The sequence below is a fragment of the Sinohyriopsis cumingii genome, chromosome 1 (assembly GCF_028554795.1).
Source record: "Sinohyriopsis cumingii isolate HCF-2022 chromosome 1, ASM2855479v2, whole genome shotgun sequence".
Classification (NCBI taxonomy): domain Eukaryota; kingdom Metazoa; phylum Mollusca; class Bivalvia; order Unionida; family Unionidae; genus Sinohyriopsis; species Sinohyriopsis cumingii.
In genome coordinates this window covers 169,988,838-170,277,195 of record NC_142961.1, presented here as the reverse complement: position 1 = coordinate 170,277,195, position 288,358 = coordinate 169,988,838, and the positions used below count along the sequence as shown (strand labels likewise).

Sequence of the window (288,358 nt, the reverse complement as noted above, 5' to 3'; positions counted from 1 at the left end):
TCTGGATACTTTATACATCGATTTTGCCTTTCGAAGAAATATTCTTTCCTGTATTGTTAAAACCTTTATATTATTCATTGCATCCTGAAAATTATATATACTTTGATCTAGAATTAAATGGCAAGCACTCTTTTGGAGTCTTAAAAGTGTTGTTATGTTTGAATTAGAGGTATTACCCCAAATGTCATTACAGTAGTCCAGATATGGCTGAATATAACTTTTATAAAAGATGACCCTATACTGAAGAGGAATGTATGTTTTGATTTTCCTCAGTAGCTACTGTAATCAGATTGACACATGTACATAACGCGCTACCCAATTAGCATCGCAGCACTATAAACACAATTCAAAATGGTTTTCAACAACAAATATGCAAAATTTAAGCTGTCCCATGCTGTTGGTTTGGCAAACTCGTCTTGCGAGAAACCTAACCGATATATTCGTTGAAAAGCCACGATGTTGACTCTTGGGATGAAACGCGTACATTTGTGGACTGATATGTATATAAACTGTGTATGTATCATATTTAGATGCAAAGAAAAGAATATTAAACTAAATCTGTTATTATCTTTTTTATCTCTTTATCTTTTCTCATGTTAGTTCTATGTGTACATGTTAAAAGAAAAGAATTAAAGAGATTTTAATCTCTTTTTCACTTTGTTTACGTGTAAACAGTAAAGAGTTTTGATATTCTGTATCAATTTATTCATTTGTCATCTATTTATACTTACACATCTTAAATTATGGACTCATGCATTAATAGTTAAATAATATGCACTGGAAAATCAAAAGTACTTTCATGCATGTAAAACCAATAGGTATTAAATTAAAAAATTGTGGGACTTTAAAAGAAGGGTCCATGTACCTAGTCCCGGGTAGACATATTTGTAGCAAATTCTTAACAAGCTATACTAAAGCAATTACTATCCAATAATCTTTTTGAATTTTATTTGTGTGTTTTTGTATGTGTTGACTTTTATGACCGATATTGCTCTAATTGATCACATCTTTCTTTCAGATTTAGAATCAGTTTTCTGCATTATATATATAGTCTGCTGAAGCAATAAAGCGAAACTGGTTACACATTCTATGTGTTGGTGTTTTTTTATCTTATCATATAACTATGTGTGTGTGTGGATCGTCAAAGTCCATATCTTTTCTAGGAGAAATAAACATCAGATAACGAAAAGAAAAATTTTTACCCCACAAATGCCAGTTAAGACATTATAGCATATACATAACAAACATGGAAGATCGTTGGCCACGATCATTGGAAATAGGGATTATCTTATGTAATTATCCACAAACATATATGTCAATGGGTGATAGTATAAAACATATAACATTAATTTTACAGAATAAAACCATCAAGTATTGGCAGAGGAGGAAATAAGGGGAACCTCAGAACGACTCATCCAAGAGTGTAGCAAATTAAAAGAAACCATCGCAAATAAAAATGATCATGTAAATACATTTTCTTTTCAAACTTCCTTTTGATTATTTACGGGGGAAAACCCCCACATAAATATCAGAGGGTGGGAACATGAACACTTAAAAGCCTTTGAATGTTTTGAACAAAGAACCATTGGCCTCTAAGCCAATAGTTAATTATATCTAAAGGTCGATGGTGTGCCCACAAATAAAAATTAACATCATTTCTAGATATCTGTAATTAAGTATGCAATTTAGGGACATATATATGTCGTCCCAGACTCTGTCGATAATTTCCAAGCAAATGGTAATTGGAGATGTTCGTCACGCTTCATACAAAGAATTTCTAATTGCTTCAGTAACTTAATATATTTCATTTTAACCCAGAATTTAACTTTACAATGAATTTAAAAATATCTTTAGCTGTAAATGTATCACATGCTTGTTTCTGGATATTATTTGAGAGTATTTGGGTATATTTGGACAGTATTTGGGTAAATCGTGCCCCTGGGCCAACCAGTCCTAACACTAACCTCTTAATACTGAGCGCAAAGTGAGGCAGCTGCTAGTAACATATTTAATAAGTATTTGATATGGCTTGTCGGGGTTCTAACAGAGGCAAATACTTTAACCACTTTTAATCTGCACTGACTTAAATGACATTTACAAGATCAAACAACTTTGAAAACCATGAAAATGAAGAGCAGAAAGTATGAACATTTCAAATGCAAGGATGATGAGTTGTTTAATGCTGAAAGCTGGTAGAAATATTATTCTGTTACAATAAATGATGGAATCACAATACTGTATATGGATAGCACAATATAAAAGCAAGAAAACTTTAGTTTTTATTATATTGCCAATTTCTGGAATATGACATATAGGGTGGAAACAGTCTGTTTGAAATGGGAGATGAAACATGTATGCCAAGCAAATTTGCGTTGATCATGAGACCAGAGGGAAATATGTCCAAAATCAGGGATGCAAGGCAGACAAATTCAGATTCACAAACTAAAATAAAATAAAAAACAGCACAGCAGCATTTACCACAGGTGGCAAACAAAATCACACTATAAAATAGGTAACAGCCATTTATTTTCATACTGAAAGTTTTTTTGGCCTATTGTTTTTAAATAGTTTTCATTCTTTCTAGATTGCTCCGGTGGCCTAGTGGTTAGAGCATACCAAAGACTTACAAAAATGGTACTAACAGCTGCCTCGCTAGACGCTCAGCATTAAGAGGTTAGTGTTAGGACTGGTCGGCCTGGTGTCAGGACATGCAGCATGATGCCACAGTGCTAGACATCGCTATAAACTGCCACACTGCAGACATTCTAGCAATATGACTGAAAAATTGGTAAAGCTATTTTAAAAATTCTAATCACACACACATTCTTTCAAAGAGAGATATTGAGTTTGTTCTTTTCCCTTTGGTGGACCTCACTATTTGTTATAACTCTCACTCTGCTTTTGATTTTTTAGTTGAGTCAAACAAACATTTAGGCTTTTCAAACCTTTCCTTTTTCATCAAAAGCTTCTAAATTATCTTTCATCTTAAGTTGTGAATGATACTTTTACTGCAGGTGGAAGTTCTCCACTTTGAATCTTCACATAATAGAATGCTTTCTGCAGCTGATACTTGGTTTTCATGTGTCTCACTGTTGGAATCTCAATATTCTCTTTATTATAATATTTTTGGTTGTCTCATAGTAGCTTATAGTTCAGGCAGATATTTTGGTTGTGTCTCCATCAATTGCTGAAATATGGGAAATATATCTTCGTTTTTGAATTAATAATTTGGTACAATGAAACAAAAACATTTTCAACTCTATTAACCATGCACCATATAATTTCTGCTCTCACTATTTGCATACAACATGCTTCTGGAAAAGCATGAGTTGAATGAAAATGCAACACTTTGATATGTTAGAGATAAAAAAAATTATTTGATCAAGGAGATATAACACAACAAATGCATGGGAAAAATACAAATGGTATATAAATTTCTAAAATGGTGTGAGACAGGTGTTTAAACAGTTTTAATGTATGTATTTCAATATATTGATTGTGTGTATCAGGAATAGCTACTGGTTTAATGTTTCAATTAAAAAGAAAAGGATTTTGAACAGTAGTTTAAGGAATTTCAAAACTTCTAAATGAAATGATAATTAATCATGAAGTTTTAGAGCATAATGACACATCAGTCATCTCCAAGTTGAATGAATTAATGACATGATTAGCAATGCACTCGCTGCAAATGATGTGCCTTTGGTAAAGTGAACAATGAGATCAATGATGAGTTAATTTCCATCATCCATGACTATAAAGAGTACAGAGAAATAAAATAAAAATCAGGGGAAAAAATGAAGGATAAAACTGAAATAAAACACTTTTAGGAAAGCAAGTGAAAAAGAAAGACTCCTATGCAAATTAACTATGAAAATCAAAAGAGCTGTAATAAAACAGATCAACTAAATATAATTATCCAATCTACTTGATAGCAGAAGTGGCAGAATATCCATTTTATTTCAGAGAATAAATTGTGTAGTTGAGTATTACAAGAGTTCATATGATCTAAAAAAACAATCTAGTTTACTACATAAATAGCAGAAACAAAGCAAGTGCAGTTTTAATTCTAGTAATATCAATATGTACATTAATACCATTTGTTACAACTCTAGGTCTTAAAATATGTAACAGAAAGAAGTGAAGAATTTAAGTAAAATATACAAGCAATTTATTTCTCTACAATACATTATGAAAATCCAAGAGACACAGTTTTTGTGAATTATATATTCCAGTAGTCTTGAATGTCCTCATATAACAATGATGCAATCCAGAATATCTCTGAATGAATTCATTATAATCAAAAGTAGTGTGCAAAAATCCAAAAGGGAATGAACACTTTAGTAATTCCAATAAATATTTTAAATAATCCCTCTTGAATTCTATCTGAACACAACTGTAAACAGACAAAAGTTAGGCACGTAATATAGATATACATAACAAGTCAAAGAGGGAATTACAGCAATTGTTCACAATGATGGTCTTTACCACCATTTTTCAGCATATGATAGGTTATGCATGCATGTCCCCATTACTTACACAGAATACTGTCGAACCTTCAGATTACATAGACAATAGTGTCAGAATCATTCAGTTTCACGTTCACCTCCTTAGTACTTCAACCAGTTTCTTTAAGTAATATCAACAAGCAATTTATTGCACTAAAATGCAAAATATGCAAAATGAAAATTAGAGAGACAAAGCTTTTTTAATTAAATATTAATATATAATTATGATTAGATTACTATCTATGAAGTTGTTTATACTGGTTCTATGTCATGTGTGTGCTCCAAAAAATAAAGGGTCAACAGATACATGGTGGCCAGTATCTTTGGTGGAGGAAGAACCTGGGCTAAACCACTGACCAACAGGAAGCTAATGGCAAGTTAACTTAACAATTTACATTGATTTTATTTTCAGTATTACAATTATTTACTATTTAATAAAGACTGCGCCCTTATGACAAAAAGACAAAACTCTTGCACTATACATTTCCCTTGTATCATAAGTGAGCAAAAACTACACTTGGTATGTTGTATAAGTTGCTGCATTAGCGGATGCCTAAAATTCCTGATTAAGCTATAAGCTCCACGCGACAATGTTGCAAAATTATCTGTATAATGACGAACATAGACCCAGATGATAGTCTGTAAGAAATTATGAAGCCTTACTTTGAGATTCTGATGAAACTCAAGAACCATACATATGACCATATTTGGCTGCATCCTAAGAAACTGTATAGAAGCAAATCTGTTTGAAACTCAGTCCTTTCGTCGGAATCTCAAAGAGGATTGTATCGTTACAGTGATTCCCATACCTCCCGCAACGCCATTTTCCCAAGATGTAGCCATATCTGCACCGTTATAAGTGACACCTTTCAAGAGAGCCCGGAACTCTTTCTTCTCTCTCTCTCTCTCTATCACCATGGGCAAATACAATTCTTAACTGATGATTAATTCCTTCTCATAGCAATAAATGATAAGTTTATGAGAATAATAATAATAATAATAACAATGACAGTCATACATGGATGTGCGAAATACATTCGCGTAGTTAATATGAGAAAACCTGTGTACATGACATATCGAATTATTTGTGAGTGCAACAAATGCACTTACAGCCTCGTCATCACGTGCTGTGTTCATTGCTAAACAAGTCGAAATGCGAGTTGTAGATAGCATTGAAAATGAGACGGTGGATCGATTAAAACAACTGGGCTCACGGAGAGCTCACACGCTTCGAGATCAAATACGACAATTAGTAAAAGCATCGAAGGTGGTTCCAGTTACATTACCATTAAATGAATCAATGCCGCCTGCAGTTAGTAAAATTATTAAAGAGATCGCTCAGCTGAGATTGCAAATATAGCAATCGGGAGTGGGTTGGACGGTAAGCAGTATTAAAGCAAATCAATAATGCATAAGCGGAAGCTAGAAGTTTTGGCAATGGTTGTGTTCAAAGAGGTATTTGACCCAGCATTTGACATGTGTCACTGGATAAAAACAAGAGCGATTTCCAGTATTACTAATATCCTGCTAGAGACCCCAATACATTAACAATAGAATCGCAAGTACAGGACAAATGAAAGTTTCTCCTTCCATGTGAGGCATTCTTGGAAGTTAAGGGAAAACTGGTACAGGCTGATAAAAATTACACCGCCAATGCCCAAGTGGGACTTGTCAACAACGGTATCAAAGCATTGTTTAACAGTGCATATTACTCTATTGATGGAAAGGAAATTGAATCCATTCAGGACAATATTGACGTGGCCACATCCTCAGACTCGCCAGATATAGCAATGATTACATGAGAAAAGCTGCCCCAACTATGATGTTTGCAAAATATGTAACTAATAATGCAAATCATAGACTCTACATAACCCTTGTTGTTCAATATGATTCTTTGAGCCGCAAGCTGCTGATTACATCACCGTGTTGACAAGCCCCGACCCGATGTTGAACATTGGATTTGCTCAGCATCGATCACAACGCGTTGGTGACGCACTGAGATTTTCTTGCGGAATTCCCCATAGCCACATTTTTGGATTTTGTAGAAATGTTCGCAAGGTTATATTTGAAGCCAAATATAAAGTAACTTTGTTTGTGAAAACAACTCCAACGATGCAATTTGGAGTATATGAGGTGCTGCTGGTAAAATTATATCAGATACACTAACATTGTGGATGCCTGAGTTAACCCCTTCACTAAATATAGAATCATGTTTGCTATTGTTTATGCAGTTGGGAACCACCTAAATGCAATCATTTCTCACACATATCACAGGCGCACACCCAGCAACTAGTGATTTATGAAGATCAAACTGGCAAACTGAAAAGGTCAAACGTGGGCGTTCAATATTTTATTGTCAAGTTAAAAGGCCACTTTGTACTAAAGAACCTGGTTGAGCTCACTTACAATGGTGCAATCAGAGACAACGGTGTGTCGATTGCATTTATAAAAAACTATGTTGATAGAGCCAATATTGCAACAAGACAATACGTGCAAGAAGTTATGACTCAAATGTCCACACCACAATGCATAGTAACTTTTTGGAGTGGAAATATAGGAATATTAATCAAAGGAGATGAAAACTCCACCTTCTCTTAGTAAAGTGGGGCACCTAGGGACAATGGGACTTACCATTAAAAACAGGGACCTGGCACTCTGTGGACAAAGGGAAATTTGTCATTGCGGGCCCGTCTAGGGACAATGGGAATTTAACAGAGGGAATGTATAGCATCAATGTATGGGGCCTGTCTAGGGCAAATGGAATTAAATAGGGGTACTGGACACTGAGTAAACAATGGTAACACTGTTGCAAGTGGCTGACCTCAATCGGGGGGATCAGTGAGGAACAGTGTTGCAAGTGGCTGACCTGAATACGTGCTACTCTAGATAGGGACAAATACAATAGAGACATATACATATCGACATGTATAGAGACATAGACATGCATTAGACATAAAAAAAGATTTATCTACATAAATATATCAAACAAACAACTATATAATCAACTTAAACCAAATTTAGGCATCAATTTTTCATTATATCTTCTCATCTGTTCATTTTTCCTTTTTTTCCTCTTGATCCTCATTTTCCTCTTTGATGATTTCTCTTAATCTTTTCTTGGCCTTCCTCAAATTATTAATATATATCTTCACTCTGTGTGGGCTATTTCACCCATACTCCAACTGACTAAATGTCTTCCACCATCCCTAAATTGTCCACTACTTCTTGTAAATTCTGCATCTTCTCTAGGATATTAGCTACCATCTTCGTTTATTCAATGTTGAATGGCGCGAATGACGAAAGCTACACTTTATATACTTCAAACACGGACGTGAAAGAAAACATTCCCTCTCACCAACTACACATATTTCATGCCAAACAACCCAAAGAGATAATAATGATGATCTAAAATAAGCTGTTTTACATATTTTGCACATTAATACCAACAAAACCCACTATGCTGTCTACCATCACATAGTAGAGAAGGATAGTTTTTATTTACAAAAAACACCATAACCTAAAATAACACCAGCAAAGGTGTCAGTGTTCATGGTTACACTACTCCACTTTCACAGAAAACAAACACTCATTGAGTAGGGGCATGGATTTTGTTATGGGAAAAAGAAACACACACACACACACACACACACACACACACACACACACACACACACGCACAAACATAATATTGGCAAATTGATGTCTTTCTTTTCTAGAGAGAAGTTTTTTAAAACTCCAAATGTAGCTGGTTAATGCCTACATCTCCCAGGTCCATCCCCTCACACACAATGCCTACTCCAATCTTGCTCTCAGTTTATGCGTGTGGTTGGGAGTGCGGAGACAGCTTGATTGGTTTCACTATTCCATTCCTCAGTTTGTAGAATAGTGAAGACTTCTCTCCTTCGTCTGTTCCAGACCCATGGATGTTGAGGTTTCTGTGGTCCGCACTCTTGCCGCTACCTCTCCAATTCCTCATCCCAGTTTTCAATCTGGGGGACAGTGGCTCTCGGTCCTGGTTGCATCTGTGGCTGAGGCTGTGGTGGTGATGGCGTCCTCACTTCAGGTTTCACCTCCCATGTTTGCCTTAGAATGAGCAGCAGAGGGGGCGAACAGACCACTGTCGGGAATGGTCACCCTTTTGTTTACAAAAAAAATGATTAATATATATTGACCAAAAAATGAGGTCCCCGCCCCCTCTGCTGCTGTAGTTTAATCATTCCGAATCTTCCTGAAGTTTATCTTCATCTGTTTCATCTTCAGCTGTCTCATCTTCATCTTTATTCGTTTTATGATTCAAGTAATACTCCATTTCTGATGGTGGTTTTTCTATTTTTGGATTTATGTTCTTTCTGTGTTTATAATATATCATTAAACTTCGATATCGACCTCCACCGCAATTTGAACAAATCTGATATAATCCTCTAACGCCGTTGTTACAACCAACACAACTTCGTGGACCAGCATGAGGGTTTTTCTTTAAAATATAATTATGTTTTTTGCAATATTCTCCACGGCATCTTTTATCACATTTGTTAGTGGTTCTTTGACGCAGCCACGCACAGTTATTCATTATATTAATGATATCTTTTTAATTAAATTTAATTTTATCATCACCCCCATCCAAAAATTTTATCAAGTCCAATACGATATCTTGTTCTAGGATCATGTACATTTATTGTTATAAACCCGTGCAGGGTTGATTGTGCATGTGAAAAGAAATTTCTGAATTTAATTATATCCATGTCACCGCTACACCAAGTTTGATGAATATTTCGCAACGTGTGCGTATCAACTCCATTAACTATAACTAAAATATTACAGTTATCTCTGATCACTTTTGGTATTTGTGTATATCGCTGAGTAACATAAATCACATCAGTGTTTTTATGTCTGTCAAGTGAAAAAATTCTGGCAGGGTTTGATTGTTTGTCCAGCATCACATCATCATATACAACTAAATTATTAATAAATCCGTCTAAAACATCAACGCTCGGCGCTTCATCAATATCGGTTATAAACTCTATAACATCCTTATCTTCGTCCAGTAATCTTGCGTTTTCATTGAAATCTTTAAGTACATCGTAACATCGTTGATCATCAACTGATGGTGCTACCAAATACAATTTATCCCACTTTAACCATCTCATTATCAAATTAAGTAATAATTGCGTCTTACCCGATCCAGATAGACCGATTATTGTCATTCTGATCGAATTTGGCAACGCAGGATGGTGTTTAACTGGCTCTTGTTTTCGTGTCGCTGAGAAATCAATTATATCCATATATAAATAATATGAATCTATATTGTTTACGTTGTAAAGTTAAGACTCCAACTAATGATCTATCTACGGTTACAACAAAAAATGCGAGAATAGCATACGGTGGAAGATGTGCAGTATATAACAGAAAAAAGTTTTCGTTTTTACCCATGAAAGATGGTGGTGATATTGCTAAATTAATTGCAAAGTTCCCAGGCACTCCATGGGCTAAATATCCTGGAGAAAAACATCTACCAGGATATAATTATTGTGGTCCTGGTACTCGACTTGATATCAGGCTTGATAATCAGGATCAACCAAAACCAGATGAGCATCCTGTAAACGCTATTGATCGAGCTTGTCACGCTCATGATGTAGCTTATAAAAGTGAAAATCTACAAGACAGGCATATTGCAGATGTGAAATTGATTCATTCGCTAGATTCTGTAAAAAATAAAAATATCAGAGAATCATTAGCTGATTGGTTAGTAAAATCTGCGATGAAAGGTAAACTCGTATTAAGGGCTGGTAATTAATTATAAATGGAATCAATTTATTATAGTCCAGGGGGATATTGGAGGGGTAAAGCAGCAATTAGTAAACTCGCTGATGCAACAAAAGTCAAGCAATCTACTGCTAAAGCGTGGTTATCCAAACAAGCAATATGGCAAATTTACCTACCATCACCGAAACGAATTCAGTACGCGTATTTCGATGTTAGTGTTCCTAATGAAGTTCATCAAGCAGATATTCTGTTTTTACCGCATGATACTGTACGTAGAAAAACAGACAAATACGCATTAACTGTAGTTGACGTTGCAAGTAGATACAAAGATGCGGAACCATTATCAACGAAAACATCATCTGAAGTAGCCGATGCGTTTGAACGAATTTATCAACGAGGACCATTACAATGGCCAAATCTATTACAAGTTGATCCTGGCAAAGATTTTCTTGGTCCAGTATCATCGCTGATGAAACAACATAATGTCAAAATCAGACGAGGACACACTGCAGTTCATCGTGATCAGGCAGTTGTTGAACGATTTAATCGAACACTTGCTGAGCGGTTATTTGGATATCAATACGCGAAGGAATTCATTCAAGATAAAAGATCTCGCGAATGGGTTGCAAGATTACCAAGTGTGATAGCTGCATTAAATAATGAGATTACTCGAACGACCAATATGAAACCTATTAATGCAATTACCAAAAAAAATATACCCGTACAACGACGTGATTTTTCAACACAGCCAGTATTAGATAATGTGACCGTAAGATATTTATATGAACGAGGTGAACTTGAAGGTGGTAAAAAAGGAGTGACTGATCCTATTTGGTGTATTACGACACACAAGATATCCACCGTGACAAGATCCACTGGCAGACCAGCAATCTATAGACTAGATTCAACTGCTCCTCAACGTGGATTTGTGCGTGAACAACTACAAATAATTCCAGAGGACACTCAATTACCACCTAAATCACTTAACTAGCACCCCTGCGTCGATTACACTCAAGACAGGTCAACATCGTGTTTTCTCGTGTATGGCCAAGATGGTTATCTTTCCTATCTACGGTAAATTGTCTTGGATCATTTTTCAGATACCGCCATAACATTACACAATTACAACTTGCACAGTGATCATTCTGCTGCTGTTTCAGCGTATTAATAAATTCAACGTCAAGATCAAAGTCGCGTTTATTTTTTTTATCACACTGTTTATAACCAGCTAATTTTTTTCTTATTATATAACCGTCAGCATCATCATCATTGATCACTGACTCGTTAATGATAATCCTTCGTAGTTGAGATATTCTTCTGACCCTAGATACAGCGAGATAAACTAAGTTTGACCACTCGATACGATCATCGACGATCCAAACAACTGTATCAGTAATAGTTATTCCCTGAGATGAATGAATCGTCATCGCGTATCCTAGCGTCCACGGGGATTTATTTGTTTTTAGCGCATCTTCAACAACATTGATATCAACTGCAACAATATAATTCAACACTAAATTCTGTCTCTCGGTCTGTCCTGGTATATCAACGTCAATATTCTGCCGCCGTGTATCAGCTGGTCGATAACATAACGGAACTGAAAAGGTTGAAAACTTTTCTTTATGTAACTGAAACAATTCCCGTTGAAGTTTATCACGAACTATCTTTCTACTTGCAACTATCAAATCGTTTGGTGGCCATGTTTGTAGAAAGTCGTTCATTGGTGTTTTCCGTAAATCAACTCACGCATTACTTCACATTGAATTTTATTCGACTGTAGTCTGATTAATTTTTTAAACTCCCTTAATTCTGGATCAAGTGCTCTATGATCATCAGTTACTTCTTCAGCGTGGTCAACAAAATTTTTCAGCCAATCATGTGGAGATGGTCCAACAAAAGGTGGTGGTTGACCGTGATCGCCACACATTATCACAGCAGTATTTCTTGTTAATAACCAATCAAGAAACGTTTTTAATGTTTCTAACGGCACCGTGCATATTTCATCCCAAATGATGATCCTTGGAATGTATTTCTCACCCATCCTCGAAGAAGTCCATGCGTCACCCTTCCATCGAAAGAAGCTGTGATAAGTACACGATTGTACCCCTCGTTGTTTCATCTCTCGCGCGAATCTATGTGTAGGAGTTTAAAAAATCATATCTGAATTCTGAAATAATTCGATTGCTCGGGTCGTCTTACCAGACCCTCCCGGTCCGTTCAGATAAACCGTTTTATTTCTGGTTATTGGATCGTACACCGATGGTGCAGAAGAATTTTTCAGTGTTTGATATTTTTTACAATAAATATCTTTGATCGTAACATCAGCGGATTCGGAATAATCGATTATGTTTTCTTTCTTTATTCTCCACGAACCCCACTGTGCATAAGTATCGATATGTAGTTGTTCTAACAGTCCTGAGTGTTTTTTATTGATATAAAACGAGTCCGTGGCAGCTCTGACAGCAAACTTAGAAACCTTATTCATCATCGATAATAGATTTATCGAAACATATGCGAGCATCGATGATCTTAAATGAGTATACTGAGGTGACTCACCGTCCATGTAGCTCACGATTGTGCCTAGTTTAGTTCCATTTGACAAGAAAGCTATTTCTCGACTTATGAACGTGTTTTTCTTCGTTGTATCAGCGATTATAAAATCTAACTCGGCATCGTCCATAATCAATCTTGCACAATGTCGTTTATGATCGTATGACCCTCCTTGAGTGAACTAGCCAATTATTTTTCTGCCAAGATCTTTCGTAATTTTATTCTCGTAATCTGTTTTATCCGGATTTTCATCATCAGAATACTGTTTTTGCTGTGGTAACCAAACTTCAGTTTGTTTCCGATATGATATAATTGCTTCACTTACAATCAACCGTGTTAACATCGCACAATCAAGCATGTACCGTAACAGTACTATTGGTGCCCACATTTTTTCTGAAAAGTGTTTTCCAAACCAAACATAACAAATTGGATGAAGTCCCATAGCAAATTCGAATGACTCAATACGAGCGAATCCAGTCAGGTCAAAATCCGGTAATGGTCCATTTATTGATACTCGTGTCATCTCGTGCGTCGGATGACCGAATCGCTCAAAATACACAGAACAATCTCCGTATCCAAGAAAACGTCCGGGATAACACGCGACCATATCAACAGAAATAACATCTTTATAATTATATTTAGTATTCCATAATCCACCGTGTCCGTATTCGACACAACTGGATATTATATCATCGAGAAAATCAAATCTAGTTGGCTTCCACGAATTTTTCCTTCTAGCAAAATGAGCCGCAACTGACGCAACAGTAAAACAGTTACTCAATAGTTCGTCAATATCATCAGTATATTGTAGTGCAAGATTTTTCATTTTCTCGTGAAGAAGATCTTCTCGATAAATAACGCCATTAGGTCGTACAAACTGATCAAATTTTCCTTCCTCGTATGAACTCTGAAATAACCAAACTGACACACGATCGTCTTTACTTATTTTGTTAATAAAATCAAACATGCCTCCATCAGAATTATCTATGTGGTAAATTTTAACAGTTCGATTTCGTGGAAACACTGTTACTGCGCTAGTCCATGCGTGTGCGTTATGATCAATAATTTCGATCGATGCACCTTTTGATTTATATTTTGATTCAAACAATATTTCTCCCGTTATAGTTGATACTTTTATTGGAAATTTTAACATTTTTCATAATTCAGCAACATTTTTATTGTAGCACCGGTATCTTTAACCATTTCTCCCCACTCGTTTATTATTTTACGTCTTTTATCTGTTAAACCGTTTCCACGAGTCGAAACGGCAAAATGTTCTATTACTCGTTCAGCTACACAATTTAACTTTGAAAATTTCATGGGTGTCAGTTTATGAACGCTGGGTTTTTCATTTATCACATAGATTCCATAAATAACTGCTGTTACATAATATGGTTTGTCAATGCCAGTCAGTAGACCTGGTTTAGAATCTTTACTTAGTACGACAGTTTTTTCACCCTTGTGCACAGGATCATATTTGTCACGGATAATCCAATCATCTGTCCCTGTTAACACGACAAATTTTATTCTGAAGAAATATTTGCGATTATCAATATAGTTAATGATAGTTGCTGCTCGTTCGTCATTCATCGTAGCGTCGATGACATCGTCGCGTATAATCTTGAACGTTGACCATACATGAGATGCACCATCTGTGTGAAATTCTTTCTTGGTGCCGTGAATTTTATTAATCAAACTTTTATTTTTCAGATCAACCAGATCTCGCATCAGTAGGTCGGGAGATATTCTGTCGAGATTAAATTTATCCACGCTCCAGGGCTTGATTCGGGACAATCTATCGAACTCGCTCATATTATATTTCAAACAAGTATTTAAATGAAAAATATTATATATAATGTCCCAGTGCAAATGGTTGATGATTGGTTCATTGACTCGCTGTAATAAATCCTGCAAAAACGAATTTTGCGGACAGCATTCACAATCTGTTCGTAATGGTAGTTTAGGACCAATACCGTGCCTGCGATGTGGTATTGGAGTGCGAGGAAAAACACAATTATGTGCTCGCTGTGGTGGTAAGCGATACAGAGAACTTAAAAGATATTATGATAAAAAAATAAAGACAGTGATACATCTATAAAATCCGTAGAGGACTATCTAACTAAGTTTTCAGACAAATTATGATTTAAACAAATACATTTATATATAAATGGAGCAAAATATGAACGTGTTTATGAAGCATCCTATCATCAAGAATTACGAATCAAATCGTAATGGTATTATCAGACACTGTCGGTTGAAAAAACCAGTTGGTTATATTACTAACGCTGGTTATTTAATGTTTACTGTGGAGAAACCTTATCTCTGTCATCGATTTATATACGAGTGTCATCATGGATTGATCAAAGACGGTCTTGTAATCGATCATATTGACGGGGATCCTCAGAATAATTATTTATCCAATCTGAGGGTTGTCACGCAAAGTCAGAATTGCAGACTTGGAAACACCAGTTATAATAATAAAACTGCCAAAGCAGTTTTATCTATAAATTTAGAGACGGGTGATGAGAGAATATTTCAATCGATGCGTGCTGCTGCGAAATATTTTGATATTAATCCATCCTCAGTACAAAAAGTTGCGGAAAATATAACCAGATCCGCTTTTTTCTAAAAAAAAGTGATCAAAGAATCATCTTCCGATATCAATGATGGAGATAAATCGTGAACTTCGCCGTGATAGGCGGGAAGAAGTTGGAAGCGCAGTTGAAATTATTGCAACTAATTTATGTGTTGTAATGACCGGGTTCTGGCATGAATGTTGAATGAGTAGCCTACGAATCCCAACCTTCCCTAGATGGTATAACCGTCCCTGTTAAATCTTCTGCCGGTACAACCTTATTTCCTGTCACTGTTAGTTTATTCAGTATTAATTTCGCGTATTCCAGGTGAAGTGAGGATCTGTTAATTTCGCCAGTAATACAATCAACGATAAATACTTTTTCTTTTTGTGTTATTGCGGCGCAGTCAGCATAGATTATTTCTTCATTCATATATAAGTAATTATTTTATATTTAAATCGTAAAATTATACCATCTCGAATTATACTACTTACCTGAAGAAGGGGGATAACTCCGTTGAGCAGCTTCATGTAATTGAGTTACTTCCCTTTGACCGTTGTTTACGATTGTAAGCGGAAGTTTACTGTAATGCATCTATTTCAAATTCGCGATTTATTTTAACTATCTACGTCGTAATTATTACTTGCACAAGGATATTAACTTACAAACAGAAAAAATAACTGAGTTATGCATACGTTGCAGAAAGATATATACATATCATTTTGATGATGCGGAAAAAAATCCCAGAAAAATTCCCCAGCTATGGGTTTTTCCAGGTTCCTCCACTATATATACTAACCTCTGCGGTGGCAAATTGAACTTTCCTGACCAACTACCCACATATAGTTTTTGGCACTATATATAGGGGGAAGTGATTTTGGGGTCCTAATCGCCTCTAAACGTGCTAGAATGCGGTGGCAATCTAGCAAGTTATGGGGTTGTACTGTCTTTATATGTTCTGTGTATCCTCTAAACTTAGTAGATTGCGGTGGCAAGCTACGAGTTTATATGAGGATTGGTCTGTCCTTAATTAAGATTATCCTCTAAACTTAAGCTACGAGTTTATATGAGGATTGTGCTGTCCTTAATTAAGATTTTATCCTCTAAACTTAGTAGATTGCGGTGGCAAGCTACGAGTTTATATGAGGATTGTGCTGTCCTTGTATGTATCCTCTTGAGCCTCTAGGCCGTTGGGGCTCCCATAGCGGGTTGTTGTTTCGTGTGCCCATTGTGCTGTCTTTATATGTATATCCTCTAAACATGCTGACTAGGAGTTTATTACCCTTGAACTCGTAGAATGCGGTATCAAGCTACGATTTCTGGGCTTGATCATATCATCATACACATGTTTTTATTGATGGGTGAAAACTCCCATACTATATAATATAATATTTATGTGAGTTCACCCACCATCATGAAACATCAGATTGACAAAATAAATGTTATTCAATGACATTGACAAAATAACTGCTCTATCATTGATAAAGGAACGATCATATTTCTATTTATGATAGTTCCTTCATGATGGGGAAAGTGGCATAAGGACCGTGCTGCGGGGTGTCTGGCTCTCGACTGCTTGAACTAAATGATAAATCATATATTATAAAGGAAAAAAGCCACTTTCCTCAACGTCAGATTAATTTAAAGTGTCATAAATCAATATTATTTAGGAAAATGACACCAAACCATCCAGGTGTGAAATTTTAATAATTTTATGTGCTCAAGGTCAAAGGTCATCAAGGATTTTAAATCTAACATATGTGATAATGGGTGATGAGGGAAGTGTCATTTTCCTATATAATATAATATTTATAATGACACTTCCCTCTTGCAACATCATCTGTCATAAAGTCTGATTCGGGCCTAAGATTTCACATACAGATTCACTATCAATTCCTCTCCCCGTAGGTCAATTAAGTGTCCAAGGTGGTCAGTTAGTTTAAAATTTATTCGTGTTAGTGTATCGTTATGACACCGTAGATAAACAGGATTGGTTGGTACTTGCACAATCAAATTCCCAGGGGGTACTTGTGGTGTGAACGTGTATAAAATGTATCCTTGTTGAGCCTGATTTGATTTTCCAAGATCTATACTATAGCTACCATCGATCACATCACAAACGAGATTAACTGCGATTGTCGATGTTATATTAACTACTCCCGGTGATACAAGTCTGCCGCCGCCGTATGGATCATTGTCATGTTGAAGTATGGCTGGGGGTGGTGCTATTTTTTCCACGATTCGATGATCTTTGGAAAGTTCTCTGTAATAATATCGTTCAGTGATTTTACTAGTTTGTCAGCATTAATCCCTGGTATTACAAACGTTGGTAATTGTTGTTCAGTTATTTTGTAATGATTGAGAAACCATTGTTTAGCGTTATAATTATCAATAATTTTATCACCGTAGTAAATCATATTCCAAATGATAGTTTTATTAACGTGTCTAAGATCTGATATAAACTGATTTAGATGCTTTATCGTCTCAATGATTTGTTGTTTCACATCATCGCTGTAGCTGTCAGAAAAGAAATTTCGTAGTTTGTTGATTGATTGTTTAAACTCAAAATTAACAGGATCGAGATATGACCGAATAAATTCTTCATTGACGAGTGGATTTACTCTATCACCTTCAATAGTATGCAAATCGTTTATTATTTGAGGAAGAGATTCACCATCAGGAGCAGAAAAATGAATGGTAAATCCAGTCCATCTCCATGGGTATTTGCCTCGATATCCTGGAGTTGTTATAAATTTCTTTTCATCTGTAATAAAATCACCCCGACGTAGTTCTGGTGGTCCATGATATTCTGGCGGGATTTCAGGCCAACCTAGTATTGATCTTATCGATGATTGATAAATATCAACGGCGTAATCAGGAGAATGTATCTCAATCGTAGAAGATAGCGTCGGTTCATGAACTTTAATTGATATTTTTGCTTCTTTTCCCGTTATTGATTTCATTCTGCGTTGAAATTCTTCATTGATCTCTTCAATCTCATAACTGCCAGTTGGTATCCCAACAACGTTCCAGTCAGGTGTTCCATCGGGTTTATTTTTATTAGCAAATACAAGTGAATTATTTGCTGGTGTACCATTAAATGATTTCGATCTGATATTTGGCCAACTATGGTATACTCGTAATTGCGATAGTGCAATTTCTTTTACTGGAATCGCAGTTGGAAAACTGACGTTAAATTCAGAATTAATTGAACTTACTGAGATCATCGCTGTTTTCATCGGAGTTGTGTTGTCACGATCTGCTGAAGTACTCTAATGATGTCATTATTAATATTTATGCCTTTAATACCAGCACAGTTGTATACGCTAGTCATCGTTGCGAACTCGCCATCAGATATAATTCCATCATTAAGACCCGTCGATAACAACGAAGATACCTTTGAGTATGCTACCGTCACCGTGTGTAACTTTATTTTGTAATCGGATAATTTTTTATTCGTGCAGGTATTTATCTTTTTTGTAATGATATTTAACACACCTGCAATTGATGTTGTAGTTGAAATACAGATTGTTACGGCTACTGGCGCCATCATTGTTATCGTTGATAATAATACGCCTGTGGACACAACATCAGCGGATACTGAATAAACGATTACGTCAACGATAACTAGTCTTCGTCGATATTTCTTTATTTTTACCGTATATTGTTCGACTCGATTTTTTAAGTTCGTTTGCCATTCGCGTGCTTGATTATACCTGTACACGCCTGAGGTATTCATTATATTTTATGCAGTAAACAATTGAGGTGTTTCAGCTACAAATTCTAGACACCACCAGAAAGATGTTGCGGTTAATTTCTTATCGGCTGCTTCCAGAATAAATACTTCTTCGCTTCCGCTATTTAATACAACAGATACAACTCCAGAAAACCTGTCGGTGGAATGACGCCATGGGTACGTTGTAAAAATCTCGAATTTGGAGCACTAAACACAGACAACCTGTACACGCCAGTGACTGTTGCGGTATATCTGATAGTTTTATTTTGATGCGACCATGTTGCGAATCCAGATGACACCGTGCATGCGATATTTGTAATGTGCCCGGGAGTTATTCCGGCTGATATTTTAATCAGACTGGTTTTATTAACGAACTCAGGAATCCCCGCTACGATATCCTGCTGTGTTTGTTTGATCGTGTCAATGTTGGTCTTAATATCAACGAGTTTTATGTCAACGGCGTGCGGAGTGCCGAAGAATTTATCTATAGATTCATCGGTTTTTTGAAAATTTCTTCGAAATCTTCCAAAAGCGCCCACGTGCACATCATATTCTGCCCGCAACGTGGATAATTTAACGTCAACGGTATTGTAGTTGACGTCGACGTATTTTTTTGTCGCGGCATCTTCGTCGGATGTTGGATCTCTTAACACTACTATCTTATTTCCGTTCATGCTGACTTCACCTGTCATTGTGTCGCCGGTGCTTCTTACACGATTAGCAATGCTTTTTGTAATTTCATCTCTGATGGTTTTAAACGATATACTTGAATCCCTGATTCTGCCACCATCAGTAAACACGGGAATGTTATCTGTGACCGCACCGAGTACTCGTCGAATTATATCATTCCATTTGATATTGCTACTTTTTAGTTTTCCGTGTCGGTCCTGAAAAAGAACAACCTCATCTGGGTCAACTCCAGCCAGGTTCATAATATCGGCAAGTTCATCTTTAGTCGCGAACTTCGACAGATCAATGTCGGATTTTTTTTCTTACTGGTAGAAGAAGATCTTCCGTAAATATCAACCATTATAATAAGACCTGTTGTTTAAAACGAAGCGGTTACTTGTATAATCATGCACGACTTTATGTGGCGGTTTGGATGACTTTGATACAGCGTCGAGTACATTAATTACTTCACTACCGCATATTGGCGGATCTGTCATTGTTTGTGTGGTAGCGTTGAATACCAAACCGCTGCGTGAAGTGGTGCGACATACTTGATAAACTCACGAGGTGGAGCTAACCCGTACGAATCAAAATAAATGATTCCACGTGGATCAATTGCGTATGCGGTCCAGTGAGTACCAGGTCCAGAACGTTCATCGAGATTAATAATACCTGTTTCAGCGCTGTTTGGTCGGTCTGGTAATTGATCTCGCATAAAAACACCTCTGAAATTTTTTATTTTTAGTTGTTTGGCGGAATCAGGTATATCAAAATTTGATGCTGGAATTAACAAAGAGATCCTGGAAGCCTCAGACCTTTTCCCCAACGAGATCCCGGTAATCTTAATCCGGACCCTCTTTTTTTGAATCCTTGTCCTGTTGCTTTCTTTAGAGCCATTTCAGCGGCGGTTCCAACAGCACCTAGCGCCGCTGCCTTTGCTACGGCAGGTGCCGCTGCGGAAATTAATGGTGGAATAGCCGCGAGAAGTGGGAAAATACCGCCTGTTTTAATCGAGTCTTTAACCGCACCCGCAGAGAGATTAAGTTTGATGCCTGTCTTTGATTGTTTAGCGTCATTGAAATTTTTAAGTTGACGTTCTGATAATGATAATTTATTTTGTCCACCCGTGATCTGATCTCGTTTTAGTGATAATTTCATTCCGCAGTTTTTTGCTGAATTTGATTGAAGGTTTTTAATCTGACCAGGAGTCAGACTGACACTAACGTGATGATATGGCATTTTATGATAATACTTGTGTTTAATAACGTGATTAAAGATTTTCCACTGGTGCATCAACGACTCTCATTCGACCACTACCACCTTCAAGTAACATCGCTTTGTCACTGAGTATAACAGCGATTGCTCTGTAGAAGGCACCACCAGCTGGCGGGTCATTAACACGAGCTCGAAAGTGTATATCAACGACAGATTGCTTGCATAAATCAAGATGCTCCAGCGAAAAATAATAAATCGGATATAGTTTTGTAAAATCTAACTGATATTTGCAGACCAGTGTCAGTATTTTGATCACGTCCCATAAATGACAACAAACGATGATATGCACGCGCTACGTGATTTTGACCAAAATTTAACAATATATCTTCAGCTGGTTCTTGATGTCCATTTATCCGCAAGGAAACTTCATCAACTCCAAGTTTGGCAAATATCATATGCGAACGTTCTTGACTACCTATCCGATTACTATGTTGCAGCGCAATAAAAATATGTCGTTGCGCAGACACACCCTGTTGTGATGCTATATTCCATGTGAATAAACCATTAATATTACTTTGAGCAGTATCTGTGGTTACTGTTAACCATGATAGCAATGATTTACCGCCTTGATCCGTAAAAGAGAGTAATTTTTGTTCTTCATTAATAGATGGAATCATTACTGGCATCTACAACGAAAGCTTCGTTATATTTACTTTACCAGCATCAGCAACACCAACACCTCGCCAGATTGCATCATTATCATCAGTTTTTCTTACGAGCACAACTGTGTGTTTAGCTCCAAAGATGACCTTTCTCACATTTCTGCAAAATCCAAAGATATGGGATAATGGAATCGCACATGAAAAATTTCTATTATTTCCTGACAACATTGTTCGGCGTGTTGCAAATCCTAAGTTGAAAGTCTTGGTAATATCTTTTATGATTTCAAAAGGATCAGCTGGTCTAGCTTCACGGTCGGGGTTGTCAGCTTGTATATTGATCAGCAACTCCAGTAGCTACTGGCGTAAGTAACTTGGTATATTGATTATGGTTGGCGTGATCGGCAATATCTTTAGCAAACATCATTGTTGGACCAGCTGATCTTGTGTAATCATCAGAATATCTCGCTAGACCAATTATTGTTGTAGCAACATCAACATCATTCTGAATTGATTCAATATTTCTTCTATCAATCATGTATGTGGCACTACTAAACAATGCCATAATCCCATTATTAACAAAACCAACTCGCAAATTGGCACCATATGGCGTATTAGCCGCAACATTCGTTACAAGTTCACCTTCTACTTCAATAAACGCCTCAGCGGGCAAGAAATATCTACTTGTATCCTGAACCTGTAATTCGATTCTCCCACGCTGATTTGGTTGTCTTGCGTCATAGGAATAAAATTGATAATCACGTACTGATTCATCTTTGAGGACCGGTGCATCAATGTCAAATGCTGGGTCAGATATTCGCTTGAACATTTTATTATAATGACCATTTTTCCAAAAGGTGATCTAAATTATCGCCGAAGACCATTTCCCGCTATTAAGTTTGCTGTTATATTTCTTTCCGCTTCTTCAGATAATTCCGCTAGTTTTTGATTTGCGGCTTGATTTATTATTTTACTGACATTTGCTGGCATAACTTCAGTGCTGGCCAGTTTTATTGGTTGCTACTGTTTTCTTCGTACTAATCGAGCAAGTCTGTCCTTGACAGTCGAGAACGCTTTACTGGCAAGATTACCAATAGCGCCAGGAATTTTATCACGAACAGCCTCAATAGCCTTCATCCCTAATTGTTTTGCAATCGGTATTGCTTTTGGAGCCATCCTTCTAAATAGACCCTGAACAACATCACCAAGTCCATCTCCGTAAATTGTTTTGTAATTTGGCAGTCGTGAGTTTACTACCCTGACCATGATCGGTCTACGTTGAGCAGTGTGTATAATCATTTTTATATACTGATTAATTAATTGTTTAGTCGCTGTAATAATCATCGGCAATTTCATCAATAAGAGAATGATAAATAATGCGATCCATAATACCGCCTTGAAATAATCTTCGACAAATATCAGATATTTCATTATTTCTGAAGAATTGTTTCCTGCACGTTTTCCTCCAATCAGTATTTCTAGTCGTTCTACATCAGAAAGAACACTGTTCGGATAGGCAAGAAGACCACTCCCCAAACCGCTTCCAGTAGCACCTGATTCTTCTGGAGGTTTTGATTGTCTCATTATATGTACATCCTGTTTAAATTTTATATACCCTGGATCATTAATATCAGCATCTGATTTCGTAGACGCAAAATATAATGTAGGAAACCAACTTTTCTCAGACACTGATTCAACATATTCAGGTTTCACATATTTTTCTCTGCTTTTATATTGAAACGCAGCAATATTAACTAATTTATCTCGGTTAGTAAAAGTTTTAAGAGCTTCACCGGTAAACATACCTACAGGTTGAATAACTTTTTTTAGTTTTTCTGTCCGTTGCAGAGGTGGAGAAGATTGCGCTTGTGGTTGCTGTATTTTTTCAAAATGATTATCTATTGCGTTAATAAATTTAATATATCTAGAATCACTGTTTCTAGCTTGATCAACTCCATGGTGTATACGAAAAATCCATTTGTACCAATTTTCTCGACTTATGGAATCATCGGCATACTCGGATTTTAAAACTTTGTCTCGTTGGTCATAACTTTGCACGGCAAACTTAGCTAATTCATCTGTTTTTTTTTAAGTTGCTTTATATAATTAACACTTCTGTCTGCAAATTTATTGTTTATATCAACTTTAGCCCTTACTTGCTGCGTTTCTGGTGTGCGATCTTCCTCATCACCTATTTCAGTACTATCCTCAGAAATTTCTTCGCCGACGGGTTGAAGTTGAGTGCAGCTATTTCAGTTGGAAGATCTTGTAAAATCTTTTTTGTTTTCTTGGTTCTTTCTGCTATTTTTTTAGTCTGCGAAGCGGTTTGTTTTAATACTTGAAGAATACCCTTCTTCTTTTTCTTCTCCTCGTCATCGTCATCCTCATCATCTTCATCATCCTTAAAATCTCCCCATACAGCTTTTTTAGTAATTGTTGTAATGGGTTTAAATAACTCTTCTGTGCCTTCTGTAAACTCAACTTGGGCTTTTTGACGTTCTTGCAATTTTTGTCTAACAGAATCACGAACAGGAAGAAATTTCTTTATTGCTTCTAATCTTTCTCGAGCTAATCTAGCAGTAGGTGATTCCTTGGCTGGTGGCATTTATTAATATAATAATTTTTAATTGATAGCAGCAGAGGCGGCGGGGACCTAATTTTTTGGTCAATATATATTAATCATTTTTTTTTGCAAGAAAAGGGTGACCATTCCCCACAGTGGTCTGTTCGCCCCCTCTGCTGCTGAATGAGGTGAGGCAAAATTATTCTTTCCTTTTCTTTCAGCTCCTCTTTCTTTTTCTTCTCCTTTTCTATTCTTTCTTGTTCTGCAATGGCCTCCATAGCCAACTCATCCAGGAGGCATCCAGGAGGCACCGGGCATGCTGAATGTGAATTTGGAATTCAAGTAGTTTTTGTAGTCTGCTTGACAATGGGTAGCCAGACCGACAAATGCTTCGCTTGATATTTACAAAGCACGGACGTGAAGGAATACACCCGCACACAAGAACTAACAATATTAACACCACAACCTAAACATGGATCGCGCAGACCTCATAGAAACAATCACTTTCACGTTTTACCTACAAATACACTCATACATACAACACTAAAAAACAAACACACATAAACACACACTATCTTACAAGCCAGGGAAACGAAGTGTTTATAAGCACACTTCTATCTCTTGATTTACATATCAACACACAAAAAACATTAATATTTACATACCAACACACAAAAACATTAATATGGAAATATAGTAGTATGTATTTTCTATATTTCTGGGGTAGCCCTGAAAAGGGTTGTTTTGTTTGTTTGAGGTTTTGACAATCCCTTATCGCCTAAGATTGCGTTCCCATCTCGCTGCAGGCTTTCCGACAAGATATGGCTTCCGTCTGCGGAAGGAGAAGGAGAACTCCTTGGTATCCACACTGCAGTCGACTTAACCTCTTTCTGGCTCCTGCTGCTGTTGTTGTTGATACTTCTGATGTTGTTGCTGCTTTTAAGTCTGTACTTCTCTTTCCACTCTTCTTGTTCCTTTTTGATTTCTTCTCTACAGACTTCTTCTATCAGGTCTTGTGCCACTTGAAACATCCTTACATTCTCTATTTCTTCTGGCTTTCGCATCAGGTTTTGCCTGACACGATGTAAATGTACGTGGGTTTCATTCAGCTTAGCTAATTTTGAAGATATGTTTATCGGTTGACGAGTCAACAATGGATAGGTAGACTGACTGGCTAACTGACTGAATGTTGGATTTGAGTCGCTATCGCCCATTCAGCATATGCGATTATTTAATACCCTAATACGAGGGTTAATTAATTATTTGTGGGAAGCGGTATGGCGCCTCACACCCTCAATGCTTTATAGTGTGCATGGCACACTGATTAATTCCAACGTCCGGACGACGAAATACAGAAGGGATGGTGACGACAAGGGAACCGCTTGTTAACATCCTGGTTCGTTTTTGGATCCCATGATTCCGAAATTTAAAGATGTCATCTTGTCGCAATTTGGAATAATGATACTCTGTGCTGTTAAATTTTTAAATAAGAGATTAGATGAAGTGGGGCGTCGCTTATATAATTTGGGGTCATTTATTTAAAACGTTAATATTTGGATTCCAACTATATTAGGAATATCGTGGTTCAGCCTTATTTGGTGGTCCTGCTGACTGCGGTTTTAGTCATCATATATATCTTTTTGAGGCCTTAAACACCTATATTTAGTTAGTGTGCCGCATTGTACAGCGGGGCCTGATGGTCTTGGGTTATTGACCCCTTTTATAGTTCTAATTTGCGGTTCTCAGTAGCTACTTTGATATTTGTGCCAATCGTTAACATTATGTATGGCTGGGCCTGATGTCTGGGTTTAAGCCACCTTATATATGATACGTTTTGATGGACAGTCTGAGTGTTATAATAAATATATTTATAGTTATTTCCCCACCTCATCCAAGTGGTAGAATAGTGGATAGTAGAAGTATTGTAGAGGTTGTTAGTACTCCAAGATAGGTATTACTTTATATTTGGGGTGACCCGTTTTCATTGTCATTGCCATTTTCCTAGAATAGTGGCTCTGGAATTGTTGCATACGATTAGGGCGGATTTGATTGCATTGCCTTATATGTTCATTGGGTACCTGTATGGTTCAGGATTCAAATGGGTTCATGTGTCAGACATATAAAGACAGGAGGAACCACTCAAGCCACTGTTGGGTCTGAGTACGCGCACCGGCGTCACCAAACCCTATGCGACCTGAATTCTCGCTCCTTTAACAAGTATGAGTGTTTTCGCAAGGCCTGATCATCATGATGTTTGGTTCCTGACATTTATTTGCAATGCATAGAATTTGTTACTAGATGCATTGCTTATGAAAACCTGTCAAGGGCATTATGGGATTGTAATGAATTGATAGAGTTAGGAGGGGTCTTCTAATAAACAAGGAAGGCTATTATAACTGGAGGGCGAAAAAATGGTAACAGCTAAATTTGTCCTTGTTGACCTATGGCCTTGAGGAAATACAATATGTTACTGTATGTCAGGTTGAGGTTGAGATTGGTGTATTCCAAAAATCCGGGTATATCGATGGAGAGCCTATTGATTTCTGTAGGGTAAGAAATGTTTCTCGGTGTGTCTGGTATTTATGGCACACAATAAAGACGTGCTCTAAATTCTCAGGAGTTAGGCAATGAGGGCAGTTGGGGCCCCAATCCCTATTGGTCGGTAGGTATTTTCCGAAACTGCTGATTAATAGGGTTCTTCCAGTTTTAATTCTATTAATGATTTTCTTGATAGTGTTTATTATCCAGCTTGGGTGTTTTAGCGTTCTTGCACACTGTTTTTTTAAATAGAGTACAGTGTACGTCATTTTGGGCTGTTGTCCCATGCGTGTTCTATATTTCTTCTGCCAATGATGCTATATATTTCCTTGGTGTTGTAGTTCAGTTCGTCATGTTCAATTTTTTTGATTTTGAGCTTTGCTGCTAGATCTGCTTTTTCATTTATAGGGATATCAATGTAAGAAGGTACTCACATAAATTCTATAATTTGGGCGTTACATTCCATGTTCTTTAAGACGATCCGAGTGGTCTAAAGCGCTCTCCGTTACGGATCACTGCCATCTCACCTCTGTCTGCGTGGGTTCGAGTCTCGGGTTTGGCCAATGTGTGTATGTTAGAAAGCTTGCCGGTAGCTTCTCGTGGGTCGGTGGTTCTTTCCGGGGTTTTCCCCGGTTCTTCCTCCACCATTTATACTGGCCGCCATGTATAGCCTATCTTATGCGGCAATATGGCGTTAAACCCAACAACAACAACAACTTTAAGATGAGATTGGTCTCTTTCATGTAATTGTCTCGGCTGTCAGAGTGTCCTGTTTCTAGTGACTTTAGGACGCTTTGTGAATCACTAATAATAATAGATTCACGGATATTGTTTGATTGAACCCATTTTTGTAGTTCCATTATAGCCCATAATTCTGCTGTAGATATGGAGCAGTTGTCTGGGAGTCTGTCTCCCAGTTCTGCATTCTTTTCTGGTATAACTACAGTGGCTGCTGTTCTGTCGGAATTATTGGTTTTAGACTCGTCAGTGTAGATTTTGTTGTAGTCCTTTTAGGACATGTCATTATCTGTTAATATTCTTATTTCTAACGGATGGTCATGTTTTGATCCAAATCTTATCGCATGTAAGTTGATTTTGGGTGTTTTACATGTCCATGATGTTGGATGAAGGAATTTAATTTGATCCATTTGTAGGCTTTGTAAGCCTAGAGCCTTATTTCATTTGTGGATCTTCTTATCTCATGATGGATTAGGTGCTAATCTGCAGCTGAATGCAATGCAATGCGGTGTTGCATCTTATGATAATTGATTTGGTGGGGTGTCAATCTTCATGTATGGAGTTTCTTTCCTCGTATCTAAGTATTAGCTCTTCTCGTCTTAGTGTGAGCGGTGGTTCTCCTGTAAGTATCTGGAGTACTACTTTAGGGGTATTTTTGTGTGTTCCTGTACATACATGAAGTGCCTTGGATTAGATAATCCAATTTTGTTAGTAGATTAGGCTTGGCTGACGCATAGACCTGACACCTATAATCCAGTTTAGACCCAATTAGTGATCTGTATAGTGTCAAAAGCGTATCTTGGCCGGCTCTCCAGTTAAATCCTTTTAATATTTTGGAGAAGGTCCAAATCTTGATTGCATGCTCGAACAAGTTCCGTGATGTGATAATTCAAAGCAAGATGTTCATCAACATACATGCCTAAGAATTTCGCCATCTTTTCGAATTTTATTTGTTCGCCTTGGATATAAAGGGTCGATTAATCTCTAGTAGTATTTGATTTGGGGGATAACATTACTCTTACAGTAGCGATTTTGAATCCCCATTTGTCGGACCAGTGGCTGATTTGGTTTAGGCTCTTTTGAATTTCAGTAATAATTTGATTACTGATTGGGTTTCCAGCCTTCCAGATGCCGCTGTCGTCTGCAAACTGGGATAGATCTAGTTTGGTTAGGTCAACAGAGCGCTCTAGGTCATTGACCATTATATTGGATAGAGTGGGACTTAAAACACTTCCATACGGGGTGTTATATTTAGTACATGGGTCTCTGACTATTGGTCCCCTATTCTTGCTCTGATTTGGCATCAATTTAGGAAACTGGATATCCATCGATGCATGCGGCCATTGATACCATAATGGTTCAATTTCTCAATTAGGTCATTGGTCCACACTAGATCAAAGCCTTTTTCAAGGTCAAGAAAAATCGCTGAGTTTATGATCGTGTTTTCTCTTAGTGTTAGATGCTAATTTGATGCTTGATTCTAGCCTAAAAAATTGATCTAGGGTGGGTCTTTTATTTCAAAAGCCGCTTGCATTTTTGCAAATCAGGTTATTGCTTTCTTGATGATAATTGAACCCTTTATTTATCATCATTTCCATCACTTTGCATATGTTGTCTGTGAAGGATATTGGCCTGTAAGATGTCATTTTAGTCCTTTTAGGAATTGTTTGACGATAGCTTGTTTCCATTTCAGGGGGGTTGTTCCGGTTCTCCATGATATATTGATATGGTCGACCATAGCGATTTCCATATTTTTCGGTGTATTCTGGTAAATTTCATATCCCAAATTGTCTTTTGTCCTTTATTGCAGTTTTCCATTTTTGAATGCTAAAGTCTGTGTTTAGCGGGCTATTTTTCGTTTCCGAATCACGAAAAGGTGAGGATATTTGTTTTCCACTATGTTTCGGTGCTTTTGGAATGGGGTTGTGTGGTTACTATTACTGCTCATTCCCACAAAATGCTTGGCAAGTAGGTCGCCATTTTCTTTGTTTGTGCTCCTGCTATTTTTGATATTGTTTTGTTGTCTTTCCTTTCATTGCCATAATTTTGTTCTATACCTGTTTAGCATTGCATTTGAAGTCTAGGTTTGAGAAGTTCGCCATGAATTTTCCTTTGCAGTGCGAATAACGAGCTTGGCTGTTTTTTCCTTGGATTTGTAAATAAGAAAATCCAAGGATCGCCCTGAATGTTTTAATCTGTTCAGGGCTTTTTTCATTGCTCAGTCCACCAAGGGACTGACGGTTTTGCATTTGTGACGTTTCCTTTTCCTGTCATAGGTATACTCATGGTTGCGGCCGTTGTTTGTCTTTCTAGTATGTATTGTTTAAAAATGTATGTGTTGCCATCTCTGAGATTTTCTATGTTTGTACTATCTAGTATCGATCTAAATGTATTCCGATCGACTTTATCAAGCCTCCATCTTGGAAGTTTGGTGAAGCCGGAGATTTGGGTTGTTAGATTGATAGTGATGATTATATGGAAGTGTTCACTTCCCAGAGTACTATTCTGATCTGCCTCCCAATTTGTTATTGTCGCTAGACTGGGGGTACAAATGGCTAGATCTATGGCTGACAGTGAGCTAGTTTCTGTGTCTATTCTGGAACGTGATCCGTTATTAAGTATCACTAGGTTAGAGGTAGCTGTATACCTATTCCGCAATTAATTTTCCTCTTTTGTTTTAGCGAATTCCTCTTCATCTTTTGTTGTGGGTGTTAAAATCTCCACATATGTACTCATTGCCACTACTACTGGAGAGTTGGGCGTATGTTTGTGGAGTGATTGGGTGATTCCCTCCCCGGTCATAAAAATGGGAAACCCCGAGCACCGAATGTCCTGTGTGGATAATTACAGAATGGTACTCCAGTGCTTCCTAGCTGTTATTGCTAATTTGTCCTTTGTGGCAATAAATCACTAACGTAAATGGCTAGTCCACATCCTTTTATACCATAATCTCTATTGTGAAAATACCCTTTAGAAAATCCTGGAATTTTGGGGATATTTCTGGTAGCACTCGTTATATGTGATTCCTGCAAGCAGATAATGTCTGGCTTGATAGTTTTTTAAAATTTAGTTTGACTATTAATTCAGGGCTAAGGTATTTCTTTGGTCAGAGTTAGGTATTTTTTTCCAGGAGATCACTAAGTAATTTAAAAAACGACATACAAGGTGTTTGATCATTTTCGGTGAGGACAAGAATACCGGCAGTTAGTTCCTTTAAGTATTGGAGAATAACACTTAGTGATAAATATTCAAATTTATTGGTTTTAATATCAGTCATAACCAAGTTACTATGGTCATTGCTTGTAGTGCTACCAGATGGTATAGTTGGGGTTTGGGATATGGTACTGGTGCCAGTTGTCTATTGACATTGCTGTTTTTGTTTTTTTCCTTGTGATTTAGATGAAGAGGCCTGATATTTATTGGCATTGCATTCGTTATTTGTTTGGATGACCTGTTTTCCAGTTGCATTGCCATTTTTGTTAATGGATCTCAGTGGTTCATATACTGAGGGCGTATTTGGTGGGGATTATTATTTGATTTCGAGTGGAGTGGGAGGGGAGGGGTAGAAGAGGAGGAGGATGCTGAGGATGCTACTTCAGTTTGATTGTTAACCTGCAGTGAGTCGTTTGGTTTTTCGGTAATTAGGGTGTTTCTTCTTATTTCTTGATTGATATGATTGGCGACTGCTTTTGCCCTATGGTATGATAGATGATCCTTCTCCATCAGGTTGATTATTTCTTCTTCTCTCTAAGCATAGATGCAACTGATTGATTTGGGATGGGGTGATTTCCGACAGTTGGCACACCTCTGTCCTTGGAACATGTATCTATGGGTATGTTTACCATCACAGTTGTCACCTCTTGGTTTGTATGTGCATTTCTTGGTGTAATGCCCCCAAGATTTTCAGCTGCTGCATAATCTGTGCTTGTCAATGTAATCTTCTAGTTGATAGAAATGGTCTTTGTCACCAAATCTGATTAGATGGGGTGGTGTTGACAAAACTTCCTTCTTCACAACTGCTGTTTTATAGCCGTATCTATTATTTAGTCTATAGGCTCAGCTTATATCGATTCCCTTTTTCAGCAACTCTTCCGTTATTTCGGTGTTTTGTTTTTGGTTGTGTCTTCTATGTAGTTTAAAGACCTTTTTGTAGGTGGAATATTTTGAGGGAATATTATGGTCTTTAATCTGCTTATTTTCTTCATTGAAGCCCTTTTGTTTCTGTCGAGATTCCTGCTTGAGTTGCATGAGGTGGTGTTGAGAGATTTGTGTCTTGACACAGCTACAATAATGGGGCCAATACGATCAAGTTCCATGTACTTATCAACTTGTTGGAGTGTGCTCCATCTTACTATTATATAATGACTTTTCGGTCTAATTATTTTAAATTCGCCTCCATGTGCTTTGGAGTTTTTGTTGCAATACTCTTGGTGCTTAGGTTGAATACCTGAATGTTGTAACTGCTAATGTATATGGTATGTTCTTTGATATTGTATTTGGTTTTGTAAGATTTTGGTTTGCTTGGTTCCTCTGTGTTTTCTTTTTAGGATGGGTTATTTCTATTAGAGCTATCACTAGCTTTCCTTTCATTGGTTTGCTGGTACTATATTTTCATACCTGCTTCCTTGTTCAGTTTTGTTGCCTTGGACTGTTCCCCATGGTTGGAAATGGTATTTTTTTGGGTCGATTTGGCTTTGGAATGACCATTTATTGGAGTTTTTCCTTTCCCTTGGTACACAGTTGGTTCATTAGTAATTAGCAATCTAAGGCAATTTCTCTAAGGAAGGGTAGAGTTTTTCTATTTCATCTATATCCATGATGTCTGTGAACCGCTGCTCTTTGGAAGATCCAGGTGTTTGACTGTTGTGGACCCTTTCTTGATTTTATATCTTTTCTTGGGGTTTCGGTGGATTGTTCTTCTCTGGGGATTCTGAAGATGCTGCTATTGAAGGGACTTTAGGTGGAGTGGTGATCTGGGCAGCTTCTGTTTGGGGTTCTGTCAAGGGGGAGAGTACACAGTTCGGTGTGATTATTTCGTTTTCCCTGGGTGTTTTGATGACTGTGCATCATTAATTTTTCGGCATAAGTTTGGACAGCTAAGATTGGAGTCTGGATCTCCGTGGGTGTGGTTACATACCTTAGGAACTGTCTCATGTTAGTTGAGACTTTTGGTTCTTCAACGTCAGTGTTTTGGCCCTCGTTGAGTTGAATAATCTTAATTGGATGTTGTTTATCAGGCTAGGTCCATAGAGTTGAAAGACTATCCACTTCTAAACCTTTATGTTCTAACTGATTTTTGTCAGTAAGCAATGTTAGAGTAGTCTGATCCTTGTGGTTGTAAAACTTTGCAACAACGAGGGGGACATTGGGATAGTATCATTGAGGTCCTGTGGTTCGTGAGATTTGTTAAGTCCTGTAAAGGTTAACTGAGGTGTCGTCCGATGGTGAGGGCACAATAGAGACCAGTTCCATCGGCCGGTGTACAATCACGCGGGCAGTGAGGCTTGATTCAAACTTTTCATAATAAGTACGGAACATTGGGTGAGGAGGTGGAGGGGCTATTGTTTGAGCTGATACTATTGCTATTGCTGCTAGCAATAGGGGAATGTTTTGGGAAGTTCTTGGGGAATTATTGCACTTACCTGCCATATTCAGTATTGTGTTTGCTTTTCTAACAGAATGCCTAATAGATTTCATTGGGACCTTGTTTCTGGTTTGTTGTGACATTTTTGAATAAGTGCCAAAATTGATTTGAATTTCAGATAAGGTCAGTCAGAATTTCTAATTAAGATACTACTTCAGATAAAACAGCAATTAAATGTTCAGTTTTTGTCTAATAATATTGTAACCTAATGTTTAGTGATAATAATATAATAATAGGCTGGGTAGTGAAATAATGATTACTAATTTAATATAGTGAGCTACAATCACTGGCGGAAAATCTCGCAGTGGTTTGCATGGTCTTGCTAACTTGCAAGGATTCCACCCAGGTATGGGTCAGTATGATTCCTGACACCTGCTGTGAGTTTAAGTTCATTATGTACACTCTATACCTTACTTACTGATTGCTTGTGGTCATCTGATATCAAAAATTTACTAATTGATTTTCTTAGCACCTTGCTTTTGAAACAAACCACAGACACCCTTTTTTCCATTATACAACATTTTTATTCAACAAACAAACAATCAACAAATAAATAACAATTCTTACAATATCAACAATTTTTTTAAACATCAACTTGTTGACAGGGTTGACTATGTTCTGAAGTCAAGTTGGACATCCACTGATGGAGGTCATGAGGCCATTGATATACACTACGTTTCCTAGCTAAAGACAAGAGAGACCCATAATGGTCACAAAACCATCCATCTACTTTATGATCGTTGCTAAAAGAGCTACAATCAAAATAAGTCCCTAAATGTTCTAAGGGATATCCAAGACTACGTTGATGAAGAACATACACACAATATTCTCTACACACCATGGATAATGTGCCTTGTAATTTCACATTATTGAAGCGTTTCATCTTGGAATTTCTTCTCATAAAGTCGATGATGTCGTCTTCCAAAGGTGGTACCCCATACGAATCGAAATACTCCATGCGATCATTGTGGGGAAAGTAGACGGCCACCCAGCGGGTTCCAAGGAGATGGCTGTCATCCGTGTTGATGACACAAGCTTGATGGTCTTTAGGTTTGCGATGAGGAAGTTTATCTTTAGCGCACACGACAGGATTCCAAGAAATGGTCTACGAACTGTTTTTCTAAAGGTAATAAAGTTCCCAGGCATCCATTTTCTATATTTTTTTTCACAGGTAATGATAAGTCGTCAATTCAATCCTGACATTTTCCTTGAAAATCTTGTTCAAGTAAACAGTTTTTGGTTTCGTATCCGTACTCTCTGCAGAGAGAGCTTCGATGCGACGGATCTCTAGAGAAGTAAATGGAGGAAAAGAATGGTCACTCACGTATTTATATCACTAATGCAACACTGATTCTTCTGAGATGAGACCCCAATCATCATCCAGATACTCGTCCAATTTTTCTTCTTGACTCATCATCATGCATTGATCATGTTGAATTTGACTGGGATGATCGTTTCGACATCCATGGCAATGTTTCTTGGTCAACGCTGTAATTGTTTCTGCCAGGTGATTGGCAAAGCAGGAGACTAAATGTTATTCTTGTTCTGGCCATCTGGACATCATCACCATGTCCTCTTCGTCTTTATCTTTTGGTCCTGTCCTGCTTCGAAGATATCCTCTTATTCCATTTCCAAAGAGGTTCCACCATTTAAAAAGGGATAAGTGTCTTCCATAGCTTCTAATAGTCTACAATTATTTCTCTCAAACTATTGATTTCTATCGTATTGTCGAATTCGGCATACAAGATGACGTTCACCATGTTGGGTAGAGATTTTGCAAACTGAAGTTCCACACTCAGTTGACCGGATTTTATAGAGCAGAAATGTCCCTCGTCGCTGCCTTTGTCTGGAGTGAAATCAAAGGCCCACAAAGCGTAATCTCCTACATAATCTTCGCACGTTATGCCACGACCGGTGTTGGTCCCTAACTGTCCTGTGGCTTTGTATAAGGACAAGTACGATCTCAAGTAATCCTTCTTATCAGGAGAAAAGTCATGTTAGAAGGGTCTGGTACAGAAGGTCTTACCATCTCAACTGACTTCGATCTTGGACATTCTGTAGTGCTTAAACTCGAAAGGATTGACAGTGACGGCTCTGTTGAGGGCTTCGTTGTTGACGGTACAAACGATTAAACATTTGGGTAACTGTCCTTGGAACATATGATATTCGATCTTGGATCGGAGTCCAGCGACAATGGTGAAGGTTTTTACTTTTACGCGTCGTATCAGATACTTGGCGGTCATTCTGCTCAAAGTTTGGCTGATGTCTTTTGCCACTTTAGGAAACACTTCCACTCGTCGCACGTAGAGTCTGAATTTTTGGATGATGGTTTTGTACTCGTTGGCATGGGCCATAAAGTGGCAAGCGGCACTGCTTCTATTCAGTCTGAGTCGGATGATTAATTCGTGCAGAAAATACTTATCTTGCAATCACATGTTAAAATGCAAACGATCCATCATCTCTAAACTATGTCCTTGCAGGATTTTCTTTCGACGATGGATAAATCCCACATTTTAGTTGTCCTCAGCAATTGTAGTGCTGTTGAACTTGGAGGCGATCGCTGTGTCAGGTTTCCATACCACGCAAGCATCCAGATGGTGTTCTTGGCTTCTTTGTCTGTACGACAATAGATTTTCTAGGTAAGCTCGATAAAGGTAAGTATCCATGCTCCTGATGACCAGTTTGTTATTCAAATACACATCCACTTCACTGAACAATTAATGCATGACATTTTTGACGGGAGCTACTCTGGCATTATCAGGTAGAGCAGGATCGTGGCCAGCTTTTTGAACTTTGACTTTCAAGTACTTAACAAGTAACTGCTATTCAGATCAATTTTATCTTGGGGCTATCCTTTGATTTAATTTCGATGGGGGATGAGTCCATCAAAGAAGAGACACAATGGATTGCTACCCAATGTGATTATTGCATTGTCATTATGGTGGGTGGCATGAAAAACAGATCCAGTTCAGACTTGGAACATTCACAAGACTCTCGGTGCATCATTTTTTTTCTCTCTCTCTCTGTTGTTTAATAATCATAAACTTCTAATACTCTGACAGTTCTTTTTTTTTTTTTTGTCTTTCTGGCTACGTGTGTGTGAAGTCCTCTGGAGAGGTGTCTTCGTCGTCTCTTTCTACCTGGTCCTTGTTGAAGCGTCAGGGAAGAAGGAATGCCTGGCTCGGTAGCGTTCAGCGCATTTATAGGAGTTTCTTGTCGGCCCAAAATGTCTTTCCCAGTTTGAAGCAAGACATATCTGCCTGCTCTCAACAAGGCTTTTTTGGGATTGTTTGTCGACGATGATATTTTGTGAAATTCTTTTCACCGCGTCAAAGCGGCATCTTTCAAGGTGTGCATTCATTGCGTCACCATTGGTTTCAAATCTGGGTCCACTGAATAGAAAGGCAGATTTCAGAATTTCTCCTAAACCATGTCCTCATTGTCGAGCGACTCCTCGATACACAGGATACATGACTTACAAGTCGTTAGAGACTCGTTTTCGAAAATGGAGTTTCACCGTAACTTTCCCTTTGGAGAATGGAACATTGTGTCCCAGATCTCCTGTTATACCAATGGTGACACTGTCGAAATACGACTTGCTGGCGTGCAAATAATGAGGATGTAAAAATTTGAGGTGAACGTGATAGGTGTTTCCACCTACCTCGTCAACAGTCACAGCGAAATCCACTTTGAAATAAATGACTCAGTAACGGTTCAGCTGTGTGTCCTACCACGTTGTGCTCCACTACATCGGAATACACACAGATCAAATTCAATCCTTCGTTCTTTTCTACCGGGTGACGAAATAACTTTAAAAATCGACCGTTGCTGAAGATGCTGATCTCAGAGGAAACTTGACCATCCAACATGCTAGAAAACTGGGATTAAAAGTGATGGACAACGTTAGGGGATCCGTAAATTTCATCAGTAAGCGATGAGCCACTTTACGGTACTCGATCGTGACACATATGTTCTATTTTTTCAGAGCTTCGCCAAACTGATTGTCGAAAATACTGACAATCGTTTGCACCAAATGTCGACCGTTGAAATAATAGCCTGCAGGAATTATCATCTCATAGATGCTCAGCGGAGAATTGGTTAGTGATGTTTTTTTGGAATGGTAAAAACCAGTATCGTTGGTATCCAAGTTCACTTGTACATGTATATTCCGGATTTAGACCCAAAACTTTTTTGTGAGGTTTAGGTTTTGTGTGGGATGAATCATTTCGACCAAAGCCACATCCCAACGGGCTTCGTGATCCAGTTGAGTGGCCTGAGGTAATTTGGCCGTGAAAAAACACAAAGTATTGTTGGGAAACACATCCATGGAACTGTCACTGGGTTAAGTTAAGTAAAATTGGTGATTCATAATTCCAGAGTTCTGCTTTCAGAGGGGTCACTCGAAGTCAAACGAAAGGAGGGGTGTTGCTGTTGTGGTGACTGTTGCAAGGGTGACTGGTGTTGGCCGCAAGTCTCCTGTTGTTATCGTTAGAGTATTTCAGGGAAGGTTTGGTAGAATGTAACCGATGCAACTGCTCAGTAAAATGGTCCACAATTGTTTGTCTCCTTGTTGCAAACTCAAATTGGCAATGGCAACACCGATGACACAATACGCAACAAAATATGTCAGATAAAGATGATTTGCGTTTCAGGCACACGTTCTCCACACCAGACCCACAGAGGATGCTTTTGTAGATCTTGCAGAGAAGAACTCGGTGAAGGAGTGGTCACTGTTGCTGTTGAGGCTGTGTTGAACGGCATGATGGTCATTTTCTTTTATAGTCGATGATTTGCGAAGCGTCGATCCAAGAATCAACACTGGGAGAATATCCTTTCCAACATATTTTGACTTCTTTGACACGACGTTTTCCCACTTTACTGCTTCTTTGATCGATAATGATTTCGATGTCGTACACTTCGTCTTCGTTTTGGGCCATTCGTTGTAACTCGGGCAAGTAAAAAGTACCTTTTAACACTTCCCCGCTCATGTCTTCCAATTTATAGACGAAAGAATGACGGCAACGCATTCGTCCACTAACACGAAACAATTCGGTGGTTCAGTTGGGTAAGTAACCTTTGCCAAAAGTGCGTTTGGTTTTGCCAATGCGTACCCGATCTCCCGTCGTCCACTCTCCACCTTTCTTGGGAATATCCCAGTCGTGGATGTACCAAACAGACGTTCAGAGATGATTACTTCGTTGTCGGGAGTCATTTCTTCCGATGTTTAGATGGTAAGATTAAATGTCCGCTTGGACCAGGAGCGATAAGAGATCGATGTACTTTAGAGTGTGTTGATGAGTAAAATATTTCCACATGCGTTTTATCAAGGTGCGTTGAAAATGTTCCACGTTGATAATTATGGTTTCCGGATTCTCGTTGGTAAAAAAAATAAATGTCTCCTTTCTTTAATTCTTTCTGGAAAGCTTGGTTCAGAATCTCAGTTACTTTGTCGGTTTGCCATCGAGGAGGGTGACGATCAATTTGTTTCAACGCCATTGTTAAGGCTCGCACTAACTCAGTACTCGATTTGGAAGTCAATGGTACGATCCAGGCAAATTTGGAAAAGACATCGATTACACAAAATAAATATTTGTAGCCACGATTGTAGGTGGCCAACTGAGAGACATCGGCTAAATCGGCTTACCATTGATGATCGATACTCTCACTCGAGTGCGACGTCTGGAAAATTTACGTCGAATAGGTTTGTGTAACGTGTACGTGTCTTGTTCTTGTAACCATCGTTGCAACTGAGGTAAACGGACACTTTTCAGTCTTGTTTTGGCAGCACGATAATAAAAATTGAACTCCTCCGTAACCCGCAGGATGGGCTGGATCTGGATGCTGGTGGATCGGAAATGGCTTTACGTGTCCGACGTGATACGGGAGTAGAAGTCGATAGTAGTGGTGGTGGTGGTAATTTAATAAGATGGATTTTGTCTTCCTTTCTTTGTGCACCTCTGCTTTCCCCTTTCTCTTTTTCACTTCTGTCGAAGGAGGAGTGAACATCATCTTTTTAACCCAAGATTTGAGTTCTTCTCTTTGGGGAGTGGGGGAAGGGGTCAACAAGGAAGCTGAATTTTACTAGGGATGGGAGCCTCAGACAACGTTTGAAAGACTCCTCGTGCCTCTTTTTCCTCTGGTCTTCGTGGGACTGCGTCTGTCTTGGTTACTGTTTGTAGCGGTAGCGATGGACTTTTTATCAGGGCCTTAAACATTTTCAGAGTCGGTTGAACTGTTTCGTCTAAAGCTTTCTGGTGAAAGAGTTGAAGTGATTGCAACACTTGGCCATACCGGTGCGATTTTTCCATTTCTGACAAATCGCTGCGATCCATCGACGATTGCAATTCGTGTTGTAAATGGGACATCTCGGTCAAATGAGGATTGGGAGGTAAATGCGGGGTATGTTGTTCTTGCCAACGATGTAATTCCGTCCATCATTTATACGGGACTAAAAGCAGTTTTCGTCCTTCCATCAGATTCCAAAGTACATGTCTGAGATCATTTCACCCAAGAGGTATCTTTTATCTTCTTTGTCCTTTGTTATCTTGGACCAATGGATGAAATACCCCCCATGAGTCCTCCCAGAATTGTTTCCAGTATTCCTTTCAGCAAGGGTCTTAACAACATGTGCAACATTCCTCCACTTTTCATCAACATCTTTCTCTTTTGTGTAATGGTAATCATTTTTGATCATTGGGCGAAGATAGTGTCGATGCTTGGCTAAGTGTTCTTTCTGATGCTTGGACAAAGGTATCGTTCCTTTCCAGACATTCAGGCAACATTCTCATACGGTATCGAAGACCTCTTTCGAGGCTGTTTGAATTAGTTGTTTTCACATGGGTGGATGGTCTTTAGACAGGACAGACAATACGTCCCAATGTTTGGCTAAACGAGGAGGAAGTCCTTTTCTTTTCTTTTCATTTTGAGGTGAAGAATTATGGCTTCTGAGGGGTGACATCTTTGTTCGTTCCTGAGCACACACAAAATACACTGACGTCGAAGACTTGGCACACGTCCTTTTATCTTACTTTTGGAGGGGTGTATTTTTGTAGTGGGTCGAAGGGTTTGTGACCAGTCTGTTTGACGAACTGATTAACTATTGCAACGGAATAAATCGGGACAGTCTTTCTTGGATAAATCCAGTAGACTCTGTAACAAGCCCGATCTCTTTTGGACTTTGATTTTAGGGCCAGTTACTTTGTTAGCATTTGCCATTGCCACTAAATAGGAGGAGGGTGTCGCCTCTGGAGGAGAAGTTCCTGGAGACACGGGTTTCCATTTTTTCATCAAATGGGGAAAGATGGATGACAAATTGGGTTTGGCTGGCATCGTTAGCATCGGTGAAGTGGAAGAACCTGAGGCTACTGGAAACGCGGTCACCGTCGCTGCAGGTCGTGGCTTGGGAATGTAAGGTTGCGTCCGGATAGTAGTGCCTCACTTGTGGAAAGAAGTTGTTTTCTGAGGTCTTTTCTTGGGACTTTTCTTTTCTAGGGTTGTAATCTGGTCCTCGACTCCATATGCAAACCACGAATGTTCTCTTGTAAAGTATCCATAACCATGTAACTCAGTGTGTATACCCATGTTGGGGGTCACTTCTAAATGTAGTTACTTTTATTCAAGTTTCGTTTTCTTTACCGGATGAATTTTTAGAAACAAAAGGGTATAGTTTCGTCTGAGGCACTTTTACCCTATAGTGTATCCTTACACAAACAGTATGGTACTAACAGCTTCCTCGCTTGGCGCTCAGCATTAAGACGTTAGTGTTAGGACTGGTCAGACTGGTGTCAGGTAATGTGACTGGGTGGGACATCAATGCTACATGTCTGCGAGATGATGCCCCAGTACTAGACATCGTTATAAACTGTCACACTGCAGACATCGTAGCAATATGACTGAGAAATTGTTAAAGCCACGTTAAAAATCCAAATCACACACACACAAACACACACACACATACACAAACAGTATTTGTTGATACATCTAACATACAATCACAAATGGCTTCTTGTAAAGGTGTGATGTCCACTAGTTGATCCCACACCCACCATGGTAATTTTAAACAGTCTTTGTAATTCTGGTCCAGCTCTTTGCTGTCTGGAATTTCTCAATTTATTTGAATATTGAAATAAATAATTGATATCCATTAGGGAGTCTGATATTCAGATACCATGGGTAACTTAAAAGTTTATGATTGTTAGGATGCAATTGTTTCTTGCGTTTCTTTTGTATCTTGACAAACTCTTGGTAAATGCGTTCTCTCAACTCCACAGGCAAACCACGAATGTTCTCTTGTAAAGTATTCATGAAGAGGTTACTGTGGTCCCACTAATGGTAGGTAGCGACAGTGCGGAGACCATCGAGCATATTCCAGGTAAGCGGAATATTTCTGCTCCCACTCGTAAAGTGACAAACCGTAACTGACGAACTGCACTTTATTATCTTCGCCCAAATAGACAACTCCGGCTCTAGCTAGTTCTACGGGGATAGGCCCTCCCAGATATTTAGGCCACTTTCCTTGAAAAGTTTGGAATCGACTTTCAAAGTCGCAGTATTCAGACAAGCGCACATGCAACGAATATTCTTATTTCAAGGGCTCATTTCGATGACACGGTGGTAATACCCGAAATAGTTTCCACAAGCATGGATGACATCCGTAGGGTGGTAGCTTCACGGTATTATGACGTTGAAGATAAAAACCATTAAAGTGATAAGGTGTAGCGTAATTTGAATTGTGTCTGCCTGAAAGGATTCGTCTTTCTCGCTTAGCGTTTGTAGTCACAATCAACTATTAGGCTTGAAGGTTTTCCCTTTTTATATGCTGGCCAATATCAGCGTGTCCGTACGGTAAAGTGAAGTGGTTGAAAAGTCGCACTCGCTTCTGGTACACGATTTGATATACTTTTTCTAAGGGCCGTCTGACGATTAGGTGTGTGGCTAAACGTGCAATCTTGTGAGGTTCGTAGGTTGTCTCTTTAAAGTCTTGATCCTCTCTCGATTGCAAGGCTTCTTTCAACATGTCAAAGTTCACCACAATCTACCATCCACACACGGAGAAGCAGAAATATAACCATACTATACTATCCACACACGCTGAGAAGCAAAAACATAACCACAATATACTATCCACACACGAGAAGAAGCCATATCAAATCCGAAATTTACCATTCACACACGTCAAGAAGCATAAACAAGCCCACCATTTACTACCCACACACGCAGAGATGCCAAATCAAACCCCAAATTCTACCATCCACACACGGGAGAAGCTAAAACCATAACCACAATCTACTATCCACACACGGAAAAGCAGAAACATAACCATAATATACTATCCATACACGTGAAGGTTTAAAAAAAACATACTCTCTACTATCTACACAAACGTACTTCAACGCTTACAAAACCCAATAATCTATCATCCACACAAACGTACGTGAGCGCTTACACACACACACACACACACACACTTACACCAGGAAAGGAGGGAGTGTTTATGATTAGCCTCAGCACCCTAATCTTCTGTCTTTGGGATAATATAAACTTCTCTCTCTCTTCTTCTATGTCGCAATCTAGGATGGTGTGGCCTCCTTATTTCTTCTTCCCAGCTTTCAGGTGGGCGAACCACAGGTAATTGTACTACTGATGGAAGAGTCCGTGGCTGTGATTGACGTTGTGGTACTGTTACTGTTGTTTGTGGAGTCGTCCTCGCCTCAGGTTTCACCTCACACTTAGGTCTCATCATAGGATGAGACCTGATCCCTCTCTTCTTTTCCTCCTCTTCTTTCTTTCTTCTCTGCTACTCCTCGTCGACAGTGGGTAGCCAGACTGTTAGTTAGTTAGCTGGATTATAGTGGTTTAGTTATTCAACATTCCAAGAGGAAATCAGACAGGAACCTCATAGCGGTATTCATAGACTTTGAAAAGGCATTCGACCTAGTGTGGAGTAAATGCTTAGTAGCCAAATTAAATCACTACGCAATAACAGGCCGAATGTACAACTTCATCGAATACTTCCTAACGAAAAGCAAGATAATAACCAGAGTCGGTGACACTCACTCTGATTTACAACCCTTAGAAAACGGAACTCCACAAGTGAGTGTACTCAGTCCCACTCTGTTCAACCTCATGATCAATGACCTAGATAAGAACTTGGCATCTAACCTAACTGCAATATCGCAAATAGCGGAATATGGAGAGCAGGAAACCCCTCCAACCACAAAATAATTAAAGACTTACAAGATAGCTTAAACAACATAGGAAAGTGGGCTGAAAAACGGGGTTTCAAACTAGCTCACGAAAAAACTATAGCCGTAATATTTATCCCAAAACGTAAAATAAACAAGCATCTCCCTACTCTGACAATACAAAATCATGAAATTAAGTACGAAAAATTTGCACGATTCCTGGGAATGTATTACGATGAGCACTTAAGCTGGGGACACAACATCAAATAATTAATTAAAAGATGTAATAGGGACCTCAACCTCCTCAAAAACCTTAAAGGGACCGACTGGGGATCCAAACAAGAAACACTGCTAACCCTATACAGGGCACTGATTAGATCCAAGCCAGACTACGGATGCCAAATATACAACTCAGCATCTAAACAGCATCTAAAAAAAAAACTAGACAATATACAAAGAAAAACCCTCATTACAATCACTGGCGCGCTACCATCAACATCTCTAGCAGAACTCCTAGTACTAACAGGAGAACTCCCGCTCTGTCTCCGACGACAAGAACTGATTCTAAGATTCGCAGCCAGATTAATATCCCACTCAAATTCCCACCCCACTAGAATAGCGATAGAAAAATGTGACAAACCATTTAGCAATAAACTGCAACACCTAACCCCTACAGGGAAATTAGTGAACGAACTTATTGAACAACTCTACATTGGAAACCTCAAACATAAAACAAACAAGCACTTCGGAACCGAACCTTGGACCAACGAAGAGCCAAAATTCAATATCTCCCTCACCAAATATGGCAATAAAAAAAGGATTAAGAACATCAATTACACACCATCGCAACAGAAGAAATTAACACCAACTACTCAAATTTTCTTAAGATATACGCTGATGGATCAAAAACTAAAGGACCAGACAAAATGGCAGCCGCATTTGTCATTCCTGAATTAAACATCAAAGTAGGACATAGACTACCCGACCACTGCTCAATATATACGGCAGAATTCTGGGCCATAAAAGCACTTAAATGGGTCGAGTCTAACAACACTCCGATGACAGTAATTATAAGCGACTCACTTAGCGTCATCTCCTCAATACTTAAGAACAATACCAAATACGGAGAAAATTTTCTGAAACCAACCAACTTAACGCTAAAAAGCTTAAACAACAATAAACAGCACATAGAATTCCTATGGATTCCATTCCATATAAATATACCAGGCAATGACCAAGCAGATTCAATAGCTAAACAAAAACTTAACGAACCTAGCCACGTCCAATTAGACCACAGTGTTAGCGAAATATACAGCCTAACAACATCATTATTGACAAAAAATGGCAGCAAAAAAATGAAATGACAGTACCCAAGGTAGGAAACTTTACAACATCATTAATGAAGTCAAAAGAAACAGGAAACCACTTGTACTCCAAAGTAAAGATCAAAAGATAATTAATAGAATATATACAGGTAAAACCAAACTGGCTACTAGTTATGACAAGCACATAGGACCATTCCCACACAATCCTAATTGCTATTATTGTCGGGTGCCTGAGGACCTACCGCACATATTCAATGCATGCCTTAAATTTTAAAAAGAAAAGAGATATTCAAAACAGATCAAAATAAAATAGGATCCCCAGTTACCTTCCCAGAAATCCTAAACAAATCCAACCCTAACCTGATACCTATAAAAATATAATAACCTACTTACGTAAAAAAGGTTTAGATATTTAAAAAAAAACATAAAAGCCAATCATCGATATATCAATAAATAGTAAAATGAGGAAAACTCAATAGGGACCAACCAGATTAGACATCCTTGAACCCTCTTAGAAGGTTCGAGTAATCGACAAGGATATCTATCTGGAACTAAAATAATTCTGATAAATTAACTCCCCATAGGGCACAATTAAACTATATATATCAAAACCTATTTATTTTTTTAAAATTAAAAAAAAAAACAATTTCATTATACAAAAATACTATATTTTTTTTAAATAACTATTCATATCCATTCACATAACAATACAAAATAAAATAAGGAAAACGCAGTAGGGACCAACCAGATCAGATGTCCTTGATCCCTCTTAGAAAGGTTCGAGTAATCGACAAGGATAACTATCTGGGACTAAAAGTAATCTGACCAATTAACCACAGATAGGGAAAACACATATTAATACCTAAAAATAAAAACATCATAATAATAAACAACATAAATAGGAATCAGGATAAATAGACAGAGGCTACCCAGATTTAAAGATAGGGAACCAACAGATATATATATATATATATATATATATATATATATATATATATATATATATATATATATATATATATATATATATATATATATATATATATATATATATATATATATATATATATATATATATATATATATAACGTTGAAAAATTACCGACCGGGTCAGAATTCAACGAGGGTCAAAATGTGATACTACATCTGGGTCGTTATTTAACAGGACATTTAAAAAAGGGTCAGATTTTAACTTGAAATTTTGATCACGGTCGTTGAAAAATGACCCGACGGGTCAGAATTCAGCGAGCAGCAGAGGGGGAGAACAGACCAAAACAGTTTTACAAGTAACCCCTTCCAGGAAACTATTCCTCGATAGAGGGCTTATTTCGACGAAATAAACCCTTCTATTCAGATCATAGAATAAAAAAAAATGTCCCCAAAAATTCGGAGAGTCTCTCCTCGAGAAATTTTTCGAATTTCCAGGGGAAAATGCAATACATTTCCGCTGGCAACTTGGTTTACTTCAATAAATCTGAAACAGTTTCCGTGGCGGGGTCGTCATTGAAAAATCCATGGTCGGTCCAACCCCCCCCCCCCTCTGCTGCTGTGAGAAAACATTTTTATGTTAACGGAATTAAATCATTGATAAATAAATAATGGCAAATATCGGAGAAGCACTTACTACTAGATTAGCTCGAGAACGTCTCGAAGCAATTCAGAAATTTCTTCCTGTCCGTGATAGTGTCAGACAAAAATTACAACTAAGACAGCAAGCACGGGAAGGCTTTGCAGAGACTACGGAGGAATTATTTAAACCCGTGACCAAAGCTACTGAAAAATCCGCAGCTGTTACCAAAGAGGCTTTAATAGAGCAAAGGAAAATTTTACAGGATATTTCAGCTGGACTTAAACCCCCGCCTCCACCTGATGAGGAAGTTGTTGTGTCAGTACCTGTTGGTAAGCGAGTAACAGGGAGAATTACTGACCCCGCCAAAAGATTTACGCCGGATTATATTGAACTTCTTAAAAATGTACCAGAAGAGAAATTACCTGAGACAATACTGTTAGGATTGATTAGAAGAGATGTGTCTTTAAACCCAGAACACGGTTCTATGACAGATGATAATTTTATCAAATATTCGTATCGTATACGTGAAAATAAAAAACAAATCAGCAGGGACGATACAAAATACGATAGACTTGTAGATGCTATACGTAAACTTGAAATTCCACCATCGCAACCTCAAGAAGAAAAATCACCGTTGCAACACACAGAACGACAACAATATCCTTCACGGCGAAGAGCAATAGATCCTGACCTAACTCCGTTAAGTGAATACGAGGCTGCATCTGAAGGAAGTCCGCGGGGCCAAAAATTCAAACAAACTAGGTCGCCGATAATTAGATTAACAACATCTTCTGAAAGTTTGCCTCAAGACATTTTATCCCCAAGAATTGTACCATCAACAGGGGAGGGTTTAGGATCCGGTTTTATTGCCTGCCCTAATAATATCATCGATGATGTATCACGGTTGGAAGTTCTCATCGGAGGAAGACGTGCCGGAAACAATTCTCCGGAAATTATAAATGAAGCCGCAGATATCTGTCAGAGACTATTTCAGCGTGGCATCATGGATATCAGCATCTACCGGGGGCTCATTGATGAACTCGCAGACGGTTACCACAGCGACTAATAATTAAATTTGCTAGCAAATTCAGTTAGATAAACAATAATTAAATAAAATGATACTACACGATTCTTTTCGCAGACCAAGAAGTGTCAGAGTAGTAAACTCACGATTACCAGTATACGAGGTTGTTTACGGAGATGGAGTCGGTGATGTTGTTAGGGATTTAGTCACAAGAATCGCTCCGAAAGCTGGACCGTTAGCAAAACAATTCGCGATGAAAGCCGCTGATGTTGTCAAGGATAAAGCCATTGGCACTGTTGGTAGTCTTGCCGGGAAAGCATTTCAATCAATCAAGGATCGACTAGCACAGCTGATACGAAAAAAAAACCCAGTCGAGAGGTTGGTGCCAGTAAAACTACCATCCACTGAAGCTATGCCGGCAAATGTTAGTAGCGTAGTAAATAAGGCCGTAAATCAGAAATTAGCTGAGATCGCAACAGCAGGAATTACCTCCAAAGCGTTGCAAGATAGTGTAACTGCTAATTTGATAGCTGGTAGTGGTTTCCGGTGACGATAACATTTTAATTAGATCATCACAAATAATAATAATGTTTGCACGAAAATCCAATGACGCGTTTGATATGTCCAAACCAGTACTTAAAGATGATTCTGTACGTGATTTTCAATATTATTCTTATGAAGCACGTGATCCTAACCAACGCGGAAGAATTGAACTACAGGTCCAGGATACAAGTAGATACTTCTTGCCCGCTGAGGCCTTCATCGAAGTTGAAGGTAGGCTTTTAAAGAATGATAACACTAACTACGGAATCGGCGACCGAGTTGGATTTGTTAACAACGGCATCATGGCGTTATTTAAATCCGCTATTTACATGATAGATGGAAAAGAAATTGAAACAATTCATGATAACGTCGACGTTGCCACAACAATTCTCGGGTTGGCGAGATACTCGGATGATTACACCAGATCAGCCGGACCATCAATGATGTTTGCAAAGGATATAACCGACAGCCCCGAGAACAGGAATGTAACAATGAATAATGCCGGTGACGCAGTTGCATCGATGAACGAAAATTTTAATTTGGGTTTTGCAACACGTAGATCGATGTTAAGTGGAGATGAAGAGTTCTCAGGTGTGATTCCATTGTCTCACATCTTTGGATTCTGCAGAGATGTCCACAAGGTCATATTCGGTGCCAAACACACAGTTGTACTTGTGCGAAAACCTGATGATAATGACGCTATCTGGCGAGATGCTGCTGTTGCCCCTGGTCAGGTAATACTAACTAAACTGTGGTTGTGGATGCCAGTGTTGTCTCCGTCAATCACCGAAGAACAACGACTGTTGTCTTTCATGGACACGGGCGGTAAATCACTGCTATCCTGGAAAACAACAACCACAGACGTTATTCAGGGTGATAATGGTGGGTTGTTTACATGGCATATATCATCGCAACAAGGAGTATCAGCACCACGACATATTTTCATTGCATTTCAATACCGTGCTAGAACAGATAGCCAGGAAAGAAATCCAATGGTATTTGATACACTTGGAGTTTCTGAAGTTTCGTTGAGAATAAATGGGCATCAGGAGCCATCTGAGGATATATTAATAGATTTCGAACATCATCGTGTCGCACGCGCGTATCATCGTCTGATGTCATTTATGGGGCGCGACCTTAATGTAGACACTGGCCTGCAAATATCACAGCGAGACTTTATGAGTTTATATCCGATTTATTACTTTTCGCTGGAACATCTTGATCTGGTTAAACAATCTGTTGTCGACCTACATTTCCGAGCTCGTGTAGGTGTTCCTGCTGGTGGTTACAGAGCGATTGCTGTCATACTCTCCGATAAAGCAATGCTGCTTGAAGGTGTTGGCGGACGAATGAGGGTCATCGACGCTCCAATCGAGAATATGTAACGCAATTAAAATCAAACTTAGGATATAATGTCATACAGTCATGTTAATGTCACCTTGACTTCCGGTCAAACGAAGAAATTGCAATCAAAGAACGCAAGCACGTGCGGGACATCAATAACACTAAAACGAGATCAGATTACTGGTGGTCCAAACAAATTGTCGTTGACTAATACTCAGCTTAAACATTTTAATAAGGCACTAACAGCAAAAACCGGCGTCCGACTTGATTTCTCTGCTGCAGCTATCAAGGACATGACTAAAACCGGTGGAATATTTCCTCTTCTCGCAGCAATACCGGCGTTGATTGCCGCGGCAGCACCAGCCGTAGCAAAAGCCGCAGCACTCGGTGCAGTTGGAACTGCAGCTGGAATGGCACTAAAAAAGGCAACGGGAAAAGGATACAAGAAAAAAAAGGGACGCGGTCTAAGACTACCAGGAACTCCACCATCATGGTATCCAAAAAAATTCTAACGCCGTTGAGCAATTTTGATTTACTCGATGCTGTTAAAAAATTGCGTGTAAAACATTTCAGAGGCGTATTTATGCGAGATCAATTACCGCAACGACCGAATAATCCAGAAACTGGCATTATCAATCTCGACAACAAAGATGGTCCGGGAACTCACTGGGTTGCTTACGCGATCGATCCACGTGGAATTATCTATTTTGATTCGTACGGTTTAGCACCGCCAGTTGAGTTTCTCAGGTATGTCAGCAGATTTTTTAATGTTCCAGTGTGGCAGTCGACGTTACCAACACAAACATTAGTTGATCCGCCCATTTGTGGGAGGGAGGTTTTAAATGTTCTTGATGCAATCTCAAGAAATCCAGCAACTCCTCCTCATAAAGTAATGTATGAATATACCGCATCGAGAAATGCTAGCATTTGAAAAACAGCAATAAGAATAATGGTGGATATTTACGGAAGACCTTTCACACGAGGAGGTAAACCAAGCACAGATGCTGATCTCTCAAAATATGCGACCCGAGATGAAGTCGATAATCTTTTGAATCTAGCCGGAGTTGACCCAGATGAAGTTGCTGTTTTTCAGGACAAGCAAGGAAAACTAAAAACTAGCAACATCAAGTGGAATGATTTAATCCGTAATGTTCGTACAGCTGTCCCTGGTAACTTTCCCGTTTTTACTGACCGTGGTAGCATCAGGGATTCAAGTATATCGAACAAAATCATCAAAGACATCAACGATGAAATTAAAAATTGTGTGAAAAAAACCGGTGACACAATGACCGGAGAACTCAGCATGAGCGGCAACAAAATAACCGTTCTAAAAAATCCGGAAGGTCTCGAAGATGCCGCAAATAAACAATACGTCGACACGCAGTACCAACTCGTTGCTGGCCTAATCATTGACAGAGTAATAAAATCCGGCGACGTAATGACCGGCGAACTCAGCATGAGCGGCAACAAAATAACCGCGTTAGCGAATCCCGAATCCGACCAAGATGCGTCAAACAAACAATATGTGGACATCATCAACGGTAAACTAAATACGCTGCGGTCAGAGTATGATGTTCACGTGAACGGGTTTAAAAGACTCCAAAAAAACTTTCAAAAAACTAGTGAAACCGTGGATAAGTTCTTTGGGCCTCCTCCAGTCGTCGATGTAAAACTCGCTGATGTAAAGACGGACATTAACACGATCAAACAAACACAGCAGGATATCGTATCGGGTATTCCTGATATCGTTAACAAAACCAGTTTGATTAAAGTTCCCACTGGAGTTACTCCCGGGCATATCACCAACATCGTATTCACGGTATCATCGGGATTCGCAACATGGTCACGACAAAATAACACTATCAAATATACAGCAACAGCCACCGGTGTTTACAGGTTGTCTGTGTTTTCAGCCGCTAAATTTGAAATCTTCACAACATATCCTTGGAGACATTCCACCGATAAGTATTCGGGGGTTTGCACTGTAATACTAAACAGCGGAACCGAGGAAACATTTATGCTTGAAGCCGACGACGATAGTTTAACAGCAACATCTTACTGGTTTTGTTTGGAATTCGTCGCTGCAACGCCTCAATTGGTTACCGCGTAATTGAATAATGTCAACGACGCCAGATGCTCAACAATATCGATATAATCAAGTCCGTGAGTGGCAATCTGAGTTAAAAACTGTCATCGAAGTAACCAGTCAAAAAGTAAAAAAATACCGCAGACGCATAACAGTGTTAGACATTATGGTTTATTCAGTATCTGCCGTTGTTGCATCCGCGGGAGTAATACTATCAGCGGTCACTCCGGTAATTGCAGTCGCGGCCACGATCTCTGTTTGTACGACCACTACCGCGGCAGGAGTTTTCGGCATCATAGCAAAAAAAATATCCTCGTGTGCTAACACAAAATTACACGATTACACGACAAAATTAAATACAGCCACGACCGCATATCAGAAATTATCATCGCTGATATCATCATCGTTAGACGTGCAAGGTAGCGACGCCGCGTCGATATCAGATTCTGAATTCAAACTAATGTCAGATGCGTACAATGACTATTTGAAAACTAAACAAATAAATAATGTCAATAGAACTGCTTCAACAAATAGTCACAAACACAACACCGGTAAGGACCACAATGATCTCAGTGTCCTCGACTAAACCAGAATTTGGTATTAATTTTCGAACTCCAATTCCAGTGAGTGAAATCGCGTTAGCAAAGCTCAGCGTGTATCACAGCTGGCCCAATATCAGGTCGGCATCATTTGGCGGTCAGCAGCCGAATAATTCGTTTGTGTTCTCGTACAAAAACAAATCCAATGACACTCCAGAATGGGATACAATTATACTTCCCACTGGGAGTTATCAGATCGAAGAAATCAATAATGAGATACAACGCCAAATAAAACGAATCACCGGCAAGGAAGCCAAAATATCTATAACAGCTCATGAACCAACGCTGTCTGCGGTCATTGAAATCTCAACGCCAGGATACGCCGTGGATATTTATAACAGCTCAATCCGAACATTATTAGGATGGCCAAAGGCCCCCGAGGTTAAACCTCGTCCACCAAAACCTGAAAAATCGGATTTTATGACCTATAAAGAAGCACTACACGACCTCGAGTACAATTATTATTTACTCCTTGCAGATCAATTACTAGCAAGAAAAAGTACTTTAATGCCCGATACTTGGAGTATAGAAGCTCCACGTGTTAAGGGGGGGGGAGCTCCGTGTTTACCGTCTAGATGATATAGAATCTGAATTATTTATTCCGATCAATCTAGTACATAAACAACAGCTACAACTCCTGCGAGTATATTTCCAAGATTATATTTCTGATTTAACAAGTCCGCGTGATAATATTATCACAACCATAGAAAAACTAAACAAACTCGCATCGGCCATGGAAACTATAAATCTAAGAATAATTCAGGCTTTACTGGATCTTAAAGACTATATCGATGATAATCATAGACAGATAGTCAGAGCAGATTTTGCAATTAAATATGGTATTCAAGTGAATGATATTTCAGATTTTAAATTTCCTGGATATAACGCGCACACGCTGAGAAAATCAGTCTCTGATCTCATCGATCAATCTTTCGAAGATATTCTTGCCGCGTACGAACGAATAAAACCACAACCTGTTATTCTCAAGCACGACAACAGTACAGCATCCGATGGCAGACACATCTCACCCGGGATCGTAAATATCACAGATGTTATTGCGGTCAATCTTGTATGTGACGTCATCGATGGCAGTTACAGCGCATCAGATAATACTACGGCCCAACAGGGGTTTATCCTGCATACGTTCACACCAAAAGACCCCCCTGGTTTTCTGATTGTGCAAGAACCAATCAATCCGGTCTATCTGCGGTGTCATACCGTGTGGTTGTCAACGATAAATTTCAAACTCACCGACCAGAGGGGAAATTTGTTGGACCTGCGTGACGAGACTGTTAGTATAAACTTACTGGTGAAGTCCTAAGTCAAGGGATCCATAATATTTATAATAGTTTTTTTTTCTGCATTGATCCATTTTCGTCATTTTATCGTGCAAATACCCTATCAAAACCGGCATAAGTTATCGTTGGAAACTCGAAGAGTTTCTCGTGCTAGCACGCATTTAAAAAAAAACGGTTGTATATAATGTATCAATGTGAATACATTCACGCACGAGTTCATATTCATGATAAGCAAATTCTTCACGAGGCAATAAAAACCGCATTCGGACAGACATTCCCAGAACAGTATTTTCCCGTTAAAATAATCGTTGACGTGTATGGTGACGAAGACTTCTTGTTAACTCCGTCACAATTGACGCAGTTACAGCAAAATCATATGATCATAGTTTGGTGTCAACGAGAACAGATTATGAACTATTCTCATTGTTGTATTGATGCTGAAGCGCTTAAGCAAATCCTGAAAATCTGAAAACGCCCCCGAGGCAAACGCCCCCGAGGCAAAAAAAAATAATACACTTTTTTTTTACCCCTAGAAATGTGCTTTACATTTCCACGCTGGTGTGGTTCAGGTTCTACTTTCACCTGGTGTGAGTCACACGCGGTGGTATTTATACTTCTTCGGCGTCACAAATACTAGTATTTTCAGGCATTTCCGCGTCTAGATTCTTTATATAACCTTTTAACAGTCTCACCCTGGTGTTAATTAATTTTCGAGTCTCATACTCTTGTGACAATCCAAGACGAATCTTCTCAACTGCACGGCACAGTGGAATAAATTCAGATACCTGATTTTCAGTTATCCCAGCAAGTGATCTGTAAACCGATCCTGTACATTTTTAATGAACCTATATCTGGCAGGGAGATTGTTCTTCCCCAACCGTGATAGCTCATTCAGGGATTCAAAATCTGACATAATTGTTTCAGTGTCTAGTAAAATATTAAAACCTCGCTGTTGTAATTCTTTAATTTCAACAAGTATGGTATTTATGTTTTCGTGATTCATATTATTATATATTTTCATATTTTTAAATGCTTTACTGAGCGATGCTAGCATCGCCAAAACAAAAACACAGATAGATGATGAGCGGTTATCACTTACCGGGTACTCTTCACCGGGTTACGGTTCTTTTATGAGTCCTTTGTTAGGATTTTTTTTTTCTTGGTCTTATATTAGACCTTCGTGTTGTGATTTTTCCCTTAGGGACCTCATGTTACCGTTTATTTTTGGCCTGCGGGCGTTACAACATCCTCGGAGGAGTTATCGTTGTTTGTGTCAATGATAGGAGTTATATAACAGAATGAAATCTTCTGTTTGAGCTTCTTGGAAAATGCTGTTTTGTAGATCCCATCTGCGACATGCTGTACAGCAGGTGGACAAATACCGAAATACCTACCGGCGGCGTTTATTGACTGGAATACAATTTCTTCACCTGTAATTGCGTTTATAGATTTAATAGCTCTTCTTGCAACTGTTTTACAACACCCTGTGTTACCCAGTAGGCAGTTCTTGCTCTGAGTGACCACGCGAAGATTGTTTATAGAGTTATCAAGTATGTTACCGTTAATGTGATCAATGACAAAACCCTTAGGGATCACTCCAAAGAAACATTCGTAAATAAAACGATGACATAAATACCTCTTTCTGCACGTGGCAGTAAATCTTGAATAACCACCATTATCAACTCCACCAACTGGTCGTCTTCGCGTGCAGTGTCTCACTATGCCATCTCGGTTTGCCTCATAATTTGGAATAGTTGGATGTCGGACGAATTCTTGATTCATTATACTATAAGCAAATCATTTGTCTAATTCATAATTTGTCTGAAAACTTATTTATGTAATCACGCTCCGAGAGAGCGTTATCACAGTCTGGATTTTTTTTATCATAATACCGTTTTAGTTCTCGATAGCGTTTTCCACCACACGCTGAACATAATTGCGTTTTTCCTCGTACTCCAATGCCGCATCTGATACACGGTATCGGTCCTAGACTCCCACCGCGGACCTGTTGAGCATGTTGTCCACAGTATTCGCCTCTGCAGGGTTTGCTACACGGCGCTGATGAATTTAGTTTGATCCACTTGCATCGGTTCATTATATATAATATTTTTGTCTATTTAAATACTTGTCTTAATTATAATATGGAGGAATTTGAAAGACTATCCAGAATAAAACCCGTATCAGGTTCTCGATTCGATCTTGACCGGTTAACCGCTGATCCACGACGAAGAGAGTTAGCAACGGTAATTGGTGTTATCAAGAACGCCAAAGAAGAGTTTCGTCGTGATGGTGCCGCACACACGTGGTCTTCGTATAAAATTATCCCCGACGCGAGCGTTTCTCGTGGCCGTATCATTGATGCTACCATGAACGATACAATCGCGCGTAACATAATTGGGTATCTCGACGATAGAAGATATTTCATACAGATAAAATTTATTGTTGGAGTCGGCGACGAAACGTGGATTATCAGAGACAAACTAGACCCTGTTCTTGATGCCAGAGGCGTTCGTGGAAAAACCGTTCTGTTAAGTAAAGACTCAAAACCGGGAGTACTTGTTGGGATTGATATACCATATTATGCCAGAGCGTATCCTGTGACCGCAGTCATTTATGGAATTTATCCGATGAAGAAACCACGCGTTGATAAACTCAAACCGATGAAGGTGTCGCCGTTGACAGAGTCAAAGATGAATTGTGTAGCTGAGCGAGTAATGGAACATTTTAAAAATGCAATGCGAGGAAACGGCCTAACACGGCTAAGACAAACTAAAATAACAGCGTGGGCGACACGAGTAGCGGATAAAGGAGCGTCAATAAATGATGTTGCTGAGCTAGAGCGATTACTAAAATTTCCTATAACGGTTTCATCGTTAACCGGTGAGGTATTGTATAAGTCAAAATACAATTCCCGTGGAACATCAATAACTATTATCGATCATAACAGTCACGCCTGGACTGACTCGGTTAGGATATTCCCGCGAGACCGTGTTGTGAAGTATTATCCGGAATTGCCGAGCAAGGGAAATGCAAGCATGGGAACCGCTAACGGTTCCACGGGTATGTTTGATTTTATTTATCAGATAAGTAAAACCGATCCAGTGTCTGTGTGGTTATTCAGAAGTAGTGAAGATGGAGAATATGATCAGTTTGTGAGACCCGACGGGGAAATATACAGAACAACGGCGTTACAGCAGGAAATGAAAAAACTCGCAGAAAAATATCATGCGGGCAACACTGATACGTTACTGACACACTGTTTTACTGTCCCCGGTGTTGCCGCACATGTAGCCCGGGAACGAAATTCATGGAGACCAACTCCGAAAAGTTTTCTTGCGGATATCCAACAGAGCTGTGTTGAATACGGACACGGCGGTTTGTGGAATACTCGATATGATCACCGCGGTATGATATCCGTCGACATGACGGCGTGTTATCCAGGAAGTTTCCTTGGGCGTGGAGAATGCAGCGAATATTTTAAACGGTTTGGCCACGTTACAAACTCGATGACAAGAGTTGCTGTAAACGGACCATTGCCTGATTTTGACTTGACCGGATTTGCTTGTGTGTCGTCGTTTAAATTCGCTAAGGATTTACATCCTGTGTGTTATGTTTGGTTTGGCAGACATTTCGTTGAGAAGCGATGGGCACCGATAGTGTTATTGCGATACATGCTTGACAGTCGAATACTGTTGTCGCTGACGGTCAGCGAAGCGATTATATGTTATTGTCGTCAAACCGAAGTTTGGTTGCCAACTCCAACGCCGGTTACGTTAGAAGAAGTCATCGAAGATTGGTCACGAGAACATCCAGAAACTTCTATCGACGCTATCATCAAGAAAGCTCCTGAAGTACTTAAAAACAAACTCAGAAATGACGAAAGTACAGCAAAAGATCTAGGACGAAGAATAATAGGGAAATTCACTCAAGGTGGAGCGTATGATCATAAACAACATCACAGTCGATTAATCATGGACAAGACTGAATTGGATCTTGTTGTCGCTGATGCAGCCACGAACAACATGTTCTGTAACCGCGAAGATGTGTTTCTGTCAAACGGGGAAAAACTAGGGACTGTTTTTAGTTATATCGACGGAGAATCATCTCAGTACACACATTTGAGATCTTCGATGCTAGCTTATGTATCCATAAATTTGTTGTCGATGATTAATAGATTCCCTGTTGTCGCAGTGAGAGTTGCAACGGATTCATTTTATATTGATAAAAAACACTCAGCGCTGTTGGATAATGTTATATCGGATGATCCATCGTGGGGCTCGTGGAGAATAAAGAATGAAATGTTACAAGGATATTGTGAATCAGCTGACGTTGAAATTAAGGATGAGTATCGCAGCGCAGAAATGTCTTCGACGGTTTCGTTGTCTCCGCCGGTGCACGATCCTGTTACAAGACACAAAACAGTTTATCTGAACGGCCCTGGTGGTTCTGGTAAGACAACTCGGGCGATTGAATTATTTCGCGGTTCTGACTTGGTCGTGCTGACTCCCACACACAGACTTGCCAGGGAGATGAGACAACGGGATGTTAACGCGTGCACGTATCACAGTTTTTTCAAATACAGCGGCGGCACGTGGACACCTGAACGAATGGGAACGAAATATATTCCCGAGAAAATCATCTGGGATGAGATAGACACTGTGCCGTTGGATACATTAAAACAGTTTCTGGATTGGCTGCTAAAGAAAAATACCGCAGTGGTGATGTGTGGCGATCATGGTCAACCACCGCCATTTACAGGTGAATCTCCACACGAGTGGCTGAAAACTTTTGTAGATTATTATGAGGAAATAACTAACGATGTTAGAGCACTCGATGAAACGCTGAAAGAGTTTAAGGCACTGATCAGGCTACAAACCAATAAAGTCCAGTGTGAGATAATGCGTGAAATAATTCCAGAGACTTCGCTGAGCGACTTTTGGGAAACGTGGAAACCAGGTGATTTAATTGTGGCAAGTAGAAAGATAGTCAGGGACACACTTCAGCAGCGGTTATTTCAGTTACATCAGAAGAAATTTCCCATGTTGCCAGTGCCGTTGTGTTATAGACCAGCTGATACGCGATTGCAGAATATTGATGTTGATATTCCAGGGCGCCTGACTGCGTCGGGTCCGGAGAAACAGAATTTAGTATTAAATGATATTGTCACAGTTGATGTTGATGCTGTTGAACAGGCACTGAAAATGAGCAAATCCCCGTGGACGCTAGGATACGCTATGACCATCCACAGTTCGCAGGGACTAACTATTTCAGATACAACAGTTTGGATTGTTGATGATCGCATCGAGTGGTCAAATTTAGTTTATTTAGCCGTGTCAAGAGTAAGAAGGATAGGTCAGTTACAAAGAATTGTATTAGATGATGTTATCAACGACAGCATCAACAGATCAATCGCTGATGATACAATAAGAAAGAAATTAGCCGGTTACAAACAGAGCGACAAAAAAAATGGTAGAGAGTTTGATCCCAAACAAAGTTTGGATGCTGAATTTGTAATACAATTACAACAACAGCAGAATAATCACTGTGCGAGTTGTAATTGTTTATTGCTGTGGCAGTATTCGAAAAACGACCCAAGACAATTTACCGTAGATAGAATAGATAGTAGCCTTGGTCATACACGTGAAAATGTGATGTTGACCTGTCTTGAGTGTAACCGACGCAGGGGGGTTGCTGCAGTTATTTAAATGATTGAATCACTTCAGTGCGGATCACTTTAGTGCGAATCACTTTAGTGCGAATCACTTTAGTGCGAATCACTTTAGTGATCGGGGTGGTAATTGTGTATCCGTGGGAATCACCTGAAGTTGCTCGCGTTTAAATCCGCGTTGAGGAGCAGTCGAATCTAATCTGTAGATTGCGTTTCTCCCAGTTGATCTGGTTATGCTGGATATCTTATGTGTAGTAACACTCCATGTGGGATCGGTTGCTCTTTTTTTTCCTCCTTCTAGTTCGCCTGGTTCGTATAAATACCTAACGGTGACATTACCCAGCAGTGGGGACGCTAGCGTCCCTGGCTGCGTTGAAACATGTCCGCGTTCACTGACGCGGGGTATATATTTTTTTGTGATTGCATTTACAGGTCTCATGTTTGTTGTTCTGGTAATTTCATTATTCAGCGCGGCTATCACGTTTGGCAGTCTTGCAACCCATTCACGAGATCTCGTATCGTAAATGAATTCCCTCGCGTACTGGTATCCGAATAATCTCTCAGCGAGTGTTCTATTAAATCGCTCAACAATTGCCTGATCCCGATGAATTTCAGTATGCCCTCGTCGTATAACAACGTTATGCTGCTTTGTCAGTGATGATACCGCGCCCTGAAATTCTTTACCAGGATCAACTTGTAATAATCGGGGCCAGCTTAGAGGTCCTCGCTGATAAATTCGTTTAAACGCAGAGGCAACTGCAGCGGCTGTTTTAGTCGCTAACGGTTCTGCTTCTTTGTATCTACTAGCAACATCAACTACTGTTAGCGCGTATTTGTATGTTTTTCTACGGACAGTATCATGAGGCAGGAATAGTATGTCAGCCTGATGAACTTCATTGGGCACACTAACATCAAAATGTGCAAAGTTGATTTGTCGAGGTGGTGGTAAGTAGATTTGCCATATTGCTTGTTTTGACAGCCATTTTTTGGCAACCTCGCGTGTTACTGATGCCGCGTTGGCGAGTTTATTAATTGCTGAGTTACCTCTCCAGTATCCGATTGGGGAATAATAAATCGCTTGCATTGGAAATGCTTCCATTGTTATTAATTATCCAGCGCCTAATGCTAATTTAGATTTCATCGCTGATCTTACTAACCAATTAGCGAGTGACTCCTTAAATGATTTATTTTTTATGGCGCTTAGTGCATGAATTAATTTCACATCCGCGATATGCCTGTCTTGTAGATCTTTACTTCGATAAGCAACATCATGTATGTGACACGCTGCGTCGATAGCGTTTATCGGATACTCTCCCGGTTTTGGTTTAGATTGTTCATCAAGTCTGATATCTAGTCGGGTCCCTGGACCGCAATAATTGTATCCTGGGAGATGTTTTTCTCCGGGATACTTTGCCCAGGGAGTTCCGGGGAGCTTTCCAAGTTTGGCTGCAATGTCACCTCCGCTAAATTCTCGCTTTTTTTTTGAAATCTAAATTTTTTTGTGCCACATCGCGTACACTTACCAGAAAGTGCTTGTCTGTTATTTTTTGTTGTAATGGTTGTTAGATCATTCGTAGGGGTTCGTGCCCGGCACCTCACACAATATAAATCCATAATTATTATTCTTTATATACAAATGGAAATTACAGACTTTTCTGCGACGCGAAGAAAGGAGCCAGTTAAGCATAATTCAGTGCTACCAAACTCTATCAGAATGATCATCATAGGACCGTCAGGATCGGGTAAAACGCAACTGCTGTTGAACATGATAATGAAGTGGATGAAGTGGGATAAGCTGTATTTGGTAGCACCATCTGTAGATGATCAGCGATGCTATAATGTTATAAAAGATTTTAATGAGAGTGCAAAAGCGCTGAGTGAAGACGGCGAGGAAGTAGTTGAATTTATCACTGATATCGAAGAAGCTCCCAGCGTTGAAGACCTTAACGGAGAAATAAATAACCTAGTAGTGTATGATGATGTGATGCTGGACAAGCAAAAAAATCCTGCAAGAATATTTTCCCGGGGTCGTCATAAAAACACCGATGTCATTTATGTTACTCAACGTTACACACAAATACCAAAAGTAATCAGGGATAACTGTAATCTTCTTGCTGTGTTTAATGGAGTTGATGTTCATACGCTGAGAAATATTCATCAAACCTGGTGTAGCGGCGATATGGATATTAATAAGTTTAAGAATTTCTTTAGTCACGCTCAAAGAAACCAGCACGGATTTGTGACAATAAATTTACACGACCCGCGGACACGATACCGTATCGGACTTGATACATTGTATGGTTAACATAAAAATGTTTTCTCACAGCAGCAGAGGGGGGGGGGCTGGACCGACCATGGATTTTTCAATGACGACCCCGCCACGGAAACTGTTTCAGATTTATTGAAGTAAACCAAGTTGCCAGCGGAAATGTATTGCATTTTCCCCTGGAAATTCGAAAAATTTCTCGAGGAGAGACTCTCCGAATTTTTGGGGACATTTTTTTTAATTCTATGATCTGAATAGAAGGGTTTATTTCGTCGAAATAAGCCCTCTATCGAGGAATAGTTTCCTGGAAGGGGTTACTTGTAAAACTGTTTTGGTCTGTTCTCCCCCTCTGCTGCTCAGCGAGGGTCAAAATTTAACACTACACCGGTTCCCCCCCCCCCACCTCCAATCAGCTGCTAATAACGTCAACAACAATAAAAATACCACAGTAATAACGACCAAGTGTAGACTTACACACTTAGATGTGATAAAACTAAGCATTTACTTTTTTTTAAATATGAGAAGAGAAAAAAAATAATGCTACAGTATATAACATTTCTTCACTAGCTTCATAGCAAAGGCAACTTAATATTAGACCCCACCTTTTTTTCTGTGCTACCTGTGAACAGACGGGTTTGTTGATGTTCGACCTACTGCTGAAAGTAAACTGATATGTTTGTAGTTAACGGCGTTGTGTTTTAGTTGTGCTTTGTACACGTTAAAAGGGACATTACTCGAAACGATACAGAAATCGAAACCTGATGTTGAAATTTTGCACTCTGACACGTTTGATATTCCTGTAAACATTGTATCATTTCGCGTGGGATTTTGTAGAATGAAGTATCTTTATAATTCATGTTTCGGAGATCTATCAGTCTGAAAAGCTCAGGAGGACTTGTAGTAAGAATAATAATGGCGTACCATAATCAAGGTGAAGCTTTTATATTACTTTTAACAGGAACTTGTCCACAGTCTAAAAATTAGCTGCTCAGTTGGACGTAGTACACAATTAATTTTACTATATGTTCTCTACATTTATTTCTCAGTACTGACCTTTCCACTGTGTGACAATCAATCTAAATCATATGTTAATCTAAAATACCTTCAAAGATGACTTCACGGTGAAGTTCTTGTCAAAGGTTGACCTGCTCTTTTTTTAGATGATTGACTGTCAACATAACAGCATGTAAACAGAACACATATTTCACTTCCGGATCATCACCAAGGCCTTATTACTCACTGTGCACTGTCGCCAAAATACATACAGACAACAACACCCTCAGCTCATATTATCAAGAATAAACAGTTACCTTTAAATCCCTACCAAAAATGCATAAATAAAACTCTTCTATCACCACCAAAATGAGAGAGGAAAAAATGTTCTAAAAATAGACTAGAACTACATTCGTTGGGTACTGAACTGGAAGTATTAATTGTGATGTAATTCCAGTTGTAGGATGGAGCCGGTCCTACTAAACACCGCAAAGTCAGACAAAGTCGGACAAAGGCAGACAAATTTTTGTTTTATTTCTACATATTTGTATACATTATACTATATTAACTTTGCTTTGATATTTAAATTTTCAAAAAGCGTGATTTAATGTTGTTTGAAAGTAAAATTGGCACATACGTATATTTAGTAGAACAAAGGCAGAGAGAGTATGACGAAGGCAATCTAACTATGACAAAACCAGATTAAAAAATTATATATACTAATTATCATATTGAGAGACACGTAATAATATTATGAAAGTGATATTAAATATTCTATTAACATTCATAATCATAAATTCATGCTGTACTTTCATCGAAAAAGATCGATCATGACAAGATTGATAGTACAAATACAATACATCATTTAACATGTTAATATCATAATTTGTTTCAGCATAAACATTACAGTGTCTTAAGTGGTAATACAGATCTTTTCTGTTGTTATTAATGTTGGCGGTATACGATGAGAAGAAGCGATTATACTACAAACAGTAACAAATTACTCTGCCGCTGTCGGCAAAATCAAACGCGGTTCCTGTCTATTTTACTATACAAATCTGTTCGTGCAGTATTGTTCAAACAGTAATTATTTCATCAACCTTCAATTATATACCGGCGTCGGCAATCTCAAACGTAGGTACTGTTACTGAAATGTCGCGCCTTCCATGGTTTCGGGCAATATTAAAGGTATGTATTGTTTGCATCAATTAGCAGACTGATTAAACATCTGACATTTTACATGTCACAGAGAGAGAGAGAGAGAGAGAGAGAGAGAGAGAGAGAGAGAGAGAAGGGGTGGGAGGAAGGGAGAGAGACGTCATTTTTACCCTAAGGCTAAATGGTATCACTTACCAATCGTTGATGCTATTTTTATTTTAAATTCTGATATAATCCATCACCAGTAGTGAATAGGGGCGCTTTACGGACAATGGGAATTAGCATTAAAAACACCCTTGGGTCACTTTACGGACAATGGAAATTTAACATGGAGAAAAGTCGTGGGTCACTTTACGGACAAGGGGAATTTAACATGGCAATAAATCGTGGGTCACTTTACGGACAAGGGGAATTTAACATGGGAATAAATCGTGGGTCACTCTACGGACAAGGGGAATTTAACATGGGAATAAATCGTGGGTCACTCTACGGACAAGGGGAATTTAACATGGCAATAAATCGTGGGTCACTTTACGGACAAGGGGAATTTAACATGGGATTTTTTTTTTAAAAAATTTAAAAAAATTTTTTTTTAAAAAAGGGGTAGGCAATGGAAAGGCTATCTCTTTTCGAGAAATATGGCTGGCCCTGAAAAGGGCCTTTGGGTTTTCTTCTGCTTCTAATTTCTTCTTTTCCTCCACCAACTTCTTATTTTATCTCCAACACTCTTTCTCTTCTTTTTTTTCTCCTTCTCTTCTTTTTTCTCTTCCTCCTCTTCTTCTTTCTTCCTCTTCTCATTTTCCTCTTCTTTTTCAATTTTTTCGTTCCATGTTCTTATTCTTATCTTTTTCTCTTCATCCTCCTTCTCCTCCTTGATCTCTTTCATGACACCACTAATCTTGTCCTTTGCTTTTCTTAAATTGTTAATTTCCATCTTTACACGATGGGGACTATAGGAATAATGGTCTTCAACGAGTCTTATTAGCATCTGTTCCATTATTCCTAAGTTGTCTAAAACGTCTTGCAGGGTTTGTAATTTGTCCATTTGGTTTGACGCCATCTTCTTTTTATTCTTTGCAGAATGGTTTGAACGACGAATACTGTGGGTTCTTATACGAAAAGCGCGTACGTGAAGGAAAACATCCCCCTAAAACATAAAATGGATCTTACCTAGATCATGACCAAACATCGCGCGTACGTGAAGGAAAACATCCCCCTACTTTCTCATTTCATATAATATAACCCTAACTATACTCTCCACATTTGCTAAGAAACCCATAATCTACTATTCACACAAACATACCTTAGCTCTTACAAACACACTAACACACAAACACATACACTTCCACTATTAATAAAGAGTTAGTGTTTATTTTCACACTACTCTACCTACACACATTGGCAAATTAATAGTTATTTCTTTTCTAGAGTATTGGGTAGCCCTGAAAAGGGCTGTTTTTTGAACTCCTGATGCACCTATCTAATGGTTACACCTTCCTGGCCTGGCGCCGCACACGCATCTTCTTCCCCAGTCTTCTTTCACCTTTCTTTTGGGGAGCGCAGAGGGAGGATGATTCGCTTCAACACCCCAATTCTCTGTCTCGGGAATATTGAACGACATCCTCTCTTTTCTTTTCTTTTCCTCTTCTTCCCTCTCTCTTCTCTCCTTCTCTTCCTTCTTTACTCTTGCTTCTTCTACTATAGCCTCTGCTGATAGTTCGTTTACTATCCGCCTGGCATATTCCAGGTGCATCTGGAGTTCTAACAGTTTCACTATTCTGCTAGTCATTCTTCTGGCTGTGTTGATCAATCAACAAGGGTAGCTGGACTGCCGAACGAGTTTCAATTTATACTGAAAGCGCGGACGTGAAGGAAAACATCCCCCTAAAAACATAAAATTCATCTTACCTAGATCATGACCCAAAAAACAACAACAACGCGCGGACCTAAAAGAAACACTCACTCACTTTTTATGCTACCCATCACTATTGTAAAATTTTTATAAATCACTTCAATAGACTATCCACATACACAAAGCAATCCAATCTAACCCCAAATATATACCTCTAACAGCCCAAAAAAAACAAACATCATTTTAATCTACTATCCACACCAACCTACTTTATCACTTACAAACACAATCACACAAACACATACCCTCACATTTTTTAAGAAAGAGTTAGTGTTTATTTTCACACTACTCTACCTACACACACTGGCAAATCGATCGTTATTTCTTTTCTAGAGTATTGGGTAGCCCTGAAAAGGGCTGGTTTTTTTGTTTTGCTATGGCATTCTTTTTTAGTTTCTAAGAATGCGATGTCCTCTGAGGATAGACTTTCTGGCGATAGGTCTGCTTCTTCGGAAAGAGAAGAAGAATTCTTTGGTGTCGATACGACAATCGACAAAGCCTCTGTCAGCTTCAGGTTGCTGCTGCTGTTGTTGCTGCTGTTGCTGCTGTCTCTGAAGTCTGTACTTCTCTGTCCATTCTTCTTTCTCCCTGTTCATTTCTTCTCTGAAGAGCTCTTCTATCAGGTCTTCAGTGATTTTTAACATTCTCACATTCTCTATTTCTTCTGGTTTCGGTATCAGACTGTGTCTGACCCTATGCAGATTCACGTAGGCTTCGTTGAGCTTAGCTAGTTTGGAGCACATCTTCTTAGGAGGATGAGTCGACAATGGATGGCTAGACTGGGAACAACCCGGTTCTTAAAGTTAAAGCGCGGACGTGAAGGAAAACATCCCACACACGGTTTTCGAGCCGCAACGTTCATGAGAGGGATAGTAAGAAATGAAAGAGCATCAATCCAACATTCTTATAGCTAAACAAACCACAAAGGCATTTTTTTCAAAACACAACATTTTTTATTCAAAAATCACTTAACACTAACTAACAACAACTCTAACAATAATCCAACATGATAACATCAAACAATTTTTTTTCAAATGACAAACATTTTTTTCTTCAAATACAGTCTACTTTAAACAGGGCTGACAACGTTGTGAATGAAATTGTGATTTCCACTGTTGGAAATCATTAGGCCATTGATGGACACTACGTTTCCTAGCTTGAGACAAAAGATAAGCATAATGGTCACAAAACCATCGATCTACTTTCACATCGTTTCTAGCAGAAGAACGAGGATCGAAATGAGTCACTAAATGTTCTAAGGAATAGCCCAGGCTGCGATGATGCAGAAAATACACACAGTACTGTCCACACACCAAGGAATCTGTGCCTTGTAATTTCACATTATTGAATCGGGTGGTTTGAGCATTTCTTCTCATAAAGTCGATGATATCGTTTTCCAAAGGGGGCAATCCGTACGAATCGAAATATTCCACACATCCTTCTTGAGGAAAGTAGACGGCTACCCAGTGGGTTCCTGGGAGATGACTTTCGTCCGTGTTGATCACGTAAGCTTGATGGTCTTTAGGTTTGCGATGAGGGAGTTCATCTTTAGCACAGACGACAGGATTCCAAGAAGACGTATACGAACTGTGGTTCAAAAGGTAATAAAGTTCCCAGGTATCCATTGATTTGTGTGTTTTTTTCTTCTTCACAGGTAATAATAAGTCGTCAATTCGATCCTGACTTTTTGCTTGAAAATGTCTGACGAATAAACGGTTATTCGTTCTGTTTCCTCACTCTGATTCAGGAGAGCTTCGATACGATGGATCTCTTGAGTGGTTAATGGTGGACAAGAATGTTCACGCAAGTCTTTATACCACTGGTGCAACACGTCTTTGTTCGAGATGAGACTCCAAGCTTCGTCCAGATACTCGTCCAATTTTTCTTCTTGACTCAACATCAGGCATTTATCGTGTTGAATTTGACTGGGATGATCGTTTTGACATCCATAGCAATTTTTCTTGATCAATTCCGTTATTTTGTCGACCAAGTGTTTGGCAAAACAGGAGACTAAATGGGCTTCTTGTTCTGGCCATCTCGACTTCATCATGATCATTTCTTCGTCTTTGTCTTGAGATTCTTCTCCTTCCACGGTCTCCTTACATTCCATCTCCAAAGTTTCTCCACTAGGTAAAGAGGGATAACAGTCTTCCATGGCTTTCTAATAATCTAGAATGACTTCTCTCAAACTGTTGATTTCTATGGTATTATCGAATTCGGCATACAGGATGACGTTCACTGTCTGTTTCAGTGCTTCTCTAAACTGAAGTTCCACACGAATCTGGCCAGATTTTATAGGGTGGAAATGTCCCTCGTCGCTGCCTTGGTCTGGAGTGAAATCAAACGCCCACAAAGTATAGCCTTCTGCATATTCTTTGTAATCAATGCCGTGACTGGTGTTGGTTCCTAACTGGCCGGTGGCTTCGTACAGGGACAAGTACGATCTCAAGTAATTCATCTTTGTGGGCTCAAAGTTAGGTTCGAAAGGTCGGGTACACAAGGTCTTGCCATCGCGACTGACTTCGATCTTGGACACGTTGAAGTGTTGAAAGTTGAAAGGATTTTCAGTGAAGGCTCCGTTGAAGGCTGCATTCGAGACCATACCAAGGATCAAACGTTTGGGTAACTGTCCTTGGAACAGATGATCTTCGATTATGGATTGCAGTCCAGCAGAAATGGTGAACGTTTTCACTTCCACACGTCGTATGGGATACCTGGCGGTCGTTCTGCTCAACGTCTGACTGATGTCGTTTCCCACTTTAGGTAACACTTCCACGCGTCGTACGTAGAGTTTGGCCTCCTCGATTTGGCTTTTGGGATTGCCAGCAGCAGTATTAGCCAACAAATGGAAAGCGGCACTGCTACGATTCAGTCTCAGGCGAACATTGACACCGTTCAGCAAATATTTCTCTTGCAACCACATGTCCAAATGCAAACGATCCATCAGTTCTAAACTGTTCTTATTTAAGATTCTGTCTCGTCTTGCCACAAAGCCGTCATTGTCACCTGCGTCAGCTATCTTAAACTTGCCCGCTTCGTCATCTACCCACAGCACACAGGCATTGAGATGACTTGTCTTGGCATCTGGTCCGTACGTCAAGAGATTTTCCAGGTAGGCACGGTAAGGGTAAGTATCCATGCTGCTGCTGACTAGTTTGTTATTCAAGTACAAGTCCACTGAGCTGAACAAGGAATGCATGAAATTGTTGACGGGAGTTATAATCTCAGTGTCTTCTACTGCACCATCATCCTTATCTAGAACTTTGACTTTCAAGTACAAGTAACTGCTATTCAGATCGATGTAATCTTCGGGCTGTCCTTTGATTTCAAACTCGATGGGAGCTGAGGCTGTCAATGAGGAGACGGGATGAAATTCCACCCATTGGGATTCTTGCATCGTCATCATGGTGGGGGGCATGGCAAACAGATCCAGTTCCGTCTTGGAACAGGCGCAAGACTCTCGGTGCATCATTTTTTGTTGTTGCTGTGTCTCAATAATCGAAAACGTCTAAGTCTCGGACGGTTCTTCTTTTTTTGGCCTTTCTCGCTTGAAGTCTGGTGAAAGGGTGTTTTCTTCTTCTTCGTCGTCTCTTTCTGCCTTGTCCTTGCTGAATGCTTGACTCGGTAGCGTGCAGGGCATTTATAGGTGTTTCTCGTCGGCCTAAAATGTCTTTGCCCGTTTGCAGCAAGACATTTTTGCCTGCCCTCATGAAGGCTTCTTTAGGGTTTTGTTTGTCGATGATGACATTTTGGAGAAATTCTTTGCCTTGTGTCAGTGCCGCATCTTTCAAGGCGTGCAATCCTCGTGTCACCATCGGTTTCAAGACTGGAGCCACCGAACGAAAGGCCGATTTTAACATGTCTCCTAAACCGTGTCCTCGCTGTCGAGCCACCCCTTGGTACACTGGATACATGACTTACTTACTTACGAGTCGTGAGAGAACCGTTTTCGAAAATGGAGTTTCACCGTGACTTTTCCTTTGGTGAATGGAATATTTTGTCCCAAATCTCCTTTTATAGTAATGTTGACCGTGTCCAAATACGACTTGCTGACCGGCAAATAGTGAGGATGGACAAATTCGCGGTGGACGTGGTAAGTGTTTCCACCTTCCTCGTCAGCGATTGTGGCAGAGTCCACTTTGAAAGGAATGACACGCAGTAACGGCACGGAGGTGTGTCCCACCACGTTGTATTCCACCACATCGGAATACACAAAGATCAAATTCAGTCCTTGGTTCAGTTCTACCGGGGCATGAAAATACTGGCCAAAAGACTCGTTGCTGTAAATGACGGTTTTTTGTTTTAGTGTTTGTTCTACTTTCTTCCTCATCTTTACGTTACCACCCAACATGTCAAACAATTCATCACAGAAATAGAAACCCAAGATTTTTTCATCAGGAAATTTCATTAGGAAGCGACGAGCTGTTTTGTGGTATTCCAGGGTGACAGTTTTGGACTTGAAAGTCTTAAAAGCTTCCCCAAACACACCATTAAACTTGGAGGCTATGGCGCTGACCAAATGTTGACCACTAAAATAATAGCCTGAGGGAATGAACAACTCATAGTCGGTCCAATTTGGATTGACTTTGTTTTTTGTTTTATGGGGATATTTGTTATTGTCATTCATCCACTTTTGCAATGGTTCGTCATAAACTTCCACCGTAAATTTACTTTGATCGTCAATGACATTGAGGACTTGGGTCGGGTGAATCATTTCTACCAAAGCCACTTCCCAATGGGCTTCGTGATCTAAGGGGATGGCCTGAGGTAATTTGGCCGTGTAACAGCACAACGTGTTGTTGGGAAACACCTCCATGGAACTGTCACTGGGTAAGGTTAAGTAAAATTGGTTTTGGTGACTCATAATTCCAGAGTTATGTGGCTGTCCGAGGGGTTAGTGGACGTCAGAGGCGTGTCTCCGCCCAAAATGGGGTTCTGGTTGTGGTTGTTGGAGTGGTGACTGGCACTGGCACTGGACACAACGTTCCCGTTCGAGGAGAATTTCAGGGAGGGATTGGGAAGCAGGTAACCGATGCAACTGCTCAATAAAATGGTCCACAATTGTTTGTCTCCTTGTTGCAAACTCAAATTGGCGATGGCTGCCCCGATGACACAATACACCACGAAGATTTGGCAGAAAAAGACGATTTGCGTTTTAGGCACACGTTCTCCACACCACACCCACAAGGGTTGTTTTTGTAAATCTTGCACAGAAGAACTAGGGGAAGAAGGACTGGTCGACGTAGCTGCGTCTGCTGCTGTGTGAAAGGGCATGATGGTCACTTCTTCTTTTTATAGTCGATGACTTGCGAAGCGTCGATCCAAGAATCGAAACTGGGTGGATATCCTTTCCAACGTACTTTGACTTCTTTGACACGTCGTTTGCCCACTTTGCGGGTTCTGCGTTCGAGAATGCTTTCGATGTCGTACACGTCGTCTTCTTTTTTGGTGACACGTTGTAACTCGGGCAAATAAAACGTTCCTTTGAGTACTTCTCCGTTCATGTCTTCCAATTTATAGACGGCAGGATGACGGCCATGTACTCGTCCAGTGACGCGAAACAGTTCGGTCGTCCAGTTAGGTAAGTAACCTTTGTCGAAAGTGCGTTTGGTTTTGCCAATGCGCACCCAATCTCCTACGGTCAACTCTCCACTTTTCTTGGGGACAGCCCTCGTCGGGGACGTACCGAACAGACGCTCAAACACCAGCACTTCGTTCTCGGGAGTCACGTCTTGCGGGGCACGTCCGATGCTTCGATGGTAAGATTGGTTGTACGCTTGCACCAGGTGCGGTAAGATGTCGATGTACTTCAGAGTGTGGTGATGCGTAAAATATTTCCACATGCGTTCTTTCAAAGTGCGTTGAAAACGTTCCACGATGCTGGCTTTGGTTTCGGGATTCTCGGTGGTAAAAAAATGAATGTCACGTTTCTTTAATTCTTTTTGGAAAGCTTGGTTCAGAAATTCGGTGCCTTTGTCCGTTTGCCATCGAAGAGGGCGACGACCGCTTTGTTTCAACACCCGTTGCAGGGCTCGCACTAACTCGCTGCTCGATTTGGAAGTCAAAGGCACGACCCAGGCAAATTTGGAAAAGACGTCGATGACACAAAACAAATATTTGTAACCACGATTGTAGCTGGCCAAATGAGAGACATCGGCTAAATCGGCTTGCCATTGATGATCGATGCCTTCCACTCGGGTGCGACTTCTGGCAAACTTGCGTCGAATGGGTTTATGTAAAGTGTAGGTAGCTTGTTCTTGTAACCATCGTTGCACTTGAGGTAAACGGAGACTTTTCAGTCGCGTTTTGGCAGCACGATACAATTTTTGAACTCCTGCGTAACCTGCAGGATGCGAGGGATCGTAGTAAATGCTGGCTAAGACTTTTTCCATTTTTTGTGTTTGTGTGTTAATAAGGCACCCACTCTTGGAAGAGGCTACTCTTTTTCTCTTGGGGTATTTTCTTGGATTGCAAGGCTTTGCGTGTGCGACCGGCAATAGGTGTCGAAGAGGAGGAGGATGTCTGAGCGGGGGATATCGGTTCTTGTTTCACTTCTGTCTTCACTTCTGTCTTCACTTTCTTTTTCTCTTGTGAGGAAGAAGGGGTGGCCATCATCTTTTTAATCCATCCAATTCTGGAGGTAGGTGGTGTTGTTAACTTGCGTACTTTTTCTGGTGGAGTTTGAAACCCTTCTTCTTCTTCTTCTTTTCCTTTTTCTGTCTTCGTCACGGGTACTGGTGGTACTGGTACTGGTACTGGTACTGGTGATGGTGCTGGACTTTTCATCAAGGTCTTAAAATCTTTCAGAGTGGGTAGAGCTGTTTCGTCTAAAGCTTTCTGGTGAAAGAGTTGTAGTCGTTGCAAGAGTTGACCGTACTTTTGCGATTTTTCTGTTTCGGACAAATCTTGGCGATCCATCAAGGATTCCAATTCGTGTTGTAACTGGGACATCTCGCTCAAATTGGGATTGGGAGGTAAATGCGGGGTGCGTTGTTCTTGCCACCGATGGTATTCCATCCATCGTTTGTAAGGCACTAAAGCTAGTTTTCGTCCTTCCATGGGGTTGTCAGGGGTGAATTCTGAGATCTTGGGACTTCCGAAGGCCTTTTTATCTTGCTCCCACCAGTCCTCCCAACATGGTTCCCAAGACTCCTTTCAGTATGGGGCCTAACAAGAGAGGTAAAATGCCTCCACGTTGGACCAACATCTTCTTTTTCTGACGAATGGGAACTTTCTTTTGAACCATTTTCCGAAGAACGTGACGATGTTTGCCTAAGCATTGTTTCTGGTGTTTGGACAAAGGGATCGTGCCTTTCAAAACGTTCAAACAACATTCGCACACGGTATCGATGATCTCTTTGGAGGCCGTTTGAATGAGTTTTTTTCGTAGGGGTGGAGAAGCTTTGGACAGGACAGATAACAGGTCCCCATGTTTGGCTAAACGTGGTGGTAGTCCTTTCCTTTTCTTTCCTTGGGGTTTTCTGGAGGGTGACATCTTTGAGTCTTTAGGAGCACCTAAAAACACTGATACCCTACTCGGTCACAGGCCTTTTTTATACTGGAACGCGTCGCCACTGATTGTCTTTACGTTTTATCAGTTTGAGGACAGGCATGACACGTCGTGCAGGGGTACGTAACGGACTAAATCGAGCCAGTTCTTGCTTGGACAAATCCAGTAGACTTTGTAACATGCCCGATCTTTCTTGAACTTTGATTTTGGGAGAAGGTACTTTGTGAGCAGCAGCCACTGGCGCTAAATTGGAAGGTCCTGCCACTGGGGAAGTTCTTTTGGGGGTCATCAACGGAGAAGTTCTTGGTGTAATCAACGTCTCCAAGTACTCTTCAGTTCCTGGTGACATCAACGGAGAAGTGGACAAACGTGAGGCTGCCGGAGACGCTGTGGCAGTTCGTGGCTTGCGAGTGTAAGGTTACGTCCTGGTCGAAATGCCTCTCTTGCGACTAGTTTTCTTCTGTGGACTTTTCTTTTTCTGAGGACTTTTTCTCTGTTTCTTTTTCTGGGGGCTTCTTTTCTTTTTCCGGGGTGATGGTGGTGGTGTCTGGTAAGAGGAGGGTCCCGCCACTGGAGAAGTTATTCTTCTTGGGGACCTGGTCTTTTTCTTTTTCTTCTTGGGGCTTCGTTGAACTTTTGTCTTGGGGATAACTTTGGGGGCATTAGGATCCCATCATAAGAGTGTGCGAATGATGACCCCTCCTAGAGTACCGCTCCCTCCAGGTTTCAAAATGATTTGTTTTTTGGTTTGAGTGTCGATGCGGGGATCGGCCAGTTGGACCAAAGCGACTTTGTTTCGATCGAAAAAGCGTTGGGTTTGATGAGGAATCTGAATGATTCCTTGGAGTAATTGACGTGCCGTCACCGTGAACCATCGTAAGACTTCTTTGAGACTAGCTTCTAAGACACGGGCTCGTGTTTGTGGATCTTTTTCTCGACTGATGCCATACAAGGCACGAATCAATTTGACGGGAAGATGCGACTGAAGGGACGTCATGTTCACACTGTGTGAGACAGACGAAAAAGGGTCTGAGGTTTTTATAGATTTTTTTCATGGGGAGTGAAATGAAGTCGAGGACGGAGACGTGTACAGGACAGGCCCTCCGTCTTGGCACCAGTGGTGAAACAAGTGGGTAGGAAATCGCAAATCCTCGGGGGTCGTAGGTTTCAAATAGACGAGTAAATAGGCGTGTGGCGTTTGAGTGGCATCGTCGTACGCCTGAGTCAGCCAAGGCGTTCCTAACTGTTTGGCTAAGACTTGCACTTGCGATTTATCTCGAGGGCTTTTAAACAAGACCACGTAATGCGCATTGAGACTGATGGTGCGATGGGCTTTACTTTGTTGAAACAAATTTTGGGTGATGTAAACGACACTGGCATTACGGTGATGCCCTTTGCGCGTGAACCACAGTTTAATTTCTTCTTCGTCTTCTCCTAACATGTCGTCGAAAATGACCAAATGGGTTAGACGGGAGTCAGAGACGATGCCGTCGTCTTCTTTAGGAATGCCTTCCACAAACACGATGGAATCGCCTTGACTTTCTCGCAAGAGGCTGTACGCCGATTGCCACTCTTTGTAACACCACACGATCCGTTGAGGGGGCCGATCGATCAAATGATGTTTATGTTCGATCAAACGTTTGACGAATTCGGTTTTGCCTGAACCGCTAGGTCCAGCAATGAGCATGTTAAAGGGATGGCGAAGATACAAAGCCTCCCAACTGGCACGATCTAAGTGTTCGTCGATGACTTTGACAGTAGAGGAAGAGGGAGCAGAGACAGCAGAGGTAGCCATGGTGTGAGAAATGTCACTTGTGACACGAAAACAAACAAGACAAGAGTTTATATACTTTTTCAGAACACGTTTATTGAATGTTTTTTTTATCAAATATGAACACGAAAGAGAAAAATACATACAACCCAAATAGTGATGTACAGGAATAAAAAACACATCATAACAATCAAAGTGGAATATAAACAAGTGTCTGTACAACATGTTTTGGGTAACCAAGATGTCCTAGGGACAGTGTGTAATGTTCTTACAGTCTCTACATGAGGTATTGTCACACAAGTGTCCTCCCGGAATGACCTTTCAGGCATGTCCATGACAGTCCTGTCCTGAAGCGAGTGGTTGTTCTCGGTGACGGGTTCTTCTGGCACCGTCACTAACACAGGTTGAAAAGTAACTTTTTTCCTTGAACAACTCTTGTGCATACTGGGCCACTTCTTGGGTCCAAGCTTCAAAACCCCCTTTTTTCCAATCACGAACATCTGTCCAATGTGGATGTAAGTCACAAGCTACACACACATCGTCATACACGTCTTGGGTAGCTAAAAGTTGACGAATCTTTTTTTCCTGTTGAGGTCGAGAAGTATCCAAATGAAAACGCAAGGCTTTGAGCAAAAGGAGTTTTTCGTGACCATTTAAGGCCATGGAGGTGGTAAGTACTGATCGTAAAGAGTCCACAAAGAATCGGCTGGTAAACGAAATCCCAGAAAACAAGTCACTAAGACACACACCACTTGTCGTCCCAAATTGAATGGATACACTTCTTGTAATAATCGATGGTAATGATCCACGGTTTGAATATGGTCATTGAGTTCCTTCCACGGAATCTGTTGGATGACATGTGACATAAACCGTGGCATGGCAGCCTGTTTTTATATTCTCTTTTTTTCGGATGCAATAGACGTACTTTCTAGCCAGAGATCTTCGTTCTCCAGTAGGGAATCTAAATCTTGCATACTGTAACCGAAACGTCAAAGTTCGTTTAGGTGTTTCCTCTTCCTCTAAGTAGATTCCACGTAAAATATGTTGGTAATCCTTTAACTTGTCTTCCTCAATGTATTGCTGTAGGTGAATCTCGAAGTAACCATAATCATGAACATGTCGATCATTAGCGACCTCAAAGTTTTGAACAAGGTCTGACCATTGAAAGAATTTCTGACGAATCAGTTCTCTTATACCATTCAGGTACCAGTGGTTAAAGATCTGGTGACGTATCGGATGCAGTTGTTCTTTACGTTTCACTTGTATTTTCACCAGCTCTCGGTAAATGCGTTCTCTCAACTCCACAGGCAAGCCCAAAATGTTCTCTTGTAAAGTATCCATAAGTATATACACTGTTTTTGGAATCGTTGGGTGGAAGCCAATAGCCTCGTTTAACTTTGTGCCTAATGTAATATCCACTCATAATCAGTCTTCTTGTACTTTGGAACAGAGCATAATTTAAAAACGGATGAATCACTTTAAGTTTACGTTTCACTTGTATTTTGACCAGCTCTTGGTAAATGCGTTCTCTCAACTCCACAGGCAAAGCACGAATGTTCTCTTGTAAAGTATCCATGAATAGGTCATACTAAATCCTCTTTGGTCTGACACAAGAAATGTACTCTTTGCACAAACATGGTTTCACTTCAGTGTCGAATTTAAATCGTTGAGTCACTAATCTACACATTACAATTCGTTCAGAAGTTTCCTCTTTCACCAAGTTGACATTGTGTGAAAGATGTTGGTAATTCGTTAACTCTTCCTCTGGAATTCGATGCAGTACGTTTACAATGATGTAACTACAATCGTCCATACCAAACCAATCCTTTTTAAAACTGGAGGATCGTTGACCAATGTCTGTCCAATGGAACACTTTCAATTGAATCAGTCCCTGTATAGCCTTCAGGTACCAGTGGTTCAAACACCGGTGACGTAACGGATGCAATTGTTCTTCACGTTTCACTTGTATTTTGACCAGCTCTCGATAAATGCGTTCTCTCAACTCCACAGGCAAAGCACGAATGTTCTCTTGTAAAGTATCCATGAACAGATTATTATGGTAAAAAAGTTACTTCAATGTCTCGGTCCCACTAAAGGTAAGTAATGACAATTCGGTGACCATCGAGCATGTTCAACGTAGGCCGAATCTTGCGGTTCCCAGTGGTGAAGTGACACACCGCAACTGAAGCACTTGACTTTATCTCCTTCGCCCAAGTAGAAAAATCCGGCTCTGGCTAATTCTTCGGGGGTCGGTCCTCCCAGATACTTTGGCCATTTTCCTTTGAACGATTGAAGACGATTTTCAAAGTCGCAGTATTCCGACAAACGCACAGGAAACGAATATTCGTTTTTCACAGGTTCGTTTCGATGAGGGTTGAGTGACATGGGCAGGAGTTTGCTCAGGGCTGGATGACATCCGTAGGGGGGTAGACGTGAAGGTGAACATTCCCCTTTAAACCCGGTAAAATGTCTAAAAGGACGAGCGGCATCGCTTTCGCATCCCTCAGGTTTGACACGCACAGCATCACTTTCCATGACAGGGGCAGTGAGAACAAAGTTCCCATGATGCTTTACGGCATCGCTCAGGTCACAAGGTACAGCATCGTATCCATCGCAAGGCTCACAATCGCACTCATCTGCAAACTCCGTTACGCAATTACAATGGTAACCACATGGACAATCGCAGTTTCCTTCCGGACATTTTCCGTCGCAATGTCTGGGTCTTATCCATCCAGTATTAGTCACACTAGAGAAAGATACAGCTTTTTTACAATCCCCAAACTGGAACGATGTCTCTTTCAAAGTATTCATCTTGTTCGCTCGGTCTTGGTAGTCACAATGAACTATCGATCTTGACCATAGCCCCCTTTTTATACTAGTCGCAATGCAGTCTCCAGTTTGTACATCTTTCCTTTTTTACGTTTTTTATGTCTTGTTTCGGAAGGTACCGTCTCTAAGGTACCGTCAACATTGTACCGTAGTGTAATGGGTGGAAAGGCCATAGAAAGGTAAGGGCAGTGCGGAGACCATCGAGTATGTTCCAGAATAGCTGAATCTTTATAGATACATAGATCCATTCGTAACTTCAATCCACAAGCGAAACACTGTACCTCGTATCCCAATCCTGACTCAGGTCCCAAGTAGACAAATCCTGTTCTAGCTAAAACATGCGAAGAAGGTAATCCTTCCCTATCCGTAGGCCATTTCTGAAACGTGTCCAATCGACGGGCACAATCACAATAGTCAGGTAAGAAGACTGGAAAATGGTAGGGTTTGAACTTGGAGTTCTCATCGGGTTTCTCACTCGATTCTTGCTGTGGCGAAGTCATCTTTCTGGTGGGTGGCTATCCTCTTACAACCAATGTTTTATACCAACGTGTCCATACGGTAAGGTGAAATGATTGGGAAGTCGAACTCGCTTCTGGTACACGATTTGATAAACTTTTTCCAAAGGTCGACTGACGATGTGGTGAGTGGGTAAACGTACAATCTTGTTCGGTTGGTGAGTGGTCACTTTAAAGTTTCCATCCTCTCCCGATTGCAAGGCTTCTTTCAATACCCCAAAGTTGACCACTCGACTGGTACGATAATTCAGAGTCAGTCCTTTCACTTTGCACGTCGTGTGCACTTCTCCTTGTTTGTCCCGGTATTCGTAGCCGTAATTTTTGGGACCGCCACTGACGAAACTTAGAATCTTGTCGTCGGTATGCTCGTCTGTCCAGGCTCCTAAACGGTCTCCTTCGATGTCAGGGTGATGTTGAATCGGGTGATGGATGTAAATGCAACTGTCCGTGTCAAAGTACAGGACGCGTTCTTCTAACAGTTCTAAAGCTTCGTACAATTTTAAGCGAGCATGGGCTGTCACGTAAGCCGCAATGATGACATTTCCAAAAGGGTCGTCTTGCACAAAGTCCAGATCTTCTTCGTAATTGACCAAGATCAAATTCTCTCGAACGACGTCCACGTGTTTCATGTATTTGGTTTTGTCGTGAATCATCTGGAAGTAGCGGGAAGGTTCTGTCAAATATTCCGTCTTGGGTAAACACGGTCGTTGTGCCATTTTACCCCACAAGCAATTTAACATCACTTTGGCAAACGATCGCCTGCCTTCGTTTTTCTCGATGTGGTCTAAAGTGATGCCTTCTTGTTCATAGTATTTCTCTTTGAATTGTATTTGGTCTTCGGGAGTGTGACACCAGGAAGGATAGCCGCTGGCTTCTTGCTTCAGTTTCAAAAAGGCATCCACGTAGTCTGCGAAAATGCCTTTCTGACTGGGATCACCCTTGCGATACTGTTGTGTCTTGGGAAAGTGGCAAATTTCGTACACTTCTAACAGTTGGTATCCCATGTCCAGAGCTTTGAACAATTCTACGCTGACCCAGGTTCCCGTCAAGGCCCGTTCTTCCTGGTTGTGATGACAAGGTTGGTCTTGGTTGCACGTTTCGGCACAAGTACGGCACAAGGGAAACATCAGTTTGCCTTGACAATGGTGAGGTAAGACGGGATGGTATAGGTTCGTGGGAGGCAAAACTTTACACTTGATCAAGCCTTCGTATTGTCGAATGTTTTTCAGGTCGATGTGTTCCGTCAGCAATTGCGGGTGCCCTACAGGAAAGCGACAATATTTGCACACGTAGGGATACAGCGAACACACGTCCAAGTATTTGATTTCTTCTCCTATCTCTTCGTCGGCTTGGTACAGCAAACAGGTGGCATTGGTCCTTCCTCCGTACAAACTATCCCTCGGGTTCAGCGGGTCCATGAACTGGTAACTTTCCACGGCACGTTTAAACTCGGGATCGGTTTTTAAACGGTGATCGTACTCGTGTTCCCACATTTCCACCACTTGGTATCCTTCCTGTTCGAACTTTAGGCGTCGCTGACAAGTGTCCTGGTACAAGTCTTCCATGGTTCGTTGCAAAAACTGATTTTTAGTGCCACGGTCAGGGTAACAGACGGGACATCCGTGAAATAATCAACCGTTAAACTCGTACACGATCTTGGGGTTTTCTAAGTCCCAGCCATCGACCGAATACGTTCCGATGGTCTTTTCGCCCCCTCCGTTGCGGGCATGCTGAATCCACTTGTCTTCCTTGTCGCACAAGTAATGTAACCAGCGTAGGGCTTTGACCGAGTATTGACGTTTGACATAGTGGGTCGTTTGAGGGCTGATGACAGCCACGGTGTTTTCAGGCATGAATCGTTGTCGATACACTAAGGAACACGCTTTGGCAATGGTGCAAGCTTCTTTCAAAGGATCCACCCCTCCGTGTTCCATGAACAGTTCTCGAAATTTTCCACAGCAACGCCGTAAAATGTCCACGTCGGAACGACAATACTTTAGCATTTCTTCCTGAAAGTCGAAAGGGTCCGAGGCGTGAATCTGGTACCAAGCGTAGAAAGCTTCTCGTTGTTCGGTACGCATGTTGTCGGGGTCGTAATAGTGAGCCTCAGGTAAATGGGGTAGAACGGCGTGTTGATTGGCTTCCGTATTGAAAAAGTGTGGAAAGTACCCTTTAGCCATTTCTGTCATTCCAAACGTTTTAGGCATTCGACTCAAAGGCATGGCCAAATAGCTCATCGAATCTTTAAACTGTACTTGTCCCACTTGCATGAAAATGATTTTGGCTCCGTTCAAAGTGACTTTAGGACGCTCGGTGCCTTGTTCCGTATAGTATCTGAGAAGAAACTGTCCATCGTATCCGGAGAAATTGTGAGCCATCACCGTGGCATGACGATGACAATCTCCGTAACGTTCGATGTCCTCTTGGCTCCACGTCTTGTCGATGGGGTCTAAGACCCATCGAGCGAAATCGGCTAACGTGTTCGGTCCCCGAAAGATTTTTTCACGCCCTCCAGGAATCTTGCTGCAGTGAGGGCAATGACTGAAGATAGGTTCTTGAATGCACTTCTCGCACGCTCGATGAGCCACGCAGAAATTAGGAATGTGAATGCCGGTCTCTTGCATGCATTCGAAATCGAAAAAGATGAAATTGCCTTTCTTCTTGTGACCGTCCTCTTTCTCTGGTGGGGGTTGGTATTTTTGCACGTAACATTGGTGTTCCAAGTCCACGATGTGGTGACAAATGTGACATTTTTTCTTTCCTCGACATACGTGTGCCTTGGCAGCATTGGTACATATGACTTGTTCACACGTAGGGCACAATCTCAGGAGTTGACAAGCACATTTCTTCTGTGAACCTTGCGTTTTCAGATGTTGTTGGTAACAGGTAGGGCTGACAAACGTGCGCAGACAAGTGGAACAAGGTACTGGTTCTTCGCTCAGACAGGGTGAAGAGGCCAAACATCCTGAGCATTTCGATCCGCAATGCTTGTGTTGCTCTCGATTGTTATAACCATGGTCACATTTCTCACAATAATAAACATATCTCAGGAATCCAGTGATACTGGTAATGGTATCGAAATGTTCATCGTGATAATAGACATGAATGTATTTTCCGTCCTTAAAGTCTTGCCCTCGAAACAATAGAGGTCCGCGCACTTCTTGAGGGTGCACTTTCAAGGTGTATCGTGGAGCTAGGGCATCTTGCAATTTTTGCATCTCAGGAATGCCACAGGGTGTGTCTTTGGACAGGCCAGCTTGTTGTAACAGGAGTTCTGCTTCGTTTCGTTGTTTGGCTCGGTCGGAACGTTGAATAGTGTCCCAGGTTCTTTTCCATTCTACCGTGTCGTTCTTGTTGGCATAGGTTCGTCCCACCACGATGGCACGGGCTAAACACATCTGGTCATGAGGGTTGTTAATTCGGACGAGACTCTTTTTGGTGTTGCGAAGGTCGTCCACCAATAACATCTTTTTGCGTCCTGTCCCTTGAGGAGGAGAGACGTGGGTCATGTCCAGTGTGGCTTTACCATCAGTGATGTCAAACTGATCATTAGATTGTTGTACGTGTTGAATCTTGTCCATGACTTTGGAAGCAGTCAATTCTGCAGGGGTGCTAAACTCGATCCAAACAGGGGATTTCAAACCGTCGTGTTGTATGGAAAGTCTCAAGCGATCGTCTTCTTTGGGTTGACATTGTCGCTTGAGTGCAGTGAGCAAAGAATCCCACACCTCAGTGATGAACACTTCTGCTTTCTCTAACGGCACTTCAGCCTTGAAATCTTTAAACTTCACCGTGTATTTGTAAGCCGTGGTTCTAAATTTTCTAGAGGAGCGCTTTTCCGTCTCTCGAATGGAATAGTACTTTTCAGGGTTGACAAAGGGTGATGAACTTGGTTTAGAGGGTTCGGATTCTGGTTCACTCATGTCCTCTTCAAAATCACTGGCATGAATTTGTGCCAAGATTTCAGCCCTGGTACGAGGCGATAAATCACGTTTCTGCCTCTTACTTTCTTCTTCTTTCTTCTCGAATGAATGGGATCGTTTCATCTTGAAAGCAAAAAGTCAAATGACTCAAGTTCAAACACCATAAACTACTTTATAGTCATAGCAGACCAGCGTATATAAAAGGGTGTGTGTCTTGTCCTTTCACTATTCATTTCACTCTCAAGCCGAGCACAACGATGGAAGAGACTAACCAGATGGAACGTTTCGTCAGAGCTTTGCGAGGGGTCATTAGAAAATTCTCTTCAGACCAGCCTACGGACTACTCTCCTTCCTTTAGAGATAAAAGTCAAGATACTTGCTATATCTGTCAGAAGAAAGGGCATTGGTCTTCAGAGTGTCCAGAGCGTCAAAAAAGAAAAAAAACAGGGGATAAAAAAGACAAAAGTCAAGATACCTGTTATTATTGTAAAGAAAAAGGACATTGGTCTCCAGATTGCCCAAAAAAGAAACAAGAGGAGTCAGAAGAAAAGAGGAATTCTTCAGAAGAAGAGAGGGATTCTTCAGAGGAAGAAGAGGAAGAAAAAAGACAATTCTATTTAAATGAGGCAAAGAAACACGAGAAGAAAAGAAGAAGGGAAGAAAGCGAGGAGAAAGAAGAAGAGGAAAAGAGTGTGACGGTGAAGAAATTCAAAAAACCGAGAGACTAAACAAGGAGAAAAGAAGAAATCAATGAACTTTTTATTAAAGTGTTGTGTTGTGAATTGTGAATTGGATTGTAAAAAATGGAGAAAAGAATAAATGAATGATATAAGGTAAGAGTCTTTGAGTTTTGATTTTAAAATAAGAAGCTACACTCACGCACTCATACACAGACACGTACTATAAGGGTAACATGGGTGAGTTTTTTTTTTGAGTTATTGGCAAATTGAAATTGTATTTCTTTTCGAGAAATGTGGGTGGCCCTGAAAAGGGCCTTTTTCTTCATGGTGTAGGGGTGAGTTTAAGCAATCAATTTTAACTGCCTTAAGCCTTTGCCACGGCCAAGGCCTACTTCTGGACTGCGTAATGTTGATGATGATTGGGTTGAAATCACTAAGGGTGGTACGGTAGGCTTAGTCACAGGGTTGACATGTTTGGCTCGGGAAGGTCGTATTCTCTTCGGTCGTGATAAAGAAGTCTGATACATTTGTTTCAGACTTCTTAACTCCGCTAAAATGTCCAACAGTACCGTGACCGTTTGATTTTCACCCTCTTGTTTCTTTGCTGCTACTTCTTCTTGCTGTTGTTTTTTTCTTACCTCTTCTTCTTGTTGCTGTTGCTGTAGGAGAAAAGCCTGTTCCGCTTCCTTTTGTCGTTGTATAAATTTCTCCAATTCTTCTTTCTGTCTCTGTCTAAAATTCTCCACTTGCGGTAATGAAGAAGGTAACGAAGGTTCCGGAACAAATTCTTGCGAGGAGAGAAAATCCACAAAATCCCAATTCACCTCTTCTGAAAGTAAGTCCGGGTTCCCTTGGGCGGTCTCCCCTGCTGGTGCACCCCACTGGATCGTTTTCTGAGTTTCCGTCATGTTGAATCACTATCGCATAGATTGACTGCACACAAGCGCTAGCGAATCTATATTGACTACGTGACGTCACAGACTGCTCTCTTCGGATTGGATGCGGGCTGACTGAATTCTGTAACGCGTGTTTGGGTTGGTGAATGAACTCAATCCGTTTCAATCCTTTCTGTCCCTATAAATAAGTGCAGTTCACTGCATTGATTCACCTATTCTCGGAGCCTCAACATGTGGACCGACGTTGAATCTTCAACCCTTGTGTCAACAATGATGTTCAGGACGGACATGCTCATGTATGTCCGATCCAAGTGGACCGTTGTCCACAGGACCAACAGCAGCCTGTGGATAAGAAGAGTCTATATAGAGAGACAAGGTTGCCTCAAGAGGACTCTGATGTATGGCCCTGCTGTAAGACGAAGTTTGAGGAAAAGAAGATGTCGCAAATGCCCTTTATGTTAAGGGCATATTAACATAAACCAAAGGCCCTTTTCAGGGCCAGCCATATTTCTCGAAAAGAGATAGCCTTTCCATTGCCTACCCCTTTTTTTAAAAAAATTTTTTTTAAATTTTTTTAAAAAAAAATCCCATGTTAAATTCCCCTTGTCCGTAAAGTGACCCACGATTTATTGCCATGTTAAATTCCCCTTGTCCGTAGAGTGACCCACGATTTATTCCCATGTTAAATTCCCCTTGTCCGTAGAGTGACCCACGATTTATTCCCATGTTAAATTCCCCTTGTCCGTAAAGTGACCCACGATTTATTGCCAGGTTAAATTCCCCTTGTCCGTAAAGTGACCCACGATTTTTCTTCATGTTAAATTTCCATTGTCCGTAAAGTGGCCCAAGGGTGTTTTTAATGCTAATTCCCATTGTCCGTAAAGCGCCCCTATTCACTACTATCACCTTTCCTTATTATTTTCATACATCATTTGCTAAATGTTGGGTTTATTCAAGCATGATCCGTGTTTCTTCTTTGCCATAAAACTCCAAATGAGGCATATATTTATTGTTCACGTATAATTGTTTCAAAATATGTGACTAGGCCCCCCAATTTTTTTTCTCATAACGTTTAGAAATGAGTGTGGTGTTTCAAATGCACTAAAAGTCGCGAATCATGATTTTTAATAAAATTATATTCGATCTCCCAGACGAAAACTAAAAGGAAAAACCGAGTAATATGTCAAGGCAAACTAAATTAAATGGAGGAAAAACGAAGAAATCTTACATATAGAACTGGGACGAATAATGCCTATGTACGTATGGCCGGTAACATGAGACATACAAAACGTGGCGGGCAACAAATTGTTGGTTTAGTGTGTATGCTACGTTAGGTCATTAAACATGATAATTACTATTGATCAAAATAACATGAAGATTTAATCTCCTTAGCTGAAAGATCTAGCCGAGTTGAAGCATTGAAAACTTGATCGTGCAGTACAAGGCGAATAAAAAAAACAAAACACACATTCATTAATGGGGATAGTCACTTTATGCTGATTGGAAAACATAGTTCTTGTTTATATCAAATGAGAAGAAACACTAGCCTTAGCTGTTAAATGGCGCCTGCCGATTATCAGTCTGGCTAACAGCGCCCCCTGTGTTTGCTTGGATTTACGCTAGCTGATTTACATTTTGATCAGACCGTTTACTTTCCATACATTTCATTTAATACCACATCATTTGGAATATGAGTTGATCATTCCATTCTGTTCTTCAGACCATTTTAACAAATGCCAGATCATTTGGACTCTGAATACGTCTTTTCATTTTTTGGGTTAAATCATTTCATTTTAGACAATATAATTTCATTTAATACTACATCATTTGGAAGCAGATTTCATCAAACCGTTTTGTTCTTTAAATTATTTTATTTAATACCACATCATTTGGAATCTGAATACATGATTTCATTTCTTGAGTTAAATCATTTCATTTTAGACTACATCATTTCATTTAATAGCACGTCACTTGGAAGGAGATATTTTCATAACAGTTATATATATATTTATATATTTATTTATGTATGATTGTAGGCTGCTTCATTGAGTGTCGATCATCTCCGTGTTATTGCCCGTCGAGAAAAATGTCTTTTACCGCCTCTAAAAAGTAGCCATGTTAAGGACACTTCAAGTCTTCAGTATATAATTCAAGTCTGATTAAATGATTACTGTTTAAACAGTACTGCATAAATATATTTGTGTATCTGCTCGAGACAATGTAAAATAGCCATGAACTGCTATAGGTGCGGAATATCACCGATTACCATTGTCTAATTTTGCCGACAGCAGCAGAATGATTTGTTATTGTTTGTAGCATAATCGATTCTTAATAAAAGTATTAGTACATCTTACTTTGTCACAATGAATCTGTCTTTGTCATACAATATCTTAAGTTTATTACATCACGTTGGCATACTATATTCGATTAAATACTTATATTAAACTTATGTATTTTATATTGCTTTCATAATATTACTACGTGTCTCTCAATAAGATAATTATTATATAAAATTATTAAATCTGGCTTTGTCTCATTGAGATTTCTTTTGTCACACGCTATCTGTGTTATATGACTTTTGTCATACTGTATCTACACAAACAAGTGTGCGTATGTACCATTTTTATAAATTTAAATATCAAAACAATGTTAATATATCATAATGTATATGAACATGTATAATATAAACAAAAATAAACAGACTTTGCCTGCCTTTGTCTGACTTTGCAGTGTTTAGTAGGACCCGGATGGAGCAGTGCTAATGTTAAGCTGGATGTATAGTATTGTGGGATTTGTCACATATTTGTTTCTTGTTTCTTTTTAAGTGTAAGAATTTACTTTGTGTGATTTTGTTTTATTAATATGCCATACTGCATTAAATTATGCTTGTTGAAAGGATCTGAGATGAGATTTGGCTAAGTGAGACCAAGGACACAACTTGAATTTTTATACTTTGAGAAAACATAGCACACTTTTCCCAGTTAATTTTTAAAATCAGCATGTGCAAATAAGATGTCTACAGATTTAAAATCACCTATCAACACTTTTTATGATAGCAGATACAAGTGACGTCCCATTTTTTTAAAGTTTTCCGTCATTTGATAAATACTTAACGGCAAAAATATATAATGTTACATTCAGATTCATCAGAAAAATTATTAAGACAAAGACATGCATGAGTTTAGATCTCAGTTTACATTAGACATAACCTTTTATGTATACCTATAATCTACATCATTTTGTCTTTATTTCTAGAAATTCCTTGTAATCAGAGGGTGCATAGAAACACCGGAATGCACAGAAATGCCGGAATGCAATAGAAACACTGAAACGCACTTCAGTTATATTGTATATGCCATAGTGTATATTGGTTGTAAATGTATAATTCATATATTTGACATTTACTTTTAGTTATGTAATAAATTAATATGTACTTTCTTTTCTGCAAGTGATGCAGATGCAACATCAAATTAAAATGAAGCTGGATACATGCGCATTTTGGAGACAGTTCATAAAGGAACAAAATTAAATATTAACAGCTTGTATTGCAATTTATACATGAGTTTAATGCTTTAGCTATTGATAATAAACAAATATCAGATCTCCGAAACACCTAATTACGCGTATTTGGATGCCAATTTTTGATCTGGGATGCAGAAAATCACTGAGGCGGGAGTCCTCTGAACGCATGTAATAGGTGTGCGGCAATATTCAAAGACTTGTCAGTCCTGTTTCAGCGACCTGCTTTGTGGGAAAATGTGTTGATCAGTTAGCTGTGCTGATATTTACAATGACAGAATTCAGTGACTGAAAGACCCCTTAAGGTACATACATGTTGCCATTTTATAAGAGTACATAAACAAAGAACATGATGCAATAGCTGGGCAGCAAGTTCAAAGGCTTTGACTGGCGGCCGGGTGAGAAAATGTTCTGATATTTACAGTGATTGAATTCAGAGGCAGAAAGACCCAGCGATGTACATGTGGTCATTTATAAAAGTACATCAAATAAACAACTTTAGCTTTTGTTATTATGTTCATTTCCGAATGTAGCGGAATAAGCAGTGCACATGACCTCAGAATCAAGACATGTTGAGACTTGGACAAAATTACATTTGTAAGTGGGTGACAAGTTGCCTAAAAATGTAAACTTCGCCTTATTCTGTTAGGAAAGTGAAAACGACTTTTCCCTGTGATTATTTAAGAGGTACATTGACTGACCATACCATATTTTGTTTAAATGACCCTCGCCTTAGCCCGGTTAGTTCTAGTGTTGTAGCGAAATGTATTAATCAAGGCATCAGTAGCTAGGCCTAGTTTTTATATCAATTATGTTGGCAAACAAACTCTTGCCCATTCACAAGCATTATGTTTTGATAGCTGATTGACCATTAACCCTTTTCCAAGTAAGGTAGCAACTATCAGTTTCCTGCATGATATCCTTTGATGATAAAACATGCAAACTTGTGTTTTAAGATCAGAATTGGTGATCTGGATATTTATTAACTGCCTCTTATACACTTTTTCATCATAAAATTAGTATGAAACTGTAAGTGAACCAGTAGGCCTAACGGGAAATAATGGCGAATTTCGCTAAGTCTGGGATGTACCAGTTTATTAGATTATCTGTTTTCTTAAATCATCGGGCAAATATATTCAGAAAAAGTATACAGATCATTGAAACCAAAGCCTAGGGGTTTTTTTTATTAAAGATTTAACTTAAAATGCAAATTATGTAGGTCAGAAACATGTGGGACGATGCTGTGTTGTGGAATTCGCGAGATGCGCTTTAAGGTCTAAGCTGTTTTTTTACTTGACACGTATTTGCGAAAATACGGAAGAAAAAAAAACAGCAAATCAGATACTAGTTATTTGCCTAAAATTACTACAAATACCTAATACAAATAAATAAACCATAAATTTGAGATCCTGTCAATGGACTATTTGTAATTAAGCTATATTCTTCATCATCATCATCATTGGCGACTCGGTCTCGAAAGACCATGCGAATAGCGCCCTTGGGGTGTTGCCTGTCTCTGTTGGCAACGTCTGCTGTGGCTGTGCAGGCCTATACGTGAGTGACAGTCCCTACTGCAGTTGGTGCAGACATACTGGGAAGTCTGCATTACTGTGGTTGCTGTTGCGTTCTTCTTTCTCTTACGTTTCTCTGCCACCAACTGGCCTCTTCTTGCATCAGCGACTGATATGCCATTGTTTACCATCAGTCTCCAGGTGCCTCGGTCCTCAGCCAGCTCTTCCCAGCCATCGGGTGAAATGTTGCATGCCTTCATGTCCCTCTTGCACACATCTTTGAAACGGAGTGAGGGGCGTCCGACTCTTCTCATGCCAGTGGCCAGCTGTCCATATAAGATGTCCTTTGGCAGCCTTCCATCCTCCATGCGTCGGACGTGACCCAGCCATCGAAGGCGGCGTTTAATTAGCAGGGAGTACATGCTGGGGGTTCTTGCACGCTGCAGGATCTCGCTGTGTGGAACACGGTCTTGCCAGCTGATTTTCAGGATGCGTTTTAGGCACCGTATATGGAAGGAGTTGAGCCGGCGTTCTTGCCTCATGTAGGTACTCCACGTCTCACTTCCATATAGAAGGGTGCTGAGAACGCAGGCCTGGTAGACTTGGACCTTGGTGTGCTCTGTCAGCGCGTTGTTTTCCCAAACCCTCTTTGTTAATCGAGCCATGATGGTGTTTGCCTTTCCAAGCCTTCTGTCCAGCTCCATATCAATCGAGAGAGTGTTGCTGATGGTTGACCCTAGGTAGGTAAAGTTGTTGACTGCTTCCAGGGTGACACCGTTGATTTTGATTGAAGGGGCAATGGTGGTATCTTGCACGCTGACATTTGTTTTTTCCAAGCTGATTGTGAGACCAAAGTGCGTGCAGGCAACAGCAAAACGGTCTCCCAGTCTCTGGAGGGCTTCCTCGGTGTGGGCCACAAGAGCTGCGTCATCTGCAAAAAGCATCTCCCTGATGAGCACAGCTCTCACTTTGGTCTTTGAGCGCAGTCGTGCCAGGTTGAACAGGCTCCCATCAGACCTGGTGTGTAGATATATGCCATCCGTGGACGTGTCGAAGGCGTAGGACAGGAGCAGGGAGAAGAAGATCCCAAAAAGTGTTGGTGCCAGCACGCAGCCCTGCTTCACACCACTGTTAATTGGGAAGGAAGTTGAGGATGATCCATCATACATGACTGTTCCCTTCATATCTGCATGGAAAGAGATTATCATGCTGAGGAGTTTTGGGGGGCAACCGATCTTACTCAGAAGTTCAAAAAGGCCCTTCCTGCTGACCAAGTCAAAGGCCTTGGTGAGGTCGATGAACATCATGTAGAGTGGTTGACCTTGCTCTCTGCTCTTCTCTTGGAGTTGTCGTAGGGAGAAGATCATGTCTGTCGTCGACCTGCCTGCTCTGAAGCCGCACTGTGATTCCGGGTACACACGGTCTGCCAGCAACTGCAGCCTGTTGAGTATGATGCGGGCGTACACTTTACCAACAATACTCAAGAGCGAGATCCCTCTGTAATTATTACAGTCACTGCGGTCGCCCTTGTTTTTGTAAAGGGTCACAATTGTGGCATCACGCATGTCTTGGGGGACTACTCCTTCCTCCCAGCAGCGGCAAAGTAGCTCGTGCAGTGGTTTAATCAATGCTGGTTTTCCACGTTTGATAGCTTCGGGTGGGATGCTGTCACTACCTGGTGCTTTGTCGTTTGGAAGGCAGTCGATTGCTTTGCTGAGCTCCTCTAAGGTTGGCACTTTGTCGAGCTCTTCCATGGTGGGCAGATTCTTTATGCTGCTGAGGGCTGCATCAGTGACTGACGTTTCTCGGGAGTATAGTTCTGAGTAGTGCTCCACCCATCTGGCCATCTGTTGCCCACGGTCTGTGATCTTCTCTCCCGTCAGGGATTTCAGGGGAGCGACCCCTTTCACTGTAGGGCCTAGAGCCTTCTTGATGCCACTGTACATGCCTTGGATGTGTCCGGACTCGGCACTTCGCTGGATCCCTTCACACAGTTGTTGCCAGTACTCGTTCGCACACCGTCTAGCAATGCGTTGGGTGTTACTTCGGGCACTTCTGAGAGCAGCAAGCGTCCGTTCATTAGGGCATTTTTTGTAAGCTGTGAAGGCTTTTCGTTTCTCCTCGATTTGTGGTTCCATCCTTGATAGGTGTGCATTGAACCAGTCCTGGCTGGGTCGTTCCTTCTTGCCAAACGTTGACATAGCTGTACTGTAGATGGCACCCTTCATGGCGTTCCACTTGGCTGTAGCGTCATACTCAGGCAGGTCCTGGAGAGCCTTGTTCAGGGCAGACACATACTCCTCCACCTTGGCAGGGACTGACATCTGTGCAGTGTTTATGCGAGGACATCCTTTTGGTTTTGTGCGGTGTAGCACATGTGGCTGTAATCGCACTCTGCTGCTCACAAGGGCATGGTCGGAGTCACAGTCTGCACTGTGGTAGGTTCTGGTGGAGAGGACGCTGTTAAGGGCAGAGCGCCTGGTGATGACCAAGTCGAGTTGGTGCCAGTGATGAGATCTGGGGTGTTTCCATGACACTCTGTGTTGTGGCTTACACTTGAAGAAGGTGTTTGTGATGCACAGGCCATGGTAGGTGCATAGCTCCAGCAGTCTCTGGCCGTTTTCGTTGGTCTTTCCAGTGCCATGATATCCGAGGCAGGTAGGCCAGGACTCGTGGTCCGCACCTACTCTGGCATTAAAGTCGCCGAGGAGGAATAGTGGTTCATTTTTGGGGCATCCTTTGATCTGTTCGTCCAGCTGCCCATAGAACTGATCCTTCACGTCTTCTGATGACGTGAGGGTTGGGGCGTAGACACTGATGATGTTGACAGGACCTGAAGTAGTGGTGAGGCGGATGGACAAGAGACGCTCAGTGCCCCCTGTTGGAGGTTCAACCGAGGCCAGGAGATTGTTTTTGATGGCAAAGCCCACTCCGTGCTGACGGGGCTCCTCAGGTTCTCGACCCTTCCAGAAGAAGGTGTAGTTTTCCTCTCTGAGGGAGCCACTAGATGCGAGCCTGGTTTCCTGGAGGGCAGCTATGCTGATATTTAGTCTGGTGAGTTCTCTATCGATGATGGCCGTCTTTCTGGTGTCGTCCACTTCTCTGAGGTCGTCGGAGATGCCTGTACACATGGTGCGCACATTCCAGCTTGCAAATCGAAGAGCTGGAGTCTTCTTTATTGGTTTCTTGTTTCTTTTGTCTGGTGTGGAATTACCGTCTGCTTGTCATGCTGAACAACACACTGAGCTCCAGACACCCACTGGAGCAGGCAGACGATGGCGGGTCAACACCTTATTGACCGGGGGCTGCCCGGCTTGAGGCGGGCGATAGTTGGCCAGTGGGACACGATGATCCCTCCCACCGTCAAAGCTGACCCGTGGCGCCCCTTCCCTACGCCAATCGGGTGGGACTTATAACCCGTAAACTGTCAGCTTCCGTGTTGTTTCCTCACTCAGTAGCGAGACTGGAGTGTGCTCTCCAGGGCGCAAGCCTGGGCGTGGAATATGGAGATCCTGGGCTGCCCAGACGTCAGGATCCCCCTCTCGTCCTTGCTGGTGGGGTCCAAAGGAATGCTGAGCATGACATTTGACACCAGTTTGGATGCAGGAGCTGCCGGAAGGAGGTCGTAGTCGACCCCCAGCCGCCTTAGGGGCTCCACTCCTGATTTTCTGTCTGGGTTTACTCCCGTAGCCTTTCCTTCTCCCGAAGATATCCACAAGGCAGTGGAGCCATAATCCAATGGATGGGACTTGGTTGGTTTTGAATCAAAGTTTCCTTCTCCTAGATGAACTGCCTGACAAGGCTAACGAGCTTCATCTGCCCGGGTTTGGGGTCAGAGTTTCCCTTCTCTTAGACTGGTTGCCTGCCAAGGCTAATAAGCCCAGTCTGCCCACCCAGTTATACCGCCGGGTACTCGGTCGCGCCACACAGCAGGCTCTGTTAAAACAGGGGGCACCGCGTGAAGGTGCTGCTGTGGACACAATAGTGTAGGAGAGGCCATATGCAAGTAACCTCCTGCCCCGCAGAGCGAGACAGTGGTCCTGCGGCGATCACTACACCTGGGAAGGAGAGGCTATGAGAGACGCTTCACTTTCCTTTGGCAAGCGGGACGTCAGGCCCAGGCCACGCACCATCATAAACCTGATGATAATATTCTACGGTCCTCCCTGGTATCCCATGACCTTGCATCAGATCACCTCTGCATTATATGCCATATTGACGTATTAGTCCCTAACCCTCCACCTTTATCTGCTACAAAGAGAAACCTCCGTATGATAAATAGAACCAAACTAATGCACGACATCCAAGCGAACCTAACAACTTGTTTACCTCCTACCGCAGAACAACTCGATAACTGTGTTCATTGCTTGACAAACATGCACCAGCTACCAAGTGCAGAGTATCAATTCAAAAGTGTTCTCCATGGTATAGCAGTGTTAGGGACCAGCTTCGCACTGCTAAAAGAGACCGCCATAAAGCTGAGAGGCTTTGGCTTTCCACCAGACTCACTATTCATAAGCAAATCTATGAAGCCCCTAAGAAGAATGCCACAAATATAGTCCATGCAGTGAAATCAGCCCACTACACTACTAAGATCATGGAAAGTTCCAGCTGCAAAGAACTCTTCGAGATTACTAACAAGCTAATGTCAAGGAACAAATGTACACCACTTTCAACTACCTTCTCTCCAGTCGACCTTCCAGACATGTTTGCAAATTACTTCCGTGACAAAGTACAAACCATTAGAGATAAGCCTGACACCACAATTTCAATTGACTCGTCATCACCATACAGTTGGGACACAAAATTTGAGCGGCAACCATTAGCAGCATTTGAACCTGTCTCTATTGATTTCGTACGTACAGTCCTAATGAAGAGTGCACCAAAGTCATGTGAACTTGATCCAATTCCAACATCACTGCTGCTAGAGTGCTTAGATCCAGTATTGCCTTCATTAACTGATGTTATTAATACCTCTCTCTCTTCCGGGGAATTCCCATCATTTTTCAAAACTGCCATTGTAAAGCCTCTGCTGAAGAAACCAACACTAGACCATAATGATTTAAAGAACTACAGCCCAGTTTCTAATCTCCCATTCATATCAAAAATCTTAGCAAAGGTTGTTCTATCCCAGCTTGTATCTCATCTAAATTCAAACAGTCTTTTTAGCAATGTATCATCTGCATATCGCCCTTGCCACAGTACTGAAACTACTCTTCTAAAAGTAGTTAATGACATTCTCTCTGCGTTGGATAGAGGAATGATTACAGTCCTCATCCTCCTTGATTTGTCTGCAGCATTTGACACAATAGACCATGATATATTACTTCACCATCTCTAGCATGTATTTGGCATTCATGATACAGCCTTACTGTGGTTCAAGTCCTACTTGGTCAACAGGACACAAATTGTGTCTGAAATGGAATACACTCCAGCCCAGTTGATCTATGTTGTGGTGTTCCACAGGGGTCTGTTCTTGGACCTGTTCTCTTCAGTCTATACACTCAGTCGCTCTCAAGTGTCATAGATCATCATCCAGTCTCTCACCAATTGTACGCTGAAGACACGCAAATATACAAATCGAGCCACCCAACTGAAGCTGATGCTACCATCCAAGGTGTAGAGAGGTGCATTTCTGATGTGAAATCATGGATGACATGTAACAAGCTGCAGATGAATGATGATAAAACTGAGGCCGTTCTGATCACAACACAAAGACTTTCTCATTCACATCCTTTACCTCAAACAATAAATATCAGCAACACCAACATTAAATTCACACAATCAATACGAAACCTAGGTGTTACTCTGGACAGTACTCTTACATTACACCAACATGTCATGAACATATGCAAGGCTGCATATCTTGAGCTAAGACGCATCAGCTCAATTCGCAAATATCTTTCAGTTGATGCCACTAAAACACTTTTGTTTTCATTAGTACTTTCAAGACTGGACTATTGTAACTCAATTCTCTCTGGTTCATCTCAATATCTACTCCAGAAACTTCAAAAAGTTTAAAACACAGCCGCTCGGATCATACTTAGAGTACCACGATCAGAGCACACCTCATCGCTGCTTTGTACCCTACACTGGCTATCCATTCGATCCAGAATCAAAACAAAATTTGTTCTCTGTGCTACGTTTCACTGTCGGACTCTAGTCGAACATACCTATCCGACCTCACCCATGTGTACACACCAGCAAGATACTTATGCTCCTCTTCTGACAATCGTATACTCATTATTCCCATTATGAAAACAAAGTCATATGGACAGCGTTCTTTTGCATACCAATGCCCAGCAACATGGAATGAATTGCCCACTGACTTAGACAAAGACACAGTGATCACATTCAAGAGGGCTCTCAAAACTCACTTATTTCGACTGGAAGAACAAACTTAAAGATCTAATAATGTTTCCTACCTTAAATATTCTCAGCATGTTTTTTTAATGTTTTCTAATTTCATGGTGTTTTTAGTTGTAATCATATCATTATATGTTTTTTATCTTATAGGTGTTGTCTAATGTTGTAAAGTGCTTAGAGCTTCTAAAGATTAGGCACTATACAAAGTCCTCATTATTATTATTATTATAGTAAGTAAATACATTAGGAAAACCTTTCCATCTAAAAATAGATGCACTCACATCTGTGTTGATTCTGTAGGAAAGAAGGGACTGCAACTTTTGATGGTGGGACTCCTATTTTTAACAAAATCGGAGTCCTGGACTCCTAGTTTTAAAATCCTAGCGAGACCTCTGCATATTAATATTGATTTCTTAAGTTGATTGTTATATTGTGGTTATTAATAATTACATTTTTCTTATTATCTTATATATATATATATATATATATATATATATATATATATATATATATATATATATATATATATATATATATATATATATATATATATATATATATATTGAGAGAGAGGGAGAAAAAGAGAGAGAGAGTATTAGACGGAGTATGAAAATGCTTTGTTATATTTATGAGAATGTATCTTTATCATTAATATTTTATTAAACACTAATAGTGTCCAACAAAACATACATATTAAAAAGCATGTCTTCCACGTAGTACAAGAAATGACTGATTGATAAATCCTATATTATGTTTGCTTTCTTCCACTAATCGTGGAAATTCAACCTTTAAAAATCAGCCAGCATTCATTCTTGCCTTCCTGCATTGAAATAAAGATTATTTAACCAGTAGCCATTGGAGTTCAATACACTATCATAAGTATTTACTCCGCTAACATATTTACTCCGCTGCGGACTTGTGCTGCGCGTCGTTTTACTCAAATACACTCGAATATACTCAAAAAATACATCCATTAAATATATCTTTGGTGGTATGGCTTTTTTTCAGTAATTGATGAATATAAATCGGCCACTTTCCCTGTTGTAGATCCTTAGCGTCATTTGCATTCCAGTCCTACTCTACACTGAAATGTTAGACAAAGTCTGTATAATTTTTTTTATTATTTGTATATATTTGCATGCATCTATACATTTATGTAAAGAAATTGATGTTCGTTATGCTTAATGTAAAAAATTAGCGAATTGAAATTATGCCTTTTTTACATCATACATTTTTTTATACAACTTTGTGCAAAATTAACTGTTAAAGAAATTTGACGGGAACTACACAGCATTAAAACGTCAACCATCTTATAGAAAGCGGGTTATGTGTGTGGACGGTTTAATGGACAGAGATGTTGCCATTGTTGAGTCTACTGGGAGTATGCGACATTACTTACTAGGCCCATTTTCTTTCGGTCCACGATTTCTATGATAGTAAGGTGGTTGACTTTCAGTATTAAAAATGATGTCTTTGAGTATGTTTGAGTGTAACTCAATATATTTGAGTGTAATATATTTGAGTGTATTTGAATAAAAAGACACACACAGCCTCCTATACATTATAATACAAATAATGAAAACGCAATGAAAATAGTGTTATTATTTATGTTGATTGATTTTTTTTATAAGAATATAGTTTAATTTTGTTTATTGCTTGAATTAAAGAAGCAGTTGTTACTGACTTAGTTTGAGGAAAATATTATCTTGTATAAATGAAGACAATAATTTTTAATGCAAACTACATTCAAAATAGTTTGAAACTTAACTTCATTGAAAACATTTACTTAAATAAAGACTAATAACATACTAAAAAAAATTTATTAAATCTTCTTACCTTGATAAAGCCGCTCCTGCATCATAGTCATCACCTTCACATGCACCGGATTTGCAGAGGAATGGTAGTGATTTTAAAGACCAAGATTTAAGTTCTTGCTGAGACATATCAATACATCTCCTATGGTACCATTTACAACAGTCTGAGCACTGAATGGTATCATGGTCAAATTCCAATTTGCACTTGCCACAGGGAAATTCAGCCATCTTTCATGATTGTCTAATGAACATAGCCAACTTACCAAAGATTTATGGAGTTGAAACACTTTTATGCGAAGAAACATGCCATTGTCATCAATTTGTATTCTGAAATAGCACATACTTATGCCCCGATTGCAAAGTAAACATGCTAATACGGCCATATTATCCCCCGCAATTGCATCTGTATATGCCTTCATATCAGTAAACTAGAAATGTGTATGGGAGAAGTGATTAGTGTAAAAAATGACCGGTACAAAAAAGAAAATAATGCAAATTAATAAATGTGAGAAAGTTAAAAGAAGGCAAATACTAATTGTGAAAGAAAACATTTGAAGTAAAGCGAATCAATATCTCTGTTATAAATGTATAAAGACTATGGTTCAGCAGGCCTTAATCATTTTGGTCTTTTGTGCTTACGAATACAGAATTGTCATTAATTGCATTTATTAGGAAAATGTGTTGATTGCTATATGGTAACTATGAATTTCATAAACAAAACTTGATGAATAATGTAAATAATTCAACGATGTTCATTTTTAGAGCATTATAAACGCAAACATTAATAATAATCTGCACACCTTTATTCTAGTGTAGATCAAAAAATGTACAAAAAAGGTGGGTAGAAACAGTGTTACAACTCAAGATTAAATATGTGGCTATCAGAAAGTCTCATAAGATTAGAAGATTTTATTGGATATTCAAAAAATAAAACAGTCACATACAAATCTTAAATTACATGCATAAAGACGAGTCCAATTATGGAACTGAGAACTGTTACCGAAATGTAACATCTGTAAGAAAATTACATGAAAGCAATCAAACTTTCTACTGTTGGTCTAAAAGCCATAATATGAGATCTATGAATAATAATAATCAAATGCATACATTTTCTCTGTGCAAAAAACCCTCATTTAGACAGGTTTGATATTTTAAACACCAGTTATTTCTGTTGAAACATTATGGCCAAGTGTTCATCACATAAGTAAGTAATTCAAGGTGTTTCTTTTCAATATCTTTATCTTTAGATGACATGTGAAATTTTTTCAATACGAACAGTAATTAGAAAGATACATAAATTATCCATGTAGAAGTTACTCAAAATATCAGAAAACGGAAAACAATAGTTCATTAAAAGATATATGAATTTGAAATAAAAGTATAAATGATGATGGATAAACATCATGAGTGAAGGGAAGAAAGCGGCACAAGTATCATATATCTCAAGTTTACTGATTATCGCTTTGGGTAGTTCAGTCATGAGTGTCTCAGTAATCGCTACAAAAAATGTTAAAATCGTATGACACATCAGGGTTTGTTGAGATTGGATGCATGGGAAAGCGATGTGATTGCAGAGACTTGTATTCATGTCTCAAATGGGATTATCAAATTGTTGTTACATAATAAATGCTATTTATACAAACAATATGTAAAGGAAGTTGTAATTCACAATGTGATTGCTGATTCTTTCCTGGTACCAACACTGCAATCTGTATAATCTGCAAAGGTCTGACGTTTGCTATCAGTTGTTCACTGGAATCTTGGTGTAAATCTTCACTGACCAGTGCTTCATTTTTTGCAGCTTAATGTTTTAGCAATATATGCAAATAATGCCATTGACAAAGAAGTGAATACATATGGGTATTGAAGAAAAGCTGTCATGAAAGGAAAACTGCATGTACTTTTTATTATTATCATTGAACAATTGATATGGAAACTGTAACTACTCTGAATCACGGGACCAAGAATTTTTTGTGATGTAAATTCCAAAATAAAGATGGAAATGATTTGACATGCCATTTTTTGCATCTATCTTTGTATTTAGATCACTAAAATAATTGTCTGCGCATAATTCTTAATAGTTGCACTTATACTGTACGGCTGTTTAAATTGCTGATTTTCACGAAGTTCATTCAGCCCAGCATTATTAAAAAATCATTGCTTATATTTATTTATTAGTAATAGATTAAGCATTAAACTTATGTAAAAATTGTATTAGACACTATTAATAGTAAATGTTATTTTCTTTATTAAAAAAATGTCACAAATTTCCCAATTTCCAGCTATGGCATATACGATATTGTGTTTCGGTGTTTCTATTGCGTTCCCAAGGTCAGTTAATTATTTAATAAACAACTCTTTCAATACACATTTTCTTAAATCATGACCATCAAGACAACATGAAAAATACTTAGATCAGCAAATTCAGTATTATTGGGAGTGTTTGTAATCCTCATTTAATAATTATTTGTGGAAATTTAAATAAAAGTCACGTTTGTCATCAAGTATCAAATTTTTAGGGGTACAAAGAATACAAATGTTAGCCCTTTGTCTCTAGATTTATATATCAATTGCTCGGTGTAACTGTTCTTATCAGTATGTGATTGGAATCTTATTATTAATCCTGGAAAATATGTGACTGAAATGTTTGTTAGTATTATATTTTTCGTTATTTATTTCAATTTCTTCTATCTATCTATCTATCTATCTATATATATATATATATATATATATATATATATATATATATATATATATATATATATATATATATATATATATATATATATATGGTTGATTTGAACAAAATGTGCTGTTAATTATTCCATGTGCATTTCTTAGTCAAAATGTGTTTTTTTTTTTTTAAAGCTGATTCTTATGCTCTGAGAACAGAACGTAATTATAAAGGTCAAAATAGAGGAGGTGGTTTTACAAGTCCAAATGCAAGACCTGTTGATGGATATGGAGATAGACCTATGGAAACTTTTTCCAAAAGTTTTCCTAGGTCTGAAGCTTCCAGGGATAATGGAGTACAGGGTAGTCAGTTCAGCAGTGATGGAAGTCATCAAAATTATGGAAATAACCCAAGACTACTTGATTCATATCCACATGATGACATGAGAGGTAATGGTAGAGGTCGAGGTAGAGGTCATAGAAATGATGACAGAGAGGGGGCACAACCAGGTCATCATCATGGAGACTTACAGAAAGTTGACAGGGCTCAAAGTCATCAACAGAGGGGGCAGCCTGACCCTTATCAATCAGATTCACAGAAAGGCAATAGGACTCAAGGTTATGAACAGCAGGCACAATCCGGTCCCAATCAACGAGACTCCCAAAAGGGTGATATGGCTCAAAGAAACTCCATGAAAGGTGATATGGCTCAAGGTTATAGACAGGGGGCTGAACCAGACTCGTATCAAGGAGACTCACAGGAAGGCAGAGGTGGGGCTCTAGGCCATGGTCAAGGGGATGAAGCTATTTCTTATCAAGGAGACTCACAGAAAAATATTGATAGGGGTCAACATAATGGAAATGACTCTAGACAAGGGTTTCAAGCAGTCTTTGATCAAAAAGACTCGCAGAAAGGCACTGAAGGTGTTATGGCTCGAGGTCTTGAACAGGGGATTGAACCAGGCTCTTATAAAGGAGACTCTCAGGTGGTTCAACCAATCTTTGATCAAAAATTCTCACAGAAAGGCAAGTTAGGAGATCATGTACAGGGTACTCATCCTAGCTGTAATAAAGGAAATTCAAAGGAACAGAATGATTTAGGCCAGAGTCATGGAAATGACACCATACAAAGGACTCAACCAGGTTCTCATCAGAAAGACTCACAGAAAGGCAGTGATAGGGGTCAAAGTCATGGAAATGACTCAGGACAATGGAATAAACATGGACCTAATCAAGGGAGCTGGAGGAAAGGTGATGATAGCTCGGGAGGTTATTATCAAGAAAACAGATCGCACAGTTACCAGTGGCAGACGGATTCTGACCAGGATGGTAGGTACAGCAGAGAGAAATAGCGTAAAGATGCTGCGTAATGTTCTGTACGACATGTATTATTAAGTGATTATTTTTAGTACTGGAAACTTCTTTTGATTAAGATTTATTTGGTCATTTATATGATGTACTTTAAACTGTTTGTTTCAATTTAATTGTTTGTTTGTCAGTTTTAATTTTTTTATATTTTTCATTATATGCTATTGTAATCTAAATTTATTCATTATAGATGATACTTTTTCCAGACAATAATTTGACCTTGACTGTTCGTTTTGTAAACAGCCACGTGTTGATCTAGATCCTGACCTTGATTCAAAATTAGTAGCAACCACGTAAATAAGTTCTATTTTTATTTTAAAATGATTGATTGTTATCACGGTCATGATGGGACTATGTTTTTAAGATGTAAACAATGTTTTTATTTTTTTTATTTCTTAGAGTAAAATGATTGGTTTTCATCAGGGCCACACTGGGTGTACATGATCTTTAACAAGTACATAATTTCTACAAGTTCTGGTACATGATCACGTGACCCCCTTTTTGTTTTAGATCACGATATAACCGTTGTTTTGGAGAGATATTCTCTGTAGAAGTTGAGCTTTTTCTTTACACTGGAAGTTGAATGTTGTGCTGTTTGGAGTTATTTCAAATTACTTGGATTGGAGTTATTTCAGATTACTTGGATTCAAAAGGATTAATTCTTTTTTCCTGGAAAATACATGTGCTCATGGGAAATTGTTGAACAAGGGCAGTTTTTATAAAAATTTATTCAGATTTCCAAAACTGGAGTGATGATTCTTGTTTCTACAAGGAACTGTAGACTTCAACACTACAGATTAATTACAGTATACGTCATCATCTTCCATCTTGGATTCTTCATTGGGATACGGACTTGCAATCAGTAGAACATTTTGTTATTAGGACTTCAAAAATTTTATTCTTGGATTATTTTGGATTTGATTCTATAAAACCATAAGTTCATATTTTTTCATTTTAACTGAATTTTTCCAGGGAAATAAATTATTATATTTTTCAAATCTTGTTGTTTTCACTCTTTTTGTGTTACTGGGGGCTCGTCCTAAGGATAATTTTTAATTTTGGATAGAATTTTTCAGAAAACTTTGTTTTTTGAACTTTGAATTCCCATAGTTTTTTTTAATCTTAGTGAAATCGACAAGCTTTTTCTAAAATTTCATCAAAAGTAGAAATCTTTCTCTCAAATCCTACCCAGGAACAATTAGATCTTTTCAAAAATGATGATTTGATTCAATTTGCCGGAAAATATGATCTTTCTGAAGTAAAGGATTCCTTAACGAAACAGAAAATAAGAAATATTTTGGTTCAGTATTGGGTAGAAAATAATGTTTTGGATAAAAGTGCTTTGGTTTTGATCAGTACATCTGTATTGGACTCTGACATAAAAGTAAAGGAATTAGAATTAAAATACAAGATGGTATTGGAGTTGAGGAAGCTGGAACTTCAGAAAGATAAAAAAGAAATGCAAATGCAGTTGCAACTGGAAATAGACAAAGAACAAATGAAATTGGAGAAAGAAAAAGAACATGTTACAAAAAGAACAAATAAAGTTGCAATTTGAGAAACAGGAGAGAGAGAAACAGGAAAGAGAGAAAGAAAAACAAATGCATTTACAAGTGAAAGAAAAAGAGAAAGCAAGACAAATGCAATTACAGAAAGAACGAATGCAAAAGGAAGAAAGAGAGAGATGCAAATGCAAAGAGAAAAGGAAGAGAGGGAATATAAATTTAGAATGAAAGAACTGGAACTAGCAAGTGAAAAGCACATTCATACTTCAAATACAAATTTCAGTTTTGATCTTGAAGAGAATATTAGATTAGTGCCCCCTTTTAGAGAAGAAGAAGCAGACAAATATTTTCCTTGTTTTGAAAAAGTTGCTGAAAATTTGAAATGGCCAAGGGAGCATTGGACTCAATTATTACAATGTGTACTCACTTGTAAAGCTAGTGATATTTACCGTTCTCTGTCAGTTCAACAAAGTGATGACTATGATACGGTAAAAGAATGCATTTTAAGGGGTTATGAGTTAGTCCCTGAAATTTATTGGCAAAAATTCAGAAACTTTAGAAAAGAAGCTGGACAAACTCATATTGAATTTGATTGAGAAAAAGAGCAGTTATTTGAAGGATGGTGCCTAGCCAAGAAAGTTGAGCAAGATTATGAAAGTCTTAAACAACTTATATTACTTGAAGATTTCAAAAACTGTGTACATAGTGACATTAAATCTTATCTTGACAAGCATTGGATTGAAACCTTGGAAAATGCTGCTCGAGCTGCTGATGAGTATTCTTTAACTCATAAAGTTCCTTTTGTAAATAAGACTTCTATACAACAGTCTTTTGGCAGAAAAGTATTTCAGCCTAATACAAGCCCTTCTAAAACTCAAAAAACTGGCACAACTTCTAAAAATCAAACTTCAGAGAAGCTTGATTCAAGATCCTTGTCTCTTCCTACGTGTACGTATTGCAAGAATAAAGGACATGTTTTTTTTTCTGATTGCTACAGATTGAAAAATAGGCATCAGAATCAAGACAGACCTATTCCACATTGCTTGAATTACTTTGGCTGCAGATCAATGTTTAAATTAACACCAAAATACAGCATTCCTTGTTACAACAAACCTTACGAATCATTTTCTGTGGCTTTTATGTATTTTGGATGAAAATATGTGCTTGTTACACCAGGAATATAGTATTAACATGATTCATTACAGTGAGAGACTGCTGTATTTGTTACCAGAAATAATTTTATGATGAAGTAACTTTTTGACAGAATGGATGGAAGTATATATTACCAGTGTTGAAGAATCCCAGAGTGCAGTGGAATATATCATGAAGCAGAAGGAACCAGTGTCCATAATTTGCTGTGGTGAGAAACTAGGTGAAGCTGATGGCAAAATTACAGTTTTGGCAATAAGCATCAAAGGCAGGATATGGATCTACCAGCTGTGCAGCATGAAAGAGGACTTAATGGAGGCTGGAAAACTGAAACATCTCTTCTTTGACTCTGACCTTATGAAGGTACATATATTTGCAAAATGCTTCAACCATATTTTGTTAGATGGGGCATTTTAGAGTCATCTTCCCTTTTTGTATCCATGCAGTTTTACATATAAAAATCTGTTTTTCATTTTTACTCAAATAAGTTGTACCAGTCAGTCTACCAGATGCCTCTTTTCAGACACTATTCTCTGCTGTGAAGCATTGTCTACCTTCACTTTATACTGATCACTAGATGATTCACTTATTACATTGGGCAGATGGTGATTGTTTACATTTATGCATGCAAATAGTATTGACATTGCTATTGATTGGAATCATATTTTATGACAATTTTGTATTATAGAGCATGTGTGATTTCCGTTTTTTTTTTTGGCGTTTATTTAGTAAAATATCTCTCTTTGGTCAGAGTTTGTAGAAGATTAAATAAACATTTATTCTTAAGATTTCACTTTAATAGATTAATGTATTTGTTGTGTATTTTGAATATGATGATAAAATTTCTCTAATCCAACAACTTGCTTCCCATCCTCATTGTGTATGAATGTTAGAAGTTCATTTTCTGTAGAACAGAATTTGCTTGTGAATATTTAAAGTTCATGTCATTTCTGAATGATACAATTTGCATATATCTGTCCTACTTTCTGATATCTGAACAGACTTAGAAATATTTTTCAAAACTGGAGGGTAGCTATCTGCAAAAATAGATTCAAGAAAAATCTCAAAAACGTAGTCAGGCAGCCTTGATTTTAAAAAAGAAAATCTGTTTTCATCTTTATCATTATAAATCCATAAATAACAAATTCTGACTAAAAAAAATAATTCCAAAAAAAAAGAAACAGAAGAGTCCCATTAACTCATGACCTTGTGAAAAACAAATGATCACAAATTATCTGACATGCATATTTTGGTAGATTTCATTGAACAGCAAATTGTCAGTTTCAAGACTGATGAAGAAACATATTTTTATAATTGACACAAACCTAATAATCCCTTCCCCCTCCAACATTGATTCATTATTCACTGGTAAAATTTTCTATTTCAGTCAATAATTATCAGACCTGCTTTACATACAGATTACTACATAATACAAGAGTTCAATCTCTTGAGTTTCAGCAAAGTATTTTTGATCATATCAAGTATTCTTTTTCTAAGGTTAACAGTACAGTGGGACCCCACTATAACACGGTAGTTGGGAGCCATAGAATCCGACAGTGTTATGAACCGAACCGTGTTATATGCAACCAAGTCAGTTAGCTGAAGAAAATGTACCCACCCACCCCCCAAAACAAAATTGTGGGGGGGGGGGTAATAAATGCGGGCGGTAAAATACGTGCTTCGTTGGCACAGTTGCTATCTTGAATTAATGCATATTAAATGAGAAATACACCTGTAGTGAAAAGAGAGAAGATATAATATAATAGTTTACTTTATTTAGAGAAGCATGAATTGGTATATATACGTGAATATTGTTTATATATACATGTTTGATGTATAGCATGATCAGAGTATAAACGCAGTGTACTCACCTGCAAACCTCATCATATACATTGAATCCACAATACAAGTGATTCCTTCGAAAATATGCATACACAGCTTTAAAATATTCATTAATTTTGTAACAGGTCATATTGGTCTGAATTCAGAGGAAAAACATAGCACAATCACGTAACGAATGACGAAGCACATTTACTCTGAAGTACGTTCGAAGTCGGTTAAAGTTAGTTTGTGTTTTAAGCTGCCGTTATAAACTTTTTCCCTACAAAAAATAAACTTTCACAGCACAGTTAAATTGTTCAAGTCACGTTGAAAAATGCAAAAATCCATCAGATTCCATCACTTTTATTTAAGTTTGGTACGGACTTCCTTTGAAGAAAACTCCTTTGCTGTTATTGAAAGATTGTAGTCAGCTTTCTTTGATGAAAACAGCTTTGGAGAACCAAATGAATGCCCATTTCTTATTGTGGTGGCAACATCAAATAAATGTATTGCATGATTGAGACGGGGATTTTTTCCTTTTGCTGAGTATGTTTTCATAATAGTCAGTGCTTCAAAGGTAAAGTTTCCTTTGAAATTTCAGCAAACTGTTTTATCTGGATACATTTTTAAAAGGAATTGGCCATCATTTAGACTATTCTAGTTACTGTCCCTCCATGCCTACTGAATAAACCAATAAGATTTTTTTTTGATTTTTTTTTTACATTTGTGGTAGCAGGGTCAACGGACGATAGAGACACAGGTGTTCCGATGACATGGATTATTACAGAAAATGTGAGTGTTCTGAAGGATTTAATTCTGAGTGAAAAGAAGAGGAATTTTACTTACCATCCACACAAATGCCAGTCTTTGTAAATATATTAATTACTAGCAAGTGGCCGAAAATCCGATTAAAGACAGATTACGAGAGAATGCCTTGTCTTGTCCAGTTGATCTCCATTACCAGAAATGTCAACAACAAAAAAGCGGATATTTCACAACATGCAGAACTCATGCTAGATGTCAGGATAAGCAGATTATGATATATTAATGCACTCTTTAGATGGTTTGTCAGTATGGAGAAAGAATTTGTTTATGTAACAATAGATAAATTTCAGTGCATTTTATATCTAGTTTGCAGCTTCCTTTCATGGGGCCTCTGAATTTCTGCACTCCAAACCAATGGTTGTATATAAAAGTTTAAACAGCCAACAATGTCGCCAATAAATTAAAAAAAAGCCACATGGTATGTTTTGCAGCCAATAAGGAAAAACAATCCAAGTTTGCAACATTGGCAAAGACCTATGCGATCCCAGAAAAAACTTTTTATGCTTTTTTTCTTCTTACTTTTAAGAAGAAAGAAAAAGTACTTTCTCATGTATGAGAAAAATACATATAAAATTTCAGGAGCCAAGCCACGATCATCTTGCATTTTTTATTCATACGCGATCTCTGTCCCAAAATGATAAGCAACTTTTTACGGGTTTTTTCGTACTTTTTTTGTGCACAAGAAAAATAAATGTATATGAAATTTCGGCAGCCATGCCACGACTGTGTTATATCAGAATTCGCGTTATAACGGAGCGCGTTATAGCGGGGTCACACTGTATATAGGTTTTATTGTATACTGCCATAGCCAGCAGAATTTAAAGATATAAAGTGTGTTGATACGAAATTGTGCCAATGATGTCCACATTTCTTGTTAATTATGATAAATTTTCTATACTTGATAGTGTGATTGTATAATTTATGGCATTTGTTACATAGTATTTTGTAAAACTCAGATATAAGTGTATTTTTCTTAAGGTATTCCATGATGTTGCCTGGCAGTCATGTGTCCTCTTCAAACAGTATGAAATAGTTTTGGATGGAACAAAAGTGTTTGATTCCAAAGTAAGTTTCTTAAATTTAGGTACATGTACCTTTTAGAGAGGTTATTTTTTACTTGGACTACTTGCATTGTGCCTGTAGGATTTTCAGATCATGTACCCGTCCTTCTCCTATCAGTATATTCATTGATTTCAAAATACATAAAACATTCAAAAACAAACACTAGAAAATTAAATTGGTCTTGAAAGATAGGTCACCTCAAACATAAATTGTCTATGTCCTGCAAGGTTTTGCTCTTAGAAAGGGCCAGCCTCAAATTGATGTTGAAAGAGTGATATGGGCTCATCACCATCAGCCATTTACTTAAAATACCTTGGATGAGCTCAATTTACCAAACATTCATATAGATGTTATGGCCCTTTTTTAATGTTCTCATTATTGTTCTTTTCCACAGCATTGTTTGATTTCAGCCTGATTTATATTAACAAGATCTGAAATTGAGTTTTAGTGATTGGGTTTAGCTGAGTTTTTCTAGAACAGAGTTTGCCTTTAATCCATTTTCTCCGACAATATTGCTTGTAGAGTCACATAAATTTAATTTTAGATCTGTCATGTGGAGTACAACACAATTCAATTAAAATAGTTCACTGTGGCTTATATTTGAACACCCATTGACTTTGTTCAACTCTGCATTTAATTCACTTTCTTGTGCACTATTGGTATGTAATTGTGTCATATAGCCATCAGTGTGACCACTTTTTCATGGTTCTTTAATTTGTCCTCACCTTTCAGTTGAGCTCTAATTCTCTGGGTTAGTGTTCTGCATTTACTGGTACATGTAGTTCATTTTCTTATAATATGTTGTTCATAGAGTTACTGGAGATTTGTTGATCCATGGTTCCAAGAAACCCAAATATCTACAAAGATTGGTACAACATGAATAAAATTGAATGACAGTATATTTAGGGTTTGCAATCCAGTTATAGTACCATTTGTTGTTTACATGTTTTACCAAGATTGTTTCATCTGAATCAAATTTGCTATGTGGTATTGAATTTATGAGGTGTATGAAGAGTTTATTTTTTCAAGTCTACTCTTAATTTAATAGAGTAATATGAGTCCTGATTGCTCATTCACTTAAACTTTACTTAGATCTGTATTGCAACTAATTCTAATATGCAGCTTTTTATTTATGAAACCAAAAAAAAATATTCTACATCATATTTATTGTACACTGATCTTTTGTACTCAGCAGCACAAATTAATCAAAGATCGTTAGATGTGACCAAATTTGGTGTGCATCATTATTTTGGTGGAACCTTATAGTTAGATGCATACAAGATTGATTTTCAGTCATCAATGTTGATATTTTTTTTAAGAATCTAGTTATAAATGCCACATTAATTAGTGCTGTCTTGTCCATTAATTGCCCAGTCTTTCAAATTTTGCTTTGTATAGCATTGTAATATTGCTGGGTTTCATGTGAATTTGTGTGTAGCTTTATATTGGTGAAATTTTGCACAGATCTGATTGCAAGCATTTTATACATCATGACCCATAATTATATGATAGTCTTTTGCAATGTTTCTCTTTATTGTCATACAGAGCAAATTTTCAGGTGCTTAGCCCTGTGTGATGTACTTCATAAAACTAGTTAACATTTCATATAGTTTTGCTTTAATGTTTTATTGACATATTGGTAAACTTAAGTCCATACCAGGCATACTTGCAAAGATGTCCAGAACTGAGTAAAATGTCTTAATAAAATCTTTTATTTGTCAAGACAAAATATCCATACCATTGTGCTGTATTCTTACTCTGGTATAAATTTGTAAAATTCTTCAATAATATTTTTATTTACATGACCAGTTTTAAATATTGCATACTAGAAGTCATTTTCCTGACAAATGTCTACTTGTGTTTCTGTAAAAATACATATGCCCATCTAAAATGCAAGTCTTTTTCAATAATAAGCCAATAAAAATATATAACCAATATAAACTGCAGCTGCTTATCTTTGTATATTGTCAGAAAAAAGCTGTCAGAATCATTGGTCACAATTGCTGATTATATCTGAGTACCTTTTCTTTAGAATTCACCCTGTACAGTTCTCCTCAGTAAAGCTTCACTTTCTTTTTTTTTAAATGGGACATTACAGTTACGGATTACCATACTAACATTAAAAAGAAAACTCATCTTTTTGGTTAATGTATTTCTTCTTTCATGTTGTAACAATTTCATGTGTTGTCATGACCAGCTTACTTCTGTAAGAGAGGGTTTGACATCTTAAAAAACAATGCAATGGATCTATTACCACTATTATATAGATACTCCATTATGTTGTTACAAATAGAATACTTAAAACTTCATCAATTTCCAAACCATGAATTAATGATGCATGCCAAGACATATCAGAAAGCTGAAAAAGGTCCTAAAACATTTAAATGCCAATCAAATAACTGAAAATGTAATAAATATATATCAGGCTACCTTTTGTTGTAACATTTCAGTGGGCATAAGAAAAACAAGGAGATCCGATGTCTCTAGGTTGAACTCTCACTTCAGTAGTATGGAATAAGGTGCAAAAAATCATTGTCAAAATTATATCATCTGTTTCAGACACTTAAAGAATCAGATAAAATGATCGTACCATGAACCTAAAATACATTGACTGAAACATGCCTGAAATAAACCACTATCCACAATAGAAGTACCTTATTCTGAAAACTTCTGTCATGCGAGTAACTTGAAAGAAAGCATTCTGCTAAATTTCAGAATGGCTAATGTTGAAGATTGCAATAAACTTTGCACTATCAGAGAACCACAAGACTTGCTTGAATTAGCACAAAACACTTTAGCAGGACCAACTGATGTACATGATCACCTTTTGAAATACAATTACGTGATACAGCTCTCAATAACTGCATGGCATTTTTGATACAGATTTTGGGAAATTGATGACTTCCTGCAGTCTTGTCTAGAAGTAACAGTGATACCAGTACCTGGTGTTGGGTATTGAAGTCGACATAGTATTTCATCTATGAAGATTGTTTAAACTTGAGAGCTTGATGAACTTGTTCAAGAATGAGACCATGTTGAAGAGCTTGTTCAAGCAGTCGATGATATATATTGTAGTGTGTTTTGTAATGGAGATTAGGTACAAGTTTTTGGCGTCTCTGATTCTGAATTGGTTTTTTTGTTTGAGTTGCTGGGGATAAAGCATTGAGGGTGTATGAGGGAGTAGCTCAGTGCAGAAAGGATAATCATTATGAGCATGATGTAAATGTGATGGGTACTCCAGATTGACATCCACAACATAGCCCCAGTCGTCCTGATGTCATGCTTGTCTTTCTTGGAGGAACTGTTCTCTGGTGATTCAACGAAAGTGGGAAGTGGTTGTGACATGACCCATCGATAGAGATTATTGGTATCGAGGTAGAGGATGTACGTGGAGGGTTTGGTGGGATCTTAGTAGTTCATGTATTTGTTGTTGACCATGGCATTTTTTTGGATGATAATGCCGATGCCTCCTCGAATCATGCTCATGATGAACATGAACATGTCTGGATCTTTGAAGAGTTCAAGCTGTACTTGACTCATCTTGAGAAGGGCATTCTAGGAGAGACCAGGTGAGGAGAAATACCAGAGTGGATCGATTTGATAATGATCTTGACATGTGTCTGAAATTTTTGAAAACATCCATGAGCAGAAGTACGTCTGTTTTCAGATACACATCATGATAATTGCCAGGAATGTGACATCTGAGATCGTTCCATATCTTGTTTGCATACTGGTATTCTTCCTTAGTAATGTTAAAAAGATGTAAGTGAGAATAGAAGGCATCAAGAACAGGTAATAAGGTTTCATTGAATCTGGACCATGGATCAGTGCACTCATAGAGATAAACTTTTCATTGCAGGAGAGGTGTATGAGCTCCATATTCTTTTTCTAGATGCATGAACTTAGGACATGTTTTAGTGAGTTCCTCTAGGGATGACACCATAAACTGGAACAAATCGATGAAACGAAAGGGACCAATCGAAAATTACATGTATTTTTCGAAATTGTTGGGGATTCATTTGATAGGACAGGAACACACTTTCGTGAGAAGTGTTTTGACTTGTGGATGGTTGAGTGATGTGATGATGAAGAGTCCATCGTATTTTCATAGATTATGAGCGATGACTGGAAGGAAGTCTGGATCTTTGAAGCTAGATTACAATCGGCATGAGCAGCTCCTCGATAGTGACCAAGGACATGACAATGGTCTTTGACTTTTTTATCATGTGGTTGAAAGTACTTTTCGCAGATGCAGCATTGCTGTGCTGAGGTGTGTTCTCTCAGTTGTGAGGAGGTGAGTGGAGTGAGTGTCGTTGGATTTTTCTACAGTTTGCTGATGTGTTTTCATTCAGTGATGAGTTGCTTAAAGAACCAGACAACACTATCCTCACCTCTCTGATCTTGATACCATGAAGACAAACGTTCATCGACAGAGCAGCAGGTTTTATATCCAATTGCACAGGGAACGTACTTATGCTGTACTTGAGTAAAAGAATGGATTGGATTAGGACAGGGTCCCTGTACTTTTTCAAGGATGGATTCCGAGTCAAAGATGATGTAAAATGTGCGCAAATATTTTTTGTAGTGATGTTTGAACTGTAGTGTTCCATTGCGTAGCATCTGAACGGCTTGTAGTTCTTGACAGTATCCTGATGAAATGTGACCATGTAGCCATTGCGACTGAAGAAAGCATTGTAAGCAGCGATAGCAGAAATAACCATGATTTTTAAGTTCTGTGTACACCGCTCCCTCGATAACTTGTGCCTTGATAACACGCGAACCCACTTATAATACCCCCAGAATTGATCCATATTTGTTGAACTTGAAGAAAATCATGATCAAGATTGGTAACGGAAACTTGTATGTATCTCTTGTTGAAAATGGTAGATAGGACCTGGAAATTTTAATCAACACTATGAAATATCAAATTTAAAAATAGGTCATACAAATTTTTACATTTTCTTTCCAAATGACATTCCTAGTACACAGCAATTAACGATACGTAAGGAAATTTAGATATGAAAATGTCACTTTTGCCGAGTGGAGGCAGTACTTTAATAAATAAATACAAATTAAATAATTTTTTTATCAATTAAAATTTGTAATTCTGGTTCTCTCTTTTAGTTCTTTTTAAGTGTAATCATCATAAATGCAATGTGTCTTCTTGAAATTAAACATAAAATGAGTCAACCTACTGTAACAGGTATGTCCATGAGTGTTTCTCTAAGAACCTAATTAAATGCCGACCGTGTTTTGATAATTGTCTTGAAGAAGTATTTGTTGTATTGTTGCACTGAATTAAAAGCTGGCCTTCTTTGTATTATCACATTCATTATGTCTTTTGAATCATATAAAGGAGGTGGAATAAAAGAAAAATTAAAAGGAACGAAAATCCAACAAACTTAAAATCTAGCAGCCTCGGTTGTATGTCAGGTGAACTCACTTTGTTTGATTAATCAAACACTTATAAATGTTATTATGTATGTAACATAAACTACCTTCAGTTAGCCAACTCTTTCTTAACTGTGATTAAAGATAACAAGGTAGCCAAGTGAAATGAATACGTCGTAAAATAAAGAGCTTGATTTCACAGATATGGACCATTGTGGGCAAGCAAGTTTAAGAGAATTCTTGAACTGACACTTAGAGATATCTTTAAGGATGATATGAAGTTTTAAAAAGGTATCTTGTTTGGCAGTATATCAACAGTTAGTCCAGTTCCCTGCTCTGTTGACTCCCAATTTGGCCAGATAATATTAAACACCGCTACGGGAACCAGGCTCGTCAAGAAAACAAAAAGCAGTGATGTAATACACAGATTTTTTGCATACACGTGATGGTTGCCGGTTTCATATGTTGGACATTTTATAAATAAATGTAATTTAAGCAGAATAACGAACAACTTCTTTAGAAAATGCGCATTATTAAAAACTATAATCGACTTGATTGTAAAATGAGGATTCAGTCAATAAACAGCCCAGTTCCCTAACACTATTCTCCCCCACCAAGGTTTTCTCAATTTCAAAACGATTTTTTCCAATTATTGTTGGTCTCAGTAACTCGCATCTCGCTTATAGTGCAGTCTATGTTTGTGGACCCCATTATGCACAAGTTATTGAGGGAGAGATGCATTGAGATCGACAAAACCAGCTAAAGTCTTTGATGTAGACGAAATGGTGATGGTAATACAGCAAATTGATACATTGTTGTGAAGCTGTGGGAGAAATCATCAGCAGATAAACCATGAACTGTTTATCTTCCGGTTTCTTGTCATCGAGTCCAAACATGTTGATAGAAAGTCTTTTGTTGAGCACTTCTGGTTTAGGGACATTTTTCACGGCTGCAGGAAAGGTGATCCCAGTGGTTTTCAGAGTATCAAAATATGGCTTGTACTTGGAGATGCGATTGGCATTGTCCTAAGCGGTATGTGGCGCAGAAAGGATAGCTCACATGAGGCAGTAATCATCGTTGTTTTTGACATTGATGCATGCTTTGATAGCCATGATAGATTTGGGTCGTGGTAAATACTTACCGATCCAATCAGCATACCAAAGGAGGTGTATGACATGGTCGATTCACATCGTGAATTGTATAAAGAAAATGAACACCATTACCTTTGATGCGAAGGGAAATGCAAAAGAGCATCCACATCATTTCTTGATACCAGATTGTCATTACAGTAGTCCCCCTCTTATAAGGCCTTATAATGAGGGTGGCCTTTCTAGAGGGGGATGACAAATGTGAATAGTAAATACATACAAAGAAAGTCACAAGTACATTTAATTCTAAAACATTTAATATTTTCATTAAAAAATCACATGCATGTTGTGAAATAAATGTAAAACAAACTGTTTCATCATTTTCAAAAGAATGTTATGAATAACTATTGATATAGTTGTAAAATTATAATTTTGTTACAGATCACATCATTTGTCACTTTGTTGGCAACAGTCTAAAAAACAAACCAGTCTCATCACAATTAAAAATATCCTTGCAGTCATATCCCCTGCATATATCGTTTAGTCTTTTGTTCCAATCTTATATGACTTCATTATTAACATCAGCTGATTCTCCACCAAGGACAGAACAATTAATAGTGTGTTGCACTTGAAATCTGGTCAACCATCCATTACTTGCGGCAAAGTCGTCATATCCCAATTCATTAGTTTTCTGCAAGGATCCTTCCCCCTCCCCTTGGTCAGTTGAATTGCTTTCACTTTCTCTTCTAAACTTAGAATTTTTCTTTTCCTCGATGACATGTTGATCTTTTTGCAGTAAGTTTTTCATGTTGCCAACTACAATACTGATAAAACAATTTTGTATGCATCTAAAAAAATTGCCGTGTTTTTAAATGAAGTGATCTTGTCACGTGACTCGTTAGTCGCAGTCTGGTACCCTATTGTTTTTATACATTTCTTTACACTTAGTGAGAGAAGCCAAAATGGCTTCAATATGTGCCATTAACATCACGCAGATTTGACCTCATGGCTGTTAGGATTTTGTAATTTTGACAATTATTGTCAGTAGTAATAGCCACTAATTATCAAAGTGAACAAGTTCAACATCTACCTAAGGAAAGTCATAAAAGCTATCAAACCATTTTCCTGCTGACTTGTGTATGTGCATCAATACTGCCACTTCTCAGCTATTACTACTGTTCAATAATATTAAGGTCTTACTGGACAGTTTATTTGGTGAATTTTCATCCGACGATGACCAATTACAGAAAAATGAGAATAATTTTACACTGAAGATACAAATAAAAACAAATTAATGATTTTTGTAGAAAGCATACATGTGAGATTTTGACTGCAGTAATGAGGTTAATTCCTGATGCAACTGGTGGTTTTTATACTGAACCAACACTGCCACCAATCCCTAAATTTTACATTCATTTTTGACAAGAAATAGCTATTTTGAATATTTTTCTGTGACAAGGCAGTTAAAAGAATCAGTATGTGCCTTATGCATGAATAAAGTTCACTAGTACTATAACAAATTAGCATACTTTTCATCACCCCTCAACCATCTAGATTTTTAGATATTTACCTCTGTAGCAGACACACATAAATACGTAAGCTAAGTCAACAGCTCATTTGCAGCCAAGTTACGCATTTGATCTCCAATGCAAATCTAACTGTGACAGGCAGTCACCAACAAGCCAACCTATTTCCAAGCCTAACTCAATGTAAATCCAAACCACATTATAGATTTAGTTTATGTGTGAATTTATAAATGCTAGGCTTGTGATAACTAAGTTCATGCCTTCTACCTTAAAAATTAGGGGGGTGTCAAAATGCGAAACTATCCAGTGAGACCTGACCTCGTGGCTGTTAGGATTTGTAATTAGGTCATCAGTCTTTTAAGTGCGATGTGGCTGGAGAATTGTTTATATTCCTCCTGAAGAAGACTGATGAGGCCAAAACAACACATCATGCATGATCAGTTGCTGGATACACTGAAATTGACTCAACAACAACAGCAGCTATTGCTGCAGTAGTTGGCCCCACCCCCTTCCAAAAGTGAAATCTTCGAGGTAATGAGATCAGCAGAAGCTGTGCAAAAATAAGTTAAAAAGGTTGAACTGAAAAAAATGAGACAAAAAGAAACACCTGAATCCCTTCAGAAGATGGAAAAGGAAAAGAAAGCCATTAAAGTTGCTCTTGAAATGCTCAGACAAGAGGAAGAAAGGATTTAGATGGATAAGAAAAGTTTCAGAAAGAGTTTTTGGAAGTGAAATTAGCCAAAAAATGTAAGAAAGATAGTACTAAACAACAAGCTATAGGTGAATTAATACTTTAAATCAGTTTTAAGCATCCTTCTGCTTTAAGTAAAGAATGGTTGGAGACCTTTGTGAAATACTTCATTCCAGATATCAAAATAGTGTTTGTTAGGATTGTCTGCCAAAGAAAATTACTACAAAACAGTAGATGAACGTGCCTTGGTCACTGACATCAACCAAGTATATGGACCATGGATTAGAAACGTCAAGAACAAAAGCAAAAAAGGATACCTGACTCAGCTGAAAAGCAAAAAAGGATACCTGACTCAGCTGCTTGAGGAATGAAAACAGTACAATGATGCAGTAGAAGAGGAAATCAAAGTCAGGGGAAAAGTCTATCACTCAGGAGCCAAGCCCATGTTTTCCTTGGAGGTTCAACTCTATCCAGAGCCTGCTCAACTGAATGAACAAGCATCAGCAGATCTGATTGTGAAAATAATGAGTATATCTTACTTCAAAACATGTTATACTTAGAGATGCAGATAGTCAATATGAAGTTCCAAGAAAGGAGGAAGATTTCAAAATGCAATCATCTGGAAATACAGAAATGGAAGGACTTGAAAGACATCATGGTGGTAGCATACACTACTTCTGCTTTCCCGCCATGATTGTCTCATGTCTCAAGTTGCTGATTGCTTCTAAACAAGCAGGAAATGTCAGTGTGGAAATTGAATATAAAATGGTAGAGATCTTAATCATCTTCTGGATCAAAAGCCAGTGATGTTAGGTCATTATCACATTTTGTACGAGGACTTGATATAGAGTTTTCTAAATGGCCATCAATGATACTGTAGGTTCAGCATCTAACGTGATTTATTCCACATCAATTAATGTTCCTCCAGGCTCTCTCGTGCAAATTCATCCTAATCCATTCATTTACTATCCCATCCTGAGCATGTAAGTGATCTTGAAGATCACCATGTGTCTCACCAATCAATCTGGAAATGTCGATAATAACAACGAAAGAATCACCTATTACCTGCATGTCAGATGCAGAGCAGCATAACAAAAATATGTTCGCAGATAAAATAATCAGCAATGAGGCCTTCATGAGTACATCAACATAAAATCTTAGGTGTAATTATATCCATACTGTTTTCTTCATTACAAACAGCCCTTCCAGGCATTGCTGCCGAATCTGCACCCGTTGCTCTCAAGGCAGCCAAAGCTGGTGCTACTGGAGCAGCCTCTAATACAGAAACGGCTGTGGGACAAAAATTAGCCAGCAAAATCATACCCCAGTCATCAATGATGTCCACAGCATTAATGCCCACAGATCTGTCTAGGGAGACCAAACAGGCTCTTAAGAAAACTGCAATGGTCCTCAGCGATTAATCCGAAATAATTTTACAGGACCTGGATAGAAGGTTGGTGTACTCAGCAGCATCTTTGATGTATGTCAAGATATCCTTACCATCTTCAGAGGTATAAAACACATGCTGGTGCTGCAAAGAGACTTACCCACTCAATACATGCATAGATCCGCAGTTCCTGCCAATAAACAGTTTACCATGACATGGTTGTCACTGGATGCCCAAAATCACACCACGATGCACATGCTCGAACTGGAATCGACATTGGCCAGATTCACTGAGAAACTGAACAACACTGCATCTATATTCAGCAGTTTTTTCCCTCTCGTGTCTCCATATTGTGGAGAGTCACCACCAACCCAGGCAGCGAACTTCCCAGACGTGTCTTCATCGTGTTTCAGATGGCAGACCAGCGCTTAAACAGAGCAGGAAAGAAGCATATCTTGAACAATGTTTGTCTGTCTCACATTTATGTTCGCATCAACTCCAGACAATACCCAGAGCAGGAACTCGAATGCAACTTCACTGTCGCCACTTGAAATTATTCTCAAGTGTACATGATGCTGATGGAAGCCATGCAGATGTATCAAGATATGGATACAGACACGCAGATCTCACTGGACAATTTTGCTAACTTTTATCCCATCTTCCACTTCGATCTCTCCAAATACTCCTAATGTCTCAAAAACTCCTGTTGACATCAAAATCCGGTGGACTTTGCTCCAGGAGCTGATTAGCTGATTATGTCCGATATGTATTAATCACCTCTGATCGATTCATGATACTAGGTGTGCTCAAAGGAGAAATTAATATCCTTGTATAGACAACCTTGTTGTCCAGACAATTCCTCAGCACAAGATAAATTGCAGATCCAAACATGACGGTCAGAGAATAGCGGATGCAATCATTCCCTTTGTCAAGACCACGCCTTCCAAGTTATTTGCTAATGTCCTTGCACCATTAGGACTGGCTGCAGCAATGAGAGCCATCACTGGAGCTACTCAAAAAGCAGCCATGTGTAATGGCATGCATGGAAAAGGATGGCAAAAGTGTGCCATTGTGACATCATCCACTGGCTTTACTAACCTTGTCAGTTGCTGTAAATGAAAAAAATTATAGCATTTCATATAACACCACATCATACCTTCCAGTTGAAGTCACGCTGTCTCCATAGCAGAAAAAAAGCATCGCTGTGGCAGCCACACATAAAAGACCTGTCTCATTGAGGCTGAAGGCTTTGGCACTCATGAGACCCGATCGGATCATCCAAGCCACTTCCATCGCTAAACATGAGGCTGCTCGGAAAGGAATCACGCTGAACTTCTCTGCAAGGCAGTTGCCCAAACAAGGAGGATTCCTCTGACCTCTGTTAGCAGGGATCACTGGATCTTCTCAGCTAGGATTACTTGGCTTTAGAAAAGGACTCCAGCTGCCAAGAATCACATGAGGAAAAGACATGAGAGAAAAATGTGTTAAGCAACTTCGGTCTTGAACACATCTTACAATCCAGCATTGCACATTTCCTAGAGATCTTATCTAAAGGACAGCTTCCTGAACATATCACCTCCAACAGGAGCTGCATCATTAACATGCAAAATTATTACGATGGACATTGCACTCACTAGGTCGCCATTGTCAGTGATCCTCATTGTGATGATGTGGGGTATTTTGATTCATTTGGTTTGCCTCCTCCCAATGAAGCCATGCAGTATCTCAAAACAGCATATTAAGGAACTGTGTATAACTCGTTACTACTTCAAATTATTAACGATAGCACCTGTGGATAGGAGTGTATCAACTACATCCAAAAAAGACAGGAGGGACATTCTCCCGTTGAGACTGTCTTTGTTCTAAAGTAATGTATATAGTGCCATGAACTCATGGTGCCAGACATTGTCAACTGGTACAATCATACCTAACATCAAAGCATTCAAATGACTCCAGCAAAAGCCTGTTCCATAAATCAAAAACAAAAGGTTGCAGAGGCCTTATTTTTTTATCTGAATTCAAAGTAGGGGATCATGTCAGAATCAGCAAGCAAAAAGCTAACTTTGAAAAAGGATACACTCCTAACTGGACTGAAGAAGTCTTCCTCATTGATACCATTTATAAAACCATTCCCATTACCTACACACTCAAAGATTATTCAGGAGAACCCATCCATTATGAGCAGGAATTAGAAAAAAACAGAACAAACAAAATCTCTTCAGAGTTGAAAAAGTGATCTCTACCAAAAGGAAAAAAATTGCTCATCAAGTGGTTTGGCTATATCCTGAAAAAACTCAACTCATGGATTCCCACAGCTTCCTTGACTATGATAGTGCCTCCAAAATAATCTTATCATATTCCTCAATCAAGCTCCTTCCAGAGACTGTCTTACATTTTGATGCATGCTCATGAAGGCCCACCTTCTCAAAGATATGCTTAAACACATAATCAAATTTTATAAATTTTGCACAATCTACCAACTCAACTTGTGTCACCTTATTCAGCCGCGCAGTAATAAAACTCCTTTCAGTGTGGCTCTGACAAAATGAAAATGCTTCACCTTATATTTTATATAATGCTGCTGATTGTATCACTCCACTGGATGCTGATGACTGACTAGGCTTCACCCATTCCTCCAATTCCCTCTTTTCACAATTGGTCATCTCAAGCACATAACTCAAATCCTTATTCATGTAAGCTATCAAGTCCTTCGCATGTTTTAACCACTCCTGAGATTCCTCCTCACTTAATTCAAATACTTGATTTTTGCTCTCCTCACTCAATCCCAATCGATCCACACTCCAGAGATAACACGAAAAAGGTGTTCTGTTACAAAGCACTACTCTAATAGATTTAAAAAGTGAGCCATCTCTTGGTCATCACACAGTGATGAAAAATGACCCCTCTCAGGAGCATAGTGAGCCAGAAACCCCATAATAGTAGTAGAATTCCACAGGAGGAACTGCCTCACTAAGCTCTTTGAGCTAGGTAAGCCATAAACCCCATTTCTTCTACTACTAGCAGCATACTTGGTAAAATATTTGGAATGAAAAATCTACTAACAATCTTAAGAATATCAAGCTCATCATTGAAGATTAGCTTCCCTTGTACCGAAAAAATCATGTACAGGAGGTGGTATTGTGAAATTTTATATCGGACATATATACCTCACTTATGCATACCTCCTGAAGAGTGTGTTTTCTTCCAGCGTCCAGTAACATTGGAACATATTCTTACTGAGTGCCAATTTCTACCATGTGAAACAAAATAAATTATATGTGAATTCAATTAAAAATCTTGTTCATGTACAAGGAGAGAAAATTCTAGACTTTTTAGGGAATGTACTTTATATTTTTTTAGTTGACAATTATTGAAGGATTTTAGACTCTTTGCCAATAATTTTTTTATGGAATGTTGACATCATTACCTTTTATCTTTATATTGAAAGACATTTTTGTGCATTTCTTCACTTTTACATTTTTAACACTTTATGAATACCAATGGCTACTTTTGTGTAAAGGTGCTATCAAACACTACATACATATATCTTAAAAATGTTGAAAATCATCATACAAAAAGAATTGCAAATGATGATAATTTTTTCTAATCCTATTAAAAAAATTTAAAGCATAAAGTATAAACTGAAAAATTAAATTTAAAAAAAACGGAGGTGATATGTTGCTTTTTGGAGTCAGTAATAAAACAAGTCGTGACAATGAATACTTGTATATTGTGGGAAACTTTTTAAAGTGACTTTCTAAGTTAACTAATTTGCAGACTTACAAAAGACTGCACATTGCTAGGAAACTAGTCTATAAGTTATCCCAAAAGACCTCAAATTTGACTTCATTGGACAAGACACACTGCGCACATTTTACAGATGAATTATGTAATCAAATGTAACTTTATGAGCATTGGTATTTATTTATGCTTCTGTTGAACATTCAAAGGTTGTTTGCCAACAGAAGTTATTGGATAAGAAAGCCATGGATAGTTTAAGATTGGAAGGGTTTATGCCAACAAGATGGATGGAAGAGGATAGAAAGATAGACAACAGCAGATGGACACAGGATCCTTTGGACAAAGAACTAATCAACAAATTAGTTGAAAGATGTAAAGCACTACTGCAGTTCTACAAGATGTTCACAATGTGAGTCCACTTTTTCATAATTTACCATAAGCAGTATCCGTAACACATCATTATGATACCTGTGATAAGTTTGCTATTGGAGTTAGGTAGAATTTTATAGGACAAGGAACATGGGCATCATAAGAATAGATTTGCTGCATTTAACTAGTTACTATACAAATGTTTTTTTTTTCTTCTAATTCTTGATTATTTGCAATATTTTCATGTTTTTAGAGACAAAATTTATCTTAAGTGTGATATTTTGTTCCTGTTCACAAAATCCTACTCAGAGTCAAGAATAAGTAATGATTATATTTTCTATTGGCAACTGGAGAAGAAAAAGAAAACATTTTGTGCAGGGAAAGTTCCATTTTAGCACCAGTGCAGTGTAACACACTGTGTAAGCATTGAAATCAAACTGTTAAATTTGTATACAATAAAATTTGTAGAGCAACTTGTGAAATTTATTTCTATTTTTAGTTATAAATTAACAAAACCAGACAAGATGTCTTTATTACCATTATTTGAGCTATTTTTCAAAAGTGTATTGTAATGGGGAATATTAATCTTTCATTTAAGGACCGTAATAGTAGTTTTTCTGTCATGAATATGTTTTACTGACAGTTTAGAAAGTTTAGTTTATGGCAGTAAAACTATCATTAACACCCTCAAGTTGTTAAATGTAGACTCAGTATCCCCATATTCAGTTTTGTTTAAAAAACATTTTAAGTCTCCCAGACATTGTGGGAGACAATATAGCAGGTACAAGTTGCATACATGTTTGTATTCTTTAACATAAGGATATTTTAGAAAGATTTTGTTGCCCTAGCAGGATATATCTTAGACCTTGGGACATGCCTGAACCTTTTTGAAGTTTAATTTGGGTTTAAGCTGTAGTATTTTTTTTGCTTACAATTTAATTCAAGTGTGCTTATGGTGAAGCCCATAATTTTGTATTCATCATCCATTCAATACATTTTGGATGTTTTTATTTTCTTCTTAAAACCACTTAACAATACCTGCCAACCTCCCAGACATTGAGGTTTTTGAGACTAAAACAGTGTGTTCTGAGGTCTAAAGGGGGGGGGGGGGGAGTGCAGAAAAACAAGCAATGCTACATTGTATAATTGAGAATAAGTTGTCTACTGATAGAAACTTAGCAAAAATTGCAAGAAATTAAAATTTGAATGAAGAAAAAAAAAGCATGTTTTCTTTCATGCATTTAATACACTTTAAAAAATAGTTGGTAGACTTAGGGACCAAACTGTTAATGGCAGGGACTGGGATTTTCTTTCAAACCAGGACATTTTTTTCTTTTAACTCAATATACCATGTTTTTTCCAACTAATATAATAACTCTATTTAATTAAATGTTTGTAATTCGTTTTTTACAAATCAGTGAAAGATTATTTTCTTTCCAAGCTATTACATGTGGAGGGGAAGAGGTGAATGCAGGGTCCACTCAAGTTAATGTTTAAAAGTTACTTTAGGGATGGAGCTCAACATTTATGCATTGTCCTGATGCTTGATAGTTGTAGAACTATATTTATGAATGTCATACTTTCCAGGAGGATCCATTGTTGTTTTCAGTATGTGCAAATAATAATATACTCTCCCTTGCTGCTGCTCTTCATAATTAATCCAGTTCCATCAACCAAGAGTTAAAAAACCTTGTTTTGCTGTCCTTTCCCGTACAGAAAAATCTCACCAGTTCACATGAGCTGCTCATAAGCTGCACATGAGAACCTTGTTAGAAATGTATGCAAATTGGGTAGATTTTGCAGGCTCATATGTGCAGTTTGTTAGATCTTGTGAGCCAAGGAAAAACTAACCTGATTCTCACGTGAGCAGATTTTGCTCACGTGAGAATCTAAATTTTCACATGAGAAAGTAGAACTTAGAAAACATTCTTTTCCATTACATACAACCATGTTTGAAAATAAGACAGAGTTCTAATTTCTCACGTGAGTTATCACGTGAGAAACTTGGACTTTGATTCTGGTTAAACACTTTTTTCAAATTTATTCAAAGTTGGATTTTCTCATGTGAGTTATCACATGAGCAATTTGGACTTAAATATTTTGTGTATGTTGAATGTCAAGCATCTCCATTATTGTCAAATAGACATTATTTCTATTTTGCACTTGCTGTTACTTTGTTGTAATTTTTTAATTTTAAAACATTTTCAACTTATTTTCTCACAGTGAGTTTTAATCTTATTTTGACCCAACAGGCTCCTTGTATTTGAACATATTAAGGTTCATTGCACTGTTTATAAAACGAAACAATTCAGAATTAAGGTCTTGTATAACCAGACTACCCATTAAACTTTAACAGCTGTAAAAAGGTGAAATGTTTCTCTCCCCAAAACTCACAGTTTACAAATATAAAAAGGAAATAAAACTTTTGCCCTAAAATGAATCCTATGTACCATAAACATATGATGCAACTCCTTTATTCACGAACTTCTAACACCCCACAATCAAATTGTAAAATAAGTACATAACCTCATATCTGGAAAAAAATAAACACTGATGCACAGTCCTTTTGGCCTAATAAACTCTCAAGTTATTTTCCATAAAAATTGGAGAATTACATAAACTACGTCGTTTTCTTCCATGCCTAACGTTCGCACAAAAGTCAATACAATCTTATACTTGCTGAATTGTGTAATTCGGCTTAGGGATCTTCCATTTAGTACGTACGCAAAAGTCTGGCAAAGCTTGATCCACCCCACCCCACCCCGTACGAATGCATACTTTTTTTTACACCACCCCCCTTCTTACCGCGTACTTACGCATGCATACTTTTTTTACGCACCCCCCCCCCTTCCCGCGTACGTACGCTTGACGCCCCCCTTCCCCATATTCTATAAAACGGCCTATGTTTAATCCACGCAGAAACCATAAAGGATTAATAATATTAACGTGTTTAATAAAACATTGTCCACCGACGTTTAATGTCTGGCATCAAAGAAATACGCGGGGTAACATTAAACATTTTGTCTAGTGTCCGTTAAAATTCAAATGCCGACTGAACAGTCGAACGAGTTACGTATTAGACAAATTATTATCGAGGTTTCACCCCAACCCCGTTTCCTATGCATGTGTACATTATCATTAAAAAAAAAAAAAACAACATGTACTGTACATAAAATTTAATAAACCCGTAAGAAACTAACTGCCTAATCCAGTCGTGTTTGGTTGTGAAGCTGTTTCGCACTGTTTTACACGTGTATATTCTTGGCAATAGAAACTTTTGCTTTTTTGCAGCCTTTTAAATGTTGTAATCATGTTATTTCAAAGTTTATAAAAGAAGTTTCCTATTGAAATAATCACAAAACAAATCACTGACGTTTCTGTTAACTTTTCTGTGACCCAGGTTATCAGAGTACACGGTGGAAGAATCGGCTTGTTAGAACCATTAGAGTGTCCTGTGGGGCATGGCTCGACACAAGCTAGTGTAAAAACATCAAAATTAACTAGGTCTATATTAATTAACTTATTAATGATATGAATTCACTTATAGCTCAGTTTTTATGAAACATCAGATAATAAAATAGCATTTATTTAATATATAAAAATAACATTAAAAAATACCCGAGTACATGTGTACACATGAGTGTAAAACCAGAAGGGTTCGCATCATTGCTTACAATTTCAATGTCAGTCATACAGTAGTATAAAATAATAAAAGTATTATTTTTATACTACATGTATGACTGATTTTTATATTGTAATCAATGATACAAGCATCTATGCGTACAACAACATGTTTGCTAATAATTTACCCTTTATGGCGCCTCAGATGAACTCAACAGATGCTGGATGTTGACCTACAGTGTACATGTAGAATAGCACTTTTAAACCGAACAGACAGAAATTTACGCGCGGACCATGTTCTCTTAGCAAGGGTCACGCTGTTTATGGAGAAAGTTATTCAATATTCTCCTGCAACATGTTTACTCTTAAAACATTCTGACAGCAAGAGTGTGGACATTATTAAAATATAGAAACCAACACCAACATTTTAAGATATCCACGTCGGTACGGTTGTTAATGTCCAGTACGAAACAGAAGACGTCGACGTGCTGTTAGGCAAGATTCAAGGATTATGAAAGACTTGTTCATTGCCGAGAAAGAGGTAAGTTACTTTTACTGATTTCTTTTTACAATTTCGCATATAGAATGATCAAAGTGGATAGCCTGAATCATCGACATTATAAGCATAAGCATAAATTCGCATGGTCGTTTAAAATTGAGCCAAGGGTTTGTTTCAGATTTTAAAGATAATAATTCAACCTCCTGTTTCTAAAAATGATATCTACACCACACTGTCATCGAATATTTAAGCCTTCCGCAATTAAACTGTGCAACCATGTCTGGCTCTTACCCCCACCCCCAATAATAATGCGGGCGCTCACTGAGGAGCACTTGCGTTACCGATTGAAACAATTATTTGTACAAACATAAATGTTCTTCGTATTATTTTATTGCTGATTGGGTGGATCAAGATAAGCATACACGATTGAGAACCAAATGCAGTAGCTTAATTCATGATTTTATTCCTAAAAGACATTTGCCCTGTCTGTCAAATATTTTGATTGGTAAATTTAAAATAGAGATTTAATTGGATAAGGATTACAACTTTTCTTAACGCTTATATACACTAGGGCTCTTGCCAACCAAATCGTTTTCTCATTTCAGTGCATTCTTTCTGTTATGCATAGATAAATAAAATGATCAATTATACTAATTTTTTTCTTTTTACAGATTAAACTTCATGAAGGTCACAAAATTTAATCAACACAACAAAGGTAGCAATCATTTGAAAGAAGTGCAAAACATTGACAGCAACAGGAAGAATTCAGACAAAACCCTATTGCCATGCTAGAGGAAATTCCGACTCCAGTAAAGGGTATGTATAAGACGCTTCAAATCTTTTGATGTAATACACATGATAACATATGCATTTCAGACTCTAAAATTTGACCCCCAATACATTTGTTTTTTTTAAATATAAAAGTTGGAAACCAGATTTTGAATTTCTTTGTATATTGCAAATGTACATATTTTGGAAAAATGTATCCCAAAAGTTTTGGAGAAATCTTTCAGAGGACTGTTCCAGAGGTAGAGATGTCAATTTTTTTGCAAATTTCTAATGTGTACCCATCATTCCTAACAGTTGGTTACCAGAGTATACAATCAAAAGGAAATTGTATTAAATGTGAAGCTGAACTGCTTTGTTGTAGGTTCACATGTTCCAACCCCAAAATGAGCTGTAAGCATAATTATTACAAATAAGTGGCAAAAATCATAATCTGAGCACAACAAGAGTATAAATTACATGCCATTATTACAGAAAACTGTATGAAAAATGTATATGGAGTTATAATTTTTGTCACAAATCAGCTGAACTCGTGTGGATTACTAGTATAGATGAGAATAGACACAAAAGAAATTGATAAATTATTTGTGCATAACAGTCATTTTGACTAGAGTACATGTCTACAGTAACTTTCGCGAATTGTCATAAAGTCCATAAATGTTGATTATTGTATTATCCTCAACCTGCCATGGTTCATCCCTATACGACGTTCCAGTGCAACATGTTTTTAAGTTTAACAAACTATCTTTTCTCCAACATTTTTTAGTTACATAACATCCAGCAGTTGCATTGATACATCCCGGGTTATTTTTGTTGTTTTTTCTTCTTTTAAAAAAAATGATATCTGGTGCCATTTATTTTCTATTTAAGCTGGACGGCTATGTGTGTAGTATCATAATAGAATGAATCTAGGGCAAATGGTTTCACATTCAAGAACCTGTTTTTTCAAAACTGTTATTAAGTAGCAAACTTTTTTTGATCTTTATATTTCAGTCTGTATAGTTGTCCATTTCATTCATTTTTTGTCCTAACATGGTATAAGAAGTGCATGTTACAGTAGCCAAGTTAAACCAGACATTCATATTGTGCTTAATTTTATTTGACCCAGATAATGTCACCAGGTTCTGAAAACAAGTGTTTTAAGTCATGAGAAAATTGGCACATGAACCATGGACAGGCATGAATTTTAGGATGGTCAGGCTTGAAATATCAGGGTTGATTCTTAAATAGGTCACTTGAGAAAGGATTGTATTGACAAGTAAATTGTAAGCAACCATATGAGCCCCTGTGAACACTTTTTTTTAAACGGGTACCCAATTGTTCGTTTTATTACCCAGGTTATTATCAATGGGAGAATACCCAGGTACACATTGGCATCTTTATCCAGTAGTAGTCAAATTTGGAATATGCAGTGTGACTTGCAGGTATCTCATCAACAGTGCAGTTTATATGTTTGCTACTGAACTATGGTAATTCTATTGGTAGAGCAATTTGACTCATAGTCCAAAGGATGAATTTTCAGACTGGGTTGGCTGCGTAAGTGTGTCCTTGGGAAAACAGTTGGCTCCTATTTTCACAGTGTGATAAAGTGCCATCTAATCCAAACCTCAATTATGTATTTTGCCTTTACCTTGTAAAACAAATCTTCAAAAATCCACCTTACAGAATGTCTCAAATGCTGTGATCAGAAAAAAAAGAAACTTCTACCAACTTTTTCATTTCCATTTCAGGTTTCTTTTTTCAACAGTTCAAAACTGAGCCTGCTAACTTAAATTCAGTGGTCAACAGGAAGTGCATTGATTCAAAGAGAACAATCTCCAAGTGAAAATATTGTTGCAGACTGGCAAATAATGAAATTCAGAAGCAGGAATGTCAATTACATGTTTTGTTTGCTTTGAATTTTCTGGAACAGTGAAGAATTGTCTTCATGTGAAGCAAATTTCCAGCAGTATCTTTCATTATGACCTTAAAGTTTTTAGAATAAATGTGATGTATTAATATAACAGGTACATACATACTCTAGTTGTCTTACCTTATTAAAAGATCACTAATCGAACTCAAATTATATGCTTATGATTACGGGATTTGAATATTGATCTTACTCTGTTTAATTCTTGTATTCAATAAAAACTAAATACTATAGTTGTTTTTTGTTGTTTTTGCTCATGTGAGCAAAATCTTGCTCACGTGAGCAAGATGTTGCTCACGTGAGCAAGGTGTGGCTCACATGAGCAAGATGTTGCTCACGTGAGCAGATCTTGCTCACATGAGCAAGGTGTGGCTCATGTGAGTAAGGTGTGGCTCACGTGAGCAAGATATTGCTCTTGTTAACAATTCCTGCACATGTGATTTTCTTATTAGAATCTATTTGCTCACGTGAGTTCTAACCTAATTTGCATGTTAAATTGCACATGAGACTAACCTGAGTTAGATCTCACGTGAGAATCTCATGTGCAGAAGGGTAGGCAGTTTTGGTGTGGGTTTGCTTGTTTCACCAATGGCTCATCCTTTCCGGAATCACTGTTGTATTTCAGTATTTTGCCTTTAAAAATGAATAACACATCCACACCTTTCCAACTCCTGAAGTAATATATTATAGAGTAAAATCTGACTTCAAAGAAACATTGCAGCTGATCATGAACAATCAATAATCTGTAATAAGGATGGTTTATCATCATCATCCCAGGCAATGAAGGGTTATAACTGTTTTATCTTCAGCACACATCTTTTTGATTTACCTAACTTCAAGCTAATAAAATTGTTTTAAGATGAACATATTGGGGTGCTTGTGAGTATAAAATCAAGTTTTTTACATGACATCATGTTCTGGCAGGTGTGCTTAACTACTTTAGAAAAGTTGTGCTACAGGAAGCATTTATGCTCCAATTTATCTTGTCAGTCATCTATCAAATGTGGCCTTTATAAGTAAAAATACAAAACAGTTTAATAACTTTTGGAAAATTGCCAAGCAGAATAGAGCCCTTTCATATTGGTGATTTTCTGCAGTTTGGTATTTTGCATAGGTTTAGAATTTCAAGAAAAAGAATTTCCCCTGGTGTCCTCACTAGTTATACTGGCTATTTAAAAAAAGACCTTGTATACCATAGGTATTGTTCAAAGAACCTTTAATTCCCTTTATTTTGGTGTATGATTGATGGGTGTGATATAGGTTCTAGAGTATACAGCTTGGCCTAACTCCAGATGTGCACCTTTTGAAAAACTACTAGCTCCACTTGGTCATTTTCACTTCCTGGACATCAGAGGTAAATTGTTTAAAAAAAGAGCTGATAACTTTGTTTGCATTTTATATATTTTGTAATTCATCCATTGCACTTTCAGAAGCTTGTATTGTCTAGGTGGGCAAAATTCATTTTTCCTATTTTAATTGGTGGTAAAGATCGTGTACTTTAGACTAATTCAGGCAGATTTTTGTTTAGCACAAGGGAGCAGTCATTTTAGTTAGCAGTGTGCTTAGATCTTGTACAATTTCCATAAGTACAATATCCAAAGAAATGTCAGCAAAATTACATCAAAGCAGCATAGAGGTATGCCAACATTCTCTACACTGTGCATGTTTCAAATGCAAACAACTTCACCTTACATATGTCACACTCTCAAAAGTATATCATAACTGGTGAGCACTTCCATTGATATTTCTCATACTTACTGTTCATTTGAGAAAACGTGAAAGTACAATGTATGGCATTTGATTGGGCTTCATTCCAGTGAATCCCATTAAGTAATGAACAGAATGAATGAATAAATAACTGAAATACCTCGATAACTCGCGCCCAGATAACTCGCGATCCCGCTTATAACGCGGTGTCCATCTTAGCTCTCGATTTTTTCCAGAGAAAACGTGTTTAAAATATCTTTAAAATATGCTAAACATGAAAAAATTATGATAAGAATTGATAAATTAAACCTTGATACATTGCTTATCATCGAAAATGGTGATTAATGCCCATAAAAATATAATCCATATTTTGAAATTTGCAAGTTCTAAAGAATTAATTTCAGAGATCTTGAAAACGCTTAATTACGCCTATTTGGACGCCAATTTTTGATCTGGAACGCAGAAAATCACTGAGGCGGGAGTCCTCCGTATGCATGTAATAGGTGCGCGGGAAAATTCAAAGATTTGCCGGTCCTGTTTCAGCCACCTGCTTTGTGGGAAAATGTGTTGATCAGTTAACTGTGCTGATATTTACAATGACAGAATTCAGTGACTGAAAGACTCTTTGATGTACTGTTGCCATTTAATAAGAGTACATTAAAAAAAAAAAAGAACATGATGCAACAGCCAGGCGGCTAGTTCAAAGGCTTTGACTCGCGGCCGAGTGAGAAAATGTACTGATATTTAGTGATTGAATTCAGAGGCATAAAGACCCAGTTTTCAAATCCTAGCGAGACCTCTGTTTAAAGATATCATATATTATGTAGTTGTTGTTGTTGTTGTAGGGCTTAACGCCATTTTTCAGCACAAGATAGGCTATACATGGCGGCCAGTATTAATGGTGGAGGACGAACCCGGAAACCCCCAGAAAGAACCACCGACCCACGAGAAGCTACTGGCAAGCTTTCTCACATAACCACATTGGCCGAATCCGAGACTCGAACTGACGCAGACAGAGGTGAGATGGCAGTGATCCGTAACGGTGAGTGCTTTAAACCACTCGGCCACTCGGTATATTATGTAAGTTTTTATGATAAATAGGTGTCAGTATACTGTAAATAAACAGTCTGGTGAAATAGCGATCAATGAAAACTTCTGGTAAATGCTAACAGTTGGCAACAAAGAATGAAATAAACACCAATTAAATATCTTCCTGTGTGAAAGTCACGTTCTAATCCTTTAATTCTGTTTCAGTGTAAATATTATAATCACAACATATTCTGTTCATTGAAAACATGAAAAGAGTCAATCGACCGTCTCATCGAAACCCGTGAGTACTTCTGTGAGAACTTAATTACATGCCGGCTTTGTTTTGATCAACAACTTGGGGAAGTGTTTGCTGCATTTTTTTAAAAAAATCGATTACAAGAGACCTGTTGTGCTGAATTAAGGGTCTTGGAGCTGCCTTTGACGTAAAGCAAAACAGTAACAGAGACAGCGACGATGATAGTGACTTCGAATGTTTCAGTGAAACTGATGTCATTAATGCCGAGGCTGTTTGGGAGAAATTCGTACATACTCATGGTCCTGAGATGGGCGTTTCTCTTGATGATATGGAGGAGTGGATTTGTGCTGACAATGATTGCCCCACAGCCGAATACATGTCAGATGATTATAATTAATTCTATAATGAACAAATTTGCAGCAGTAGACGATTCTAACTGGAGTAACACAAGTGTTGAAAGTGATGCAGACGCAGATATTGCACCCCCCCCCGCACAGGAAGCAATCAAATATTTTGATACTGCCATAAGGTGGCTGGAGACCCAAAATGTTGACTACGTAAAGCTCATGCAGTTGAGAAATCTGAGGGATTTTGCTTGGTGGCATTGAAACCAAGGAGTAACACACACAAAAAAAATTAACTGATTTTTTCAAAAAGTGAATTGATATTTGTCAAGCGTGGCACAAATGGCAAGTATTAACTTGTTCTAATTTACGTTGTTTTAAATTTGTAGACCAATTAAATATGTTAGTACTGATTAACCCTTGTTTTTTTTGTTTTCCATTTTACTTCTATCGCATTTAAATCTATCTATCTATCGTTCAATCGACACTGTTTCTCAAAAAGAGTTGATCTTTTGTATATAAAAAAAACTTCTAATTTGGATCAAACAATAAAACTAGAATGTATCCAATTCAACATAAAATTAGTGACATAGTACACAATGTGTGAAGTGGTACACATGTTAAGCGAACGGAAACCACGTGGAATAATGTTTTCGATGATCACCTCAGTATACTGTAATTTATCCTGAAATTAATGTTGTCCTAATTGTGGAAATAATAAAGTACACCATTATGAAGAGATATTTATTCACAGTTAATCTCAGAACGATTATAAAGTGAGTATTCGACAGTATAATCTGCCTAACACCACCCCCCTTATTTTTCCGTTATGTTGTCAATCACTTTATTGGTTTTGGGCTTATTTTAAAGGTCCCTCGATAACTCGCGCCTCACTTATAGTGCGGTCGATGTTTCTGGACCCCGATGTGCGCGAGTTATCGAGGGAGTGTGTACTTAGTTTTTATACTGAAGTCAATATATGAATGAACTAGATCCTTCTTTCCAACTGATAAACTACACAGCCAAGAATGAACAATGGAACCATGAGACGTGCCATGTGAGTACATCTGTTTTTAGGAATAGGGATTTTCTTAACCTGACCACACACATTTTTTAGCTTTGCTACAATAATCCAATGCAAATTTATGGCTTTAATATTTGTGTATGTACATGTATATATTGTTGTCTGATGTTTAGATATTATTTGTTTTGCTACTTTTGTTGTATTTTCACAAAATGAGTGTTTTTAGAAAAACAACAATGAAGTTTTAGTACTTTCTGAATTCTCCAACTTCACATTGTCCCAAGTTTCAGACATATTTAATTTCTGTTAACCTAAATTTTCAGTCACATAATATTCAGATTTTGCTTTTTTATGAATTTTATAGTTACTTATTGTATGTGCCAAATGAATTACGAACACAACCAATCTAATGAAGAAGTACTTCCTAAACAAAGAGATATCCACTGTTATTTCCTTTCTGCCATTTGACAGGTTCACTTATGGTTTCAGGTTGATATTATGAAAAATATAACTCCAGCATAGCACTTAAAATATTCACCAAGTATTTTAAAATATGCTTTCTCTAAGGCTGTTGATAAAATAGGTATTGGTATATTCATATTAGTGTTTTAAGTTTCAAAGCACAAGTTGGTGTGTTTTCATCATGAAATGATGACAAATACTAATTTGCACAAGCAGTGATAACAGACGCTAAATTGCAGGAAAAAGGGCTTTGCATAATTTGAGACTCTTCAAGCAATGCAAAAATATAATGTCTTCAAGATGATGTTGCCTTACAGTTTATAGTTTTTTTTCTTCTGGGGAACAAGGCTATAACATCATGATGATCATATGGGAGACACAGGTAATAGGGATATATTTTTATATGGGAAGCATAAGATTAATGAACTGAAGTAAATGATTTTGCCAGTCATATAAAGAACATTTGAATTGATCAGCTGTTCATCTGATAACTGATATAATTTCTTGTAAAGAAAAGTTTCAACAGATTTTGTTAAACCACAGGTTTTCAATTAAGGTCAGAATAGGACTGTTTGTGTATGCTGATGACCAAGTTATTATCAAAGGTAATAATACAATTCAAATTATTCAAGAAATTATTGTTAATCAGAGAGTGTTTATTTGAAATGAAAATAGACGTCACTATATAATGAACATACACACCATTTATTTCATTCTTCAGTTATGCTGATGTTCATAAGAGTGATTGAGAGGAAAAAAGTGATTTACAGTCACTTGTTCATTGGATATAGCCAATTGGATAATCATTCATTTAAACCAGGGGTCTCAAACTCAAACCACCCTGAGGGTCACATGAGGGCATTTTGGATGGCCCAAGGGCTGCACAATCTTTGTTACCTCTTGTGATTCCAATCATTTTACAGTCCACAGAATATGGCTTGGTGGCAGGCCCGGCTCTAGGGCAAGTGAAAAAGGCAACTACCTATTTTTTTGCTTGGGGCCCCACACTCATCACTTGCTGCCATGGGCCCTGCATGCTGCTTTGGGCCCCGCACATCCTAGGGCTGGGCCTGCTTGGTAGGTTGTATGCAGCACATGGGCCGCATGTTTGAGACCCCTGATATAAACAGTCAGTATTTTTTTGAGTATGTGATTAGATTCAAGGACTTCATTATTCAATTAATTCAATCAGATTATGTGAAACTTCCAAGTACTTCAGTGTTATTCTTCTTCATGAGATTACATTGAAGTAAATAAGATTTGGAATAATAATTCTGTTATATTCAGTTGTGTTATCATGGTAACACATAAGCATTATATAAGCTTCATCTGGAATGCCGTATAACAGAGTCCAGATTAGTGAGAGATTTATAGCATAATTAGGATGACATTCTAGTTTTTTATTTTGAATTCTTTCACTTTGTTTGATTTTATGTTATGTTTAAATAAATCTATATTTTGGAAAACTTGAATGCCTGTTTGGGTTTTACATAATCTTGTTATTTAATTTTAAACCCCAGGACGTAATAATAAACAAGATGAAAAATAAATGACCATTACAAGAATGTATGATTATAAAATCAAATAGAAAACTTAATTGTTTGATTTTAAAAATGGCACTTTATTTCACAAATGATCATTTGAACTATAGATGAACCAGGAAGGGATTACAGTTGCAACGTTTCAGTTACAACAATGCACAAATTGTATTATTATATGGGGATTTTATTTAGTGTTTTAATTAAACCAAGCAGTAAAGCAGTTATCTCCTTAGTTGTCTGCAGGCTCACACATTGTAAACATTTAACATAGCTGACAAGCCACTAAACTCGTAAAACTTCAAGATAATAAAACGAGTCTTATTTTATTTAATCTACTACATTTGAAACTTTTGTCCTTGTGTGCACTTTCTATATATTGATATTATAAAAGCACTATACAGTTAAGACTAGATCAGGTAAAATATTAAAAATCTTAGATTCTTTGAGAATGATATATTCAGTAAATGTTTGTGTAATAACTGTTAAGGATCTATATTTGTTATACTTTGTGCATGAAGTAACAAGTATTAATGCTTAAAACATAAGTTTTAAGATGTTGCAAATTATCATGGTTCTTTACTATCAGTTTCTTGATTGGCCTATGGAGTAATTAATAGGTTTGTACCTACAATGAAACCTTGCAAACTCTTGCATAACTTGAAGGATTCTAGGCATTCACACAGAAAAAGTGTCTTATCATTTGAAAGAAAGCATGATGGCAGTAACAGATTTCTTCAAATGCGTTATCCAGTTACAATACCTTAGGAGAATTACTACAACCTCAGTCCTACAGAATATACAACTGTCTAAAATTAAGTTCTCCTGAACAAAAGAGGAAAAAAGGCAAAGGGATCGTGATTGTTTTCGCCAGAGTTACTTTTAACAAGACACTCCCTATCTCAAATGACATCACTTTCACACACACCTTATCATAGACCCTGGTACGGGGAAGGCTCCAATCTTTCATTGCTGAATGTGGAAGATTTGCTTTGATGACATAAAAGTGGTTTCCAGGTGACTTGGTATCATGTTCAGTGCACCTCCCCCTTTGCTCTTTGTTCTTTCAGCTACAAACATGGTACTGTGCACTAGGTCATCAACCTAAGTGCATTCAATCAACTATTTGACACTCTTCGGTTAAGGATTGAATGGAGCAACAGGTTCGAAATGCTGTCCATTGGGGAGATACCGCAATCAGCATGCACACGATTCATGTCCCTACTCACACTGCTTCCAGGAAGTTCCCTGTGATTTGTCTATGAAAAACTACAGGCTACAAAACAGTAGGCTAGTTATCTCTTGGAGCAAGACATGATATCACTTGTTACCGTCCTTCTCATTCTCAGTCTCCTTGTTATCAAAGACATCTACAATTCAAGATTTTGACCATCTGAAAGTCAGCATTCAAGTAAACAGTATGTCTCCCTCAGGAACAAGAATTCAGTTAGTACAATGATGGGTCCCATGCCTAAACAGAACAATCCACTTGCTAGAGAATTCCCATGCCTGCTGGGTATGCTCAATGCAACAGCAGATGTGCTAGTCCTTTGTCTCCTTCTTGGGCTCCTTCTCCTTATTTGGCTCCCATTACAATGCTTCTTTGGTCCAGTGGAGGCCAAACCTTTGACCACTGGACCATCTTTCACAATCTGCACAATATGAGATTCCATATTGAAGGTAGAGAATCCTCACTGGACTCAAGTCAAGGACCCTCTGCAAGTTCAGGCTCTGGCAATCACGATGTGAACACAGGGGATTGGGGCAAGTCTCTTTCTATCATGCCAGTGCAATGTCCTTATCTATGGATCGTTATTTACATATCAACATTCTTGATGATAACCATTCCAAAAGTTTTTCATTGAAGCCAGGAGAACCTACATGTGAATGGAGTTCTCATTCTGTCTGACAACTCCGCTGTGTTGACCTTTCTCAAACAGTAAACTAGAACCAAGTCCCCAGGCCTTTGTATTCTTGATTGGGATTTATGACATACCCTAGGCCAGCTAATGAATTGGCTGACTCGTTATCCTGCAAGAACCAACTACAGTCCTACCCACTTATACCGACGTCACTTATGTCGACAAGCCACCTATTTCAACACGAAAGCAAAGTCCCTGTCCCTTGATCTACTATTACTACCAAAATTGTCATGCTTATGTAGATGTCGAGATAAAAAAAAAACATACATGTCGGCAGAAGCCCATGGTCCCAGCTTGAACAAATCCTTTGTTTTCTAATCATTTATATCGACAAGCTGTCAGTTCTGACCCATACTTTGTTCAACAATTAGTTGATCTTACCACCAGGCTTTAATTTTCCCACCTAATCATTTATGTCAAACAGCTGCCAGTTCCAGCCAATAATTTGTTCAACAGTTAGTTGATCTTGCTGCCAGGCTTTAATTTTCCTGCCTAATCATTTTTGTTGGCAAGCGGCCAGTTCTGCCCTGTACTTTATTCAAGAATTAGTTCATCTTGCCACCAGGCTTTAATGTCACGTTCGGATAAAAAAGCAGGCTTTTGTTCGGTCCTATAAAGTTGGCCTCTCGTGGCGACTTAAATAAAAGCAATGAAGTCTGATCCATTCTTGCATTTTCCAAAGTGATCGGTGATTAAAACAAGTTTATTGTGCTGTGAAAGTGTCCTTTTTAAGTTTATTTATATTTATGATGGCTACCAACGGCAGTGTAAAAAACAGATTAAATTTGCTTTCTATGGAAACTAATTATCTGGCTGTTCAGGAAGTTGAGGGTGGAGCATCTTGCAAAGATGTTTGTGAAAAATTTTCTCTTAAACATAACACCCTGTCAGGATGGATGAAAGCTGCTGGTCTATAAAGAAAGACTACGTTGAAGGTAACTGCTCTCCCCAAAGGAAGAAGCAGAAGACTGCTAAATTTGAAGACATGGAGGAGGCCACAGCAAAATGGTTCCGTGAGACCCGCATTGCACATTCCACCTTATCCATAGATTGTGATACGATCATCGAAAAAGCAAACGAATTTGCGAAAAAACTTAGTGTGGAGAATTTTGCTGCAACAAGTGGTTGGTTCAGTCGCTTTAAAGTTTGTCATAACATCAGATACAAAAGGATTTGTGGAGAAGCCAACCCAGCAGACACATCACAGCTTGATGGATGGAAAGCCCAACTTAAAGATATATTGATGAATTATAAGTCTGAGGATATATACAATGCATACGAAATGGCTTTATTCTTTAAGTGTACTCCAGACAAGACATACTGCATCAAAGGTCAACCATGTGTTGGTGGGAAACAGCCTAAAGACTGCATCTCTGTTCTAGTTACATCAAACATGATTGGCAATGATAAAATGCCATTTCTAGTTATTGGCAAGTCTAAAAAGCCTCACTGTTTTAAAAATGTGCACATCTTCCTTGGGATTATTATGTGAACACAAACGCTTGGATGACGTCGGACATTTTTATGGATTGGATAAGGAAACTCGACAGAAAAATGAAAGTGCAAGGAAGAAAAATTGCTTTGCTTGTGGATAATTGTTCTGTGCACCCACATGTGGACAATCTCCAACATGTCCAACTAATTTTTCCTCCACCCAATACCACGTCTCTCATACAGCCAATGGATCAAGGACTCATCCAGAATCTAAAACTACATTATCAAAAACTTCTCGCCCACAAAAAGCTGGCTGTGATTGATCAGGAATTTAAGGAAGATTTGCTTGGGGCTCTGTACAACTTAAGGAAAGCTTGGGATTAGTGAACTGCTTTATGCACGCTTTCTTTCTTGAAAACGAGGAATTTCGTGGATTCTCCCCATCAGATATCCCACAAAGTCTTGAAGAAGATGGCTTATATGAAGGTATGATGATTGGAATTCTGATGGATGAGTTTGTTTGGATGGCTATTTAAATGGATGACAAGGAACAATGCCAAGCAGCTCTAGCAGATGATGACATTATTGCTGCCATAAAATGGATTATGTTTCAGAAGGCAGCACGGAAGACAACATAATAGATACTGATGCAAATGATGAATCGGAAACACCACCTTTGCCATGTGTTTCATGCAGAGAGGCCTTTTCAATGTGCGATGGTTTGACAAGATTTTTTGCAAAATTAAACTCATTGGTAATATCGGAAGAAGTGCATGGTCACTTGGAAAAGTTGCAGCATCTTCTTCAGAGAGAACAACTACCAAGGCTCAAACAGAAGAAGCTTGCATGAAGTTCATAAATGCATGTACTCTTGTTATCTCCCAGGCCCACATGTTGTGCTTAAGCAACATTTAATTTTAATTAATTTAAATTTAAATTAAATTAAATTTTTTGTAATTTTATGCATTAATTACGAGACAGTCCGAAGACAGAAGTACAGGGAAAAGAAAGAAAGAAGGATGAGGTCAGAATAAAGGGAATCAGGAAGTCCATGAAGGGGCAGAACATAGAGTTTGGAAGGATGAACTAGGAGATGTTGATATACGATAAAAGTGAATGAAGGTGATGCAATCAATCATGGACATTGCTCTCTCTTCACCTCTCACAATGATGTAATAAATCCAAATTGGACACACCTGTTAAATTCTATTTATATAATCTAACTTGAATTTGAATTACTGTATTAATTTGTTCTGATTAAATTTGTTATTTTCTTGTCAAAGGGGGCTTGTATTGTTTTATTTCTTCCCAGTATTCTCGCTCAGTTCAGTGTTGAAATTCCATTCTTCTTTCACTCCTGCTGGGCTAAAAAATTGAGGGAGGTCATCCTCTGGATAACGCAGCCAAACCCAGTTAACCACCCCTCTTTATAACAGGCGACATTACAACAATCCTTCTTTAAACTGGTTTAGATCATACCTAAACCAACAGTCTCAACAAGTAAGCATTGGCAATATTAGCTCTCAAACTCACACTATTCACTCAGGGGTCCCTCAAGGCTCAGTTTTGGGCCCTCTCCTCTTCCTTATTTATATCAATGATCTACCATTAAATAATGAATCCACAAATAGAGATTTGTTTGCCGATGATGCAACCTTATACAGTATACATCTAGTTCTGATACTAACATTATTCAAATGAGATTAGACTCAGACCTTATTAGAGTCCCAAACTGGGCACAACAAAATAGGATGGTAATTAATGAAGGTAAAACAAAATATATGATTTTGGGGACATCACAAAAGCTACACAAGTTAGGGAACCCAGAACTATTTCTTGCAATAAATAATCATCCATTAGAAAATGTCAAACGTGAAAAGCTTCTCTTTGTAGGTGTGACCGTAGATAATAATTTATTATGGAATGACCATATTGATCAGCTTTGTAAAACACTGTCATCCAGAATTGCCTACTCAGCAGAATCAGGAAATATTTACTTATGGAAACTCAAAATCTATGCTACAAGATAAATATTCTTCCAACAAAAAATTATTGTTCAAATGTATGGGGAAACTGTACTAAATCTGAGCTTGGCAGGATTTATAAACTTAAGAAACGAGCAGCACACATAATTTTAGATGCATCTATTGTTCATCCCTCAAAAGCATTATTTACAGAACTCAAATGGTTCACAGTATATGACAGGATAGATTTTCACAAGCCAGTTCTTTTATATAAATGTCTACATGGAACTGCACATGGTATTTTCAGGACTTATTCATGCCTTTTTCGACACAATACCAGTTGAGATCAATATCACATGGAAACCTTCTAGCACAAAAACCAAGAACAGAGCAATTTAAAAAGAGCTTCCAATACTCTGGTACACTTCTGTGAAACAAGCTTCTACTACCTGTAAAATCTGATGAGAATATTAGAGTATTTAAGAAGAGATATCATGAGCATGTATGTGCTTCTAATAGATAGTGGAAATTAGTATTTTAATACTAAACGTGTTAAAATAAACAGTAATTATTGCTATCTTCATGTAATGTGCATTGTTATACTCTCCTTAAGAGGGCCTCTAGGGAGAATAGTCCTTGACTAATGAGTCACCCTCTATAAATAAAGCATTATTATTATTATTATTATTATTATTATTATTAATAATGATGATAATGGTACTGCATTTGTACACAAGTAAAATCAGTCATTAGGTAAGTGAACAATACAGATTTATTATCATGAAGATATCTCTGTCTGTCTGCCTGTCTCTATGTCTCTCTCTCTCTCTCTCAATGGGGCATACAGATTATTTGATCATTAGGTGCAAGAAGAAAATTGTGATGGAATATGTCTTTGTCATGGTTATTCATCTTCTAACTTGTAAATTCTAATGCACATATATGTAATTAAATTTAAACAACGTATATACAAACAACATACATTACTGGTGCATGCTGCTTTAGTACAATTACATCTGATCTGTTAATTTTTTGTGCTGACAATTGTGTAATTGTTTAAAATACTCACTGTGGGATCCTGTATTTGTTCATACACAATTTCTTCCCCAAAATGAAATATTTTTTGCACATTATTTTTCATACTCTTGGAGAATTATTTTCCATACCAAAAATAGGATAAAACGATTCAGATGACATAATCCATATATATAAGTTGATTTGGAGTATAAGATGAAGCTATAATTTTCTGATCAAAAAGTATCGTGTTGTAGGCCAGCAAGTATGGTGGACAATACCAGCCTCTGAAAGTGCGATGAATGAACCATAACATATATAAGAAGCTGAAAAACTTGTCAATTCTTTTTTTCTCCAATTTACCTTTAAGTTGAGGTAGTGAAAATGACCAAGTGGAACTACAGTCTTTTGAGAGGTGCACATCTGAAGTAAGGCCAAGATATACACTCTATAGCCCAAATTGCACCATCAATCATGGACCAAAATAAAGGAAATTAAATGTTATTTTAACAGTGCATAAGATATATAAGGTCTGTTTTAAGTAATCAGGATAACCAGAAAGGAAATCCTGGGGAATTCTTTTTCATTAAAAATCAAACCCTTTACAAAGTGCAAAACTTTACAGTGCAACCTTTATGAAGCAAATTGGGGATATTTTTTTCCTGAATCCATTAGGTAGCAAGCCTACAAATCCAAAAGATCTCTGACCTTGCATTTTGGTATATTTTGATCTTTGTTTCTACAGATGAAATTTGTTTGTGGCTTTAGTGAAAAATACAGACATGTTTCATTGTGAATCAATTTGTGTACCTTTTCTTTCTTTTTGCTTGAATTTCAGTACTGTCTTAAAAACAACTGAATATCATGGTTCATACAAAATTGAAATTTCCTTGAAAATTTGAGGTATTGTCGTAAAAAAAATATATGAATTTTGGCCGAGTTAATTTTATCTTCGAAAATCCCTTGAATTTGTTGAAAACTCCTTGAAATTTGTTCCAGTTTCTTTGAACTTACCAGAGGGAACAGGGGCCCCGATTGGCCAAGTGGTCTAAAGTTCTCACTGCTACTGAAAATGCCATCTCACCTCTCTCTGCATGGATTCAAGTCTCAGATTCAGCCAATGTGGTATGTGAGAAAGCTTACCAGTAGCTTCTCGTGGGTCGGTGGATCTTTCTGGAGTTTTCCTAGGTTGTTCCTCCACCATTAATACTGGCCACCATGTATAGACTATTGTGTGCTGAAAAATGGTGTTAAACCCTACTACAACAACAACATACCTGGACCAAACTTTATGGGTGGCTTGCACTTGGGGGAAGAAAGAAGCATGTTTATTTTGAACTGTAATGTCAAAGGTCTCCATGCCTGGGGAAAAATGGTTTCTGCACAATAACATTAGTAGTACATCACAGACCATCAAGTATTTTTAGCCTTCAAAACCACTCAACAGAATTTGACTAGATGAAAATGGGCATGGGGGCTTTCAGTTTATACAAATGATGCCAATCCATCATCAAATATGGCCACAAATTCATAAAATAGAAGAAAAAAAGTCAATGACTTCTGAAACACTGCTGAATGGAATTTGACAAACTTGTACACAAAGCATTCTGTCATAAAAGGCTTTAAAATTTGTCAAAGTAACGCCAATCCAACATCAGATATGGTTACCAATGGCCACCATTACTAAAAATATATATGTAAAACTTGAAATGCCATCTTTGCAGAAACAGTTACCATAGAAACTGAAAAAGTTTGAAAACAACATGATATGAATGGCTTTCAAATTCATACAAATGTGCAATTTACCATCAGATTTAGCTAGTATTACTATGACTGGGAAATCCTTTAAATGATTTCTCAACAAATATTAAACAGAATTTAACCATTTTGCACAGAAAGCATTCTGTCATTCAAGGCTTTTTATTTCTTACAAGTGTTATGTATATTTGATTTAATTTATATTTGATTTAATTTAATTGTTTGTTTTAATTTTTTTATTCCATTACATGCTATTATAATGTAAGTTTATTTGCTAGATTTGACATTTTCCAGAAATTAGTTTGGCCTGACTGGTTTTATTTTCATAAACACCTAATAATAGAAACTTTTTATAAAATGCTGACCTAGTTCCTGACCTTGATTCGGAAATAAGTGAGAGTTGAAGTAAACACCTTTTTTTTAAAAATTCTTTCTCACAGTAAGATTTATAAAGTGAAATCGAGGCTATGCTTGGAGTACATGACAAATAACATGTAGCAATTGTTTCAAACTTTGTTTTTTCCAGTGGAGTGACCTACATTTGGGCATCTGTTTTGCGCTTTAGTTTGATTTATTATTGATGTATTGAGAAAGAATAGTCATACTTGCTATGATACTTGAGAAGTCAAAGTGTTTTATGTTATGACGAGTTGTTGTTTTTTTTGCTAATTATTTTGTTTTCTTCAAATTATTTGAATCCCATGAGATTATTTTTCCCTGGAAATATTTGTGCTCTAAATTCTTGGACAAGGACAAATATAAGAAATTTGCAAAGAATTCAAACACTGAAATATTATTTTCTGTGATTCAACAAAGAACTGTTGACACATCAGTACAACACTGACCACAGCATACATCATCGCCTTCCATGTTGGATTTCATCAGGATTCAAACTCGGTTTCGTTAGGACATTTTATAACTAGGACTTCTATTTTGTAATTCTTGGATTATTCTATGATTATTTTTGCATTCGACTTGTAGAACCTTAAATTTTTTTTTCTTATTTTTACCTTGTTTTTCTAGGGAAATAAATTATTTGTTAAATTTTGCAAAGCTTGTTGTCTTCATCTTTTGCTTGTTAAGTTTTGTAAGAGCCTAAACATAACACAAGTGATAACAATCAGCCATCAAATATGGCTAATGTTTCTAAAACTAAAAAAATTCAATAACTTATCTTAGAAAATTGTACAGGCTTTCACATATATACAAATGATGCTGTTCCACTATTACTGCTCCAGTGGCCTAGTGGTTAGAGCATCTGCCTCGGATGCGGAAGGTCGTGGGTTCGATCCCCGGCCGAGTCATACCAAAGACTTACAAAAATGGTACTAACAGCTACCTCGCTTGGCACTCAGCATCAAGAGGTTAGGACTGGTCAGCCTGGTGTCAGGATAATGTGACTGGGTGGGACATCATGCTACACGTCTGCTTCATGATGCCCCAGTGCTAGACATCACTATTAACTGTCACACTGCAGACATCGTAGCGATATGACTGAAAAATTATTAAAGCTACGTTAAAAATCTAAATCACATGCACACACACACACACTGTTCCACTATTAAATATATCTGCCATTGCTAAATGTTGTAAAACATTTACAAAAAGCCAGAACAGAATTTAGCATTGCAATATTGGACAAATGATATCGATGTGCTATATAATGTAGATGAATATTAAAAACCAAGTGAAATAAATAAAACAGTTATTCTATAATATATATATATATATATATATATATATATATATATATATATATATATATATATATATATTTATATAAAATCAACAGCATTTGAAGAAATTTCAGCAGAAAGCATTCTACTGACCCAGATTTCTTGTCCAGCTGCTCTTGTATTTGGCTGTCAGGCAGATGCTTGGTAGGTGAGCTGTATCAGGAGCACTTGGACCTCTTGTTTTTGTATTCACTTATTATCATCCAAATTTTACAGTATCTATCTATCCATCATATGTACATACATACATTCATACATACATACATTCATACATATGTGTTCACACACACACACACATACATACATAGTGTTGTGGTGATAACGCCATCCTTTCTTTAACAATTTTTACAATTATTGCAGTATTTCCAATTTCCATAGTTTTTCTTACTTCTTTGTCAGGCCCAATATTTTGTCCTACTTTTTCCCAAATGGCTCTGTTGTTCCTATTTTTTCAATTTTATGTTGAAAGTCTGTTACACACCACATGAATGGCTGTAGCAAAGCAAATTCATGTATGGTCTCTGTGTTATGGAACTGGGTGTTATATAATGCTTACATGCCTGTTTGTTCATTTCACTATATATGTGGGTTGTATGACTTCAGTAATAGTAATTGATTAAAACTGAAGGGATTACTTAGATTACATTATTGAAATTATGACTAGCTACAAATTTCATACTATTTTTCTATATAAAAATTTATTTTATCTATTTGTTAACTTATTTTATGTCTTTTTTTATTTTATCTTGTAGGCAGAAACTTTCACAACCTAAGAAAGAGATCTATACTGAAGTTAATAAGTATGTTGATCTCAGAAGAGCAAACAAGATAAGGAAAATATTCAAGTCCCAGACTGAGGAACACCAGGATCATTCAGCATCAAGTTAGTAAACAAATGAATTAGGTTATGCATAGATGAGAAGAATAGAACCTGCAAAAATTAATTCGCCCCAGCAGATGCATGATTTCAAAGTTATCTTCTGAAATATATAAAATTAAGGTCATGTGAAAGTTCAGAAATCTACAGTTTAAACAAGAGCACACTGTAACCTGATAAATCACCCACCCACCACCCCCAGCTTGTATTGGTATGTTGGTGTTTTGGTTTTTGACCTCACCTATTCATAAAACATTGTAATTATTTCAGACAGACTTGTCAACAACACATAAGTGCAGTCATGTAAACCATATTTAGACACAAAAGGCTTTGGAATAGAATATGAGCTATACTCTTTTTGGCATCACAGAGACAATAGTAATTTGTATTTTACACAAGACTTTAGAAATGTTGCTGATGAAAATTGTTTGCTCTTTACTGAATAATTTTTTGTCCTTGAAGATGATGATGGTAAGAATTATGATATTTTTGGTGATATGTTGATTATAATATTCTTCTTAAGAAAAATGTGTTTTGTAATATGTAATAATGTTAATAATAAGAACAAGAATGATAATAATGCTATTTATCATATTATTTTTATTTATTATCAAACTTTATTAACATATAATTATTTTAATTATAATTCTCATTTTATTTGTATATTTATATTTGACTTTATTATTATTATTATTATTATTATTATTATCTTTTTCCTTTATAATAATGATAATATGTACTGACTGATTTATATTAAATTTATATTTGTGATTTTATTTATTTATAGAACGAATTGTTATTATGGTCTTACCAATTTTTGCATAAGGAGGATATATTGAGTGAGACATCTAGGATACAAATGGGCATTTGATAAAATCAAAATATAATGAAAAATTACTTTGTATGACTTTTCACAGTCTTAAGAGGAGATGTTTTGTCTTGATGGAAAATTGGTACACAAGCCAGAAACTGAAACAGAATGATGTCATAGATATGCAGAATTTACAACCATACAGATTTATTATCATGAAGATATCTCTGTCTGTCTGCCTGTCTCTATGTCTCTCTCTCTCTCTCTCAATGGGGCATACAGATTATTTGATCATTAGGTGCAAGAAGAAAATTGTGATGGAATATGTCTTTGTCATGGTTATTCATTTTCTAACTTGTAAATTCTAATGCACATATATGTAATTAAATTTAAACAACGTATATACAAACAACATACATTACTGGTGCATGCTGCTTTAGTACAATTACATCTGATCTGTTAATTTTTTGTGCTGACAATTGTGTAATTGTTTAAAATACTCACTGTGGGATCCTGTATTTGTTCATACACAATTTCTTCCCCAAAATGAAATATTTTTTGCACATTATTTTTCATACTCTTGGAGAATTATTTTCCATACCAAAAATAGGATAAAACGATTCAGATGACATAATCCATATATATAAGTTGATTTGGAGTATAAGATGAAGCTATAATTTTCTGATCAAAAAGTATCGTGTTGTAGGCCAGCAAGTATGGTGGACAATACCAGCCTCTGAAAGTGCGATGAATGAACCATAACATATATAAGAAGCTGAAAAACTTGTCAATTCTTTTTTTCTCCAATTTACCTTTAAGTTGAGGTAGTGAAAATGACCAAGTGGAACTACAGTCTTTTGAGAGGTGCACATCTGAAGTAAGGCCAAGATATACACTCTATAGCCCAAATTGCACCATCAATCATGGACCAAAATAAAGGAAATTAAATGTTATTTTAACAGTGCATAAGATATATAAGGTCTGTTTTAAGTAATCAGGATAACCAGAAAGGAAATCCTGGGGAATTCTTTTTCATTAAAAATCAAACCCTTTACAAAGTGCAAAACTTTACAGTGCAACCTTTATGAAGCAAATTGGGGATATTTTTTTCCTGAATCCATTAGGTAGCAAGCCTACAAATCCAAAAGATCTCTGACCTTGCATTTTGGTATATTTTGATCTTTGTTTCTACAGATGAAATTTGTTTGTGGCTTTAGTGAAAAATACAGACATGTTTCATTGTGAATCAATTTGTGTACCTTTTCTTTCTTTTTGCTTGAATTTCAGTACTGTCTTAAAAACAACTGAATATCATGGTTCATACAAAATTGAAATTTCCTTGAAAATTTGAGGTATTGTCGTAAAAAAATATATGAATTTTGGCCGAGTTAATTTTATCTTCGAAAATCCCTTGAATTTGTTGAAAACTCCTTGAAATTTGTTCCAGTTTCTTTGAACTTACCAGAGGGAACAGGGGCCCCGATTGGCCAAGTGGTCTAAAGTTCTCACTGCTACTGAAAATGCCATCTCACCTCTCTCTGCATGGATTCAAGTCTCAGATTCAGCCAATGTGGTATGTGAGAAAGCTTACCAGTAGCTTCTCGTGGGTCGGTGGATCTTTCTGGAGTTTTCCTAGGTTGTTCCTCCACCATTAATACTGGCCACCATGTATAGACTATTGTGTGCTGAAAAATGGTGTTAAACCCTACTACAACAACAACATACCTGGACCAAACTTTATGGGTGGCTTGCACTTGGGGGAAGAAAGAAGCATGTTTATTTTGAACTGTAATGTCAAAGGTCTCCATGCCTGGGGAAAAATGGTTTCTGCACAATAACATTAGTAGTACATCACAGACCATCAAGTATTTTTAGCCTTCAAAACCACTCAACAGAATTTGACTAGATGAAAATGGGCATGGGGGCTTTCAGTTTATACAAATGATGCCAATCCATCATCAAATATGGCCACAAATTCATAAAATAGAAGAAAAAAAGTCAATGACTTCTGAAACACTGCTGAATGGAATTTGACAAACTTGTACACAAAGCATTCTGTCATAAAAGGCTTTAAAATTTGTCAAAGTAACGCCAATCCAACATCAGATATGGTTACCAATGGCCACCATTACTAAAAATATATATGTAAAACTTGAAATGCCATCTTTGCAGAAACAGTTACCATAGAAACTGAAAAAGTTTGAAAACAACATGATATGAATGGCTTTCAAATTCATACAAATGTGCAATTTACCATCAGATTTAGCTAGTATTACTATGACTGGGAAATCCTTTAAATGATTTCTCAACAAATATTAAACAGAATTTAACCATTTTGCACAGAAAGCATTCTGTCATTCAAGGCTTTTTATTTCTTACAAGTGTTATGTATATTTGATTTAATTTATATTTGATTTAATTTAATTGTTTGTTTTAATTTTTTTATTCCATTACATGCTATTATAATGTAAGTTTATTTGCTAGATTTGACATTTTCCAGAAATTAGTTTGGCCTGACTGGTTTTATTTTCATAAACACCTAATAATAGAAACTTTTTATAAAATGCTGACCTAGTTCCTGACCTTGATTCGGAAATAAGTGAGAGTTGAAGTAAACACCTTTTTTTTAAAAATTCTTTCTCACAGTAAGATTTATAAAGTGAAATCGAGGCTATGCTTGGAGTACATGACAAATAACATGTAGCAATTGTTTCAAACTTTGTTTTTTCCAGTGGAGTGACCTACATTTGGGCATCTGTTTTGCGCTTTAGTTTGATTTATTATTGATGTATTGAGAAAGAATAGTCATACTTGCTATGATACTTGAGAAGTCAAAGTGTTTTATGTTATGACGAGTTGTTGTTTTTTTTGCTAATTATTTTGTTTTCTTCAAATTATTTGAATCCCATGAGATTATTTTTCCCTGGAAATATTTGTGCTCTAAATTCTTGGACAAGGACAAATATAAGAAATTTGCAAAGAATTCAAACACTGAAATATTATTTTCTGTGATTCAACAAAGAACTGTTGACACATCAGTACAACACTGACCACAGCATACATCATCGCCTTCCATGTTGGATTTCATCAGGATTCAAACTCGGTTTCGTTAGGACATTTTATAACTAGGACTTCTATTTTGTAATTCTTGGATTATTCTATGATTATTTTTGCATTCGACTTGTAGAACCTTAAATTTTTTTTTCTTATTTTTACCTTGTTTTTCTAGGGAAATAAATTATTTGTTAAATTTTGCAAAGCTTGTTGTCTTCATCTTTTGCTTGTTAAGTTTTGTAAGAGCCTAAACATAACACAAGTGATAACAATCAGCCATCAAATATGGCTAATGTTTCTAAAACTAAAAAAATTCAATAACTTATCTTAGAAAATTGTACAGGCTTTCACATATATACAAATGATGCTGTTCCACTATTACTGCTCCAGTGGCCTAGTGGTTAGAGCATCTGCCTCGGATGCGGAAGGTCGTGGGTTCGATCCCCGGCCGAGTCATACCAAAGACTTACAAAAATGGTACTAACAGCTACCTCGCTTGGCACTCAGCATCAAGAGGTTAGGACTGGTCAGCCTGGTGTCAGGATAATGTGACTGGGTGGGACATCATGCTACACGTCTGCTTCATGATGCCCCAGTGCTAGACATCACTATTAACTGTCACACTGCAGACATCGTAGCGATATGACTGAAAAATTATTAAAGCTACGTTAAAAATCTAAATCACATGCACACACACACACACTGTTCCACTATTAAATATATCTGCCATTGCTAAATGTTGTAAAACATTTACAAAAAGCCAGAACAGAATTTAGCATTGCAATATTGGACAAATGATATCGATGTGCTATATAATGTAGATGAATATTAAAAACCAAGTGAAATAAATAAAACAGTTATTCTATAATATATATATATATATATATATATATATATATATATATATATATATATATATTTATATAAAATCAACAGCATTTGAAGAAATTTCAGCAGAAAGCATTCTACTGACCCAGATTTCTTGTCCAGCTGCTCTTGTATTTGGCTGTCAGGCAGATGCTTGGTAGGTGAGCTGTATCAGGAGCACTTGGACCTCTTGTTTTTGTATTCACTTATTATCATCCAAATTTTACAGTATCTATCTATCCATCATATGTACATACATACATTCATACATACATACATTCATACATATGTGTTCACACACACACACACATACATACATAGTGTTGTGGTGATAACGCCATCCTTTCTTTAACAATTTTTACAATTATTGCAGTATTTCCAATTTCCATAGTTTTTCTTACTTCTTTGTCAGGCCCAATATTTTGTCCTACTTTTTCCCAAATGGCTCTGTTGTTCCTATTTTTTCAATTTTATGTTGAAAGTCTGTTACACACCACATGAATGGCTGTAGCAAAGCAAATTCATGTATGGTCTCTGTGTTATGGAACTGGGTGTTATATAATGCTTACATGCCTGTTTGTTCATTTCACTATATATGTGGGTTGTATGACTTCAGTAATAGTAATTGATTAAAACTGAAGGGATTACTTAGATTACATTATTGAAATTATGACTAGCTACAAATTTCATACTATTTTTCTATATAAAAATTTATTTTATCTATTTGTTAACTTATTTTATGTCTTTTTTTATTTTATCTTGTAGGCAGAAACTTTCACAACCTAAGAAAGAGATCTATACTGAAGTTAATAAGTATGTTGATCTCAGAAGAGCAAACAAGATAAGGAAAATATTCAAGTCCCAGACTGAGGAACACCAGGATCATTCAGCATCAAGTTAGTAAACAAATGAATTAGGTTATGCATAGATGAGAAGAATAGAACCTGCAAAAATTAATTCGCCCCAGCAGATGCATGATTTCAAAGTTATCTTCTGAAATATATAAAATTAAGGTCATGTGAAAGTTCAGAAATCTACAGTTTAAACAAGAGCACACTGTAACCTGATAAATCACCCACCCACCACCCCCAGCTTGTATTGGTATGTTGGTGTTTTGGTTTTTGACCTCACCTATTCATAAAACATTGTAATTATTTCAGACAGACTTGTCAACAACACATAAGTGCAGTCATGTAAACCATATTTAGACACAAAAGGCTTTGGAATAGAATATGAGCTATACTCTTTTTGGCATCACAGAGACAATAGTAATTTGTATTTTACACAAGACTTTAGAAATGTTGCTGATGAAAATTGTTTGCTCTTTACTGAATAATTTTTTGTCCTTGAAGATGATGATGGTAAGAATTATGATATTTTTGGTGATATGTTGATTATAATATTCTTCTTAAGAAAAATGTGTTTTGTAATATGTAATAATGTTAATAATAAGAACAAGAATGATAATAATGCTATTTATCATATTATTTTTATTTATTATCAAACTTTATTAACATATAATTATTTTAATTATAATTCTCATTTTATTTGTATATTTATATTTGACTTTATTATTATTATTATTATTATTATTATTATCTTTTTCCTTTATAATAATGATAATATGTACTGACTGATTTATATTAAATTTATATTTGTGATTTTATTTATTTATAGAACGAATTGTTATTATGGTCTTACCAATTTTTGCATAAGGAGGATATATTGAGTGAGACATCTAGGATACAAATGGGCATTTGATAAAATCAAAATATAATGAAAAATTACTTTGTATGACTTTTCACAGTCTTAAGAGGAGATGTTTTGTCTTGATGGAAAATTGGTACACAAGCCAGAAACTGAAACAGAATGATGTCATAGATATGCAGAATTTACAAATTATCATTGAGTCTGTTTCAGCACCAATGAAGGTTATTGAAAGATTTAGTTTTTTTAAATTTTGGTAGTATAAAATAAATAAAGTAGTTGTTATTTATATTTAATATGGAGATAATGTGATCTTGGAAAATTTTTAGATACCATGGGGATCCTTTATACAAGAGACTGGATTCATTTTAGAGCTGCAGATATTTTTACCTCATTCAGATCTTCATTTCTCTTAACATCACTTGGTTTGCACTTATGTTTTCATGAATGTTATAGAAGAGCAGAAGAGAACAAGAAAATACAACTGTCTGTAATATTACAAGTTTTGAGTCATAGTGATTACATTTTAACAACATAAGTGAGATGGGGGGAAAGGTATGTGTATGTAATAGGAAGTGGTATACTTCAGGTATGGAAAATAGTCAAGGCCACTGTGGCTCAAAGAATACTGAGTTGTGCAGGATAACATTTGTTTTTGATTAAGTTAATTGGCCAAAGATTTTGGTGGATTGCCATTAAGGTAGTGAAAAGAATTCATTGATTCTGGGGCCTAAAGGTCCAAGATGATGATCATGGTTACTTGAGTGAGACAATAATGGTTTCTGCACAGTAAGTTTAGTTCATGGCTGCTTGCCATGACCAAAGAGAAAATGACCAATGACCATTGAGAAAAAATGTTTTTGTTGAGTCTTGAACATCAACAGATTATGATTTTGATTACAAGTTTTTCCTTTGCATATATTTCATAAAGCTCTTGAGTCATCATATTTGGCATGAATCATAATAAACTAAGATTATTCATCCCCTAACATCATTCATCCCCTAACATTATTGGGGTCAAGGTTATAGTCATACAAAATTTATGTTAAGTTTTGGTTAATGTTTTAGTTCACCAGGCCAAGTGAGTTAATGGTATGACCCTGTATCTATCAATCATGGTCCATCTATTAATGACTGGTTTTTGCCACTTTTGAGATCATGGCTGATCTAGTTTCAATCAAACTTGAAATATGGTTTATATCATCAAAATCTAGGATGAGTTTGATAAGGGGCAAGATAAATGTATATTAATGAGGTGTTCATACATCTGATTGGCTGACCTTGTTACTATTCTGGAAGCTGTATTTTTCTGACCTGATTTTAATCAGCTTGGAATATCTACTTTTATCATTGAAATCTTGGACGATTTCAGCAGTGACTGAGATCATGTGAGATGTTATTGCAAAATATCTTGGACAGGTTCTGCAGTTTCCATGGTTTTCTATCTATTTTTGTTTTAATATATCTATTTTCACCCACAAAATTAACAGTTCTTCTCCACTATCTTTTATTTTCTTTAATCATGTAAAAGAAGTCTACTATAGCAGAAATTCAAAAATTCTACTGCTGTTTATGTGTTGTCAAGAGATTATTGCTTTAAATGTTCATGGATCGCATTACAGTTATATGAAAAATCCACAGACACTTGAGTCACCTGACTAAAACCACCCAAATATTTCAAATGAGTTAAAGATGCATTTGATTTGTCACTCCATATTAATGGAATACCCAGTTATCTGCTGATGTAATCAGGTTATTTGAAATGGTGATAGATGGTAGGGTTATTAATGATTCCACATGAACTGTTAGATTGACAAATATTGGAATTGACAAGAATTATGTTGTACAGGTCACTGAAAGGCCATCTCAGCTGACCATAGCTCAAGAGATGCAAGAAGTATTTGTAGGTGTTTAAGTGCAGTCCACATGTGCACTGATGTGTTACAGGGAAATCTGCCTGCAAACCCCAAATTGGCAATGTAGCAGTTGGCAGCTTATGTATCTCACATGTGAAATAATATGCTCAGATTGAATTTTTAGTCTTACAAAGCAAGTGTTATTCAGCTTGAAGTGATTTTGAGTTTTGAAAACATTTTCCAGTATGACTTTCATGAAACTTGTTAAAAACAGGCAGGTTTAAGGGAGAAAGTGAAAAGAATATAGAGAATGAAAGAAATTGCAAAGAAATTAAATTTCTTAATTAGTTCCATCTTTTCAGTAAAGGCTTCAAAAAGATGTGACTTTTTCTCTTGAATCTTACAATAATCCTAAGCCAGGTCTTTCATATAATCATATAATATCCAGTAGTCCAAGTAGTGGATCTCTATTTGCCATTTAAACATTCATAACATAAGGTCAGAAATTAAATATGTTTAATGATTATCAGAAGAATTTTATGTTTTCCCTAGACACGCTTAGATTATTCATTTCAAACACTTAGCAATCAATGGATTTCCTCATTCTTTTAGGATCAATAGGGGAAACTAAGCTGGCAGAATAGGTTGAAAGTTAAGGTTCAAAGAAAATTTAATCTTGAGTCTTGCTGAGAATATACATGTATAAGGAACTTTAGTATATAGACTTGCAAGGCTTTGTACAGGTCTTCACTGACTTGCTGGTATTGATGTTGCTTTTATCAAGGATTGATCAAGTACTGTAGCTCATTCACTTCAGCTGGTTTTGACACATCCTACATGGGGTCCAACATTAAAATCTTAATCCCAAATACAGTAATTCAATCCTTATATTGTTGTCTGCTTCAGACAACAATTTGACATGTGCTCTTAAGACTTTCTCCTTGATGATAAGGTTTTCAGCACCTGAAACTGTTGACATTGATCCAGTTGAAACAGAATATATTTGTTATTTAACTGAACTGATTAAAGTCAATGGAATTTCACTGCCACCACATTACATAGTCGAAGGATAACAAAAATACTTTCAGTCTATTGAAATTAACATTAATTGCTTTCAAGGGGTTTAACTAAAACACATTTCTGTGTGTAGCTGATCCTAAATGGAAAAAAATATGCCATTGTGAAATCCCAGAATTTTAAAAAAACCTCATAATAGCTACTTCTCTAAAACAGTTGGCCATAGAGTTTTTAAACATATAGTTATTTATTACAATATATAATCTTTTTTAAAATGATTTTGCTCCAACTTCCAAAATGTCCGCTTCAACATCCATCCTGAAAATCTTTAGTTGGCTTCTTCTGCTGAATGGATGGTCTTATTGACATGTGGATGTCACTCTGGCGATATGCAGGTGGTTGTTAATGAAAATTGTGTTCATCTGACCTACAACATGGTACAGTAGTGGCCATCTTGAAAATCTTTTCACCTCCTCTTGCATTAATGATGGCATTGATATGGGATTTTGTAGTTTCTCAATGAAAATTATGGAGATCTGACCACCAACAAATCCACACTTTGTACTCCAAATCATGTTTTAAAATAGTCTGACCAATAGAAAGGATGTATTTCTCAGTCATAGAAGGGATTAATGCATTGGAAAAAAGGGTACCAGCATTACTATTTAAAAAAATACCCTCTTTACCCAAGTTTAAGCAATTAACTGGTCTGGATTTCTGTCAAAAAACAAAAGCTCAATCTACCAATTATAATCAAAAGGAGACACCCAAACAGCCAGCTTGCCAACATCAAAAGTGAAATGAATTATGATTTTGTATTAAGCCAAAACGTGAAATACAAATGGGTTATAATTTTGACCTACATTATGATCACTTTTATGTGACCTTGGTTAATTTATATATCATTCATCTGTTTTTATTTATTATCTTAAACCATATTTTAATAGCAATTACTTATCCTGTCACTATTGCTTTCCTAATCCATTTTTGTGCTGAAAAGTCAACATCCATTCGGTGTGAATACATCAAGCTGAACTACAGACCATGGTAGAGAGTACTCATATGCCCTCTCCAAAAATGGACATAGTGATGCGCACAACTCTCTAACTCTGATTGTACTAGACTATGATGATGAGGAAACACTCTCTTACCTTTTAGACTCAAATGACTTTGAGAGAGAAGCAGTGACAATAACCTTCTCCCAGACCCACTCCTTCTTCTCAGGAGGAGGATGAAGAAGTGGTCCGGTGCTTTGATAAGGTAGTAAACAAGGTTTAAGTTTACCAGCTGTTACCCCTGGACTTGTGCCCCAAACCATCTGGCACACAGTCCAAAAAGATATCTTTCATTTTGGGAAAAAAAAATCTCCAGGGTACCAACAAAACTAGATATCTTACTTCTATATTCATCCATGATTGAGGAAATATCATAGAGGTTTTTGCAAGGCCGAAATATTGAGAACCCTTGTCTCTTCTCCTAGCTACTGGGTACATTTCCTGAAGTGGCCTACAAAACCACCCCAGTAGGACACCAATGAAGCTAAAGTGGGTATTTCAGTGGGAGCTTGGGCATGCCTTCCAGTCAAAATAATTGATGCCATGGAGCAATAAACCCAGTTACTCATAACCATAGCTTCACATGCCAACCTATTCTCAGCTACTTCCTTTAGTATGTTGAGAGAGGTCTCATTGAAGTCAGCAACACGTGCTGGAAGCTGTGACCAAGACATCCTAGTTTGCGCTTTCTGTTGCCATAGCATTATTGGCAGAATTGCTGTGCATCTGCCATGATGCTGCATTGAACTCCTCAAAGTAAAAGACCTTCTGTGGGTTGCTGTGCTTGAAGCTGAGACACTCTTTTGGGGGCTCATACCCATAGTGGCTTCTCAAGACTTGCTGGATCATTGATCCTTCACCTCCACTCCAATCAGCCACAAAATGTGTTCAGGCAGATCGCCCTGAGGGAACATCTGCAAAATTTTTCAAGCAGGCACAGCCTGTCCAATCCACAAATTCAAGCTAGACCACCTCCCTGCTCATCAGGTCAACAGCACCCAGAATGGAGGTGAAAACCCCAAATGAGGAAGTTTGCTAACCTCCTTCCTTTCCTACTGGAGGAAAGGGGGGGACAGTTCTATCAATCTAACCCTTCTCTTGATATGCATTCCTGTCCCAAATGTCCAAGTTTGTGCTAGCCTTGGCCTTTTCAAAGGGTCAAATGTCACAGATGGTATGTGACTCCTTCCCATCGTGAAGGAGAGTTATTGATTCTAGTTTTAAGAACAACCTCCACGTTTAACTCATTCGGCCCCAGCACTGTTTTCAGTATCTCTGCTGATATGCCTCAGAAGCACAAAGCTGTGTCTAGCTGCTTGTGCCCCATAGTTTTTACCTGTTTGAAAACATCGTGCATATGCATTCACTCTTACCTTAATTTCTCTTCTTATATCCAAACAAAATCCACGAAATTTTCACCATTTATTTCACAGGAATTTGTCGACACATTGATGTAACTTTTTCCCTATCTGTCAAAGTCTTTCACAACTTATTTATACAGTATTTACAACATTAATTCACAAGAACTCCATCATCATCGTTGTCAGCATCATCATCTTCGGACGATTCAATCTCAAAAACTTCTATGTCTAAATCTCACAAAATATTCAACTGCTGAACATATCTTTCCTCAGCTTGCTCAATAATTTCAAGATCAAACCCAAGAAACTCCACATTTTTGCTCTCATCAAAAATCACTCTTCCGTCCGCCATCATTTACTATTTTTCATGAACAGAACATGTGTAGTTAAACCGCTCTCAAACTTCAGCCTCTTGTTTTGAACAGTTCAAATTTCCACAAATGAAAGTAAAATCATTTTTGATTGGTTTAATGGTTGTTTAATTCTTGGAATAAACCATTTCTAACCAATCAGAGACATTTTATCTAACACAGATTCATCACGCCTGGAGACCTTTGGGATGCCTAGTTGCATATCCTGATATTTGCTCCACACCGCCATTTTGGAATCTCTTCTGCACACATAGCCATCACCCAAATTATGGGAGGGTAGTGACCTACCTCTGATTATTTGGAACATCAATGTTTTATTGTTTCAATGACTGGCAAATGCCCAGGTTGAGTTCCTTCATCAGGATCATTTTTGGTCCACCGTAGCTCAGTTGGGTCTTTCACCCAACCTTGAGAAGTCACAGGACTTTGTTTACATGGGGATGAACTTCCTCATGAACCAGAACTTCAGCCGCCATCCACTGGATTAGGTAGATTGAATCCAGACCCTCCTAGAGATGCTATGAGCAAATCCTTATCTGCTCACCTTTAGCTCTGTTGGGAACCTTGAATGCCACTTTTGACTTGGTTCCTTTAGGATGTCTCCATATGTGCCCTCCTTCTTGCAAGGTGGAAATCACACAGAGATTCTCTATCAACCATGATCCCACTAGAACTGGAATTCCACCACCGTTTGCACTTGTGGATAATCAGACAGTTTCCTGATTGGGATCTCCATGAATGCACCTGACCCCCACTCCTATATAGCTGTTTGCCAATGCATCAGATTCCAGTTGGGGTGCTCATTTAGAACGTCATTTAGGGTGTAATTCTCCAAGGTGCTTGGACTCAGGCTGAATTTGCCTTCCACGTCAAAAAACTAGAAACGAAAGCAGTATTTCGAACATTGCAAGGGTGCATAGACAGAATAAGGGGTCGATGTTTCATGGTCTCCACAGTCAACATATCCATAGTAGCATATCTTGGACATCAAAGAGGCATACATGCCCATTCTCTTTGCATAGAGGTCTAGAGCAGCTTCATCTGGGCAGCCTGAGTGAATGTCACAATCTGGCAAGATGAACATATTAGTGGACAGCCTGTCCAGAACAGGCCAATCTTTTCTCTCAGAATGGTTTCTTCACCACTCAGTAACAGAGTTCACAGTCTCAGGAAAACCCCATGTGGACTGATTTGTGACCAGGCTTGACAACAAACTTTCCCTTTATGTGCAATAGATACATTTATCTTCCAGTAAGTTTGCCTATTTACATGTTTTCCCACCATTTTAACTGCTTCCACAAGTTCTGCAAAAGGTCAGATCATTATCATCACCCCACTGTGGTACCAGTGACTGTGGTTCAATGATCTCCTAGACCTGTTGATCAATTGACCCAAGTTTCTAACTCACAGGAGAGAGCAACACCAAGGATTCCTCCTGCACAACAGCCCACACATTCTCCATCTCCATGCCTGGCTCATCTCAAGTGATCTCTCCACCAGAACAAGTTTTCGGGCATGCAAATTGGTTCAGATTCACACCTTGCCAATCTTATTTTGAGCTCCAGAGACCTGTTTCCTACTTTATTACACCCAGATGAAATCTTTGTTGTGATTTGTCGTCATTAATCGAAGCACCATATGAACCATTAAGTGGAGCTTCCATTCAAAACTTCACACTCAAGACAGACTTGTTCATACTTGCACTCACTTCTGCTAGATGAAGTGAGATTCACACCTTGTCTATTGACATTAGCTGTCTCTGGTTTAATGGGATTTATGCTTCCATTTCCCTTCTTTGCCAACTAGGATTTCTACCAAAAATACATTTACCTTCGGTAGCTCCTCTTCCAATCTGTACATGGGATGATCAAAATAGGCTCTTATGCCCCATGCATGCTCTCTGTGTCTATCTTAATGCCTCCAAAGCAAACAGAAATTGGATGGAAATATTTCTTCCTCCCTCTTATGGGCTCCATAGACACTTTGGCTGCCACTATCTCTGAGTGGATTGTCACCAATTATGACCTCTCCTTTATCAAACTAAAAGCCCATGAGGTTCAAGCCATTGCTACCTCATGGATATACATTGTTCATTCCTCCTTGGAGGATGTCATGAAGGCAGCTTTTTAGTGTCCCCATACTACCTTTACCCACTTTTCCTCTGCTAATTAGCACAAAAACATACAGGCATCTTTTCTCTGGGGTCCATTGTTATGGAACAACATGTGGCTGAGAGCAATATCAACCTCTCCCTCTTGTGTAATTGTCTGTGAAATAGATGACAAGTAATATATACCTTTTGTGCATGAACATGTTACATACAGAGTGGTTTGCAAATGGTCATACTAACTTTTCTCCACTCTGTGGGAGGATGTTTTCACATTGAATGGACGGTGAGTTTTCAACAATAGATTAGCTACCTGCACAATATCAACAGGTAAATATTGCATAATTAAATTTAATCCCCCCCCCAAAAAAAAAATTACTACATGTCTATCCCCAAATATATAGATTTCATTTAACCAAAAGTTGTTTGTTTCAAATTAACTTCATCAGAATTATTTTAATCTTCCCCTAAGAGTTCAAATTGTTGGAATGTGCTTTTTCAATTTTAATTTTGTTCTCAAGATGGAAAGGGACAGAATTATAGACGAAAAGATGATATAGAAAGATTATGGTGGAAAAATAGGTTGGAATCGTTCGGTGCATATGGACAGGAACCAGTGGAGGCTTTCTTGAAAAATGTTCCAGGAACTGAAAGTTCAAAGGATCATGGAATACAGGTTAGTAAATACAATAATGATGGAAGTGGTCATGGTAATGGACCTGGTCAGATCTGTATGATTTTGTGAGAGATACTGGTAAAGGTCAGAGTCAACCTGTTTATTTATCAAAGAGATACACAGGAAGTCAGTGATATGGATCAGGGTTGTGAAAATGATTTTAGACATGGCTTTCAAGAAGGAGACTCATGGGAAGTTATAAATAAAGGTAAAGGTCATGGAAATTACTTAAACCAGTTGGCATAACCTTGTTTTTATCAAGAGGGCTTACATAAAGGTAGCAATAGATACCAAGGTCGTGTAAATGTCTCAAAGCCTTGGGCTTAACCCCATTACTTTTATTAAGAAGATTTGCAGAGAAGCATTGATAGGGGTTATGGAAATGACTCCATACAGGGGGTACTTGTCAAAGAAACTCATTGATAAGGGTCAAGGTCATGAAAAGGAGTCTAAACCTGTCTCTTATCAATGAGACCCATGGAGGATTGTGATAAGGGTCATGGAAATAACTCCAGACAGGGGAATTAACCTGGCTTTTGTCAAGAAGACTCAGAGAAATAGTCATATTGGTCAGGATAATGGAGCTCAACCTTCTCAACCTTGTTTTTATCAACATATATATATATATATATATATATATATATATATATATATATATATATATATATATATGTATATGTGTATATATATATATTATATATACTTGTCATGAAGTGGAGAAACTTAAGATCTTTACCTATGTTCCCTATTGTTTTCCCACAATATCAATTGAATTCCCCACTGTCTACCTTTACCAAACAAAATGTGTGAACGGCTTGCACTTTGGGTAGAAAAAAGCCAGTTGATTCCAGGGTCAAAAGGTCTAAGGTCAGTGTCACTGTGAATTAAAGAAGAAAAATAGCTTCACTCAATAGCATTAGTTGTACATAAAAATAACAGTTTCTGCACAGTAAATTTAGTTCAAGATCATTGGGCAATAATCTCCAGAGTCAACCATGCCCTACTAGTTAGTGTCTACTTAAATGACTACATGCATTAAACAAGGGGTGGGCATATTATGTTCCCTTGATGGTACTCAGATAAACGTGTAGAGATTGCACTATGAAAGTAGGGTATTGGTTGCTGCTTACTGTTTAATTGGTATTGTTTTCACTCACCTGGTTATAATGGTCAAGTAAGCTTATGTTATGGACCTGATCATTATTTAACTAAACTTGAAATATATGCTTATATTGTCAGTATCAGGGAGGATAATGATCCCAGCAATTAAGACAACGGTGATGCAGCCATCACTGGGTGATCTCATGAGTGCCCATCTTTTCCAAACTTTGGCTTTATAACAGAAGTTGTTTTATTTAACTCTGTTCTAAACGAATTATAGAAAGTGAGGTACTGATCACTACTACCTCTAGTTTCCAGTTCTAAACATTAAAACTGTAATTTTAAGTGTGAAGCCATGAAAATTGATTCCCCAAAAATAAATGAATTTACACCATGCCTTGTTATAGATAACTCCATATTCTCTAATCTCATAGCTTGTTCCAGGGCTAATAATTAGAACTGATACTGTGGCTCTAATTAGGATACTGTTTTAAGATAATCTTTCAGATTGGCTTATACACTAGTAAATTTGAATGATGTATAGATGTACTCCATGTTCTAAGGCAGATTTGGGGTTTTGGACTTGAATTTTGTCCTTAAAACATGAGAGCTCTGTGTACCTATTTTAGCAACATTATAGGTCATTTGATACAATGGGTCACTTTCATTACAAAACAGCACCACTGATTCATCACCTTCAGGTTCCACCACTGTCGTAATTCATTCATTAAATTAATCATAAGCTGTGCATGTTTTCTTGCGGACTCTAAAGAGAAAGGTAAAAATAGACCAACAAAAACACTTAATATCTAAATGAAAATAAAGCCTTCAGATATACAGTATGGCCACTGCAGCAGCCATCTTGAAAATCTTATTGCTACTCCTCCTGAATGGATGGTCTTATCACCATGAGGTTCTTATTCAAAGACTTTGTTTGATGTCTTGTTTGTCCTAAATGAAAAATGGCACTCATCAGATGTTGAATATGGTCACCATGTTAGTCATCTTGAAAATTATGTCACTGCTCCTTCTGAATGGAAAGACATATCAACATGGGGTTATCACCAGAAGATTTCATATGACATTTAGTTGGTGGCTTAGCTTGGACAGCCAGTATGCTTTCCACAGCAGAGCAGCCATCTTGAACATATTGTTATCACTACTCATCCAGAATGGATGGTTTTATCAACATTCAACACACACACACACATACACACACACAGATCTGAACTTACATGCCATTTGGCCATCAGGGCAACCATCTTTCATCTCTTGTTATTCTTATTTTGTCTGGCCCTCTCTAAAAATGTCTCTGTTAAAAAATCCATCATGGCCACCACAGCTACCATCTTGAAAATTGTATAACTACTTCACTCGAATGGATAGTCATTTTGACATGGGATTCTCACTAAAAGACATTTCATGGTGTCTAGTCAGCTCTAAATGAAAATGGCATTGATCTCTCAAATCTCTGCCACATCAGTCATCATGAAAAACTTTATTTTCCACCCTAAACAGAAAGTCATATCAACATGGGTTTTTTACCAGAAGATGTCTTATGAGATCTGTTTGGTCCTAAATGAAAACTGTGTCACCTTCATATCCCGTATGGCCACCTCAGCCATCTTGAAAGCCTTTTTGTTGCTCAGTGTATGATCCTATCAACAAAGGTTTTCACTGAAGACTTCTTATGATGTCTAGTTGGTCCTAAATAAAAGGGTGCCAATCTGACATCCAAAATGGCCACCACAACAGCCATTTTGAAAATGTGAATGGAAAGTAATGGTGACGCTCACCAGATAATATGTACTTTTGAGAGAGTGACGTATGTAACGTGAAGTAGTTCGCATTTAAAACATGCACAGTGGAGAGAATGTTTGCATACCTCTATGCTACATTAATGTAATGTGGATGATATTTCTTTTGGATATTGTACTTTTGGAAATTTTACATGATTTAAGCACACTGCTAACTAAAATGACTGCTCCCTTGTGTTAAAAAATCAGTCTGAATTAGTCTAAAGTACACTATGCATAGCAGCTATTAAAATAGGGAAAATGAATTTTGCCAGACTAGACGATACCAGCTTCTGAAAGTGCAATGAATGAATTACCAAATATATAAAATGTAAAAAAAGTTATCGGCTCTTTTTCATACAATTGACCTCTGAAGTTCAGGAAGTGAAAATGACCAAGTAGAGCTAGCACTTTTTTGAAAGGTGCACATTTGAAGTAAGGCCAAGCTGTATACTCTATAACCCATAGTACACCCATCAATCATACACCAAAATAAAGGGAATTAAAGGTTCTTTGCATTATACCTAAGAAATACAAGGTCTTTTTTAAATAGCCAGTATAACCAGTGAGGAAAGCCGGGGACATTCTTTTTCTTTAAATTCCTAACCCTATGCAAAATGCGAAACAGTATAGCGCCACCTTAAAGAAAATAAAAAAATGTTTGCAATTATTTTTTTTTATTTTCATATAATTATGTATGATGTTCTGAATAAAATGGTACATTCATATTGCATTTAAGCATGAAAATAAGCTAATTATGATCATTTTTCTCTTGCTTACATAATTTGCCATGAGGTATGTTTGTGTGAGTAGTGACCTTAATTATGGGGAAATTAGAAGACTTAGAATATAGGAATAGAGTCAACTTAAATTTAAAACTGTTGCAATAAGTGACAGAAATATATGTTGAAAATGTTTCTTTTCATTTATTTGCAATGAAATAAAAAAATAAATGAAGAGAAAGTGAATTCGCTTCTTCCATATTAAACAATAGGCAAATATTTTACACTTTGACCTTTGACCTTTATGAAGCTGATGAGTTACCTCCCTTTTCTGATTGTAAAATTCATTGTTGATATCTCAGAAATAATTCTGGCTAGTTTCATGTTCCTGTCATTCAGCATAACATTGGTTGCTATGTTTACAAAATGTAATGTGCATTCTTAAAATATCTCACTTTTATCATGGGGGGGGGGGAGGCTGGACTTGTTAGAGACTCTGACACTCATAAATACTGTTCTGTGGGGAAAAATGCAGGAGAATTATTCATAAGGATTGTTTTGATGCTTGTGACTTAAATGTTTCAGCCATATAAACATAATTAAATCATACAAAAATAATACCTACATCTTCTTTATGGTGGCGCTCACCAGATAATATGTACTTTTGAGAGAGTGACGTATGTAAGGTGAAGTAGTTCACATTTAAAACATGCACAGTGGAGAGAATGTTTGCATACCTCTATGCTACATTAATGTAATGTGGATGATATTTCTTTTGGATATTGTACTTTTGGAAATTGTACATGATTTAAGCACACTGCTAACTAAAATGACTGCTCCCTTGTGTTAAAAAATCAGTCTGAATTAGTCTAAAGTACACTATACATAGCAGCTATTAAAATAGGGAAGATGAATTTGCCAGACTAGACAATACCAGCTTCTGAAAGTGCAATGAATGAATTACCAAATATATAAAATGTAAAAAAAGTTATCAGTTTTTTTTCATACAATTGACCTCTGAAGTTCAGGAAGTGAAAATGACCAAGTAGAGCTAGCACTTTTTTGAAAGGTGCACATTTGAAGTAAGGCCAAGCTGTATACTCTATAACCCATAGTACACCCATCAATCATACACCAAAATAAAGGGAATTAAAGGTTCTTTGCATTATACCTAAGATATACAAGGTCTTTTTTAAATAGCCAGTATAACCAGTGAGGAAAGCCGGGGACATTCTTTTTCTTTAAATTCCTAACCCTATGCAAAATGCGAAACAGTATAGCGCCACCTTAAAGAAAATAAAAAAATGTTTGCAATTATTTTTTTTTATTTTCATATAATTATGTATGATGTTCTGAATAAAATGGTACATTCATATTGCATTTAAGCATGAAAATAAGCTAATTATGATCATTTTTCTCTTGCTTACATAATTTGCCATGAGGTATGTTTGTGTGAGTAGTGACCTTAATTATGGAAAAATTAGAAGACTTAGAATATAGGAATAGAGTCAACTTAAATTTAAAACTGTTGCAATAAGTGACAGAAATATATGTTGAAAATGTTTCTTTTCATTTATTTGCAATGAAATAAAAAAATAAATGAAGAGAAAGTGAATTCGCTTCTTCCATATTAAACAATAGGCAAATATTTTACACTTTGACCTTTGACCTTTATGAAGCTGATGAGTTACCTCCCTTTTCTGATTGTAAAATTCATTGCTGATACATTGTGTATCTCAGAAATAATTCTGGCTAGTTTCATGTTCCTGTCATTCAGCATAACATTGGTTGCTATGTTTACAAAATGTAATGTGCATTCTTAAAATAGCTCACTTTTATCATGGGGGGGGGAGGCTGGACTTGTTAGAGACTCTGACACTCATAAATACTGTTCTGTGGGGAAAAATGCAGGAGAATTATTCATAAGGATTGTTTTGATGCTTGCGACTTAAATGTTTCAGCCATATAAACATAATTAAATCATACAAAAATAATACCTACATCTTCTTTATGGTGGCGCTCACCAGATAATATGTACTTTTGAGAGAGTGACGTATGTAAGGTGAAGTAGTTCGCATTTAAAACATGCACAGTGGAGAGAATGTTTGCATGCCTCTATGCTACATTAATGTAATGTGGATGATATTTCTTTTGGATATTGTACTTTTGGAAATTGTACATGATTTAAGCACACTGCTAACTAAAATGACTGCTCCCTTGTGTTAAAAAATCAGTCTGAATTAGTCTAAAGTACACTATACATAGCAGCTATTAAAATAGGGAAGATGAATTTGCCAGACTAGACAATACCAGCTTCTGAAAGTGCAATGAATGAATTACCAAATATATAAAATGTAAAAAAAGTTATCAGTTTTTTTTCATACAATTGACCTCTGAAGTTCAGGAAGTGAAAATGACCAAGTAGAGCTAGCACTTTTTTGAAAGGTGCACATTTGAAGTAAGGCCAAGCTGTATACTCTATAACCCATAGTACACCCATCAATCATACACCAAAATAAAGGGAATTAAAGGTTCTTTGCATTATACCCAAGATATACAAGGTCTTTTTTAAATAGCCAGTATAACCAGTGAGGAAAGCCGGGGACATTCTTTTTCTTTAAATTCCTAACCCTTATGCAAAATGCGAAACTGTATAGGCGCCACCAATATCAGCATGGGATTTTACCACAAGACTTCTTAAGGTGTCTAGTTAGTTGTAAATAAAATTGTGCCAATCATATATCTAATATTACTGCCACAATGCCTATCTTGAAAATCTTATCAATTCTCCACCTAGATGAAAAGTCATATCAACATTGGGTTTTCACCAGAAAACTTCTTTGGATTTTGAGTTGGTACAAAATGAAAAAAAAAGCTATCTGATAATTCAGCCATCTTGAAAATCTTATTAATGCTCTTCGGTGGCGCTCTACAGTTTCGTATTTTGCATAGGGTTAGGATTTTAAAGAAAAAGAATTTCCCCGGCTTTCCTCACTGGTTATACTGTCTATTTAAAAAAGACCTTGTATATCTTAGGTATAATGCAAAGAACCTTTACTTCCCTTTATTTTGGTGTGTGATTGATGGGTGTACTATGGTTTATAGAGTATACAGCTTGGCCTTACTTCAAATGTGCACCTTTCAAAAAAGTGCTAGCTCTACTTGGTCATTTTCACTTCCTGAACTTCAGAGGTCAATTGTATGAAAAAGAGCCGATAACTTTTTTTACATTTTATATATTTGGTAATTCATTCATTGCACTTTCAGAAGCTGGTATCGTCTAGTCTGGCAAAATTCATTTTCCCTATTTTAATAGCTGCTATGTATAGTGTACTTTAGACTAATTCAGACTGATTTTTTAACACAAGGGAGCAGTCATTTTAGTTAGCAGTGTGCTTAAATCATGTAAAATTTCCAAAAGTACAATATCCAAAAGAAATATCATCCACATTACATTAATGTAGCATAGAGGTATGCAAACATTCTCTCCACTGTGCATGTTTTAAATGCAAACTACTTCACCTTACATACGCCACTCTCTCAAAAGTACATATTATCTGGTGAGCGCCACCATAAAGAAGATATAGGTATTATTTTTTTATGATTTATTTATGTTTATATGGCTGAAACATTTAAGTCGCAAGCATCAAAACAATCCTTTTGAATAATTCTCCTGCCTTTCCCCCCACAGAACAGTATTTATGAGTGTCAGAGTCTCTAACAAGTCCATATTATCTGGTAAGTGCCACCTTCCTCCAAAATGGAAAGTCATGCTGACAGAAAAAGAAGAAAGAAAGCTAGCTGTGATGTCAAACTGTGCCTGAATGAAAATGGTACTGATCTAACCTCAAATATGACTGCCACAAAGAACATAATAGAAAGTCCGTCATCAGTTCTCTGATTGGATGGTCATATCAACAAGAGGTTTTCACCAAAAGTCTTCTAATGGTGTTTAGTTTGCTTTTGGTACAAATGCCACAGATCCTACTTCCAGTATGGCTATCGCAGTAGCTAATTTTGAAAATCTTATCACTCAAGAATATCATAAATGGTTTCAGAACTCATCAGTTTAAAAGAAGAACTGGTCTTATCTTGAAATTGTGGAAATTCTTTTCAGAAAGTCCTTATTGAGGGATTCTTGTTATTTACACATGAAAATGTGATAATTAGTTCCTCTTTTTGTTAAGCCCACTTTTTGTTGAACATTTACTTTTCATTTGGCAGCATTAGTATACCATATTAGTATACCGATATTCATCAACAGTTTTGTTAACATTATTGGCTAAGTTTTCATTTGAGTTCAGTTTTAAGATAAAAGCTAATCCTATTTTCTTCACACATTTTGATAAAGACTAATCCCTCAATGCATAGTGTTGTATTTTATTTATCCAGTTGACTGGATAAAAAAAATCATTAAGAAATTCTGATGTGAAATAAAGTCATATAATTTAGTTGCCTTGAGAAAACTCCAGAAATTTGGTTTTAATGCCATGCAGATTCCAAATACATGTAACCAGAGATAATTTAATGTCTGTCACATAAACTGCAGTCCCTAGCAATTCGTTACTTGAGAATCATTCAGTACTGTTTGGATCTGGCGTATGCACAGTAGGGAGCCTACTTGGAGACCAAGTCCAAATCATGCATCATTACCAGTTGAAACTTTACCTTGAGAGTCAAGCTAGTAAACCAACAAAGCTCCTATGATTATACATGCATGTTTCTCATTGTTGTCAGTTAGAACAAAAAAATAACCAGGGTTTCAGGTGGTGTAGTGTTAAATTTTGCTCAACCAATTTATGATTGTCTTCATTTTTATGGAAAAGAGAAAGAAATGCATCCCTGTATGTTGAGCTATTAGTTACAGATGTGTCACTGCCCAAACAGGTATTTATGTGGGAAGATGCTAGAGACTAAAAACAGCTTTTTACCAAATATTTGCAGGGACATGGTAAGAAATTGATGGAATATAACCATGGTGAGCATGGAGTATCAGTCAGCCAAACATACCACCTGGGGAGAGAGCACCATGAAGCACTAGATTATCAGAATCAGGGGTCAGTAGAGGAGGTCAGTAGGAAAGGGAAGATTAACAGGGAAGCTAAAGAGGGGATAGAGAAGGAGGAAATTCTTGAACATGCTATGTATGAGTATGAGGAAAAAGATCCTGATCCCATTTGTTTAGGTGTTACTCCAACAGAACTGAAACTACCATCAACTTTAAGAGAGCAAATAAATCCTGCTGAAGAATTACTTCTAGAACTGGCAGTAGGATCTGCAGATGCTGAAGATGAGACTGAAGCATGTAACCGGGACCAACGAAGAGGGAGAATGGATACCCTATCTGGCTCACCAGCCCCATCCTCCAGAGACAAAACAGAAGATCGCCTTAGACTATCCCCTCCGTGGCCTGTTGCACTAGAGCCTGCTCCAGAGTATAATCAGCTTCACTTGGACCCTAATAACTTTTTCCTTGGTGCACCCTCTACTGTGATAAAATCCCATGCAGCCACTGTTTTGCAGAATGTACGCCGTAGGGCTCTCTGTCACAAGGATGGTAGGAAGGTAGAATTTTTATCCCCAGATAGTGCTGCATGTGTGCTAAGGAAGGAGAGATGTGTACTTCCAGATGGTAGCATTTATGAAATGACTTCCACCTGGATTCCTGACCCAGAATGCAAAGAAAAGAAAGAGCAATCAAGTCAGACTGAGAAGAGCATTACAGAGACAATGGAGACTGGCATACAGTGTGATATAATCAAGCTTAACATTTAATTTCTAAAGCACATTAGTATAATTTAAGTAGATTAAATTTCAGGACTAAAATATATAGTTTTGCATGATGCCTATATTGATGATAATCAGTGTCATATATTCTATAATTTTGCTTCCATTGCTGCAGTTGTCACATGATTATTAACACATGTTCATGTGATTGCATTGCTTGATAGCAGAAGATTTCATCTCCCAAGATGGTTAAAAAAATTTAAATGAAATATTTATATGCTTGCTTACTTGCTGTCTTGTTCTTTTCCCTTCAATCCCTTTACATAAAATCACGGAAAATAATAACTTCCATTTATGAGTGTTTAACCTTCTGATTGTTTGCTTCCAATACATGCATCATCTATTTTCTGATCAAATGATTCACAATTTGATGGCCATGAGAATCTAAAAGCAAGGGAGATATTAGGTGTGAAACATTTATTGGCTGTTGTCAAATAATTCATTTTGTAATTTAAGGAGTCTGTTTCAGGATTGATGATGATAATGATGATTTGTAATCATTGTAGGTCTGCATAATCAGAGCTTTCCTTAAAAATGATAATCATTCTGTCTACATATGTCTCCTTTTGTCAAATCTTGTCTTCTGTTTATGATACATGACCAGAAAAGTGTTGTCGATAAACTAAAAAATAAGTAAAGTTTCTAAATTTGAAAACTGATCCACCGTAGTACATCAAGAATCAGAGCTATTATATTGGACAGTGGAGATACGTCAGAGACAACATGAAAACACTTTCACACAATATTTACCTGGAATAAACTATTAAAATGATAAATGGAATAACGATGTTCAGGTTAAAGGCATTGCAAGGTAGCAGACTTAAAACAACTGAGAAACAAGTTACATTTTTATTGTAATAGTGTTTATTTGATAGTAATTCAATCCATTTAATGTTTAACTATTTTATAATTTGGTTAATTAAACCAGATGTAGTGAAATATGTCAATAATTTGCCAATTTTCCCATTATCCCAATGTTGTGAATTTCCTTTCACAAACTTAGAAATTTTTTTGACAACTGGTACAATATGTTACAAATATTTAATACCTTGAATTTAGATTATGTCCCTTGTTTTAATCAACATTCTGACATTATCAGAAAACGTGTTTTCACTGGAGTCAGCACTTTGTAGCTCAAAATGAAATCTTGTATTGTTTTCTAAGGAAATTAATAATGGTATTTAACAAAGGTCTTGATAAAGGTTGATGGACATCTTGTAAAATAATATAATAAACATTAAATACTACAAAAATCAGTGTTTGTTAGGGAAAGTAGGCTATATTTCCACAATGCTTATCAAACTGTGTTGATGCCTTGCATTTGAAGTAGCATATTTTTGGGACATGTTAATATAAGTTTTTTCAGTAAACTTTAATAGTATCATTATGCAGAAACAACAGACACTGGGAAACTAACTGTTCAGTAAGTATGTTTGTATGCATATGTAGATGAAAAACCTATATTTTTTTGCTGTATAAATTAATTTTGCAAGTCTTCTCTATTTTTGCTTAAATTTGAGGCAATAAGAATAACAGAACACTTAATGAATTTTAACATAGAGGTATATGGGCTACAGTATGCAGTCACCAAGATTTAGAGTATTATTATAGTGTTGAGGAAGTCAAGAAGCTAGTAATACCAGGGATAGCTAATTTGGTATTTTTAGATGATAAGGGGCTTTTTTTAATAAATTTTATTATTTTCCAAGAGATTTATTTTATCTGTTGCATACTTATTCAGGGAACAGCTGTACATATTGCATATTTCTTTTTATCTCACCATTCATTTTTGTGTTTGCAAGACAATGCATATTTAGTGGCTATATTTGAATGTACATTGCCAAAACAAAAACCTTAAGAAGAATTATATATGTATCTTGGAGCTTATTGCTCGTTAAAGATTTTGTTCATATGGTATCGCCATGTTAGTTGGGTTGTTTCTTTGCTTGTTTTTTATAAACTAGTAATGCCTTTTTTATGCACTGATAAGAGTATAGTCATTCAAGCACCTTTCAATTTATAAGTCATCAAAACAGCATCATCTACATACACTGTAAAGAGACATTGTGGATCAGTGATTAGCATGTTGAACTCTTAATGACTAGAAGAAAGTAGGTTTGAATACTGCCATTGGATCTACCTAGGTCCTCCGGGCTGCTTTGTTGTATCCCTGGACAAAGTACTTCACTTTCCTTGACAGCATATGACTATCATTTGTTGATGTGCCATAAAACATATACACAGCCCATTCACAATATCTACATGCATAATTTGCACCCAGCTAAAACCAGTATAGATACTAGACAGATCAGTTTGTTCTTTCTCAGCATTCACTTTTTATACACCTGTAATTTGGCAGTGCATATGAACTTGTCTGGTTTTCCCTTTTAACATGATAAATTTCTATTCAACAGTATGTACTTTTGCCAAACACTGAACAGCTTGTGCTTGGGGTAAGGAAAAATCTGTCAGTTTAGGGCTCAAAAGTCAAAGCTCAAGGTCATTGTGATCAAAAGAATAAAAATGGTTTCCACACAATAGCAATGGTTCTACATCATATAGCTGGATCAAACTTTGTGGATGGCTTGCTCTTAAAACTCGTCTGTTTGAAGTAGAGTGGCCAAAGATCAAGGTTACTTAAAACTGATTGAACAAAAATGGTTCTTGCACACAAATTTCAGTTATCAACCATATATCTTTTTATGCATGATTTTTAACAAATATTGTAGATCATGATCTGTGGGTATAACTACATGATGAGAAATTTGGGTTTGTGCTTTTTGCAGTTCAATGCACATCATTTACAGTTAAATATACACTTCATTCAGTAGCATTTATTATTTCATCCTAAAATTCATCATCTTCAGCAAAAGTTGGTGAGTGTATTATTGATTACTATTCATCAGTTTGCAGTCAACTTGGATCATTATCTGGAAAACAAGGGTGGCCAATGAACAACTCATTAATCTGCACAGATTATTATTATTATTATTATTATTATAACTACTGAAATGCAAGGTTACAAAATTCATTGTGCTTGGTGAATTCATAAATTACAGTAGTTTGAACTTGAATATTTATAATGTTATGCTTCTTCTGTTTACCAATTTTGTAATGAGTTACTATCTCATTATTCATTAAAAAAAACATGCAATGAGAAAGTTTGTATAATGCTATCTTCTTGCCCAATTGCCCAACCCTGACTTAATCAAAATTTAGTACTAAAATTCCATATTGAATTAAATCAATAAATTATTTTCAAATACAGAATTATATTTTGTCTCATAAACCACTGTCAGTTAAGCCCAGTTGAACACCTTGGGCACATTTTTAATATTATCATGATATGTAGGGACATATTCATATGAATTCCCCAGATATCAGGGGGCTTTGTTTTGGTGTTGGTAACTAGATATAATGCTTGGTGACTTTGTTTCAATTGAATTTTAAATGTAATTAAGTCTGTCGTTTTGGGGAATTGTTGGATTTTAATAAAATTTTGTAGCTTTTTCTTCATCTGACCTATAATTTCCAGCCTTCTGTGTCCACATATACATGAGTAATGATTCCTCCTAACATTTACTTCAGTAGATTAACCTTGTTAGATTCCAACTCTACATTCCACACAGCTTTATATTGGTCAAATCTTGAATGGGTTCGATTTCTAACATCCTAACACCATCTTTCACATGACCTATGTCTCCTGATATTGCATGGTCATGACATTGGTTTCTGCAACATGACTTTAATAAAATTTCCTCATTTCCAACATTGTATGTGCTAATACATGTATGCTGATAAGACCTTTAAACATTGAAAATTTCCATGGTATTTGCCAGAGTTAGTATGACCCCTGATTATACATCTTCATGATCAATAATAACAATAATAATAAATAAAAAAATATCCATTAACTATCCATAGTGACATCATTAATTTAAAACTAGTAACATTATGGCCAGTTATTAAACAGTATTTGTTAAATTCTACAAAGTTATATAAATCTTTAAACCAGTCTATAAATATGCAGTGATACAATGCACAATACAGACACTAAATTGTAAGATGTAAAAACTACATTCAAATATACCACAGTAAAATTATATAGCAGGTAATCAAGATATTTTACTAAAATACTTCGCTTATGTTTTATCGTGTGATCCAAAATCATCTGTACAGCTGTGCAAGTGTATACAAATTTCATAAAGTATGACATTATAGTCTTTGTTAAGTATAAATCTTTGTTCAGTTCAACATTTGCCACTGACCTGATTTAGTTAACAATTCTGAAGATATTATGATATTTAGGGGCTAAAGCATTAAGACCGTTATAAAGAATATAATCTCCATCATCTTTTAAAATCTATAAAGATAGAATTTATGTGAGCATTCAAATAATGTTTAAAATTGAGTAATTTCCAGGCTCTTATTCTCTGTAACCTAAAAAAATGATCCATAAAAACTGAATTTTTTTGGCTTAGCCCTGACCATACAGTAGTATGTAAATTCTGAAAATTCATAATCAAGCGTGACTCAAATGTTCACAAACTACTCAGAATTCCAATTTGTTTGATCTTTTGTACACATTCATTGAAAATGGTTCAACATTATAGCATCTCATCTATCAACACTCTTAGAAGTTGTCTGTATATTATTGTTTCATTTGTTCTCCCCATTAACTTCTGATGGCATTTCTTGGGTACCTTTTCAGCATACATTGACTTTTCTGTAAATTTAAACTAACTTTATTTTCATGGATCCATTTTATGGCACTCTGGAGATCTTCCCTCATTTTGGGATTCTAAAACATTGGTACATAATTACAGTGTGAGGATACTCATTCAATTTAAAATAATAAAACCTTGTTTTAGTGTGGGTGACAAATAAAACAAAATGACTGATTAATTAAAAATGCTCCCTCTCATTACATGTATTTATCTACTCTGTACATACCCACCCACCATGCATATTGGAATGTGAGAATTTCAATTGCTATTTAAATATTTTTCTATAAGAACTGCAATGTTTGCATATGTGTGTGTGTGTTTGTGTGTGTGTCAGTTATTCAGAATACGAGATATATGGTGCTAAAAAATACCAGAGGGAATTACAATCATCATCAACAGATACATGGTGGCCAGTATATTTGGTGGAGGAAGAACCTGGGCTAAACCGCTGACCAACAGGAAGCTAACGACAAGCTTTCTTAACTACTCACATTGAGGTGAGACTTGAACTTGTGCAGACAGAAGTGAGCTGTGTGAGTGATCTGTTAAGGCAAGTACCACCCAGGACCCCATGTTGACAATGAAGAGTATTAAGGCTTTAAACAAAATTCAAAAGTTAAAAATTACTAAAAATAACAATTAACAAAATTACATAACCAACTGCAATACCAGATTGTTTGGATGCCACAGTGAGAGAACTATGCAAGCATCAATCAATTTATTTTCCTATACCAAATCAATATTGCCAAAAAGTACAGTAATGGATATTATTTATGTTATCTCAAGTCTTTGCCAGTAACAAATGTATTTTCATGGTAACTTTGTTTCATACAATGGTAATTATTTTTACAAAAAGTGACAAAGGGGTATAATTAGCAGGTTCAGTATCAGCATCAGAGATGAAGATGGAAGATTGGCATTTTTCTGCATTTATGTTTTTCATGTAAAGTAAATTGGACAGGTGCTTCTTACAGGTCATTTTTAAACTGAGACACAAATTAAAAAAAGATACAACACTAGACCAAAGGATGACCAGTGACTTAAACCTGAAGAATAACCATATTTCCAATTTAAGTGACCTGACAAATTGACACATCAAATGGAGACATGTATTGAGGAATGGTGATAGCCATATAATAATCACATTTAGTGCGAAGACTGAAAGATATTAAAAGGCTAGGTGAATACAAAGACAGTAAATTAACTTTTTGAAAAGAATGACAACAAAAGAGCAAGCAAAATCCCAGAGTTGCAGAAACTGATTGACAAGAACAAAAGAAAGATTGTAAAAACTCAAGACCTATTACAACACAGATTCAATACTTAAGTATTGTTGTTTCAGGTTCTACAATCAGCAAGAAAAAAAAGCAAATGATTTACATACCATGAATCACTGATTAAAAAGATGACAAACAGTGAAATAAATACATTGGAGAATGACATGATTTCAGTACCAAAAACATATTACAGACCTGAACAGCAAGATCACAGCTAAGATTACTAACTGTTACTGTAGTGTTGCAGAAAAAAGAATGACTTAACACGGTTAGTAAAACAACTTGGGTGACGTTAAAATAAAAATGATGTGAATAAAAGCGGGATTAGATCATAGAAAGCAATTTACTTTGCAACCAATACAAATTTAAGTGATCAAATAAAATTGATTAAAAAATCTAAATTCACTCTGAGTTTTACACCAAATTACAAGTTGAGGTTGAACAATCATAAGCATAATGAGTACTTTGAGAAGTGGTCAATGATGTTGATATGGTGCAGGGTAGCACTGACGAAATAGACAAGAGGATGAAGAGTATGACAAAAAAATGGAACTATTTTGGAGAAATGTTTTGCAATAGATGCAGATGCATTAAAAACTGACACAAATGAAAGACTCTCTTTATGTGATAGAATTAATATATTTAATAATGAAAAAACATAGAGACATTCAAAACTGAATTGAATTCACAAATGGGATTAAAGAGACAGAATGTAGATGAATTTTATTGCATGAAACAAACATCAACATACCACTTGGAGGTAAACATTTTATTTGATGAGTTCAAATTGAAAACTGGATCCTTCTCACAAGCTAAAATAAAAATTGACTGCAAAATCAAGATTTGCTACTCGTCAGTACAATAAATTGCTACAACAGAACTTATATTTGGAGGATCAATAGGTAACAGACCAGCATTTGCAGGAAACAACTGTCTTTTCAGGTTTATCCTAATGGATCTGGTAAAGAATTAATTAGACAAGACATGCATGCACGCTGTAAAAGGCTGCTTCGGTCCAAGCTTATTTGGCCGAAATTACAGGATGTTTCTGGGCATATTTCAACCATATGCCACGCTGCTTTGGACAATGTGAAATATTAAGTTTTGTCTTGGATTTAAATGTGACATTAACATTTGTTTGAAATATTATATTTCTCATTATTTCTCTTCAAAGTGAATAATGTGTATACTTAACTTCGTGGGTGAAATTATAATAATTTGGCGCACCTGCTGCCCATCTCCAGGTAGCTGATGAAAGAGTAGTATCAGATTTCATACTGATTACACATGAACCACAGACGCACGAAAAGCTACTGGCAAGTTTTCTCACATACCCACATTGGTAGAGCTCGAGACTCAAACCAATGCAGACAGAGGTGAGATAGCAATGATTGGTAAAGGCGAGGCTTTTCCTCACTCGGCCACCCAGGGCCTCATTAAATTTAGAAACACATTTGTATTACATTTTATGATTTGCTTAAATCACTATTACTCAGGTTTCCACCAAGATCTATCTTGTAAGTGAGAGCTTAATATGTTTGGCATATTATAAAATAAAGAAAATCAAATTGGCTGGATTAATACTTTAGATTTTTGCCAGTTGTCACTGCAACAACAACAATGATTACCAACCAAAATAAACAAAGATAAAACAACTAGGACAATTTTCACTTGAACATAATATCTGATTACCCTGAGGCGCAAGAAAAGCCAACATCGTTGCGATACATCAAAAGAATGAATGAAACAGTCCTCATACTGAGGATGAACAAAACCTCGTCTTGCCTCTGCTATTGCTACGGCAGCGGATGAATATGTTCCTGCAAAAACACAACAATCACAGATACCAGAATTCAAATTTCAGTAAAATAATGGCGAGCTGGAAAATCAGCTGGATATTTTTCCACCCACGTACACAACATGCAAAGACGCTTCACAACTATTGACAAATATGGTTCCTGGACTCACAGCGGTGTTAGAAAACATTGGTCATGCTGGCGTCAAAGCAGACATTGTTATGAATGCAGATTTGGTTATGTGGCTTAGTCATGCAAGGCTGGATTTAAAATTACTACTCCGTGGATTCGCAGTTTTACCAGCGTAATCCTAGACCTCAAAGACACCAGCGCCATCAAATATAAAATTGACAGAAGTATTGAAAAGATTTTTGAGATGCTGGGAAAATATATCAATGCTGGCTTAGGATGACTCTCAAAAGGAGTACATCAGTTGAGGTCCATCTCTCACCATATCAGCCGTTTCATTGATCCAGTGACATAACAACAGCACAAGCAAATGTTGATTGATTTGTTGTTACTGAGTGCAATGAATGTATAGATTAAAAAAAATCTTCCTCGGTTACTTAATCATGCATATATTTACTATTCAAGAAAAGATCCAAATAAGATCCAGATTTAATCTCTTTAATTGATAGATCTCACTTTGTTGAAGTCTTGGAAACTCGCGCATTGCAGGACAGAACTTGAAAAAAAATACACGCACATTCATTAATGTGGATAAAGTCACTTTATGCTGATTGGCAAACATAGTTGTTGTTCATATCATACGAAAAGAAACACCTTTGCTATGCTGTCCAACTGTCGTCTGCAAAAATCTCAGCCTAATGCTGTAAATACGCCTGTCAATTATATTTTTGGGCGTGCTGACATCATACGTCTTAGATAACAGCGCCCCCCCCCCCCCCGTGTTTGTTTGGATTTACGCTAGATGATTTACATTTTGACCTTAAATTGTAATGATGTTTCGAGTCAGACCGTTTACTTTCCATACATTTCATTTAATACCACGTCAGTTGGAATATGAGTTGATCATTCCATTTTGTTCTTCAGACCATTTCACCTAATGCCAGATCATTTGGAATCTGAATACATCATATCATTTTTTTTAGGTTAAATCATTTCATTTTAGACTACATTATTTCATTTAATACCACCTCATTTGGAATCCGAATTCATCAATCTGTTTTGGTCTTTAAACCGTTTCATGCAATACCACGTCATTTGGAATCTGAATTCATCATTTCATTTGTTGGGTTAAATCATTTCATTGCATACTGCGTAATTTCGCTTAATAATACGTCATTTGGATTCAAAATCCATCAATCCATTTTGTTCTTTAAATCATTTTATTTAATACCAAGTCATATGGAATTTAAATTCATGATTTCATTTGTTGAGGTAAATCATTTCATTTTAGACTACATCATTTTATTTAATACCACATCATTTGGAAGCAGATATCATTCCGTTTTGTTCTTTAAATCATTTTATTTAATAACAGATCATTTCATTTAACGCCACATCATTTGGAATCTGGATTCATTATTTTATTTTTGGGGTTCAATCATTTCATTTCATGCTACATCATTTCATATCACCACAACATCATTTGGAATATGAATTCATCATTCTGTTTGTTGGGTTAAATCATTTCGTTTCACACTACATTATTTCATTTCATACCACGTCATTTGGAATCTAATTTCATCATTCGGTTTTGTTCGTTAAATCGTTTCATGTGACACCACATCATTTGGAATTTGGATTTATCATTTCAATTGCTGGGTTAAATCTTTTGATTTCCTACTACATCATTTGATTAATGTAATTCTGGCGGTGAGGGCTGCCCATAGTTGAGAATTTACCCCAACTAAACCATAATATCATGCGTAGATATGATGGACACTTAATAATGCAAGCTGCGCCATGGCATTAATCTCCCTGAAAAGTATGATCCCCAACAACATGGAAAAATACAGCTGGGTCAATTGCAGTTTATCAGTTCCATACAGCTTATGAATTCCTCCTATGGACAAGTTAGCAAACAATCTGGTGGTGGATTACTTCAAAATCACTCATACTGTTCAACCAATACAACCCGCTGATGCAAAAAGGTGTGTATCCATATGAGTACATGAGGTACTGGAACAAATTTACTGCCACTGATCAAAGCGTTTTATTCATCGTTGCGAAGGTATTTCAGAATAAAAATATGAACATGCAAACAAGGTTTAGTCAGCATTTGTATACAAAACTCCCGGTGACAATCACAATTTGTATCTACACACGAATGTGGTGGTGTTCACTGATGTGTTTGAGAAATTTCGTCACATTGTCATATACTTATACAAGCTCAACCCTGACCATTACTTATCATCACAAAGTATAATCTGGGATGCATTCTTGTCTAAACCAAAATCGAGGTGGAATTGTTCACTGACATTGACCAGCACCTGTTGATCGAGCGATCACTTCATAGTGAAATATCCATGTCAAGTCATAGATACAATTATGCCCATAATCCAGACATGGACGGATATCACCCCACTGACCTCAAAAGTTACATCATATATCTTGATACCAATAATTTGTATGGATAGATGGATTTAAGTGGATTGCGTTCCTACACACATTGATCTACAAAAACACGTACACGATCATAACATCCACTTTGATCACGGATACTTCTTTGAAGTCGTCATAGAATCACAGGGGCTCGAATCATTGCTTACAATCAACATGTCGTGCATGTACTATATAATAACTACCACTTCTCTCCTTACTTGTGCGACCTATTTAATAATAAACGCTGATATTTCAAGCTACACTTTGCGTAGCTTAACAAATTTGGTACCACTATTTAGCTCAGGCATTCGACTGTGTTTCTCTATCCAAAGTTTGACTTAATACAATGCCAACCATTTTCCCATGCTACCGCTCGACATGGCCCTGATCGCGCCCGCTTAATATGCAAGTAAAACGCGTTGAATGCTATACTGAACTCTAGTTGGCCAACTGAAAATGACGCGTGATGGCTTAGGTCAGAACTTATAAACTACTGAGATTCATACTCTGTTACCATATATAAAATGATTGGTCATTGAGAAAAAATGCATTCATGCAAATGAAATTGACCAAGGGGGTACACACTTATTCTATCCCCCACGTAATATCTTAATAGCTGTTAAGGTAGCTCGCGCGCACACACACACACACACACACACACACACACACACACACACATATATATATTTGGGCATGCAAAGATGAAGTCACACATCCAGCTAGTTACTCTTGATCCTTTAAGGACCTGCTTAAGAGTTATTATATAGGTCTCAATGGATAGTTTCGTATTTTGACACCCCCCTAATTTTTAAGGTAGAATGCATGAACCTAATTATCACAAGCCTAGCATTTATAAATTCACACATAAGCTAAATCTATAATGTGGTTTAGATTTACTTTGAGTTAGGCTTGGAAATAGGTTGGCTTGTTGGTGACTGCCTGTCACAGTTAGATGAGCATTGGAGATCAAATGCATAACTTGGGCTGCAAATGAGCTGCCGACTTGGCCTGCGTATTTATGTGTGTCTGCTACAGAGGTAAATATCTAAAAATCTAGATGGTTGTGGGGTGATGAAAAGTATGCTAATTTGTTATAGTACTAGTGAACTTTATTCATGCATTAGGCACATACTGATTCTAATAACTGTCTTGTCACAGAAAAATATTCAAAATAGCTATTTCTTGTCAAATATGAATGTAAAATTTAGGGGTTGGTGGCAGTGTTGGTTCAGTATAAAAACCACTAGTTGCATCGGGAATTAACCTGATTACTGCAGTCAAAATCTCACATGTATGCTTTCTACAAAAATCATTAGTTTGTTTTTATTTGTATCTTCAGTGTAAAATTATTCTCATTTTTCTGTAATTGGTCATTGTCGGATGAAAATTCACCAGCTAAACTGTCCAGTGAGACCATAGTACATGTACGACAGGTAAATTGTAAGCAACGATATGAACTCCTGTGCATAGAATATCCTGAGCATTTACATGAGGCACACACTGATTATCTACTGGCCGCAGAAGCGCTGTCAGTACATGGTACATGGTTGTCCCTGTATCAGTGCACGATCATTGATTAGAGACTGAATGAACCAAACTGGTACCAAGCCTTTGAACAAAACACATTAATGTACTACATGTGCGAAATCTGCAGTTGTGCTAGAGATTGGGCATGCGTCTAACCAAGATTCATCAAGTGCTTGGGTTTCATCAACAAGCCTGGATGGCCCATTACATTCAGATGAGTATGAACTTACGCACAAAGGCCACCATGACTATAAGAAGGACTTTTTTTCAAACTCATGAATAATGCTGTGTTTGGAAAAACTGAAAAATCTGTGCAAACGAATACGAGTTGATCTTGTTCGTGCTAGTGAGTAAAACAAACTTCGAACGCTCATCGTGAACCCAAGGCTCATTGCGGATCCAACCATTGAATCCAGAGAACTTTTTGTTGGTGGACTTATTGTTGTTCGCAGTAAAAAAAAATAATCAAAATTCAGGCTGACAAAGTAAATCTATGTGGGTTTGTCCGTTCTGGACTTCTCCAAGCTGCTCATGTACAAATTTTACGATGACAAGATCAAAATGTTTTATCAGAATGGGATCAAGATGATTTATACTGACATTAACTCTCTGCTGAAGCAAATCACCATCGATGATATGTAGGCCGATATCGCACAATCAAGTTTGGTCAATGAATTCCATACCAGTGTGTATCCGAAATAACATTCCTTGTTTAGTCTCTCCAATAACAAGTTTGGTGGCAAGTTCAAAGAGGAATGTTTGGGGTAAATTAATCAAGGAGTGTGTGGGACTGCGACCAAAAATGTACTCGATTGTGGTTGGACCCAAGAACATTAAAAGGTGTTCTGCAAGCGATTGTAGAAAAAGGTCTCAAGCACGAACTGTACCTGGAATATCTTCAATACTGACATGAATTTACACACAGTGCAAATATGATCAAAAACACATCGCATGGGTGCATTACCAATGCACCCGGGTGAGTTTGTTTCCACTCCATACTAACCAAGGGGTACTCCCTGAATGAATCACCAATTACGTATTTGGTCATCATGCCATTGCAAATCACAAGTTAATGTGTCACCACAAATCCTGGTGGTAGTTTCGTATTTGCTGGAATAATTTATGATTCCTTTCATACAAATGTAAGGCTCTGCTTCATTGTACCTGCTGGTCACATCAACAATCATTAACGTGTATATGTAGGTGCACAATTGCCCTTGTCTATCAAGACACGATTGTGTGAGAGAAAAAACAAATCAGCCTGAGGGACTTCATTAGGTGTTTGGACATTGAACCAACAACATTAAATTGTTCTTGATACTGGTAAAAACATTTGCCACACCGCTTGTGTGGCCAACTATACTCGAGCAACCCCATGACTGACCTTGGCTGCACTGGTTAACTGTTCCACAGCGGCTTCACCTCTCCAATACCCATGTGGTCTGTGGTATATTTATGGTAAAGTCCATTGTTTATTGGTTTATATCGGTATACTTTTTAGTTTAAATGAGTGATGTTTTTCCACCCCCAAATACAATCTTGGCTTTCATACCTCCTTTGATAATCCGTCATGTGATTCGTCCTCCCATTGTTGGATTAATCGCATTTATGTCATAAATCTCATCCAGTCATAAATCTAATTTACAATGACTCCACGGATAGCATAGGATTCTTGATAAGCAAAGTCATGTTGGTAACATGTAGCATCAACGTGGTTGATAGGTGTTTCATCTGACCCTGATTGTTTATAGAATCTAGTCGTAAATCAAGTCCCGTACGAGGTCTACAGTAATTATAGCCAAGAAGATGTTTTATACCTGAATATTTACTCCATGGTGTCCCTGGTAACTTTGTTAATGCAGCTACGATATCACCGCTGCCAGTGACTTTTTTAAACTCTTGTTTGTCACAAATGTGAACTTTTTGCTCCACATCGAACACTAGATCCTGTAATCACTCCTCGTTCATTATGTTAGTGAACTTGAATTAGATTTCCGGTACATATTTTGGCGCAACATTGCAAACAATATGAGGACATGATTATGTTATACAATGATTGTATTATTCAATGGCATCATGCAAATGAAAATTCAATGATTTTTCTGTCATTGATTTTTCCGCACAAGCAACACCTAAACCATCCGAGCATAAACCATGTTTCCAAACTCGGTATATGCACTAATTATTGGCTAATCATTGGCCTTTGTTAATCAGGGAAAACACAACTAGTGCTGAATATAGTTTTACGATGGTTTACCTGAGATTGATTGTACATGATTGATGATCAACAGTGTTATAATGTTTTAAGAGATGTTCAAAAAATGTTGAAACGTGGTAACAACACCAGGACAACTTTGTTGTCTGCCATTGATTTCTTTTCTGCCATTGACAAAGTCCCACCAATGATGATTTACATGCAAACAAAATTAATATTGTGGTGTATGATGATATGATGCTTGAAAACCAAGTCAATTCCGCACAAATACTATCAGGAGGTCGACACAAAACCACTGACATCATCAAATTGACCCAATGATACGCCCATGTGACAACTGTAATATGCTGATGATAATTCGTGACATTGACATGCATGATCTTAAAAATTTTCATTGGACTTGGTGTGCCGCCTACCACACGTGGGATGAATTTCGTGACATATCTGAACGGATAATCTCGGACCCGTATAGTTTTCTCACGATTAATTTTTGACCAGAACTTGGAGTTGAGGAGGTAAATATTGAGAGGGTCTGGACGCAAATTCATCTCCTGTACCAATTTATCAATCAAAAACACAATCATATAAAAATGTCCGGCAATGATACCATAGAACACTATAATAAATTGGTGCCATATGGCCGCTCAACAACAGCAAGAATTGATTCAAAATGTGATAGAAGGCAAAAAAGTCAAAGTTATGTTACAACGCGACAAACTGCACAAGAAGAAAGGAAGCGGCTTTGGTGGACTGTGAGATCCTATCTTGTGGATCAACTGGAAATACTTGTGGGATCAGTTCATGCGGGCAACAACACACCTGGAGTAATTAATGAAGCTACAACGATGTGTCAGCGTTCACTCACTAATGATCTCATGAACAGAAACACGTGAGCTGATGAATGAACTTGTGGCAGATGTTCATAATATTCATGATGCATACAACACCAATCATGAGTTCTAAAACGATTGAGACGGCGCATGTACTACGTGAAATGTATACATCAACTCAACTGGTCATTGTCAATATAGCTCAGAGCATAACCTCGACAGTTACAATCTCATCTATAAAACTAGAATTCAGTGTGACTTTTTCTGCACCTGTGACCACTGATGACTCACATGACATCGCACTAGCATCACTGCAATGTATTACGATTGGCCATCCGTTTGGTGGTCTGCCCACAAATAACACATTTGTCGCTTCATCAGATGATGGTACCATCTGGCATACTATTGAACTTACCTATGGGGCATACGAAATTACCTCAGTCAATGATGAAGTTTGATGAAGACTTTCGGTGTTGACTGGTAAGGACTCCAAAATTTCAATTCGTGAACATGAACCAATTCTCAATTCTGTTATTGCCATTGGATCTCCACAATATCTGGTTAACGTTGGACAGTCATCGTTGAGAACAGTTCTAGGTTGGCTTCAAGATCTTCCCGAAAGTATACACATTTTGTGTGCAGGACCTAAAGGTACTGGATATCATATTGGGCCTAATATTGTGAGAATTGCCCCAACGACGCAAATCAATTTTTAACTTGTGACGCCATCAGTGGTAGTTATAAAAGTAGGTCTGCAACAATGGGTGTAGTTGTTCAGGGTTACTGTTTGGTTCTTCAGGTGATTTAATATCAATTACGCCCGCAGAACCTATGTATCTGCCATACTAAAACAATCAACTGAACCATATTCGTTTTTCCCTTCTGGATCAAGAGGGGCATGTGATTGACTTGTGAGATAAGACAGCAATAATACAGATGTACATTAGAAATCGACACGACATTTAATAATAATAATGCAGTCATGCGTGGATAAGTGAAATGCATTCACGCAGTTAATACGAGAAAACCTGTATACATTACATATTGTGAAACTGGGTTTGGGGATGTTGTTTGTGGATTATTTGTGAGTGTTTAAGATTAGATTTTATCATTAACATTAATTACATAATGGATTATGAGCGCGGTGATGAGGTTGTAGAATTTACCGATGAGGTGTGGGATCAGGTGACAGTGGATGCCAACATCGATGGTGATTTAGTTCCACTTGTCAATGAATATCTGCTTCAAAATGGTGTTACCAGGCCCTCGTATACACTGAAAAATAATCTTAAGGGTCAAGTAGATATTGACCGTTTTAATCACCCTGAAGTACCACTACCAATTCGATGCCAGCTTGGAGTCATCATACGTGCACGTGAAAATTCTCAAGCCTTAACTGTAGCACCAGATGAAAGGCCTCTCCGGGCTGGTTTCTACAATGGTGAAGTAGCATTCACCGATTTGTCCGCTCCAGTTACGTTTAACATTGAATATTTTCAACCAACACTGACTCAATTGAGAAAAGAAAGATCTCGATTGTTATTCAACAAGCACACGCTTGTCTGAGTGACAGTTATTGGGCAAAGATGTCTGGCATAATTGGTTTGTTTTTTAATGAGAGGGGTTTTAGAACGCACAATCGCTGGAGATTCAAGTATTCCTGAGGTATTGTATAACTGCATGACAATTCAGCTAGTAGAAAAGAATGACTGGGGAGATATGTGTGTGCCTATTGTGCCTGCATGTGATGATGAGACCAGACAAAGTCTGCCTGTCGTGCAATTCAAGTATGCGATTGAATTATTAATAAAAGAACTAAGACAGACTCCCAGTTGGACCAATATGAAAAAATAATTTAATAGGAACAACAGATGAAAATGAAATTACCAAGAGAACCATGCTGATTGTGAAATACAGTTGCGTGTGTTTAATCGTAGATGCTATTTGCGGACTACCTGCATCAGCAACTGTTGATCTTGATGTGACTGGAATCACGACAACAACAACCATCGTAATGCACCAATTGGTATTATAGTCGGGGCCATGTCGATAGCAACAGGTGTCTCTAAAGGTGCTAGCAAATTAATTTCCATGCAATGCATTCCCGAATATGCACCTACTCCAGCATACTGGTGGCCATTCAGAGCAGTCTGAATACGATCAAGTAAACAGTACTCAGTGGCAAGTGAAGATAAAATAATAAGTGCCACTGAGTTTAAAACAGTTCCGGCAGAAATGGAAAATCACATACAGATACGAGCACAAATAAAAAATAACAGGCAAAGAAATCCAAATAACATTCACATAGGCAACTGCTTATTGATCGAAAACACATTACCTCGCAGTGTGTGCGTATATTGATTGCTACCATTGGCTTGCCTTAATACGTACATCCCTCTGCAGGATTTTGTTTCTACAATCACAACAGAGTAGAATGAGAGGCTATGACATTTTTGCCTTTTTGGAAACCCTTTCGATCAGTTCAATCTGGAGGAAACTCTACACCCCCACCCCACCCCCTATGACTGGCTTATGTGGGTGGGCTGCTTACACCCTTGCAGACAAAATTAAAAGTGAACAACAGGCACCGCACAAGTAGGAGCTAAATATGTAATGGGGAGAGGGTATAGGCTAGGATGGATGGAATGGCCCTAATGGGAACAAAAAAGGCAAAACTAACATTTTCATCCTCTCTTTTTCAGCCATGCACTCAATTTACTGGTTAGTAGTGTGTCAAAATGTGAGACACTTTATAAGATATATATTATCACAATCTATGAAGTTATCATTTGGATGTATATTCAGCAGTACAGTATCCACCCATACCACACAGTCATACATATTCATTGGATGTATTCGAATATGATTAGAATATTCGCTGATATTAATTTAGGTCGCAAACCCATCCTCTTTTCTGCGTCCACCTTGCCATTTATTTACACCCACCCACCCACCTCACTCATAGCCAAGCTACACTGAGTCAACTAATTATTATTAAATGAGATTGATGAGGTCTTGAAAACCATTTTCTATGGACAAGGATGAGAAAATAAATGAATGCATGTATTGCTTTCTATGTTTATATTCAACTCATTACAAACATAGACGTTCGTTTGATACTGAACACAGACGGTAAATGATAGAAACTCGATCTGTTCAGTTAAATGCGGGGACAATTAAAATAAAACGTATCTAAACAATGATCAGATAAAACTCGTTTAGGAAATCATCTGTTCACAATCGAGATCACACGGTTATGTTCCCAGTTCAATTAACTGAATGTAGGTACAGTGGGTGCAGGTCTCCGGTATTGTGCTACTCGTATATAGGCGTCCGATGGGAATGACTTTTTGACCCACATTACTATGCTCAAATAGGCCATTCTGATTTTCTTCTAAGCCATACGAAACTCATATTCAGATCTGATAAATAATTGTTTAAACTGAAACCTATATATGGGTTTTGATGTTACCTTATGCATAACATATACATTGCAATGGGCGAAATAGCTGTGTGGCTTCTGCATACAGTATCATGTAGTCCGACAGGCCCGATCCTAGGGCAAGGCGAACGAGGCAACCGCCTTGGGCCCCGCACTTTCAGGAAATCAACTCCGCAATGCAATTTTTTTGCTTGGGGGCCCCGCTCATTGCTTGCTTTGGGCCCAGCATGTCGCCTTGGGACCCGCATATCCTAGGGCCGGGCCTGTAGTCAGATAAATCAACCCCCAAATCTGTGTTGATATTGATGAACAAACCCGAAATCAATATCATAACGGGTAAGGGCTGATTTATCGGCCTAAGTATAAAATAACCTCTACCATGGCCAGGTAAGGGGGAATTTATTTTCTGCCTCAACCAAATTTGGGAATAAACCACTTGGTTTCATGGAAAAAGAGGTTGTTATGTATACTTGATTTAATTTATATTTGATTTAATTTAATTGTTTGTAAGTTTTAAATCTTTTTATTTTTATAATTTTAGTACATTTCAATGTAATGTAATTTTTTATTTTTTTTAAATTCATTTTCAATGTGTGAATGATAATCTTGGAATCAAGGCTGTACTGGATTACGTGCCATTAGACTTGTAGATTCCTTCGAAGGCGTTCTAGAATGTGATCACGTGACCATCATCCGGGTATCTGTTTTGCGCAGTATTCAGGTTTTATACCGATGTCGATAGAGAATTTAGTCAGACTGGGCTTAAAACACTGGATGGTAATTTTTCTTCAGATTATTTCGATTAAAAGGTTAATTCGTCTCTCTGGAAATACTGAGTGCTCATACAGAATTGTTGAACAAAGACATTTCTTAAAGATTTTATTAGGATTTCCAACACCGGAGTGTTATTTCTTGTGTTTCTACAAGGAACTGTAAACAACAGTACTGTACAGGATACAGCATACGTCATCGCCTTCCATCTTGGATTTTCATCGGGACTCAAACTTGAATTCATTAGAAAATTTCATTACTAGGACTTTTAAAATTTAATTCGTTAATTATTCTTGGATTATTTTTGGATTTGATTCTTAAAACCGTTAGTTCTTTCTGTCCGTTTGTACATTGTTTTTCCAGGGAAAAAAATTATTTGTTAAATTTTTCAAAGCTTGTTGTTTTCACTCTTTTTAATGTTACAGTTTATTCGAGCCTAAACACGTAACAAGGGATTCACAACAAATGTTCAACTATATATATATATATATATATATATATATATATATATATATATATATATATATATATATATATATATATATATATATATATATATATATATATATATACATGATGAAAAGTGCACCAAAGTCATGTGAACTTGATCCAATTCCAACATCACTGCTGCTTCAGTGCTTATATCCTGAGTAGTGAAGTGGGATACTCTAGGGACAATGGGAATTACCATTACAGGACCCCTTGGGACAATCTGGGGACTATGTAAATTTAGCATGGGGAAAAATCATGGGACAATCTGGGGACTATGTAAATTTAACATGGGGAAAAATCATCCGTCACTCTAGGGACAAGGGGAAATGGAACAGGGGAGAGGGACATAAAACACACACACACACACATATTAAATAAAAAAAGGGGTAGGCAATTGAAAGTCTATCTCTTTTCGAGAGATGTGGGTGGCCCTGAAAAGGGCCTTTCGTTCATCATCATCTTCTTTTATTTCCTCCACTGCTTCCACCAAGTTCTCACTTTTACCAGTATTCCTTTCTTCTTCTCCTTCTCTGGCATCCAGTCTGGATGACCTATTGCTCGGAATTTCTCCTGTATTATGATCCAATTTTTGTTGAGTTTGTCAAAGGCCTCTTTTATCTTTAAGTTTTCCTTATCCTTTCGTTCTTTATTCCACTTGTCTTTGATCTTCTTTACTTCTTCCTCCATTACTTTTCTCATAAGTTCTTCCGATTTCTTAAGCTGGTCCAGGCCTTTTTTGACAAAGGACCACTCTGTCCATTCCATTACGTCTTCCAAAAAACACCTTACTTCTATCACATTATCCATGGCTTCCTTTAAGTGACCAATCTTTACATACTCTGGATCTATAAAGCTTCTTAGTCTTTTTACTTCTTCTTCTATCATCTCTTTCACCAGATCCATAGCTAATTTCAGGTCGGTCACTTGCCTTCTGACAAAATCTCGGGTAACTTCATGCTTCCATTCTCGTTCAATCCTTTCCACTGCATAAGCTCCATCCACTATCCAGTACCAAATGTCCTTCAACTGGTTAAACAATTCTGTTACAGCTACCATCTTCCTTGTCTTTATTCCGTAGAATGGTTCCAATATCAAACCTTGTGGGTTCTTATAGTTAAAGCGCGGACGTGATGGAAAAAATCCCCCTAAAACAAAATTGATATTACCTAGATCATTACTTAAAACGCGCGGACGTGAAGGAAAACATCCCCTACTTTTCTCATTTCATATGATCTACTATCCACATACGTGAAGCAGCAATAAACAAACCCAAAATCTACTATTCACACACGCAAAGCATTAAAATGAAACCCCAAATTTACTATCCACACACGCAAAGCATTAAAATTAAACCCAAATCTACTATTCACACAAACGTACGTGAGCGCTTACAAACACAAACACAAACACTATAAAAAAGGAGTGAGTGTTTATATTCACACTACTCTACATTCACACATTGGCAAATAGATTACTATATCTTTTCTAGAGATTGGGGTAGCCCTGAAAAGGGCTGTTTGTTTTTTTGAACTCCATGACACCTGGTTAATGATGGCACCTTCCAGGCCTGGCACCACACACACATCTTCTTCCCCAGTCTCCTTTCACTCTTTTTGGGGAGAGAGCAGAGGAGGGATAAGTGGCTTCAGAACCCCAATCTTCTGTCTCTGGGATTCTGAAATTTCCTCTCTCCTCTTCTTTGTTTCTTCTCTCCTCCTCTTCTTTGTTTCTTCTCTCCTCTTCTTTGTTTCTTCTCTCCTCCTCTTTCATCCTTCCCTCTTCTACGATGGCCTCTGCAGCCAGCTCATTCACTATACGCCTGGCATATTCCAGGTGTACATGAAGTTCAAGCAGTTTAGCTAGTCTGGTGTTCATTCTGGTGGTGTTGATCAATCAACAAGGGTAGCTAGACTGCCGAACGATTTTTAATTTATACTGAAAGCGCGGACGTGATGGAAAACATCCCCCTAAAACAAAATTGATCTTACCTAGATCATAACCAAACAACGCGCGGACCTAAAAGAAACACTCACTTTTTATACTATCCATCACTATTCTAAATAATTTTATTAAACAAATAATATACTATCCACATACGCAAAGCAATCCAATCAAATCCCAAATCTACTCTCCACTCACGTCAAACAGCAAAAAAAAACAACAAAAAAAACATGATCATAATCTACTATCCACAGAAACGTACGTGAGTGCTTACAATCATATACACAAACACATACACTCACACCACAAAAGAGTCAGTGTTTATATTCACACTACTGTACATACACACATTGGCAAATGGATTGTTATTTCTTTTCTAGAGTATTGGGTAGCCCTGAAAAGGGCTGTTTGTTTTTTTTTTGTTTGCTATGGCAATCATTTAGTTTCTAAGAATGCGATGTCCTCTGAGGATAGACTTTCTGACGATAGGTCTGCTTCTTCGGAAAGAGAAGAAGAACTCTTTGGTGTCGATACGACAATCGACAAAGCCTCTCTCAGGTTCAGGTTCCTGCTGCTGTTGCTGCTGCTGTTGTTGTTGTTGTTGCTGCTGTCTCTGAAGTCTGTACTTCTCTGTCCATTCTTCTTTCTCCCTGTTCACTTCTTCTCTGAAGAGCTCTTCTATCAGGTCTTCAGTGACTTTTAGCATTCTCACATTCTCTGTTTCTTCTGGCTTCGGTATCAGACTGTGTCTGACCCTGTGCAAATTCACGTAGGCTTCGTTTAGCTTAGCTAGCTTGGAGCACATCTTCGTAGGAGGATGAGTCGACAACGGATGGTTTGACTGGAAACTACCCCGCTTCTTAACGTCAAAGCGCGGACGTGAAGGAAAACATCCCTACACGGTTTTCGAGCCGGAACGTTTAATGAGTGTCATGAGAGAGATAGAGAGAAGTCAAAGCGCATGAATCAAAATTCTTATAGCCAAACAAAAGATAAAGGCATTTTTTTCAAAAACACAACATTTTTATTCATAATTACTTAACACTAACAAACAACTCTAACATTTTTTAACAATAATCCAACAATATAACATCAAACATTTTTTCAAATGACAAATACTTTTTTTTGCAACTCACACATTATTTTGGACAGGGCTGACAACGTTGTGAATGAAATTGTGATTTCCACTGTTGGAAGTCATTTGGCCATTGATGGACACTACGTTTCCTAGCTTGAGACAAAAGATAAGCATAATGGTCACAAAACCATTGATCTACTTTCACATCGTTTCTAGAAGAAGAACGAGGATCAAAATGAGTCACTAAATGTTCTAAGGAATAACCCAGGCTGCGATGATGCAGAAAATACACACAATATTGTCCACACACCAAGGAATATGTGCCTTGTAATTTCACATTATTGAATCGGGTGGTCTGAGCATTTCTTCTCATAAAGTCGATGGTATCGTCTTCCAAAGGGGGCAATCCGTACGAATCGAAATATTCTACGCATCCTTCTTGAGGAAAGTAGACGGCTACCCAGTGGGTTCCTGGGAGATGACTGTCGTCCGTGTTGATCACATAAGCTAGATGGTCTTGAGGTTTACGATGAGGGAGTTCATCTTTAGCACAGACGACAGGATTCCAAGAAGCCGTGTACGAACTGTGGTTCAAAAGGTAATAAAGTTCCCAGGTATCCATGTTTTGTGTGGGTTTTTTTCTTTTTCTTCTTCACAGGTAATGATAAGTGATCAATTCGATCCTGACATTTTGCTTGAAAATGTCTGACAAGTAAAAGGCGTTTAGATCCGACTTCTTACTCTGGTCAAAGAGAGATTCGATGCGACGGCACTCCAGAGACGTTAATGGAGGAGAAGAATGTTTATCCAAGCCTTTATACCACTCGTTCAACACGAATTCTATTTCGATGTGATCCCAAGCTTTGTCCAGATATTCGTCTAATTTTTCTTCTTGACTTAACATCAGACATTTGTCGTGTTGAATTTGACTGGGATGATCGTTGTGACATCCATAGCACTCTTCCTTGATCAATTCTTTCATTATACCTGCCAGGACTGTAGCAAAACAGGAGAATAAATCGGCTTCTGGTTCTGGCCATCTTGACTTCATCATGATAACTTCTTCGTCTTGGGATTCATCTTCTTCTTCCCCGATCTCCTCACATTCCATCTTCAAAGTTTCTCCACTAGGTAAAGAGGGATAACAGTCTTCCATGACTTCTAATAATCTAGAATGACTTCTCTCAAACTGTTGATTTCTATCGTATTGTCAAATTCTGCATACAGGAGGACGTTCACTGTGTCAGGTAGAGGATTAGTAAACTGAAGTTCCACACGAATCTGGCCGGATTTTATAGGGTGGAAATGCCCCTCGTCGCTGCCTTGGTCTGGAGTGAAATCGAAAGCCCACAAAGCGTAGCCTCCTACATAATCCTCGTACGTAATACCGTGACTGGTGTTGGTTCCTAACTGTCCGGTGGCTTCGTACAGGGACAAGTACGATCTCAAATAATTCCTGTCACAACTTAGGTTGAAAAGGTCGGGTATACAAGGTCTTGCCATCGAGACTGACTTCAATCTTGGACACATTGTAATGATGAAACTCAAAAGGATTTTCCTGGTAGAGTCCGTTGAAGGCTGAATTCTTGACCATACCAACGATCAAACGTTTGGGTAACTGTCCTTGGAATAGATGATCTTCGATCATGGATCGCTGTCCAGCAGGAATGGTGAACGTTTTCACTTCCACTCTTCGTATCGGATACTTGGCAGTCGTTCTGCTCAACGTCTGACTGATGTCGTTACCCACTTTAGGTAACACTTCCACACGACGCACGTAGAGTCTGGCTTCTTGGATGATGGTTTTGTAAGTGGAACCATCAGCAGCCATCGAATGGAAAGCGGCACTGCTGCGATTCAGTCTCAAGCGGATATCCACCCCGTTCAGCAAATACTTTTCTTGTAACCACATGTCAAGATGCAAGCGATCCATCAGTTCTAAACTACGACTTAGATTAATTTTCGTTCGTCGTTCTACAAATCCCGTTGTATTTTGAGCATCCCCAGCAACTGTAATGCTGTTGAACTTAGTCGCTTTGTCAGGTTTCCATACCACGCAAGCATCCAGATGAGTGTTCTTGGATTCTTTTCAGTACGTCAAGAGATTTTCCAGGTACGCTCGGTAAGGGTAAGTATCCATGCTGCTGCTGACCAGTTTGTTATTCAATTACAAGTCCACTTCGCTAAACAAGGAATGCATGAAATTATTGACGGGAGCTACTACATCATCATTGTCTATGTTACCGTTGGGTGGTTCGATCACTTTCACTTTCAAAAACAGGTAACTGCTATTCAGATCGATGTAATCTTCGGGTTGTCCTTTGATTTCAAACTCGATGGGAGCGGAATCCGTCAAAGAGGAGACGGGATGAAATTCCACCAACTGGGATTCTTGCATCGTCATCATGGTGGGGGGCATGGCAAACAGATCCAGTTCCGACTTGGAACAGGCGCAAGACTCTCGGTGCATCATTTTTTCTCTTTCTCAATAATCGAAAACGTCTAAGTCTCGAACGGTTCTTCTTTTCTTTGTCTTTCTAGCTTTAGACGTGTAAAGTCTGGTGAAAGGGTGTTTTCTTCGTCGTCTCTTTCTGCCTTGTCCTTGCTGAATGCCTGACTCGGTAGCGTGCAGGGCATTTATAGGTGTTTCTCGTCGGCCCAAAAGGTCTTTACCCGTTTGCAGCAAGACATTTTTGCCTACCCTCATGAAGGCTTCTTTAGGGTTTTGTTTGTTGATGATGACATTTTGGAGAAATTCTTTGCCTTGCGTCAATGCCGCATCTTTCAAGGCGTGCAATCCTCGTGTCACCATCGGTTTCAACACCGGAGCCACCGAACGAAAGGCCGATTTTAACATATCTCCTAAACCGTGTCCTCGCTGTCGAGCAACCCCTCGGTACACTGGATACATGACTTACAACTCGTGAGAGAACCGTTTTCGAAAATGGAGTTTCACTGTGACTTTTCCTTTGGTGAATGGAATATTTTGTCCCAGATCTCCTTTTATAGCCATGTTGACCGTGTCCAAATTAGACTTGCTGACCGGCAAATAGTGAGGATGTACAAATTCGCGGTGAACGTGGTAAGTGTTTCCACATTCCTCATCAGCGTTCGTGACAGAATCCACTTTGAAAGGAATGACACGCAGTAACGGCACAGAGGTGTGTCTCACCACGTTGTACTCCACCACATCGGAGTACACAAACATCAAATTCAGTCCTTGGTTCAATTCTACCGGGGCACGAAATAACTTGCTAAAAGACTCGTTGTCGTAAATGATTGGTAATTCGTTTTTCTTGAGCATGGCCATTCTCATGTCCATGTCTCCGCCCAACATGTCAAACAATTCAGGACAAAATAAAATGGACACGATTTTACTCTCGTCAAATTTCATCAAGAAGCGACCAGCTGCTTTGTGGTATTCCATGGTGACACTTTTTTTGAAACTTTCCAAAGCTTTCAGAAACACGACATTAAACCTGGAGGCTATGGTGCTCACCAAATGTTGACCACTAAAATAATAGCCTGGGGGAACGAACAAGTGATAGGTGGTGTTCTTTTGATTTTGTGTGCCAGGGGTTTTGATGGCATATTTGCCATGGGTATCCAAGTACTGTTGCATTGACTCATCATAAACTTCCACATCAAAAAAGTTTTGATTGCGAAGGACATTGAGGACTTGGGTCGGGTGAATGATTTCTACTAAAGCCACTTCCCAATGGGCTTCGTGATCTAATTGGATGGCCTCAGGTAATTTGGCCGTGTAACAGCACAACGTGTTCTTGGGAAACACCTCCATGGAACTGTCACTGGGTAAGGTTAAGTAAAATTGGTTGTTATTGTTCATAATTCCAGAGTTCTGTGGCTGTCCGAGGGGTTACTGGTCGTCAGAGGAGTGTCTCCGCCCAAAATGGGGTTCTTGTTGTTCGAGTGGTGACTGACACTGGCACTGGACACAAGGTTCACGTTGTTCCCGTTGGAAGAGAATTTCAGGGAGGGATTGGGAAGCAGGTAACCGATGCAACTGCTCAATAAATTGGTCCACAATTGTTTCTCTCCTTGTTGCAAACTCAAATTGGCGATGGCTGCCCCGATGACACAATACACCACGAAGATTTGGCAGAAAAAGACGATTTGCGTTTTAGGCACACTTTCTCCACACCACACCCACAAAGGTTGTTTTTGTAAATCTTGCAGAGAAGAACTAGGTGAAGGAGTGGTCGACGTAGCTGCGTCTGTGTGAAAGGGCATGATGGTCACTTCTTTTTATAGTCGATGACTTGCGAAGCGTCGATCCAAGAATCAAAACTGGGTGGATATCCTTTCCAACGTACTTTGACTTCTTCGACAGGTCGTTTACCCACTTTACGGGTTCTGCGTTCGAGCATGCTTTCGATGTCGTACACGTATTCTTTTTTGGTGACACGTTGTAACTCGGGCAAATAAAACGTTCCTTTGAGCACTTCTCCGTTCATGTCTTCTAATTTATAGACGGCAGGATGACGGCTATTCACTCGTCCAGTGACACGAAACAATTCGGTCGTCCAGTTAGGTAAGTAACCTTTGTCGAAAGTGCGTTTGGTTTTGCCAATGCGTACCCAATCTCCTACGGCCAACACTCCACTTTTGTTGGGGACAGCCCTCGTCGGGGACGTACCAAACAGGCGCTCAAACACCAGCACTTCGTTCTCGGGAGTCACTTCTTGCGGGACACGTCCGATGCTTCAAAGATAAGATTGGTTGTACGCTTGCACCAGGTGCGGTAAGATGTCGATGTACTTCAGAGTATGGTGATGCGTAAAATATTTCCACATGCGTTCTTTCAAAGTGCGTTGAAAACGTTCCACGATGCTGGCTTTGGTTTCGGGATTCTCTGTGGTAAAAAAATTAATGTCACGTTTCTTTAATTCTTTTTGGAAAGCTTGGTTCAGAAATTCGGTGCAGGGCTCGCACTAACTCGCTGCTCGATTTGGAAGTCAAGGGTACGACCCAGGCGAATTTGGAAAAGACGTCGATGACACAAACCAAATATTTGTAGCCGCGATTGTAGCTGGCCAAATGAGAGACATCGACTAAATCGGCTTGCCATTGATGATCGATGTGTTGCACTCGGGTGCGACTTCTGGAAAACTTGCGTCGAATGGGTTTGTGTAAAGTGTAGGTAGCTTGTTCTTGTAACCATCGTTGCACTTGAGGTAAACGGAGACTTTTCAGTCGAGTTTTGGCAGCACGATACAATTTTTAAACTCCTGCGTAACTTGCGGGATGGGAGGGATCGTAGTAAATGCTGGTTAACACTTTTTCCATTTTGTGTTTGTGTGTTAATAAGGCACCCACTCTTGGAAGATGCTACTCTTTTTCTCTTGGGATACTTTCTTGGATTGCAATGCTTTGCGTGTGCGACCAGCAATAGGTGTCGCAGAGGAGGATGTCGGAACAGGGGATATCGGTTCATGTTTCACTTCTGTCTTCACTTCTGTCTTCACTTTCTTTTTCTCTTGTGATGAAGAAGGGGTGGTCATCATCTTTTTAATCCATCCAATTCTGGAGGTAGGTGGTGTTGTTAACTTGCGTACTTTTTCTGGTGGAGTTTGAAACCCTTCTTCTTCTTCTCCTTTTTCTGTCTTGGTCACTGGTAGTGGTGGTGGTGGTACTGGTGATGTGCTGGACTTTTCATCAAGGTCTTAAAATCTTTCAGAGTGGGTAGAGCTGTTTCGTCTAAAGCTTTCTGGTGAAAGAGTTGCAGTCGTTGCAAGAGTTGACCGTACTTTTGCGATTTTTCTGTTTCGGACAAATCTTGGCGAACCATCAAGGACTGCAATTCGTGTTGTAACTGGGACATTTCGCTCAAATGGGGATTAGGAGGAAAATACGGGGTGCGTTGTTCTTGCCAACGATGGTATTCCAGCCATCGTTTGTAAGGCACTAAAGCTAGTTTTCGTCCTTCCATGGGGTTGTCAAGGGTCGATTCTGAGATCTTGGGACTTCAGAGGGCCTTTTTATCTTGCTCCCATCAGTCCTCCCAACATGGTTCCCAAGACTCCTTTCAGCAATGGGCCTAACAAAAGGGGTAAAATGCCTCCACGTTGGACCAACATCTTCTTCTTTTGACGAAAGGGGATTTTCTTTTGAACCATTTGGCGAAGAACGTGACGATGTTTGCCTAAGCATTGTTTCTGGTGTCTGGTCAAAGGGATCGTGCCTTTCAAGACGTTCAAACAACATTCGCACACGGTATCGATGACCTCTTTGGAGGCTGTTTGAATGAGTTTTTTTCGTAGGGGCGGAGAAGCTTTGGACAGGACAGATAACATGTCCCCGTGTTTAACTAAACGTGGAGGCAGTCCTTTCCTTTTCTTTCCTTGGGGTTGTTTAGAAGAGGGATGTTTTCTGGAGGGTGACATCTTCAGGAGCACCAAAACACTGATACCCTACTTGGTCACACACCTTTTTTATACTGGAACGCGTCGCCACTGATTGTCTTTACGTCGTATCAACTTGAGGACAGGCATGACACGTCGTGCAGGGGTACGTGACGGACTAAATCGAGTCAGTTCTTGCTTGGACAAATCCAGTAAACTTTGTAACATGCCCGATCTTTCTTGGACTTTGATTTTGGGAGAAGGTACTTTGTAAGCAGCAGCCACTGCCACTAAATTGGAGGGTTCTGCCACTGGAGAAGTTCTTGGGGTCATCAGCGGAGAAGTTCTTGGTGTGATCAACGTCTCCAAGTACTCTTCAGTTCTTGGTGACATCAACGGAGAAGTGAATGAACCTGAGGCTACCGGAGACGCGGTCACCGCCGTGGCAGGTCTTGGCATGCGAATGTAAGGTTGCTTCCTGGCCGAAGTGCCTCTCTTGCGACTAATTTTCTTCTGTGGACTTTTCTTTTTCTGGTGGCTTTTTCTCTGTTTCTTTTTCTGGGGGCTTCTTTTCTTTTTCCGGGGTGGTGACTGGTAAGAGGAGGGTCCCGCCACTGGAGAAGTTCTTGGAGACACGGGTTTCCTTGGGGAATTGGCCTTGGCACCGTGGCTCTTTTTCTTCTTCTTGGAGCTTCGTTTGACTTTTTTCTTGGCGAGAAGTTTGGGAGCATTAGGATCCCATCTTAAGAGAGAGCGAATGATGACCCCTCCAAGAGTACCGCTCCCTCCAGGTTTCAAAATGATTTGTTTTTTGGTTTGAGTGTCGATGCGGGGATCGGCCAGTTGGGTCAAAGCGACTTTGTTTCGATCAAAAAAGCGTTTGGTTTGATGAGGAATCTGAATGATCCCTTGGAGTAATTGACGTGCCGTCACCGTGAACCATCATAAGACTTCTTTGAGACTAGCTTCTAAGACACGAGCTCGTGCTTGTGGATTTTTTCTCGACTGATGCCATACAAGGCACGAATCAATTTGACGGGAAGATGCGACTGAAGGGACGTCATGTTGACGTTGTGCGAGACAGACGAAAATGGTCTGAGGTTTTTATACATTTTTTTGTAGAATGAAGTTAAGTCGAGGACGGAGACGTGTACAGGACATGCCCTCTGTCTTGGCACCAGCGGTGAAACAAGTGGGTACGAAATCGCAAATCATCGGGGGTCGTAGGTTTCAAATCTACGAGTAAATAGGCGTGTGGAGTTTGAGTGGCATCGTCGTACGCCTGAGTCAGCCAAGGCGTTCCTAACTGTTTGGCTAAGACTTGCACTTGCGATTTATCTCGAGGGCTTTAAAACAAGACCACGTAATGCGCATTGAGACTGATGGTGCGATGGGCTTTACTTTGTTGAAACAAATTTTGAGTGATGTAAACGACACTGGCATTACGATGATGCCCTTTGCGCGTGAACCACAATTTAATTTCTTCTTCGTCTTCTCCTAACATGTCGTCGAAAATGACCAAATGGGTTTCATGGGAGTCAGAGACGATGCCGTCGTCTTCTTTAGGAATGCCTTCCACAAGCACGATGAAATCGCCTTGACTTTCTCGCAAGAGGCTGTACGCCGATTACCACTCTTTGTAACACCACACGATGCGCTGAGGTGGTCGATCGATCAAATGATGTTTATGTTCGATCAAGCGTTTGACGAAATAGGTTTTGCCTGAACCGCTAGGTCCAGCAATGAGCATGTTAAAGGGATGGCGAAGATACAAAGCCTCCCAACTGGCACGATCTAAGTGTTCGTCGATGACTTTGACAGTAGAGGAAGAGGAAGCAGAGACAGCAGAGGTAGCCATAGTGTTAGGAATCTCACTTGCGACACGAAAACAGACAAGACAAGAGTTTATATACTTTTTCAGGACACGTTTATTGAATGTTTCAAATATGAACACGAAAGACAAAAATACATAAAAGCCAAAGGCTTAAGTACAACGATAAAAGGCAAATGATAACCATCAACGTGGAATAAACACAAGTGTCTGTACAACATGTTTTGGGTAATGTTCTGACCAGTTCTATACGGGGTAAGGTCACACAAGTGTCCTCCCGAAAGGGTCTTTCAGGCATGTCCACGACAGTCCTGTCCTGGGTGACGGGTTCTTCTGGCACTGTCACTAACACAGGTTGAAAAGTAACTTTTTTCCATGAACAACTCTCGTGCATAATGGGCCACTTCTTGGGTCCAAGCCTCAAAACCCCCTTTTTTCCAGTCACGGACATCTGTCGAATGGGGGTGTAAGTCAAAAGATACACACACATCATCATACACGTCTTCGGTAGCTAAAAGTTGACGAATCTTTTTTTCCCGTTAAGGTCGAGAAGTATCCAGATGAAAACGCAAGGCTTTGAGCAAAAGGAGTCTTTCGTGACCATTTAAGGCCATTGGGGTGGTAAGTACTGTTCGTAAAGAGTCCACAAGGAATCGGCTGGTAAACGAAATCCCAGAAAACAAGTCACTAAGACACACACCACTTGTCGACCCAAATTGAATGGATACAGTTCTTGTAATAATCGATGGTAATGATCCACGGTTTGAATATGGTCATTGAGTTCCTTCCACGGAATCTGTTCAATTACATGTGACATAAGCCGTGGCATGGATTCCTGATTTTATAGTCTCTTTGTTTCCGAAGCAATAAAGGTACTTTCTAACTAGACATCTTCGTTCTCCAGTAGGGAATCTAAATCTTGCATACTGTAACCGAAACGTCAGAGTTTGTCTAGATGTTTCGTCTTCCGCTAAGCAGATTCCACGTAAAATATGTTGGTAATCCTTTAACTCGTCTTCCTCAATACGTTGCACTAGGTGAATCTCGAAGTAACCAAAATTAAGAACGTTTAGTTCATTCACTAACTGAAAGTGTTCAACAAGGTCTGACCACTGAAACAATTTCTGACGAATCAGTCCTCTTATACCATTCAGGTACCAGTGGTTAAAGATCTGGTGACGTAACGGATGCAACTGTTCTTTACGTTTGACTTGTATTTTGACCAGCTCTCGGTAAATGTGTTCTCTCATCTCCACGGGTAAAGCACGAATGTTCTCTTGTAAAGTATCCATAAACAGATTATGGTAAGTTACTTCAATGTCTCGGTCCCATTAAGGGTAAGTAATGATAATTCGGTGACCATCGAGCATGTTCTACGTAGGCCGAATCTTGTGGTTCCCAGTGGTGAAGTGACACACCGCAACTGAAGCACTTGACTTTATCTCCTTCGCCCAAGTAGAACAATCCGGCCCTGGCTAATTCTTCGGGGGGTCGGTCCTCCCAGATACTTAGGCCATTTTCCTTTGAACGATTGAAGACGATTTTCAAAGTCACAGTATTCCGACAAACGCACAGGAAACGAATATTCGTCTTTCACAGGTTCGTTTCGATGAGGGTTGGGTGACATGGACAGGAGTTTGCTCAGGGCTGGATGACATCCGTAGGGAGGTAGACGTGAAGGTGAACATCCACCTTTAAAACGAAACCCAGTAAAATGTCCAAGAGGACGAGCGGCATTGCTTTCGCATTCCTCAGGTTTGACACGCACAGCATCACTTTCCATGATAGGGGTAGTGAGAACAAAGTTCCCATGATGCTTTACGACATCGCTAAGGTCACAGCCTACAGCATCGTTCCCATCGCAAGGCTCACAATCGCATTCCACTTCAGAAGTGACAAACTTGAATTGTGCCTTCCTAAACTTGTTTTGTGTTTCTCTGAAAGTATTCATCTTGTTCGCTTGGTCTTGGTAGTCACAATGAACTATCGATCTTGCCTAGGGTTCCTTTTTATATACAGACCAATACCGACGTGTCCATACGGTAAGGTGAAATGATTGGGAAGTTGCACTCGCTTCTGGTACACGATTTGATAGACTTTTTCCAAGGGTCGACTGACGATGTGGTGAGTGGGTAAACGTACAATCTTGTTGGGTTGATAGGTGGTCACTTTAAAGTGTTCATCCTCTCCACATTGCAAGGCTTCTTTCAATACCCCAAAGTTGACCACACGACTGGTACGATAATTCAGAGTCAATCCTTTCACTTTACACTTCGTGTGCACTTCTCCTTGTGGGTCCCGGTATTCGTAGCCGTAATTTTTTGGACCGCCACTGACGAAACTTAGAATCTTGTCGTCGGGATGCTCGTCTGTCCAGGCTCCTAAACGGTCTCCTTCGATGTCAGGGTGCTGTTGACTCGGGTGATGGATGTAAATGCAACTGTCCGTGTCAAGGTACAGGACGCGTTCCCCTAACAGTTCTAAAGCTTCGTACAATTTTAAGCGAACATGAGCTGTCACGTAAGCCGCAATGATGACATTTCCAAAAGGGTCGTCTTGTACAAAGTCCAGATCTTCTTCGTAATTGACCAAGATCAAATTCTCGCGAATGACGTCCACGTGTTTCATGAATTTGGTTTTGTCGTGAATCATCTGAAAGTAGCGGGAAGGTTCTGTCAAATACTCCGTCTTGGGTAAACACGGACGTTGTGCCATTTTACCCCACAAGCAATTTAACATCACTTTGGCAAACGATCGCCTTCCTTCGTTTTTCTCGATGTGATCTAAAGTAATGCCTTCTTGTGCCCAGTATTTCTCTTTGAATGTCTTTTGGTCTTCGGGAGTGTGACACCAGGAAGGATAGCCGCTGGCTTCTTGTTTCAGTTTCAAAAAGGCATCCACGTAGTCGGCGAAAATGCCTTTCTGAGAGGGGTCACCCTTGTGATATTGTTGTGTCTTGGGAAAGTGACAAATTTCGTAAACTTCTAACAGTTGGTATCCCATGTCCAGAACTTTGAACAATTCTACGCTGACCCAGGTTCCCGTCAAAGCCCGTTCTTCCTGGGTGTGCTGACAAGGTTGGTCTTGGTTGCACGTTTCGGCACAAGTACGGCACAAAGGAAACATCAGTTTGCCTTGGCAATGGTGAGGTAAGACGGGATGGTACAAGTCCTTGGGAGGCAAAACTTTGCACTTGATCAAGCCTTCGTATTCTCGAATGTTTTTCAGGTCGATGTGTTCCTTGAACATATGTGGGTGCCCTGCAGGAAAGCGACAATATTTGCACACGTAGGGATACAGCGAACACACGTCCAAGTATTTGATTTCTTCTCCTTTCTCGTCGTCGGCTTGGTATAGCAAACAGGTATTCGTGTTCCCACATTTCCACCACTTGGTATCCTTCCTGTTCTAACTTTTGGCGTCGCTGACAAGTGGCCTGGTACAAGTCTTCCATGGTTCGTTGTTAAAACTGATTTTTAGTGCCATGGTCAGGGTAACAGACGGGACATCCGTGAAATAAGCAACCGTTAAACTCGTACACGATCTTGGGGTTTTCTAAGTCCCAGCCATCGACCGAATGCGTTCCGATGGTCTTTTCGCCTCCTCCGTTGCGGGCATGCTGAATCCATTTGTCTTCCTTGTCGCACAAGTAATGTAACCAGCGTAGGGCTTTGGCCGAGTATTGACGTTTGACATAGTTGGTCGTTTGAGGACTGATGACAGCCACGGTGTTTTCAGGCATGAATCGTTGCCGGTACACTAAGGAACACGCTTTGGCAATGGTGCAAGCTTCTTTCAAAGGATCGACCCCTCCGTGTTCCATGAACAGTTCTCGAAATTTTCCACAGCAACGTCGTAAAATGTCCACGTCGGAACGACAATACTTTAACATTTCTTCCTGAAAGTCGAAAGGGTCCGAGGCGTGAGCCTGGTACCAAGCGTAGAAAGCTTCTCGTTGTTCGGTACGCATGTTGTCAGGGTCGTAATATTGAGCCTCAGGTAAATGGGGTAGAACGGCGTGTTGATTGGCTTCCGTATTGAAAAAGTGTGGAAAGTACCCTTTAGATAGGTTCCTGAATGCACTTCTCGCACGCTGGATGAGCCACGCAGAAATTAGGAATGTGAATACCGGTCTCTTGCATGCATTCGAAATCAAAAAAGATGAAATTGCCTTTCTTCTTGTGACCGTCCTCTTTCTCTGGTGGGGGTTGGTATTTTTGCACGTAGCATTCGTGTTCCAAGTCCACGATGTGGTGACAAATGTGACATTTTTTCTTTCCTGAACATACGTGTGCCTTGGCATTATTGGTACGTATGCCTTGTCCACACGTAGGGCACAATCTCAGCAGTTGACAAGCACATTTCTGCTGTGAACCTTGCATCTTCAAATGTTGTTGGTAACAGGTAGGGCTGACAAACGTGCGCAGACAAGTTGAACAATGCACTGGTCCTTCGCTAAGACAGGGTGGAGAGGCCAAACATCCCGAGGATTTCGATCTGCAATGCTTGTGTTGCTCTCGATTGTTATAACCATAGTCACATTTCTCACAGTAATAACCGTATCCCAGGAATGCAGTGATACTGTTAATGGTATCGAAATGGTCATCGTGATAATAGACATGAATGTATTTTTCCGTCCTTAAAGTCTTTCCCTCGAAACAACAGAGGTCCGCGCACTTCTTGAGGGTACACTTTCAAGGTGTATCGTGGAGTTAGGACATCTTGCAATATTTGCATTTCAGGAATGCCACAGGGTTTGTCCTTGGGCAAGTCGGCTTGTTGCAACAGGAGTTCTGCTTCACTTTGTTGTTTGGCTCGGTCCCATTTTCGAATATTCTCCCAGGCTCTTTTCCATTCTACCGTGTCGTTTTTGTTGGCATAGGTTCGTCCCACCACGATAGCCCTGGTTAAACACATCTGATCTTGAGGGTTGTGAATTTGGACGAGACTTGTTTTGGTGCTGCGAAGCTCGTCCACCAATAACATCTTTTTGCGTCCAGTCCCTTGAGGAGGAGAGACGTGGGTCATGTCCAGTGTGGCTTTTCCATCGGTGATGTCAAACTGGTCATTGGATTGTTGTACGTGTTGAATTTTGTCCATGACTTTGGAAGCGGTCAATTCTGCAAGGGTGCTAAACTCGATCCAAACAGGGGATTTCAAACCGTCGTGTTGTATGGAGAGTCTCAAGCGATCGTCTTCTTTGGGTTGACATTGTCGCTTGAGTGTGGTGAGCAAAGAATCCCACACCCCGGTGATGAACCCTTCTGCTTTCTCCAACGGTACTTCAGCCTTGAAATCTTTAAACTTCACCGTGTATTTGTAAGCCGTGGTTCTAAATTTTCTAGAGGAGCGCTTTTCCGTCTCTCGAATGGAATAGTATTTTTCAGGGTTAACTTAGCGTGGCGAACTTTGTTCAGATGGTTTGGATTCTGGTTCACTCGTGTCCTCTTGAAAATCACTGGCATGAATTTGTGCCAAGACTTCAGCTCTGGTACGAGGCGATAGATCACGTTTCTGCCTCTTACTTTCTTCTTCTTTCTTCTCAGATGAATTGGATCGTTTCATCTTGAGTGCAAAACGTCAAATGACTCAAGTTTAAACACCATGGACTAATTTATAGTCATGGCAAACCAACGTATATAAAAGGGTGTTTCTCTTGTCCTTTCACTATTCATTTCACTCTCAAACCGAGCACAACGATGGAAGAGATAGAATGTTTCATCAGAGCTTTGCGAGGGGTCATTAGAAAATTCTCTTCAGACCAGCCGACGGACTACTCTCCTTCCTTTCGAGATAAAAGTGAAGATACTTGCTATATCTGTCAGAAGAAAGGGCATTGGTCTTCAGAGTGTCCAGACCGTCAAAATAGAAAAAAAAAAGGGTTAGAAAAGACAAAAGTCAAGATACCTGTTATTATTGTCAAGAAAAAGGACATTGGTCTCCAGATTGCCCTAAGAAACAAGAGGAGCAAGAAGAGAGGGATTCTGGAGAGGAAGAAGAAGAGGAAGAAAGTAGACAATTCTATTTGCAAGAGGCAAAGAAAAAGAAACAGGAGAAGAAAAGAAGAAGGGAAGAAAGTGAGGAGGAAGAGGAGGAAAAGACTGTGACGGTGAAGAAATTGAAAAAACTGAGAGAGTAAACAAAGAAACAGAAGAAGTCTATGAACTTTTTAAAGTGCTCTGTTGTGAATTGTGAATTGGATTGTAACTATTGATAAAAGAATAAATTAGGTATAAAAAGGTAAGTGTCTTTGAGTTTTGATTTTAAATAAGAAGCTACACTCACGCACTCATATACACGTAGTATAGTGGTAAAATGGTTTTTTTTTTTTTTTTTTTTTTTTTTTTTGAGTTATTGGCAATTGAAAGTCTATCTCTTTTCGAGAGAAGTGGGTGGCCCTGAAAAGGACCTTTGGTTTTTGGTGTAGGGGTGAGTTTAAGCAAGCAACTTTAACTGCCTTAAGCCTTTGCCACGGCCGAGGCCTACTTCTGATGATGATGATGATTTGGTTGAAATCACTAAGGGTGGTACGGTAGGCTTAATCACAGGGTTGGAGTGTTTAGTTCGGGAAGGTCGTATTCTCTTCGGTCGTGATAAAGAAGTCTGATACATTTGTTTCAGACTTCTTAACTCCGCTAAAATGTCTAACAGTACCGTGACCGTTTGATTTTCACCCTCTTGTTTCTTTGCTGCTGCTTCTTCTTGTTTTTTTCTTACCTCTTCTTGCTGTTGTTGCTGTAAAAGAAAAGCTTGTTCCGCTTCCTTTTGTCGTTGTATAAATTTCTCCAATTCTTCTTTCTGTCTCTGTCTAAAATTCTCCACGTGCGGTAATGAAGAAGGTGACGAAGGTTCCGGAACAAATTCTTGCGAGGTAAGAAAATCCACAAAATACCAATTTACCTCTTCTGAAAGTAAGTCCGGGTTCCCTTGGGTGGTCTCCACTGCTGGTGCACCCCAATGGATCGTTTTCTGAGTTTCCGTCATGTTGAATCACTGTCGCATAGATTGACTGCACACATGCGCTAGCGAATCTATATAGACCACGTGACGTCAGTAGTGAATGGGGGCACTTTACGTACAATGGGAATTAGCATTACAGACCCCCCCTGGGTTAGATTACGTACAATGGAAATTTAACATGGCGAAAAATCGTGGGTCAGATTACGTACAAGGGGAATTAACATGGCGATAAATCGTGGGTCACTCTACGTACAAGGGGAATTTAACATGGGGAATAGAGTTTGGGCTTGTTTAGGGACAAGGGGAATGGAACATGGGATTTTTTTTTTTTAAATTTTAAAAAAATTTTTTTTAAAAAAAGGGGTAGGCAATTCAAAGACTATCTCTTTTCGAGAAATATGGCTGGCCCTGAAAAGGGCCTTTGGGTTTATGTTAATATTAATATTAACATAGATGGCATCTCTCACATCTTCTTCTTCTTCTTAAACTCCTTCTAACTGCCGGTCCATACACAAGTACCCTCTTCAGACATCCTTGTCTTTCTATATAAACTCTCCTCATCCATAGACTTGTATCTGTCCTATCAACAACAGTCCACTTGGACCGGACATACATGAGCATGTCCGTCCTGAACATCATTGTTGACACAAGGGTTGAAGATTGAACGTCGGTCCACATCTTGAGGCTCCGAGAAACAGGTGAATCAATGCAGTGAACGGCGCTTATTTATAGGCAGAGGTAGGATTGAAACGAATTGAGTTCATTCACCAATCCGAACACGCGTTACAAAATTCAGCCAGTCGCATCCAATCCGAAGAGAGCAGTCTGTGACGTCACGTAGTCAATATAGATTTGCTAGCGCTTGTGTGCAGTCAATCTATGCGACAGTGATTCAACATGACGGAAACTCAGAAAACGATCCATTGGGGTGCACCAGCAGGGGAGACTGCCCAAGGGAACCCGGACTTACTTTCAGAAGAGGTGAATTGGGATTTTGTGGATTTTCTCTCTTCGCAAGAATTTGTTCCGGAACCTGCGTTACCTTCTTCATTACCGCAAGTGGAGAATTTTAGACAGAGACAGAAAGAAGAATTGGAGAAATTTATACAACGACAAAAGGAAGCGGAACAGGCTTTTCTCCTACAGCAACAGCAACAAGAAGAAGAGGTAAGAAAAAAACAACAGCAGCAACAGCAAGAAGAAGTAGCAGCAAAGAAACAAGAGGGTGAAAATCAAACGGTCACGGTACTGTTGGACATTTTAGCGGAGTTAAGAAGTCTGAAACAAATGTATCAGACTTCTTTATCACGACCGAAGAGAATACGACCTTCCCGAGCCAAACATGTCAACCCTGTGACTAAGCCTACCGTACCACCCTTAGTGATTTCAACCCAATCATTATCATCATTACGCAGTCCAGAAGTAGGCCTTGGCCGTGGCAAAGGCATAAGGCAGTTAAAGTTGATTGCTTAAACTCACCCCTGCACCAAAAAAAGGCCCTTTTCAGGGCCAGCCACATTTCTCGAAAAGAAATACAATTTCAATTTGCCAATAACTCAAAAAAAAAAATAATTCACCCATTTTACCCTTATAGTACGTGTCTGTGTATGAGTGCGTGAGTGTAGCTTCTTATTTTAAAATCACAACTCAAAGACACTTACCTTATATCATTAATTTATTCTTTTCTCCATTTTTTTACAATCCAATTCACAATTCACAACACAACACTTTAATAGAAAGTTCATTGACTTCTTCTTTCTCCTTGTTTACTCTCTCTGTTTTTTAAATTTCTTCACCGTCTTTTCCTCATTTTCTTCCCTTCTTCTTTTCTTCTTCTCCTGTTTCTTTGCCTCTTGTAAATAGAATTGTCTTTTTTCTTCCTCTTCTTCCTCTGAAGAATCCCTCTTTTCTTCCGAAGAATCCCTCTCTTCTTCTGAAGAATCCTTCTTTTCTTCTGACTCCTCTTGTTTCTTTTTTGGGCAATCTGGAGACCAATGTCCTTTTTCTTTACAATTATAACAGGTATCTTGACTTTTGTCTTTTTTAGTCCCTGTTTTTGTTCTTTTTTGACGGTCTGGACACTCTGAAGACCAATGCCCTTTCTTCTGACAGATATAGCAAGTATCTTGACTTTTATCTCGAAAGGAAGGAGAGTAGTCCGTAGGCTGGTCTGAAGAGAATTTTCTAATGACCCCTCGCAAAGCTCTGACGAAACGTTCCATCTGGTTAGTCTCTTCCATCGTTGTGCTCGGCTTGAGAGTGAAATGAATAGTGAAAGGATAAGACACACACCCTTTTATATACGCTGGTCTGCTATGACTATAAAGCAGCTCATGGTGTTTGAACTTGAGTCATTTGACTTTTTGCTTTCAAGATGAAACGATCCCATTCATTTGAGAAGAAAGAAGAAGAAAGTAAGAGGCAGAAACGTGATCTATCGCCTCGTACCAGGGCTGAAATCTTGGCACAAATTCATGCCAGTGATTTTGAAGAGGACATGAGTGAACCAGAATCAGAACCCTCTAAACCAAGTTCACCACCCTTAGTCAACCCTGAAAAGTACTATTCCATTCGAGAGACGGAAAAGCGCTCCTCTAGAAAATTTAGAACCACGGCTTACAAATACACAGTGAAGTTTAAAGATTTCAAGGCTGAAGTGCCGTTAGAGAAAGCAGAAGTGTTCATCACTGAGGTGTGGGATTCTTTGCTCACTGCACTCAAGCAGCAATGTCAACCCAAAGAAGACGATCGCTTGAGACTTTCCATACAACACGACGGTTTGAAATCCCCTGTTTGGATCGAGTTTAGCACCCCTGCAGAATTGACCGCTTCCAAAGTCATGGACAAGATTCAACACGTACAACAATCTAATGACCAGTTTGACATCACCGATGGAAAAGCCACATTGGACATGACCCACGTCTCTCCTCCTCAAGGAACTGGACGCAAAAAGATGTTATTGGTGGACGAGCTTCGCAACACCAAAAAGAGTCTCGTCCGAATTAACAACTCTCATGACCAGATGTGTTTAGCCCGTGCCATCGTGGTGGGACGAACCTATGCCGACAAGAACGACACGGTAGAATGGAAAAGAACCTGGAACACTATTCAACGTTCCCATCGAGCCAAACAACGAAACGAAGCAGAACTCCTGTTGCAACAAGCTGGCCTGTCCAAAGACACACCCTGTGGCATTCCTGAGATGCAAAAATTGCAAGATGCCCTAGCTCCACGCTACACCTTAAAAGTGCACCCTCAAGAAATGCGCGGGCCTCTGTTGTTTCGAGGCCAACATTTTAAGGACGGAAAATACATTCACGTTTATCATCACGATGACCATTTCGATACGATTACCAGTATCACCGGATTCCTGGGATACAGTTATTACTGTGAGAAATGTGACCATGGTTATAATAATCGAGAGCAACACAAGCATTGTGGATCGAAATGCTCAGGATGTTTGGCCTCTTTACCCTGTCTGAGCGAAGAACCAGTGCCTTGTTCGACTTGTCTGCGCACGTTTGTTAGCCCTACTTGTTACCAACAACATCTGAAGACGCAAGGTTCACAGCAGAAATGTGCTTGTCAACTCCTGAGATTGTGCCCTACGTGTGGACAAGGCATACGTACCAATAGTACCAAGGCACACGTATGTTCAGGAAAAAAGAAATGTCACATTTGTCACCACATCGTGGACTTGGAACACCAATGTTACGTGCAAAAATACCAACCTCCACCAGAGAAAGAGGACAGTCACAAGAAGAAAGGCAATTTCATCTTTTTCGATTTCGAATGCATGCAAGAGACCGGTATTCACATTCCTAATTTCTGCGTGGCTCATCGAGCGTGCGAGAAGTGCATTCAAGAACCTATCTTCAGTCATTGCCCTCACTGCAGCAAAATTCCTGGAGGGCGTGAAAAAATCTTTCGGGGACCAAACACGTTAGCCGATTTTGCCCAATGGGTCTTAGACCCCATCGACAAGACGTGGAGCCAAGAGGACATCGAACTTTACGGAGATTGTCATCGTCATGCCACAGTGATGGCTCACAATTTCTCCGGATACGATGGACAGTTTCTTTTGAGGTACTATACGGAACATGGCACCGAACGTCCTAAAGTCACTTTGAACGGAGCCAAAATCATTTTTATGCAAGTGGGACAAGTGCAGTTTAAAGATTCGATGAGTTACTTGGCCATGCCTTTGAGTCGAATGCCTAAAACGTTTGGAATGACAGAAATGGCTAAAGGGTACTTTCCACACTTTTTCAATACGGAAGCCAATCAACACGCCGTTCTACCCCATTTACCTGAGGCTCACTATTACGACCCCGACAACATGCGTACCGAACAACGAGAAGCTTTCTACGCTTGGTATCAGGCTCACGCCTCTGACCCCTTCGACTTTCAGGAAGAAATGTTAAAGTATTGTCGTTCCGACGTGGACATTTTACGGCGTTGCTGTGGAAAATTTCGAGAACTGTTCATGGAACACGGAGGGGTCGATCCTTTGAAAGAAGCTTGCACCATTGCCAAAGCGTGTTCCTTAGTGTATCGACAACGATTCATGCCTGAAAACACCGTGGCTGTCATCAGTCCTCAAACGACCCACTTTGTCAAACGTCAATACTCGGTCAAAGCCCTACGTTGGTTACATTACTTGTGCGACAAGGAAGACAAGTGGATTCAGCATGCCCGCAACGGAAGAGGCGAAAAGACCATCGGAACGTATTCGGTCGATGGTTGGGACTTAGAAAACCCCAAGATCGTGTACGAGTTTAACGGTTGCTTATTTCACGGATGTCCCGTCTGTTACCCTGACCGTGGCACTAAAAATCAGTTTTTACAACGAACCATGGAAGACTTGTACCAGGACACTTGTCAGCGACGCCTAAAGTTAGAACAGCAAGGATACCAAGTGGTGGAAATGTGGGAACACGAGTACGATCACCGTATGAAAACCGATCCCGAGTTTAAACGCCTCGTGGAAAGTTACCAGTTCATGGACCCGCTGAACCCGAGGGATAGTTTGTACGGAGGAAGGACCAATGCCACCTGTTTGCTGTACCAAGCCGACGAAGAGAAAGGAGAAGAAATCAAATACTTGGACGTGTGTTCGCTGTATCCCTACGTGTGCAAATATTGTCGCTTTCCCGTAGGGCACCCACAATTGCTGACGGAACACATCGACCTGAAAAACATTCGACAATACGAAGGCTTGATCAAGTGCAAAGTTTTGCCTCCCACGAACCTCTACCATCCCGTCTTACCTCACCATTGTCAAGGCAAACTGATGTTTCCATTGTGCCGTACTTGTGCCGAAACGTGCAACCAAGACCAACCTTGTCAGCACAGCCAGGAAGAACGGGCCTTGACGGGAACCTGGGTCAGAGTAGAATTGTTCAAAGCTCTGGACATGGGATACCAACTGTTAGAAGTGTACGAAATTTGTCACTTTCCCAAGACACAACAATACCGCAAGGGTGACCCTACTCAGAAAGGCATTTTCGCCGACTACGTGGATGCCTTTTTGAAACTGAAGCAAGAAGCCAGCGGCTATCCTTCCTGGTGTCACACTCCCGAAGACCAAATACAATTCAAAGAGAAATACCGGGAACAAGAAGGCATCACTTTAGACCACATCGAGAAAAACGAAGGCAGGCGGTCGTTTGCCAAAGTGATGTTAAATTGCTTGTGGGGTAAAATGGCACAACGTCCGTGTTTACCCAAGACGGAATATTTGACAGAACCTTCCCGCTACTTTCAGATGATTCACGACAAAACCAAATACATGAAACACGTGGACGTCGTTCGTGAGGATTTGATCTTGGTCAATTACGAAGAAGATCTGGACTTTGTACAAGACGACCCTTTTGGAAATGTCATCATTGCGGCTTACGTGACAGCCCATGCTCGCTTAAAATTGTACGAAGCTTTAGAACTGTTAGGGGAACGCGTTCTGTACTTTGACACGGACAGTTGCATTTACATCCATCACCCGATTCAACATCACCCTAACATCGAAGGAGACCGTTTAGGAGCCTGGACAGACGAACATCCCGACGACAAGATTCTAAGTTTCGTCAGTGGCGGTCCCAAAAATTACGGCTACGAATACCGGGACAAACAAGGAGAAGTGCACACGACGTGCAAAGTGAAAGGACTGACTCTGAATTATCGTACCAGTCGAGTGGTCAGCTTTGGGGTATTGAAAGAAGCCTTGCAATCGGGACAGGATGGAAACTTTAAAGTGACCACTTACCAACCGAACAAGATTGTACGTTTACCCACTCACCACATCGTCAGTCGACCTTTGGAAAAAGTTTATCAAATCGTGTACCAGAAGCGAGTTCGACTTCCCAATCATTTCACCTTACCGTATGGACACGTTGGTATAAAACATTGGTTGTAAGAGGATAGTTACCCCAACAGAAAGATGACTTCGCCACAGCAAGAATCGAGTGAGAAACCCGATGAGAACTCTAAGTTCAAACCCTACCATTTTCCAATCTTCTTACCTGACTATTGTGATTGTGCCCGTCGATTGGACACGTTTCAGAAATGGCCTACGGATAGGGAAGGATTACCTTCTTCGCATGTTTTAGCTAGAACAGGATTTGTCTACTTGGGACCTGAGTCAGGATTGGGATACGAGGTACAGTGTTTCACTTGCGGACTGAAGTTACGAATGGATCTATGTATCTATAAAGATTCAGCTATTCTGGAACATACTCGATGGTCTCCGCACTGCCCTTACCTTTCTATGGCCTTTCCACCCATTACACTACGGTACAATGTTGACGGTACCTTAGAGACGGTACCTTCCGAAACAAGACATAAAAAACGTAAAAAAGGAAAGATGTACAAGCTGGAGACTGCATTGAGACTAGTATAAAAAGGGGCTATGGTCAAGATCGATAGTTCATTGTGACTACCAAGACCGAGCGAACAAGATGAATACTTTGAAAAAGACATCGTTTCAGTTTGGGGATTGTAAAAAAGTTGTATCTTCCTCTAGTGTGACTAATACTGGATGGATAAGACCCATGCATTGCGACGGAAAATGTCCGGAAGGAAACTGCGATTGTCCATGTGGTTACCATTGTAATTGCGTAACGGAGTTTGCAGACGAGTGCGATTGTGAGCCTTGCGATGGGACCGATGCTGTACGTTGTGACCTGAGCGATGCCGTAAAGCATCATGGGAACTTTGTTCTCACTGCCCCTGTCATGGAAAGTGATGCTGTGCGTGTCAAACCTGAGGGATGCGAAAGCGATGCCGCTCGTCCTCTTAGACATTTTACTGGGTTTCGTTTTAAAGGGGAATGTTCACCTTCACGTCTACCCCCCTACGGATGTCATCCAGCCCTGAGCAAACTCCTGTTCCTGTCACCCAACCCTCATCGAAACGAACCTGTGAAAGACGAATATTCGTTTCCTGTGCGTTTGTCGGAATACTGCGACTTTGAAAATCGTCTTCAATCGTTCAAAGGAAAATGGCCAAAGTATCTGGGAGGACCGACCCCCGAAGAATTAGCCAGAGCCGGATTTTTCTACTTGGGCGAAGGAGATAAAGTCAAGTGCTTCAGTTGCGGTGTGTCACTTCACCACTGGGAACCGCAAGATTCGGCCTACGTAGAACATGCTCGATGGTCACCGAATTGTCATTACTTACCTTTAGTGGGACCGAGACATTGAAGTAACTTTTTACCATAATAATCTGTTCATGGACACTTTACAAGAGAACATTCGTGCTTTGCCTGTGGAGTTGAGAGAACGCATTTATCGAGAGCTGGTCAAAATACAAGTGAAACGTAAAGAACAATTGCATCCGTTACGTCACCGGTGTTTAAACCACTGGTACCTGAAGGCTATACAAGGACTGATTCAATTGAAAGTGTTCCATTGGACAGACATTGATCAACGATCCTCTAGTTTTAAAAAGGATTGGTTTGGTACGGACGATTGTAGTTACATCATTGTAAACGTACTGCATCGAATTCCAGAGGAAGAGTTAACGAATTACCAACATCTTAAACACAATGTCAACTTGGTGAAAGAGGAAACTTCTGAACGAATTGTAATGTGTAGATTAGTGACTCAACGATTTAAATTCGACACTGAAGTGAAACCATGTTTGTGCAAAGAGTACATTTCTTGTGTCAGACCAAAGAGGATTTAGTATGACCTATTCATGGATACTTTACAAGAGAACATTCGTGCTTTGCCTGTGGAGTTGAGAGAACGCATTTACCGAGAGCTGGTGAAAATACAAGTGAAACGTAAAGAACAATTGCATCCGATACGTCACCAGATCTTTAACCACTGGTACCTGAATGGTATAAGAGAACTGATTCGTCAGAAATTCTTTCAATGGTCAGACCTTGTTCAAAACTTTGAGGTCGCTAGTGATCGACATGTTCATGATTATGGTTACTTCGAGATTCACCTACAGCAATACATTGAGGAAGACAAGTTAAAGGATTACCAACATATTTTACGTGGAATCTACTTAGAGGAAGAGGAAACACCTAAACGAACTCTGACGTTTCGGTTACAGTATGCAAGATTTAGATTCCCCACTGGAGAACGAAGATCTCTGGCTAGAAAGTACGTCTATTGCATCCGAAAAAAAGAGAATATAAAAACAGGCTGCCATGCCACGGTTTATGTCACATGTCATCCAACAGATTCCGTGGAAGGAACTCAATGACCATATTCAAACCGTGGATCATTACCATCGATTATTACAAGAAGTGTATCCATTCAATTTGGGACGACAAGTGGTGTGTGTCTTAGTGACTTGTTTTCTGGGATTTCGTTTACCAGCCGATTCTTTGTGGACTCTTTACGATCAGTACTTACCACCTCCATGGCCTTAAATGGTCACGAAAAACTCCTTTTGCTCAAAGCCTTGCGGTTTCATCTGGATACTTCTCGACCTCAACAGGAAAAAAAGATTCGTCAACTTTTAGCGACCCAAGACGTGTATGACGATGTGTGTGTAGCTTGTGACTTACACCCTCATTGGACAGATGTTCGTGATTGGAAAAAGGGGGGTTTTGAGGCTTGGACCCAAGAAGTGGCCCAGTATGCACAAGAGTTGTTCAAGGAAAAAAGTTACTTTTCAACCTGTGTTAGTGACGGTGCCAGAAGAACCCGTCACCGAGAACAACCACTCGCTTCAGGACAGGACTGTCATGGACATTCCTGAAAGGTCATTCCGGGAGGACACTTGTGTGACAATACCTCATGTAGAGACTGTAAGAACATTACACACTGTCCCTAGGACATCTTGGTTACCCAAAACATGTTGTACAGACACTTGTTTATATTCCACTTTGATCGCTTTGCTGTGTTTTATATTCCTGTACATCACTATTTGGGTTGTATGTATTTTTGTCTTTCGTGTTCATATTTGAAACATTCAATAAACGTGTCCTGAAAAAGTATATAAACTCTTGTCTTGTTTGTTTTTTCGTGTCACAAGTGACATTTCTCATACCATGGCTACCTCTGCTGTCTCTGCTCCCTCTTCCTCTACTGTCAAAGTCATCGACGAACACTTAGATCGTGCCAGTTGGGAGGCTTTGTATCTTCGCCATCCCTTTAACATGCTCATTGCTGGACCTAGCGGTTCAGGCAAAACCGAATTCGTCAAACGTTTGATCGAACATAAACATCATTTGATCGATCGGCCCCCTCAACGGATCGTGTGGTGTTACAAAGAGTGGCAATCGGCGTACAGCCTCTTGCGAGAAAGTCAAGGCGATTCCATCGTGTTTGTGGAAGGCATTCCTAAAGAAGACGATGGCATCGTCTCTGACTCCCGTCTAACCCATTTGGTCATTTTCGACGACATGTTAGGAGAAGACGAAGAAGAAATTAAATTGTGGTTCACGCGCAAAGGGCATCACCGTAATGCCAGTGTCGTTTACATCACCCAAAATTTGTTTCAACAAAGTAAAGCCCATCGCACCATCAGTCTCAATGCGCATTACGTGGTCTTGTTTAAAAGCCCTCGAGATAAATCGCAAGTGCAAGTCTTAGCCAAACAGTTAGGAACGCCTTGGCTGACTCAGGCGTACGACGATGCCACTCAAACTCCACACGCCTATTTACTCGTCGATTTGAAACCTACGACCCCCGAGGATTTGCGATTTCGTACCCACTTGTTTCACCACTGGTGCCAAGACGGAGGGCCTGTCCTGTACACGTCTCCGTCCTCGACTTCATTTCACTCCCCATGAAAAAATCTATAAAAACCTCAGACCCTTTTTCGTCTGTCTCACACAGTGTGAACATGACGTCCCTTCAGTCGCATCTTCCCGTCAAATTGATTCGTGCCTTGTATGGCATCAGCCGAGAAAAAGATCCACAAACACGAGCTCGTGTCTTAGAAGCTAGTCTCAAAGAAGTCTTACGATGGTTCACGGTGACGGCACGTCAATTACTCCAAGGAATCATTCAGATTCCTCATCAAACCCAACGCTTTTTCGATCGAAACAAAGTCGCTTTGGTCCAACTGGCCGATCCCCGCATCGACACTCAAACCAAAAAACAAATCATTTTGAAACCTGGAGGGAGCGGTACTCTAGGAGGGGTCATCATTCGCTCACTCTTAAGATGGGATCCTAATGCCCCCAAAGTTATCCCTAAGACAAAAGTCCAACGAAGCCCCAAGAAGAAAAAGAAAAAGACCAAATCCCCAAGAAGAACTTCTCCAGTGGCGGGACCCTCCTCTTACCAGACACCACCACCATCACCCCGGAAAAAGTAAAGAAGCCCCAAGAAAAAGAAACAGAGAAAAAGTCCTCAAAAAAAGAAAAGTCCACAGAAGAAAACTAGTCGCAAGAGAGGCACTTCGGCCAGGACGCAACCTTACACTCGCAAGCCACGACCTGCCACGACGTCTCCGGCAGCCTCACGTTTGTCCACTTCTCCGTTGATGTCACCAGGAACTGAAGAGTACTTGGAGACGTTGATTACACCAAGAACTTCTCCGTTGATGACCCCCAAAAGAACTTCCCCAGTGGCAGGACCTTCCAATTTAGCGGCAGTGGCTGCTGCTCACAAAGTACCTTCTCCCAAAATCAAAGTTCAAGAAAGATCGGACATGTTACAAAGTTTACTGGATTTGTCCAAGCAAGAACTGGCTCGATTTAGTCCGTTACGTACCCCTGCACGACGTGTCATGCCTGTCCTCAAACTGATAAAACGTAAAGACAATCAGTGGCGACGCGTTCCAGTATAAAAAAGGCCTGTGACCGAGTAGGGTATCAGTGTTTTTAGGTGCTCCTAAAGACTCAAAGATGTCACCCTCCAGAAAACCCCAAGGAAAGAAAAGGAAAGGACTACCACCACGTTTAGCCAAACATGGGGACCTGTTATCTGTCCTGTCCAAAGCTTCTCCACCCCTACGAAAAAAACTCATTCAAACGGCCTCCAAAGAGGTCATCGATACCGTGTGCGAATGTTGTTTGAACGTTTTGAAAGGCACGATCCCTTTGTCCAAACACCAGAAACAATGCTTAGGCAAACATCGTCACGTTCTTCGGAAAATGGTTCAAAAGAAAATTCCCATTCGTCAAAAAAAGAAGATGTTGGTCCAACGTGGAGGCATTTTACCTCTCTTGTTAGGCCCCATACTGAAAGGAGTCTTGGGAACCATGTTGGGAGGACTGGTGGGAGCAAGATAAAAAGGCCTTCGGAAGTCCCAAGATCTCAGAATTCACCCCTGACAACCCCATGGAAGGACGAAAACTAGCTTTAGTGCCTTACAAACGATGGATGGAATACCATCGGTGGCAAGAACAACGCACCCCGCATTTACCTCCCAATCCCAATTTGAGCGAGATGTCCCAGTTACAACACGAATTGCAATCCTTGCTGGATCGCCAAGATTTGTCCGAAACAGAAAAATCTCAAAAGTACGGTCAACTCTTGCAACGACTGCAACTCTTTCACCAGAAAGCTTTAGACGAAACAGCTTTACCCACTCTGAAAGATTTTAAGACCTTGATGAAAAGTCCAGCACCATCATCATCATTACCCCCACCACCACTACTGTCATCCCCAACCGTCACCAGAGATGCTACCCCACAAAGACCTGAGGAAGAAGAGACGCGCGAAGTGTTTCAAACACCGTCAGCAGCTCCCATTTCGACTAAGATTGCAGCATCCTTATTGACCCCGTCCCCCACACCCCAACGAGAAGAAATGAAAGCTTGGGTTAAAAAGATGATGTCCACGCCTCCTTCGACAGAAGTGAAAAAGAAAGAAGGGAAACCAGAAGCGAAAAAAGAAAAGAAAACCAAAGCCATTCCATTGCCACCTCCACCACTACCTTCGACTTCTACTCCCGTAGCCCATCGGACACGTAAATCTGTTTCCAAACCACCCTTTCGACCCACCCAAAGTAGCATCACCGAAGAGTGGGTGACTTATTAACACACCAACACAAAATAAAAAATGGAAAAAGTCTTAGCCAGCATTTACTACGATCCCTCGCATCCTGCAGGTTACGCAGGAGTTCAAAAATTGTATCGTGCTGCCAAAACGCGACTGAAAAGTCTCCGTTTACCTCAAGTGCAACGATGGTTACAAGAACAAGCTACCTACACTTTACACAAACCCATTCGACGCAAGTTTGCCAGAAGTCGCACCCGAGTGGAAGGCATCGATCATCAATGGCAAGCCGATTTAGCCGATGTCTCTCATTTGGCCAGCTACAATCGTGGCTACAAATATTTGTTTTGTGTCATCGACGTCTTTTCCAAATTTGCCTGGGTCGTGCCCTTGACTTCCAAATCGAGCAGCGAGTTAGTACGAGCCCTGCAACGGGTGTTGAAACAAAGCGGTCGTCACCCTCTTCGATGGCAAACGGACAAAGGCACCGAATTTCTGAACCAAGCTTTCCAAAAAGAATTAAAGAAACGTGACATTCATTTTTTTACCACCGAGAATCCCGAAACCAAAGCCAGCATCGTGGAACGTTTTCAACGCACTTTGAAAGAACGCATGTGGAAATATTTTACGCATCACCACACTCTGAAGTACATCGACATCTTACCGCACCTGGTGCAAGCGTACAACCAATCTTACCATCGAAGCATCGGACGTGCCCCGCAAGACGTGACTCCCGACAACGAAGTGTTGGTGTTCGAGCGCCTGTTCGGTACGTCCCCGACGAGGGCTGTCCCCAAGAAAAGTGGAGAGTTGACCGTAGGAGATTGGGTGCGCATTGGCAAAACCAAACGCACTTTTGACAAAGGTTACTTACCTAACTGGACGACCGAACTGTTTCGCGTCACTGGACGAGTGCATGGCCGTCATCCTGCCGTCTATAAATTGGAAGACATGAACGGAGAAGTACTCAAAGGAACGTTTTATTTGCCCGAGTTACAACGTGTCACCAAAAAAGAAGACGACGTGTACGACATCGAAAGCATTCTCGAACGCAGAACCCGTAAAGTGGGCAAACGACGTGTCAAAGAAGTCAAAGTACGTTGGAAAGGATATCCACCCAGTTTCGATTCTTGGATCGACGCTTCGCAAGTCATCGACTATAAAAAGAAGAAGTGACCATCATGCCCTTTCACACATCAGACGCAGCTACGTCGACCAGTCCTTCTTCCCCTAGTTCTTCTGTGCAAGATTTACAAAAACAACCCTTGTGGGTGTGGTGTGGAGAACGTGTGCCTAAAACGCAAATCGTCTTTTTCTGCCAAATCTTCGTGGTGTATTGTGTCATCGGGGCAGCCATCGCCAATTTGAGTTTGCAACAAGGAGACAAACAATTGTGGACCATTTTACTGAGCAGTTGCATCGGTTACCTGCTTCCCAATCCCTCCCTGAAATTCTCCTCGAACGGGAACGTTGTGTCAAGTGCCAGTGCCAGTCACCACTCCAACATCCACAACCAGAACCCCATTTTGGGCGGAGACACGCCTCTGACATCCAGTAATATCCCCTCGGACAGCCACAGAACTCTGGAATTATGAGTCACCAAAACCAATTTTACTTAACCTTACCCAGTGACAGTTCCATGGAGGTGTTTCCCCACAACACGTTGTGCTGTTACACGGCCAAATTACCTCAAGCCATCCAGTTAGATCACGAAGCCCATTGGGAAGTGGCTTTAGTGGAAATGATTCACCCGACCCAAGTCCACAATGTCATTCCCAATCAAAATACTTTTAAGGTGGAAGTTCATGACAAACAATTGCAAGAGGAGTTGGATAAGATTGGCACATATACCAATAGAACCTATGATGAGAAAACTAAAACGTGGACCTACAACTTGTCCATTCTCCCAGGCTATTATTTCAGTGGTCATCATTTGGTCAGCGCCATAGCCTCCAAGTTTAATGGTGTGTTTGGGGAAGTTTTTAAGAAGGACAATTTCAGGAACAAAAGTGTCACCATGGAGTACCACAAAGTAGCTCGTCGCTTCTTGATGAAATTTGAGCGAAGTAAAATCGTCTCCATTGAATTTTGTCCTGAATTGTTTGACATGTTGGGCGGTGACATGGAGATGAGGAAGAAATTAGAACAAAAAACACCACCCGAATTACCCATCATTTACGACAACGTGACTTTTGGCCAGTATTTTCGTACCCCGGTAGAACTGAACCAAGGACTGAATTTGATCTTTGTGTACTCCGATGTAGTGGAATACAACGTGGTGGGACACACCTCCGTACCGTTACTGCGTGTCATTCCTTTCAAAGTGGATTCTGCCACGAACGCTGACGAGGAAGGTGGAAACACTTACCACGTCCACCGCGAATTTGTCCATCCTCACTATTTGCCGGTCAGCAAGTCGTATTTGGACACGGTCAACATTACTATAAAAGGAGATTTGGGACAAAATATTCCATTCACCAAAGGAAAAGTCACGGTAAAACTCCATTTTCGAAAACGGTTCTCTCACGATTCGTAAGTAAGTCATGTATCCAGTGTACCAAAGGGTGGCTCGACAGCGAGGACACGGTTTAGGAGACATGTTAAAATCGGCCTTTCGTTCGGTGGCCCCGGTGTTGAAACCGATGGTGACACGCGGATTGCACGCCTTGAAAGATGCGGCACTGACACAAGGCAAAGAATTTCTCCAAAATGTCATCATCGACAAACAAAACCCTAAAGAAGCCTTCATGAGGGCAGGTAAAAATGTCTTGCTGCAAACGGGCAAAGACATTTTGGGCCGACGAGACACACCTATAAATGCTCTGCACGCTACCGAGTCAAGCATTCAGCAAGGACAAGGCAGAAAGAGACGACGAAGAAGAAAACACCCTTTCACCAGACTTCAAGCGAGAAAGGCCAAGAAAAGAAGAACCGTTCGAGACTTAGACGTTTTCGATTATTGAAACACAGCAACAACAAAAAATGATGCACCGAGAGTCTTGCGCTTGTTCCAAGACGGAACTGGATCTGTTTGCCATGCCCCCCACCATGATGACGATGCAAGAATCCCAATGGGTGGAATTTAATCCCATCTCCTCATTGACCGATTCCGCTCCCATCGAGTTTGAAATCAAGGGGCAGCCCGAAGATTACATCGATCTGAATAGCAGTTACTTGTACTTGAAAGTCCAAGTTCTAAAAAAAGATGATAAAGGACTAGAAGACGATGATAATATAGCTCCCGTCAACAATTTCATGCATTCCTTGTTCAGCTCAGTGGATTTGTACTTGAATAACAAACTGGTCAGCAGCAGCATGGATACATACCCTTACCGTGCCTACCTGGAAAATCTCTTGACGTACGGAACAGATGCCAAGACAAGTCATCTCAATGCCTGTGTGCTGTGGGTAGATGACGAAGCGAAGAAGTTCGACACAACAGATGGAAGCAATTCCGGCTTTGAGGCAAGAGAAAGCAAAATCTTAGACAAGAACAGTTTAGAACTGATGGATCGTTTGCATTTGGACATGTGGTTGCAAGAGAAATATTTGCTGAACGGGGTGAATGTCCGCTTGAGACTGAATCGCAGCAGTGCCGCTTTCCATTTGATAGCTGCTGATTCTGCTAAGGCTCCTAAAAGCATAATCCAGGAGGCCAAACTCTACGTACGACGCGTAGAAGTGTTACCCAAAGTAGGTAACGACATCAGTCAAACGTTGAGCAGAACAACCGCCAAGTATCCCATACGACGTGTGGAAGTGAAAACGTTCACCATTCCCAAGGGACAGCATTCTATGACCGAAGATCATCTGTTTCAAGGACAGTTACCCAAGCGTTTAATCCTTGGTATGGTCGATAATGAAGCCTTCAACGGAGCTATCGCTAAAAATCCTTTTAACTTTCAACACTTTTTTGTGAAGAAAATCGAAGTCAGTCGTGATGGCAAGACCTTGTGTACCCGACCTTTCGAACCTGTCTTTAATGACATCGATAAGACTAAGTCGAATTACTTGAGATCGTACTTGTCCCTGTACGAAGCCACGGGTCAGTTAGGAACCAACACCAGTCACGGCATTGAGTATGACGATTATGCAGGAGGTTATGCTTTGTGGGCTTTCGATTTCACTCCAGACCAAGGCAGCGACGAGGGACATTTCCACCCTATAAAATCTGGCCAGATTCGTGTGGAACTTCAGTTTGCAAAAGAACTACCAGCGACAGTGAACGTCATCCTGTATGCAGAATTCGATAATACCATAGAAATCAACAGTTTGAGAGAAGTCATTCTAGATTATTAGAAAGCCATGGAAGACTGTTATCCCTCTTTACCTAGTGGAGAAACTTTGGAGATGGAATGTAAGGAGACCGTGGAAGGAGAAGAATCTCAAGACAAAGACGAAGAAGTTGTCATGATGAAGTCGAGATGGCCAGAACAAGAAGCCCATTTAGTCTCCTGTTTTGCCAAACACTTGGTCGACAAAATGACGGAATTGATCAAGAAAAATTGCTATGGATGTCAAAACGATCATCCCAGTCAAATTCAACACGATAAATGCCTGATGTTGAGTCAAGAAGAAAAATTGGACGAGTATCTGGACGAAGCTTGGAGTCTCATCTCGAACGAAGACGTGTTGCACCAGTGGTATAAAGACTTGCGTGAACATTCTTGTCCAGCATTAACCACTCAAGAGATCCATCGTATCGAAGCTCTCCTGAATCAGAGTGAGGAAACAGAACGAATAACCGTTTATTCGTCAGACATTTTCAAGCAAAAAGTCAGGATCGAATTGACGACGTATTATTACCTGTGAAGAAAACAAACACAAAACAATGGATACCTGGGAACTTTATTACCTTTTGAACCACAGTTCGTATACGTCTTCTTGGAATCCCGTCGTCTGTGCTAAAGATGAACTCCCTCATCGCAAACCTAAAGACCATCAAGCTTACGTGATCAACACGGACGACAGTCATCTCCCAGGAACCCACTGGGTAGCCGTCTACTTTCCTCAAGAAGGATGTGTGGAATATTTCGATTCGTACGGATTGCCCCCTTTGGAAGACGATATCATCGACTTTATGAGAAGAAATGCTCAAACCACCCGATTCAATAACGTGAAATTACAAGGCACAGATTCCTTGGTGTGTGGACAGTACTGTGTGTATTTTCTGCATCATCGCAGCCTGGGCTATTCCTTAGAACATTTAGTGACTCATTTCGATCCTCGTTCTTCTGCTAGAAACGATGTGAAAGTAGATCGATGGTTTTGTGACCATTATGCTTATCTTTTGTCTCAAGCTAGGAAACGTAGTGTCCATCAATGGCCTAATGATTTCCAACAGTGGAAATCACAATTTCATTCACAACGTTGTCAGCCTTGTTCAAAGTAGTTAGTAATTGAAGAAAAAAATGTTTGTGATTTGAAAAAAAATTGTTTGATGTTATAGTGTTGGATTATTGTTAGAGTTGATGTTAGTTAGTGTTAAGTGATTTTTGAATAAAAATGTTGTGTTTTGAAAAAAAATGCCTTTGTGGTTTGTTTAGCTATAAGAATGTTGGATTGATGCTCTTTCATTTCTTACTATCCCTCTCATGAACGTTGCGGCTCGAAAACCGTGTGGGGATGTTTTCCTTCACGTCCGCGCTTTAACTTTAAGAACCGGGTTGTTCCCAGTCTAGCTATCCATTGTCGACTCATCCTCCTAAGAAGATGTGCTCCAAACTAGCTAAGCTCAACGAAGCCTACGTGAATCTGCATAGGGTCAGACACAGTCTGATACCGAAACCAGAAGAAATAGAGAATGTGAGAATGTTAAAAATCACTGAAGACCTGATAGAAGAGCTCTTCAGAGAAGAAATGAACAGGGAGAAAGAAGAATGGACAGAGAAGTACAGACTTCAGAGACAGCAGCAACAGCAGCAACAGCAACAGCAGCAACAACCTGAAGCTGACAGAGGCTTTGTCGATTGTCGTATCGACACCAAAGAATTCTTCTTCTCTTTTCGAAGAAGCAGACCTATCGCCAGAAAGTCTATCCTCAGAGGACATCGCATTCTTAGAAACTAAAAAGAATGCCATAGCAAAACAAAAAAACAGCCCTTTTCAGGGCTACCCAATACTCTAGAAAAGAAATAACCATCCATTTGCCAATGTGTGTAGGTAGAGTAGTGTGAAAATAAACACTAACTCTTGCTTTTAAAAATGTGAGGGTATGTGTTGGTGTGTTTGTATTAGTAAGAGCTAAAGTAAGTTGGTGTGGATAGTAGATTAAAATGATGTTTGTTTTTTGGTGTTTGAGGTGTATATTTGGAGTTAGATTGAATTGCTTTGAGTATGTGGATAGTCTATTGAAGTGATTTATAAAAAAATTTTAAAATAGTGATGGGTAGCATAAAAAGTGAGTGAGTGTTTCTTTTAGGTCCGCGCGTTGTTGTTTTTTTTGGTCATGATCTAGGTAAGATGAATTTTATGTTATTAGGGGGATGTTTTCCATCACGTCCGCGCTTTCAGTATAAATTGAAACTCGTTCGGCAGTCCAGCTACCCTTGTTGATTGATCAACACCAAAAAAAATGAACACGAGACTTGAGAAACTGTTGGAGCTTCATGTGCATCTGGAATATGCCAGGCGCATATTAAATGAACTGGCCGCGGAAGCCATTGTCGAGGAGGGAAGGATAAGAGAGGAGGAAAGAAGAAACAAAGAGGAGGAGGAGAGAAGATATAAAGAAGAAGAAAGAAGATATAAAGAGGAAAGAAGAAACAAAGAAGAGGAGGAGGAAAAGGAGAGAAGAAAAAATTTCAAAATCCCAGAGAGCGAAAATTGGGATTCTGAAGCGACATATCCTGCCTCTGCTCTCTCCCCCCAAAAGGTAAAAAGTAACTGGGGGATAAGATGCGTATGTGGCGCCAGGCCTGGAAGGTGCCACCATTAACCAGGTGCCCATGAAGTTCCAAACAAAACAGCCCTTTTCAGGGCTACCCAATACTCTAGAAAAGAAATAACTATTAATTTGCCAATGTGTGTAGGTAGAGTAGTGTGTATATAAACACTAACTCTTTTTTTAAAAAATGTGAGGGTATGTGTTAGTGTGTTTGTGTGTTTGTATGAGTAAAGGTATGTTTGTGTGAATAGTAGATTATGGGTTTTTTAGCAAATGTGGAGAGTATAGTTAGGGTTATATTATATGAAATGAGAAAGTAGGGGGATGTTTTCCTTCACGTCCGCGCGTTGTTTGGTCATCATCTAGGTAAGATCCATTTTATGTTTTTAGGGGGATGTTTTCCTTCACGTACGCGCTTTAAGTATAAGAACCCACAGTATTAGTTGTTCAAACCATTCTGCAAAGAATACAAAGAAGATGGCGTCAAACCAAATGGACAAATTACAAACCTTGCAAGACGTTTTAGACAACTTAGGAATAATGGAACAGATGCTATTAAGACTGGTTGAAGACCATTATTCCTATAGTCCCCATCGTGTGAAGATGGAAATTAATAACTTAAGGAAAGCAAAGGACAAGATTAGTGGTGTCATGAAAGAGATCAAGGAGGAGAAGGAGGATGAAGAGGAAAGAATAAGAATAAGCAATTGGAACGAAAAAATTGAAAAAGAAGAAGAAAATGAAAAGAAGAAGAAAGAAGAGGAGGAAGAGAAGAAGAAAGAAGAGGAGGAGAAGAAAAAAAAGAAAGAGAAGAAGAGTGTAGGAGATAAAATAAGAACTTGGTGGAGGAAAAGAAGAAATTAGAAGAAGAAAACCCAAAGGCCCTTTTCAGGGCCAGCCATATTTCTCGAAAAGAGATAGTCTTTGAATTGCCTACCCCTTTTTTTTAAAAAAATTTTTTTAAAATTTAAAAAAAAAAAATCCCATGTTCCATTCCCCTTGTCCCTAAACAAGCCCAAACTCTATTCCCCATGTTAAATTCCCCTTGTACGTAGAGTGACCCACGATTTATCGCCATGTTAATTCCCCTTGTACGTAATCTGACCCACGATTTTTCGCCATGTTAAATTTCCATTGTACGTAATCTAACCCGGGGGGGGTCTGTAATGCTAATTCCCATTGTACGTAAAGTGCCCCCATTCACTACTGACGTCACAGACTGTTCTCTTCGGATTGGATGCGGGCTGACTGAATTTTGTAACGCGTGTTTGGATTGGTCAATGAACTCAATCCGTTTCAATCCTTCCTGTACCTATAAATAAGCGCAGTTCACTGCATTGATTCACCTGTTCTCGGCTTCTCAAGATGTGGACCACAGTCGAATCATCAACCCTTGTGTCTTCGATGATGTTCAGGACGGACATACCGATGTATGTCCGATCCGAATGGACAGTTGTCCATAGGACCGCCAGCAACCTAAGGATACGTAGGATTTACGTGGAGAGGCAAGGATGCCTCAAAAGAGTCCTGATTTACGGTCCTACAGTGAGACGAAGCCTAAGGACAAGAAGAAGTCACAGATGCCCTTTATGTTAAGGCATATATAAACCCAAAGGCCCTTTTCAGGGCCACCCACATCTCTCGAAAAGAGATAGACTTTCAATTGCCTACCCCTTTTTTATTTAATGTGTGTGTGTGTGTGTGTGTGTTTTATATCCCTCTCCCCTGTTCCATTTCCCCTTGTCCCTAGAGTGACCCATGATTTTTCCCCATGTTAAATTGACATAGTCCCCAGAGTGACCCATGATTTTTCCCCATGTTAAATTTACATAGTCCCCAGATTGTCCCAAGGGGTCCTGTAATGGTAATTCCCATTGTCCCTAGAGTATCCCACTTCACTACTATCCTGTATTGCCTTTCTAACTGATGTTATTAATACCTCTCTCTCATCCGGGGAATTCCCATCATTTTTCAAAACTGCCACTGTAAAGCCTCTGCTGAAGAAACCAACACTAGATCATAACGATTTAAAGAACTACCACCCAGTTTCTAATCTCCCATTTATATCAAAAATCTTAGAAAAGGTTGTTCTATCCCAGCTTGTATCTCATCTGAATTCAAACAGTCTTTTTATCAATGTACAATCTGCATATCGCTCTTGCCAAAGTACTGAAACTACTCTTCTAAAAGTAGTTAATGACATTCTCTCTGCGTTGGATAGCGGAAAGATTATAGTCCTCACCCTACTTGATTTGTCTGCAGCATTTGACATAATAGACCATTAAATATTACTTCACCGTCTCCAGCATGTATTTGGCACTCATGATACAGCCTTACTGTGGTTCAAGTCCTACTTGGTCAACAGGACACAAATTGTATCTGCAAATGGAATACACTCCAGCCCAGTTGATCTATGTTGTGGTGTTCCACAGGGGTCTGTTCTTGGACCTGTTCTCTTCATTCTATACACTCAGTCACTCTCAAGTGTTATAGATCATCATCCAGTGTACCAATTGTACGCTGATGACACCCAAATATACAAATCTAGCCAGCCAACTTAAGTTGATGCTACCGTCCAAGATGTAGAGAGGTGCTTTTCTGATGTGAAATCATTGATGACATGTAACAAGCTGCAGATGAATGATGATAAAACTGAGGCCATTCTGATCACAACACAAAGACTTTCTCATTCACATCCTTTACCTCAAACAATAAATATCAGCAACACCAACATTAAATTCACACAATCAGTACGAAACCTAGGTGTTACTCTTGGACAGTACTCTCACATTGCACCAACACGTCATGAACATATGCAAGACTGCATATCTTGAGCTGAGGCGCATCAGCTCAATTCGCAAATATATTTCAGTTGATGCCACTAAAACACTTGTGTGTTCATTAGTACTTTCAAGACTGGACTATTGTAACTCAATTATGTCTGTTTCATCTCAGTATCTGCTCCAGAAACTTCAAAAAGTTCAAAACACAGCTGCTCGGATCATACTTAGAGTACCAGGATAAGAGCACACCTCCCCGCTGTTCTGTACCCTACACTGGCTATCCATTCTATCCAGAATCAAACACAAAATTTGTTCTCTGTGCTACGTTTCACTGTCGGACTCTAGTCCAACATACCTATCCGACCTCACTCATGTGTACACACCAGCAAGATACTTACGCTCCTCTTCTGACAATCGTATACTCATTATTCCCACAATGAAAACAAAGTCATATGGACAGCGTTCTTTTGTATACCAGGGCCCAGCAACGTGGAATGAATTGCCCACTGAACTTAGACACAAAGACACAGTGATCCCATTCAAGAGTGCTCTCAAAACTCACTTATTTCGACTGCAAGAACAAACTTAAAGACCTAATAATGTTTCCTACCTTAAATATTCTCAGCGTGGTTTTTATGTTTTCTAATTTCATAGTGTTTGTTTTTGTAATCATATCGTTATATGTTTTTTATCTTATAGGTGTTGTCTAATGTTGTAAAGAGCTTAGAGCTTCTAAAGACTAGGCGCTATACAAAGTCCTCATTATTATTATTATTATTATTATATATATATGAAAAAGAGAAATAGACCCTGCTATGGCTGGAAGTTTACACGTGGCTAATCAGCGAACAAATAAGTGAACATGAATGTGTTTGTCAGTGACGTACCAGTTCCAATTAAATCATAATTTCGACATATATGCTTAAAATAACTGTTTAATATGACTTTTCTGTTAATTCTTTTCTTAAATTATGTACGATTTTACATCAAATTGGCAGCACTAGGAAAAAGCAGAGATGAGAATTGGTTATAGTGCACATTACACAACGTTATACATCAGGTTGATTTACCGATGATAAGGACTAAACTTTATTTAAACTATATCATTTACCACTGAACAACGTAAAGGCTTTGTTGACTTTGATACGACCTCCATTCCATTTCATTTTCGTTATCGACTCACTACATTACATATTACCAAAGTATACTGAGTAAAAACATCGATGTTGTGAGCCATAGAACAAATCATAACTTTGACAATATAATTATTATTGTGAGCCGAAGTTTGAATTTCAGGTGATTTAGCAGGTTTTATTTTGTTCATTTATACATGAATCAATTCAACGTTTTATAGTTTACAGTTACATTTCTATAGTGTTAGGACTGGTCGGCCTGCTGTCAGGATAATGTGACTGGGTGGGACATCATGCTACATGTCTGCGACATGATGCCCCAGTGCTAGACATCACTATAAACTGCCACATTGCAGACATCGTAGCGATATGACTGACAAATTGTTAAAGCTACGTTGAAAAAAAAAAAATCATAATCACACACACACACACAAACACCAAGTGTAGACTTAAATACTTAGTTGTGATAAAACTTAGCATTTACATTTTTTAAATATTAGAAGAAAAGAAAAATAATGCTACAGTATATAACATTTCTTCACTAGCTTCATAGCAACGGCACTTTAATATTAGGCCCCAACTTTTTTTCTGGGCTACCAATGGACGGACGGGTTTGTTGATGTTCGACCTAGTGCTGGAAGTAAACGGATATGTTTGTAGGTATAGTTGTGCTCTGTTCACGTTAAAAGGGACATTACTCGAAATGATACAGAAATCGAAACTAGATATGGAAATTTTGCACTGACACGTTTGATATTCCTGGAAACACTGCGTCACTTCACGTGGGATTTCATAGAATGAAGTATCTTTATAATTCATGTTTCGGAGGTCTGTCAGTCTGAAAAACTCAGGAGGACTTGTAGTAAGAGTGACAATGGCGTACAATAATCAAGGTGAAGCTTTATGTTACTTTGAACAGAAACTTGTCCACAGTCTAAAAATTAGCTGCTCAGTTGTAGGATGGAGCAGTGCTAATGTTAAGCGGGATGTATAGTATTGTGGGTGTTGTCACATATTTGCTTCTTGTTTCGTTTTAAGTATAAGAATTTACTTCGTGATGTGGTTTATTAATATGCTAGGTTAAAATGGGTATTCCGACCAGTAGGGAAATTTCGACCGTAGACGGTGTTACGAAACACCCAGATCCACCAAAATCCACTCAAATCCATACCAAATCGCATTGTGTCTGCCATCTCATCTTTAAATTGCAATGCACCCCTCCCCTTCCCCGGTTTGTATATTTTTAATTTTATGCTTCAAATATATAGTGTTAGCTTCGAAATATGTGGTACCATCGCAAAAAAGGCAAGGGTAGAAGCACATAGCAAGGATGTGAAGATTGGTCAAGTCGCAAGTGATAATGAGCAAAAACTAACAACTCTTTTAGTTTGCGTTTTTACAGTTTTATTGGGTTAGATCGATTTAGACTGATGAGAAACCTATAAATTGATATCAAATTTGTTTAAGATTGTTATGACTTATTTGCTTATATGGAAAACATTCGTATAGGCAGGCATTAGGCGCACGGACTGACACAAATGAAGACGTACTTAATAAGATACATACACATATTATATACTGGTGTATAATTTTAATTCTATGCTTTAATTCTTCACTGTTATATTTCTATTCAAACTCGGAGCCAGATGTTTAACAAAATCTCTATTCAGCCAAATTAAATTTTACGTGATGAGTATCAGTTCCGACATTGTACTAATAAAAAACCAATAAAACCCAAATGTGATATAATGAACAGAATAGTAGATTCCTTTGATAAATAAACAAGATCAGCAGTTAATTAAATCAGTTGTCATCACATTCAAAGCTGTTATGTAATTGTAATCGGATTAAGGTCACGCTCGACCATTCAACAACACTGATTGATATAATCTATGTAAAGGCTATAGGTAGTGTAATCTGGAGAAAAAACATTGGATATTAAAATTTTGAAAACTTTTTGTAAAGTACAAAGAGAAAAACAATTAACAGACAGACAACAAGGGACGAATTGAGACAGAAATTGAGGAATGACATTATATTTATGCAAAATGATCTAGACATGTTATGGGAATTTATATACAACGCAAAACATACTAGATAAACCAAGTGAAGATTATTTCAGGGTTGTGGTGGTTTTAATAAAATCAATAGTGATAATAAATATGTGTCATGAAAGAATTAAAGGGAAGGAAATTGAAGAGACAAGATATTAGAAAGGAAAACTACAATATATACGTAATGCTACTTTTTAATTTTTTTCTAAATCTTTGCAACTTTGTGGCCTTTTTTAAAAATTTTTATATACAATCCTGTGGATGCATGACTCTTGTAGTAAGACAATACAGAGGCCTGGATCAGTTGTTACAGCAAAATGTTTTTTATGTACCAAACACATTCATGACAATGTATGATGACATCTTCAAGAAAATGAGGCATGTGTACTGGCCCGTAGAAGAATACTCCAAATTATTTTTGGAAAAAATGATGGAATAATATTTGCCTCGGATGATACGGAATTTGATTCAAGATGTCAAAATTTGGAACCCTATTTACAACAATTTCCAGTTTTCAAGTCATATTGGCAAAGATTTGTGTTGGGCAAAATCAACACTTATGTTTTCCGTCCATTACGCGAAGGAGTAATCAGTGCACCATGGACAAATAATAACAGCGAGTCCATGAACCATAAGTTAAAGGCGGCAGTTAATTGGGACAGAAACAAGTTCTCAGAACTTATTGAAGAGATCGGAACTATTATGAAAAACCAAATTCTGTTTCTCAGATGTGCTATTTATAGCAAAGGAGACTGGCGTCTAGCACCTTCAATGGAACAGCATGTTATTCCATAACTAGTATGGCATGGTATGCCAAAAATGGAGAAAGACCGGCATATACACAAATTTATGCTGGCAAAACCACCACCAACAACAAAATCCAGATATATCAGTGCCAGCAACCTAGACTTTAAGTGTCTCAAGGCTTCCGAAAATGTTGGAAAAAAGCCAGGCCAGATGAAACAGCCAGCATCAGAACGGACTAAAAAATATTATAAATGACCAATTGGAGAAAGTAATCTACTTACAGATTATTCTTTTTCACCATCTTAATACCGAATCAATATAATAACGAATCAAGTTAATTATGTAGGAGTGTGTGTGTGTGTGAGAGACAGACAGACAGACAGACAAACAGAGAAAAACCACTTCTGTATGACAATAAAATATTTGCAACATTTGTTTCTGGTCATTTATATATTTTATAGGTCATTTATATGGAATCCTGTTAAGACTAATTGCTCCATCTCTCCATCATGTAGTATTTGGCCGAGCGATGAAGTTATGCGATGGAGCGATTTGTCATTTATAAGTCGAAAGATTTAATACTAGTAAATTGCATTTGTATTTATTTTTGATCAACCCGACACAAGAACACGAAGTTTTAAAACAAAAAAATTGGGGGAGGGGACAGCATTGTCATTTATAGGTGAGACCATAGACACAATGCAGTTTGGTGTGGATTTCAGTGGATTTGGGTGGATTTGAGTGGATTTGGGTGTTTTGTAACACTCGACCGTAGATGTACTTCCTGCTGTTTGCAACAAAGATATGCAAATTACATGCTGTGTTCTTTGTTTTTATTTGTGCAAATGCGTATGCAAATTTGTAAAGATATTTCCAGGCGAAGAGGGCATTGCGTGACAAAATGATGTAATCGACTCGGCATTTTCTCTTTCGCACGAGTTCAGAAAGTGGCTGTTATGTGCCCCCTATGGAATTATTACAAACCCCAGAGAAGGACAGACAATTTAAAGGTTAGATAGCTCCTAGCCCACAGTCAGCAAAGTCAGTGGTATAGGTGTTAAAATATAAAATTAATAAGGTGAAAGGTATAACAGTTTAATAAATTATATCACAGTATTCCACATTTACAGGACAATTTTTCATTGCAATTGCTTCCAGTCAATACACGACCTATCCAAATTGCCAATTATTTCATCCTGCGAAATTAAAGTTGAGAGTGTTTCCTTCCCGTGACCCTTCTATGTTACTCATCTGTAACTTCCACCTTGTATTCCTTTCAATACTTCTGGTACCTTTGTTCCGTTTCCTGGCTCTTGTCGGTACTTTCAGTACCCTTATTTCCCTTCTCATGGCCCTCCTTGTCAGTACTTCATGTACCCTCATTTCCATTCTCTCTGCCCTTGTCGGTACTTCCGGTACCCTCGTTTCCATCTCCGGCCCTCCTTCCTCGGACAACTGCATATCTCTCCACGTCTTCTCCTCACTTATCTTCAGGTGGTATCTGATCTCACCTGGAAAGCTTCCTGTGGATTAGAAGGGACATACAGTTGTGCCTCCTTGTTCGAACACAGGAGAATTAACATTCTCTCACAAACCTTTCATCAATATAATGGCAATAAAATCATTAGGTCAACTCATACACTCACATCTAAATATTCCACACACGCTTGTTCTATAATAAAGACTATAAAAACAATAATATCATGACTTCTGATACATACGTACATATCCCTAATTCTCTATATAGTGAACTATCAACGGTAATATTCCTTTGCACAATTTACAACTATATATTCAAATACAAACAAGTACAAGATCTAACACTACTCCCTATTAAATTCAGTTCTGCATCATGATGCACCATCATAGCAGATTACACCATCCACTTCAGTTTTATCCCAACTACTACATACATTTATCTTGAATATTACTAATTCACCATATACTACATTACGACATGTTGATAATTCAGCTATACATGGAAGATTAAATTTCTACTAAATTAAATACACATAATGTACAAGTCTTACGACACCTAGTTAGGAAAGTGAGACAGATCTGGGTGAAGATATTTTACCACAGATGCCTTTGTTCCAATCGCCTCCTAAGTTTCTAGAACTCCCTTTCCTGCCCTTTTAACGAGCTCGCAACTTCGGCACTTGGAGTGCAGTCTAGTGTCTCCAACTTCCCTATGATCTGCTCTTGCCAATGTCCAGACATGCACTGATTCTTTCAGAATGACAGTAACAGAATAATCTCTGGCTGCATGAGAAACCCACCCAAAATTTGACTATCTTAGTTCTGATTGGATACCAGTGGTCTCTTTGAAAATGGTCTGGAGTAGTATCACTGAGGTGTTATAATGTCGAGTTTCTGGCCTCTAAGCCTAAGCTGTCTGGCAGCATCACTGCTAATTGTAAACAAACAGAGTTTCTCGCCACGTGGCTAGGTTCTTCAAAGGAAGTAAGCGTGAGTTTGACCATAAAGCAATGGCTAATTCAAGGACAGGTAGTTTCTTTGTTTCAGAATTGGTCTAAAGTCTTAATATTATATAACATGTATTGACATTACCCAAAGTACTTCTTTGACTTATGAATTCTATCAGAAGACATTTATAAACATGAGACAGGAATTGTTAACAAATTTTCTCACACAATGTGATGGGCATTTACGAAATATTTTATTCAGCACCCTAGTCGGGCATCAGTCATCCAAGATTTGTATAGCTTTCAGTAACATATTAATCTTAACTAACGCTTTCTCTCGCTAAAAAAAACCATAATGACAAATAACAATAATATGCAATGTTCTGTATAGTGGTCGGATTTACCCCAGGTTATTTTTCATAAGAAGGCAAATTCTGAGCGAGAACGCAAGCTAAAAGAGACCAAAGAATTATGATTAGTATGTATGAAACTTTGAAGGAAAACAACCACAAATAAATATGTACTTAAAAACATAAATAAAAAATTAAAGGTATAAATCTAAATAAAAACAAAATGTTAATTCTCTGCACAATTATCTATATGATATTGCTTTCTATTTGCTATCTATTTGAAAATAATTTTTAAAAAAATTAAAAGCTTTTAAATCTGTCAAGATAAACACAATCTTTGTATTTTACAGATAAAACTTGTCTTATACGGTCAGTATGTGTAGTTGGAAAGCATCATTGGGGTCCTTGACAACTTGAGATTGGGAATCTCTATGATTTGAAAAATGAAGTGAATCCTTTTGATAAAATGCTGTATATGTCTACCAAGATCAAGAATGTTCAAGGCATGCCGCCTGCTGGTCCTACCTGTAAGACCTCGACGATGATATTTATGTTTTGGGCGTCTAGGTCTTACTGTCTAAGTAACGCTGCTGTGTAGCGTGTTTTGCTGTCAACTAACATTGTAACAAAAGTAAAATTTTCAGGAATATTTCAAACAACTGGCAGCCAATAATGACGATTTTCCACAAACTAAAGTCATAATCATTTAGTCAGGTTTTACTTACTCTAATAAATTCAAATTCTCGCAAAAGAAATGGACCTGTTTTCAAGTTTCATTGGCCTACATTTCAGTTGGCTGGAATGCAATGGAAGCCAGGAATGACAAAATTGTTTAACTGATTTTAGTATTCACAGCTTCCATCGCATTCAAACCAAATGAAATGTAGGCCAATGGAAGTTGAAAACATATCCATATGCTTGTGTGGGAATTTGAATTTAGTAGTAAAAATACCTCAGAGTAAGTAAAGTCTGACTAAAACATTATAACTTTAATTTGTAGAAAAGCACCGATATGGGCTGCCAAGTGTTTGAGATATTCCTGAAAATGTGTCTTGTTGTTCCGATGTTAAACAACATCGGAACATGCTATACAATGCCGTTATTGGGGCAGTGAGACCTTGATGCCCAAAACATCAATATCAGCATCCAGGTCTTACAGGTAAGACTTAGCCACCTACCTGCTGAGAGAATATGCTGCAAAAATGGCCAAAGTGTTAGTCACAATATTGTACCAGGAAATATTTATTTAAGAATGAAAAATGTCGTAGAATCCTGGAAAAAAAGAACAGGTCCTCATCAATGATATGATATAGGTTTCAAATGTATGGAAAAATATGTTGATAAAATTAAAGAATTGTTGTGTGGATTCTTTCTTGAATTAATTTAAGTTTGATGATTTTTAAATTAAAGTCTGGTGTTTTTTTCATTTTTTTTCTCTTTCAGACCTCATGTTTAGCATCTATCTGCTATGTTATTGATACCCAGACCTTTGGAGCTTTTCAGTGTGCAGAAAACATCATTGTTCATAACTGGGGGCAAAGTGTATATTCGTGTATTGGTTAAATGATTTTTAAATTCAGCACAACAGTTTTATTGATGTTTCATAGAAATTTTTGAATTCTCAAATGTTCATTTGCTGACAGAAATCTATGTGGCTGTAAAATACCTCCTTCAGTTTCTTCTAATTTGTTTAATGACTTTTTTAAAACAGGCATTTTGCTGAGACAAAGAAATAGAAATACTTTTCTTAAGGGAATTGGATTAACATTGATTAAATTGTTTTAGTGCATGTCCATGGTATTGATGTGATCAGTGTTTGACTTTTTAAGTGTGCTTTATATATGATATTAGCAGTGGTTTGCTGTAGATAGAATTGTCTTTAATAACCTGCACAATAAGTTTCACATTCATTCATGATAATGTTAGTTTTTACTGTTGCCAAAAATAATGATTCATTCTGCTAACAATTTGCCTGTAGATTCAGACAGTCTTTAATGGCTTGATTGTTTTCCTTTCACAAGGTTCTCAGCAGAACTTCTTGAAGGCTCATCACACGAAGATAGTTGATAAGAAATACAACCTGTGACTGCTTTGTTTTAAAATGTTTAAAAGTTATTTCATTCCAATGTGTCAAAAATAACTCTTTCGATACACATTTTCTAATCATGACCATCAAGACAGCATAAGAAAATACTTAGTTCAGCAAATGAAGAAGGAAAAGAGTAAAATCAGTATTATGTGAGCATAGTGTTTAGTATGGTGATTTATTTAATGGAACAATTAGTTCTTTACGTTTCTTTGAGAAGTAATAGCTTTGTTTACCCTCCATAATCTCTTGACTGCCTATATTATGTGTTCTTGCACAATTTGTTTCATGCAGGGAATAAATATCAATGTTGGGAGTGTTTTTAATCCTCATTTAATAATTATTTGTGGAAATTTAAATAAAAGTCATGTTTGTCATCAAGTATCAAATTTTTAGGGGTACAAAGAATACAAATGTTAGTCCTTTGTCTCTAGATTTACATATCAATTGCTCGGTGTAACTGTTCTTATCAGTATGTGGTTGGAATCCTATATATATATGTCATTGATTTGAACACAACATGCTGTTAATTATTCCATATGCATTTCTATAAATGTGTTGTATTTGATTAGAAAATAAGGAGGTGAACTGCACTATTTCTCACAAAGAAAAATAGGTGACTATTGGAGTTTTAAGGTCAGTTTAACAGAAAAAAACTATTATCACCTTGGTACATTATACCAACAGCTGTCATTTTAATAAGACTGACTGCAAAAGAAAAGATAATATAGCACATGAAATGTAGTGGAGGCAGTTCATTGGAGTCTGTGTACATGTAGGTGTTGAAATCTAAGTTCATTGCCATGTGAACAATTTGTACCTCATGATCTGCAATTTATTCATTGGTAATTTAGTTTATCTAAATGATATGTGTATCCCTACATATATAGATTTTGGTTTAACTCAAATGCATTTGTTGGAACTCCTGTTCATCAATGCTGTTGTATTTTTCCCTAAGATTTCAGATCAACAAATTTCCACTGTTCTTAGCCCAAAAAATTTTTAAATTTTTTTTTATTTTTTAAAAAGCTGGATCCTATTCTCAGAGAACGGAATACGGTCGTGGAGGTGGTAAAAGACAAGGTAAATGGGGAAGAGGCGGTGCAAGACCATATGAATATGGAGAGAGACTTACGGAAGGTTTTTCCAAACGTTTTCCTCGGTCTGAAGCTCCCAAGGATAATGGAGTACAGGGTAGTGAATTCAGCAATGCTGGAAGATATCAGAATTATGGAAATAACCGTGGACAACCTGGTTCATATCCACATGTTGAGATGAGAGGTGCTGGTAGAGGTCAAAGTAGAGGTCATAGAAATGATGACAGAGAGGGGGCACAACCAGGTCATCATCGTGGAGACATACAGAAAGTTGACAGGGCTCAAAGTCATCAACAGAGGGTGCAGCCTGACCCTTATCAAACAGATTCACAGAAAGGCAATAGGACTCATTGTCATGGACAGCAGGCACAATCCGGTCCCAATCAAGGAGACTCCCAAAAGGGTGATATGGCTCAAAGAAACTCCATGAAAGGTGATATGGCTCAAGGTTATAGACAGGGGGCTGAACCTATTTCTTATCAAGGAGACTCACAGGAAGGCAGTGGTGGGGCTCAGGACCATGGACAAGGGGCTGAACCTATTTCTTATCAAGGAGACTCACAGGAAGACAGTGGTGGGGCTCAGGGCCATGGACAAGGGGCTGAAACTATTTCTTATCAAGGAGACTCACAGGAAGACAGTGGTTGGGCTCAGGGCCATGGACAAGTTGCTGAACCAGACTCTTATCAAGGAGACTCACAGGAAGGCAGTGGTGGGGCTCAGGGCCATGGACAAGGGGCTGAACCTACTTCTTATCAAGGAGACTCACAGGAAAATATTGATAGGGGTCAACATAATGGAAATGACTCTAGACAAGGGTTTCAAGCCGTCTTTGATCAAATAGACTCGCAGAAAGGCACTGAAGGTGTTATAGCTCAAGGGCTTGAACAGGGGATTGAACCAGGCTCTTATAAAGGAGACTCTCAGGAGGTTCAACCAATCTTTGATCAAAAAGTCTCACAGAAAGGCAAGGAAGGGGATCATGTACAGGGTACTCAACCTAGCTCTAATAAAGGAAATTCAAAGGAAGGGAATGATATAGGTCAGAGCCATGGAAATGACTCCATACAGAGGACTCAACCAGGTTCTCATCAGAAAGACTCACAGAAAGGCAGTGATAGGGGTCAAAGTTATGGAAATGACTCAGGACAATGGAATAAACATGGACCTAATCAAAGGAGCTGGAGGAAAGGTGAAGATAGCTTGGGAGGTCATTATCAAGAAAATAGATCACACAGTTACCAGGGGCAGATGGATTCTGGCCAGGATGGTAGATACAGCAGACAGGCATCATCTGGTGGTGGTTTCAGGAGAGATAATTTTGATCAACAGCAGAGGAAGAGAAACAGGGTAAAGATGCTTTGTAATGTTCTGTATGACATGTATTATAAAGTGATTTTTTGGGGTACTTGAAACTTCTTTTGATTAAGGTTTATTTGGTCATTTATATGATGTATTTTAAACTGTTTCTTGTGAAAAATGTAATTTGCAACATACCTGTAATGTTTTATATAATAGGCTATTTAAACAAAAAAGTTGAAAGTGAATTATATGGCCAGCAGAAAATGAGCTTTCATCTGTGTGTGTCAGATAACCATTATGTTGATGTTCTCCCTTTTAATCAGATTGGACATTTGGGTAACTCATTTTAATGGATGACTCAGACTGTGATGACCTTATAGATAGTGGCAGCCATAACAAAGGCATCAACAGAATTGACATGGTTTTCATCAAAGATTTATATTTTCCCAATGTTTTATTAATCGCTCGATGAATTCTATTTATACATACAATATTTTTTAACTTTTATTTTAAAGCACTCACACCTTGTGCACAAAGTCACAAGTCCTAAGATTTGAATTAAAGTTTGGTTTCAATTATCTTTTCCCAGTTGCTTATATTTCATTAATCCATTATGGATTCTGTTCATACTTTGTGATATCTAACCCTTTGACCTTGTGACATTGTGGCATAGAAGATTTGCATAAAAGCTTTAGGCAGTGTTTCTGTTGTTTACTTATATCTTCTGATGAAATCTGTTTATATTTAGAATATCCCATAAAAATGAAAACTAGTCATTCTACGGGTCATTCAGTCATATTTTTGTACAAACATAGATGTAGCTTCAAAGAAAAGTTCACATGGGATTGAAATGTAGACCATGGTCTTTTTTATTTATAGGTTGATGACAAAGATGATATATTTTTGTCCAAAACGCTGTCCTTCCTCCTGAGGCATGGAGCAGAGAAGCTAAAGTTCAAACTAATGCCAGGTTAGGCTCCTACTGGTTCATTTCTTCATTACTTAACAAAGGAGTTTGACCAGCATCATATGTCCTGTAACATTTTTTGTTTAACTTATGTTCACATATTGCAGGGCAGCTTTTGATCAAATTGCTACATATTATAGGTGTTGACAATTCTTAAAGAAGCATTTTAAGCTTACTATCACATATTATTCATGTTAACCAGCTTATTTTGCTGTTCATTGCCTGTCATCAGTCATCTGGCATCCAAATGACATCCATCCATTAGTACAAGTTTGTTTTCAGTACTCCTGAAATATTAGGAGGATTCATCATGAAACTTCACACATTTATCCCATGGTTTAGTTTATCATAAGCAAAAATTGTCCCCTTGGACATCTAATATGGCTTCCATGGCAGCCACCATGAAAATTGTTATTGCTGCTTCTCAAGAACACTTTGGTCATATTGACATTGGTATTCCACTTAAAGACGTCTTATAGAATCTGGTTGAAATGAAATTGGTGCTGATCCGACTGCTAATATGCCTGCCATTATTGCCATCGTAAAAATCTTATAGCTACATATATTTAACTGATGATCATATTAGTATGAGGTTTTCACAGAAAGATTTCTTACATATAGTTTGTCCAAGCTATGTTGCTGATCAGAATGCCAACATGGCAATCATGGTAGCCATATTGAAAATATTATTTTTGCTAGCTCACTCGAATAATGGTTGTATATGTAAGGGGCTTTAACTAAAACACTTCTTACTGTATGTGGTTCATCCTATTGAAAAAAGTGCAGATATATCTCTTCCTAAGGCTGTTATGGCTATCTTGAAAATCTTCTTATCACTGCCCCTGAATAGATGGTTATATTGTGACAAAGGTCCAACTGAGACATTTCTCATAATAAATAGCTTGTTCAGCGTGCAAGTGCTTTCTGGTCTGAACTTAAACAATAATTGCCACTTGACCATGTTGACAAAATTTTGTTTTCGTTTCTTTTCATGCACAGCAGCTATGTTAACTTAGGGATTTACTCCAATACTTCTTGCAGTATGTAGTTGGTCCTAGATGAAAAAGGTGCAGATATGATTAGACTTCCCAAAGTGGCTGCTCCATTGTGAATATCTATTAAAGGCAATTCTCTTGAACACTATAGCAATACATAATTGTTCTGAATGAAAATGGTGTTTATCTGACTTATGTATTGGCAAACTCAGTGACCATGTAAACAGTCTTTTTACCACTTTTCCTGAGTGAATGGTGGCATTGACATTGTTGTTTTTTCTGAAACACCCTTGCACTGTTATTAGTTCTGAATGACAGTAGCACAGATTTGACTACCAACATGACAAAACAAGAGATGTGATGTCAGTTCAGTAGCATTATTTTACATTTTTGCTTTTAATATTAATTATCGATTTAACCAAACTTAGCATGTAGGTATATCTTGACAGAATCTGAGATGAGTTCAGTGACCTTCTGTGCCTGATATCAGGTTCAAGGATTGGAGTCAAGGTCAAAAGTTATACCAGAGATTCTTATATTGCAGATTCTCAAGAATGACTGAGGTGGTTTCAATACTCTACAGTAAAACAAATAATTAAAAGACAGGAGAAATGGACTTAATTTGGAAGCCTGAAAGTTTATTTCAGCCACTAGGGCATTAGTCTCTTGGTGTAAATTTGTAAATTTTGTCTTAAAGTTATTTTCAAATGGCTTCTTGGGTTGTATCTTGTGCTGCAGTTGTTGTTGTTGTTGTTTTAGGGTTTAATGCCATTTTTCAGCACATGATAGGCTATACATGGTGGCCAGTATTAATGGTGGAGGAAAAACCCAGGAAAACCCCAGAAAGAACCACAGACCCACGAGAAGCTACTGGCAAGCTTTCTCACATACCCACATTAGCCGAATCCGAGACTCGAACCCACGCAGACAGAGGTGAGATGGCAGTGATCCGTAACAGAAAGCGCTTTTGACCACTTGGCCACTTAGGGCCCCATCTTGTGCTGCACCTAAAAATATATTAATGCCAAATGCCAGAAAATTGGATGAATAGAGTTTTTTTTACTGTGGTTTCAATACACCCAATAGAAATGGCAAGTAGTTGATATAGGCCTAAAAGGGGTGGGTGATCTTCAGTAGTCACACACTACTGTCGTCTGCATCATAATTTGCAAACATCATGTTTCCTTTAATTATAATAAAAAAGGAAATCACTTTATGAAACCAAACAAAATATATGAGACAGTTTACTGAAATTGCACAATGGGAAGTCAGGTCAAAAGTTGGAGTCTCATATTATTTAAAAGAAGAATAAAAGATGTTTGACAACATGGCAGCATTTTTAACATTGCAACATATCTTTAACATTACAATATATGAGCACCCTGAGTGTGTGTGTGATTTGGCTTTTTAACCACTAGGCCACCGGTGTGGTCTATGAGCACCCTAACATTTTGAGGATGAATTAAATGCACAACATTCCCCTAAATGGCAGAATGGAAGATGAAATTATGAAAGTACTATTCAAATGAACTCATTTTAACCACTTTAGGGGCTGTTTGCATATAGTAACACATACCATTAGTGATGTCACTCAGCTTCTATTTTTTAGGGCCACTATCCAGCATACTAGATGAATATGTGAATAGTGAACAAAATAAAGTTAAAGCAGCTTAGAATTCTTGTAACCAGCTACATCAGTTATTTTGACCTTTGTTTTGCAACCTTTATGTTTCATGGCATTTTATAAATAAAGTAAACCATTTTGACTTTGAAATAATGACTGAATGTATCAGGACATTTTTTGAAGTTGCATGACTAGACCCTCATTGTACAAGGTGAGTTTTTTTTCTCATTTGAACTTGTTCGCATGGTTGTATGGACCTGGTATTTGTATCAAAAGTAAATATTGGCATTATGGAAGAATTCAGCAAATGAAGACATAGATGCAAGTCTGGTGTGTAAAAAAGTTAAAATATTATGCACATGTAAACTGGACTTAAGAAATTTTTGTGAAGCATCTGTAAAAAAAACATGATGATACTCATATAGAAATGTGAAAATAGCAAACCAATTTTTATTTTTATTTTCAGGTGGTTTTCTTTATGTGGATGAAATTTTAAAGAAAACGCAGAAGCTGGAGGGTTTTACTGTAGAGGATGTCCTGAGAATAGTGGCACAAAATGACAAGCAGAGGTTTGCAATACAGAAGGAGGATGGAACTGGCCATCTAAAGATTCGGGCCAATCAGGGCCACACTGTGGAGGTAGGATGGCTGATTAAGGGGGCATTGATTAACATCTATATCTCCAATATGTTTGTAGCTTTGTTGAGTTGATACAAAGTAGTAGTTTAAACTTCTTCTCAAGTACAGATTTAATAGAAATTGCAAAAAGATTACTTATAATTATTGGTCATATGGAATATCCTCTTGGAATGTGGTACTTGTTTATGTTCATACCATATTCTTATTCAATCAGTTGTTTCTCTTTTCATTTGGTTACCAAATATGAAATCAAAGTCTTAATCCTTGATCATATTGATAAATGCCAACTCTTATCTTTAAAAGAGTGGATACATTTTAACTATGACTTTGCAGTGTATCCCCCAGGGGTGTAAAATTGAGGGTTAAAAAAAAAAACTTGGTGTCAGAACTGGGGGTCAGATAAATAATTTGGGGGTCAAAAATGTACTGACAAATTTTCATCTCACCCATACATTTTCAGCTTGAAATAGGATATTCAACTTGCACAACATACTCTCTCTCTCACTAAAAATACAAATAAACCAACATGCACAATTAACAAACAAATGCATTGTCCATTCAAAGAATAATTTCATTAGTTCATCTGTCTTTTAGTTTAAAGTTGTACTTTTAAGAGTCTCTTTATATTCTTTTTGTAGCAAAAATATAAACCAACACATTACATATAAGCCAATACAAAAAGCCAATTAAATCTTTTTAACCAAGTGGCAGTTAACTTACTGCTTGTCGTAAAATATATACTATCATTAGTTTCATTGTACTTCATCCTAGAACACATTTATCCAAAAATCAAAAAGGCTAATGATTCATCTTGTTTCTAATAAGTTACACTTGAACTTTTATTGCAGCAAGTTAAAAACCAACAAAATCTGCAATGACCTCCTGACTTTGTGATCCAAATAACGCATTTGTCGCAGCAAGTTTACTGATTTCTTTGTTGTGAAAGAATGTCTTGGGTGATGATGTGTTCTCCAGATATCTTGTGGCAAACAAGGGCAGATGATTTTAATTCTTAAACCCTGTCGAGAAAGAATTATTCACTTTTGCAGTCTTCACAATCATGCAATCAGAAGTCACACCGGTAATCCTAATGGATGTACCGTATTCCAGTCAAGAGAATTTTGTTCTCTGTTTTTCATTAACGTCAGATCCACAGCTACTCTTTTGTGTTCTGCTTCTTTCACTTTCTTCGCTAATCATTCTTAGTCCAAGCCATTTTAATCTGGCGATCACTTTCTAGTGCAACAAACATTGATGTTAAACATCTGGAGGACATCTTGATGAGCTCAGTGGAAATCACATGAGAGCTTGTGAGATATGGGGAAGCTACTCCGTCATAACATTGCCTATACTAGTCTGGTTCCTTGTTTCGTATGCTCCCTGCGTTGCACTCCACTATATGAATAGTGGTGTGGAACACAGGGAGCATGCAGTGGAGGGAACCAGACTATGCCTATGCTTGAAGTATACCCAATGCCATCCCTCATCCAAAGCATTGGATATTAAATAAATCATGATCATGTTATGTGAATCCTTTGCATAAAATAAAACGCACAGCAGCAAAACGTGTGCATCCATTTTCTCTAGCTTGCATCCCTGACGCACAAATGTGTGTAAAGGGAAACACTGACTTGGGCATGTTGAAAACTGATTTCTGTTTGAAAACAAGTCCTTGTGAGCTGATTCAAATTACAGAAAATTTTATTACGTTTTCTCGGATCATGACATTATTGATTATCATTGTAAGTGGAGAAGTATTTCAGTTTTAGATGCTTTGTGTTTCTCTGCATAACTGAATTGTAGATATACCTTTTTATTATATGCTCATTTTTTTCTCCGTTAACTTTACATTGTCAGAATCAAACAATACTTTATGATATTGAACATCTTCATATTGCACGCATGTGCATGACGTGTGTGCCCAATTGTAGTATAGTGTATTGGGAACTACTTTGTTAACAAATCATGTACACTTGTTAGTAGGCACTTTACTTTTGGTTGATTAAATTTGTTTCTGGATGAACTAAAGCAGCTGTTTCATGGACTGTCACATATCAGCTGCTTTGCAGTATTCTGTGTTAACTTTTTTGATACAGTGGTGCAGATTTAGGCTAGCGATAGATGCCAGACAGGTCATAAAATTGCTGGGTCCCTACAAATAGCATGGAAGTGACAAGGCATAAACATACCTTCTTTAGCTGATAATCTGAATTACATGAGCTGTGTCATGGGTTCTAAAGCTAGATTACACATTTTGAAATTGTACTGTAATTTCAACTACATTCCAAGTGCAATAACATCCTCCTTACTGCACTCAAAATGATATGAACATTATATTCCATAGCATCTTTTTGATAATTACAATTGAAAGAGTTCGTATTTTTCCCATATTATGATTCCAAACATACAGTGATAGAATAGAAACACACATGCTCTCCCTCACTGCACAAATCAGATGTTACTTCATGTAGAATTGACACAGATAAATCTACATGTAGTTCATAATCATGAAATTTAGTAGAATCTGCAAAATACCAAACTCTGTGAATTCCAGACCAAATGGAAAGTTGTTGCAATGTGCATTCATTCACAGTATGACTCAAAATTTCAATTTTAAGTAGACCAAATTGCCATTTTCTTTCAAAAGTGGTGTCGAACACATGAATAAGTTCAAATTTCTCTGGGTGGAGTCATGTGTGAATTAATATTGTTGCGTATTGATGCATCTGCGCTTGTGTATTTAGTTTGGAATACAGCATAAATTCAGTTACTTTGTTTCTTGTAGTGTGTTTTTGTTTGTATAATTAAGCCTTATGTAGAATAAGAAAATGAGCATATAATAAAAAGGTTACTGAATTTGTATGGGAGAATATGAACTTCTTTTGTTCAACGGATATACTGCAATCCTAAGTTTGTATCCATCCGATACACTCATTAATATTTTCCTATACAAATGCAGTAACCTATAAATACTCCTGCATTAAGGCAGAGAATGTTATGATATCTCATCCATCTGTAGGTTTCCTATTTCATTTCCACACAATAACTAATCCATATTAACTTCGTCCATCTGTTGCCAACTTCATTTCCAAACAATAACTCATGTTTTCCTCGATCTACCACAAGGAAACTTTATGGATGCTTGCACTAGGGTTAAGGAAGAAGACTATTGATTTCAGGGTCAAGGTCAATACCACTGTGAATGAATGGTTTCTGCACAATATCATTCTGTTTTATATCACAGACATTGACGAAACTTTTTGGAAAGTTTTGTACTCTGTTTATGGGACAAGTGTATCAATTTCAGGATCAAAAGGTCATCGTCACTTTTGATGAAAAGTAAAATCTACAATACAGTTTTTGAAAAATATCTTTTGTTTAATATGAAGGACTGAGATTAAATGTTGCCAGTGGCTTGCACTTGGATTAAGGTAAAAGCCTATAGATTTTGGGGTCAAAGTTCAAGGTAACTGACTGAAAAATGATTTTGCATGCAACCTTCAGTTCTCAGTAGTGTACTTTTACTTAATTTCATGATTGGCTAACATGTTGGGTAAGAAAATAGTCTTGATTTTGGGATCAAAAGTTCAAAGATCATTGTCATTGGCTGAAAGATAAAAAATGTTTTTTTTATGATAACTTTCATTGTAGACCATGCATGTTGACCTAATTTTATGTATGGTTTGCACTGAAGGTTTGGCAATGGTCTATTGATTTTGGGTAAAAGGGATAAATATCAAGGTTATTTTGACAGAAAGAAGGAAAATGGTTTTTTTGTATGCACAATTTTAGTTCTAGACTACATTCCTTGACCCAAGTTTATTAAGGGTCTGAGCTATAGCTATGGAAGAGACCCATTGATTTTGGTGACCCCAGAATCAATGGTCGCTTCAGTATGTTAAGTTCAAGAACGGTAACTGAGCAAAAATGAGTTTTGCATAACAGCTTTTTAGAGTATATTCCTTGATGAAACTTTGAATGTCTTGCAATTAGTGTAATAAAGAAGCCTATATATTTTAGTGTATAAAGGTCAAAAGTCATGGTAAGTCAAATAAGAAAAGATTAGTTTCTGCACATTATGTTTAGTTCAAGACTGCATACCTTCATCAAAGGTTTAGGTTATCAAGGACCTTTGGTCAGTAATCTCCAGAGACAACCATGGCCTTCTAGTGTCAATATAAGAAGACTGTTCATCTTAGGTGTACATACAATGTGCCATTCAATGTACTCTTGTTTACATTGTATTAACCTTCAAGTTGGCTTTTAGGTTGAAGACCTGGAGTTGACCCCAATCACGTCTGCTGACCAAGTACCTATGGTGCTTCATGGGACATATTATGATGCATGGAACAGTATAAAAAAACAGGTATGTTTGTTGTCCAAATAAATATGAGACATTAGTAATAATCAATAGATTGAAAACAAAATTATTATGGGAAACTCTACAAGCCCCAGTGCCAGTGTATACAATCTAATTGTGTTTAATCTGCCATTGAATTTGTCAGATACACTAGATGGTCGGATTAATAATAAATTGAACTGAATCAAATCCTTTTTTGTCACGTGGAAAAAAATGTTCAGTGGGACACTTCGTGTTCCCCTTTTCCATCTCAGCCTCAGCCTCAGCCTACCACATTTATGTTGGTAGGCAAAGAGAGAGAGTTACTGGTTTGAATAAATAGATTAACATGGACTTGAACAAAAAAACTTCAGTGCTGACTTAAACAGAAACATGAACACTGGCATGAACAAAATCTTTAACATTGGCTTAAACGAAAACTTTAACATTGACTTGAATGAAATCTTTACAGTTTTCTAGAAGAAAAAAACTTTAACATTGACTTAGACAGGAACTTTAGCATTGATTTGAACAAAGACTTAAAAGTTTCTACAGCAAAATCTTTAATATTGGTGTAAACAAAAATTTTTACATAAATTTGAACAAAAACCTTAACGTTGGCTTGCACTAAAATGTTAACATTGACTTAAACAGAAACATTAACATTGAACATAATCAAAAGCTTGAACACTGACTTGAACAGAAACCTTAACATTGACTTGAACAGAAACATTAACATTGAACATAATCAAAAGCTTCAACACTGACTTGAACAGAAACCTTAACATTGACTTGAACAGAAATCTTAATATTGAACATAATCAAAAGATTCAACACTGACTTAAATAAAAAACTTCAACACTGACTTTAGCAAAAAACTTCAACACTGACTTGAATAAAAAGTTTAACTTTGGCTTAAACAAATAACTTCACAGTTTTCTATAACAAAATCTTTTACATAGGCTTGCACAAACACTTTAACATTGACTTATGCAAAAATGTTAACATTGACTTGAACAAAAATTTAACTTGAACAAAATCTTTTATTAATGGCTTGAACAAAAACTTGTGAATTGGCTTCTACAATACCTTTGCTATTAACTTCAGCAGTGGCACTGTAATATATTTATTTCATTGACCTGTTTTATTTCATTATGTGTATTTTCATTTGAAGTTGCTTAATTGTCTTGGTAGGCATAATCATGTCAAGGTGCACAGTGTTAATGGTGAATCTCAGAACAAGTTGATGCTACTCTTAAAATAAATACACATGCTGCACATAATTTGCTATATTTATTTATGTATCCATGACATACACATAATAAAACAATTGTCAGTTATTATTTTTTATCTCCTATTGCACACAGAAATTAAGCTCATACTATCCTTACAAAGTATTGTAAACAGTAGGAATTCAATGTGATTCCCATCTGCTTATCTGAATAAGTGCATTTTCAAGTTGATGTTGACTCTTCAGTCTTCCTACAGGCTAACAAAACATGGAAATATTTGAAATAAAACATCAGTGCCTTTGAAAACCATGACACGAACTGGTAGGATGCCAGTAGAGTGTGTGTTATTCTTAGAAGGAACCCCAAACTACATGTATTCTTGTGATGGGAATGCTAATATAGGGTTTGTAGTTTCAAAAACAAAATTGTTTTGCTTGTGAGCACTATAATTAACATAAATTAGTAAGTTAAGTTACATTATTGTTTTTGTCATTAAAAATATTTCTTTGATAACCTTGTTTAAAAGATGTTGGCTGTAATCTTGTAGATAATATCTCATATTTTACATTTATATAATTAAAATTTTTTGGAGGTATTTCTTTTAATAGCTTATGTCCTACCAATAGATGATATTTTTGATAAGAGTGTGGATGTGCAATGGACCTGAAACAAAAATGCTTTTTGAAAGAACCATTTAGTTTCATTCTTTATTTAGCATTTATTATAATTAGTTTCTACTCTTGCAGGGTCTGTGCCGATTCAAGCGCAATCATATTCACTTTGCAGCAGATGAAACAGGAGAGAATGGAGTCATTAGTGGTAAGAAACTGTTAAAATGACATGGAGCGTAAATAATGAATAAATAGAACTCATCCAAACATTAATTATGCAGACAGTGGGCCTTCCAATCCCAGATTCAGTTGTTTTGTTAATGAGGAAAAACTTTAGAAATTCTATAGTTGTTGTTGTGAGGTTTAGTGCCATTTTTCAGGACACAATACTATACATGGTGGCCAGTATAAGTGGTCGAGAAAGAACCACCAACCTATGGTAAGCTACTTTCAAGCTTTCTCATGTACCCACATTGGCTAAGCCTGAGAGTCAAACTCATGCAGACAGATGTGATGGCAGTGATCTCTTTTGAAATAGAGAACAAGTCTTGAAATCCCCTGATTTGCTTGCGCCATCTAGCTCCACAAATATATGATGGATAAATTTAGTTGTTTTATCTTGTGTCAACATTTAGATTGAGAGAGAGAGAGAGAGTAGGACAGTGTAGGAAGGTCCAGTTTTCTAGATCTATAGACACTTTTCCATGAATAGATAGTTTAACAATGGTTCCTTAAAAACTGAATTTTTAATTCATCAGCATCCTGAAATTATATGTTTACTAGTCTGTAATTGTGAAATAGACATGTAGTAAAGGCTAATGGAGAGAACATTTCAAATTGTATTCTCTCCCTGCCCACAATGTTGGTAGGGAATATGGTATTTGCATTTTCATCTATGTGCTTGTTCATTCATTGGTTCATTAAGCGCTTAGCCCTGTTACACCTATAGACAGTTTTTTTCAATTATCACCCTTTGAATCTATTGAGTCCCCTTGGAGCACCAGTGTTGCATCTGCCATTACATTACTGCGAAGCTTAAACTTAAACTAAAAAGTGAAATGTCTGAAGCAAGACGTTTAATGCCTGATGTATTTTGCAATATAAATGAATGGACTGATGACATGAGAGAGTGGACAAATGTATGGCGACATTTACAACTATTTAATGTCATCGAAATCAGTAGATGGAAAAAATGAAGACCTTTAAATGCTTACAAAGTTGTAACTACTTCAGGAGTGGAAATGTGGATACAGATTTGTACAATACATCGAACCTGGAGAATAAAATTATCATGAAAGGAGAAATATGCTTATCACAGTCAGTAAATAAAGTAAACGAAGCTTAAGTTATTTGTACCATAGAGGGGGTTGTCGAGATTGGGTGATGTACATGCATGGCAGGGAAAGGGCACTCCTGCAGTCATATTGGTGCTTTGTAGAAAATTGAAGATGCTGTGAGAAATAATCTTACTGGGTTCAGTTGTACTGATAAAACAGCTAAGTGGAACAGAGGTACAAAGAGAAATGTTGAACAGAAACCCCTTGCAAATATTAAATTTAAAAAAAACAAAATTGGTGACAGCCCCATTTAGGATGACAGAGAAGTAGTGCCTCTTGCTCGAAATACACCATTTATTTAACAAAGGCAGAGTTTGAAATCGCTGTTGACAATTCACCACTTAAAGCTTTATTTCAAATTAAAGGAACAACAATGAACAAAAGTTTCAAAAGTGAACCTTCCAACCGTACAGGTGATACATCACTTCATGATCATAGCAGTCATGAAAACTTATCTTTTTGTGGGAAATGTTTAACATTTTTTCTGAAGTATGTACGCCTGGATCATATTAATAAACTGCAAAATTAATCTGTCAAGTCAGTATAAATGTCCTTTTTGGAGAGACTCTCGAAAATTAGAATCATAGCTAGCGGTGCACACAAAGTTCCCATTAAAGAGACAGCTGATTGCATCAATTTCATAAGGGATCATTTACCTTCAACATTTATTGGCAACAAATTTATAAAACACGGGCAGGACAGTGACGTTAAAGCAAAACAATTTTAAAATTAAAATGGATATACTGTAAGTGACTGTGGATTGTATGTGTCAGTTGAAAAGAAATGATTATTTGCATGTCCTGATGGGATTTAAATAGAGATACACTGCTAGAAATTCAAAGTCCATTTCCTAATTCTAAATGGACAGTGTTAGAGCAACTCTTTGCTAGTGGCAAATATGAAGAGTGAAAATTGAAATTTTTTTTAAAAGTGAAAGGAGGCAGAGGATTTTATTTACAAGTTCAATTAACTATGTTTTGCACAGAGTTGAGAAATTGTAAACTTTTTATCAGGCTTAATAAAGATGGCCACAAGTTTGTAGATGTTCAATATGAGGATCACTTTGTGAAAAATCAGATATTGTGCCTTCGTGAATTTTATTGCAAGAAGATGATGCCATGTTTAGGTGTTGAACTAGAACAGGACCATCTGATGCTATATAATGTAAAGCATTCAAAAAATTCATGAACCTTTAATTGGGATGAGTAACGTCTGCTGTGCTTTTGCACGACACTTCATATTAAATGTGTACTGAGATACACAAATATTCCATATCTGATTCATTCTGATGATGTGTTCAACATATTTATGATGCTTAAACAAGTTGGATGTTACGTGGAATATACATGTTACACATTTTTGTGTCAGTTATTTGTGCATAAATATCTATATATATTTTTTCTTCAGTTATGCAGAACCCTTAAATATGTTCAGCTGTGTAGTATATACTTTAATTAACAAGATGACACCAAATGTTTACATTCTAAAAATCAACTGGACCAAGACCCTGTGAGTGCCAATACTAATCATCCCACCACATGAACACTGTTGACACATTTGTGATTAAAATTTGGCACACAAAGGGTAATTCACAAGATACAAAGTAAATATAACTGGGTGATGTCCTGCAATGCTAGTACAACAAAACAATTTGGAATTTGACATCTTGACATCCAGTTGATTAACAATAGTACCATATGCCTTTGTTATCCAGTCTGTAGGATGCTGTAACATGAAAAAAGTCAAGTTAACTAAACAAGGCCTCAAACCAATTATAGCTTAAGAACAGCTGACCATGACGCAATAGTAATAAACAATTAATGTGAGGTAATTAACAACCCTCAAGTGAACATTGACACTTCATAAATCAAAACATTCATGAATTGCGTTACTTAATCATCTTCTGAATCTCTTTTAAGATCTGATCTTACATTAACAAGTGCAGCACACACAATTAAAATGTCATCAAAAAGTTTAAGGGATGAAACCGGGACTGTAGAACTTAAAGGTTTAAACACTTTTAGTCTTCTAATAGCTCTTTCTACATGGATTCATACATGTAACATCATTTGCACTCAACTGGGACTTGCTTTTAGTAAAAGCAGGAATATTAAGCTTTGGTATTGTAAAGCCATGGTCTGCCATGATTTCATCTCCTGGCAAGAGATAATTCAGGAAACCACATATTTTAACAATAAATTTGTCATTAGCATGACCTGTGACCAAATACTTTTGATATGAACATTATTTGACCATGTGGAGAAGTGCCAACATAGTATTTGGCAGTGTTATGAGATTTATAGTTGCTGTATGTCTCTCCTCTGCTCTTTAGGTTTCCTGGCCTTTGAGTGTAAGTTTCAGCCCAATCTATTATGCATGTTGTACATGGGTAGTTTTCTCTGAAAGATTTAGGACAATATGCACGTACAGTCAGACACTTCAGTTTATCTGCCAATACTGGAATCCAAGAATTAAAGTTTTTAGAAGCCAGATTTACCGAAATTCCATATTTTTGACACAGGTCCTTATATACGAGATTCATATTAAGTTTCATCAAATTTAACATTATTTCATCTGTCAATTATAACTGAAAGTTAAAAGTGTTGAACTGAACCCTACAGTTTACCAATGTGAAGAACACCTGTTTACAGTAAGGCATCACAGTCAGTTATTGAAGTTTCAGAAGCTGACAGAGTTTTTCGTCCATTTTAGTCTGCACTCCTTTTTCATTTCCCAAGGTTATCTTTGGGTAAAAAGTGTTTCAAAGTCTGTTCACTCCTTTGAATATGAATGATCACTTTGTTCTTTAAAGTCCGACTCAAGGTTCTGAGTACCAACACATTGTCTGGACTGTTCATTGACATGAATCCCAGCTGCATGGGAAAGCTCTTTTACTGAATTATCTAATATTTTCAGGCCCGAGGGACCTTTTATTCTGTGTTCAGGTTCAACATCAGTTTCTTTCAATTTTCATTTTCTCACTTTCGTATCTTCTTTGAAAACCTTTCATCTGCCAGGAGTTACTTTATTTTTATATCCCAATTTAAGCTTTGGAAATGGATTCCTTTTAGGTGGCTTTCCATCTAATAAAATTAAAATGTTCTGAACAAACAAAAACCTTTTTCAGTAGTATTTTCTGTTTAAAGCTTTTATCCACTCGAGTTTCAGAAGCTTACCTGACGTCATAATGTGCAATTTGTAAGGAACTAAACATGCGCGTTCACTGTGGATTTGTTTGTGTGTTGCATGTAAGAATTCTTTCCGTCTTTTTATTTTTCTTGAGTTGTTTGTACATTCATTGACTGCACAGGAAGTTCCACTACCTGTTTTATATTTTGCTTTTATATCCAACATAAGAACATCAGTACATGTACAATTGAAAAACACTAAATGTAAACACAAAGCAAATGATACACTGACAGGCTAATTCACATGAGTGTAATGGCTGGTGAACCACGTGACAGAAAATGGCAGTACCCATGAAAATTGGCTCAGTGCCAGATAAACCTGTCTATGCTCATAAAGATTGGTATGTGGATACATCTCAATGACAGTAACTCGGTCATACCAAAATTTAGGTCACATTGACCAAATTTTCATGCTTTGATTGACTTATATCCCTAATGGTTCATTCCTTACACCTTTAGTATCTTAGACCTATTTGACACATGATAATTAGTATGTGGATACATTATACTAGATAATAATAATAATAATAATAATAATGAGGACTTTGTATAGCGCCTAATCTTTAGAAGCTCTAAGCGCTTTACAACATTAGACAACACCTATAAGATAAAAAACCATAATAACATTATTACAAAAACAAACACCATGAAATTAGAAAAACATTAAAAAATAATTATAAAAAAAAACATGCTGAGAATATTTAAGGTAGGAAACATTATTAGGTCTTTAAGTTTGTTTTTGCAGTCGAAATAAGTGAGTTTTGAGAGCCCTCTTGAATGTGATCACTGTGTCTTTGTGTCTAAGTTCAGTGGGCAATTCATTCCACGTTGCTGGGCCCTGGTATGCAAAAGAACACTGTCCATATGACTTTGTTTTCATAGTGGGAATAATGAGTATATGATTGTCAGAAGAGGAGCGTAAGAATCTTGCTGGTGGGTGAGGTCGGATAGGTATGTTGGACTAGAGTCCGACAGTGAAACGTAGCACAGAGAACAAATTTTGTGTTTGATTCTGGATCAAATGGATAGCCAGTGTAGGGTACAGAGCAGCGGGAGGTGTGCTCTGATCGTGGTACTCTAAGTATGATCCAAGCAGCTGTGTTTTGAACTTTTTGAAGTTTCTGGAGCAGATATTGAGATGAACCAGACAGAACTGATTTACAATAGTCCAGTCTTGAAAGTACTAATGAACACACAAGTGTTTTAGTGGCATCAACTGAAAGATATTTGCAGCCTTGCATATGTTCATGACATGTTGGTGCAATGTGAGAGTACTGTCCAGAGTAACACCTAGGTTTCATACTGATTGTGTGAATTTAATGTTGGTGTTGCTGATATTTATTGATTGAGGTAAAGGATGTGAATGAGAAAGTCTTTGTGTTGTGATCAGAATGGCCTCAGTTTTATCATCATTCATCTGCAGCTTCTTACATGTCATCCATGATTTCACATCAGAAATGCACCTCTCTACACCTTGGATGGTAGCATCAACTTCAGTTGGGTGGCTAGTTTTCTGGTTTTCTCTGTCTTAAAGTCTACCCTACAAAAAAAACATCTAAACTAATGAAGAGTATGCTGTGACAATGAAGATCAAGTCCCTCCTGTGACAGATCAAGAGTATGCTGTGACACTGAAGATCAAGTCCATCCTGTGACAGATTAAGAGTATGCTGTGACAATGAAGATCAAGCCCATCCTGTGACAGATCAAGAGTATGCTGTGACAATGAAGATCATGTCCATCCTGTGACAGATCAAGAGTATGCTGTGACAATGAAGATCAAGTCCACCCTGTGACAGATCAAGAGTATGCTGTGACAATGAAGATAATGTCCATCCTGTACATACATCTGAACAGATCACATGTATGCTTGACAATTAAGATGAAGTCCACGCTGTACAAACATCTAACTAAACAAGAGTATGCTGTGACAATGAAGACAAAGTCCACCCTGTACAAATGTTTAAACTAATCAAGAGTATGCTGTGACAATGAAGATGTTTTTGTTGTTCTAGGGTTTAACGCCATTTTTCAGCACAAGATAGGCTATACATGGCGGCCAGTATAAATGGTGGAGGAAGAACCCTGGAAAACCCAGGGAAGGACCAACGACCCACGAGAAGCTACTGGCAGGCTTTCCCACGTACCCACGCTAGCCGAGCCTTGGACTCGAACACACGCAGACAGACGTGAGATGGCAGTGATCCGGAACAGTGAGCGCTTTAGACCACTCGGCCACTCAGGGCCCCCAATTGGTGAGACACTGGATGATGATCTATGAAACTTGAGAGCGACTGAGTGTAAAGAATGAAGAGAACAGGTCCAAGAACAAACCCCTGTGGAACACCACAAGATAGATCAACTGGGCTGGAGTGTAATCCATTTGCAGATACAATTTGTGTCCTGTTGACCAAGTAGGACTTGAACCACAGTAAGGCTGTATCATGAATGCCAAATACATGCTGGAGATGGTGAAGTAATATATCATGGTCTATTGTGTCAAATGCTGCAGACAAATCAAGGAGGGTGAGGGCTGTAATCTTTCCACTATCCAACGCAGAGAGAATGTCATTAACTACTTTTAGAAGAGTGGTTTCAGTACTGTGGCAAGGGCGATATGCAGATTGTACATTGCTAAAAAGACTATTTGAATTTAGATGAGATACAAGCTGAGATAGAACAACCTTTTCTAAGATTTTTGAAATGAACGGGAGATTAGAAACTGGGCGGTAGTTCTTTAAATCGTTATGGTCTAGTGTTGGTTTCTTCAGCAGAGGCTTTACAATGGCAGTTTTGAAAAATGATGGGAATTCCCCAGATGAGAGAGAGGTATTAATAACATCAGTTAGTGAAGGCAATACTGGATCTAAGTACTCAAGCATCAGTGATGTTGGAATTGGATCAAGTTCACATGACTTTGGTGCACTCTTCATCACGATTGTACGTACGAAATCCATAGAGACCGGTTCAAATGCTGCTAATGGTTGCCACTCAAATTCTGTATCCCAACTGTATGGTGACGACGAGTCAATTGAAATTGTGGTGTCAAGCTTATCTCTAATGATTTGTACTTTGTCACGGAAGAAATTTGCAAACATCTCCGGAAGGTCGACTGGAGAGAAGGTAGTTGGAAGTGGTGTTAATTTGTTCCTTGACATTAGCTTGTTAGTAATCTCAAAGAGCTCTTTGCTCTTTCCATGATCTTAATAGTGTAGTGGGCTGATTTTGCTGCATGGACTATGTTTGTGGCATTCTTCTTAGCGACTTCATAGATTTGCTTATGAATAGTGAGTCTGGTGGAAAGCCAGAGCCTCTCAGCTTTATTGCGGTCTCTTTTAGCAGTGCGAAGCTGGTCCCTAACACTGCTATACCATGGAGAACACTTTTGAATTGATACTCTGCACTTGGTAGCTGGGGCATGTTTGTCAAGTAATGAACGCAGACAGTTATTGAGTTGTTCTGCGGTAGGAGGTAAGAAAGTTGTTAGGTTAGCTTGGATGTCGTGCATTAGTTTGGTTCTGTTTATCATATGGAGGTTTCTCTTAGTAGCAGATAAGGGTGGAAGGTTAGGGACTGATACGTCAAGATGGCATAAAATGCAGAGGTGATCTGATGCAAGGTCATGGGATACCAGGGAGGACCGTAGAATGTTATCATCAGGTCTATGAAGAATCCAGTCTAGAATGTGACCACGTTTATGTGTGGGTTGGTTAACTGACTGTTTGAGGTTGAAAACATTAATAGAATCTATGAGTTTTGATGTATTTGAGTTTCCGGGACAGTCAAAGAGAAAGTTGAAATCTCCAAGAATAATCAGGTTGCCACCTATCAAATTTCCATAGTCCAGGAGATTCGGAAACTGTTTCAAAAAGAGAGAGTCAGCCAGCTTGTTTTTTTCTACTAGGAGGAGGGTGGTATAGGCAGAAAAAATGGACTTACCTTTGCTCCAGTGTGAGTGTGGTTTGGACTAGTTCAAACGATGTGTGGCCAGAATTGAATGTTGTGGTATAGTTAAGATGTTTTATCATGAAGTTCTTTGTGATGACAGCAATTCCACCTCCGCGAGAATTACGGGGGAACGACTTGATGGAGTAACCAGTTGGTGTTAGATCAAGGTGAGTGTAACCTAATTAGCACTCTTCATTGACTTCTGTATTTTTAGCTGTTTATTCATTTGCATCCTCTCTATCTTGGACTCTCTTTCACCTACACTAATACAAATTGGAATGTGGATACATATCAGAGATAGAAACTCAATTGTATTAAAACTAAATGTGACCCATTTGTTACACTTCACTAGTTTCAAATGTTATAGATTGACTGTTTTCTGCTATGTGAGTGGCTATAGCCAGTCACAAGACACTTCTTTGGCATTTTGTACACAATCATACTACTTTTGTGCTTTTTTTCTGCCTAATTATATCTTATACTTGCCCGTATATGGATTATGCCTTTCTGGTCTGTCAAAAAATAAAATAACAAGAAAACAATAAAAAGTTGTTATTTCATCTTTATTATCATCAACTAGATCCACTCATCATATAAATTTTCAGAATATTCTAAACATGATCACTGCTGCATAAAAATAGCATAAGAGTAAATTTGTCCATCCTACACCTACTTGTACTTTCCTTATTTTCTATTTATAGCAACTTTTTGACACATTTCCTAGAAAACAGATGGGTTTCTTTAATTTGAAACTTTGCCCCACAGATTCATTATATTGATAATATAATTAGCATACTTTTCCATGGTTTTAAAGAAAATTGCACCAGATGCTAAGCAAAACAGACTTTTACAGTGTGACTTGTGGATGTAATTTGACTGACAATTGTTAGAGCAGATGATCTTTTGAAACTTCAAAACATGCCGGATCAGAAAAAGGTCAAATCAACACCACTTAACAAATTTGAAAAAAAGAATATAGGAGCAATACAGCACTTGGATTGTGCACATCGTCATGTTAATTGCAGAATTTGCAGACTTCACTGATTCATGCGGACGAGTTAAAGTGATTACTGAATGTAACACATTTGTCAGCATGTTTTGTGTTTGCATTCTGGATCTAATTCACATAGAGTTTGCCATTTTTTACCAAGAATTTTAACCAGCTGCAGATCCAGGTTAGTAGCAAAAGTAAATGTACATTTTTCATACAGTGTACCAAGATTAAGGCATGTAATATATAGACTACACTTTTTATGCTCAGATTACGCTTTTTTGCCACTTGTAATTATGCTTACATCATTTTTGGGGCTGGCATATCTGCACTTTAATGCTCACATCTGCAGTCAAACAAAATATATTGCAGGCTTTATGAGCATCTCTACCATCATTGTTTATTGAAAGTTTGCTGAAAACACATTTCAATCAGTAGTGATTAAGTGTTGTGATCATATGATGTAGAAGTAGTGCATCTAACTAAAAATGGACACAAGTTTTGTTTCTAAAGATTAAAATGTACAGAAAGTGAGTACAATGAAACAGTACATTTTATTAGTAACAAATGATAGTCATCCTTGTCAGCTCTTGTGTTTGCTTCTGTACAGGCTATGTCATCTTAGCCATCAATGCATTTAGATCCATGTCATTGATATTCTGGTGCCATCGATGCATTTAGATCCATGTCAGTGATATTCTGGTGGCATTGATGCATTTAGATCCATGTCAGTGATATTCTGGTGCTATCAATGCACTTAGTTCCATGTCAGTGATATTCTGGTGGCATCGATACATTTAGATCCATGTCAGTGATATTCTGGTGCTATCAATGCACTTAGTTCCATGTCAGTGATATTCTGGTGCTATCAATGCACTTAGTTCCATATCAGTGATATTCTGGTGCTATCAATGCACTTAGTTCCATATCAGTGATATTCTGGTGCTATCAATGCACTTAGTTCCGTGTCAGTGATATTCTGGTGCTATCAATGCACTTAGTTCCGTGTCAGTGATATTCTGGTGCTATCAATGCACTTAGTTCCGTGTCATGATATTCTGGTGCTATCAATGCACTTATTTCCATGTCAGTGATATTCTGGTGCTATCAGTGCACTTAGTTCCATGTCAGTGATATTCTGGTGCTATCAATGCACTTAGTTCCATGTCAGTGATATTCTGGTGCTATCAATGCACTTAGTTCCATGTCAGTGATATTCTGGTGCTATCAATGCACTTATTTCCATGTCAGTGATATTCTGGTGCTATCAATGCACTTATTTCCATGTCAGTGATATTCTGGTGCTATCAATGCACTTAGTTCCATGTCAGTGATATTCTGGTGCTATCAATGCACTTAGTTCCATGTCAGTGATATTCTGGTGCTATCAATGCACTTAGTTCCATGTCAGTGATATTCTGGTGCTATCAATGCACTTAGTTCCATGTCAGTGATATTCTGGTGCTATCAATGCACTTAGTTCCATGTCAGTGATATTCTGGTGCTATCAATGCACTTATTTCCGTGTCAGTGATATTCTGGTGCTATCAATGCACTTAGTTCCATGTCAGTGATATTCTGGTGCTATCGATGCATTTAGATCCATGTCAGTGATATTCTGGTGCCATTGATGCACTTAGTTCCATGTCAGTGATATTCTGGTGCTATCAATGCACTTAGTTCCGTGTCAGTGATATTCTGGTGCTATCAATGCACTTAGTTCCATGTCAGTGATATTCTGGTGCTATCGATGCATTTAGATCCATGTCAGTGATATTCTGGTGCTATCAATGCACTTAGTTCCATGTCAGTGATATTCTGGTGCTATCAATGCACTTAGTTCCATGTCAGTGATATTCTGGTGGCATCAATGCATTTAGATCCATGTCAGTGATATTCTGGTGCCATTGATGCATTTAGTTCCATACTGATCATGGTTCAGTATTTAGTTAAGTGTAAGTGTTACTAAATGGCTCTCAAGTTTTCATAGTTCACACAGATTTGAAAAGTGCTTTGAAATTTCATCTGCTAGAAGGAAAGTGCTTACATTTTGAAAATCTTCTTGAAAAGAGCTTACTTTTAATGCCAGTGGGAAGAAGTGGATGAAAATGAGCAAAAATCCTTAAAAAGTACTTGAATTTTTAAGAAAATAAAAGAAAATTTGTTAAAAAAAGAAATCTGTGAAAATTGAAGAAAATGTCAGATGTAGTATGCCTTTTACATCTGTGGCTTAGTTGGTAATTATGGAAAGGGAGGTTACTCAATATTTCCTTGTAGCAGCATTGTGGGAATGGCATTATGGCAGCTTGATTTTTCTTACCTTACATCTCATGGCCTTGTTTTGAAGAAAAGCATATGATGGAATGGAAAGGTGATTGATTTCTTCATGAAACTGCTGCCAGGGAAGTTTGTTTTTAACCATTAATGGATAAGTTTCTATAAGTGGGTTAAGGAGACATAGGACAGACAGATAGCTCTGTGTTGTGTGTGCAAGAAAGTTAACAGACATTGGGGCTTTGGGGGAGTGTGCCCTTCAATCACACGATCCGGGTGTAAAACAGAAAATTGAAGCATCAATTCCAGAAGTGAGTTTAGATTATTTTGGAATTAAAGCACAAACCAAGGCATATGCCAGAAACACTGACATTATATCTAAGCCAGAGTTGCATCCCGATAAATTCATGGTGGGATTGATGTTAGGCCCATCCCTGTCTGATGCAGCTTCAACTACACACTCAAAACATCTACAATATTGTTTCTAATCACGTTGTTCTAAAGTCAGAAATATTTTATAAACATTGTGGTTACACATACCACCTGCAATTAAATGAACATATTGCTGACGTGTGTGCTGTGTTCCCAGATAGTCCACTTGCTGCAGAGGTTTCGCATGCAAAAAAGAAAACATCTTATTTGTATGTTTTTGACACTGCAGAACACTTAAAAAATTAATGGAAAAGCATGGCTTTTCTATGGACTGGGAAGTAGAGTGAGAATATTTGAATGGGCAAAGAGTGTTTGCACAGAGGATTATGTTTTTAAATGTTCCCATCCCCAAGCTGCTTCTTTTAAGTTCAGCTTCATCAAGACAGAAAAGGAGAGGAAGAAGAAGCAGCTGGGCAGAGGAAGAGAAAACATGTTCTTGATGACATTAAAGATCTGAAAACAAGAAAAAAAAGCATTGTGAAATACTTGTGAAGAAAGTAGATGAACTTTCTTTAAAAGCAGAAAAGACATTTAAGTGGTAACTTCTTGCATAGGTCAATGCTAGTAGAAAGGTAGCTGAGGAGAAACTTGGAGTTGGAGTTTATGAAAGTTTTTGCAATAAACTGGATGCTAGGACTGAGGAACTGAAGAGAAATTAAGTACAGAGTAAGAACTTGTAAATAAACTTTTGTTTGACTTTTTATTTATTGTACCAATGTTTGGGAAAGGAAAATGTATTTACATGATCCACAAGTCAGTCTAAAGGTTGTTCTAAATGTAGATATCAATGGTGAGTTCAAATATAAGACTCCATGAAAAATCAGAATAGTCTTTGAAAAGTGCTTGAAATGTTCTTGAAATTTTGTCATATTTTACCTGTATGAACCCTGGTTTTGTACTTATTTGCTTGGTGAGTGATTTGGTAAAATTTATACTTCATTATAAATATCTGACCATAAAGCTCTCATCCTAATGTGAATTTTGCATCTTCAGCTGTTTATTACAAACTCAATATATTTGACCCCATTACATCAACACTCATGAAATTTGAATGTCAATACATCCCAAGGAAAGCAACTCAGCCATACAAAAACTAGACTATTGTGACCCAGTTTTCATGCTTGTTTGACTTTGGATTTCACCTATTTGTCATTTAGACTCTAAATATCTTAGAATATATTGCACCAACATTAATGTAAATCACAATGTGGAAACTTGTCAAGGTCAGTAATCCTACCATATCAGAACTCTGTCATTTGTGACTGCATTCTCACACCAGAGTGACAGTGTATTCAGCTGTTTATTTGTTACACTCTAAATACTATGGACCACATTTTGCCTGCACGTAAAATGACACATAGATGCATCTCAGGCAAAGTAACTCAACAGAAACCTACAATAAGGCCATTGTGACCTGATTTTCATTATACATGAGTGACTTTTGCATTTTCTTCCATAACAGTATGTTTATTGTTAGCTGCAAATCCACTTTTACTGTTAAGAAAGATTCATGTTTACATGTGAATACCTGGCTGTGATTTTTAAAAAATGTAACTTAAAAATAAAGAACCAAGCATCTGAAATTTATAATGTATGCCTCTCTAATTTTATTGCTCAGAATTGTGCTAAAAAATTGTACTCATTGGTAGCATATATTGCTATGACTCTGCAGCCTTAAACTAAGCAACACAAAAAAGCAAAAGCAACAAGTTTATTAAAATGCAACAAATAATTTATTTCCTTAGAAAAGAAAGTGAAAATTTCAAAAGAAACTTACAGTATTGTGAATTAAATCCCAAATAATCCTAAACATTCTATGACAGGTCCAAAAGTATGGAGTGTTCTGAATGAATTTCAGGTATTGCATTTGCTGGTGTACCAATAGCTTTGAATGTACTGATGTTCCAACAGTCTTGATGTATCACAATGATTAAGCCAGAATGTCTGAATGAATTTGCAATTATCCCAAAATAGTGTTTTATTCCAGTGAATAATTGAAATAATTCTTCTAAAATTATATCTGAAAACTAAAAGTGACTCCACATTTCAAAGACTAATATTAAAATGTGAATTAATAATTTTGTTCATCACAACCTTTATATAATAAACTATGTTACAGCAAAAAGACCAGGATGTGGGTCATTTTCCTATCAAATTTGTAAACTAGTTTGTTTTCTAGAAAATTCTAAAGTTAAAAGCCATGTAAATATGTTCCCAGATTTTATCATAAAGTATTAATCTACTATCATAGACAAAAGTTAGCCATGTAATATTTTGTTTAGAAATGACCCTTACAATCTGCAATCATGGACAAAAGTTAAACACACAATATAGGTATACATAACTGTCAATTAACTGTTTTTGTTCCTCTTTTAAGCTATGTCAGTAGTGTGACGTAATACAACATCTGTATTTTAGGGATGAGAAGTTCATGTGAAGTTTTGATCTACATAGATTTGGAAAAGGCTTTGAAAGGTGAGTTACTGATTATACTAATATTTCTTTCCAGTGAAAATATGCCATACTTTTGTCAGATGTTTTTAAATGTGTGTACTGGTTATAGTGTAGCTCTGTGTGTAAATAAGGCATATACACCAATTGCATTTGATGTATAAACATTGTAAGTGATGAGTGCCATTTAGCTTGATGTTTTTGGATCCTGTTTGATTTTGGACACCAAGATTCTTTTGGCAGAATGCCTTGTAATGTTCAGTTGGTATTTTACAAAAGGTTTTTCCTGAACTTACCAGCTCACAAGGCAGTAAATTGATGTTAGCTTATGGTATAGCCCTGCCTCTGTCATGTGTCTATCATCTTTAAACAATTCCTTGTTTGTACTCTAGAGTTCGCTTTTATGGTCTGATCTCAGTTTGACTTGGAATTTCATTTGGTATCCTTCAGATGTCAAACAGTTTGATGATGAGCAAGATTAATTCATATTAATGAGATTATCTATCACCTGATTGGCGAACATTTCTGATCTGATTTTTATCAAACTTGTATTATATGTTCATTTAGCTTTCATTCAAGTCCATGCATTCTAATTAAGTGATCTCACTTTATAACACTCTAATAACCATATTTCTGATTTAATTTTGATATAAAAAAAAACTAAGACTTATGCTTTATGTGATCATGTATCTTATTTGAAGATTTTTTGCCAGTCCAGAGAATGGATTTAGGATCAGACTTGGTACATACACCTATGTCATTAAGATTTAGCTTGAGGATGATTGTAAATGAAAGCTATGCATATTAATAAAGTGATTTTTGCATTGGATTGGCTGAGCTTGTCATAAATATCAGATTTTGATTAAATGTATTAAATGTTCTTATATCAAGATGTTGAATGAGTTTGATTATGAGCAGGATCTATGCATAATCTTGTATCTGCTTGGCTGAGATTGTTACCACTCTGGAATTCCAGTTGAAATTTGCTCCACTTTAAGCTTATATTATCATTGTCATAGACAGGTTCTGTAATAAGTAAGATCAGTGCATATTAATGAGATGCCTTGCAATGGCATGCTAATCCTCCAGATCTAGAGACTATATTATAATTTTTATACAACTTGGTTTATATCATCAGGATCTAGGATGGCTTCACTTATGAGAAAGATACTGTTCATATAAATTATGCCTTCAAAACTGTTATGAGGATATAGTCAAATAAGTAAACATATAAAGTGATAGCTTTACAATACAATACAACCAGCTTAGTGAAATTATCTGCTGTTAAGCTATATAACCCATGTGTGTGATTTCAGGCACACTTAGGTCCCTTATGTTTTTGTATACAGTCTATGGGGCATGGTGTCTCATTTACAAGTTAGGGTAGATCTGTGTTTGATGGTAATTACTCTTTGCCTTTGACTTCAATGAGTTATGAATATATTCCTAATTATCTCAGAAAATACTTGCCCTTGAAAAGAAATAATTGAATTGATCTTGAATTTACCCACAAGTCAAATAATTTTGAATCCATTATGTCACTTGTCATGAAAGATTCACCCTGTTTTCATTTTGTTATTGGTGCCATTTTGTGCAGGTCAATACACGATAGTGTATCTGAGTAAAGCAAGAGATAGCCAGAGAGACTTTACACACACATTTTCTTCCTAAGGTCTAGTTGATCCTAAACGAAAATGGTGCACACTTGTACATCTGATTTGGCCGGCCTGAAAATATTGTTAATACCGGTATTACTAATCCTGAATGGATAGTCTTATCAGCATAAGGTTTTCAGTAATGTTCTTACAATGTGGATTTGGATTTGATCCTAAATAAAAATGGTGGTTCTATGACATCCAATTTGCCAATCATGGTAGCCATTTTGGAAATCCTGTTGTGGCTATTTTTCCTGAACACAAAGTCATATTAGCATGAGGTTTTCACAAGAACCCTTTTATAATGTCTTTTTGGTTTTAAATGAAATCAAATTTGTCCACCATGATGGCTGTTTTGAAATCTTACTGTTGGTGGCCTTTCTGAATAGATGGTCATATCAGCATGGGTCCTAAAATGAAAATGGTACAGATCTTGAAAATCTTCTTATCACTTAAGAATCTTAAAGATAGTTTCAACATTCAGATGTTAAAATTAAGCTACTGTGTTATCTTTGAATTCCTGGATATTTGTTTGGCCAGTAGAGTGTCAATCCATTCAGCAAAATTGTGTCTAATGACTTGATTCAGTTAACAAAAATATAATTGATCATCAGTGCAAACATATTTACTCAAGAGTCCACAATCATGAACTGTTAATCAGGCACGACATTCATTATTTTGATTAGAAACAACAAACTGTGTTATCAGTACTGTACTTAGCAGCCATTAGCCTTTGTCTGCACAAAATTCAGTTCAACAGCTCCTTCCTTAGCCAATTTTTCAAATAAGTTCTCTCTGATGTGAGAAAGAAGCCTGTCAGTTTTTTAGTTCAAAGGTCAAGGTCACTGACTGAAAGAAGAAAAATGGATTCTGCACAGGAATTTCAGTTCTCTACCATGTACATTCAGTTGAAGTTTGCTGATGACTTATTAGTTGAAAAAAGTCAAAGAATTTGGGGTAAAACAGTAAATGTCAAAGTCACTGTGACTGAGATTATTGAACAATAGGCATATCTTGTGATGTTCATTGTACCCTCATTTATTCATGGGTAGCATGTTGTTATATGTGCTAATTTTGTTGCTTGAGCTTTTTTTCTTCTCCTGTTTGTTTTCAGACATAAAATGAAACAATTGAATGTCTTGGACAGCAATAAAGTTATATGTTATGCAGTCTAAAAACATACATAAAATACATTAGTGTATTTTGTTAGGTTGAAGATAGAATAAAAAATATATATCTGTGTTAAGGATGGACTTGATTATGATGATAGTACAAAAAAAAATCTTCTTATATTAGTTACTAATGATTAATGTTGGCACCTAATTATTCCTCTTTTGGATCAGTCACTAATATATTTTGAATTTGTGCATACCTTTTTATTCACTGTTTCCCTCACAAAATTAAATCTAAGAATCTACAGAAAGTGGTATTTGCTTCAAGAAGAAAGTCAATGTGTTTGTCTCATACAGTTTGGTCTCTCAGTGGCCACTTTGGTAAGCTTTTATTAGAAATAAAATAATTACTTTGAGATAGCTTTCTTTCATTACACTCGTATGAAAATTTTTATTAATTCAGTATGTTTTTTTAATATTGTTTTTTTTCTGATTTCTGCTTTAGATGGCCTGAAATTTTACCTGTCTGCCAACAGAGTCATCCTTGCGCCAGGAAATGAAGAAGGATACATCTACCCATGCTATTTTAAGGCAGTCATAAACAGATATCCCTGTAAGTTTAAAATTTAGTATATTCATTTCTCACTGATCACTAATCAGGATTTCATGGAGTTATTAAAGCAACCTTTAAACTTTGACAACTCTGAATGTGTAGAAAAAATAATCTATTATGTCAAAAGAATTTATTTGTTTTTAGAATGCCAATGTCAGAGGTATAGAGTAATTAAAATGTAAGAGCAAATTTATACACTTTACAGGTAACCAGTGAAGCAATATAAGAGGCTTTGGTCAATATTTATAAAGAATTTTTAAATCTCAATCAGAAATTAAGTAAATTTTTAAAAAATCATTATTGTACGTAAGTTGACAAATCCCCAAAATGCATTTGATTAACATAGGCTGTTGTCAGTCATTGTTTATTCCACTGAACAGCTGTTATGTAATGACACATATTGTGCTAATCTTGTCTGATAAAGAAAATGTGTGTCACTTCAATGATTATAACTCTAGACAGATTCCACTATATAACATGTATAAATTCAGTTTGTAAAGCTTTAATAATAATAATAATAATAATTTGGAAAATAATTCGGTTATAAGAACAAATCTACCTTGAGACCATTAGTTATGTGCAATATATGCAGTTGAAAAACATACATTAAACTTTACACTGAAGTAGTCATTCATAAATTCACTAAACGTACATTTTATAAACACACACACACACACACACATGCACATACACAAATACAAAAGTATCATATCATGTTTTATAAATTCATGTGATTTTAAAAACTGAAGCAAAGAAATGTAGGTGAAACTTCCAAATTGCAATTTTTAACATCAGCTGAAAATATCTCTTAAATAAAGTGGTAATATTTTCAAAATAAAAACATCCATTTTAGAAAACTTCAATACTAATGAGTAATCTTTGTTATCTTCATTATCACAGCATACTGTTGATTAGATGTTTATACAGGTTGGACTTTATCTTCATTATCGGGGCTCCAAGTGGCAGAGTGGTCTAAAGCGCTCGCCATTATGAATTACTACCATCTCACCTCTGTCTGCATGGGTTCGAGTCTCAGACTCGACCAATGTGGGTACGTGAGAAAGTTTGCCAGTAGCTTCTCGTGGGTCGGTGGTTCTTTCTGGGGTTTTCCCTGGTTCTTCCTCCACCATTTATACTGTCTGCCATGTATAGCCTATCTTGTGCTGAAAAATGGCATTAAACCCTATAACAACAAAAACATCTTCATTGTCACAGCATACTCTTGATTAGTTTAAACATTTGTACAGGGTGGACTTTGTCTTCATTGTCACAGCATACTCTTGTTTAGTTAGATGTTTGTACAGCGTGGACTTCGTCTTAATTGTCAAGCATACTCGTGATCTGTTCAGATGTATGTACAGGATGGACATTATCTTCATTGTCACAGCATACTCTTGATCTGTCACAGGGTGGACTTGATCTTCATTGTCACAGCATACTCTTGATCGGTCACAGGATGGACATGATCTTCATTGTCACAGCATACTCTTGATCTGTCACAGGATGGACTTGATCTTCATTGTCACAGCATACTCTTGATCTGTCACAGGATGGACTTGATCTTCATTGTCACAGCATACTCTTGATCTGTCACAGGATGGACTTGATCTTCATTGTCACAGCATACTCTTCATTAGTTTAGATGTTTTTTTTGTAGGGTAGACTTTAAGACAGAGAAAACCAGAAAACTCAATGGCAGTTATTGACTGGTTAGGTGGCCATATACCTGTATAGGTAGACATCTTAATAATTGTAGTGGCTGAAACATATAATTAGATGATCTTGCACATATATTCATTTGATATAAAATTTATCAAATGAGTTGTATAACATTATATGCTATGAGCTGCTTGTGTTATTTAACAATTTTCGTAAATTTCATGTGAAAGGAACATAAGATTTAGATTCTACTTATCACACAACATTAAGGAGTTGCATCGCTCAGTGAATTTGCTAAGCGATGGTGCTAAATGTGGCAGTGATTGGTATGAAAGGATGTCATGTTGATCAAGAGGAGCATAGTGTGTGCTGATGAAGATATTTTTGGTTTTATATTGATCACAAGATAGTTCTCACACGTTATCCATGTACTTTGTGGTACTTGTAATTAATTTTGCAAAAGTATTGGTGTCAATTTATTTGTATTCATTCTTTTTGCAATATACCTGCTGTTTAAAAAAAAAACTTGAATTTGGTCAGTAGTATATGATTGCATATCACTTACCATTGCATATATGAATTTGTCACTTCATGCCCAGTAAATGTGTTTTGGTTACAGAGTGGGGATCTTGATGGTACCAAAATTTCAACCCAGCTGTAATTTCTTTGCCCCAGGGGGTATGACTCTGTGTCTGTATTAAATCTACATTGTAAAATTACATCTTCATACCCATTTAATTTAAACATGTCTGAATTGTAGGGATCTTACTTTCCATGTTAGGACCCACCAAATAGCATGACTTGGTGTCTGTTTTGGCTGGACATCTGATTTCATTTTTTCATGTCTTTAAAACCTATATGTGGTTAAATCTTATGAATGATCTGACAGTAAAGCCTCTTTTTAATACTAATTTGCAAAAGCAAGATAGGTAAATAAATTTTGGCTCATTTGATCACAACTTTATTCCTACTTTGTACAGATGGGGCTCGTGGTTATTGTATTTTTGTATGTCTGTTAAGTTTTCTCTAACTGCTTCAGGCTGTATCTTTCAAATGTTCATGTACAGCCTAATACTAGACTATGTACATCTTATACCAGGCTGTATCTTTTATATGTTCATTGACAGCCTAATACTAGACTGTATCTTTCATATATTCATTGGCAGCATAATATCAGACTGTATCTTTCATATATTCATTGACAGCCTAATATCAGACTGTATCTTTCATATATTCATTGACAGCCTATTACCAGGCTGTATCTTTCACATGTTCATTGACAACCTAATGCATCATTATATGAACAATATAATTTCTTCTTTGAACAGTTCATATCTTAGAATTTGACCCTAACATCAAGGGAAAGACTGTGTCTGCTGACCAAATCTCAAATAATTTAGATAAGGAGAAGAAGAAAACGAACAAGAACAGGAATAAAAATAAAGAAGTTAGGAAAATCAATAAGAGTGAAGCCCCAGGGGAGGGGATTGAAGGTGTTAGAGACACAAATCTATTAGCTGGGGTGGGGGAGAAATTAAAGGAGGAGAACATTGAAGGAAAGGATGAAGAAGACCATTTTCTAGATGCCATAGTAACTCGGCCAGAAAAGTTAATGCAAATTCATGTACCTGATCAATGGGATAATGTTGAAATGGTTGAACTAGATCAGAAAGCGTTGATAAATTCTAAAGGAGCAGAACAGTCAGAGGGTACCCAGGGACTTGCAGAATCTGATGATCCAAAGAGCACTAAAGAATCTAAAACCAAAGAAAAAGATTCCTGGTCTGAGACTTCAAAGGGGGATTCAAAATCTAAGGCTCAATCCAGGTCTCAGGCTCCGAAGGGAGCTTCCAAACCTGAGACTCCAAAAGGAAGTGTAATACCAGAGGGTGAACAAAAGGCTATTAAAAAGGGGGCTTTTTCAACTGAGGGTGAAGATGAGGGAGCGCCAACTGAAGCAACTGAGGATGCAGAAGATGTCAAAATTGAAGGAGGTAAAGTGTTGAAAAATCTAAGTTTAGTTGTTTTTTTTAGTATTACAATGGTGCCACTAACCGTGGTTCTCGTCAGCCACATGACTAACATTATCTCATGGGATCATCAGGCACTTATGGAGGAAGTGAAATATAACTTAATAATATAACAAGTAAAGATATGAGTTGTTAATAACTTGATGGTATTATTAAATTTATCAGACTATTTTGCAAAATACCAGTGGTTAGCATCTTCAACTCCTACACGGGAATAAAGGATTTGACTCCTGGATGTGGCCAGGTCAGCTGGCATGTTATGGTCTAAGATACTTTACTCCATTGCCTAATAAAAATTGACTAAGGACATAAGCATCTTGAAGCATGCTTTGGCCAACAAAAGCAGAAATATAGTTGTGCGTCTGTGATGTACTCTAATAACATTTTTACTAAGCATTGAAGCTGTGCAGGAATTTACTAATAATGCTATGGAACTGTAAGGCTGAAGTACTATAAACATCTCTGATGAACACTAATAAATGTATTGAAGTATCAGATTTTCTTTACATATTTAATTATGCGTGAGGAAAAGGATCTTGCTTTAAGAAGAACGTATTTATTTTAAATATATATTCAGTTTTATAAATTTACATTGGTAATTCTAGAATATATTGAAGCAAGTTTAATAAGCTTTGTATTTGTTGAGTATATGTTATGACATGTATCCTTCATTATTTTAAGGCAATGCATATCACCACTTCCTCAATTACTTGTGGAGACAATCCTACTTATAACATGAGATCAGTTATGGATTCCCTTTTCTTGTACTAGAAAATACCCCAAAAAGCGGCCCCTATTTGTTGAACAGGAAGAAAATCGTGATCAAAATTGGTAAATGAAACTTTGATATTATGCTCAATTTAACATTGAAAGCAGTGGTTAGTACCTGGAAATTTAAATCTACATCAACAAATTCTAAAGTTTTAATAAAAAGTCACATATTTTGTTAAATTTTCTTTCCAAGCAACATTCTCAGTACACTGCAAATAATATTTTACAAACTTTCCATCACTGAAAATGTCACTAATTTCTATTAGTAGCAACACTTGAATAAATGGATACACTTTGCAAGTGAAATTCATTATTTAGTTCAATCTTTTAATTCAGTTTCAGTGTAATCATCATAAATGCAATATGCCCTCTTGTATTCAAAAATATCAATCTACTATTACAGCTGATGTTCACGAGTGTTTCTGTGGGAACATAATTAAGTGCCAGCATGTTTTGTTGTATTGTTACACTCAATTAAATGAAGATCTGTTTTATATTATCACATTAATTGTATCTTTTGTATCAAATCAAATAAAGGAGTGGAATAACAGAAAAGTTAAAAGGCAGACAAGTCCTACCTGCATATGGGCTAGCAGTTATGGTCATGAGTCAGGTGAACTAGTTTCTTTTTTCTCAGTCTAACACTGTTTATAAATGCTATTATGTAAGCAATATAATTAAACTTAAATTAGCCTTCACACTCACAAATGTGATCAAAGCAACCAAGTGAAATGAGTATTTGGTGAATAAAAAGCTTTGCTTCACAAATACAGTTGATTATGGAGAAGCGAGTTCAAGAATTTGTAGTGAACTTAGATTCCTTAATTGGCGCTAATAGATCAGAAGAAATTTCACTATTACTTGTAATGAAATCAGGGTATAAGTATTTTACTAACAGGACAAAAAGAGTCAGGTTTAGACACTGAGAGTTGTTTCACAGAATAAATGTCATTAGTTTTTTTTTTTAAAAAAGGAATCTTGTTTTGCTTTGAATTAACAACAAAAATCAGCACTTACACATGATAGTTGTTAAACCACATGTAGTACTGCTGCTGACAATCTTTCAGAGGTTGAATAACTTGAAAATAAATGTAATTTATTAAAAAATTTGAACAACTTTATTAGAAAAAGCTCTTTATTGACCGTTATTCCCAGTGTGATTATAATACTAGCATTCATCCGTTAAACAGCTCAGTCCCCTCCCTCTGTTTTTTTTCTATGTCCAGCAGGGATGGCATTCCATTCTTTAGTTTTCTGAGGGTCATCGGTACATATATATTACACCCTCACTTATTATGAAGTCATTGTTGTTGAACCTTCATGTGCACAAGTTATTTCGAGGAAGAGGTTGATACAGTGCAATTACTCATAAATTATTTCATATCTGTATTTTATTTTAGCCTTTTGTGAAAAATTTAATTACTAAGATCAAAGAAACCCTTGACATTAATAAATAAAAAGTCTTAAGAATGTGGTGGCCCATCCAGGCTGATCAGATGGTGGGACTTAAACCTCCAATCTTCTGATCACATGTCCAGTACCGTAACTGCAGAGCCATCCATGGGTGCAGATCTCAATGGTTTCAAAGTTATGAATCCAGGGGTAGTGCCCCAGGTGGGTACAGAATCGATTCGGACTGTACCTCCTTTGTAATACAAATTAGTACTTATATACCTCAAGGGTGGGCTATGAAAACATTTCCATGTTATGAATCAAGGCCAAGGCACCATGGGCAGTAAGAGATCTAGGAGACAGCAATGGTTGCATCAGTGACATGTCCTTTTTATGTCAAGAATGTGATCATGTGTATATTTAGTAACTATGTGTTCCAAGCTTTTAATTCAGCCCTACAGCTTGAATACATGTGTGAATTTGAATTCACATGATGAAATCAAGTAAGAGACAGATATTACTGATTGTAACACCATCCTTAATCTAAATACATGTGCAAGTAATTAGAGATCTGGTGATGCTGTCTAGTATATGGTCCGTCTCACACATTTCAGTCTCTTGGGTCTCTTTACCAACATTCATTGCTGCTTGGATGATTTGATGTATGCAAGATAGGAAACCTACTTGAACAGTAGATCCATATCTTACATCATAGCAAACTGAAATTTTACAATGATTACCTTGAGAGCCAAAATGAGTAAATTTACTAACAAAGGTACTATAAATGTAGGTAGATCTTTCTCATTGCAGTTAATGTAACAAAAATTGAGAGGTATTTTTTTTGCTAGACAAAGTTATTTCTTCATTTATGGTATGGTCCATTGTCCAATAGTTTCTTTGCACAAGTATGTTACCTCTACTCCTCCTAAGCTACTTGGAGGATTGCCAAGAATCTTTGCATGTGCATTTATCGCATGATCTAGTTTGACCAAAATAAAAAATGGTGCTGCCTGAACATCTATGGCCTCCACAGCTGCTATCTTGAATATCTTTTTGTCACTCCTGTCTCTGATGGTTATACTAAAATCGGGTTTTTCACCAAGAGATTTCTAATGATGTCTGTTTGATCCTAAATAAAAATGATGCCAGTCTGACATCCAGCAACTAATTTGAAAATATTTTTATCACTGAAGAATATCAGAGATACTTTCAACACCCAGCAGTTAAGAGGAAGAATAGCCTTGGAAATTCTTTTGGGCTAGTCCTTTGGAGGGACTCTTGTTATGGCGAGTGGGTGGCTCAAAATGGTAATGCATCCCAATATTTTTATGTATTTAATTATAGATGAGTAAATGCCTTAAACAAATTTGTTTGGAAAGATGCTGGAGACTAAACAAAACTTTTCAACAAAATTTGCAGGGGCATGGTGAGAATTTGGTATAATGTAACTTTGGTGAGAGGATAGAGAAGAAGGCAGTCCCTGAACCTGTTGTGTGAGCATGAAGATACAGATGTTGATCTCATTTGTTTAGGTGCTACTCCAACAGAGCTGAAGCTTCCATCTACTTTAGGGGAGCTGAGAGATCATTCTGAGGAATTACTTCTTGAACTGGCAGCAGGATCTGCAGAGGCTGAAGATGAGACTGAACTATGTAACCAGGACCAAGGAAGAGAGAGAGTGGATGCCCTAATCAGATCTCCAGTACCAACCTTCAAAGACAACATTGAAAAGCCCCCTGGACTATCCAATCTATGGCCAGTTGCACCAGAACCTGCCTCAAGGTATGACAATCTTCACTTAGACCCCAGTTACTTTTTTCTTGGTGCCCCCTCTTCTGTGATGAAATCGCATGCAGCCACTATTTTGCAGAGAGTACGCCGTAGGGCCCTCTGCCACAAGGATGGGAGGAAGTTAGAATTTTTGTCACCAGACAGAGCTGCATGTGTGATAAGGAGGGAAAGATGTACACTGCCAGATGGTAGCACATATGAACTGACTTCTACCTGGATTCCTGACCCTGAATTCAAAGAAACAAAAGAGCAAACAAGTCAGACTGAGGAGAATGTTACCAAAACAGAGACAGAAACACAGTGTGAAATAATTAAGTTATCTTTTTTAATTTCTGAAGAACATCATTGACACTTAATTAATTAAAATTTTGTGGCATAACCAATAAAAAATTCTAAGACCCCTGCAAAAAAGATATTAAGTGTAATAATTCTTGATAGGGAAAGGAATGAAGATTATTATATCATCATTATTCACTGTGGTTTCAAAACAGTACAGTATAAGTATACATGTATTTATGTTGCAAATTAAATCCCAAATAATCCCAAATATTCTTTCACAAGTCCAAAAGAATGTTCTAAATGAATTCCAGTAGTCTTGTATGTCCTGATGTACCAGTAGTAATGAATGTCCTTATGTACCAGTAGTCTTGATAATGTTCATAATAATCCCAAAATAATGTGTTACTGTAACATTAATCAGTGGTTTATCCTACACATTTACAAATAAAGCAAGTTAACCAAGCAAACAGTGTACTCAATGCACGTAACACTAGTTTCACAGATAGGGTTAATTATTGTGAAGTGAATTCCAAAGTTTGTAGTGAAGTTAAAATCGCTGAATTGGCATACAAAGGGTTGCTCAAGAATGAGCAAAAATATCACTAATACTTGTAACGATATCACAACATCAGTATTACAAATGGAATGATAAAAATAGAGTTTGACAATGTTGTTTCTCAAAATAAATGTGTCTTTAAAAAAAAAAAGAATCTTGTTTTATTGTGAATCAACAATAACACTCAGATGTATTCACATTCACATACAAAAGGTAATGATGTACATTTACACATGTGATGTGTATTATAACCTCTTGGAGCATTGTTTTACTTTCCTTATAGAGATTAGTTATCTTGAAAAAAAAGGAATTTATACAGAAAAGTGAACAAGATAAAGCTGTTTATTGACATTTATTTCCAATGTGATTATAAAATACACTATTGAACACCTCCCCATCCCCCTTTTCACTATTGATATCCATCCACTTCAAAAAATTTCAGTGGTCATTTAGTAACTGATGCCGTTGCTTATGCTACATTCTCTATTTTTGGACCCTGTCGTGCACAACTTATTTAGGGAGAGATGTCTTTAATTTATACAAAATATGTAAGTTCCATCATTGGTTGAGGTCTGAACAATCAGTGATTTTTACAGAATACTCCCTAATACAAGTACACAAAAAGCACTTTACATAGCCAATTCAGTTTGTTGAGTATGTTTCTGTCTATATGCGGATGACCTCGCCCATATTTTCTTTAACTTTCTGAGCAGAAATCTTAAGCTCAACCTCAAAACCCAAAATCAGTTTTGATATTTCTAAGTATGACTAACTAGTTGAAATTTATCATTTTCTTAGAAGAAACAAGTTCAATGATTCTAACTTTATTATAATCAGATCTTAATAGATCTATAATGTGAGATTATGCTTAGAACTAAATTCACCTCTAAACACAGGATTTTGTTGTTATTGTTGTGGGGTTTAACGCCATTTTTCAGCACACGATAGGCTATACATGGCGGCCAGTATTAATGGTGGAGGAAGAACCCGGGAAAACCCCGGAAAGAACCACCGACCCACGAGAAGCTACTGGCAAGCTTTCTCACATACCCACATTGGCTGAATCTTAGACTCGAACCGCCGCAGACGGAGGTGAGATGGCAGTGATCCGTAACGAAGAGCGCTTTAGACCACTCGGCCACTCGGGGCCCCCTAAACACAGGAAATTGACTATTTATTTAGCATGTTTTGATGACAACTGTATATTTGTGCAATTTCATTAAATTTTGCAAATGTTCCTTTTTTTCTTTTATTTTGAGAAAATAGGAGTAATGGAACACTGTTGAAGGAGGCCTTGCCCGAGTTAGGTAATTGCCAAGATTTAAAATGCTCATTTGCGATTGTCCAGCAACTCAAGAGACTGTTAACACCTGAGATAATTATCTTGATATTTTGTAAGACTGGGTGTTTAAAATTTCTCAAAATTTTATTTATTTTCCAAGAAACCTCATTTTATCTTATTGCAGTTGAAAACAATTCTCCTTCATTGAGAAAATCATGAATGGATAGGGAATTGTTTCAGAGAACTGTGGTACACATTCTACATACATGATAGCATTAATCTTGTTATCAGTTGTTTTAACAAGACAAATTAGACAGTGCATATTATGTAGGTATTATTTGATCTCACATTACCATAAAAACAAAAACCTTCAAGGATATTGTCAGCATTACTGATAAATTCAAAATCTCATTCATTATACTTTTGCCAGGTTGGGTTTTTTTTGTATTTTTTTAACTATCCAGTTTTGTGTATTTTTTTTAAATATCTGATTTTCTTTCTTTTGATGTGGCACATAGGTTGAGGTCACTATCTCTAAAACAAAATGGTTTCAGTGAGATAACTAGTTCTACCTGAGGATTCATCTAAGCCTGTCAATAGAGAAACATTTGTATATTCACTTATGAAGGGCATTTTTGAGAAGTTGGCATTAGCCATTGTTTTGAGAAGTTGTTGTCATCAACAAATTTTTTCACTGACACAATAATGCTTGAACTACACAGCAACTAGATGATAAAACTTGGGTGAATCCAGGAATTTTGTTTAGAGGGGCATAAACAAGTTGACAAGGGGTCTATGAAATGGAACCCCTAATGTGTGCCCAGAGTTCCTGCATTTTAATGATTTCCAGGGCATAATTTAAAGAAAATGTACCTTAGGAAATGTTTAGGTGTTTCACGCTCACTGGGGACAGGGGGCATGGGCTACATGCTTCCTCCTCACCCACCTTTGGATCCATCCCTGGAAAATTCAACTACACTGCTAAGAAAGATAATACAGCAAACTAACAAACTGAAATAAGCAAAGCAGAGAACACATTGTAAAAGAGTACTGAACACGATTCTGTACACTGGTAGATGGGCCCCCATCCAAGAATACTTAAGATGTGATGGAAGAGGGTGGGGGCATTAGTGGAGGCTGAGCATGTTGGCATTATCACATTATAACAGGGTGGGAACATATCATTGGGAGGATTTATATATGCTCACCATCCAGTTTCCTCTAATAATGACCCCCATCTATCCATCACGTCTAAAGTATGCTTGGATGGGGGCCCATCTAAAGTAGAAAAATAAAAATGAATATTCTTGTTTGATACACACATGTTAAGAATATTCATGCAAATCACCGATCATGCCATTGCTGCTGTGGAAAGCACTAGAAGAGCCACTGTTTTATATTACAGCAACTTAGGATCTATATTCTGCAGGGAAAACAAATTACTTAAATATCTGAGCACTTTTCCAACATCCCAACTGAAAGCATACTTTGCTTGAGGTGGATTCATTATGAAAATACCTCTCATAAAATGAAATATTTGAAGCTAAAATTTAATCCAGAAAATAAGTCTCCAATTTTTTTGTCTCTATCATTGTTATACAAGCCTGTAGCTGTTTGTTCCTGGGCATGCAACAGAACAAATGGCAATTTGGAATATAAAAAAGCAATCTGAATGTTGAAAAAGAAGCATGCTTTAATCAGACTCCATCTTGCTGAGAAATTGACAAATATACAGTCTCCATCCTCCAGGATACTCTATTAGCATACAGATTGAAATAAGGTAAATAGGTTAAACTTGAAGATCCTTTGTTTTTATTTCTGCTAAAAAGCTCCATTGTTCTCCTTAGGTTAAACACTTTACCTTTTTCAGTCAGTGCAAGTGTTTTTATTGTTCTCCATTTTCAGAAATTATAATTTAAAAAAATCTAAGCCAAGAGGTACAGTACTTCCTGTTAACTGTGGAGTTACCAATTGTAACGCCGTATTCGGGCTGCACTATTTTTGTGTCCTCCTGCCTAGCTTTTGATTAGAAAGATAATAGAAGACCATATAGAATCAACATCGAAAGTATTTATTTGTAGATTACCTTAAGTACAAAAGCAGGTGAACATGCAATTACTGAATGTCAATACAGTTACATATACATAAACATTTAAGATTTAATACCAGACTTATGTAAACCAGAGAATCATGGGAGACAAAGGTGATCGGCTCCCGTGGGGGAAGGTGTTGAATCTGTTTCACAATTCATAAATAAGCTGATCCATTGTTCACACTAGTTTTAATTTCTACTCTTTAGAAGCTTCCAAACTTGGATGAAACATGATAAAACCAACAAATAAATCAGTGCTTTATTTTCTTTCTCTGTGAGAAATCTTTCTTTCACTCCACCTGTGATATAAATATGAATATCAATTCTGCCACCTCTTTGTAGTAGACATGGTGATCCAATTAGATAACAAAGTTGTTCACAAAAGATCTTTTCTGATGCATTTTTGCCGCAATTCAGCAGTCTCAATCTGATTTAATATTGTTTGTGCCCCTTATCATTCTGAAAACACCAATTTTGTTTTTAAACAAAAAGCAACTGTGTGCATACAATGGTTCGAGGTTGTGTGCACTCTCTGGAAGATGTAAGAGCTGGTGAACATTCAGCTGAATGAAGCATGTGTCATATGCTGTATCAGAATGTTTACAAAATTAGTAGCATCTGTTTGGCTAGTTTAATATCATTTTCATTAAAACTAAATTTCAAAATGTGTACAGCATACCTGACACTAAAAAAACGTTTACTGCTCAATCCTTTGATATGGACATGTTTTGATAAACACCATTTTCAGTAACCTTAGGGGGGAAAACACAGAGAGAGACAGGTATATTTTTTACCACCAAATAAATATCTATAGCATGTAGTCTATATCAACAGTAACCAGTTATACTTAGAACTCAACTCTCCTCAGAGCAGTTTATCATCCTATGGCTTTTGAAAAGTAAAACTGAAACTTTATCCTTCAATCATGGGGGCATTTATACCGATAATCCAACTGACGTTTCAAATATTTTTAATGACTTTTTCATTCAAATTGCTGAAAAACTTAAAGAACCCAGAACTTATCTGATCATCTGGAACTAAAAACTTTTCTGTGCTAAAAAAACTACCAAACAATATAAAGTCTGAAATTCTGAAATGAGTCCAGAATTTGTTTGAAATATTTTTAAAAAATGGATGATTATAAAGCTACAGGACTTGATATGAAAGTACATGTATTAGGTCTAATAAATTTCCACAAACATGAAAAACTGCCAAGGTTACACCATTGCATAAAGCGGGAACAAACAATGATATAAATAATTGCAGACCTATCTCTATCCTTCCTTGTCTCTCCATATTACTAGAAAAACTTGTACATGATTCTTTTATAAACTATTTGAACACTTATGATCTTATCAAGATAATCAGTCTGGCTTTCAAAAAAAAAATCCCTCCTGTGAAACTGCACTTGTATCTTTGATTGATAAATGGCTGAAAGCATTAGGTCAAGGAGAAATGGTAGGCACGATTATGGTTGATTTTCGCAAAGATTTTGATCTTGGAGACCATGAAATTTTGCTTCTGGTGAAAACCCAATGTTGATATTACTTTCCATCTAGGTGGAGTATTGATAAGATTTTCAAGATGGCCATTGTGGCAGTAATGTTGGATATGTGATTGGCACAATTTTATTTACAAACAACTAGACACCTTAAGTCTTTTGGTAAAATCCCAAGCTGATATTACTTTCCATTCACATTTTCAAAATGGCTACTGTGGTGATCATTTTGGATGTCAGATTGGTAACCTTTTATATAGGACCAACTAGGAAGTCTTTGATGAAAACCCTTGTTGATGCTGTTAAATATATTAGATTTAATTTATATTTGATTTAAGTTGTTTTTGCTTTGATTTGATTGTTTGTAGGTTTTGAAGTTTTATATTTTCTTTACATGTCAATGTAATGTGATTTTGTTTACTAGGAATTTGATATTTTCCAGGAAATTCAGTTTGACCCGAGTTTTCCTTAGATATCTAATAATAGAAACACTTGTTTCTATTTTTGACATAGTTCCTGGCCTTGATTGAGGGTCAAGTAAATAACTATTTTCTAGGAGTAAAATGATGGGTTCTTATCAAGGACATACAGGAGCTATGTGACTTTTACATGTAAACATAATCACGTCATCCTCTATTTCGCAATATATTTTGCAATTTGGCATTTCTGAAATTACAAAATACTTCGTATTAATAGTGATGTTTAGAGAGAGAGATCAGAGAGTCCAGGGCTTTTAAACACTTGATGTCAAGTTGTTTTCTTTTGTTGTGACCAGAAATGAACTCCTGAGTTTTTGAGTTATTTGTTAAGTTTCTTCAGATTATTTGGACTCTAAATTTGTTTCTCTGGAAATATTATTGTATTCATACAGAACTCTTGAACAAGGACATTTACTGAAAATTCTGATTGGATTTCCAAGACTGGAGGATAAATTATTATGTTTATACAAGGAACTGTAGACGTCAACACAGTACAGATTACAGTATACATCATTGCCTTCCATCTTGGATTCTTCTTTGGGACTCAAACTTGAAATCATTAGAACATTTCAATATTAGGACTGCAAAACCTTTATTCGTGGAACATTCTTGTATTAATTTTGGATTTGATTCTTGAAACTGTAAGTTCTCATATTTTTTTAATATATTTTTACAGTATTTTTCCAGGGAAATAAATTATTTGTTATATTTTCCAAAGCTTATTGTTTTCACTGTTTATTTGACCCTAAACATGTAACATAAGAATACGATAATACACTGAGCAATAAAAAGGTTTTCAAGATGGACATTAAGGTGGCCATATGGGATATCAAGGTGGCACCATTTTCATTTAGGACCAAATAGATATCATAAAATGTCTTCTGATAAAAACACCATGCTGATATGACTTTCTGTTTAGAGGGGAAAATGAAATAAGTTTTTCATGATAGCTGATGTAGCAGAGATTTGATACGTCAAATCAATGCCATTTTCATTTAGACTAGACAGCATGAAATGTCTTTAAGTGAGAATCCCATGACAATATGACTATCCATTTGAGTGAAGTAGTTGTAAAATTTTCAAGCTGGTAGCTATGGTGGCCATGCTGGATTTTTTTAACAGAACTATTTTTAGAGAGGGCCAGACAAAATAAGAAGTGATAACAAGAGTTAAAAGATGGTTGCCATGATGGCCATATGGGATGTCAGTTCAGAACTATATATATATATATGAATAACAGCAAAAGGCATTCAAAATTGTGAAAGACCTCACCAGACAGAAACAACCAAGAGTCAGTACCATTCAAGACAAAAATGGAAAATGCCTCACAGAAGTGAGTGACATTGCAGAAAGATGGACTGAGTATTGCAAAGAACTCTACAATCATCAGTCCAGAGGTGCTTGAAGTTCCAAACTCCTCAAATGATGATGACTTCCCCATTCTCAAAGAAGAGGTGGAGTCAGCAATAAGAGCACTGAAGAATGGGAAGGCAGCTGGAGTAGACAACATCCCAGCTGAACATATCAAGAATGGGGGAGAATCAGTGAAAGAGCTACTAACAAAAATCTGCAACAAGATCTGGCAGACAGGTGAATGGCCAACACAATGGACCCAGTCACTGATTATAACACTTCCCAAAAAAGGCAATCTCCAGCTGTGCCAAAATTACAGAACCATCAGTTTGATCAGCCATGCTAGTAAGGTAATGCTGAAGATCATCTTGAACAGACTGAAACCACAAGCAAAAGAAATAATCGCTGAAGAACAGGCCAGGTTCTGGAGTGGAAGAAGCACAACAGAACAAATATTCAATCTCAAGGTTCTGTGTGAAAAGTACTGATCACAACACCAACAAGACATCTATCATGTGTTCATAGATTTCAAAAAGGCCTTTGACAGAGTGTGGCATGATGCATTGTGGGCCACAATGAAGAAGTATAACATGGGTCAAAAGTTAACCAATACCATCAAGCAGCTGTATGCCAAGGCTACCAGTGCAATAATTGCCCAAGGTGCTGTGAGGGACTGGTTCCAGACAACAGTGGGAGTGCGTCAAGGCTGTCTCCTGTCACCCACGCTTTTCAACATCTACTTAGAGCGCATCATGAGCAAAGCGCTGGAAAACCACTGTGGGACAGTCAGCATTGGAGGGCGTAACATCGCCAACCTCCGCTTTGCAGACGATATTGATGGGCTGGCAGGCAGTGAAGACGAGCTAGCCACCTTAGTGAAGAACCTGGATGAAACATCTTCCAGATTTGACATGGAGATAAGCACTGAGAAGACAAAACTGATGACAAATAGTGGCAAACAAATCTCAGCCAAGATTAAAGTCAGAGGACATAAACTGGAAACAGTGAGCCAGTTCAAGTATCTTGGTTCCATAATCACTGAAGAGGGATCAAGAGCAGAAATTTTGTCAAGAGCAGCACAAACAATGGCAGCTATGTCAAAGCTAAGACCCATCTGGAGAGACAAGAATATCTGTCTGAAAACTAAAATCAGACTATTGCGAGCTCTAGTCATCTCAGTCTTTTTGTACTCATGTGAGGCATGGACCCTGACAGCAGAATTACAATGAAGAATCCAGTCACTTGAAATGAGATGCTACAGAACCATCCTTGGCATCTCTTACATGGACCACATCACAATGAAGAAGTGCGTAACACCATCAGGTGCGAAGTAGGCCAATATGAGGACCTCCTTACCACCGTCAAAAAGAGAAAGCTGAAATGGTATGGCCATGTCACTAGAGCCAACAGTCTATCCACAACAGTCCTGCAGGGCAGCATCCAGAGTGGCAGAAGGAGAGGTAGACAGAGAAAAAAGTGGACTGACAACATCACAGAATGGACCAGGAAAAGTTTTGTGGAGACACAGGCATTGGCACATGATCGAGACAAGTGGAGGGAACTGGTCAGATGTTCAGCAGCACAGTGCCTCAACGACCACACTAGGTCATGAGACTGATGATTATATATATATATATATATATATATATATATATATATATATATATATATATATATATATATATATATATATATATAACCATCCATTCAGTATGAGTAGTGATAACAATATGTTGTCTTATATTTCATTATGTAATTTAAGGAGTCTGTTTCAGGATTGATGATGATAATGATGATTTGTAATCATTGTAGGTCTGCATAATCAGAGCTTTCCTTAAAAATGATAATCATTCTGTCAACATATGTCTCCTTTTGTCAAATCTGTCTTCTATTTATGATACAGAAAAATATTGTCGATAAACTAAAAAATTAGTAAAGTTTCTAAATTTGAAAACTGATCCACCGTAGTACATCAGGAATCAGAGCTATTATATTTGACAGTGGAGATACGTCAGAGACAACATGAAAACACTTTCACACAATATTTACCTGGAATAAACTATTAAAATAATAAATGGAATAACGATGTTCAGGTTAAAGACATTGCAAGGTAGCAGACTTAAAACAACTGAGAAACAAGTTACATTTTTATTGTAATAGTGTTTATTTGACAGTAATTCAATCCATTTAATGTTTAACTATTTTATAATTTAGTTAATTAAACCAGATGTAGTGAAATATGTCAATAATTTGCCAATTTTCCCATTATCCCAATGTTGTGAATTTCCTTTCACAAACTTAGAAATTTTTGCGACAACTGGTACAATATGTTAAAAATAATTAATACCTTGAATTTAGATTATGTCCCTTGTTTTAATCAACATTCTGACATTATCAGAAAACGTGTTTTCACTGGAGTCAGCACTTTGTAGCTCAAAATGAAATCTTGTATTGTTTTCTAAGGAAATTAATAATGGTATTTACCAAAGGTCTTGATAAAGGTTGATGGACATCTTGTAAAATAATATAATAGACATTAAATACTACAAAAATCAGTGTTTGTTAGGGAAAGTAGGCTATATTTCCACAATGCTTATCAAACTGTGTTGATGCCTTGCATTTGAAGTAGCATATTTTTGGGACATGTTAATATAAGTTTTTTCAGTAAACTTTAATAGTATCATTATGCAGAAACAACAGACACTGGGAAACTAAATAATCAGTAAGTATGTTTGTATGCATATGTAGATGAAAAACCTATATTTTTTTGCTGTATAAATTAATTTTGCAAGTCTTCTCTATTTTTGCTTAAATTTGAGGCAATAAGAATAACAGAACACTTAATGAATTTTAACATAGAGGTATATGGGCTACAGTATGCAGTCACCAAGATTTAGAGTATTATTATAGTGTTGAGGAAGTCAAGAAGCTAGTAATACCAGGGATAGCTAATTTGGTATTTTTAGATGATAAGGGGCTTTTTTTAATAAATTTTATTATTTTCCAAGAGATTTATTTTATCTGTTGCATACTTATTCAGGGAACAGCTGTACATATTGCATATTTCTTTTTATCTCACCATTCATTTTTGTGTTTGCAAGACAATGCATATTTAGTGGCTATATTTGAATGTACATTGCCAAAACAAAAACCTTAAGAAGAATTATATATGTATCTTGGAGCTTATTGCTCGTTAAAGATTTTGTTCATATGGTATCGCCATGTTAGTTGGGTTGTTTCTTTGCTTGTTTTTTATAAACTAGTAATGCCTTTTTTATGCACTGATAAGAGTATAGTCATTCAAGCACCTTTCAATTTATAAGTCATCAAAACAGCATCATCTACATACACTGTAAAGAGACATTGTGGATCAGTGATTAGCATGTTGAACTCTTAATGACTAGAAGAAAGTAGGTTTGAATACTGCCATTGGATCTACCTAGGTCCTCCGGGCTGCTTTGTTGTATCCCTGGACAAAGTACTTCACTTTCCTTGACAGCATATGACTATCATTTGTTGATGTGCCATAAAACATATACACAGCCCATTCACAATATCTACATGCATAATTTGCACCCAGCTAAAACCAGTATAGATCCTAGACAGATCAGTTTGTTCTTTCTCAGCATTCACTTTTTATACACCTGTAATTTGGCAGTGCATATGAACTTGTCTGGTTTTCCCTTTTAACATGATAAATTTCTATTCAACAGTATGTACTTTTGCCAAACACTGAACAGCTTGTGCTTGGGGTAAGGAAAAATCTGTCAGTTTAGGGCTCAAAAGTCAAAGCTCAAGGTCATTGTGATCAAAAGAATAAAAATGGTTTCCACACAATAGCAATGGTTCTACATCATATAGCTGGATCAAACTTTGTGGATGGCTTGCTCTTAAAACTCGTCTGTTTGAAGTAGAGTGGCCAAAGATCAAGGTTACTTAAAACTGATTGAACAAAAATGGTTCTTGCACACAAATTTCAGTTATCAACCATATATCTTTTTATGCATGATTTTTAACAAATATTGTAGATCATGATCTGTGGGTATAACTACATGATGAGAAATTTGGGTTTGTGCTTTTTGCAGTTCAATGCACATCATTTACAGTTAAATATACACTTCATTCAGTAGCATTTATTATTTCATCCTAAAATTCATCATCTTCAGCAAAAGTTGGTGAGTGTATTATTGATTACTATTCATCAGTTTGCAGTCAACTTGGATCATTATCTGGAAAACAAGGGTGGCCAATGAACAACTCATTAATCTGCACAGATTATTATTATTATTATTATTATTATAACTACTGAAATGCAAGGTTACAAAATTCATTGTGCTTGGTGAATTCATAAATTACAGTAGTTTGAACTTGAATATTTATAATGTTATGCTTCTTCTGTTTACCAATTTTGTAATGAGTTACTATCTCATTATTCATTAAAAAAAACATGCAATGAG

General features: G+C 37.9%; 2 protein-coding genes and 1 long non-coding RNA gene across 5 annotated transcripts; all 3 read left to right on the top strand.

Annotated features, from left to right (window-relative positions):
- The first annotated feature begins 61,814 nt into the window (after positions 1-61,814).
- Positions 61,815-276,773, top strand: LOC149808367 (uncharacterized). Of its 3 annotated transcripts, none has more exons than XM_089976250.1 (10): positions 61,815-61,994; positions 238,943-240,360; positions 241,192-241,282; positions 244,365-244,537; positions 248,805-248,903; positions 250,855-250,927; positions 265,307-265,363; positions 268,612-268,719; positions 271,707-272,372; positions 276,104-276,773. In XM_089976250.1, exons 1-10 carry the CDS (start codon positions 61,919-61,921, stop codon positions 276,709-276,711), a joined length of 3,369 nt encoding a protein of 1,122 aa, XP_089832376.1. In that variant the 5' UTR covers positions 61,815-61,918; the 3' UTR covers positions 276,712-276,773. The 3 variants fall into 3 exon arrangements, with proteins under 3 accessions (XP_089832376.1, XP_089832367.1, XP_089832385.1); XM_089976241.1 differs by lacking the exon at positions 61,815-61,994 and adding an exon at positions 230,964-231,143; XM_089976259.1 differs by lacking the exon at positions 61,815-61,994 and adding an exon at positions 230,964-231,143 and having other exon boundaries at positions 275,991-276,246.
- On the top strand, positions 124,950-128,026 carry LOC149808369 (uncharacterized). The gene is made up of 3 exons (XR_016419800.1): positions 124,950-125,218; positions 125,848-125,992; positions 127,693-128,026. It is a non-coding gene; the product is annotated as an uncharacterized LOC149808369 (long non-coding RNA).
- LOC149808368 (uncharacterized) lies at positions 150,467-173,974 on the top strand. The gene is made up of 3 exons (XM_089976229.1): positions 150,467-150,564; positions 159,664-159,818; positions 168,382-173,974. Exon 3 carries the CDS (start codon positions 168,400-168,402, stop codon positions 169,210-169,212), a length of 813 nt encoding a protein of 270 aa, XP_089832355.1. The 5' UTR covers positions 150,467-150,564; positions 159,664-159,818; positions 168,382-168,399; the 3' UTR covers positions 169,213-173,974.
- Positions 276,774-288,358: the final 11,585 nt, after the last annotated feature.

Bases quoted from the DNA above. Each gene is read 5' to 3' on its own strand.
- LOC149808367 (XM_089976250.1), top strand. From the start codon at position 61,919: ATGTTTCGGAGATCTATCAGTCTGAAAAGCTCAGGAGGACTTGTAGTA. The intron at 241,283-244,364 runs GTTAGGCTCCTA...TTTTATTTTCAG, and splicing joins AAAGTTCAAACTAATGCCAG to GTGGTTTTCTTTATGTGGAT. The intron at 244,538-248,804 runs GTAGGATGGCTG...GTTGGCTTTTAG, and splicing joins ATCAGGGCCACACTGTGGAG to GTTGAAGACCTGGAGTTGAC.
- LOC149808368 (XM_089976229.1), top strand. From the start codon at position 168,400: ATGGAATATAACCATGGTGAGCATGGAGTATCAGTCAGCCAAACATAC.